This window comes from Grus americana, chromosome 6, assembly GCF_028858705.1.
Source record: "Grus americana isolate bGruAme1 chromosome 6, bGruAme1.mat, whole genome shotgun sequence".
Lineage (NCBI taxonomy): Eukaryota > Metazoa > Chordata > Aves > Gruiformes > Gruidae > Grus > Grus americana.
The window spans coordinates 36542314-36830671 of record NC_072857.1 but is presented as its reverse complement, the minus strand read 5'-3'; the positions used below and the strand labels follow the sequence as shown (position 1 = coordinate 36830671).

The 288358-nt window shown below is 39.3% G+C and overlaps 1 protein-coding gene across 7 annotated transcripts; it reads left to right on the top strand.

Annotated features, from left to right (window-relative positions):
• Positions 1-56705: 56705 nt before the first annotated feature.
• Positions 56706-274254, top strand: ZNF804A (zinc finger protein 804A). 7 transcript variants are annotated; one of them, XM_054830880.1, is made up of 8 exons: positions 56706-56750; positions 58033-58118; positions 61166-61278; positions 61621-61690; positions 120357-120454; positions 235821-235964; positions 265913-266043; positions 268350-271867. In XM_054830880.1, the coding sequence occupies exon 8, from the start codon at positions 268369-268371 to the stop codon at positions 271627-271629; it is 3261 nt and encodes a 1086-aa protein (XP_054686855.1). In that variant the 5' UTR covers positions 56706-56750; positions 58033-58118; positions 61166-61278; positions 61621-61690; positions 120357-120454; positions 235821-235964; positions 265913-266043; positions 268350-268368; the 3' UTR covers positions 271630-271867. The 7 variants fall into 7 exon arrangements, 6 of the variants coding, with proteins under 6 accessions (XP_054686855.1, XP_054686852.1, XP_054686851.1 ...); XM_054830877.1 differs by lacking the exon at positions 120357-120454; XM_054830876.1 differs by lacking the exon at positions 120357-120454 and having other exon boundaries at positions 61166-61285.
• Positions 274255-288358: the final 14104 nt, after the last annotated feature.

Here is a 288358-nt window from a genome sequence, read left to right as displayed (position 1 = left end):
TTCAAGTTTATGAGAGAGTTTGAAATCAATAAAATATTCTTATTTCAGTGGAATGGAGCTATATGTCTGCTAGCACAGAATCCTGTAAGTTATAGAGGAATAGAAGTAAAAGTAATAGGTGCTTTCCATCTCCTTTGGGATTGTTCTCTGCCGGATGGTATGTTTACTATCAGGATTGTTTTTTCCTCAATCTAATTTAAATATCCCAGGAGATGGACCTTGTAATGTACCTATTACTCTTCATATGCAATTTTAAAAAGCTTCTCTCTTTGGTGGAATCGTTTAGCATTACAAGTGTGATTTGCAACACGCCGTAGCATCTGAGATGCAAAGCGGCGAAACGCCTCTTAGTACTGAGACTTGTGGACAGCCCAGCACCTCTGGCCAAAGGTCAATAATTAAGGGAGCTTAACAGCAGAGTCGAGGAAAAAAGAACAGAAAGATTTCTCGGTGCTCTGAGAGAACCTGCTCGGAAAGAAAAGTGAAAGAGAAATAGAAAATATAATCCTTTCTTTTTATATATTTTTGTTACCATAGTAATTCTTGTCGTACATTTTATATAAATGTCACCTGCCAGAAATATAGAAACTTCTACTTTGAAGAGAAAAATACTTTCAGCTGTATAATTTTGTCAACGGTAATGTTAGCATTTATCATGACCAAATCTTTACAAATGATAAATATTGTTCTGTTTCTAGTTTTTCATTTCCCCCCACTGACATTTTTTAACCAATATCCTGTAAATGTCAGTATTGTTAATTTTACATCTTGGAAAGGTGAAAGGTTAGAGTTATATTTTGGGATGTAGAAACATAATAGAAATAAATTGAAGTTTAATAAGACTGAGTAGAATGTTAAGACTACTTTTTTTAGGTGCGGGTTATGTGTACGTTCTTTATCGCGCTGCAACGCTTACGCCCGCAAACCCCTTCCTGTTGCATAATATCCTGGTTTTGATTATTTTAATAAGGAAATAAGTCTGTAAACCCATGAAAACTGGCAATCAATTGAAACAGCATTTTAAAATTATGTTTAAAGCTGATGGAAAAATCATAAATAAGAAGTAAACTCATTTGAAAATGACTCTGGGGATACACAACTCATTATGGTGTGGTAGCAGGTAAGCACTGAGAAAAATCATAGTTTTATTATACCTACTAGAAAAGTAGTCTGAAGGGGGGAAAAAAGTTTACAGAGAAAGAATTTTTGGCTGATTTGAGGGAAAGGTATTGATGAATAGAATTGATTATATTTGCATATCAGTCACATGCAGTGACACACACCTCGAGGTGAAACACAAGTTTTCTTTTCTTGGTTAAGACTAAAACTTCTTCCCACATCTCTAATGCTTTCTTTCTTCCTTTCCTCTAGCATGGCGCAACCTTACCTGTGGATTAAGGCTTCAGGTGAAAGCTGCAGGGAGGTTGAATGTGAAAGCTTCTTGAAGGTGAAGTAGAAAAACACCCTTAGTAAAAACCTGCCAAATCACAATTTGTAATGTCATTGTCATTTTGGAAATGTAGTTGTGATGGGGGAAAAAAAAAAATTCTACTTTTGCTTCCTGGAGAAGCTCTTAACTTTCATTAGAATAATTTCTGTTGGTTTTTGATGCTAAAAATACGGCAAAGATCAATTGATTATCACAGCATAAAAACATGAACTACCAAAGATTTGAAGATTTAATGCAGCATAAAATTAGCAATTTGAAGAATTTTTTAAAATACTTTGCCCTAAATAGAATCCTGTGGAGGGATTTAAGCTTTCAGGTCCTCTACTAGATGTTAGCAATACTGAAGGGCAAGGATGACTAATGAACAAAAAGAATTAACAATGGCGAATTAACACGATTGCTGGTTGGGTATGAGTATGACAGAATTTACAGAGCCCACGCAGGAGAAAGGTTGATTAAAACTTGTGTTGCTGCATCTGAATAGAAAACCAAAGAAAGTTGGTGTCAGTACCTAGATCAGAGAGCTGCTTCGATAAACGTACAAAGAATGAAGGTTTAGCCAGATGTTTAAACCTCTGTGAAACGTGCGACACCTGAAATAGACGTCTGCTACTGGTTTGCTCCATATTTTGAAATTTGTCCCAAGAAGTGTTGCTCAAAGTATATTGTGCGTTTTATTCAATATCTGCTAAAACAAAACACGAGACTCTGCAAAATGTTGTGTTTCTCTTTGTAACACTGCGTGCCTTTTTTTACTCATTAAGTTTTTCCCTGCTTTATTTTATGATTATGAATTGGGGTTTTTTTTTAGGATATACTGCTGTGATGCTTTCACAGATGTAAAACTTTTCGACCAACTTTGCTTTCAGTGCTAGCGCCATAACTGAGGTTTAGGATGAAACCCCGTAGTTTGGGGAAGTGGGGGGGTGGAGAATTGTTAACCTGCATGATGTTGGTGGTGTACTTTGTCACAGCCATACGGCATGTTGAGAAGGGAGTGCACCAGTGAAGAAAGAAGAAATGGCTGGATGCCGTGCAGGCGTTCTGCTCTTGGGCTCTGAGGTTACACACCTACCTGTCTTCTAGTCTCATGTTTTAGCCCTCCAGATCACATAGGTACTTCGCTGGGAGCTCACTACTCCTTCTTGAAAAAGCAGGGTCTGACCTTCCCGATACTCCTGCCCTTGGAAAAATCCCTTCAGCCAAACTGCCTTCTGAAATGCTCCTGTACCCTTTCAGCCCCGTGTTAGTTATGTCCTTAACATAATGCTGCTGCTCCCTCAGCACCAGCTGATGGGCATTTCCAGACACCTGCCCCTCCCTTGCTTCTCCTGGCTAAGGAGCCCAAGGCAGAGAAACCCGGCACAGCTAAACTCTGATGCTTCCCATCAGCTTGCCCAGTCTGCTCCCTGATTAATAGTTACGAACAGTAGGTGACTGCAGCTATTTTCCCTGGGCTTTTGAATTTATAAATTAATAGGAATACAAATGCTTTACAGTATTACTCTAGGGCTACAGGCTGCAGTGATCCTACCGAGAATAATGTATAAAATGAAGTAATTTGGAATCGGAATTCTTCTGTTAAAATTTTCTAAGGATCCCATGCCTCTCCTCCTATTGAGGAATCAGTTTTCACATGGGAGAATAATACTCATTTCATATCTAAAATGATCAAAACATTTTCTTCCTTCTTTTGTCTTCTGAACTCATGTATCAGAAACATGGAAGAAAAATTGATTCGTTTTAGTACTGCAAAAATGCTAGTCTCATTTCTTCTTCCTGTCCCTGATTTGGATTTAGTTCTTGCATTAGAAAAGTTACTGACAAAGGATGAAGAAATGTACCCAACTAACGTAACTGTGTATGATGAGAATATTTCAAACACCACAGTGATCTGCATCCTGTGGGAAATAATCTCTCTCTCTCTCTCATGTGATTTGATGAAAAAAAGAGCTTGGGAAAAAGTTTTATTGCTGACTGAATGTTGGACACTCATCTGACCTTTTTGCTTAAAATGTTATTTCAAATCTTATCTACTGAAGAGCTATACTGTAGGCTATCCGTGTTTAAGAAATGCTAGAGTATGCACTTGGTATCTTCACACACGTCTCTCAGCTTATCTTTATTCTGTGTCTTCAAACCATCTGCTCCTTTCCTATGGTCATTGTTTTCCATATTAATTAGCGCAGAGTGTCTGCTGCCTAAATAAGGATTTAAAGACTTAATTCCTATGTGCCTAACTGTTTAGGGGGGGAAAAAAGAAAATGGAAAAAATATAGCAATGCTGTTTGGAATTTGCAATCATTAGTATAAAGCTGTGAGTGCACTTCTGGGCATTTAGGCAGCTTGAATAATTTAGAGCCTTTATATATAGCTGACTTGTCTCATTTGATTTATCATCTTCACATGGGATTTTGTACTATTTCTGGGTACTTTATTATCACTATTGTGTCTCACATTCATAATACAGAGGGAAGCACAGAGCATGAGCAAAGTTTTGAGGGAGAGGGTAGCATCTGCTTACCATCAATTGGGTTAGCAGTAAGTGGTGTGTAAGCACATTTAGCCTTTCCCATCAAATATGAAAATCAAGCTCTATGAGACACCGGGACCTTACTTTCTCCTTTCACACTTCAGCCTGCTATTTTTCCAAGCTCTTCCACTGTTTCCAAATCAACAGCGTTGATGATCACTAAACGTGTATAGCTCTATTTTAATATAAATCCTTCTGTTGGTTCTTTTGATCGTTTTTCTCGAAGATATTTTGTTCCTCACGGCGTAAATCCTGTGTGAAAATGAAAGGCAGTGTTTGGATTGTGCGAAAACTTTTCACCTCCTCTGTCATGTGAAAATTATTAGCCACTTCTCTGCAGAAACCTCTCTTATTTGGAGAGAAGCTGCTATTTGGAGAGAAGCTAACAACAGCTAGCATGTACCAATAGGCCATGTTGCCCTTGAAGGTGCTGGTGCAGAAGGATCGCGCTCTTGAAATACATACTGAAGGACATAGACCTGATGTAGTAGGGCTGAGAGCGCTGGCCCAGATTCAGACAAATTTGATGGTTTCTAGTTTTCATGGGTTTAGTCTATTGCGTTCTTTCACGATTCCAATAAAACTTGCAGCACGTGCATGCTTTCCTTGCACGCTTCGGCACTGTCAAAGATGCAGCGTTAGAAAGCTGGTGGCGGTTCCCCAGGACACAGAATACCTCCCTGCAGCTCTGTTGCAGAGTCGTGATTCTTTTGTCCTCTGTATTGGCTGAGATTTCCCTAAAACGTGCGAGATGGTCATTAGGACAGGAGGTGCTCTGGGGAACCATTTGCACTTTGTCCTTCAGATGCCTACAAAATATCCAAGATGGTTCTTGCTCTCTGTTTCTTTGTAACTCTCATAACTGCATTTATCACTTGTCGAGGTATTTGTGTGAAAGAAATGCTCTCAATGGTGGCAGGCAGGAGTTTGATGCTGCTGTCCTTTGCCCGATGGAGCCTGTCGCAGGGGTGAGTAGTTTGACTGTAGAATGGTGCGTACCGAGAGCATGCAACACTGAAAGCTGGGCCATGCAAACCTGGAAAACCCAGTCTGTCTTTTGCACGGCTGTGTACGTACCCAGTAAACCCCCAAGTTTTACAGTCTAGTCTGGAGGCTACACTACATTTAATTTCGTGAGGATGCACAAGTCAGTTTTAGCACTTGCATCTACTCGATCATTCTATCCTACGCTTTTGTAGACGATATTTTGTTCTATGCACTATTATGTTGTATCCAAAATGCAATTTGAGGGCGTATATAGTTAACTACTGAAAGAAAGTTTCAGCCTACTTCTGTCGATACCTAATAGGTGTTGCAAATACCTTGCGTATCAATATAAAAGCACATACTTGGTACCCGCAAGCACTCTTCCAATCTTGAAAAAGCCTGTATTTGAAATATTATAATTAAAAAATGTGCTTTGATTTCAATAGCACGTGGTTGCTAAACATTCCTCTTTAAAACCCAAGTTCTTCCATTCACTTACAACTGCTAGTTTTTGGTGACAAAGCGATCATCGTGATTGTAATTAAATATTTATCACACAGTTCTCTTTTGTCATTTGGATGTTACAAGGCAGGCAAAGATATACTTTAAAGGCTGAGTAGTAAGCTATATTATGATAGTATATCAGGCAAATGAGTGTTTGATGGGCTGTGTTAATGTGAGCTAAAAATAAAATCCCATCTGTTCACCTTTCAAACTGCATCAAGACACTGCATATGGGTTGCGGAATAATTTAATGAAACGCAAATGAAAATATGTTTATTTCCATCTTGCTGAAACAAGTGAAACGGGCAACTTGTTCGTAAAGATGTTTTAACAAGCAAGGAATTGTGTGCTTATGGCTTTTCTGGAATACAGTATCACTGCGTTCATTTAAGAGCATAAATGAGTAGATACAGAAACAGAGATACTCACTGAAGGTGCTGTCTCTAATAATCATATAAAGCTCAAAATCTTGATTACTGGTGCCAAGAGCTTGAATTATTGGAACAATTAAGGATGTGCTCCATTAGCATCAGTCCTGCAGAACACGTTGCATATCATGATCTTCAGAAATACTATCTTTCAATGCTCATTTTTCTTATAATTTAATGAGTTCTTTTAATTTATTGGTGAACTATAGAGAAACTTTAGAGCTGCATGCCGATTTACCCCAGCTAATGATCTTTTCCGTAAAAACAAGCTCTTCCAAGGTATGATGTACGCTCTGTGTCGTGGCTAGGTGCTGTACAACGAGGAGGAGATGAAGGGAAGCACCACTGTCTCCGAGCTGCTGTCGATGGTGGTGTCAATTGAAGCCACTGGAGCGACAATAATTCTTGTGTGCTCAGGATTTTTCAGTGCACCGGCTCTTATTTTAATACTCTTGGTGGAATGATTTTTTTTTTGCTTGCTTTTTCAGGTAATTGTATCTTTGTCGTTGACGTAGCTGCATTCATCTCGCTGCTCTGTTGTGCAACAATCACGCGAAAGGTTTTGTCTATTGCTTTTACCAAGTATTTCCTATTGGTTTTTCTATACCTTCGGCCAAAGCTCAGCCATTTCTAGTGAGTTCAAACCACAAATCTCCTCCTTTTACTGGTTTTCTAAAAGAGAATTAAGATACTCTGTAATCTGTTAACTGCCGTTGAAGGGTACAAGATGATTTGGTTTATTTTTTAAATATCTGTATGACCTAAACCTGATAAAGCAGTTAACTTGCTGTTAATATTTTTGAAAAAAAAAAGGTATACTGAACACACAAGTTGGGGGCAGAGGGTGTGTGCATGTGTGTGTATATATATAAAAATCATAGCGTTTGCTTTAGTTAAACAGATTGGATTCCCAAATAGCTGAGATGTGTTACAACAGCTCTGAAAATGAAAGCCACTCGCAAGAGCCCTTATGTTGGAGGGGAAAAAACTGACTTATCATCTTTTCCAGGTCCCAAAACCCTCTGAAGCTGGTTGATAGGAAATGTTGAGCAATTGCTTTCTGTCATCTTCACTGTAAAGATTTTTTCTTTTTTCTTTTTTTTTAAAAAAAAAAGACTTATCCAGGCATTATTTTTAGATGTGTGGAGGTATATGAAACTATGATGGAAAGTACCTAGTTTTTTCATCCCCCAAAAAAGGATCTTATTTAAAAGACATTTTTCAAAATCAAAATATTTTCTTGGAAATTTTTGAAGAAAAGGAAAACTTTGAATTTATGTGGAAAATAGTAATGCTTTCTTCTCTGACTTCTGTCCAACTTTTGTTTTATGAAAACTTGGTGATAAAGATCTCTGAAAAAATAATTAATTTATTTTTCAACCAAGTCCTGTTAAATCATAGTCCATTTTGCTGTGTACTTGACATGCCTAGAGACAGATACCATGTGCATAGGTAGGTTGAGTAATTTAAATACATTACTGATTTCTGTCTTCTGCTCTTGAAAAGGTTATAAAAACATCAGTTAGCTAAAATCCTAAATTTGTAACATGAGTAGATAGAAATTAAGAGCACTTATTTAGACAAATGTGTGCACAGATGTGAAATGAGAGAGCATCCTCATGTGAAATCACTGTTCGTTTTATTATTTTTAATTCAATATCGTATTTGTGCTGATAAAAAAACCCCACCATATTAATGTGGTGGGTTTCTATTATTTGTGGTTACTCAATACTTAGAGTATATTTTGTTTGCAGATTTCTTGATTGTCCTCAGATGAAAACCAAGAAGTAAGGGTCAATAAAAATATAACTAGAATTCTCCATAAAGTATGCCCACAGGAGAATTTGGGAACCATTTCTCATCATGTCTTTACTGTTATATATTTCCATGACGGAGCTTCAGGAAAACCAGCTCAAGTGTCTTGACCTGATGCAGTCATCATTAGCAATGCAAACAACTTCTGCCGAACTCCTTGCGGTTTTACAGAGAAATTTAGTCAGGCATTTGGGTCTCAAACTCTTCTTACAGACTGCTAATTGTTTGGTATTCAGCTGAGGCTTCCAGATGCCGATACAGATTGCCACCAGAAAATGCCGAGCATTTCAAGTTTTGCAAGCCAGTCTGCCAAGATTTAATTATACGTGTGAGTAAATCTACCCTTGCCTTGAAGTATTGCATTGCTGCCTAACGGGGGAAGGCGAGAACAGCCCGTGAGAGGTTCGCTTCTCGTGGTCTCTTCTGTGGGGGGGTACTGAATGTCATAGCGTTGGTATGGTTCCTTTTTAGAAACGGCTTGCTCTGCTGTGACTCAGCGCACATTTATGCCCCCCTATACAACCCACTGTGTCGCTGCTGTCATCTACTGCCTTATTTTTCTTATAGATTTAAAAGTAGGCAGGGCAAGGCAATTCAAAGATGTCGATGTGACCAAAACATATTAATGATGGTATTCTCCTGTAATGACTGATATAATGCACGTCAGCGTATGTGTGATTTATCCGTTGCATTACATACTAAGATTTAGTTCATTTTTTTCCCTAATAAACAGCCCAAGTATCCTCTTAAGTCTCCTTTCCTCTTTTCCTCCTCTTTTCCACAGCTAGCCTGTTAAGAAAACTTCATGAATGAAGTCTATTCAGCATTTGTATTCTTTTTTCCATTGTTCTGATGAGGTACAATATTAAATTGTGTGCATACTTTTCCAAGCACTTATTAGGATATTTGAGATTGGAAAGGTTTTTAGTTTTTTCACTTACCAGTTTAGGAAGGGGTGTTACCTTAAAGATTTATTTTCTTCTGAAGATACATCCAGGAAGAATCTCCTTTTTTTTTTTCTTTATGCTATTTAATTCTCCTTTTCCCTTCTCTTCACAATGTCAAGGTTAGAAAGATAATTCTCAGAATGATTTTTTTTTTTCAGATATAGGACAATTTCCTCTTCATTTTACTATTTGATATTGCTTGTTCTCGTCTGTGTTTCTTGACATCTCGGGCTGTATGCTAAGCTTTCCTTGCCAGTACTGATGCTTGTTAATGCGATGGCCCGAATGTATCAAGAATAAAATAGACGTTAATAGGTGTGTTTGATTCCCGGAGGTCTTGCTGCTGTCAGGCTGCTCCCCCTCCCTCGCGCTGAAGGCACCCTGCCTGCACCGCTATTTGTTTTCCTTCCCCCAAAACAACCAGACTGCAAAATCATGAGAAAAACACACAACTCTGCACATGTGAACATTTGTCCTTTCCTTAGCCATCATGTCCAATACTAAAATGAACCACCTGAATTTATTTTTTATTTCTTGAAAATGAACCACTTTATTTTCACATACATTAACAGTTTGTTTCCATTCAAATACCGAAGCTGGTGATAGATATTTCTCTTTGCTCAAAATTTACTGAGGGCTTCAGCCTATTAATAACAGTGAGCGTTCATTGATATCTGAGTAATGTTGGCACTTTGTTTCTTGTCCCGCCATCACTTCTCACCCCAGGAGTCAGTTTTTCAGGACATACAATGAAGCCGTCATTGCAATCAATTGCTGCACTATGATGCACTATGAAAAATTTAGCTAGAAGCTTATGGGATGTACGCACAGGTTTTTGGCTGTGCATCTTTATAGCACTAAACAATTTAGTTTAAAGGTAGCTCGGTTGTTTGGGTTTTTTTAGGGTGAAACCTTCAACAGAAGAATCTGCAATCTGTACACTAAAGAACTGGATTAAGGCAATCAGTTGCTATTGAAGAAAATGCCAAAAACACTTTCAAAATTGCCAGCAGAGCTTGGTGCTGTGTTGTATCGGTAATTAGCAAATATAAGCTCTAGAGCAGATTAATTCAGGACTAGTCAGTAATGACAAGAGATGTGAAAATAAAATGTCTCTAGGAATCTCCCAAGGCAAAAATGAAGAAAGTAATTTTATTCACACTTGTCACCAGCCAGTAGTTTGTATCCATTCATAAATGCAGGCGGATCTTGGGATGCTCGGTCCTGGGAACAAGGATTGATACAAAGCTGTGCCGAGTCTCAGGTGAGTGTCGTGACTGCAAGACCAGCTGATGCTCTTTTTCGGACTTTAAGATTTCTAAACGCAGCCTTGGTAGGTGCGTGAACAGTGTTCCGCTTGCATTGACAATAAAAGTGTAAAAAGTGAAATATTAGGTTAATTAGTTGTCCCTGTATGGCTTGGCAAATCCTCTGCTTGGTTTGATACCGAGGTAGTGCAGGTGCACGTCCTGCGTGAATTTACATCCAGGCAGATTTTGTTCCTTGAATGTAAGCATGATGACTAAGCACTGTGATGCTTAATAATGTATTTTGGTTTTCTCATGATATCTGCCTTAGGAAGTGTACAGTTTGGAGTATGCATCCTAATTCAAACACTTACAAAACCTTGTTATTCTATGAATGGATCCTTTCCTAATTTATTACACATCATCTAGCCAGTAAGGTAGAGGCTTTATAAAATGTGTGCATTAACTTACTGAAAAAATGCGCATGCAACTGTTACTCCCATTTGTCTTCTAGAAGGCAATTAATGTCTCTTTTCCTCTGGTACCAGGTAGCCTATTGGGACTTAAAAATAAATAATACCTTGGAAGCATTCTCGTGGAATCTCATGTTTATTTTACTTAAGGTAAAGCGTTTCTACTACAGGTCAAAAAAATCAGGCTAAGTTTTGTGTTCCCTGGAGATAATTCAGGTCCTTTAACAGAATCTGTTTGCATTTCTCCCTGAGGATAGATTGGTACCGCTGCCGTGTGCAGTGACAGGGATTTTAAACAACAATATCAATATGTCACAATTCATGACATTAGGGCGGGTTCCCACATTTCCTTCTCAATTCCTTTCAATGTTTCTTGGACAGCGCGCTCTCAAGAGTTAGGCTTCTCCAAGTGCTGAAGCTATGCACTAGAGAATCCTATTAAGTAACCTTACTCTTCATATTGTTGTACTCAAAAAGAGGAGGTTTGTTCCATTTTTAAGGCACAATAACCAGAATATAGTCTAGGTAACCATATTCCAACCCGTATGTTTTTCTGGTTGCACTTAACGATTTGCACCAGTCTGCTACTACCATTTGTGATTCAGTTCGAAAATATTGTACTGGGGGGGAAAAAAAAGTGTTATGTACCCTAGTTGTGTGGTATGGAGGGAAAAGTGAGTAAACTCTCCTGGTTTGCCTGCATAAAAAAGGGATTAAGATCTTTACTGACAAACTAGAAATGTATAAATTCTGCCTGGGAATAAAAGTATTAATGTGCATCTATATCTGACAGGTCACTTTGAGCGCTCTCTCATTGGACGTACCTTATGAGTACACCACAATTTCTGGTGCAGGAGGGCGGGTGTGCATTGCGGCTGGAAACACATAACTACTCGGCTGCTACGTCCTTGCCCCACTGAGCAAACACTCTGCCTGCAGTAAGGCACGAGCAGCGTGCCCCAGGCAACGTACAGTCAGCTGTTGGATTTCACTGTAGCTTAAAGTTGTCTAAACACAATCCATACTTCTCTTTTAAATGAGAGGAATAATAAGGGAATTATTTGGGGCACTTTAAGCCCAGTTGTAAAACTGCCAAATTAATTTTATATCTGACATATTACTTGTTAAGTATCCGGTCTATTCTGTCAACAGACTAAATTCTATTCTAATGCAAATGAAAACCAAATTAAGTTAGCCAAACACCGGAATCCTTTTGTGTCTCTTTTTCCTTCTGACTCTCTCATAGCACGTTCTAGGGATGACTTTTGCAGGCTTAACACAGGATTTGGTTTTGGGGAATGTTACTGTTGTAAAATAAAAACCTTTATTCATCCACAGCTTGAAAACATCTCACAGTCATTAGCAGAGATAAATCCAAATCACCCCTGAGTACGTGAGGTGTTCCTGGTGATGTGCAGTCCTTCCCTGCAACCCCTTTTATGACCTTCATCCTAAACAATTGGATCCAAAAAGCGAAGGAGGAAGGGAGAAATGTCTCCCACAGAGACATCTGCTAACGTGGTGCTGCAGTTGCCCAAATGAGCTCATACCAATGCCTGAGAGCATCTCTGGCGTGAAAGAGCTCTCGGGGCCGTGTGTGGTTACCAGAGTTTGGTACGCTCTGGCTGGGGCAGGCTGGCTTAGCGCACGCACTGATGCTCTTCCTCCGGTTCTCTTTCAGAAAGCCCTCAAGGCTCCTTGTCACTCTTTCTCCAGACACTCTTTACTTGCTGGGAATATTTCTACTTATTCCCTCTCTCAGATACTCTGGAAGATTCTTTGTTCTAGCGGGATCTCTTCTGCATCCCCTCTCGGATGTTTGTTCGTATGTAGACATGCATAATCTATAGGTACTGTGTGCTCTCCTATGAACTTTCACCAGAAATAGGTGGTGTGAATCCTACTATCATCTAAATGCGGTTACAGTATAAAGTTTAATTGCTCAAAAGGTTTATGTATGAAGAGTAGATTTTAGTGTGTAAAATTACTTGCAGTACCATGGAACTCAGAATTTATAGAAAACACGTGCTTGGCAAGCAGCTCTGAAGGAATTAGTCCATTAATGACAAACAGAAGTATTGAAACCAATAGTCCTTGTACAGGTTGAACAAAGATGCTTACTATTTTGCACATGAACTCTTGGCTAAAAAAATTCCAATTCTTACTTTAAGCGTAGTTTTTAAGACTACTGAGATATCGAGGCCAGCAGATAAAACAATACAACCTGTTCTGAAGGAGGCATCCTCCCTCCCAGGGGTGTCCCAGAGCCCTTGTCTTCAGCTGTCCTCACCTGGGGTCTGCAGCCCAGGTGCTGGGGTCCCTTTCTGTGGAAATGGGGGGGCCTGGGGAGAGGAAAAGGGAGAGGGGAAGAAAACGTGTGCCTAGTTCTCGTTTGAACCTAAGTCAGGGTGTAGTACCTTGGAAGTGCTTTTGGTTTCCACATCCTTCATATATTAGACATAGCTTCAAACCAGCAAAGATAGGCAATTATAGTTTTCCTGGTACTATTTTTTACCTAAATGTAATATTCCTATTTACAGGGGAAAACAGACTCAGTCATACCAAGAAATGAGATCCCCAAATGGCTTTTCAAGTTGTTATATTTAAATAGATGACCTTAATTTGAGGACTCGGTGTGCTTTCCTTTGTCCTGTTAGGGGTGGAGGAAAATGGATAATTTTTTTCTAATCAGATGAAAATTACAGATGACACAAAAATACTGGTTGCATCTTTTGTCAGGTGTCTGACCCAAGTCCCTTTACATATTTACTCCCCCAAAATTATCTTTGCCTATCCTGCATTAAAACAAGCATTTCAAAATATCTGCTATAGCACTTTATTTCACCAAAAAAAGGGCTTGATATTTCTAGTGATATGCAGTTCTTCCTATGTGTTTTCTTAGTGGTTCAAGTGAAATATAAGCATTCCCAATATATGGCAATTCAATGGATTCTCAGAACTGCAGAGTGGGGAAAAAAAAAGTAAGAATATAGGAACAAATGGTGGGAAAAAAAGTAGAGGAATATTTAGGAGGAACATGCGAACTATTTAGAAAAAGAATACAGGTAATGACTTGTGAAGTCACGAGCGTGTTCATATCCTCTTGTTTCAACCATATAAACCTCTGGCAGAAACAGTGCCCAGTGTCAAAGTTATCCTGAGCTCCAAGGCCTCAACACAGCAAAAATTAAGACCAGAATTATGAATGTTTTTCCCTGAATCCACAGTGATGTCAGACACCGGTTTTATGTCTAAAAAATATTCCGCAGCAGAACAAAATACTTTACCGTTTGGACTCCCAGAAAAAATTGTCTTAAGGGTCCTGCAGAAAATCCATGAAATCCAGTATTAGTATATATGTAAGAAGAAGTTATTGGTGATGCCCATTCTGAGCGATGCTAATTATAGCTATAAAAATACTTGTAGCATGGTCTGTAAATGCCCTTGAAAGCTGGACATGTGGAATTGTGTGTGAAACTATGCTTGCAAATGTACAACTCTCAGTGCCAAAGAAAAACCTGAAAATGTATCTTACACATGTAAATCTAGTCCGAAGGCTGTAATGTGTGAGCTGCCAAACGGTGTAAAGAATTGTCTGCTGTACATGCTGGAAACAAAGCCCAACGGGTGTGCTGAAGTCGTAAGAACAGCAATAGCCGTCAGGGCAGAACGCGGGAAGTACGTAGGGTGGATTTCTCCTGAAATACCTGATTTCTGCTGAGAACGAGCTCACCTCAGAATGCACGGTGGTATCCTGAAACAGATTTTGTTTTCTATTGTTTTTAAGTGATCCCTCCTGGTTTTCTATGACCGAATTAAGTGCACTGTGTATTGGAAGTACTTTGAATACATTTAGACTGAAGAAAATTTAGGACAAATTACTGTTGATTTTCTTCCTTTGACAAATGTGTGATGTCTTAAGAGCTTGTAATGAACGTATAAAGAAACAAGAGCCAATCTAGATTGAAAGATAAACACCTAAAAAGCCTAAGATGTGAAAGAGGAAACACAAACAACATGATCGCATGGTGATTTAGCTATTCTCCTAAGCTATTTAATTTTGGGCCCTTAAGGAGTTTGTAAGAATGGCTTTGGAAGCTCTAGAGAAAAAAGTGCTTGTTCCTGCCTTAATGCCCATATAAAATATAGTCAGATGTAGAAATCAGATTTAAGCTTGAACAAAACCAGAGGTCTAAATGGTATATATATTCAGGATGTGCTAAGTTTTCAGTGGTGGATCTGGCTGAAAGGGCAACGTTGTGCACGTTCAGCAGAAGAATTGGAGAGATTCGTCTGGAGTGAGGAACAGGAGGGGAGGGGCTGGGTTCAGTCTTCTGACCCATGTTATAACTGGTTACCGATCGTCGTGTTCACAATGCTTTGTCAGGTTTCTAACTGGCAAAGGCTCTTATTTTTTGGGACTGTTAGCAATTTGGCGCTAGCGTGAACAGAACACCCCAGTCTGTACCTGCTGTGAACTTCTCTCTTAATTCCATGTCTGTGTCTCTGAGCTGATGGGGACACAGGATTTTCTGGAGATGCTGAACCACGGCAGGCTGGACACAGCTGTTGTATACTTCTCCCACAGTGATGCTGACCTGTTTTAATTGCTTGCTTTTCAGAGTATGACTTTGAAATCCACCATAATCAAACCGAATTTGTAAGACCTGCTGTAAGATTTCACAGCTGGAGTCCTTTGCAAGAAATGCTTTCTCTGAATTATACTCAGGGAATGGATTTTCAGGTAGCTTTTTTTTTTTGATAGTATGTCTGCTCAAAAATTCATCTTCACATATTCATATATAGATGGATCTGGGGCAATTGCAACAGAACAGAGATGGATAGATGTACACCAAGAAAATCCATAACTGAAAGAATCAAAGTACTCATACTTTTTCTTATACAGTTGTTCCTGTAAACTTCAACTCAACTTTATTCTGAAGGTGAAAAGAGCTGTGGAAAACAAAAGGTCAGAAGATATTTTGTGAAAGAGACAAATGAATCTTGCTGCCTTCACCCTTCTTGCAGTTGTCCGTATTTCCTGTTCCCAAAATCACCGGTCCTGTACGGGACAACAGGAGCTCATCCAGTCAAGCTGCCAAAACAATTCCACGTTACTCCCATGATCAGTCACGTACTCAAATTGCTGAGTACTTAACTCCCAGGTGAAGTAACTTAATTAAAGAAAAATGTTTGGGTTAACCTAGATATTCACATTACATTTTAGAGCAGTTACAAATAGATCGGTTGAACATAAGATGAAAGCAATTTTGAATTATTTGCCTAGCTTTGCATGTCAAAGAATGAGGGCTGAGATGCACATTGTTTAAATGCTTATTGCCAAGTCCTGATCAAAACTCTCCTGCAAAAATAAAGATTTTATTTATTGGACAGAAAAAGACCAGTTTGCTCTAAATGTGATATATAACCCCCTCAAACTACTAACAGTCTCTAAAGTGATATGGAGGCTATTACTTACGGGTTCTGTAAACTTGAGGGGGGGGGGGGGGGCAGGAAGAAAAAAGTGAGGGAAAAAACCCCCCAAAACACCAGACCAACCCTCTGTCTCCTTCTGGAATTACCTTCTCATCTGAGATCCAAAGTCTCTCTTGAACCACTGAAAGCTCTTAAGAGTAGCTGAAGCAGTTGGCAGACGAGTGAGAGTAGCTACACTGTCATCCCTTTCTAACTACATATTTAATTTGGTAAATATATAAGCTGTGAGAACGTCCACATACTGATTACAATCTGTGGGAACTGGCTGTGTGCTTTAGATGGAATGAGGTCCTTCGATATGCACCCCTGTCCAGCGCTGGAGAGCGTTAGCCTGTGATATCTGACCTTCGTACCCAGCTTAGTGACATATTTCCCTCCAGAAGAATTCTCTTATACGTTAATTTAAGCATCCAAATACAGAAATTGGAATTAATGAAAATCAACCTCCACGTTTTGAAAACTTAATTTTTTTTGCAAAAATAAAATTTGCAAAACTGTGAATTAAGAGTAATTTGCAATTATTTAATTATGGTCTATAAAATATGCAAAACAACCTGATTCTTGAGCAAAGATTTTTTTTTTTTTCCAAAAAAATAAAAGTTTTGTAGCAGTAGGTGCTTCAAATTGTTCAGGCTTTGATTTTTCTGTCGGGACAATTACCCTTTAAAAATTTTTTTCTACTCGTTCATAAATAAGCCAGAGCTTAAACTTCAATTTCCAGAAGAATAGCTTATATTAACTAAGAGATGGGATAATAAATTTTCACTTCCTGGGGAAAGAAACAGATTGTGTCTCTTAATGACTTTGCATTTGTTCAAGTAATTTTGTAGTCAGTTCAGAATGGAACTTAATTGTATCAACATTTGTTATTATTATTACTATCTGGACTATAATAATCAAAAGAGAAGTATAAAAATGCTCATGAACAGTTGATACTGGGGGGGAGGGAGTATGTGCGTACACCCCCTCCAAAAATAATTAGAACGTACCTAAACGTTCTGGCTAAAATAAGCTGGATTCTCCTTAATTTCCTGTTGTTGTTCTCTTCTAGACAAACCAAGCTGGAGAGAGACACTGATTTAATTTGGTAAGGAATACGTTGTCTGTCTGATGCCTTGTTTTCTGCTTGCTCGTGTCTTGCCAACAATTATCTTGTCGAAAGGTAATGTAGGCAACAGAGAAGCAGTTAGAAAACTTCTGATAGAGGCAAACTTTTTTTACTGCAGTAAAACTTGATCTAAAACCAATCAAATATTATTTAAAGAACGTATCTGCTTGTTTTCCTGTAAGACAAATACCGCCTTTACAATTGACATTTTCTGGACCTGAATCCCTGCACGTTAATGCGCATTATGGCACAAAACAGGTTTAGACCTGAAATTAAGATTAATTACAGAAATATAGTATAGAGCTGGGTCCGTGCAGTTTTCCAGTGCCGTTTGTTGAAAAGGATGAAGCTGGAACACTGCTGCCCTCCAAGTGTCCTCGTGGGACCTGGGACACGGGGATTTTGTAGCTGGGAGCAACCTGGGACATTACACACCGCTGGCTTCCGTGCCAAGGCGGCAATATCTGTAGGAAGGAGCAATCTCTTTTTAGACTGCTATTGATTAGTATAATCAACTTTAAACTCTGAGCAATTGTTCTCAAACTGTTTTAGCTTTAAAGGTTTCTGTTTCTTGCCCAGATCAAAGAACGCTCTAGTGTCCAACAGATGATCTGTTTCTTTCCAAAAACAGCAGCTGAAAATATTACCTCTCTCCCTCCAATCCTTGACTGGTATCCTTAAATCATCTTGGGTAAAACGCTGCTGGTACTTTTGGTGTGTATGTGGCTATTCACAAACTCTCCCAGGGAGAAACTGGGCGGGTTTTTTACAGTCTGTGCTATGCGTGTATGTATATATACACACACACGTGTGTCACGTATGGAGCCTGTAAATATGTATCTGGATTAACATGAAGCCTAAAAACCCATTTAGACATTGGATTTTTTGATGCAGGGACATATCCGACTTGGCATTTCTTCTACCTGTTGGACAAGCTTAGGGGAGAAAAGGGATCCTCGTGTTATAGATGTGGCTTAAAATGTTACAGAAGCATGAAATTGGGAGTGAGGGAGGACGGGCAGCCTGTGGTGGGGTGGAAAATTTGGTCTTCTGTTGGCTTTAGTGCGGCAGAATAGCTTTTGATGGCAGCTCATGGCAAGCTTTATAAAAAGATGTACATCAGCTCTCGGGCAATGTGCTGCCTTGTTTGGGATAGAGTTTTGGTGTGAAGATGTCTTCTGTGCCTGGATGCAGTAAATATAAGGATTCAGGCTAAAAAGCAGAATGAGATTGAAATTACTGCTCGGATTTTTTCTTTTAGGAAGACTTGGAAACTGATTATGCTTTTAATAATGCAGAAGCACATGATGGCTGAAATACAATTTTCTTTCTTTACTTTTGTAGTTCTTTTGTAAAGGTTACAATATCATCTTTTGGGGCGAGTTCAGACGCTTCGTGATTTTTACGTTTAACAGCAAATATTGAAAGTATGGTAATGTTATTTGCCTTAAATTTGGCACGGGGGGAGGCAGAACCCTGGAGTTTAGTAACAGAAGGAAGAACTTTTTATTAGAAGATTTGTATCTGTTAATACTTGTAATGTGTACAAATTAAAAAATTCTTACACCTTTTAAAGGAGACGTTAAGAGGGTCATAATGAAAGTACTTTCCTCCTTTACAAAGCTCTGATTTTGCTGAGTTATCATGGCATTATAACTCATTTGCTATCATGTGATCTAGTTGTGAGAATGTTAAAATGTTTTTTAACTATGCTTATATACCTATTGTATATTTGGTAGTAATTTTGGAAAAGTATTTTCCCTTTTGCTGAATGGGAGTTTTAGACTAAAATGACAGAATAGTTAGACCAGGTCTGCACAGTAAATATGTCCCCGGTTCTTCGGGGGGGAACTGCACTGTGTCCTCCGGTTCCAATTACACTAAATCGCTTTTGAATGTGCGATGTCCTCCAATAACGCTTTGGATGAATAACTTGTGATACTTGCCAATTTACCGGGGCCGCGACCATCTTTCTCTTCTATATTTTTTCAGTATCTAGTGCAATGTGACCTTGTCCCACAACTCTGAACTCCACATTGTGGCTGTAATTAAAGTGCATTAATAATATTATCAACTATTTGTTAAAATTATTCTGAAAATAATTGTGACTAATGAACGACTGTAAGAAAATCACGATGGTGTTCAAAACAGCTCGTGAGTTGAAAAAGAAGCAAAATATTGTTACAGAAGTATTATGTTTTGAACTTTTCTGCCTATGCTTAAATATTCACGAAAGTTTGGAAACGGTTTCTGGCACCTCATTGCCATGGTGATCAACTCTGTGCATGATATAACAGCGTGAGTCAGTGCGCGACAGAGACCCAACCATACTTCCAGCCGCTCTATTTATTTACATTCATAGGCGCGGTGAAGAAAATGTTTTGCTTTCTCTATTAGCCGTGAATAATGTGTAGCAGCAGAAGCGGCAGGAAGATGTAAGGGGGGTAGACAAACACTGGAGGAAGAAAATGTTGAGGTAAATATAATCTTTGGTTGTTAATCCACGTTATGGAAACGCAGGGTGCAGCAAGGATTCTGCTGCCAGAACAAAGATGCTGAAGCCTTTATGTTGGCTGGTATAGAAGTCTTTCTGCAGCACTAGTGCCAAGGATGTTATTGCGTTGTGTCAACGAATCATGAGGCTCTGAACTGAAGGATCAAAAATTCAAGATAAGGTTTTTATGCCATACCTTTATTTTTAATTTTCATGAGTCTCTCTCCGTCTAAAATTTAGCTTCTGCTTGAATTTTTATCTTTTTTTTCCCTGTTTGATTCATAATTTTTAAAAAAATTGCATGAAAAGACTTTGAAATGCATAATAGAGGCTATGGTATTTATAGCGAAGCAGGGAAAGGTTAGTTTAACCGGGCAATGTTCCTATCTAGTCTGGGTCTGTCTGTCTTTTCAGCTTCCCACGTTTCTGAGACGTCAGGTTGTAAAATAAGGATCGTGTTCTCCAGATGGATTAATTTTAATTTTTTTTTTTTTTAATTTCCCTCACTCTTCATGAAGTATTGCAGAGAGTGGGAACTGGTTGAATCAAATGAAGGGGCAATGGAAAAACGGAGTTATGTGGTTTAGTTGCCTGTAAAACCTGAAGCCCAAGGGGAAGCTTGGCTGCAAGGCCCCGGGTAAAGCCACCTCAGATACAACCTGGAGTGCCCGCTGACCTTCAGTCAGCTGTGGCACTGTGCTGTGTCACATAATTTTCCTTCTTTCGTAAATATTCGAACTTTTTATCTTGCAAACAACCTTTCTGAGTCTGTTTTGTTGCATAGCCCCTGTTTTATTGTGGTGAAACTACTGATATTTTCACGTGTCTCATTCATTCAGGTGAAGCCTCGGTATTAACATTTGCATAAACCAAAATCTTCGCTACTTAAATCATCCTTATATTGAAGGGAAATCTTTGAGGCTGGGATATTTAGCTGGATGAATATGAGCTTGCTCTGTTTATGGCAGGGTAGGGGGGAGCAGGGGTGTGCTTGCAGCTTCCCTTGGGAGTTTGGCTTTCTCTGTGCAAAGGAACAAAATAGAAAAAGGTCTCAGATCCCTCTTTGCGGGATGCGAGGAGGGAAGGGCAGAGAAGCGTTGTGGTCTTGTCCCATTTCCCTCCGTCCACCACTCGCTCATAAAAATAGATTTTTGCTGTGTCAACCTGTGTCCCCTTCAAATGTGAAATTCTAACTCTACGTACACCTCCCAGTAGATGATTTCGGTGTGTAAAAACTCCCTCATCTTCTGCTGGGACTTGAAGGCTTTATACCCCTCGTTAAACAGATGCACCCTTCTGAGCTCCGCGTTTGAGCAATGAGACGGCCGGATTGCTGGCGGCCTGTGACAGTAATACCTGTTTATTTTGGAACAGCACCGTAAGTACAATCCAAGGCAGTGGGCTGACAGAAGGTTGGGTTGTCCGCTGTCAGATCGCTGCCACCTCCCCTTCACACCAGCTACTTGCCACAAGCTCCTACAGTTCTATCTCCTGTTTTTTTTTCTGTCTTTTTCTGCACCTTTGAAAGTATTAAATCAGCTGAATTGCACTAAATTTATTTAAGCTTTTAAACTTTTTTTTTTGAGCACTTTTTGTAATGTGGAGCTTCATAAAAGGTATGCTGGTTAGCATCAGATGAGAAAATTTTGAGAATGGAATCCCAGTAATATGTCCAAACTTTTGCCTATCGGATTAGAGGTGTTTGGACAAGTGGCAGCTGTGGCTATAGTCTTCCCCTAGCTCCTTTTTGCATTTGTGAAAGCGCGGGCTGCTTCAGGAGCTTACTTTACAGCTTCTTTTGGAGGGGCCTCCCACTCTGTTTCTAGACGGCAGCTCCCAGGACATTTGGACATTGGCACTTTTAGATGTTTATTTGGGTTCTTTCTTTCTGGATTTCCCCATTGGCGAATGTATAGTGTTGTGTAAAGCTGATGGCAATGCCGAAAATATAACGCAAAGAAGAAAAGAAAAAGCTACGAAACTAATGTGAGCTGATGTAAGCTGCCAAGGAAACGACAAAGGGGTAAAAATTGGAATAACTTTTTCTGACGAAAAATAAAAGACAAAGAAAAGGTTGAGGACTGTGCAAGAACTCTGCGCTCTCTCCTGGATCTGCTTTGTCCTTATGCTTGTGGTGAGAGCTCCCCTGGCAGCGCTTGTGAGGGATATTTTTTGTGAAAAGCCAGTTTAAGAAATGAAGCAGTGGGGAAGGTGGAATTACCATCAATTATTTCTCTCTCTTGCCCTGATCTGATTCCGTTTCTCTCTCTGGCAATCCTGCCAGCTGCAGAGCAAGGCAGGCAATTCCCATTTGAACACATTGATTTTTATTTTTTTTCCTATTGAGATTTTTGTGGAACGTAATGGTTTAGAGGGCTCCAGTCAGGGACTTTTACAGACAGTACCACAGTAGCCATGTGCCATTGCCAGCCACCTCCAATTCCGCCTTATCCTGTAAAACTCATTAGCGGCAGCCTGTTTTGCAACATGCAGGGAACGGCACAGGTACAGTGACAATTTATGAGGAGAAAAAAAAAAAAAAAATCTTGCTAGTCTTTAATTATCTATCCTGAGATATTACTTGCGTGCTTTTACCTGCTCCCACCTTTACTCCTTTGTAACAAAGAGCTTTTGCTGGATAATGAAACCATAGCGAGATAGGAAAGCCGATGTTTCTGTGGGTAGATGTCATGGCACTATTTAAAAATTAAGGCTAGAAGTTAAATAATTAGAAATATTTGAAGCAGATTGAGCTCATGAACTTTAGTGGAACCTACTATTTTCTGACTATTTATAAAGCGAGAGTAAGCGTCACGGGAGATGGTTTCCTGTCTGTAAAGTGGGCTCCTTGATTCTCCTGGTTAGGTTCAGCACTGCAGGACTGATCCTGCCCGCGTTGGATTGTTCTGACCCTACTGACATCCCCACCCAGCTTCCACGTCTGATCCAAAGCTAAGGCACTTTGCAGCCTCCAGCAGTCTAATCTGATTTAAGCTTCCATTAGAGCTCAAACATTTGGCAATTTTGGCTGTTCATGATTTTTAAAATGCAGTAAAGTTTGTTGGTGTGGGGGTGTTTTCTTTATTTTTTTCCCCTTCTCAAATTTCACCTGTTTTGTGGCTTTCATTGCTTTCCAAAAAAGTTCAGTTGCCAGCTCTGGATTTTCCTTTCTGCTACCAAATACTTAACAGGATACCTTAAACTTTCTTCACGTGTCACTTCTGAACCGCTTCAGAGCAACACCAGCACTGGCAACGATCCGAAACCAGCATGAGCGCGCAGCACTGGCACCAATCTATTTGCGAAGCCCTCGGAGAAGCAGGATGCACACCTGCACAGGTGTAGCCGTATGGCTGTTTTAACCAGGTACTGGGTGCTTTCGCAGCGTGTAGCGTGGCAGGCGCCCCTGGACGTGTCATAAGCTGTTTGAAGCGATCCTTCCCTAACCCCGTGTGCTGTGTTTGTAATTTTTGCTATGAAATCGTACTGTAGGTAAATCATGCGCACTGTGTGATTGCGATTTGACTGATGATAATTATTCGGGTAGTTATTGACCATCACTGGAGTATTGATTGCTCTCCTAATAGAGCTATCGCGATTCCCTGCCAGGTCTTTGGCTCTCTGCCACAAATTATTTTGGTCCATAGATCCTTTCAAGAAGTCAGACATAAGAAGCTGAAAGCAGAAATACTATTCGTATTTATATGCAGAGTGATCCATCGCTGACAGTCATTGTAATACAGTTCAGGAAACCAGTCTCTTGCAGGGCTGGAGGGTAATCGCCTGGAAAGTTGGATTTGAACGTCTTGTATGGAGGAGTGCTGAGGTTTCAGCGTGACAGCTCAGGGGTGCAATGGAGAAACGCACAATACAATAAAGGAAGAAATAATTAAGATGATGCAAAATGGAAAAGAAGGAGCCAGGAAGAAGCGATAAGAGATGGCAGGAACCAGAACGCTCTGTTGCATTTATGGTAGGAATAAATTTAAGAGCGACCTGGAGACTATGCAGCTTAATTAAGCCTAATAGTGTTAAGAGAGCTGTAGCTGGACAGATGGCTGCCTGCTGGTGGAAGAAGTCAGGACCCCCAAAAACTTCAGGAAAATCAACAGAAACTACTTCATGTTACTGAAGAACTGAGGCAAAAATGCCAACTGGTTGAAATTCCAAGTAAAGAGCAAATGAACTCTTTGCTCTCTCTTTTTTTTTTTTTTTATTTTTTTCTGTAGGTTCTGAATTGGAGCCACTCTTCCTCCAGTTTTTCCATCACTTATTTGAACTGAAATGATTTCTATGTCCGAGGCAGTACTAATTCTCCACATATGTTGGATAGAAAATTGGAAATACATAACAGGTGAACCAGAAAATGCCACATTTTTTTCAGCCTATTTAATTTCTTTTCAACATTTCAGCGATGTGAAATCCTTTGGAAAATTCGATCTAAAAGTGTTACTATGCTTTTTTTTTTGGGGGGGGGGGGGAAGTGACTGAATTTATTAAAGCTATTTAAAGTATGGGAATAATTCACAAATCCTCATTTCCGATGACTTAAGGTCATTTTTCAGTAGGGGTTTCTATCTCTCTTATGTATTATAAGTATGTTATGTAGCTGTATCAGAACCTAAAACCATAGACATTTAAATGGTGTAAAGAGAAAAACATCTTCAGAAGTAAGCTGCTTAATAATAAGACGACTCTGGTAAAAATGAATCAGTCTAGTCTAGGGAGCTTAAATTTGCCACTTATTATTTAGACGTGTACAATGCAGTGGTGTTGTGTAGGAAGTGAAACGGAGGAGCTGTGGAGTAGTCCAGCATGTTCTAATGGCATTTAATTCCTATATATTTCAGCATATGGAAAGCAAAACCCTCCTGGAAGATTGTGGCCTCTGATTGCACGCAGATGATGTGCTGTAGGAGAGTATCGTTACTATCGATGAGATCTCTGCAGACCACGTGTAGACGGTGTTTGGCAGAACTGCGATTACCGCAGAAAACAGTAAACAATTGTCTCTTCCCGGTCTTGCTTTAGATTAATGCAGTGAAAGGGTGAAGGGGTTTGTGCAAACACCGAATCAAAACTCAGCGCTAAGTTTTCATCCCTGAGGAAAAGTAGCTTTTCTAAGGAGACTTCTGTAGCTATGGGGTTTTAACCCCTCTTTGGAACGGTCTGTCCTCTATCCTGACAGATACTCTGCAGATCTCTAAATAGGAAATGTCCCAGATTCTTCTGGGAGAAATCACTGCTCTGCATTTTCTTCCCCAAGGCAGTCCTGTCAGAATTCAGATGCGTCAGCAGTTTGAAAATAGTTCATCCCCGCTCTATTACGATTGCTGCGATGGTATTTGTTGTAGGATAAGATGATAATCTTCCTATCTCTACATCATTGGTACAGAGAAGACCCAGAACGCTTTTCTGTTAACAGGTCCATGTAGACATTTAGTTCCTGTTAATGAAAATGATGGGGCCTGAAGTGTGTAAAATCCCCTGAATGTCTGTTTTGAGCTTAAGCTTGTGAAAATGCAGCTAGAATAATGCCGGAGAGTAAACAACATGCAAGCTGTACATAACAATTTTTGATTTATATGCTGCACTGAGCCAAAACAAAGGCATTCAGAAAGTTTTCACCCACGGTTACTCCTACAATAATAAGTGCAGGCTGACATCCCCAAAGCCAATAATGAAGAGCTACTTTTTGTTGGTTTTGTTGCTGCTTTAAACGAATGAGATGAGGGGGAAAAGGGAGAAAGTACGAACAAACTGGTGTAATTAGAAGGCTAAGTTCAACTCCAAGTTTATATTGGTGTAAATGCACGCCGGACTCATTTTGCTGCTGGGGATGGGTGTGGAGTTGCGGTGGTGTAAGTGCTGACTTGCATGTGTGCTGTATTAAACATGTTCCCGCATAAAGTACAAACTGAAATGCCTTACAGTGTCCATGAAAATTAGCATCCTTAGGGAACTTCTTCCCTGTTCTCATCATTTCACTGCCTCATTTATTCACTAAGTGACTCTTTTGCCATACAGCTGGGATAGATACTTGAGGGGCAGCAGATCTGTATGCATCGCTGTTCTCCATGCAGCTGGGCCATCTGCTCCACCCACCCCCTCCATCCTATACCAGTAACTCTTCCAGCAACGGTAGCCAGGAGTCACAAGCTTTAAAAAAAAACCCAAACCATCAAAACTTCAAGTTTTATGGTGGTGGTTTTTTGTTTTTTTTTTTAAAATCTGGGCTTTTAATTCCACATCTGTTAGGTATTGCTAAAATCCATTATAATATAATGATATCTAAGGTAAAACAGAAAAAGAAAGGAACAGTAGGATTTCTTTTAAAGGATGCTTTTAATACGGCTTTTACTGTAGAGGCTTTCTGTCTCACAGCTAGGTGCAAACAAAGTGACTATTCTGATGAGATTTGTATAAAGGTAGTAACTTTTGTGATGAGGGCAGAGATTTTAGAGAAATGCATGGCTTTGTTAGAAATTCCCAATTTTTTTTTTAACTATTTTAAACATAAATGCCTTTTATACAGTCTTTATATGGATTGTATCGTAATTGGAAATAAAACTCTTTCCATAATAGAAATGAATGTTAAGAAAAAAAAAATCATCTAGACAAGTACGTAAGGTAATGCTGGTAGGTTCAAATGTGTCTGGCCATGAACTACTAGCAAAGTGAGAAAGAAATGGCTTTTATGTCATCCAGAGTAGGTCCTGGCAATTTGCCTCTGGGCAGTTAACGTAAACCCCAAGGCTCTGAAAGTTTTGCATGTTCCATCTTGCTTCGTTTAGTTCTCAGGGCTCCAGCCGAAGCAGTCACCAAGCGCTTCCTTTGGAAGATTGATTCACCGACTGCAAAATTTCACTGTCAAGAATAATTCTTGCTGTTTAGCCTGCATTTTTGCTGTCAGGAACGTTTCTCGACGTTGAGTCTATATTTGACTGTTCTTAAGTTCCTTATATATTTTTGAAGAACTTCTCATAAATAGGCTTATATTAAATCCTACTCCTTGGTGGTTTTTCTGTGGCTCTTACTTTCACCATTGGTAGGTCCTGTTTCTAGTTAGCCAGCATAACTTTTATTTTAATCCCTTAGAGAATTATTTGTTCTTGGAGGGAGACTGTATAAAACACGTGGGGCATAAATGTAATTGGTTTATACGTATATATATTTTAAGTGAAAACTCGAGTATATATGTTTTAAGTTAATCAGTGAGCCCATGGTAGAAGGTTTTTTGGGATGAGATTCTTCCAGGGTCAATCTCAACATAGCAAGTGTATTAAAGTTTTGACTAATCTGTATGTCCTAGAACATTATTTTTTTTTTTTTCCCCAGCAATAACTATGCAGTCTTGGTTCCTGGGTACTCCACAAGATCAGGAGGTAAGTTTTGGTGCGATAACTCTTAGAAAGTAAGGACCTATCCTCATGACCAGTTTCAGCAGAAAATGTTACTAGGTACTGTTTTTTTAAATGCTTCCTATCTGGACAAATAATGGCTTAAAATTGATTGATAAATGTGTCAGTTAATAACTAATTATGTTTCTTTCCTCTGCAATATTCCCTGCAAATGGCTCAGTCCAATTACAGTACTTGGCTTTATTGATCTACGTCCTATTCTTTCTCCTTCATCTTGCTCCAAGTCCTTCCTTTCATCGTTCTCTTACTACTGGGATTCATCAGTTTTAGTTTACATCTAGAGTTGTGGGTGACTCTGAAATACAAGCTCCTGCTTGAAAGTTGTAAAGTTTCCACAGAACTTGGACTTGAAGGATGCTAAGGTTTCTGTCTCCCTTCCTGCAACATGAGTGCTCACGTAATTAATTAAAACGGCCTAGCATGTTTCCATAAGGCACTACTCTGGCACTGTGGAAGGACCTAAATGTAGCGAAGCTTTTTATTTTTTATTGTTGTGGGGGGTTTTTTATTAAGAGAAGTGACCTTCTGGTGTCTTTGTGATTAAAACCGTTGCAAAGACTATGCAGCATTAGGGTGAGACGATCTGCCCTATGGTCTACTTAAATTTGAGTGCCGCTTTTTGGCCTATTTTTTTCACCGGTAGAAAAATACAGCTACACAGCAGCAACAATCACACTTTGTAAAAGTGGAAACTTAAACAGATAAGAGACAAGCTACAAGTTAACATGCGTGGAAATATTAGGAAGGTGCCTACAGCGCGTCTGGGATGTTCAGCGCTTCTATCTGTACGTGAGCAAGCGATTGTTGCTCTGGCTGTTTGTATTTGCCTAACCTTCCATTATCAAATAAAGTCCAGAACAAAATACAATTTCTGTCTGAGATAAATATGACTAGAATCCCCAGAAAGACTCTAAAGGTCAGATCACCTGTTTTGAAATATTGCTCCTCAGTATCTACAAAGTCTTAGTGACATTAAACAGTACAACGTGTAGTTTGCTAGAAGGTACCCCAGTGTTATATACTTAAAGCACAAGCTGTAACCTAGAAATAAATACATAAATAATATTCTGTGGTGAAAGGCTTCCAACTCTGACCAGTATTTGTGTAATAAGAATATTGTGGAAACCATTATTAATTTGGCAGCAGGTGAACTCCAAGTCTCTGATGCTCCTGGCACTTGGTCTGCCGGTCCGGTCAGAGAGTGGCTCTCATCCTGTCCAGGGCCTACTGCTAAAACTGACTTCCACGCCGATTTCTTTTGAGAAGAAAAATGGTGATTGCTTTACACATAAATGGACAAATATTTGCATTTTATAATTGTTTGCACAGAGATTAGGAAAACTGAATCCTAACAAGGCGCTTTTCTTCCTTTGAAATGGGGTAGAATTTTAATTAGTCTTATTTAAGAAATATAGCACTATAGGAGGCTTGCTGTTATATTTTTTTTTCTTTTACAGTGAGTTTTACTAGGACCCTTCCTAACTAATCTTGAAATAATTTCATGGGCGTCTACTTAGCTTGACTTAGGAGGTAATTTAATCCCCAAAAGTAGAGGAAAAGGCGTCTGTCTAAAAACATTAATTGGAAAACATCTTTTATTAGGGATTTGGATATGGGGCAGAGAAAGATAGTGATTTGCATGTTTACCAAATTCTCAAAACTAACTGCATGCACACAGTTGTAATGCATCTGTCTACTAAAAAAACACACGTAAAGATTGTACAGTGACACCCGTGATTACTAGAACTGCGAAAACATAGAGCTTCAGCAAAAACCATTGGTGGTGATGGGCAAAGGTTTTTTCCAAATGTGCAATTGTTAACTAGTTAATTTCTGGGCAGGGGAAGATAGTTCTGGAAATCGGTGGAAATTGGGCGTGTAATCTCCAGGGATGCCTCCTTGCTAGAGTTAATCAGTAAATGGGAAAACATACGTGAGAGATGGGGTGAATATGTGTATGTAAGTAACTACAGCCACATACAGATACAACTCTGATATTCCGGTCAGCGAGAACGACAGAAACAGTGGAAGAGCAATTCCAGATAGCTAGCAGAGTTTTGTGCAAAAAAAAAAAAGAAAACTCTGAGGGGAATTAAGGCTGAAATGAGAGATGTTTCTGTAAGTGACTGCTTCCATATTACCACAATAAGATTATGTTTAGTTTCTCAGGAGATACTTTCTATGATTAAATTTCACTCCTGAACTACCCTGTGTTCAGCACATGATTGAGTCACCTTGAATCCAATGATCATTTAAATGAGAAAAATCATATTCAACATTAAAATAATCACTTTTACTCCATGTAACTCATTTATAACATGCCTCTCTGTTAACACACTGCTACCAGAAACCATTTCAAACTGTTGGAAAAAAAATATATAGGAGTTTAAGTGTAAATGAGATTTTACTACTTTTACTTAACAATGCAGAAAGCTGAGTACTTCTATTCTAAGCGTATTTGTTTAGGAGGCTTTCCGTAATGCAGAGCAAATCTGAGAGACAAAATGTTAATGTCAATATACTGTGTGAAAGGAAGCATTTAGTTGCCTCTATTGGTAACACCTATATTGCTTTTTAGCAGCTTAATCATTCAATAATGCACAATTGTGCATAGTTCTGAGTGGTTTAGTATAGCTTGGCAAAAAAAAAAAAAAAGCCACATCCATCTATTTACAGGATTTCTTATAGGTAGAGAATATCAAACAATCTCCTGTCAGGCACTGAAGATCGCCAAGGTACAGAATCAGCTCTGCTGAGGTCAGATCCTGGCCCCTCTAAGGAAACTCTGGCTTAAACCGAAAAACTGCCGTTAAATTAAACTGGCAAAGCGGAACAGCCTCCTGCCGTTGAGCTCGTACGTGCAGAATGACGCATTGGGTTGTCACTGTCGCAGAGTTAGGATCACGCTTCATAAGATTAAATTCCTGGTTTTTATTTTCTTGTTCGTATATATCTCTCAGCCTAATTGAGTTATGATCTAAGCTTAGGCCTCTAGTTTAGCCATAACAAAAAAAATCCAACAAGCCTTGGAAATCTTTAGTCTTATCAAATTTTTATCACTGGCATGAGCAGCTTGAAACGCAATTAACCTGCTACCGATACCAGGTTTTATTTATCCTTGAGCTCAAACCATTGATGTTATTGATCTGCTTTAGGGCTAATCGCTCCACTGTGCAATCTGGGAAGTTTTACGTTACTTCTTTCCGTGGCACCGATGTGTTTCAAGCTGTAGGTTAGGACCAGTATAGTGCAAACACTAGTAATTCCCTGGTGGGATTGTATACTAGGGAGATGATAAGGGGGTTTCATTGCTGAATGTGAAGTAACCTCTCACTGTGACCGTTTTCTGCTTCTTTCTGGCCATATAGGAAATAATAATAGGAAGAAACCTCTTAATTTTAAAAAGGGAGGTTAGAAAGGTTGTCCTAATGATATTTTAAAATCACTAATTATTTTACTTTACAGCTGTGAGGTTAAGCAGAAGTGACACGTGGAGCTTTGAGCCCTTCATCCTTTGCAAGACTAGAGGAAAGGTGTTTAATTGTTCTTCCAGCCAAAGTCGAATGTCCTATGGCATCTTTTGACACGTTGTCTTTGAGCCTTCGGTAGGCAAAACACCTGCTGAAGTGCTTCTGGATCTGGAAATCAGTAGATCTGTGTTGAATACTGCTGGATGAAAACCAGATCCCTGCAAAAGAAAACCTGAGAGCGTGCTATTTGTGCAGGGTGGTTCCTGAAAACATACTGTATGTTTTTCCGCTGTGAAAATTAAGAGTTCATTTTGTGTTGAAGATTGACTGTTTATAATCACACATTTTTTTTACCCAATGCTGATAATCTGATACTCTATCTTCCATCCCCCATTTAAAAGGTACATCTAGGGCCATAGATACGGGATAACATGGTCATAAATACAAACTAACAGTGCTAAGGGAAGTAAACTTAAGTATATAACTTGAAATACTCACTACAGTCATATGTGCTAAAAAAAACCAAAGTAGATTACTGAGTGCTCAGGGAGGAGCTGTGAGTGGAAGGGGGTGGTATCACCTGAAACGGAGTCCTAGCACAGTCTGAGATTTTGGTACTTTTATATAAATACACGTTTAGAGAGCCAGGTCTGCTTCTGAGAGTGATGACGGTAATGGCATGGATCTGTCTTAGGCACTATAAAAGAGATGCATGATGATTATCAGGAGGCAATAGCTGGTATCCAACAAAGATTTTCAGCAGTTGACACTCCATTATTTTAAGAGATGGAAAAGTAGCCACTACGATGTATTCCTGCCTAATCAACAACAACATTCGTTTTCATGCACAAGGTGATTCAGTGGCCAAATTAAAAAAAAAAAAGCTTCTATTTTTTTGCCTGCAGTTTTATTCATTGCTGTTGGTAAAACTGCAGTCTCACCGCAAAAAACTTCTAGTGTTTTAATTCTTGACAAAATCTTTTATGCCAAATATCTCCTTAACTCATGTTAATGACCCTAGGCTTGCTGATGTTAATTGAGACACGCTGGGCATAAATACAGACTTAACGTGATGGTGTGCTTCGGTCTTTTCCATATAGGTCTGTACCGTGGAAAAACTCGTAGGATTCTTATCTTACTGGCTCTACTTGGTGTTGTTCAGTTGAATGGAGGCAAAGGTTTCCACGTTCTACTGAATGCCGCCGCAATTTGTTGTAAAGTGGTTATCTTTGAACCTGAACGGTTAGCAGAAGATTCCATTGCGCTGTGGAATAGAAACTCTGTGGATGTGGAAATGCGTGGCTGTTCGATTTAAGGAAGGATTTGATTTAAATTACTGTTGAACTAGCGCAAAATGACTTCATAAGAAAGGCGAGCGAACAGCATAAGATACAGAATATTAAGTGCCTATTCTGTTTCAGTTTTCCCCTAAAAGGTTAGTTGTTTTTAATACAATTGTTAAAACACAACAGAGGACAGGAACAGAATAAAGAACAGGTCAAAGAACTCTTACTGCTTTCAGCGAAGCTAGATCTGATGAATCTTACTCTAGGGCATTTCAGAACTAACTAAAGCAATGTCTGTGCTTAAAATTGGGTAAAATCCCGGAGAACTAGAGAAGGCCCAAAATAAGCGTTATTTCCAGACAGATGGAATACACAGAGTTTCAGGAAATATTAAGTAGGCAGCCTAATTACGAAATGCAAAGAAGAAGCTGTAAAATTAAATGATCCATATGTATATATGTTGAAACTGAGAATAAGCTGCAGATAGAGTGGACTGCCAAGAACAAATCACACCTCTTCTTTGACTGCTCACTCTGCTTAAATGAAAAGGATGTGAGGTGAGGGTAAAGTAGCCGATGTAGTAATTTCGGTAGTGATTTGTACGCAGCCCTCTATAGTATTTGCAAAAGCAACCAGTAAGCACGTGGTATTAGTAAAAGTGTTGTAAAATGTGCTCACTTTATGCAAGAGGCAGGCACCCTTCCCCCCCCCCCCCCCCCCCCCAAAAAAAAAAATAGATATCAGTATTTTCCTGTGATGTTGGAAGGATTTTTTCCCTTTGCGTTAGTTACTGGATGTAATTCTGTATCCTATAGAGTACTGAATTTTGTAGTCAGGGAGTCTGACAATACTTCTATTCCCCTTTAAGGTTTTATAGCATAGCATACCTGGTACCTCATTGATTACAAGTAACTAAATTTGCATGTTAAACTGCATATGGTAGGACATCCGCAGAACCAAAAGCTGGTATGTCCTGTAGTAGTAGAAATGTTCTACCTTAAAACTTTTTACTCACTTTGCTTTTATTGTGTGAAGATTCTTCAAAACAAATTAGGATAGGCAAATTAATGACAAAAGTGGCATAATACACAACCCTTCAGTGGTGGGGTTTGTTTTTTTTTTTTTGAGAAGCTTCCACACTCCCGGGGTTTAGCAACATTGTCATTTGCAATCTGTAATTTTCCTGGTTTCTGTAATGATAGAGGATTAAAGACCAATTAGGCTTCAATCTGAGCACTAATCCGAGCTTTGGACAGCTTTCCTTTTTTCAGATTTATATTTGAATGTAGGAACAGTTCATTGTTCCAGCAAACTTTACATTTAATGGTTGGGGTTTTTTTTTATGGTGTCCCCACACAACAGCCAAGAAGATTGCCATACTTCTCATTTTTAAAATAAATGTTAAATAGCTTTTTATGACACATGGACCCAGACCTACAACATCGTCTCAAGCTGAGCCTTTAGAATTGAAGGACTCTTTGTAAGGGATTTACGAGTAGCAAAGAAAATTCCTAAAAGCTGATTTTCAGCATGTTGGATTCATACTGGTTTTCTGAAGACTGGGTTCTCATTGTAGTATAACATATAATTGCATCACTTTCTGACATTATATTATATAACCTTATTTTGGAGAAAAATGGTGATGAGTAAGACAAGATGCCACTTATTTTTAATTGCTTTAAATCAAAACTTGTAGGCTGCTGTGGAGTGGGTGGGGAGGTGTGTGCTGCATTTCTCAAGCAGGGAACGCTGTTTGAAGCAATTACCTAAACTGCTTAGAGACATTCAAAGAAATCTTTCATATTTAAAGCATTTTCTGTTAGACACGAGACATGAATATCTTTATATGGACAGGAGATAAGCTGCTTTAAAATGGTTTTCAAGCATGTTTGGAAAAAACCATGAGACCCCTGGAGTACATATCTTGAATTCCTACTTGGATGCAGTGTTTGCAAAGGCCCTTTGCAGCAGCAGTGGTGAATTTCAGCAGGAATATGGCTGTTGTTTATTGTTCTGAATTCTTTTTTTCCTCCTTATTGCCTAGGGTTTTCATGATGTTTCTACTTTAATATAGTTATGGGTTTTTTCTTTTTTTTTTCCTTGTTTTCCTCAAGAGCTCAGTGACGTTTTTGACCTGCAAGTATATCCCCAGGCTAGAGACCTCAAGAAAACCTATGGGAATGCTGGTTCTGATGGTAGAGTCCTTTGAGAGTTACCTTTCTAATTTGGGATAATGTTTATTATTATAACACCCTGTAATTTTACTGATTGAATTCCACTGTGCCTTGGAGTGTTAGACCTTTGGGAAGGAGGCAAATTTAGGAACTGGGACTAAAGCTCATTACTTAAATAATTTTCTGCTTGCAGGAAGGAGCAGTTTGCCAGGGACAGCTTGTTGTCTCGTAAGTCATAGTCTGACTCAGGAATTTTAACATCCAGCTGCTGTGGTACCAGGGAGAAAATTCCCTCACCTGTCTCCTGGGCAGTCAGTTGAACGCATCTCCCATATAGGTGGAAAGTATCTCTGAACACAATCCTGGCAGCAGGAGTACCTCAATCTTCTCAAATTGGCCTGTAGGATTGGTCTATGAGGGTAAGTTTCCTTCCCATGAGGTTACGATTACAACAGGGACACCACATCATATCTGCGCAACTGGAAGCTCAGGTTAGAGGCAACCGTGCCACTCAACTAAACCCACCAGATGCATTATTTTTTAGACTAACCTTTTCACCATGGTGGTTTGTTGGGGTTTTTTTCTCCCTTAAAAAAAGGGGAGCTTTATGTTCTTAAGAAGAACAAATTTCTGTAAATACAAAATAGCTTAATAAAGTTCCAGTATATAATAATAATATAATTTTTAAAAGCTATACCTGACCCCACAAAGTCTCCTAGCTGTTTATCTCTTCTAGTCTTAAGGGATTTAGGACTCAACGTGAGATAAAAATGTTTATTTTTGAACATTTCTGTGCTGTTCATTAATAAAATTAAGTTTCGGTAATTAGACTATGATGGCAGAAACTAGATATGCATCAAGAAATCCCATTAATCTCTAAAAATGTAAATTATCTTTTTAGTACTGCTTTCATTCAGTAATACTAATATCAATTTAATAATATCACATAGTAATTGCCAAGGTTCTTCTCTCCTGTGTAAGGAAAGTAGAAAATGGTACGATTATAATTATTATGCCATTTTACAGAAGAGAAAGCTGAAACACAAAGAAAAAACTAAATTCCCTGAACTTGCATGATACAGTGGGCTCCAAGAAGCATTAAAATCAATAGCCATTGCCCCTGTAATCAGCCCATCACAGCATATCCAGTGCACAACTCAAACTGGTATTTGCATGGATTTGCATATGAATAAAGTAAAATTTATATTTTTTACTGGCAATATTACCAAATCTTGGGCTTAAGATGTCTGACAATAGTAGAACTTCAGAAGACCGAGAAAACTCCAAGAGGAATTGCATCTTTCAGTGACATTCACATAGTTTTGTAAAATTGTACTAGATAATATTGAAATTAAAGGCATGGTTTCCAAAGATGTTTTGGAACATAGCTTCCATCATGCGTTCCTTTAGAGGTGGAGGTGGGAGAGGTTATTCTCAGCAGCTAACTTTGAGAAAACTGGATTTTCTTGCTCATGGAATTAGAAGAGGGTAGCTAAAATTAGGACCCATCAGAGTAACTTCAGATAAAACCTGGCTCTGAACCCTTTCCTAGAGGAACTCTTTTCTTTCTGTTGTCTTGAGAGGGAATGCAGACTGGGAGAGCTAAGCTGAAGTTCATGTTTCTGAATACTTTTTTTATGTGCAGAAGTTTATTTGATGTCATAAAGTATCCACATTACAGCAAATTTAATACAACCTTCTAAATTCCTGCTGTCACACAGCCACGGAAGGCCTGAATTTCTGATTTTCTGTGACCTCTTTATGCTGTTGGAGCAGCATAAAGTGACTCTCTAGCGGGCAAAACTGCTGACTGGGGAATCTTGCTCTTGGCATAAAGCTGGCAAAACATCTTTATGTTTAGCTATGGCAGCCCGCATTATTCTGTCATTTTAGGAATAGAAAAGAAGAATCAGCCATTAGGATGGAGAAGCCGGGAAGGAGAATTGGAGCAGATGTTGTCAGAGGTGAGGAGGAGATGGCAGATGTGAGACCTAAATTTGTATTGGTGGGAAGCCAGGGCACAACACGCTCCATCTGCTCCTGACTGCATGTGACCCAAGCAGCAGTGAACTCTGTATTATTATCCACTTAAGAGTAGAATTTACCCTCTAGGGCAGGAAATCCCCCTCTCGGTAGAGGAGAACAGTTAAAGGGACAAGACTGGGGGGGGGGGGGGGGGGGAATAATGTTACGATTAAAGCAAGAATTGTCAGAGGTGGTTGATGAATCACTGACAGAACATTGATAATGAAATAAATGTAATTATTATAGTTTTTTAAGCAAAGATGTATGTCTTTGTACCCATTCCCTGGATGAGGAATGAAACGCACTGAAGGGATGTGAGGGTTACGCTTGGGGTGTGCAATGAAAGCTCAGGTTAGGATTCCTCACAACAGTAGCAGCATGCAATAGCTGAAAGCAATGGCGATCGTGCTTGTAAGAGATGACCTTTCCTAGACAGAAATGGGGTTCTCAACAGTTTGTCGAAACCTGTCAGCTGTATACATATCTCTGTAGGAAGGTCTGCTGCAGGGGGATGGTTCTGGTTTCTGTCTCCTTCCAGCAAGGGCTTCCTTCTCTTCTGTGTTTGGCAAAAATTTCTAAAAGTAGACTGTCTCCTTGAGCGCTGTTCAGCTTGCTTCCTTCCAGACTGCTTTCAATAGAACTAAAATAAGTTACATTAAAAACCTCTCCAGATTGCGTTTTTCTTGTTTTTCCTGGAAGCCCAGACACCTACTGTCCATTGGTAGAGAGCGAGCCGAATTAAAGTCAGTTTATGAGAAACAGAAATGTATGCCATATTTTACAAAATGTTGTGAATGTCCTAATATTTTGCACTGTAGGAGGTTGGCTGGCTGGCTGTAATACCTCACAGAAATGTGCATTTCCTCTCCTTGAAAAACTGCCTGCCTCGTGAGAAGAAAAGGGAGGTTTATGAGGAGAACATAAAATGCTTCTGTTTATCCTAATATTTAGCTCAGTAAAGACACAAAGAGCAGTGGAAGAAACCCAACAATAAAAATCTTGCCATCCCTTTTAGCTGCAGAAAAATGTCAAGACTATCAGTTTCAAGATTGTGTGATGCCACATAATTGACTTGGACAACTATGCACTGGGGGAGGATGTCAATAGATGATCTTTAGATGTATGTAATCAATAGTTGCTTTAAATAAGAAGAGATAGGTCTCGAGAACGGCTTTATGCTGCTCAGAGAAAGACTGGAAATGGAATATTCTTTATTGCTGGAGTATTAAAGAGTTTATAGGAGTACAGAGAAAAAATAGTAAGAGCAAATAAGAAATATTCATCTGTTGATAAAATTGAAGTGTCTGTAAAAACACTGCAGCTAGGTGATTGAAGACAGAGGTAAAAGACAAAAGTATTACTGTTTCAGAAAGAGGCCTTGAAGATTGAGGTAATTTAATTTCTGGTTATTGCCATGGACACAGCTCCTGACTAAACCGGCAAGTTTCACCTCTGCCCTGTGATAAATGCAATGAATTCCTCTGAGTTACGCTGAATGATAAAGCTTCTGGATGGTAATTAGCAGTAAGTCCTGAAATAAATTCTAATCTAACATGTTGCCATTGTTCACTGTAATTGATTACGTTATTGATAAACATAATTTCCTCTGCTTTATCACCGGAAACTTAATCATTGGAAAAATAGTCCAGTAGAACTGGCATGCTATGCCCTTCACTTCATAGCTGTGAGCGTGGTGGTGGTGGTCCAGTTGTATCTCAGCAATAATGTAAATGCTTTCGTGATTGTACTTTCCTTTCAGCTTCAATTCTGTGGTCTTTTTGCTCCTCCCATTCCTTTCTACAGCAGTGTGGCAACTCCTTGGAAAATTCTTGATTAAGGTGGAAAAGGGACATAAGATTCAGAAAACTTTTTTCCTTTTTAGTAAGTATGTCTTTGATCTGTTTCAGGTTTTCCTCTCGTTTGCAGCATCGTTCCTGAGAGAACAGTTGTCTTTGCCTGTGTCCAACAGGAAACCTTGATGTCCAGAAGGAGACTGGGTAGGATGTAACCATGTTAGTCAGAAGAATTTTATTTCATAGCAAAGGAAAGCTTTGGTTTGTTACAGTTCTCATTGTATAGGTGCTTTACTATTTCACTGTAATACAGGGATCTGGAGTTGCTCCTTCCTGTATCTTCACATTGTCTCCCAAAGCCAGGTGGAATCTGGAAATGTAGACGACCCTTGAGGAAAGAGCTCAATTCAGTCAGTAATCCCTGTGTGAGGGATCTCCATCTCATTGAGTTGTAGGTATTTCATAGTGGCCGCGTGCTTTTGGCGTGGGGCACCTGACTTCTCCTATTTCGATTCTGAGAATTACAACCTGCACCTCCCAAGAGATTTCCTGAACATCCAGGACCTAAGTTACTTTGTGATGCAAGTATTTTTCTTCCTTCCTGTTGAAACTTTTTTGAATGTTGTTTCTAAAATTGGGCTTTCACTGGGTCACTGCCATTTTGCAGTTGTTCTAGACTTAGAGATTAGCTAGTAATTGAAGCTGGAGAAGCATAACCAGAGGGTAGACTCATCAGCCCTGTGCACATATATCTTATTCAATACAGTAATTGATACACGTTTATCAGATTAGCCCAGCAGCTGGGGTGGGGGGGGAGGAAGTGGAACTTTTGACATTCCTTTTTACTTTTATATACGCTAATTTCATACTTGTTGTTTTAATTTAAAAAGAACCTTGAGCATGTGCTTTTACTTTAGTTTATATGCTGAGATTCTGTAAACCCAGATATAAAAATTTGATTAAAACAAGCATAAGCATGACTGAATAATAGGTTATTAAATTTTCAGGAAGACAATAGGTATTTAAATTAAGGAGACATCAAAAATCTGCATATAAAAATCTTTAGCGTAAAGACTACAACACCTAACAAGATGAGACAAGCAAGAACTCATCAACAGAGGGTAGCTCTAATTGGAGTGGCACAGTAAGGAAGACAAAGAAAACTGACTTTTCAACCTCAGTTGTGTGGTGTGGGTTTTTTTGGGGAATGAAATTTGTCAAGAAACCTAGGAGAAATCTCATTCCACTGTTTACTGCTGTATCATCAAGGTAACAGAACAAAACATGTTAAAAGAGAAAGGCATCAAAGAAATTCTGTAAAAAGAAATAGCAGCCTGGGATAGATAGAAATGCTCCCTCTGAGTCAAATCAACCCTTAGAGCAGAATAATACTCTCGTACATGTTATCTTCATTAGCGACTATTCTGTATCCTATTTAACAAGTATTTCTGAGTGGCAGAACGCATGATGCTTGATTTTTCTGCAGTGCCATCTGTCGCATGGAATCTCTAATAATGGCTGAATCTGCTCTGTAAACACTTCTTCAGTGGGAGTATTAATCTGTCTCCCAGGTCGTTTCATGCCACCTCTTCTGACAAACCTGGGACCTTAACATCTTTGGTGCTTCTACCCCAGTGGCAAATAGGGTTGACCTTGACCACTCAGCGTGGATGAGAAGGTTGTTGGGTTTTGGAGAGTTACAGAGCGGAGAATGATGGATAACGGGAACGTGTAAATTCTGTTTCCTTAGGAAGGAGGGAATCCTGAGCTGGGCTTAGAAAAGGAAACCTACTTCTCTAATAGGTTCACGCTGTTTTCTAGGATTGTCGTTATTTGTGAACAATCAATGAGCAATGCTAAATGACTAAGCTACATTCAGGATGCCCAGTTTGATCCTAACTAGCTGACCACATCTCTGTGCGCGCATTACAACGCTCAGTCTGCCATTAGTAACAAGCGCTTAGGCTCACACAAAATGTTATGTTAGGCATCTGTACGTCGTCTTTCACAGGCTGACTTTCAGCCTTTACCCAGAACGTGTCCCTGCTGAGCGCCCGATTTGGTTGTCACATGTAGCAATGTAATTCCATTAACTCAGCCGCGATGGCGTTAATCCTCATTTACATGAGCATCGTGGACAGGAGAAGGCGGCCCTCTGTACCTCATCTGCACAATGTAATTACTTAGTGCGTACAGAGATTGATCAGATCCTCCTGGAGTGGAGGAAAAGCCTCTCTGCTTTCGGTAGTTTTTGGGCCCTTATTAGAGACTTCTATTTCATTTTGAAGTACAAATAAATAGCCTTAACAGAGGCAATCAAGCAATGCTGGTCCCGTTTAGAAGACAAATTAGTTGGTGAGGAGAAATGAAAGCTTATATGAGAGGTACTGCAATCTGAAGGATAAACCATTGTTTTCTTAACAGCAGTAGTTATTTCACTAGACTGCACTTTTATCACCAAATAACAAACCCTATTTAAATCCCTGCTTGGAGCTGGCTGTCACTAAAATACTGGTAATGCTTTGAGCAGGTAGAAAAACATTGTTGTTAAGGTCAAGGATCGGAGCCTTCTCTTTGGTGGGGAAATCTCCATCATATGAATATGTCTCCATTATGATAAAATAAGGAAGTAAACTACAAGGAGGTCATTGACTGTAAGAAGCAATTTTCCAGCTCTTATTGCTTCTGATACTCTACAGTGTAATTCACAAACAAAAGCATAAATCAACAGCAACCTTTTCCAGCAGGTTACCGAGAATGGGGAGAGATGAAGCCACATAACACAGGATATTAAATTGCCATGACCAATTTCCTGTAATCATTCTTAAAAGAAAGCAGAACATTTCTTCCTTATAATTACAAAGATATTTTGTAAAATCCTGCATATTTTAGAACTGTTTCAGAGCATCCAATATAATGTCTTTCTGCTGTAAAAACCACGAACAAGCAAACAAACAAATGCAAGCATTCATATATATTCCCCTGCCACGCCAGTGAATTTTCCTATCACATGCATGACTGCTCCTCATTCTGGCACTTACTTTATCACAACGTTTACAAAGGCTTCTAGGCCACGAACAAGTAGTTTCAAGCAAAGTATGTGGAGGCTGCCATGTCTCATAAATACAATCCATTTTCTTTCGTTTCTTGATACTATATGCTCAGCTATAACAATTCTGCAGACTCAGCTATTGGGAGCATTTATAAATCATATGGGTTTACGTTTCCCAACATCTCTCAGAATAAACGTAATTTCAATATTTCGATGCTTCCTCAGTGAGCCGTGCTGCTTACGATCCTCGCAGGCATGTATTGTTTACAATTAGGCTGAATTTGATAGTAGAATTGTGACCCTCTGAATTTACATTTTAACTTTGAAAAATTGTTGGCTTAATTTCAGGGTTTTTTTGTTTAACGTGTCGGGACTATACCAGGATGTCGGTGGTCCGAGCTGTGTGCACAGGTACCTTCCCTACTGCTAACCCCTTCCCAAATGTCACCGTTTGGGATCGTGCATGCTTTTGTAACGATACCTTCAGTGACTGATGTACTGAAATTTAGAACGAGGGCAAACACGGTGAGGGCTAAAGGTTTTGAATAGTTAATAAAAGAGGAAAAAAATTATGGCTAGGACATGTGCCTCAGATCAGGATTCCCAGTTGCAGCTCGATGCTGCTGTTGACTGAAAGCACTGAACTGCTTTGGGTTTTGTTACTCGGTTAACGATTCTGGTAAGGTTACGCTTTCATCGTAAGCTGGAGGTGTGCAGGATTGTGCGACCGTAGCAATTTGGTGGCTAAAGTTGGAAATTCTAAACTTGATGTTTTGCGGATTTATGTTTTTAATAATTCCTTCTGCCTGTGATTCCCATCCGTGCCTAACTGTTGTAGAAACAGTCTGGTATCCCCTCCTATGTACAACTCTCTTAGAAAAGGTAGATATTTTCAGAGAAGTCCAGATTTCCAAATGGTCTTGCCGTTTCCTTTTTCAATTGTACGGTATCTTCAGTTTTTTATGTTTAGAAAATGGGTCATACCTACAAACTTGTTCTATAGTTTGCTGGGTTTAAGTAATGCTGAGGAGTTGAACCAAGGCTTTTCTCTGATATCTCCTTAAAATACCTACTATATTTTTATATTGCTCAAAGTCTGTCAGTTGGCAACGCGTTGCTGCTAATGTGAATGATGAGATTTGTTCTTTCTTTTAATGGAGCTTCCCAGATGATTAAAGCATGGGTTTTTTTTAGGGCAGGATGTGTGTATACATACATGTACCTTTATAATTAGTAAATAAACTTTGCCACAAAAATGTCAGAAATATAAATTTTCATTTTAGAAGATACCAGTGAAGGAGAAAATAAAATGGAAAATAGAGTATAGAATTTAAGTATGTTCTACAGCAGAATCCTAGAAAAAAATCTGCTCCCATATTTTGAAATTAAACTGTACATTCTTGTTCAATTAAATTTTAAAACTTACACTGTGAGCAGGAACACTCATAATGAATTTTACCCTTCAGCTGGTACAATGAGTTATTTGTAACTGAATATATAATTCTGTTAATTTGTTCAATGCCAGCATTGGAGATAGCCATTTCTAACAGGCAGGCAACTTGTTAATGTGAAGAGTCAAAGTTTACAGAGAAAACAACTGGTATTAAGTCAGTGTTTCCGCATGGTGCTCGTAAAGAAACATCAGCCTTAGGGCGTGGGGTTGGTGCCCTGCAGCACTGGGGCTTCGCTGGCAGCCCAAAGGATGTGGCAGGGTGAAACATCTCTGTGAGGTTAACAGTACATCCAAGGAAGGTATGTTGATGTTACGCTCCTTGTTAACGAAGAATATTTAGTATTCTAGAGAGAAAGCAACAAAATAATCTGGAACAACTTGTGTATGCCAGTTAACGAGTGCCAACTACGGTTCAGTCCTACTGCGTTCCTTTTGACACGGGAAAAGGATGAGGGCAGGGGAGCTGTGTTCTTCCCTTCTGTGCCAGTGCTGCTCTCCTTCTACACGGTCTCTGAGCGTTTTGCTCATCCCACGTAGCGCACACATTTTCTCCATCTGCTTAAATCGTCATTCAAATTTCAATTAAATTCAAAATTAAGTATCGTGCACCCAAAGTGAAGTAGCTAAGCAGGAGCAGCTTTGCCGTACTGTGTCCTCACAGCACTTAGAATTATAAATAGTTGTACTCGTGTAAGCTAAAAAGAAATAAATGTTTCTTTCACATTCCATAATTTTACTTTCTCCCAAGACTAAGATTTTCTCTCTTTGCTGGGTAAAACTTTGAGAAGGACTTTCTTCGTTCCCTGTAAGAGACTGAGTTGGGTGTATTTATAAAAGATCGCTTCTTTGAGCCGTCATTTCTCTTTCAGAACCATTTCAAAAAGGAGGAGATTTTATTTTCTTTTTTGGTATAGCTGTACTGGGAAAACAGTTCAGAATATTTCACCTGTGAAATTAAAGTGCAGGAAATAACTAATATCAGCAAAATACTGTGAGCAATTTTGTTGTTTGACTAGGATAGGAAAATTGCAACAAAATCTCACATAAACTCATTTCTTTGATATTTGTGATGTATTCTTGTAAGATAGAGCTTGTAAACCAGAAACTTTTGGAGAATGTACAATATTTTTCTTTTTATCTAAAGGAAACTTAAACTCAGTCATCTGTGTAATCACTGGAAAAAACCCTTTCTAAATAATAGGTGATGAAACACAAAACCAGTAAACATTAACAGGCGGACAAAACCCCTATAAATGGAGATGGTGACTAACAGCTTTTTTTCTTGTAAATATGTTGATTTTAAATGTAATTATGGAAATAGTCTTTATTTTAGATATGCTTTATCTTATGTCTTATCTCAGTGCATTTTAAAGGTGTTTTGTTATGATATTCACACCTTCTTAAAAGTGCCTTTTACATCTGGCTTCATGCTACTTCCGCCACTTTATCAAGCGGTGAAAGAACTGTGTGCTGGGATTAAAATGCCCCTGGTTGTCTGCCAAAGCTCCACGCCTAATCAGCGCTTTTGTACGTGGGTCAGTGTGAGGTGCACTTTCCTGATTTAAAAGTGGTATTTCTTAAATAGTTTTGAAATTGTATTTCTTTGTGTATAAACAGAAGGACGTTGCCAGCAAGACCCTTGTTTTCAGATGAGAATCCCTCCTTATAAATTATCCCAAGTCTGCATAATAATGAGGCCATTTATATGGAAATAGATGCACTACTATTCTTTTGCTGGCTCTCCAGCAATTCATGAACTGCGTTTCCCATTATGAGAAGTGCTTCATGAATCAGATGAAAAGCAAAATTGAGACACTGGTAATTTCCAGCTTCCTTTGATAAATACTACTCCAGACATGAAGGTGGTGAAGGAGCCAAGAGGTGTAAGACAGAGGCGGCGCAAGTGATGATAATGTCAGGGGAATCGAATGCTGTTGCAGATAATGGTCTCCTCTTCCTCAGGTGCTAAATACCGAAGGACAGCAGAGACATTTATCGAAAGATAAACAATGAGCTCAAAGAAAGGTCTTTATTTTCATAGAGGGAGATGCCTTTTACTATTGGATGATGATGTAGTAGTGAGTCTTATCGATTAAATCAATATTGTCTCTAGTACATTAGTAGAGCAGGTACTTACCCAACTAAGAAGGCTACTTGTTCTAATTTCTTTAGACAATGAAGATTTCTGAGAGATAGGCAACGTGCTGATTCATAAAAGTACAGTTGACTTAGATTTTCTTTTGAAGCAACTCCTAGCACCTTTCTAAGCAAATGCAAGTTCAGGCAAAGGTGGCGACTATCAGGCGTGTTATCTCCTGTGAACAGCAATAATCGCAACAAAGCCATAGTAGAATTTTAGCCTGCATTGATTCATTGTGAGCTTCACCAGGTAGTGAGTGAAGAATAGAATTTGGGTAAGGATGCCCTAGAGTGATAAATCTGTAAATTGGTAATTTGAAACTAGCTTTTATTAAAGGAGCTACTAAACTCCTAGGAATTTGTGACACTGTACTCTCACCAACCAGTTATTGAATATCATAACTGGTTTCCGTAACTTTTTCCATCACAAACTGAAACTTATTACTTATGTGTAACATTTCATATAGCACAAGAACACTCACATGTACACACACGCCCCTTTCTGCGTGTAAGTGACAGCTTTTGTCGTTTTATTTTGAATTTCACAATATTGCTTTTGGTTCTTAAAACCACTCTTCTTTGAGTCTAGTAAATTATTAAAAATTTCCTCATGATTTGAAGGAACACATTTGGAAAGCAAATCTGTGAGAATAAAAAGAAAGAAATATAAAGAGCACATTTCAAGTCTCAACATTGTAAGAGAGAAGGGATTGGTTTGTTTTTCTGGGGACTGAAGTACAGCACATTATAACTCAGGTTGGTATTGTAAGATCTTCCAGACGTTTTCTTATTTTTAGGTGAGTGAGGATTGGGTGAGGGGAAAATGCTAAAATTAAAAATAAGGGTGCATGAATATTTCTTGATTTTTTTTTTTCTTAGTGTTATTACTAATTTGTCTTAGCCAATCCAAAGGGTTTTTTTACTACCTTAGCTGACTATGGTTGAACAAAAATTTACCATAACCTGGAAACTTTCAGTTCTGCTATCCTTTGTAATTAAGGGCACTTAAGGATTCAGGGCCATGCTGTTTCTTGGGTAGGAGCTTAGGTTTTGGGATCACTGGTGGGTGGGTTTTTTCCTCCTTTTCCATAAATGAAGAACACTGTTTAGGATATTATATATTTTCCTTGGCCAATGACGGAGCTGCTTGAACTCTCACACCAAACATTCTAGGAAAACAAAGTGAATTGCAGATTGGAGGGGCTCGGGAGAGGGGAGAAAAGAAGAGGGAAAGGTATTCCTGTTCTTCACCAGGAAAGTTAACGCTGCATTTCTCCCATGGAGTTTCCTAGCTCCAGGGAGGAGAAGGCGTGCTACTTGTTTCTTTGTGCTACTTGTTTGTATACAGATCTCTGTGAAAGGTATTCATCTTGAACTTTGTCCACCTGGTTATTATTGCATCAGGATGAAATATGGGACAATGGTTTTCTTTCTTAAAAAAAAAAAAAAGGAAAAGGAAAAAGCAAAGGCAAAGGCAAGAAAAGAAATGGAATAAAAGTGGAGATTTTTCTTACTGCATCAACTCTGTCTTTTCTTGATGTCGCCCATTTCTCCCCCCAGAAGATGCAATTTGGAATGGAGTATATAAAAAAGATGCTTTAAAGATCCTTCACAAATTGGCAGTGCATTTATTTATACACATTTCACCCTGACTCATTATATATCATCATGAGGCTCCCCAGGCTACGCATAAAAAGAAGAGCAGGCATAAATCAAACTAGATGCAACTCTCCCCTTTCTTCACTGATTTCAGATTTTTTTTTTCTCCCCCAGTAACAGACACAGAGAATTTTTTTTCCTTATTACTCACAGAGGGAATACTATTCTCATATTATCATCACTCTCTTCATCCAATAATAATGGTAATAATGACAATCCTCATTGCATATGTATTTTAAAGCAGGATGTAATTCTCTGGAGATGCAAGCACATTATTTTTGCCATTGTTCATCTAATCTCTTGAGAATTTTTCTTTCCAGTGAGTAGTTCATATTAAACTTTTCTGTCAACTTCTAAGATGAAAAGTTTTTCTACTAAACAATTCTTATTTAAATGTTTTATCCATCTGATTTTCCCTTTATATATGGAAAAAAACCCAACCTAGTCTTTAAAGTGTGTGACCTAAATGTATCTTTTTTTGCCTTTTCTATGGGGACAGTAAGTCCAAAATAAATTCATTTTGAATATTCTATTGAAATCAGAATTGAATTCAAAGTTTTCTGGGCTTTTTTTTTTTTTTTTTTGCAACTGTATCTTTAGTAATTTTTACAAATTCCCTGTGGGCGGTATTCTTTCTGCCTCATTTTAGGCTAGTCTCCTGAAACAACCTGTCTAGACTTTTTATGCTCAATGAAGTGAGACAGGTTTCTCTGGAGGATGACGCATAGTACCTAAGTGAAGGTTCTGCTCTGAATTTCTCTTCAGAGAAACAGGACTATATCCCTTGTCAATACAAGAAGATGTCTCAGTTCCCTGTAGGAAATAGATGACTGTTTTTTGTTTTTTCTTCCCCCCCCCAGTAGAGATGCTGATCTGCTGGTTATGTTGTTATATGTATTGCAGAAGGGCTCCACCAGTGCAAGCCAAGAAGTTAGGAACTCCCTCAAGCTCTGTATCGTGCACTATCTCTCTGACAGTATATTATCAAAAGGCTAAAAAAGCAAGGGTAGGGTGTGCATGGGCAAAATTTGAGAAACAAAGCAGTTTGTGGAAAGTGATAAAGTAAATAGTGGGACTATGAGAGAGAAATTTCTACCAAGGGCACAAAAGGAACTCTAACTCAGGGCTTGATAGAGCAGCAAGCAAGCTGCTGCTTCTGGGCTTTGTCCAAGGCATATTGAAGTTAATTTTCTTTTTTTTTTTTTTCCTTCCCCCAGCCCAGTGTTGATCAGTCTCAGCGTAGAAGAAAGTAAAGATTTAGTGCCATGGGAAAATGACAGGCAGGGCTGAGGGAGAGGGAAGGTCCTCCCTCAAATCTGCTAACTTATGAGTTGAGCACGTGGGTTAAGATTGAGGTTTATCATTCAAAAAGAATTACGTGAGAAGAGAGGAGGAGGCAGCAATGATAAGAAACACCCTTCCCCCAAACTCATTGTAGTTGTCATTTGATAAAAGAGAGATGATACTTTCCTGAATAGATGTGTGTCAGGACTTTTCTTCGGGCATGTTTGTTCAACAGCTTAAAGATTATGCCAGAATGTTGCCAGCATAAACTTCAGATGCCAGTGGAGGTGAGAATTGAATCTCACCCTTGTTCAGGTTGGTAAAGATAATCCAAATTTGTAAATACTAATTAATGTTGTTCATCACCCAATGGATCCTCAGCCTGTATAAGTTAGGGGAATTTTTTTCTTGTTTCCAAAGAATATTACAAGAAGAGTTCTTTTTGAGTTCTTTTTTTGCACTGTTTTGTGGTGGTACTTAGAGATTTTTTTTTTTTTTTAATTCTAAACAGTCAATGCTGTTCTTAATACTAAATGTCTTACGTTTTTTCCAGCTTTTTTTTCAAGGTAAAAATAACTAAGCATTTCTTTCAAAATGGATTGAGGCATTTATTTAAACTCTTTGGGTCAAAAATTATTATTATTATTCTTTTTATATCTATATAAAACTGTGTACATTACTACATCTATCACTTTTGAGTAAAGTCAGGATGTATAAATTACAACTCTAGCAATTTAAAATCTTACAATAGAATATAAAATACTAGCAGATGATCAAAACCTATAATTGTTAGGATTTTCATCTTCCAACTAGTAAAAATCACCTGCTTAAGTAATGATAAAACCCGAAGACAAAAATCTCTTTTTATGCAATACATTTTTTTTTTCCCATTTTTTCCTCTCCCGATAGCATGATTTTAAAAAAGCCGTATTTTGTAAATGAAGTTCAAGTAATGGATAACATCACCTATTTTGGTTGTCCTGCACTGTTAAGAAACCAAAACAATTCTGGAGGAGGGTTCAAAAATCAGACTTTTGCTTTTGATCACAACTTTCCTAGCTATTAAGACAGATTGCTTCTTTTTGTAGCTTTATATTATACTGGCTGTCTTTTTGGTGTCTTCCTTGAAAGAATAAATGCACTCCAAAAGGAATTACTGCTGGGAGGGAGAGTGCTTCTCTCAACAGCTTCTTATGCAGTCAGCTGGAGGAAAGATGCTGATCCTGATGCTAATTGAGCTCGCAGAGGTTCAGTGAGCTACGACTGAGTTTCAAGGCCTGTGTGAATTTTCAGAGAATAAAGGCCAAAGGAATAGATTTCTGCACCTAAACTTAGCGAGTTGAAGATTGGATCAATGTATCCATCTAGGATACGCTATATCCTTTATGTTTGGTTAAAAACAAAGCACAACTCCCCACCCCAATACTTTGAAGTAAGTTTAATGTTTTCCAGAATAATTTAACATACTTGTGTGTGATAAAAATCATAGAACTAATTTCATCATAAAAATGCTGTTTCTGGAGATAAGCATTCATTTGAAGAATAATTAGATTATTTTTAAATGAAATCAGATCCCATTAATCTATTGATCTTACATTTAAACAAACTTTCAGCTACAAAGTGTGGGTGAACTTATGCTACTTGTGTTGAAGCTGTAAACAAGATAATTATATTGCAATTATTAGACAGAAATTATTTGCATTATATATATTCTCTACTAAATGTCTAGCACAAAGCTGTTGTCATGATTCTACCTTTTTTTCTAAGTAATGCCAAATGCTCATAACTTCAGGAGATCAAATACTTAATTTCAGCAATTCAAGCTGAACAATATTTAAATCCTCACCTTTATCTGTAATTCGCTTTCTGCTAGACACTGGACAAAGTTTTAACCTTCCAGTGCTCTAAATTTTCTTTGAAAACCTGTTGCCCAGTCATGTAAACAAGTTATTCAGCTGACATGAAATATACTTTTTTTACTTTTTTCAAAATTGGGTACTAATTTTTTTCTGTTATCCTGACAATGTCTTTGAAGGAAACCACTCCCTACAGATGCTTATGTGTCATCTTCCCATAAATACTGGTATTAACAAGGTCATGTAAGACTATTACTTTCTACTCTTTAAAAGCCCACAAGGTAGTGTGTTTCCTCACCATGTGTGATCTGCTGTGGCACAATGCAGAAGAAATGCGTGACACTTCACTAATTTTGCAATGCTAAACTGTGATCTGTATTGATTAGTATCCACTGTAGCTGTCAGCCCAAAGGTGAAGTTATTTCTTGATTTTTATACCAGTACAAGGAAGGGGAGAATCCTCCAAATATTTTATGACTCTCTAGGCCCATTTGTCATCAGTGACAATGAGCGTTGGCCACCAAATGTGAAACAAAGTGCCGCAGCAAGCAATGCTGATCCTTTAGAATGTTAAGAGGTGGTAGATTTGGCAAGACTTTGTAAAGACAAGCATGAAGTGCGTTACGTGACCGATTGGCATCAGGAAAAGCTTACCCTTGTTCTTATTTAGTCCCCAGTCTACTTTGTGCAAATAAGTCTTCACTCAGCAACATGGAGACCTGATTTTATGCCATGATGTGAGTGCTCGCAAGAGACTGTACTTGTTGCCCAGTGCAGGAGTGTAGAACATCCTATGTGTTCTAATCAAATGCCACGGCAAGAAAAGAGAGTGGCTTAGGCTTTCCATTTATTGATGTATTTATTTTCCTTTTCAGTTCTTTTCTATTTTTGAGTAAGATGTGTTTACTCTAAATCTGGGAAATTGGCACCAAATTTAGTTTGCTAACGTTACAGGTGGAGGGGAGAATTGTGCTTGAATGTGTGAAGAAAATGGAGGTTTAATTACACTTGCTTTTATAGCTATTGTAGTTTAACTTTTAGAAACAGCCTATCGTTGCTCCAAGTAATAATGCCTGGAAGTGATTTACTGTTTTCTTTCCATCAGTAACTGCTGCACAGCTGACTAGAAGTGAAAAATTGAGGTTTTATTGATGTGTGTTCGAATTCCAAAGACCAGTATTGTAAGCATATCCATCTTTTCCTTCATTAAAAAAAAAAAAAGCTCTTTAAAAATGTCATTGGGAATGGTATCCATGGATGGAAATTATATGCTTACAGACAAAGTATTATGTCTGAGTTGCATCACGCAGATCTCTAATTTTCTCAAAATTTGTTCTTCAGAGAATTTCTGAGTGTGAATCATATGGGTTGGAGAGATCTCTTGATCCAACATCTCTTGATGTTGGACTAGATGATTCTGGTCCAACAGAATTCTTCAGGTGGATTTGGTCGCAAAAGCATGTAATTAAAATTAACTATGCTTTACCTTTGTCTTCTAAAAGCTTCTTATTCAGTCAAATAACTGAAACAGCATTATATGAATAAAACCATTGTCAAAAAATGATGGACAAATAAGTGAATGCTTTAAATTACATGAAGGTTGAAAAATAGGACTAATTCCAGTTATTAGTCAATAACAAAAAATAGCAAACGTCAGTATAATCAAATTATCAGCTAAAATCTTACTTTGGTTATCCATAGCTATAAAAAAGAAGTGGATAAGAAATAACAAATAAAAAAGCCCAGACATGCATCTAGGGAAACTAGAGATACATGTTCCAGAAGCTTTTACGAGGACGGACCTCCACTGCAACAAGATGTTTTTTTTCTTTAATTGAATTCCTCTTCCAATCTGGTTGGTGTTTTGAACTGCTATTTAAGAGACTCATCTCCAGGGAAACAAGATCTATGTGGGACTGAGAGACTCTGACTGACAAATTAAAGTGTGGTTGTAGTCAGAAAAAATGACTCTGGGAAAAATGACATTGTGGGCTTCCATATTTTTCTTTCTCTGGGACTTCCAGTTCAAATTGGCTCAGCTGACAAGTCAATCAATGATTTTTCTAACTGCCAGCATTTCGGCTCAGTGTGGGAACTGAAAAATCAAGCTGCAGTATTTCTTCCTCTTACTGCATTGCTAGCAATGCTGCTCATCAAACCTGAGATGGTGTTATTACTTATCATGTGCAAGGTAAAATCCATCGCTGTTTCCCTACTTTTTAAACAGGGAAATGATACTTGTTTGTGGGCTCTTATATAGTTTACGCCATTCTTCATCTACCTTCCCTAACTTATACTGATCCTTGATTAGAATAGTGCGCTGTTTTCATCTTCTGAGACTATAACTTTATGAAAGGTTCAAACTTAGAACAGGTCAAGCACGTAACGTCTTTCTTGACAGATAGTTTAGCTACTTTCAAATAGGTTTTTTTTACCATTTACTGCTTTTTCACCCCTTTTTCCAACTTTTCTGTTATAAAGGCGGAGGGTGACTAGAAATGAAGCAGACAATAAGGTGTGGAGAGCAGGAATCTGCTGAGAAACCTGTGCAGGTTGTTGACTAGAAGATACAGAAATGTCACCTGAGAATAAGCAGTGTCAAGGAGCTGGTTTAGTAAGCCGGAAGGAAAACTTGCTTAGAATGGGTTTGGGCATGAAATGTGTTAGAAATCCAGAGGAGAGCCTTCTTACCAGTTAGCAGGGTGGCTTGTGACTTAAGGTCAAAGACTGAAGGAGAATTAATGTATTAGGATATAGGCTTCTCCTCATAACGCCTAATGGTGTTATTGCTGCAATATCTGACTGCTTTCCAGAATGGCATTAAAGCCTCCTGGTCCAGGTGGCTGGATCTGCCCATGGGGTGCTTCCCTCCAGCCTGAAACCCCACTCTGGGAGCAGATAAGGGATGTAACTATCTAGGCAGTGCTTGTGGTTGGGAAGGACTTCTGCAGCAAAGTGCTTGGAATGGAGCTTATTGGAAGAAATGGATGGTGTTAGAGGGATGTTTCTGCTATGTATGTCCACGTGTTTAGGAGCTCACATATGAGACTCACTTATTTTTCAGGGAGAACTGTTGGCAGCGTTTCAAAATCAGAGAAACTTCAGGAGTGGGACCATAAGCAATGGTACCAAACTCTGGTTGGTTTGTTCATGTTCGCTCTCACAATTTTCCCTCTGGGAGAGCTGCAGGACAGCTATTTATTTTGATAGCTTTTATTTTGTTTGTATTTCAAATTATCTTACCATTTTTATACAAAAAGAAAGGTTTAGGCTACATACCTTACATTTGGGCTGGCGTGGCATGAGATTAGTGAAGGTCAAGTGGGAGCTTGTTGCTCCGTCTTGGATCAGTTGAAAGTTTATTGAAAACGCACTGTGCCCTGGACAGGTGAACTTCACCTCTATGGTTAAAGAGTGGGCAGAGTTGTTTCTGCGTGACCTTTGCTGTAGAGCTCAACTGGATATGTTATCCATACTGACCTCAGCTCAAGTGTGCTCGACCAGAGGATCAAGATATTGAATTGGTATTAAACTAGTCTTGATTTTCTACAAAAACAAATGAAAGATGTGCTTGGGAGGCTTACCCTCTGTATTGCGAGCAGATGAAAGATAGCTTTATGCGCTAGCCGAGTTGTGCCCCTTCTCGTGCCTGGTGGGAATGGTTACTCTTCAGCGAATGCCAATGCGGTGACAGTTGTCTTCTGGAAAATAAAAGTTTAACACGAGCACTCTTTTTCATGCTTGAGTTGGAAGAAACTTAATTGTACTTAACCATTTCAAGCCAGAAAGCATATTTTTTAAATCAAATTTAATAGGTTTTCTTTGTTCCATTGAAACCAGTAGTGTCATGCAAATGATAGTAATCTTGTTTCTTTTTTTACTTGTTTTGCAATCTATTAAAATAAAACTACTTTTGGTACTATTTTTCAATTAACCATTGTTGCACACTTTATATTTTAAATTTCTTTACGTGAGTATATCATTATTCCAAAATAATCCTTTCTGCAGATGAGTGTTGCACTAAAATTTCCTCTAATTATTACTTTTGACATCAGTACTTTATTGAATTAGCTGTTTCCAATTTAATTATACTTGCTTCATTGTCTAGGTCACCTTTTAAACAAATTCATATCAGTATGAAATTGCTGGTATTACTGAATTGTATTGTGATGGTTCTATTCTCATGAAGATAATTTCTCTTTTTTTGCTCATGTTTGAGAAAGCTGAGTTAACTTTATTGAAAGTATTTAGAAATCTGTTATTTGTTTAGAAATTTGTTATTACTGGTAGTAAAATTGATATAAATAGTGTTTGCTTGTTTAGTATTCAAAACCATATAGGGTACAGTATTCTAATTAAGTAATTCTTAGTTTAATTACTGTTCATTCCAGAAAGTGAAAAGATGGTCATATTTTTTATTACTTTATTTCTGAGAGAAATGCAATATATGTGAGGGCAAAACAAGTGAAAACGTTGGTCTTTACTCTGAGGAGTATAAGGAATTGAGCACCTATCCCGTATGTGTTTAAGCCCCCAAGCAATCCTACTGCATTTGGATGAAAATTATTACAGTCACAGTTGTTTCAGGATTAGGTTTTAAACTCAAATTTGGCACAACAAATCGTGGCCATAAATAGATGAACCCGAATGTAGAAGGACAGGTTCAATAATAGAACAGATATAACTGTAATGACAAAATAAATTATAACTGTAATAAGACCATGTTAGTACTTCAGACTCCTTTATAAACATTTTTACAGTCCCATTATGCTTTCCAGTTGACACTTCTTTTTAATAGGATTGCATGGAGGATATTAACAACTGTTGTATTAAAAAAACCAATGCTAAGCTGTTCACTTACTATTACTACCACTAGTTCTTCTACTAAATGTTTCTTTTTTTTCATTGTAGATACCATATCGGCAGGGCTTTCGTGCAAATGAAATATAGGTTTGTATTAATGTTAGTTTATCTTATGTGAGTTTGTGTGAGCACCATTATTTATATCTGACTGTTTTTCTTTCAACAATTTTCATTGTAATATCCTTATGGTTTGTGTTAAAATTTTAAAGGTTTGTGGGTTTTTAATGGCATAAACATATATGAATGTGCTTATATGTATACATATTTATAGAATCATAGGATGGTTTAGATCAGAGGGGATCTTTAAAGCCCATCTAGTTCCAACCCCCCTGTCACGGGCAGGGACACCCTCCACTAGCCCAGGTTGCCCAAAGCCCCATCCAACCTGGCCTTGAACACTTCCAGGGAGGGGGCATCCACAACTTCTCTGGGCAACCTGTGCCAGGGCCTCACCACCCTCACAGTAAAGAATTTCTTCCTAACATCTAATCTAAATCTCCCCTCCTTCAGCTTAAGGCCATTCCCCCTTGTCCTGTCACCACAGTCCCTGACACACAGTCCCTCACCAGCTTTCCTGCAGGCCCCTCCAGGTACTGGCAGGCCGCAATTAGGCCGCAATTCGGCCTTCTCTTCCCCGGGCTGAATAACCCCAACTCTCTCAGCCTGTCCTCACAGCAGAGGTGCTCCAGCCCTCCGATCAGCTTCGTGGCCTCCTCTGGGCTCGCTCCAACAGCTCCATGTCTCTCCTGTACTGGGGCCCCCAGAGCTGGATGCAGTACTCCAGGTGGGGTCTCACAAGAGCGGAGTAGAGGGGCAGGATCCCCTCCCTCAACCTGATGGTCGCGCCTCTTTTGATGCAGCTCAGGACAGGGTTGGCTTTCTGGGCTGCCAGTGCACATTGCTGGCTCGTGTTGAGTTTCTTGTCCTCCAACACCCCCAAGTCCTCCTCCTCAGGGCTGCTCTCAATCCATGCTCTGCCCAGCCTGTAGTTGTGCTTGGGATTGCCCCGACCCATGTGCAGGACCTTCCCCTTGGCCTTGTTGAACTTCATGCGGTTTGCATGGACCCCCCCCTCTCCAGCCTGTCAGGGTCCCTCTGGACGCCATCTCTTCCCTCCAGCATGTCGACTGCACCGCACAGCTTGGTGTCATCATTATGTGGTGATGTATATGTAATAGCAGTTTTCATAGTACAGAAGTTAAGAAAGCACTGACTTTCAGCCTAGCCACCTAATTTATCAGCCAGAAAGAAAAAGTTGAAAACAATTTTTATGTAAGGCCAAGCCATGAAAGATGGCTAAGCCAGTGAGGAACAGATGTCACATTAGTGTGTTTCTACTGCATGTTTTTGTCTAACTCAGGAGGTTTCTTTAAACACTGTTTTTGTATATTTATGTGGTATAAAATCTCCTCTATCGCGTGCAATGTCCCTTAGCTCTGTGCAGGTGCATGTTCAATACATCTGCAAAGCAATGGCCTGTTAATAACCAAAATGAATGAGAGAGTCTGACTGTCCTCCTCTGTGGCTGAACTTCAGAGTTTTGAGTCCCCGTCCTGTAAGCTTTCTTCCACTGCTTGTTGCATTAATTTATCTACCAGGAGAGCGTGAGCAAGGCCTGACTCTGCTTTAAGAGACTCGCTCAAATCAATATCATAACACCTGGAGCATTCGCTCCTGTACCGGTGTTCCCACGGATGAGTGCTTTTGTGAAAGCAAACATAACGCTTGTTCTAGGTCACTGGACATGTAGCAAACAAATCTGATCCAGGCTGGGTTTTCTGGACATGTTGTTCATTCCCGGGAGAGATACGGAATAATCCGGTTGCATTATACTGACCTTCAGTCAAAGGGGATAAGTGCTTGCTCTCATTTATCTCAAGTTATACTTAGCCTGGCAGAATTTTCATATGTACCAATGTTTAATTGCCAACGTTATTAAAAAACTACCTTGGGACTGATGGGCACTTTACTGTCCCACTTGATCTCTGTTTTTTCCTGTATATCCAGTGAGCTAGAAAAACACTTGTTTCTTATGGATCCTTTCTCCATGCTGTCAGAGAGATGAATCTGAGATGATAGAATTAGCTCAGCAATATTTCTTGTGCTTGGCTTGGAAAAAAAGAGATGTTGGGGAAAATCTCAATGTGTTTCACAGGAAACTTTGACGTTTCCTAAACAATAACAACTGTGTCTTTGAAAAATGTCTCTTCTGAATTCACTGGAAAGTTTGAAGAGGGGTGGAAATTTCTTCTAAGGGGAAAAAATAAAAATGTAAAAGCAGCATTTAATTTACATTGACACAATTCATTCGACAATTCAACCATAATAATAGTCTACAGTATGCTGTTAGGTTATGTTATGCCAAATCATATTTTAAGAAATAAAGCCTTTTAAGTAAACACAGTTTTATTATCTCAATCTCTTTGTTATGCTTGTTTCTCTGTAGGTGAAGGTTATACTCAAACTAACTATAAAGTATTTTTGTTTCAGTCAGCAGCTGCTGAGGTTCCAGGGAACGTGAATTTTTCGGAAACTGTGTGTTAACGTGTTTCCAAAAGGAACATTGTACAGATTGTCTGTTTTGTGGGACATCTAAAAATATTGTATGTTATGAATTAAGAGAACCAAATTTCAAAATGTCAAAATCTTCTGTAGACCAAAAATTCTCCGTGTCAATCAGCTCTATTCAGTACGTGTCTTCTGACTTTTTTGCAGTGAAAGAGCCTTTATCGCAATCCCAAATCCTCATGCAAAGAGGCCACTGGTCATCAGCAGCAGGCAGGAGCTGATGAGGTAAGGCACAGGAGTGATCATGCACTTAAAAACCACAATAGTGACATCTGCAGACACTTGTGAATGTAAAAATCCTGTGCTGGGGATTAAGAAGTGTAAACTTCACATTTTGTGTAAATAGAGAACTTCCAGTTGATGTAGTTTCTGCTTGATATACCGTCTCTGTTCTTCATGATAACAAAGAGACTGGTCTGCCCGGAAAGACAGAAAATGCACCCGAAACAGCATCCGACCTCACAAGCTGAGGAAATGTCTTTGGTCATCAGCAGAGCCTGGAGCAAACTGGATATCCCCTGCCAGAGAGTGGGATACTTCCCTTTGGGAGAGTTTATTTTCTTCCCCATCTTTACTCTGAGCGTGCCAAAGTGCTTTATCAAAAGGTAGAAAATAAAAGTAGTAACACACAACAGATAACTTACCAGAAAGCATGGTAAAATAATGGCTATTGAAAATGAAAATAATATAATAAGGTGCTTTGGACAATCACAGGAGGTCAGCACTACTGACCCCACTTAAAATGATCACCAATAAATGAGCTGGTTTATATCAGATTCCCTTATGTTTGTTTGGACAAGTGCTCTAATTTCACTGATGAAAATATTTAATAAAAACACAACCTTGACTGGATGCCTAATGTTTCCAATCTTATGGAGAGATTTAATAAATGAGGCCCTGCAACTTTTATTCAGTATCTTCAGGTGGTAAATTAACTACAAGAGGGCTTCCCTATTGTTCCCTGAAAGCAGTAAAAGCAGAGGGAGAATTAAAAGCAAAGCACTAATTTAAATCTGAGTAAGGGCTACGGAGTGCAAAGGGAGCCTATCCTTGATACACAATAATATTCATACAAAAGCAAAACTTCATAGAAAGTAAATTTAAATATAGAGTATATATTTGAATATATGAACAAACTCCTTTATAAATTATAGTTAAGTGTAGTGCTCTTTGAATGATGGAAATGAATCTAGTGATTTTCTGATAGAAACTATTTGTTATGCAGCTAAAACTTTCATTGCTTTACTTTTAAAACATTCTTTGCAACAGAAACTAAGAATAAAGTTGGGTATTTTTGTGGCCATAGGTCTGACTACCAGATCATCAATTGATGCAAAGAGGTACCTGCCCACTGAAGTCAGTGCTGGCTGGCAGTTAAAGCAATGGACTAATAGTTTTATGTGATTTGGGGTTTTTTTGTGATACATGCTGGATGAAAGCAAAGAGAAAGAAATTCCCTTTGCTTTGCCTCATGTTCATTTCTTCCCCTGCCTCTTGTTCTCGACAGATGTGTGAGAAGGAGCTTGCAGGAGAGCATCACCAGCTACACGGGAGATGAGATCTAACCAGGCAGGGTGACAGACAGCTAAACACGTAAGGATCACCAACAATGCACAGCGGGGAAAACGTGGAGGGTAAAACCTGTGTAAAAACATTTTCAAAGTGTGGGGGAGATGATCACAAGGTCTGCTGAGGCCTCATCGCAGTAGCGACAGCACGTGCGCTCCTTTAGGGGTATTTCCATGCACCTCCAGTGCTGTGAGCAGCCCTGGGTCTGCACAGCCCCCTCCTGGGGGAGCTCACAGGGGAGCTTAGCACAGAAGCAGTCACGGGGCATCTCTGCTCTAAGACGTATTGTCACAGAATTCACAGGAGTCCTGTCTCTCCGTCAAATACGCCTGCATTGTCCTTTGTGTTCAGTTCACTGTAAGGAACACGACAACATAAGCATGTTTTCCTGGGGAAGCTGAACTAAAAAAATGTGACAGACAAAGAGACAGAGGAAGAGGGTGCAGATGGGGTTGAAGGGGTGGGGGAAGACAAAAATACCAAAGATCTAGAAAGACACAATGCCAAGGCCTGGGAGAGTTGGACCATCTGGTTCTGTTGCAGCATCTCTACACGATCGTCTCCTCTCTTTGTTTCTCTTTGTCAGCAAGAGGAGATACACTATGTGAGGTGCGACATGAAGGCTTTAGTGTAAAACAGATGATGAAGTAGCCTGCATTGAGAAAAGCTTATTTTAATCACTATGATTTGCAAAAGATCTCTCGGCAGAGCAGGCTGTGACAGCAATTTGCTGTATGCAGATTTTTCACCGCAGCAATAGCTGTTTGCAAGCCCTTCTGTGTGTTCATAAAGGCAGAAGGGGTTTACCTCGTGGAGAAACCGTGAATCCCTTGAGCAACGCAGTGCCTGCTAAATGCTTTACACATCTGAAGCCTAGTTAAAGTGAACTGGTGTTACAATAAATGACCCAGCTGACCACTTCTCACAAGCTCTGTGATTCAGGAAAGCTGAGCCAAAGGTTGCTCCCAGGGACCAGGGTGGTTCAGAGAGTTCGTAACAGAATACAAAGCCTTTCACTCCTGGGTTGCCTGTCTTGGTCCAAAATGACACAGAGAGTTATGTTTGTATGGCCTGTGTGCTAAAACCGTGTTGTTTTACTCCAGTCTGCGGTACAGCTGACACATCGTAGCCGTAGCTGCAGGAAGACTAATGATCCCATGTTCATGCCACATAAACCACCCTTAGTGACTTCTTTAGTTTCCACCAGGTCATGATGGACGTGGTTTGGCACCTGTAGGTAGGAGTTTGCAATGTCGTTACCTTTTCTGGAGCTTCTGGGGAATAAAGAGCGATTGTAGGTGTTGGTCAATCTGACACCTTTAATGGGCACTAAATCATCTTAGAAGGGTTGGTGTGAGAAACATTTGGGAAGCATATCATAGACCCAAAATGATCTTCATGCCCTGGAACTGGAGTTTCAGCATTTACAACAAAACGAACATTTTACATGAATACGAATTTCAAGCGAAACAACCGTGGGGAGAATTTTGCATTCAGCAAGCTGCTGTCAGGCTGATAGGAGAGGGGAGTGCATACACAGAGCTGGGTGCAAGTTTTACATACAATTGAATGGGAAGCCTGCATGAAGGTTATGCGATCTCTGTACGGAGCCCTGCATTTTTTAGCATTTGACATGCAGCATTATAAGTCGGAGAATGGTTAAATGACAGCCACAATAACATGTTATATTGTTCATAGCAGTCAGGTGTCAGCAAAATGGATTGATTTCTATTAGGGAGCACTAAAAGAGTATTGGATTCAATTGAATGAAGTAAATGTGCTGTAATATGTCTCTGAAGTTTCTTGCATTTTCCTGTAGTGGTACCTGAGAGAAGTAAAAATGTATGTATAAATATAGATATTAAAGAATTAGCAGAGTACAGATACTGAAAAATTCCTGTCTAGAAAGCCCTATGGGAAGCATATTCTTGTTTACTCTCTCCAACCCTTCCAGACAGGATGCAAATTTCTAAATCTACGATTAAAATAGTATTTTCAAAAGCGCTCAAGGAAAGATGCAGCTGCCACAGAGAATGCAATTCTTTTAGACTGACTTTAACCATGTCAAGGCATTAGAAACAAAGTGAATTTCTTTAGCCTGTCAGCAAGGTTAACGTAAATGTAATGTATTTTTTAGTGCTACTAATGTGATTTTGCTTTAATAGAATAGGAAAAAATATCTTGGTCCTCGTATCCAAGACTTCTAAAATAACAAGGCCTATGTTATCTTGAGGATGAGAGCTCTGTGGAGAACAGGAAGAGAATTCCTTCTGCCATAAGAATAGTTTGCTGCTATCATCAAATTCTGCTGCTGACACAGACCCAGATGAGCTCTTCTTGCTTTGGTATTTGGTTCATACATGTTTAAAAATCCTGCCAAACTGGTGGTGAAGGTTTCTGTTCAGTGTGTGATACTGATTTGGTGCCCTCTTAGTTTAAATGTAAGCAGTCATCTAAACAAACCTCTTCCCAGTCATGTAGGCAGCCTGTTTTGTATGCAAAAGTTAGTTAAGCGATATCAGGAGTTTTAAGGTCTTTTTTAAACACGTGCACTCAGTCCTCAAACTTGCATGTCTTACAGGCAAGATAACAAAATCTCCAGTAGGCACTGTGGCACTCCAGGAACCTGATTTGGCTTATTGTGGGGCAGCTTGCTCTTATCAAAAGTTCTTTGTATAGACAATGTTGGCATTTGTATAGTTTCCTTTGGGTTGAGTTTTTTCTGTGCCATATCTGTCATTATACTGAGGTTATTAAGCATTAAAACAATTGTCCTACAGCTGCTTTCAGTTACGAGCTGTTAGTGGTATTCGCATTAGTAGAATGTACACAAAAGGTTTTACTTGAATGCAAAGTTGAAATTATCCAAATTCAATGACTTGATGGAAACACACCTCAAAGAATTTTGTGATCAATGGTGATAGTGAGCAAGATCTGAATTTCACCTGCAATAGGTTTGCTCTTGAAATGAATAGTGGAGAACTTTCCATCCTTGTAGGAATCCATTGGTGGACACAAAGGATCAGAAAAATAAATTATTACCTCGTATATTCTCCCTGTTTATTTTATAGGAGCAAGGGACTGCAGAATACTATAACCTTTGCCACAGCAGCACAAAAAGCGGACCTAGAACCCTGCGGAGAAGTACAAATAATGAAAACGATTGGTTTTTGCATCTCTTAGGGTGAGTGGTAAGTTTGCTTTCTCTGATACATATTTGAGATAATTACAGAACAAAATAACAGCAGTGAGATATGACAAAAGTTGAAAATCAGTGCCTGCTGTGGGAACTATTGGGTGTACTCTGACCCTCTTGCAGACACGCACACCTTCAAAGTTGGGATGGATACCCGCAGCGTGTTCAATTTTACCTACTGGACACAGCTACTTACCTTGAGTACTTGTACTGGAGTGGTTTTCAGTCCATTTCTTATTGGGAAGCAAAGCATTGATTTCTATTGATAGTCTGGGCCTTGCTGAGTAAACAAGTCCTTTTTATTTGTGCCCTTTTCCTGCTCCTGTTCAGATGTATGACAGCTGAGAGATTTTTATTGCTGGTTCCTCTTCCTAAATACTGCTGGTGTGGAAGATCAAAGGTAAGCTGTCTCTTGATTTTCCCTCTCTTACCGGTTTCAAGCGTTTGAATATGCTGCTATTGGCCAAATTACCAATATTTGTTATACAGTGTTATCTGTGATCTTACCTGTTTCCCAAACAGAAGATACAGATATTTGAGGTGGTTATTGTATTTTGTGATTCTTATCGTGCTTTTATGGAAGGCTAACTCACTTGACTTTGAGATGTTTCCGATTTACACCATGGAAAAAGGAGAGATTGAGAGAGAAAGAGAAAATAAGCAGGCCATGATGTTTTAAGGATGATATCTGTGTCAGATGATAGTGGTCCACAAAGCAAACTGGATAGATACAAGAAATTAAATCAGAGGAACCAATATCTCAGTTTTATTTCTTTTGAACTTTGAAGCTTTCTGTTGTCACAGTTATGAGGAAGAAATACTGTATGCTCATGGAAACAGAGGAAGGAAACAGAATTGTCTGTATATCATGAACACAAATGTGGTTTGAGATTTTTATTTTTTTCCTCAAAATGACAGTGAGAGGTCTTATGGATGCATCTTTAAAAGCTCAGAAGTTGAATTATATGCATCCTAAATAACAGAAAATTAAAGAAACAGTAGTGTTATGATTTCATGGCCTTTTCCTGAATCAGCTCCAAACTGAAACTGCAGATGCCAGAAGAGAACGATTAGTATGAATATCAACACAGTAACTGAGATACTCAAAATAAGTAACTAAGAAATTGTCAGAGAAAGAGCTGAACAAAATAATGGCAAGATTAAAACAGTCATTAATACTGAAAAGCTAAAGTGGGACAAAAGGGGCCATGAGCATTACGATGCAGCTACCCATGCAGCCTACAACAGTTCAGTAATTAAGAAGCCATTAGCGGTGTAAATGCTGGGTAGTGTTATTCTAACTCCCACATTGTGTCAGTTAAAACACCGTTAATATGTTTTATGCATTATGAGGTAAATCAGAGATAAACTGCTCAGGTCTAAGATGATAAATTTATCTTGTATGCTTTTATAGAATTTCTAGTGTGTGGGGGGAGATTTTCACTACCCGTGCTCCATGGGAACGCTATGTACTTGCCTGGCTTTCCAGCTCACAGAAGTTTGGACTGAAACTTGGGAGAAAAGGATAGGGTTCTGGGTTCTGCCATAAGCCTTCTGACTGAGCTTGTCAGTCTTTTTTTTTTTTTTTTTTCCTCCCCTCCAATAAGTTTAAGTTCTTTATGTGTGGGAAAAGGAAAAAAAAAAGCGATTACTATATAAAGTAGTCAGAGTATTAGAGGTTAAAAATGTTGTTATTCAGCTAGATCTATATATACATATACAAACGCACACACATATGTTGTCACCAAAATCATTGAGCTTCACACTTTGACAAAGTGTCCATCTGTTTCCTACTTCTTTCAACAAGATACTCTCATTTATTAACATAAGAGGAAATGGAAGGAATTGCAGTGCTACTTCTGGCTTAAAAAGTTAAACTGATTTCAAGCGTTCTATAGAATGCTATTGGTCAAAATCTTGAAGAAGTTTAAAATATGTATATACCCACTGGATATCCACTGTGATTAGATATCGCAGAAGAGTTGGAACAAACATAAAAAGAAATTAAACACAGATCTAGAGATCTGCAAGTGCCAAAGGTACAGATCAATCAAATTAATAAAATTAGTTCAAAACCACGCACAAGAATAGTTCTCAAAATTGGCTAATATACCAAAATGATCTTAAAGGGCAAACCAAGTGTTTCAAGTAGAAAGCAAGAGAAAAATGGGACTCGGATTTCGACAACTGTATTTTGTTATGTACTGCATGCATCTTAGTAAAATAAATGAAACCATTGTTTAATATGGTATAACAGAAAATGGATGAAATGGTACACGTTTCACAGATGTAAAAGGCTTTCAAAACGCAGCAATACTTCTCAAGCGTAAGCCTTTCTAGTGGCTTTGGATGGGAAAGGATGACAACATTTGCACGGTGGAGCTTGAGATTTATTTCTGCATTTAACTTCTCTGTTAATTAGTTCATTTTACTAACTAGCCATTTATGTGACGGATGATTCCTTAAGTAAATGCAACAACAGTCATACAAGCTGGGAAATACTTTTTAAGGAGGTCTGCCAATATTGCAGTTAGGGGCTTCAGGGATTAGTGATTAGCTGATTAATATGTACATTTATGTTCAGAATGATAACAGCCTGTGGCGTTGGGATGTCTGGAGTTTGCTCTGTTAACACTTGGTCTTTTGAGCTGGAGAATTGCCTAAAAGGTACAAAACTTAGCACACTGTCAATATGGAGGTATGAGATTTTATATATTACTTGAAATAATACATCTATCACATAATAGTCAATAGTTAAGGGAAGTAGAAGAGACTATAATTGATTCTAAAAAAAAAAATATAACTGTGCCCAGTATTACTGTAAAAGAAAAGCCGAATATATGAAGCTATTATTGCTTTTCTCTGTATGCCAAAAATAGTGTTACAAAACCCCTGTCGCTTCAGGGAGTGAAAACCCGGATCCATTGAAGACAATGGGATTATTGTTGTTAAATTCACCACGACCAGGATTTCACCTCTGGTTTAGGCAACAGGAGTTTAGCATGCAGCGGGGAATGAAGGCATTTTGCTTTTGATTTATAAAATACATCTTGCTGTGTCAGATTACTGGATTGTTGCTGGTTTATGTTGATAAAAGATGGGGTCAGATCTTTCTGCTGAAAACCCTCTGATTGCTGCCATTTGATCCAAACCAAATCTCTATCCATTATTAGCAACATGGGATTTATGGAAAGGATCCGAGCAGTCGTTAGGATTCCACATGAAGAGCATCGATACGAGAACAGATATTACATTGCAGCACTGATAAAGTTTAAGTCTGTAACTGCTGATACCCAGAAAAAAAGTGAGACCATTAAGGAGGAATGGCAATTTTGTCCTTTTTTCTCTTGTACTCTTTTTCTCAGTATCCGCTGGCCACTGTTGGAGATACAGAAGCAGCCTAAGCGAGCATGTTTGGGCACAGTGTGGCGGTTCTCATCACTATAAGCTTCTGGAACAATGTTCCCCCTTCTTTCTCTTTTGGTTAAAAATATGGAGCAAAAGAGCAAATGCATAAGTCACAAACAACTCTGTCTTCCTGAACAATGGGGATAGCCCTGTTTTCATACACGTGATATGGGCAAGCTGTAGAAGTTTACATGCTGGCAACATAACGATGTGGCTAAAATACTCCAGATAAGATCAAGGCAAGCTGGAGAAAGTCATGGTAATTGATCACTTATTTCTAATAGTCTTTCTTGGAATAAATCTCTGAAACACAGACCTGTGTCAGCCAAGTGAGGGTCGGTGCTCTTCTAGCACTTGCATATATACATGCACATTTGACGTGATGCAATTTGAGGCTCATCCTGTATCAGCGATCCTTAGGATCTATTATATTAAAACCATTTGACTCCCAAACCTGTGTCCCTGCTTTTCTGACCCATTACTTAAAAATCTACACTTCCTCTCCAAATTCAGTGGCAAGAGCAGCTAAATGCGAGCAAGTCTGGGCTTGCTCTGGATGCCTCCTGCCCAAGGCTGCGGTGGTTTTTGTAGCTTTTTGGTATCAGCATGGGCTGCTGCTCTGGTATTTTCCAGTATTGCCTTATCTTTAATGTCAGGAGCATTTAACCTGCCAGTACAAGGTGTTTGCTCTAGCCTTCAGACAAAATGGAAAGATAGAAGGAAAGTGGCAAAGGGCTGCGTTATGAGTGCTGGGTAGAGCTTTCAAGGTGAAAGAGGTCTGCGTGTCCTCTTGGTCTGCCGTCTTTCTGGTGAGCATTAGCTACCATTAGACAAACTGGCAGTTTCTGTTCATCTGGGAATATCTTTGATTTAATTTCATGTAAGTCTACAAAATACACAAATAAAGGGGTATGAACTATATCAATATAATTTAATGCTTTGAGTGAAGTGTCCCACAAATAACAAAACAACAAGGGAAAAAATAGACTGCTTCAGTTAAGGAATGAGAGATTTATTATTAGGTAATAGAAAATAACAATGCAAATGGGATTATCTCCATTGTCAGAGTTCATCAGGGTAAACATGAAACCCGAGTGAATTTGATGCACGGAAAGGGAGTGCAGGTATGCAGAATAGTTATGGTGAGTTCAGCCCCTGCTTTACAGTGTGCCCGAAGGCTACTCTCCATCCTTGCAAAGACAGCATTGGATATGGGAGGGGCGAAAGAAAAGGAAAAAGAGGAAGACTCTCTCTGTGTTTGTAATGGGGAAAAACAGAATCTGGGGTAAGCCCAATGCAATTTGTCAATTTGCAATTCTGTCTTGCATTATAAACTCTAAATTTAGTTTAGCTTAAATTGTAGAAATGCCATGACAGAAGAAATACCTTTTTTTCTTGACCTTTCAGTAGAATTATTGAGATTTCCTTTTAAGAGTCTACAGACAGAAAGGCTATAAATATGGAAATATTGTTATGAACTAAACATAAGTTGTTGCATCTAAAATAAATTAAAAAATTCTTTAAGCTCCTTGCTGCTTCTGTTGGAAGTATCAGGTTATTTTGGTCCTGACAAAAATTTAACTTAAGAAATTAAATTAAGTCAAGATCTCTAAAGTGCCAGGTGTCTTATTCCTATATTTTCTTTCAGATAGGCATTGGAATTGCAAATGGATCAAAAGACAGTTATAGTAAATTCTGACTCAATAAACAGATGCTGAAAGGTTTAAATAAATGGTGGAGATTTTCCCCTTTATGGAGCAAAATTGAAATGATGAAAATGCACAGTGGTCTTGGACATTTGTACATGCGGCAGTGTTTCTGATTATTTTCAAAATAATAAATGACAATGAAGATCTTTTCTAATGGGAAAGGAAAGTCATGAATTGCAGACAATACTAAAAAGATCTTTGTATATTAATACTGGATTACTAGTATGTTGTTTATGGCAATCAAGATTTTTCTTAGATTCTTATGAGATTTACTGCTCCGCAATTTTTTATCAAGGTGTTTTTAGTTTGCTTATACAAAAAGGAATACAGATTCCTCAAGTTTGAAAGGTGGGGTTTTTTTTCTTCTTTCTACAGATAGTATTATCTACTATCTCCTATCATCAGAAATACTGTCTAGGAGAAGTCTTGTGTTATTGTATTATAGACATAAAACATGGGATAGGAAATAAAGATATGAAACAAAAATTTTAAAACCAATGTGTAAAATTTGCCTCAAAGGATTTGTAAACAATTCTACACAGCATTTGCCCAGAACTATTTGTCCTGGGCTGTTTCCTCATTTTACCAAGTCTTATCAGAGTCAGTATTGATGTAACTTCCTGGAACAGTTCCTTACTGTATAAATTTACAGAATATTTAATCCTCAGTGTCAATCTCAGCATGATGGACTGTGTTTTGCATAGTAATGGTTTTCTAAATGTAAAAAAGAGCTGGTTAATTTATATGTGAGAGCCACTCTGCTTGATGTATGAATTCACGTCTACTCAACAGGCTCAGTCTGAAGCTGGTATCTTGAGAAATTAACAGAGATAAAATCTATAATCCCACTGGTTTTGCACATATTAAAGGCCTATATGTTGTAGATGATGCATCTGTACCTAGAAATCTGTAATATGAGGGATATCCCAGATTTGTTGAAAGAGATTCTGAAAGTACCTGAGAGGAAGGCTGTCCTCCCAGTTGCAAAGTTGCTCCAGCCTCCTAGCAATACTGGTTAAAAAAAGAATAATGAAATAGAGTACTAATGGAAAACCATGAAGTTTGGAAGGCGCACAAGATGACGCATGCACAAACTTGCAAACCTATGGAGTTCTTGATCTCTAGTTATTAATATGGTGCTATGGAAGTCCATTTACTCTCTTGGTGGTATTTTTGTGGGTCCCCCCCTTCTGTCATTGCTCTCATTTTGATGGTCTTAACAGTGTTGACAAATCCTTTTCATTTAAGAGTTAAAAGAGAAAGACTGTTCAACTCCATGAAAATCACTGCAGATTGTTTTCCTAGGCCTAAGTCCCAAGAAAGTCTTTTGGCTTTTTAGTAACCTCAAAACTGGACCCACCTACCTTAGTTAATTGGATAAAAACCACGTTACCTGGCCTGTTTTGGGACATGGTTCCTTAATTTCGTTTTGTTGTGATGCGTTGAGAAATGTTTGCTGTCAAAATGATTGACAGAAACTCATCATAAAAGAAAAAGGCTTTATCCACTGTAGTGAAATCCCATGCAAGATGAGTCTCGCATCTACCTTGCAGCAAGTACTGATCAGTGTTGTAGTAGATATATAAACTCAGGACAACTGATCTAATAGTGGAAGAGAATTAAATAGCTGTAACAACACAGACAAGGAGTCCCTAGCTGTGTGAAAAGAATTTCAAAGCAGATTGTCCTTGATCACTTGGTTGTGCCATACTTAAAGGAGGATCGCCCCATAATACCAATGTTCCTATAAATCCTATTTAAAATACAGGGAGGGGAAAAAAACCCCCAACAAAACAAAACCCCAAACCCCACATAATTTAAAAAACAGCCACAAAATGACTTGGTAATGTAAACAAAATTGCAGCTGGTAAGAGGAGCTAATTAAATGGAGTATGTTTAAAGATTTTTACTATTAAAAAAGTGGTAGTATGGGAAAAATAATCTTCTCTCATTTTTACCCCTGAGCTTCCAAAATAGGTGTCTTACTGTGGGACATGTTACAGGCAGATTTTGCTGTGTCACCTTGCTAATGGGAACCGACATAATATGCATCAAAACAGGTAAAATCAGAACAAAAGGTTTTTCTTTGACAGTTCAGGTCCCAAAACAACATGGGTTTTACTCCAATAAAAGGATATATGGTTGTCCCTTTTTAAGGTAAAGTTACCTTTCATTTAACTATTTTGCGTAGATAAATGGAATAGGGACAGATTTTATCCATGAAAGCGGTAGAATGAAAATTCAAGACACTTGCAAAAGTACTATAAGGAGGTGGGACACTAAGAGCAAAGTCTTTTTTTCCCTGTCTTAGAAAAAATTAAGATAAACAGAAACTGTTTATTCTCTTTGTTTGCATTTTTCCCTCATTCTTAGTAAAGGTAATAAAATCATAAAAGCTTAAAAATGGAGGGCAACTTGTTATATTTATCCTTCTCTAGTGGCTCGTTACTTCTAATTTCCATGTTCTGAACTCGTGTAATTAAATCCTGCGAAGGTTATATCATTACACATAGCCATCAAAGATTGTTAGCTAAATGATACTGTAATTTATATATCCTAGGCAGTTTAGGGACATGTATGGGAAATTAGAACAAAATATGACTACACAGCTTTTATTTGTATGCAAATTTATGCTAATCTGCATGTATATACTAGAATATCTAACCAGACCAATAATAAAAGAATTAAAGTAATTAATGTCAAAAAGTTGTTGAAAGGAACAAGAGGTGATCTTGCCTTTATGGAGTTCTGTGAAGAAGTTGATAGACTGTGGTCTTTTATAAATCACTACTTTTGCAACTAAGTAAACATCTTTTACCATGTTTATGCACACACGTATATATGAATGTATTTTTTAAATTGGGTGCTCTTATTCCCCCAATACACATAAAAATCAGAGACCTTTTTTGCCATTCTTTCAACATTCTTTTTTACATGCAAGTTTTCCTAGACTGAACCAAATTAAAAATCCATGTTAAATTGTGAATTTAGTATAAATTATGAATTCTGCACACAGGTTTTCCATTCCAATACCATCCCAGATAATACATCTTTGTACTTGTTAAAGAAAAGTTATAGTTTGAGACCTAAATAGCCTCAAAAAGCCATACATGTCCTTTTAGAAGTCCAAAGAGCCTTCAAGATGTTCTTTAGAACTCCAAATTAAAACCTGAACTTCTGTGCACTACTCTATGAACTGTTCCTTGCAGTTCTGAACAGAAATATTTAGTGCATATCACAGAAATATCTAAAACTGAGATATCGAGCACATTTTAAAACAGTTTGTAACAATTCCAAAAAAGCTGTTGCAGCCGAGTAGAAGTATGGAGCATTAGATAAATATGGATAGGGAAATTAAAGCTATGAGTTAATGTGTATTTCTGAGTATTAAGAACTTGGCTACCTTAGTATATAAAAAAAGATGCATTAGATAAGCTTGAAAAAAGTCTTTAAAAATTCCTGTTTTAACATAGGAGTTTAAATGAATCTAACTGTAAACATCTTTCTCTTTATTGATATGGCTTTAAAAAAATAGAGCAGAGTGGTTTTGATTTCCTAATGTCAGACAAGTTAAAAATGCTGCTTCTTCCAAAATCTTTGTTACACAAATACAGTCAAGAGCTCTTAGGAGGTTATGCCTTTTAATGCAGGGGATCTTAGATGGGTTGGTAGCATTAGCTATGTTGTAGGGATATAAAAAGATGTCTGTAAAACAATTTGTAATCCTGCTTGGAGATAGGGTTTAGGTGGAAAAAAATGAGAGTCATTTGGGCTTGGATTGTAGCCACAGGAACTTTCTATATTCTCTTCAGAAAGCTCAGGCAAGCCTTGTGTTGCGTGGGCTCAGGGCGTGTGAACCGCTGAACTAAAAGGACGGGAATTTTTTTCAAGCAGTATGGTGGTTGTGGTCCTGGAAACATCAGTACAAGAAGTTAGCACCGACTAGATATTATTAGTCTCCTTAAAGAATTACATACGTGTGTTGTGTTTGAGTTCCCCTGAAAAGTGGATGTTTGAAACAGCGTGCATGATGTTTACTGAATTGCCTAATAAGAAATTTAAATTTCCTAGGTAGGAAGCATAAGTTTGCTAAAACAATGTATGTCTTCATCCTGCCACCAATTCAAACTGGATTATAGATTCATATATATATATATATGTGGCATACGTTAGTGGAAGTGTTTTAGCTTTTGGTTTCGGAGAGATTTTTTACTAGCCATGGAAACTGTCCTCTTACTCCTTTTTCCCCATCAAGTTGAGGAAGACTATTAATTTGTTACTATAATTTCCAGATCTATCTTTCTGTCTTAATAGTCACTCAAATCCAGGGCAAAAAATGGTCATTTTTATGCCACCATGTTAATTACATGCCACATAAAGTGCTGCATAAGTAGAAAAGGGATATCAGAATGGGGTCTGTAGTAAAATGCCAGCAGAGATATTACTTTAATCATGCAGGGGTTTGGTGAGTCATTTGGGTGCACAAAGCTATCTGTACATATAAAATTTATTTCCTTCGTAAATCTATAGGACATATAAACTATATGAAGATCCCTAAATTTAGTGTAAGAAAATACAACAGGTAGTTCTTTTGCTATGTAGGTATGAAAATCTTCACAGTCGTAACATATATGGATTTTTTTTATTTGTCTTTGAATATCTGAGAGTCTTATTTTAAGCCTTCATCTACTTTTTTCACATCAAACTGAAATACAGATTAAATGGCAGTATCTAATTGCTGCCTTAGTTATTTGTAAACTCCTTTTTGAATAGATTAATTAAAATAATATAACTTAAAAGATGCTCTAGAAGTTGATTTAATTATAAAATTCCATGTCCCTTTTAAAACCAAGCAGTATATGATTTAATGCAATTATCATATCTATTTGCCTGTAAGCATTTCATTCCAAATTAATCTTTAAACCTGACGGTTATTATTTCCCCTGTTGCTTCAGAAAGCCAGAAAAATACGTAGTAGTCTATTTTATTGACTTTTTTGTTATCCCATATGGCTTTCAAGCTCCCTGAAGTACTAATAAAGGTCAAGGGGTATTAGAGTGAAATGCAATCCCTTCACCTGGACTACAATACCTGCTAGTACAATAATAACAGAAAATAACAGTTTCTTTCTAGTGAATATTAGATTGCTTCATAACGGAAGATGAGAGCAAGGATGCTGAAAAACAGAAATGCCTCTTTGAGAGGATTCTGGTACTTGAGATTCTAATGGCTGGTACCTGATGGCTAAACCTTATCGTTATTTCACTCATTAGAAACCCAATGGTCAGAGCAATAGTTAAATGTTGACAGTAAGAGTAAAAATAGTTTAACATCTTTCTGATGTGGTCCAGCTCCAGCACAAGGAGCTTAAAACTACCTCTGGTATAATAAAACCCAGATACAACATAAACGAAGGATGAGTATTGATGCACACCCTAACATTAAGCTTGTATAATAAGCATTCAGTGAGATTGCCTAAGCGTCTGAAGATAGGAATAGGTTTCCGTTAATGACTTGCTGGATCAAAGCAACATGACCATCTCTTAAATGGTTCGTTCTCACAGTTCTTCCCAGCACGTCAGTGGTTGCACAGTGCAGAATGCTATTAGTTCTCCAGTTCCCTGCAATGAAGAAAGCAGATTTCTGTAGAATACTTCTACTCAGTTGTCTCTCAAATTTATAGAAATGAAAATTATTTTGATTTCTGTTTAAAGAAAAACTTGCAGGCATAGATAAGTTCTTTAAAGCAGATTTTTTTACTTATTTCTTTTATATTTTCATTGGATTGTGCTGGTCATGAAGACACTCTAAAATTTAGAATGTTACTACACGAGGGTTCATATTTTTCCTGTGGATTCAGTCACTGCTTCCCCTGGCTGCAGTTGATTCACAGCTCAATAATGTTTTCCCCTCAGGGGGAGAACATATGTATAAGTAAAGGGGGAATAAAAGAAAAATACATTTTGGTCAAAAGATAATTATTTAGGGGAAAAAGAATGAAGTGCAAGAAGTCTCAGAGGTTTACCTCCTGTTAGAACTCAGATTCTGTCATGGCTGGAGAATGTATCTTTAATACTTATCCACGCTGGTGTGTGGTCCCTGAGCTGTGCTCGTCGCCATTGGCCTTACCTACACTTTATAATTCTGATGTTCCTTTTAGGTATGAAATGATACTTCCACCAGAGGGATGGGGAATGCCTTGCCCTCGCTCCGGAATGATCATTTCTAATAGTAAAGAGAAAGAGCTGATAAACTTTGAGTGAAATAAATGTCTGAGGCCTTGCCTCCCGTGGTGCCATGCAGAAGGGTAAGCGTGCTTTGCTTACTGGCTACAAGCTCGTATCTCCGTGCTGAGCAAAACCTTAGTCAGATCTTTTGAAGTTGTACAATAGACAATGCTGTTACGTTACTTCAGGAGGAAATTTTCAGTCTTTATACTAAAGGCTAATACTGTAGGTTCCCTAAATTGCACAGAACTACTCAACAATTCTCCTAAGTGTGTTTATATTACGTTGAGCTACTATTCTATCACGTTCACCTGTAAGAAGAAAAATCTAGAAAACAGGAGATGGGATTTTTTTAATGTTACTCTGTTCTTCTGAATTTTTTGTACGCTTTCTCTTTGTGGCATTTACTATGTACATACTAGAAGCATGAGACAAGTTGTATCACATCAGACCAAACATCCATTTAGCTCCATGTCCTGTTTCTAGCCCTCTCCGGTAATGGATGCTAGAAGAAAGAAATAAGCTTGAGCCAAGCAGCACTACTCTGTCAGAGATACCGCTGTACTCCAGCCTACAGCAAATCACGGCTCAAGGATTTCCTGCACTAATGGGGGTCTCTTTAAAATTTAATAGGAAGTATATGCCTATTTTGTGTCTCCTGGTGCTCACTGTGTTTACAACAAGCAGCTTCCCAATAGTACAAGCTCTTGTATGACTGTATACAGTAGAAATTGAGATGTAGATTGACCTCGCTTCGCTGGGGTTTAACTCAGGTCTTTCAGAGGATGAAAAGTAAATTGTACCATGCTGCTAAGTGACAGCAAGTGGAATTTGCATCATTTGCTGCCTTTTGTTGTTTTTCAGCATCTTGCAATGTTCTGTCCCCGCCCCAGCCTGATTTACTTCCTTTGCTTTCCTATTATCCTGTCTGTTTTTTGAAATCAGTGCAGTGTTTTAGGAAGTGTCCACATCTTTGGATGTTTATCTTTGGTTCTTTTTACTTTAAGTCAGGAAATTATTCCCTGGCACCTTATCTTGACGGTATCTGTTCTCCGAGGGAAGAGGGCCAGGGGGAAGGCTGTGAAAAATGAAGCCCTTCTATCAACACTGCATTCTTCTAAAGCTAGTGGATAGGATCTTAGTAGCTTTTTAAATACTGACCATGTTGTATCCAGCCTTTGCTTTTACCTTCAGAACTGGAGAACTGCTGGCAAGAAATATATTTGTGATTTACTATATTTAATAGAGAAAAAGTGATGAAAAAGTTTTCAGAGGGTAAAGCAGTTCCAAAAAAGCTACTGCTTCAGAGGTGCGGGTGCTTATCTATACTAATTTGATACAGAAATAGAGGTGTAAATCTGAAGAGATCAGGATTTGTTCCAGCACTGTATTGCCCATTTCCATCCAACCCAGAAATTTCACTTATACGTTTTCCTCAGGCAAATGTCCTATCCTAAGCACGTTCATATTATATAGTCAACTATATTCTAGATAAACTTCCATGATACTTCTAATGACATGTAATTATAATGTCTTGTGTGAAATTAAATGTCACCTTTGTTTTATAAATGACTACATCTGTATGTGTGTGCCTATATCCTCAAAACTAAAAATGTAGGGGAAAAAATTTAACAAAGATCTTTTTCACACACATGCTAGTAAAAATCTAAAACTAGCTAGCATCACACTTATCTGAATAGAAACTTTGAGCTTTTAGTCAGATCAAACATTTATATTTTAACTCCTGAAGAAATTTAAATTTGGATTACTGTGGCCATTCTTGCAGAAATATAATATTGAGTTTCCATTACTTTATTGCCTGTGTTTTTCCTCACACAAACACTACAGTTCTTAATGTTTCCATGGAATTGCATGAAACGTGCAAGTCTTCCATACACGGTAGGTAAAGACAATGCCAGGCTCATCATTGAGCTTAGTGAAAGAATTATTTCACTCAGTATGTCCTTCCATCCTGGTCTTCACAGTTTTCAGGAAAACGTAGTTTCATTTTTTTTTTTTTTTTTGCTGCTCTTAATGATGTTTCAGTAGCGATGGTGTAATTTCAGTATTCTGAAATGTTAGGATTTATTTTTCAAGTGAGCTGAAACTTGCAGCTCTGGTTAGACACCAGGATGGCGTTCCCATGCTGGAACACCTCCGTTTGGGGCGGGGGAGCAGGGGAGGAGGCGGACCAGAATTCTCTGTGGAGAGGAAAAAGCTTTTCAAAAAGTTTGGTCAAGAAACCCAAGTGACTAGTTAGATATATTTATATTGACCTGTTTGGGGAATTGATAAATAAATCTACTCAACTCCATTTTGGCTGACGAGATGAATATCCTGCTGTCCTCCCTCGGCACGCTGCACTAGGGCTGAGTGTCTGATTTACCTGGCTTAGGTGAGCAGAGCTTGCCTACTGCAGAAGCGGCGTTATAAATCTTGAGGCTCTGTAAATGCCAATAAAAAGGTAAACCACAGTTTCACCACAGAGAAGTTTGATCTGTTTTGTCTCAATTGGGGATTGTTTGTTTGTTTTTAAGGAAAACGTTTATGGTTAAGTAGAACCAAAATACCAGTAAGTTGTGATTTGTTAATTTTTTTCCCCAATATCATTTTCCCAAAGCAAGATTTAAATGCCAGGTGCTGCTTGCTCCTTTAAGCATGTCTTCTAGAGTAGAAATGCATGCTATGAAGGAATTTTAGCTTTTCAGAAGCTGTTGGAATTGTCCCTGTAGTTGCCCAAATAATATCCATCCACATTCCTTTTCCCCAGAAGATGACAACTGTATTTGACTGTTTGCATTACTGGGTAACAACATAGGAAAGTTGTACATCTTAGAGACAGACAGAAAACCTGTGAAGAATAACATTTTAAAAAATCCCCTCCCTGAATTTTACAATATTTCTCGAGTATCTCCACGCAAGCTGATCTCTAAAATAAAGAATGAGAATAGGGAGTGCGTAATGTTTCCAGAGAGCAGCTTTGGTGTGCTGATGTTACCGTGCCTTTGGCTGTAGTCTCACTGAACGTGGCCATTCAGTCTGTCATCAGCCCTAAAGCAAAGGGCAGTGCTGAAGCGGGTGGGAGGAGAGTCACAGGAGTGTGATACTGGCACGGAATCAGCTGCCCCTGCTAAAATCCAGGAGATCTGTGTATTGCTCACCAGGTTGAAAATACTATCTTTTTTTTAGAGTTAAAATTCTTACTGTGAGTACAATGCAGGTATATCTAAATTTATGCCGGATAAAGAAAATTCTTAAATAGTATTCTAACCAACACACAGGATTGTACAAAACATCTTAATCCTAATAATAGCTTTAAAATGCCTCCATTAATCTCATAATTACAGATAGCTTCAATGTGATCTTATCATAAAGCCATCCAAAAAGCCAGCGAGACAGCCAAGCAGAGATGCTTTAAAGTCTCGAAACCTCCATGTGACGAGAAGCTTCTAGAAGCAGCTTTGTGTGGCTGCTCACACCCTTACCCACATAAACAATGTTCTCGTCTGCTGATTGAAAAACTAATAAAAATACCTGAATAAAACCTGCATCCACTCAGCATTCAGAATCTCTCTGCCTAGTAATGGAGGTTAACAGCTACCTCTTGTACCCGGGCCTGATGCTGGAGTACTTGTGCAAAACGGTGCTTGCTTGGACGCTGGTTTCTTGGTAGCCTGAGTGTGTCTGACTCTACAGCTATTCCTTCTGGCCTTCTGGTGACATTTCTTTGGCCAGCAGACTGTAGAGCAGCACCTGATGGAAGTGTCCTCCATCCTTCTTGCTGAATGCATGTACTGTCAGGAATGCAAGGTCTGTGGGGCTAAAGAAAGAACAAGCAAGAAGGTATCTATTTTGTGGCGCAGCTGATAGAAAATACTCCTCAAAGAGAGGTGGAAGTTTGGGGGGATTTCTCTTGTTAATACGGTTTTATTCCCCTGGGTGGAATGGTTTTGAGGACATCAGGTTACGCGTGTTTAGGCTTATTGAGATATTTTTTTTTCCTCAAAGAAAATGGAAATATTGAACTTGTGTATCATTATGATCTTCAGCCTCGGGATGTCTCCCGAAATATTGCTCAAGGTGTGATTTCCAATGGTAGTTTTGGATTTATCTGGACATATGCCATATTCAGCACTGTAGCTACTACTAGAGCACAGGTTTAACCGAGTAGTAGGTACTTCTCAGGTGAGATACCTGTGATGATGTGAATAGCTCTGTGGGATATGGCAGTAAATGCTTCCTATGTAAATGCATCTCGGGCAATATGGTGTAAGCTTTAACCTCTTCTGCTTCGGTGTACCAGCAGGAAAATAGTAACAGCAGCTTTTAATGTTTCAGTAGTTTTCCAGGGGATAAACAAAATGCTTAATTTCTGTGGTTAAATTAGGACAGAGTAAGAGAAACAGGCAGAATTTCTTAATTCCTTCATTATCTTTATATGTTTGATATTAAAGCATTTTGTTTGGAAAAAAAAAATCTATTTTTATTAATGCATAGATTCAAACAGCTTAGAAACTGAAGTATTATTCTTCCTCTGAGAATATTATTCTCACTGTCATTATTCTCATGTTACAAGAATAGGAGATATTTTTAGTAAAAGCAGAAAAAATGCACATTTACATTTCAGAAAGCACTTTGAAAAAGACTGCTGTCTTTTCAGATCTAACTATTCAATATTATTGTCATGATCTCAACTCTGTACCTTGAGTTTATCCATTTCTACCTCATCCCAGAGGACTTTGTTTCATTCGGTGAACAGGACAAATGTTTCTGAGGTTGGCATATTTTTGTTATTCTCAATAACTTTAGGTTGTATATGTCATCTAACTTCTCCAATTACGTATGGAAAGTAGAGTTTAATATTAAAAAGTTTTAATATACAACTGTCAACATCACTACTTCAGAAAAATTTAGGAAATAATGAATAAAGTACTAGCTGTAGCAGAACCTCCAAAAAGGCTAGAGGTGCAAACATTAACCTCCCAGGGTGACTCAAATTCTTCCCTGCAGTTGTGCCAAGGTACCTTGTGCAGAGGTATTAGAAGTAGCGAGATCAAGTCCTCTGATATGGAATCAGGTAACGCAATTAAATGTTCTCCCCAGATTGCTCCACTGACCCAAAGGGACTGTGACTGCGCCTCGCAGACTCGTTATGCTAATGGGGGCTCCTAGGGCTGGAAATCCTGTTCTGACTTGTCACAAGGATAATGAAGAGGACAGGGTAGATTTGGGGCTGCTTTTAAGAATACTGGATCATTTCAATAGAAATAAGTAAACCAAAATCTCTCTTCATCATATTTATAACAAGATGTTGGATACTACTGTGATGGTGTAGAACGGCAGCTTCTTTTTATTACCTGCTAGGAACGAAGTAGCCTGTTGCAGTCGTTGCTTGCGCACGTTAGGTAACTACAGAGCCACGTTCGCTGCGGTACTGCTCTTCGTTTGAGCGGTCGCGTTGTGCTGAAATTTAGAAAAGCGTTTAAATGAAGCATCTGCTTCCAAATACTCCTACTACTGATTACACCTTCTTCCAAATAGGGCCGAGGTGTAATCTGCAATGTAAAATTGTGTCTAAGCCTGTAGTGAACCAGAATAAATTCCCATAAAACATGGGAATTGAGCTAGGTGTGTTAGCATCCTCAGTCTTCTCTTATGGTAGAGTCTTACCTCACAACAAATTGCTTTAAAATTTTGATAATTCATGTTGATTTATACCTGAGAGGACAGGGCAATTCTTTGCTTAAGACATGCTAATTTTCTAAAAGCCTCCGAGTATAAATTTTTGAATAATAAAGTATTTCTTATCATAGAGAAAAGGTGATTAATGAATATTTTCCCCATTTTGGCTGCTTGGCTAACCCCCCTTGCATTTCCTTGTAGTGATGCTCATTAGCTTTCTGGCCATATGGTAGCAGTATATAGATTTCGGGTTTATTGCATCTATTTTATATTTTTTTTTCTGCAGAGACACTCAGGAAGTAGATGCTGATAGCGATGGGCTGAGCCTGGGTGTTCGCAGGCTGCTGTCGTTATATTTGCAGTTAGACCCCTGGCACGGGGGAGCGATGGGGGAATGAGCCGCTACCTGGGGCATGTTCTCTGCAGGTGGGTTTTACGGCTGGCTTAAGCATTTTGGCAAGAGAGTCCCTGAAAAGAATAAGTAAGGAACAACCAGTAATTGCAGCAGTAAATTTTCACGTGGGGTGGCTTAGTAGATCTGTCTTGAGTCAAGGCAGTGCAGCGGTGTTGCCAGCTGAGGGCTGGCTTTGGAGGACCTGTGTGGTCCGAACAGAAATAAAACTCTGAAACCTGGATCTAATGAGTGCAGTGGAACCGGGAAGCAGTGGTTTAAGTAGGGGACACGCGCACATCCCTGTTTGAACACCAAAGAGAAGAGCAAAGCCGAAGCTGCTGGGGACAATTAGGTGGAAAAAGCCCAGGAGACAGGTAAGTGCAATGTAGTGACGCAAGGGATGTTTGACCTATTTCAGGGTAAAGATGGAATTATCTGGCAATAAGACAGAAGGGAAGTTGTGGTGTATTCCCTCCGTTTGGAAGTCTGTGCAGGTAGCAAGGACAGCCCAGTGACACTGCTGATCAGAGGTGACAGAGGAGCAAATTCAGGGCCAGAGCAAACGGTGAGAATAAGAGGTGGTGTGGTCACGCCTCTGCGTTGTTCGAGCTGACTTTGGGAGAAGCAGGACATCTGGCAGAGCAGGAAGGTCACGGAAAACAGGGTAGATTTTGTTGGTGTGGTTTTTTTTGTTCTGTATTTCCTTGCAATGAATTTGTGAACTGCTTTGAAGGATTTGATCCAGTAAGGCATTGCACCGGTAACAAAATTTGTGCTGATGAATTGGATATGGTTTAGATCTGGCAGAAACACTCCGATCCTTTGCGGCTTTTGCTGTCGAGCATCATTAAGACACCCTTGACAAAGTACCAAAACACCCTTAAGATACGTAGATATGTGTCACCTGTTTTGGAAGAAGCCAAGACTGTGGCAAAACTTTTGAAGTACTTGACAATCTTAAGTCTCCAAAGTTTTATAAGAAATTTTACAGGGATGGGACTTCCAGTGAGCCCCTCGATATCTTCTACTTCAGGTTATGCCCTAAATGCCTCAAGCTGTCCTCCTTGGGAATATTTTGCCTCCCATAGCTCTAGTCCCTATCAGAGCTGAAATACAGAAGCACTTGTATGTGTGTTAATGCTTAAAAATTCAATGTACACATTCAACAAACAGCACAACCTTTTTAAAACTGTCTTTCAAATTAAAGATTATAAAATCGATTTTAGAAATTAAAAATTCTGTGTTATTTTCTTTTTTCACAGCTGAACTTATAGTACAAAACTATTTTTTAATGAGCTAGAACCTGACAAGTTTACTCAGTTATCTAAATGAATTCAAATATTTGCCTTTTTAAAGGTGTATGGCTTTTGTCCTTTAAAACATAACTTCTATTCATAATTAATATAATGTAATTAATATTTATAACTTTTTTTAAAGAAAACTAAATGCAGAATTACTTCTGGACTGCATTTCTTACATTGAAGAATGTAAAATTATTTCTAATTTTACACTTGAAAATTTGGTAATACTTTACATATTTTTGATCCAGTTATTTATTGATAATGTATATTGCATAAAAATATTATAAGCAAAAATGGTAAAGGAAAATGTTATTGGGACAGAATGCAAGATGGTGGCTGATATAAAAATTAAATAATTGGAGGTTATCAGGTTCTATTTTTAATTTAAAAAGCGACTTTATTTTGTCATTTCTGGAAGGTTAAATGATTCAATAATCTTTCTACTTTTAATGCAGAAGCTCATGGTTGTATTATGGAGTATAGCAAGGTTTTACAGAGGTCAGCTGATAAGAATAAAAGCAGCACATTAATTTGCTTAGCAAAATTTATTATTCATTTCAGTAAAGTGACTTTTTTCCTCCTCAATTTTTTTGAACCACAATACCCATGGTTTAGGATGTAAAGCCAAATTTTGGAGGTTTTTTTAGACAGGTATAAATTGAAATTAATTTTGTTATAGGGTATTGCATTTTATTGTGGTATATTTTTATCAGATAACTCCTTAAAAGCCTGACTAGAATATTTATAGTCCTGCCTTTTGCAAGCTAACAGGTATTTTAAAATGTTTCATATACTATTATTTCCTGCAAAGCCAAATGTAAGTCTGATAATCCTCACTTATCTGCACTGGAGTGGTTTGCACAAGAACCCCAGTTGATCCTTTATCTCCTCATTTTCTCATAGGAACTTAAAAAGGAAGTCAATGCAAATATGACAGCAACATTAAAATGCTGTAGAAATCTCTTGTGCTTCCTCAGTGAGATCTGAAGATTTAATATATCTAGGTATATCGTTTTTTCTCCCTTGTTGAGATAACACAACATAAGCTGGCACAGAGTTTGATTTTGTGTATTTTTGTATATACCTATTGCTTGTGGTGGTGTGTTTTAGTTTGGGTTTGTTTGGGGTTTTTTTGTGGTATTGCTGTAGTTAAAAATTGAAAGGAAATTGAATTATCAATAATGAATATTAGATTATCCTTTTTCTTGGCAAAAGGATCCCATCCGGTTTATTCAAATTATCGCTTCCACCATGAAGAGCAATTTAATTTTGTTTTCTTTTGGCAAACATCTAAGACTGTATTTGAGTTTGCATTTGTTAACAATGCTATGTGTACATAATTTCAGTAAGAAATATTCTATTACAGAAATATTTCTATTTCTTTAGTTATATGAGCCATACCTCTTTTTAAGGAAGCTTCCGTTTTGAGCCAAATTCCCCATTAACCAGATGGGGAATATTCCCTCTCTCAGGTGTTCATCTTCCACTGGCACGTCTGAAAGCCTCCAAGAAATGCCGTAAACAATGTGGCTAACCTGCTTGGTCTCATTCCTTCTCCTTTCCTACTGATGGGACTTGCTCCCGTCATTGGAGTGACGTCCAGAGCACGCGTGCAGTTTGAAAGGGGCTCTAGGGGATTTAGCCCCATGCAGGGATTTGGCAATCTCTGGTTCTGGTGGTCAAGTTCTCTGCTGCTATCTCCTTTCCCTGAAGCAGGTCCCATGCTCTAGATACAACTGCTGTTAGGGCATTGTCCTTGCTTCCATGGCACTTACCGTATTAGTTGCAATGTTTTACTAGACCACAGCTGCCTTTAGAAACCAGAGTTGCGCAAAAAGAAATCAACTATTTGGCACGTAGAAGCCATCCTCTAGTGAATACTGAACAGTAGATCAAACCTTGGCTTGCACAGACACATGGGCTGCTGAGTTACCTGTGAAACTTTCTTGGGTGTGTGACCTTATTCCTAGAGGTGAGGAAGTATGGCAGCAACAATTACTGCCGGACCAAGGGCGGTGGGCTGCTTAGAGGAGGTCAGTGTCCGAAAGACTGCACGCTTTTATGCATAAGCATAAAATGAACAGTGAATGGGAGGAAAATCAATAAAGTGAGTGATTTATCAGCCTGAGGAGAGGCGCCCTTGAAAATACTAGAGTTGATACATTCCTTGAAGTCTTTGTGTCTTCTAACTAAGCCTGCTTTTCTTGACTTTTCCTTGAGTTTAGCCAGCTGTTTTTCTTTTTGGCACTAATTTTGGCTGGATGTTCAGCTGCCTAGTAACTTTGCCATTTCAAATACTCGTCCATGTACCACTTATGTTTCATCTCATGCTGTGAAAAAAGCTTTCAGGATGGCTTCCTACAGGTGTTGAATAATTTAGATGAAAAATGAAACTTGCTGAATGCCACAATCAGTTTTAAGTATATAGAAGAGTTGCTGATAAGAATGACCTTTTCACAGAAGGACTTTTCAGGGAGTTTCTCTTCATCCGTGCAGCTTGTTAGAGACTTCAATATCCCTTTAAAATTAATAATAAAGATTAAGAATATCTTATTGATGCAGTAATAATAAGCCTTGATAAAGATTGATAATGTTATTAACAACAAGGTTAGTAAAAATGATGAGCACTTGATCATCAAAATAAATCTTTAAAAATAGTTTGGACACCAATACAACTAAGTTTCTTAAGTTGTTCTGAAGTCCATCTTCTTGGGATTTGGCAACAATAAAACTGTATTAGATGCTGTAGGAGACACTCTAATGTTGATGTCAGCATTTCTCCTTAGACTGTATGTTTCAGGAGGTTTGTGACACTCAAAGGCAAAAATTTCTGTGTGAGCTAAAGGCATGCTTTCTCCATTCCGGTTATTAAAACATGGCTTTCAAGGGGGATAAATGGTCTTTTTAAAACACAGTTTATAAAGTGTGATATCTCCATTTTATTATTATGTTTTAAAATGTTTAACTGAATATGATTTGAGCCTTTATTAAAAAAATACTCAAGAGCATGAATAGAAGTCCAAAACCTGATGTAATTGCCTCTGTTGGTTTGGAAAGGAGGGCTGTCACTCATCTGACTAAGTACATATAGTACTTATCCTTCGTAAATGTTCCTGATTCATCACAGTTGTTTGGTTTTGGGGTTGTTTTTTTTTTAAATTCCACTTCTCCATATTTAGAAAGTAGACTTACAATTGCTTCAGAGCTGTGCAAGACAACAATCCTCATTTTAAAAGCATCTACTTTTAACTCACTTTTGTATAAAGCTTGCTGCTGTGTGCTCCGCTCTAGAGAATAAAACAGAAATTAATCTGAAGGAGAAGCTATTCATCGTGAACATGTCAGCTTCCATAGTATCTTAAGGATTTTAAAGAGGTATTTTGAACTACATTATAAAACAAATAATACCCTTCTTCTGAAAGAGAGCAAAGAAAAAAATGTTCTTTAAATAGTGCTGTGTTGTCACGAAATATGTGCTTACTCTCAGACAAATCCACTTACTTTTAATAACACCCATGCTTTTATAATATGCTGCCTTGATGAAATTCCTCTGCAGTCGATGAAGCTCCAGTGAGGTGAAGAGGTCCGTGCTGATGGATGGGGCTGTGAGGCCAGAACCACTTTTACCAAATTTATCTGCCAGATCCCCACTGAACCCGTACAGTGCAATGAAAGCGGCACCTGGGAAATCATCCGCTCCTTTTCTTCTCTGTTGAAATGTGGGTAGATCATCCATCTTACGGAGATCTGAGCCGTGTTTCCAGCTCGGCCTTTAAACTGTTGAATGGGTCACTTTCCTGCCTGGGTGACAGCTTTTTCACGTGGATAGAGTAGGGAAAATGCAAGTGGTGATGGCCCTTGTAGGTGCTTTGAGGTCTGGGGATGAAAATCAGGACTGGAAGGGATAGGTGTTGAGACATCCTTCTGTATGGACAGATACTGTAACAACATCCCGCATGGGGAAACACAGATTTCGGCGTTTGCCTGCATGCGTGTGGAACATGAATACCCTTAACCAGAAAGCTGAACATATTTTTTTTAACCTATGTGAAGACAGAGGCCGCAGGGAGCGTTTACACTACCGCAGCCGTATGGTGGCTTTAGGGAACGAACAGCTTTCCCTGTCCCAAAGCTGAAATGCAGCCAGATGATTGTGTAGTGAAAGCACGTAGTATCACTGAGGGGAAATGAGCTTGCTTTTAAAGGCATGTTAAATTAAAGGTGTTGTGAAATCAGTAAACTGACCCTTGAGTCAGGGAAAGGGAAAAGGAAAGCAGAAGTGTTTGTTGCCTTGGTATCAGGAAGGAAGTTACTGTGACTATAGGTGTAATTCTGAGTGTTTAAAGTTTTTCTTTCTGGTTTTTTTTTTTGAAGGTTTTATTTTTATGCCTTTTAAATTAAGGCTAAATATGAGCAAAATGTAACACCTGGAGTCAAGCACTTTTGGTGGAAGTCAGATCTGAAGGACAGGTAGGAGCGGCCTCGGCTGAGGACACTATCGAAGCAGCTGCCTGTGTGTTAAATATGTGTTAGGCCATTTAAATAACACCTTATCTTCGTCTGTCAATATAAGGGATGTCTAAATGCCCTCTCTGGCTTCATTCTCCTGGGTCACCTTATTTTATAGATGATTTGTGACAAACGGTTAAGACGTGGGTAGAGATGTCTTTCTCGTGGCCATGCTCTTGTCCTCGCAGATGCTCCAGAGCATTCAGGGGTAGAAGCACCGGCAATGCTGGGAGGGGTTCTTCACTTACGCACCACAACGCATGCACAAATCTCATTTGCCAGAGTCGTTCTGGGTTATTAATTGGACAATTAATCTGTATTTTTCCCTCTCATTTGCAAACAGAGCTTTTTTACAATGAAGGATTGTGGTGTTATCCCGTGGCTCAGGCCTGAGCAGACTGTTTGTTACCGCTGAAGTAGATCAGTACCTGCAGCCAAAACAAAACCTAAATCTTCTCCCTGCTGAAGCTACACGTGGTAGTAATACTTCTGTGTGCAATGTGGGAGTTACACTGTAGACATCTGTAGGTGGTTAAGGCCAGGGAGAAAGATGAGTTGTTGAAAAGTGAGAAGAATGTAGTATTTCTTATAATTTAAAAAAAAATTCAGTGTCTTTACTATTGGTAACTGTGTGATTAACGCAGATGAAGTCCTACAATTCATTTGCAAACTATTGTGGTAACGTTGGCCAGTGATAATTTGTACAGTGTGGTTTAATCTGCTCTGAAGATCGATGAGATTCTTTGAGGGGGACAAACACCCACCCACACCCTGTGCCTACCAGGGACACAGACACTGCTCCTTTTGAACATTTTCTTCTGAGTTTTGGGCAACAAATCTTCTCCTGCAGGGACTGCTCTTGCTCAACATCGTAGGAGCTGGGTGGAAGCATTAATGGGGCTGTGGTGTGTTTGTGCTTCTGCTGGTGTCCACCTGGCTCACGGGGGAGAGCTGCCAAGTGCCAGTACAAGTCTGGGGCTTGGGTGGCACTGAGACTGGGAAGAACAGCTGGCAAATCTGGGAAAAGTCCTTGGTGCTCCCAGCTCAGGGAGTACATCTTTTTTTCCCTTTGCAGTGTAGCATGTGGATATCAGTGTATTGCTTGTGGGTGCTAGGCGTGGCGTTGGCCAGCAGTGTTTGCTTCCGTCTGAATCTGGCTGGAAGGACACACTCTCCTCCTTCTGGTGTGGAGGCTGTCCTAATTACTGGGTGCTTGTGTTGGCGTTAAACCCTGCTGTTGTGAAATGGGACGTGGGTCAGAGGCTTTGTGTGGAAGGCACATGGCTTGGGAATTAATCCCAACGCTGCTGGATCCCTTTCTTGAAATGCAGATTTGTCTATAAGATTCAAAGTCTTGGATGGTGGCTGGCTGCCCTGTGCCAGCACTTGAGAAGTAAAAGGATTCTTGGTGTCTCCTTTTGCAGAAACTTACCCTCCAGCAGTTTCTCTCCTTTCACCACTTGCTCACTGTGCTAAAGCCCAGCCCTGCTCTGTTCCACCCTGAACCTTCCTGCTGAGCCTGGAGCTCTGGCTCTGGAGCCCCCCGTGTGGCTGCACGGTGGGAAGTTCTTTTTCTCTCTTATCTTAAATGATCATAAGGCCAAACTCAATCTGGTATTAAAGAGGTGATGTCAAATTCAGACAAATATTGAAAGACAGTGGGTTTATCCACGTCTGCTATTTTTATTGCTTCCTTTACTATAACAGATGAAGCAAGCAACTAAAGAATCTCCATTTGTGTTTTAGCCTTAAGACTTCAGCTGTAAAAGATCTGATAGAAATGTTACAATGCAATTGAAAAAAGATTCAGTTCCCTTAAAATTCTTATTAGAGACAGCTGCATCTCTAATGTGTCTGTCTTTTAACTGCTGCTTAATATCATATAAATCAAGTAGCATTATGACAGTGACAGTAATATCATGGGAGGGACTTTGGGCCCAAGTTGTTAGCATACAGTATTAGAAATAGACTAATCTGATTAAATTTTAATATAAAATAAATTGCATTTGCAATTTATTAAGATTCTGTTCCTGGGCTGATACTGTTCATCTGTAGCATCCTTCATAACTGATCTTTATGTACAGCTTTATTTAATCAACAGCGGGGCCAACTGGAATAAAAGAAGCATTAATGGGAAAAGCATCTGTGATTGTAACTGTATATCTCTGAATATTATTTTCATAGATTTATTTACTTATTTTTTTTCTGCTTAGATCTCATGCCCTTGACCTCATGAATACACAGTTTTCACAATATATCTGATCTTTGAGTCATCAACACCAGTAACAAAGCATCACCTTGAGGTAGGAAAATGCAAATCCAGTAGAAAAGCATCAGCTGGTCCTGATCTGTCCATGCTGCAGTATACATCGTCTCACATAAAGGGTTTTATAGAGATGAGGCTTTTTAGAAACAGCTTTTCCACCACAATCACCAAAACTCCAGAAGTGTGGCAATAATAATCTCACTAAAAAGAACTTCCCAAGCGATTCTCATCTTAGGACTCTTAACCTGGAAATCGCAGTGAGTTATTTCTAGCCTGTGAACTGAGATTCCTGCCATCTACATATATTCTAAGCTTAACAGAAGCTTCGTGAAATACAAGTTTTAAGATAGGCAAAAGCTAGAAATTGTCAACACAGTGCGCGGGTAAAGCCCGAACGCAGCCGATGTGCCGGCGTTGATATCCTGCTGCATGCATTGACAAGTGCAGGTTCCTTCATAATTTGTATGGCCATGTAACTGGATTCTTTGGCAATTCCCTTGCCTACGCTAATCGATGCAATTGGAAATTTTTACTATGTCAGCAAAGTTGACGTAACTCTTGAAAATGAACGAAGTACCACTTCTTTTGGGAGGAAGCAGAGTCAAGACCTTATCTCTTATGGAAATTTCCAAGCAATTCTGACTATTTGAATAATGTACTTTTGACTTTTAGCTATATACTGTACAGAGGAAACATTGGTAAGAATGGCTGGATTCAAAGAGTACCAGTCATAGCTAAATCTAATTACAAATATTGAAACTCAGTTTCAGTACCAGTAAATTAGTTTAGCCAGTAAAACTAAAATCTATCAATACTTTTTTTTTGAAAAATACAGTCTTTTCAAAGGTTTGTATTGGATAATATCCTTTTTTATCATGATCTTAGTGGTTTTTCCAGATGCCCATTTTGTCAGCTGCCTCACACTCTGTTTATTTTGACTTATCATATCTCAGGTTAAATTTACCACATCAGCTGCAGCGATCAAAAAAACATGGTGCCTGAAGCCAGTTATGAAAGCCACTGTAGCAAAACTGTCACCACTGCTTATTCAGGCTGGGGGGAGGAAAGCTGACTTGAGATGTGCAGCCCAGACAGTCTAATTTGTTATTTTGGTTAAGTCAGGGTAAGTTTTTTCTTAGCTTTAAACTATTTAATTTTTCATAATAAAAACATACAGTAGGCAGCATCTCACATTTGAGTAGAAAAACCACATGAGTGTATGTATTTTCATTCCACTAAAAAAAAAAAAAATCTATGGAGTACGGCAGTTGAATATCAATGTGCAGATCTGTCACATTTTTCATGAACTTTAGGTGACAACTTATGTCCAAGACAAAACAAAAGCCCGTAGCTACTTTTGTTATCCATCTACATTGAAATTTCAAATCTACAGTATTCTTCAAATCTTTTACAGAGCTTATATAAAATACTTAATGCTAAATGTATAATAGCTACTAAAAGTACCTTCTTGATGTGACTGGAGAAATCACTGTTTATTTTATCTACCACTGGCTCATCCATATCTGAGACAAAAATAGCTTATACTTGTAAAGTTTCATGTGAATAAACTTTCCTTCTGTTATTTACGTGCATTTCATTTGGGCTGGTGGAGGGCAGCAGCACTGCGAGTGCCAGCAACCACATCTGTTTTACTTTGCTCAAACTGGAAAATAAGAAAAGAAAGCTCTGAGAAACTGAACAATTTGGAGAAACCTCAATATTGCCTTCAAATACCATTTTGGTTGATGACATCGTACCTTCCTGTTTTTCTTCTGCTTTTTTGTGATAGACATGACCTTCTAGAATGCAAGTTGACTGGCATAAAAATGTGCCCTGCTTTAATACCTGATACACCTGGTTTTGCCTGGTGCTTAACGCCTTATTTAAAAAAAAAAAAAAAAAATCCCCAAACAACAACAAAGAAATGATTATACCCCAGGTTTACTTGCAGTTTACAGAACAGCCTGACTTGATAACTTGATATCTGACTTTCTTCCTAAAACCAGTGATTAATATTTTGATTACAGCTATAAATGCTTGCCAGTGCAGCACTTCTAACACACCAATATCTACTTTTGCCAGTTTACCTTTCATGTTTCAGTTTAATTGGCTTATGCAAGATGAAATCTAAACTGACAATGTAAAATTATTTTGTGATATTAGCGCCCAGTGACAGTCGTAATCTAAACACACAGTACTTGGTGCAGCGTTTGTCAGAGTTAAGTTCTGCTTGATAGGATGGAAACCTACATCCTTTTCTTTGAGACATGCGAAGCTGTTCTGACATACTAAAGCAATCAGCTGAACAGCCGTATATAAATGGTCCAGATCACTCTCCTATCCCTCTTCCTACCTAAATATAAGTGCTTATATTGTTAGTCTCTACACATGAAACTATCCATGATTTTGATCATTTGTTAAAAAACCCCTCGCTACTAGATCTGAAACTTTATGCCTAGAATCTTGGATTTATCATGCTCTGCATTTTTTTCATCCTTCAGTTGTAAAAATATCCTTTTCTATTTGTCCTGTATTTCCATTATTTCACCTGCTTTTTTTCATGAGATCATCATCTTGATCCTATTGAAATGTGAAACAAATTACTTGTTTTATTTTCATGACATGATTTATCCTATGCCTAATAGGCAGGAAAAGTTTCTTCTTTCTTTGATGTCTGTCTTAGAAATATTCAGCCGAAGAGCCTTTTTTCCCCTCCTTTTTTTTAAGTCTTTACACCATCCAGCTCAGTGTGACTCTGTGCATTTGTCTGTTATCCCTGCAAGGCATGACTGATGTGACTTGCATTTCAGTTCTGGTGACTAATGTTTTCTATTACTAGCTGTTTCTTATTTATCCCTTACTTCTTTCTTGACATAGTTATTCATTCACTTCTGTCTGAAACATTTTCCCATACTATAAACTAAGCTATTTTCAGAAGCTGAGGGGTGGGAACTCCAGATAGGACCTTCACATTTACCTCTTCCACAATTTGAATTCCCGAGTCTGGTTGCCTTTGTAAACTAAGATAACGAGTTAATAAACTACTTTCCTTTTAATATAACATCCCAAGCCTTAGTTTATATATCAACTGTGCACAGTATGACTGCCCTTTGCTATGTCCCTTTGCGTTGATGGAGGATGCTGCCTCCTTCCCCGCTTCTCCTCCAACTCTGTCCTCTGCCAGCTCAAGTCTGGAAGCTGTGCGTGTCTGGTTCCAGTTGCAACGTGCCAAATTGAATCAGTTGGAGTAGATCTAATTAGTTTACATGAGATACTGCATGATGTGGATATATTTTTTCTGGTCCCAGACTGATAAGACTGCATGTGGATTTTATTGGCTTGGAGTTCTGGGCACTGTCTGCACCACTTCTTAATAAACAGAAATATTTAAAGATAAAGTGCAGCTATTTAGATTTCTGTCAGTATTTCATTTTTATTGTATGTCTGTCTAACAAAGACATGCATTACTTCTGCTAGTGGAAACAAGCTGTGAATTTATCTGAGGGATCAGTGCAGACCCATCCAGTGCAGCCTGTAACTGTAGCAGAAAACCAGCACAGCAATGAGATGTGAATGCTTGAATAAGAATAGGTGGTCTGTGGGGAAGGATCAGTAAAATATTGATTTTAATTAGTCCTACTAATTTCTTAAACAAGCACACAAACTTTTTAATGAAAAAGTGCATAGCTTTTCAGACTCCTCTTGATATAATCTGGATAAAACCAGGCTGCTCTGATGATTCCAAGTCTGTAAGAAGTCCGTACTTTACCTGCAGGACATGTGAACTAATGGTTTTAAAGCAAACAAGGTGTTGAGTACTGCAGAAGAAAAGTCTGAAGATAAGCTTTGCAAACCAAAAAAAACCTAAAGAATTTTTCCAGAGTCAATTAATTATAATTTATGAAGTGTGATTTCAAGAAATGCTGTTGGTGTCTGTGGTGATGCTGTGGTTATTGAAAGCTGTAGTTATGAAATTCGGTAGCCAGTGATGCACTGAAAGCAAACAAGCAAGCTAGGCCATATTAAAAACCAGAATAAGCAGCCCCCATATTTTTTAAATATGGTGTATTCAAAAGGCTTTTCCCTGTGGATGATGATAAACAGATGTGGGTCATTACTGGAGAGCGGAAGAAATAATGGTCCAGCTTTAAATTAACAGTTCAGCTCAGCTCTTATAGAGAAACCTGTAACAATTCTTAGCCCCTGCTGAAGCCAAAAGCGTAACATGAAGTCCTGATAGGGATAAAAGTAGGAATGTATTGAAGGTCGTCGGTGGGTTTAGCTTCGTCCTGCCCTAGATGCACAGGTTTGGTGGTTTAGATTGTTCACATAGTATTGCTAAACATAATATTTTAATTTCATCAGCCTTCTTGCATTCAAAATTAATATATGCGTTTTGAGGGTTGATTATAATGTGACCCCCAAAAAATTAATGTGGAAAGTAAATATGGCTCAGGAGAAATTTATTTTTAAGCTTGAATAAGTATGCTCCTCCCTTTCCTTCCTCTCCCCTTTTAAATTATTTTGGTCAATTCCTCAGCTATATTCATGCATTAATCAGAATATCTAAAGAATTCATTATTGTACAAGACTACGCAGACTGTGTGAAAAATATAACACTACATCAATTTTGCTGTTATATTACACAGATGTACCCCAGCTACTGTAAGATTTTTTTTTTTTGCTAGTGTTCTGGATTTCCTAAGGTCTCTAAGTCATTTTGTGAATAGGAAAAGGGATATTGTCATCTGAAAAATTCCACTCATTATATTCATTTACAGTCCACCACATTATACAAAATGCTTTCCATCTAAAAATGACCCAAGATAATTATGAACGAGAAAGCTTTATTCTTTCCAGGAAATAAAAGTTCGGCATTTTTTAGTATTACGTCTCAAAAACAATCTGTTCTGTCTGCATACCCGTATTCTTCTATTTTAGGTACAATTTATGTGTCGTCGTTTATTTTTCAAAGTTTGCAAATATCAAACAGTCTCCTGGAAGTATTTGGCTTCTTTTCTGACTTAGTGGAGATAAGAGATATTTATTGCCTGCCATGACACATTAAAAAAAACTTGGAATTATATTGACTGAAGTTGCTTTGCAAAATAGCTTGATAGCTCTTCCTTTGAAAGCAGAGGAAAAAGTAGATATTATCAAGTTGTTCAGTGGAATAACTCATTAATAAAATATGTTTAAAATGGAATGAGCCTTTAGGTGCCTTCATAAAAGAGGAACCATAACTCTTTGGGGAAAGGTATGTGACAATATTATTGTTGCTTGTAAGGTACGGAAAGACTGAAACTATTGTTTCTGTTGAACCTTATTTCTGCCAGGATGTTGATAATTCTAATTTATTTCTGTACTCTGGAGCGTATTCCTGTAGCCCCCAAGAGAGGCAGGTGAAGCTCTGTTTCCTGCAGGATGAACTATTGCTTAAAACCATTTTGATTCTTTGTCATTTGTCACCCATATATTGCATTCTGCAGATGTGCATGAACAAACTAGGGAAGAATTAGGCAATCTTTCATCATTTACAAGCAACGCGTCGCTACTCTTTGCTGTGAGTAAATGCTGACAGAGAACCGACAGCTTTGAATTTGGAGTACTACCTGGGGAGATCCCACGCGCTCCTCACGGTGTTAAAACAAGGATGTCATGTGCAATACTCAAATTCCTGACCTCGAGGCGTTTGGGGATGCTGGGCTTAGACCACCAGCGATGGGGCAGTAGCTGGTGATCTTCCAGGCCGCTGCAGAAGTGATGTTACAGAGGCACGGTGCTTGGGACCGTCCTAATGCATAGACCAGAGCAAGTGGACACAGCCTGAATATTTTACGCATTCACCAGTATCGACGAGTATCGCTTGTCTTGGAGTGCAGAGTCAGCATTTCTACAAGGAAAACTTGTAAGTAGGCGTTGTCCTTGACTGAGCCATTTAGAAGTGACTGTTGCTTAGTGGGAGGGCAGTCTTTTTCCTTTTTTCCCATTTTCCTTTTCTATGACTTGTTTTTCTTAATCTTCTTAGCCCAAAGGGAAGTTGGGACATAAAGGCGGCTCTTATTTATCGAGGAGGGGCTTTTCTATTCACCATTACCATAATTTCCTTCTGTTGAAGCCAACAGAAAGTCCCTGGAGTTATTCCCATGCTGAGCACCTTTCACGTGTGCCCTAGTGCCACCTATATCTTCTCAGAAAAAAAGAAAACAATCTATGTTTCTCCTCAGAATGTTTTACTGCCCATTTTCATTCTGGTTTATTTCTTTTAATGTTCCTACTTTAAAGCTTTATTGGCTGAGCTGTATGACCTTAGTTTTTCAGTGAATTTAAACGACATGATCCCATTAGATTTTGTGACAGTAATTTGAATTTTTATTTTACACTGTAGATAATCTAAATGTTAAAGGTGGGGGGTTTTTTAAGTAGGAATGTAGAAGAAGTCAAACTGAAGCTTTCTCCTTAATAAGAAGGTCTGCCTAAGTGCAAAAACAGATAAATATATAAATGCAAGAAGTCTGAAGTCTAATATAGAGGATGTCAAAGTGATTAAAGTAATCTTGGAAGTTATTAGCAAAATCATCATTACAAATAAGATATTTTAATAGTAATTTGACCTACTTAAGTCTGGCATTAAAAAAAAACCACTATACAATGCAAAAATAGGCAAGATATTTCTGCCTATATGGTGTGCTTATTACCTTCCGCTCTTAAACTTTTCTTTTTCACTAAAACTATATCATAAAGAAATAAGGCAATCCACATGATCACTCATTGTTTTGCTGACTTCCGCGAAGCACAGAGGATAGACACCCTCTTCTGTTGGTATCAGAAACTGTTGGGTGTATTTGGTGCAGCAAAGCAAGCATTTAAACTGTAGTAGAACTCTGAAAAACGTTACAAATTCTGTCCTTATGGGTAATGTGAAAACTGCTGTCACTCTGTTAGCTTCATCTGGTCCATAACATTGGAATTGTTGCTTCCAAGAGGATTTTTCCCTGTTTCTGCTGACATTTTCCTTTTAAATTCCTGATTATGAAAGGCCCTGGAGACATACATAGACATACAAAGTATATCACGTTACATAAATGTCTCAAAACCATGGGAAACAAAGAAGCAAAGCATTGACCAAAAAACCAGTGAGTGATTTTTACATGGATGTGTAGGAAAAACGTGGGCATGTGACTATGGGGGGAAAAAAGTACGTTTTATTGCTGTAACCCTTCACCCTACTTGGTAGCAGAGACAGAAGTTCTATAGAATACCCTCCCTGATATACTGCCCAAAACCCAGTTGCTTCCCCCAGTGGGATTATAATACCAGGTGATGTGCACCATGCTTCACCTTGCCAATAGCTACAGAAACAGCTGGAGAAGTCGCAAAGTGGGCAGAGCTGGCTTTTCAGTAAGGAAAAGAGAGGAGTCATCTAGGGAGCGTGAAGGAGTGTTATCATCAACTTTGGGAGGAGCTGGATCGTAAAGCATCATGTTTTTAAAATACAGAATACTTAGATTCTCAATGGAGTGCCATATTATATATAAATGTGAAACTTTTCCTGGCATAAATTTTAATTTCATAAGGTGCCTGGGATACTACAAACTAGGGCTTTCACATATGGAATTGCAATGACGTTTAACTCTGCAGGGGGCAGGAGAGGTGAACAAATAAAGGGCACTTAATATTTTGGGGAATGGGGAATAAATGCCTTTGTAAATGGGTAGTAACTATTTTGGATATTTTTAGTATAAAACTAATTTGGCTAGATTTTCATTGAGAGTGTGAAATTTCACAAAGTTATTGAATGGAATATTTCACAATAAGGAATTACTTCCTTTCTTGACTATGCAGTGTGCTCTGACCAGTGCATTAATAGAAAACCATCACAGGTAAGCTGCACACTGTTGGAGCTACTCCCGTTATCACCATAACAATGGTGCATAATGATACTCTCCCTTTATATCAGGATTCAAAACACTGAATGAGCTACGAGGAAAGAATTCAAATACAATTTTTTTTCTGTACAGGAGAAAAGGAGAAGGTTACCCAGAAAATATTCACAGGGAAAGTGAGAAGGATGATAGCTATTATTACAAGTGCAATTGAATTTGCATCGGTATAGGTTGATGCTGGATTTTTTTATTCCCCTGTATCCAACAGAGGAAGAAACTGGGAAGTGCCAAGTACTGTACCAAGGATGCTTGGCAAATCAACAACAGCTAGCAGTCTTACTGGTTATAAAACTGCTCTAGCCACAGTAGATTTAACTCTTAGTAGTCTATCCTGAATATTCAATCTACTTTCTGAAGCGGAAGATAGGGAAATACTTCGGCAAAATTGCCGTGTTGTCAGTACCACTGCTACAGATTCAGAGGAACTCAAGCCTTTTGGAAAAAAAATCCCGGTTCCCCTCAGAAGGGACAGATGCTGAAAAAGGTGCTCTAGTCTCCAGGCTGCTTCTCTTGAGCAGCGATGAGGCTCAGATTTGGCTAAATTTTCAGATCTCTGCATGTGAGGATGTGTTGTGCTGGGGGTCTTTTGTGTCTGTGGTCTTTGTCCTTCACTCGATTTTTATGATGATAATAATGAGCAAACTGCAGTGCCTCTCCTCTGCTTCAGCTGCCGCTTGGAGAACTCACTCAAAATTGCTTGGAAATGGGTATCATGGTGCCACAGCAAGTAGGAATGCAAAGAGAGAGTTCTGCTCAGCACAAGATGTGGAGGATGTTCAGGGCAGTGTGGGAAGAGGGGTACCCCTGCCTGAGGGTCTTCTGGGTCCTGTCTGTCTGTGCCATCATCTGAAGGTCAAGTAATGACCCAGAAGTGTACTATGGAATAATCTTTTATTTCTGTGTTGCCTCCTAGAACCAAAGGTATTAATAGTGGGGGGAAAAAATCTAAATATTATCATAAAACTCTTATTTAAGTTATTGGGGAACAAAGCCCCATAGCGTGACATTTAGCTGCAGGTAAAGGTCAGAAGAAAACCATTCTCTGAATCTTTTTTCCTTTGTGCCTGTAATTCTACCTACCTTACCTCTAAAGGAGTACATCAAGCGTAGTGGCATTAAAGTGTTACATGAAAGAGCAAAGATTATTGGAAAGGCTCACTTTAGACTAAAGGAAGAACCACCTTCCAATTCCTTTTTCTTCCCTTTCTCTCCAGAGCCAGCCAAAAAAAATGTGTGTAATAGCCTATGTATATGTATTATGTATACATATATGTATTCATATATGCACATTAAACATTCCAAAATGTATAAAGGTAAGGTATATTTTGGTCTAAAATGGTCTTTGTGCTTTTATTAACACTTATGTACAAATTTCATCGCTACTATGTGTTGGGGTTTTTTTTTCAGAGTAAACAAATTGTAAGTGAAGAGTAAGGCCGCTAAGAGTAATATTGATGTTGTCTTCTGGTAGCTGGTGATGTAAACCTCGGTGCTGACTCTCAAGAGCATACCAGGGATGGCCAAAACCTTGAAAGTCTTCGCCTACCCTGGTTAATGCTCCAGGCTGCAGGCAGGGTTGAGTGCGTGCCACTCGCTTGCAGGATAGCTTTGCAGATGGCAAGGAGTGCCACCTCCCGAGTCACTAAGCCTTTGAACCGTGCCCTGTGTGGGCATCCCTGGTGGGATACTGAAAACCCAATGCTGTGTTAGCAGCATACAGAGCTGCTGAGTCTGTTTGGGCAGGAAGGCCAGGATGCTCTTGAAGCAGTCCCTCACCATGACTGAAACCACCTAGATCTTTGTAGTGACTTGCTGAAAAACAGCACCCAGCAATGAAATGACCCAAATATACCAGGAGTTGGAAGCTGTTGAAAATAGCTTTGATTTTTAGCCCTGCAGATCTTGACTAGTATCCTCAAATCTGGCAACTGAGGCTGAGAATTAAGTACTTGGCTCTTCTTAATTAGTTTGTGATTGTAAGGATATTCAAAGCCAGGTTGAATGTGTCCTTATGAAGCGGTTCATAAGATGATGTGGAAATCTCAGGGGGAGAAGTTCCTTGACCTTGTTTTAACTCGTATGAAAAGATAATGACAGATGCCTGGTGGTGCCAGAAGTTGGTGGAGCTCTGTTGATGGCAAATTTGTAGGGATAGGAAGCAGCTGAAATGTCATTTAATTTCTGTGGTATCAGCATGGGAACCTTGGGTATCTATGTTGACTGGAGTTCCTCACCACACAGAACCATATCAAATGGAAATTTTCTTCATTCATTTCTCCACTTTCCCTCTACTCAAGGAGAAAATGGTCATCATCTGGGTACAGTTCATGCTGTATGGTTTCTACCACTTTTTTCTGCATCACGTGTGGGTTTGTCTCTTTAGCCAGGATGTGTGGGAGGCTGTTCCCACACAATATGTAAATAATTCCAAAATTTCAGAGACAATTCTTGTTTTCCACCAAGTTTGTTCAAGGGCTTAGCCTAATTTAATCTACTATTGGCTTGTTATCATTCTTTAATAATAAAAATAAAAAACCTGCTTTCACTGAACCAAAAAATTACCTATTGTATGTAGAGACATAAGCAGATACCTAAAGAAAGGGAGTAAATGCTGCAATTTTTGTGATCTTTCCTACATATACATTTGCTAAAGTACTAACATTTTGGAAGTAGATACGTGCATCTATCCCCAGACAATGAATTGACTTAACGATTTTGTTACTGAAATGTCTCGAGTTTACAGCATGAGGTAATTATGTTTGAGTCTCTAGGGAAATGGATTTATAGTAATGTGGGAAAGAGAAAGTTAATTTGATTATCGGGTAGAAGATCAAAAGACTTTTACTAACACAGAAGCAAGCCGCTGGCTGCTTGGCAATGTCTTAGAGTAGAAAACTGGGAGAAACAGAAATCTTAGACCAAAAGACAAATTCTGAAAATGCCTATTAATAATATAATTTTAATTATTATTTTCTAAAATTTCCTAAGAAGTTCTTGCAAGTTTTATAGATCCTAATATATACACGTGAAGAAGGTTGAGTAATGCACTGACTTACTTGTTATTTTATTTTTCCATTTTTAAACTCTATAGGTACAGGCAGAGCTCTGTCAGTGGGAATAACAAGAGGGCAAGAGGTCCAAGTAATTTAGGATCCTAAAATTGGAGGAGATGCATTGTCTAGCCCATACGCTAGTGTCATGTGAGATTACCCTATTCCTAGACAATTCCAGATAGATGGCTATCTTCTCAAATTTAGAAATCTAATAGAAGTGATTATTCCATAGCCTCCGAGTAACCTTTTCTAGGCTATGTCTACTCTAACGGATACAAAGGGATTCCTGTTATACAGCATGCATTTTCTTCGCTGTAGGCGTGCAGCTGTTATTTTCTGGTATTCTGCAAATTAAAGAAAAAAGTGAACACTTAGTCTTTCTCACTCATATCCTGTACACTTGATGTATGCCATTGTCTCATATTCATTGTTGGCGGTAGCAAAGTTGCCATGGGAATATTGATTTGAAAAATTTAGCACTTTGATGATAGAAATATCTGGATGTTGACATTTCTGTTCTTACACTATGAAACTTAAATGTCTACACTATTTAATGCAATTTATTAGTTCAAAAATGTGATAGTTGTTATTACAGCTCAGCAGTGCTTTTCTCTGGCTAGGAAATGTTTCAAAGAAGTTGATTGATTAAATATTTTAGTCTGATCACTTAACCATTGGTTAAATATGGCATCAATCGAGAAAATTTTGGGATGTGCATCTTTTGAGGAAAACATGAAGGATTTTCTCCACATCACCTTAAGTCTAACTAGTTTTAATGTAGTTTGAGACTTTACATTTACAGCAGCCTTCTTTGATTTTAAATTGCTTTGTCCAAAATATTTCATGTCTCTCCATCTTTCACATTGTACCAGTCCTTGTTTTTCTTCCTGCATTTAATGACAAGGCTCATTTGTAGGAGATATTAATAAAATGGCAGCATCTGTCTTCTCCCAGACTTGTGGAGCATTTGTGCTGGCAGTGTTCGAGTTGTCTTAGAGCAGTCACTTGTTTAGGCTGCTGAAAGCTGCCCAGACCAGCATTGCAATCTGCACTCTTCTTTTTCAGTGCCAGAGTAGTTAAAGATCTTTCAAATAGGTAATATAAAAAGAGAAGTTAATCACTCTGAGGGAACAAAAAATCTTGGACCAGAAAAGAGAACAATGATAAACTGTGACCTTGTGTGTTACATGGAGAACTCTTCAGAACAGGGAGAAAAAAAGGGGAATATTTAATTCTTGAGCCTGTTTGAAAACACTATCCCTTTTGAGGAACAGGTGAAATCCAGGGAAGGATTCAGGGAACAGAGACATTTCGTTCCCTTGTACTATTTCTTAAACCTGTGTTGGCATCTGTGTTAGAGAACTATTTTGTTTTCTGATCCCCAAACCTCACTTAAATTATTATTTTTTTAAAACAAGCTGTGTATGATACAAAAAAAAAAGTGTGGAGCACTTTGCTGAGGGCTAAAGAAATCTTTCAGGAACCTTTGGCAAGTCATACTTTAACAAGCTCTCTAGTGTCATCTGATAAAAAGGAGAAGAGGCCCCTCAGCTGCGGGGAAAATTGGGCAGGACAGAGAGAAGGGACGTGGACAGCCAAGGGTCCGACGCTGCTGCTTGAAAGCAAACCTGCCAATGCTGTTATCTTCCACAGGCCAGCCCCAAAAACTGGCTCTGCTTGTTAATGTTCTCCAGCTTTTGCTATAATCTGGAGCAAGGTGGCATGCGCAAACCTTTGGGAGTACTTTCCCACTTCAATCTGCAAATACAATTTCTTTCCGCTTACATGACTTTTCTGAAGGCTTGAGCTACAGGATCTCAAGCGTAAAACCTCAGTGGTGTGGGCTATCATTTGGCTGTGACCAGTAGTGAGGCTAAATTGCTTTAATTAAAGGCTACTCCAGAGTAAGCTGCCAGTAATATTCATTACTGCAAGATTAAAGTTCGTTTATTAGGTTGTTATTGATGGAATGAAGCCGACTGATCGGGAGCAATTCAGAACTGAAATAACTGTGTCATACAAAGAATGAAACCATGTCCTGGTAATATCAAAAACCATATGGATTGAAATAATAAGATAATGCCAATTTAACTAAAAGGGGACAGCAAAGATCTATTGCAAAGCTGAAAGTTTTGATCTGATGTGGTCTAACAGCCCAGTGGATGGACAGTTGTTATATCTAAGGTCAGCTGTGGCCACAGAAAACTCTAATATCTTACCAGCTCTACTAGTGCATTGGAGATTCACACGTTTTTGAAGCCATCTGGCTTTGTTGTGGGGACGGGGGAAGGTGGGACTGGGGCGGGGGGACGAGGGGACGTGTTGCGTGAAGGGCTGTTTTCTCACCGAGCCTAAGTCAGGATATTTGTTACCTCCACTGATGCAGGGATGCTCTGTGCTTGCAAAGATTTCAGAAAAGCCTTTGCTTGTTCTGACTGAATCCCACCGACTTTGGTTAGCAGGCCTTCTGATATGCTTTAGAAAGATAAAATGAGGGGGAAAAAAAACCCACCCCAAGAAGTATATTTTCTTTTTACCGTTCATGGTGATTAATGTGAGTGGCTTTTCACAATCCGCTTCCAATTAATTTTAGCAAAGGGAGTTCTGCTGGCCCTGTATATGAACTAAACTTAATATTAAAAGATTATTTAGGGGATTGCAGGCTAAGGATTGAACACAGAGCTTAAGCTCCAAACTAGCCATCATGTGAGTCACCAGAAACCACAGTTCTTCCTCAGTGTGAGTCACCCTAATGATAGACCTGGCGCCAGTGGAGCTTAGTGCCTGATCCCGCCCCGCCACCACCCCTGCTTCTCCTCACTAAGCCTCCTTAAGGTCTACCTGGCCGCTGGTTGCTCTGAGGGTTGCCAACAGCCTCAGCCATGCCTGGAAGAAGACAAGGGGACGTCACAGTGTGTAATGCGTTTCCAGCTCCCAAGAGACGTAGCTGGAGGGGAAATAAAAGGGGATTTTAGTGCTTTCCATTTCAGAATTGGGACTGGGTAGGCAGCAGTCATGCTGCAACCCATACCGATCCCCTAAAATCAGATAGATGTTTTCTCTTTTAAAGAGAGGGAGAAGAAATATTTTGCTGCCCCTTTCTTCAAGCTCCTTTGAATACCTATGGTACAACTTTATATCATCCTTAGTAAGGAAAATAAAACTGTCATTGCTTATGAGAATGCTGTTGTTTGAATGTTGTCCTTGCTGTCAGAGATCTATTATTATTTTTCCCTCTTTCCTGAGCTATAATGTCCTCTATAAATACAGTTGATGTTGAAGAGCAAGAAAACTCTTTTTTTTAATTGCATTTTGATAATTAGATCATAGGAAACTCCATGTATGCTGGGATTTAAATGAATGGGAGTTAACAGTCAAACCTTTAGAAGCTTAACTGAGAAGCAGAAAAAGGAGGAACGCGTTAATCAGCGCTATCTCCTGTAGATTTGTTCTGCTAATGGCCAAGATGTACTATAACTCCAAAGCAGCTGATTCATTCTTCCACTGTTATTCTCGGGATGTGGTAACAGCTGCGGAATGCGATGCCAAGCGCTGGCTGCTGCCTGTCCTGGATTCAGACCGGCTGCGGGGAGCTGTTAGGATGGTGCTGACTTTAATCCAGTAAGCAGCAGCAGAAAGGGAAGAGCAGAAAATTTTGGCTTCTGAGGGTGTGCGTGGGTATACGTGGCAGACAAAACCCTTGGGATGGAGGGAATTTGGTCTGAGAAGGGATTTCAGGTGGTTGATTTTTTTTTTCCTTTAACCTAAGTGTAGCTTGATTTGTGATGCTTTCAGTCAGCCTCTTCTCCTTAGCTCCTTACCGCTGGTGATTGATACTTCTTCCCTCCTACATTATCCATATTACATTTGGGATTCTTTTATGCTGAGAGATGACAATAGAATAAAAAGAAGTAAGAAAACATTATTAGTGGTGTACAAGTTATATTTGTCTGAGGAAAAATGAGTGCTGTTATTTGTTCTGAAGCAGCCGATACCGCTTTATTTTCAGGATTTGTGAGAGACAGGAGAAGAACAGGTTGTACTTTCATGGCATGCAGATACAGCTCAATCGGAGAGAAAGCACACTTACATCTGCTGGCTGTAAAGGTTTACAGCTGGTTTGTTATGATCCATTCACTGAGCAGAAGGAAAAACTGTTACATTCAACATGAAATATAGTATATGTGCTTTTGATGCAAATAAAAAGAAAAAGCTATTGATCATTACTGGAAAAACTCATATTTTCCATTTGAGTTGAATCTTGAAGTGCTTTGCAGAGGAGCAGCACTCCCAGATGATGTCAGAGCACTGCGTAAATGTGAAATTCGGGTATTGTAGATGCACGCGGTATCTGCTGTTACTGCAAGTCTGCTCTGGACAAGCAGAGTGAAAAAATAAAGGGATGCCTCCTGTATAACGTAGGGTATCTGTGATAGCAAGAGAAATCATATCTTGCAGAGGTTGGGCAATAGCAAGTCTCGGATGGTGGAGCAGCTGCCAGCAAGAAAGAAACTTTCTCTGGAGAACTTCTCTCTCTTCCCAGATAATCCTGCGGGATAATCTCTCTTTGTAAAAGATGCAAATTTGGACTTCTATAGTGAGAAGCAAGGGAATGGGAAGAGGAAATTGTTATAACTTCTGATGTTAGAGATTGCACAGTCGAAGCGATTGCTTTATAAAGCTCGGCTTTGTACGTTATTACTGAATATTATGCTGTTGAAAGTCAACGAGAGGATGCCTGTTTTAGCAAAGACAGACCTGATCAGATGGAGGAAATAAAGATACAGACAAAGGGCAACTATACCGAAATACATAATCCCTCAAGGAGAAAAGCGGTTTCACACAAATCACCTGTCCATCAGTCAGCTAATAGCTTAGCTGCTTTGTGGGCCAGCGGCACTAGGAGTGGACAAGTTTAGGCTCAGCCCGTCAATCCTGACTCTATCTTGTTAGGAGAGGTAAAGGATGCACGTGCTGGTCCGCATTCAGCGATCGATCCTGAGAGCTGTACAACAGGGCTTCCTGCGTATGGAGCTGCGCGGCAGCTTTCTGCGCGCCAGACCTCTCACACGGCATTTCAGGGTCGTTCAGATTTCCCTGCTCGAGAGAAGGGCTGGAAATCTGCCAGTAAAAGACCTCCATGTTTTCACTAGTTTCTTTTACGTTGAAAGGAGGAGAAAGATTTGAGTTGCAGGTTTCCAAGTCAGAAATTGGAGACTTGATTGCTTGGAATGCTTCTGCGGCTCCTTGATGTGGCACTAATTCTTGCAAAAAAAAAAAAAAAAGTGTCAGGTCTGACTCCATACCCTATTTGTAACTTTTGATTTTTCATTCTGGACGCACATGAATTTTTCTGTCAAATTACTGGGAAAGAATGAAGGCAGATTTGAGAACGAATTGCCTGGAAAAATTGTATGTATGGGTTTGGCTTTTACAGCTGCCTTTTTTTAAAGTGTTCCTCTGGATATGCAACAAACAGAACCCATTTAATCCCCCGGCTTGTTTCTCATATTTTTCATCAGATAGCATTTTCTAGCAGTGTTTCTACTCGGTAGTAATTCCATTCAGTGTAGGAAATTGGGGCAAATGCTGCACATCTGCCCCTTCAGCTCTCTCCATTCTCCCCCTAAATACCTCTTGCATATAAGCATCAGGATGCAAACACAGCGCACACAAGTTCTTCTCTCTTTTGCAACTTGTGGGCCAACAAGGGATGAAATACAGATGCTGTGTGATTGGGAAATAGGTTTGTTTGTCAGAAGGAACAGAGAAAGGAATTTCATTAACAGGACATAATGGAAAAAGAGGGGGAAAAGTTGTATGTCTTTCTGCATTAGCATTGTATGACTACTTAGGTAGGCAAGGTTGGTTTTAAATTTTAGCTTTTTTTATATATGTTGTATATGTTATATTACCGGAATAGCACCGTTTATGGTAAATGGGACCTCTTGGATCACGTTTGCTTGTAAATCCATTTATAGCCCTATAATTGCAATGACAATTATTGCAGTAACACTGAGAACTGGGAATGAAGTGTGATGGTTAGATGTCCACTGGGATATTGTTCCTCCGTTCTCCATTAAGACTATTTCCTCTTAGCAAACTTCCTGTACTTAAACATCAGGAGATGATCTTGGAGGGGTTTTGCTTGTTTATAAGTACCCTGCGGGAGAGCAAAGCAAGCTATCACTGTTTAGTAAAGAGCGGACCGCAGAAGAAGTCAGAACAATACCTTGCTCTTCTCACATGGAGTTCTTCTGCTACTTCTAAGTATTGACTAGCCAGCCAGTTTACTTTCTATGGAAAATAGCCTTGTGATAACTAATAAGGTTTTGCATTAAAATGTCTCAACAAAGAGGAGCGAAATGGTAGCTAGAAATGGCTTATTCAGAGGGTGGGAAAGCCCAAGGCCATTTACGGTAGGCAAAAGGTAGTCCTGAGCAAAATGTGAACAACGAACTAGCAAGAAGTGGTGACAGGAAAAGGAATAGTGAATTTCACCCATTAAATTTCCTTTTCCGATGTGTTTGTAACCTATTTGCCTTTCCTTTTCCTTTCTCCTTTCGTTTGATTTCTATAGCATATAAAGAAGATTCCTCTGTCACCCAGAGCTATTGTTGCAGAACCTCGTGGGGTTTAAGTTGGTATGATATTAGCTTATGTCGCTGGGGCTGTACCAGCTCTCACAAGCTGGCACTATTTGCCTTTAAAAACACATTTTGCCAACAGTAACTGCTTTTCTTTGAGTGTGGTTCCCGAGTAGATTCTGCTGCTCTTTGGGAAAGCAACCTAAGCTGTATCGTGGTCCTGATGATACTCCTGTTGGAATCATTTCGTCAATTGAATTCAAAGACTTATTTTTTAGGCAGCGTCACAGCTTGCATGACTCTGTTTTACTCCTACTTGTGAAAATTAACCATGGGGAACAGGGCAGGGGAAATTACCAGCGTGAGCAGGGAGCTCCTTGAGCAGCAGCTTATCCCTGTGCCAATCAAAAGTGCTTTGCTCTTTCCCTGCCTATGTATGTCAGGGGTCCACGTATTATTTTGGATCTGTTGCGTGGTATAAAATGAGAGCGCTTTCATAAGAGTGACTGGCTATGCTTTTTATATGCCTCAGATTGTCTTGTCTATAACTTTTTAGTATGATAATCATAATATGATACTTCATTAAATTATACATTACAATCCAATGATACCTTATAAAAGTATTAATATTGTATGCATTTCCTGGGGGTGAAAGTTCTGCAATAGGTATCTATATACATATATCATACGTATGTATAATATATACATATATTTATCTCAGCTGAATAATGGAGGCTCCCTTCTTGTAGATACATATGCTGTAGTCCTGACTAACTCCAGGAGCAGGAGGATGCAACCAGTGTGTGGCAGTGTGCTTGAGCAAGAGGCTTTTTATGGACTTGTAGGATCCTAGTGCAGACGATAAGAAATAACGTGTCGTTGTCTGTGGCCTACAAGATTATCTTGAACTGGAAGGAGATTGAATAGCAGTGGTGGTGCTTTCAAGCATTGCAGGTGCTTGAATGGAGCTTTTCACATCTAAACTCTCTTGTTAGAGAGAAGCGAGGATGCTGGACGCCCTGTCACAGAGCCACAAACCAATCCTTTGTCATAAGGTCAGCGCTTAGCAAGGCTTGTGTCTAGCTCTCCATGCTAAGGAGGAGGAATATCGTAGTAATTAAGCTAAACTCTTTAGCAAAGCTTGAAACTACTGTGATATTGTTGCAGATAGCTCATTTCTGAAAATACAGTGGACATATTTGGTTTTGTTGTTGTGGGCAGCAGGCACGGCAGAATCCCTAAATAACTGATGCCAGTGCTTAGATGTCTTCCCACTGCAGTATGTTTCCTACTCTGTGCTGGGTCGTTTTTCTCGCACAACAGTGACACTGCTCGCTTTCTATTTTAATGCCGTTACTGGCCAATGGCTGGTACTGACTGCAGTTTAAACAAGAATAAACTCTCATTGCTTTGTGATGTACCATACTCGGTCAATGAAGCAGATATCCCTTGTTCTTTGACAACCTCTGATTTAATCTTGATTTTAAAGCAGTTGGCAAAGCCATTCAGCTCTTCAGTTTCTGATTCTGTTTATTACTAATAGGTTTGTGTTTATGAATCTCAGTTTTAGCAAACTCCTTTCTGAGGTTTTAAGACTGATTTATCTCAATTGGTGTAGATTGGTGGTCTTGTTGACTTCATTAGGGCCACTTGGTGGTGTACATTTAAGGGTGTGAAAGCCCTTTCCAGAAGTATGGCCTTAACATCTTTATGGACAATTAAATTGCGATGTGGCGAAGGCAAAACCAGCAACAGCAAAACTATTCCTAGTGTAATACCCAAAATGTTGTAGAGCTTTAAGAGAAATGTGAAAAAATTGATTCCTATTAGACCTTATAGGATTAAAAAAAACCCCAGACAACAAAACCACCCATATCTGGGAACTACATCAAAATTATGATGAAATGAAATTGATAAAGAGAAGGTCAAGGCTCTAGCCAAAGCACTGTATGTTTACCCAGTTCCAATGGAAAGATCTTTTCTGTTGCTGAGTGGTACCTTTATGCTTTGTGTCGTAATATAGCGTATAGATGGATATCGATAAATGCTGTATATGGCTTATTTTAGTTTATTAATTATCTATTATTTAAAGAACTTCAGAGAATACATGGCTATTAAATGGAAGATGATTGTTCCATGATAGGATTTGAAAATGGATTTAAAATCCATAACAAAAATAAACATATATGCTCTATATACTTTGTTTTCTATGCTGGTTGTGAGGACATGTTTCTGCCAAGCTCTGTAAGGACCTTACTATATATATTAGGGGTTAAATACCTTTTTTATTATTTTTAATTTAGCTTCCATTTGAACTTAAGCACTTTCACCTACCCACTTCTAGGGGGGGATGAAATATATTTACCATAATTCAACTGTAGCTTAATTTCCTTAGGTACCCAGTAAGCCAATGATCTCTGGAGAATGTCCTTCTGTTGTAAGAGGCTTATGAACAGAGGAAAGCATTAAATAATTACACCACTTCCAGATATTTATGACTGCAGTGAGATCACCTGACATTTGGGACTTTTTTTTAATCTGAAATTGAATTAATCTAGGGTCTTTGGTAGTTCTTAATGTTTAATGTATTCCATGCTTTTTAAAAATATCTATTATCTCTTCTCACCTTGTAGCAAAAAGACTCATATAGAGTTCTACCAAATAAAAGCTGTTAGTAAAGTACCCTACATAACATTGATCATGCAATGATTATGCTTTTAATAAGGTGTAAGTTGAGGTATGAATTTGCTTTGTTAATATTGTACTATCTTACAGCTAGACTGAACAACTGCTGTCTCGGGCTCCTTTCAAGGTGTGAGATTCAGTGTTGTAAAATTAACATGATATCATAGAAATGTAAAGGCAGGGAAAACAAAACTGTGCCGCTGGTCAAGAGCCTGTGCTAGAACTGATTTGAATTCAGAGACATTTTTGATTATTAAAACAGCCCCTCGCTCTCACCTTTTTTTAGCTCACAGGGCTCTTATAAATCATTAGATCCGAGTTGCTGGGGGCTCAGGCCAAGCCGCGTTTCCCAATTGCGTCCACGCTCGGTCCCCTGTAGCATGCGTTGACTGTAACTGCACGCTGGACGCGTTATCACATCTGATCTGCTGTACGCACGCACCAGTACCCGCTCCTATATGTTCTCCGTATGGAGCCCCAGCCACCTCGGTTCTTTGTCCTGCACTGACTGTGCTTTCAGTCGCCACAGACTGCAGCTGCATAGCTCCCTTCATCAGCAGAATGGCATCAGCACAGTACGCCCATACCCCGTGGAGAGAGGATAAATCAGCAAAAATAATCAGAGGAAGGGATAACAGGATCCTCGTTGGATCCCTGCCCTGTTTCCCACGGCAGCAGAAAGCAGAACTGCAGATCATGGCCGCTGCTTCACCCTGTGAAGCACCACAGCTGTGTGATGGACCCTCTGCTGACACCATGTACGTGCTTTTCTAGACCTGGTAGGATTTCAGCTAGTAAAGGGTTTTACATAAGATATACCAGCATGTTTTGGTTTTTTTAATTGTACCTACATCAGCATAAATTACTCTACATATAAATCTATATCTGCCTCTCCTTGATGTTGTCACTGATGTTCCTGATGCTCACTGTTTTGAACATATTTATAAGTAAGAACGCAGCTGAGGAGCTTGGCTGAGAAGTCGTGTGCCTGCGGTCGGGCTGTGCAGTCACAGGAGAACCAGTCGGGACCTGAGAGCACCCCAGGCATCCATGAAGGTGTTTTTCAGCTGGACCTTGGGGAGCAGGATCACCCTCGCAGTGGCACGATGGAGATGCTTGCGCTGCTTCGGGCCGTGCTGCTCGCTGGCTGGAGCCCGCAGCGCCGTCCCAGCATGACTCTTCCCAGGGACGTCTCCTCTCCCACCACCCGGCATGGTCTCCTGCTGCCTTCATTTGCCTGATCTCCAGCAACCCTTCATCTGTGAAAGGGGGGAAAAGTAGTCATATACGTATTGCATATGTAATAATCTGCCTTGTCATGACGTTGCACGTTGGTGCGATGCCGTAAAGGACCTACATACTTGCCCCATTGGAGCATCCTTATGAGCTCGCAGTTTGGCAGAGGCTTTATCGCTGCGTTGCAGCTGAGCGTACAGAGAGGTGCGGGCATTGAGGATACTGGAATACCTGGAGTGGAGGGTTTTTGTGCTCAGCCAGCCGTGTTTGTGAAGCGGAGTTTTTCCAGCCTTCTGCTTTGTGACGTGAAGGTGATGGGAGTCGCATCGTCCTACTGAAGGTCTGTGCAGAACACGTTTGCTCGGGATACTGCCAGAGGGATTGCAAAAAAACATGGTTGCCACCTTGTATGTATCAACGCGCCCTTCAGAGACATGCAGGGTCAGGACAGCGCCGTCCTGTTCGACAATCCAGAATTTCCTGCTGCGCAGGGCTGTGCTCCAGGGACCTCTTCTCGCCGCATCAGATGCGGGGGCATGTCATGTAAGCGGGACCCAGACAGCAAAAACCGAGCTTGCTGCTCATTAAGCATCTTTATTACCGCATGTCTGAATAGTGATAAAATCCAAATGCTCTACACTGGCCTATATGTCAAAATAAGGACTATATGAAGAAATAAAACATACAGGATGTTTTTTAATTCCAGTCATCTTAAAAGCCAAATAATTCAGGCGATGACGAAGATTGCTTTTACCGTCCTCTCACGGAAAAAGGAAAGAGAAGGAAATTTAACATATATAATATGCCAAAAAAAGGAAAAACTAGGCATAAGGTTGTTTAGGAATAATTTTCACAAAACCTTTCCTGTCAGCTTACAGCCTTCCTTGTTATCCATCAGGAAAAAACGAATCCCAGCTATATTTACATAGCCTGGATTTTATTTAGTTCCCCTCTTTGCTAACATGACCTTAGTTCTGGCTGCTCTTAGGAGAGTTGGGAAGTGACTTAGCTACAATATTAACGTAGCGAGTTACATTTGCAAAGGCAATCAAGAGCTTTACACGGTGTTCTGAAATACCGGAATTCAATTCACAGGCTTTGCCAAAGCTCTATTTTTATTTTGCCTTCATCTGATGTTATCAAGGTTGTTGATGTTCCAAAAATGGATGAGTTTTAGCAGTAGTTAGCAGTTGGTAATAGGAGTCAAGAAGACCGAGGCTTTTAACACATTCAGAATGTTTAATTTCCCCTCCATCTGATGATGATAATTTAACATGTAAAAAAAACCAAACCAACCAACCCCACAGAATTATGTGGATTTAAAAAAGCCTCCCACGCACCTTATGGAATTAAAATACTGTGTGGGCCTGGAACCACGAGTATGTTCACAAAGTATGATCTCCAGAAGCATGTTACATTTGAGAAAAAAAATTAAATGAAAAATTAATCGTAGCTGTTTTATCCAAACACTCCACTTTTCCAACATTTTGCTTATGCCCATTAGGTAATCATGCCATTTATGTTTGACTAAAAATTTTCCTTAGGGTGATATCTGTTAAATTTAAATATTTGCTTATTCATTTCATTTTGGGAATTCTTATTATTGGAACAAAACGTTACGGTAAGCCTTGAAGTATGTCCAAGGGGAGGTCAGGTTTTGCTGAAGCTTTTTCACACCAAAATGTATTTAACAGTGTAGTCTGCTGTGTATTTTCAAGAGGTCGGATGGGTTTGGTTGTGGCATAAAGAGCTGGTTGAAAGTCTGGCTTCCCAGGCAGACTTGGCACACAACCAAGATATATACTATGCTTTGCAGAGTCACATAACAGGCTGACGCAGAACACATACTGGAGATAAATGTGGGAAATCCTATCTGCTTCATCATCCAATAGATGTGGAGTGGGGAAAAAAAAATGTAATGAATATATACTGTAAATGCTTTTTGTGACATTTTATTTTTGGAAGCGTGCGTGGCAGGTGGGACTCAGAAATTGTTAAAACAAGACAGGATAGGCACAGCCTTAGTGGGTTCAGGAATGCATATGTTGCTGTGTTTTATTAATAATTAGCCTTTTTTAATTTACCTAACATAAATATAAGATGACCATAGAAAACTGTGCCTTTTAATGGTACTAGCAGTGCTGTAAAATGAGCAGCATGCATTACAGTATGGTATAGTTACAGTAGTAAATAATCCCATTCTGACTGTTATAATTATTTTAGATCTTAATCTCAGGATTAGATTAGATTAGACACCCCAGGAGGTGAAAGTGCCGAATTGGCAGAGCAGAGAGGAAGGTGAAGCTGTGAGAGGGAGCCCTTGTTTCCTACAGCCACCCATCGTAGCGCGCTGCTCGTTACACAGCGGAGGAAGTTCTCGCAAATTCAGAACGCTGCTTGTTTCCACTATTCCATACATGGATGCTAAACGTGCCTGCATCGTTTCTAAATGCTTTTTTTTTTACCCTGCAGTAAATATATCACAGTATGAAAAGTGTAAAAATTTGTGGGAAAATGTACTCATTTTCTTGATTAAAAGGACAACGTTGCTCACAGTGAACCCTTTCAAAATCTGAGTTGATCTGGAAATAACTACCTCGTAGTTGGTAGAGCTTAGAAATGTAATAAAATGTGGGGGTTTTTTTTTTAATATAATTTAGAATACAAGAGTCAGATACAGAATGACATGGAAAAGATCCATGTAAAAATACAAATACATACAAACCAGAGATACTTCATATTGTGATGGTGGCTTGTAGTATAGACCCCTTCAGGTACAGTCAGACTACATTTAAGAATTAAATTACAAAGAAATTTATCAATGATGGTTTTGTACTACGTGTACTTTGACAGGTTTCATTCATAAATCTCTTATACTAAGAGCGTTTTACGAGGTATCATTACAGAAGCACTAAAAAATACAGTAACTGTGAGCAGATTTTGCCAAAAAACATTTCCTGAAGACGACAGTCATGCACAGCAAACCAGAAATACACTATTTTTAAATGGATTTGTATATAGAAAGCATCTTCAGGAAGAAGAGATGGAATTTTATCTTCTTTAGGTATACGCCTGTCGTTAAGATATTTTTATCGTGTACTGCAATCTAATGTTAGATCACGTAAGTGGGGGTTTGCACATTCCTTTCTCATTTCTGCTAGGAAATTAAATCCTGATAAGGTTCTATATGATGTCTCTTATCACTCTGTAGAGTAGCGATTTAAAGAACAGAAACACATATGGTTTTTCATCTTTATGATCCAATTTTGACCACTGGAGTTGGTTTCCTGCTGCTGTTTTCATGAGGTCAGAAAATGCTTTGTCCCAGAATCCACTTACTTCACTGCTAGCCTTCAGTTTGAGGAACGTTCTGTTAAATCCAAAATACACAGTTGCAATACTGAGCAAAAATTGGCTTCCTGCTAATAAATTAATACAAATAGTATTTGGTTTTCTCTCAGCTTTCTCATTAGTTCCTCATATGAAGGGTGAGTAAATTGCAGATGAGAAATGATAAGAAAACATAGTTTGCAAAATGAGGCATCAGTTACAGTCAAAGAATTGACTGTACTGAAAATGAAGCAATGAGAAAAATAAATTGTGGCCGCGAGGAGGCTGTGATGCTGATAGGAAAGGCAGGACGGGCTTGCCAGCCCTGAAGGGAGAGCACGAGGGCAGGCTGGAGTATCAATGTCAGGCTTACCAGAGAACCTCCGCAAGTCTACAGCAAGAACGATGGCGGAGACTACCAAGGAGCAGCAACGTAGAGATAGACACTCATTTTGCAGTGGCATTCCCTGAATGTTAAATTTATTCTCAAAGTCTCTCAATGAGACAATTTTGTTACAGCTCCTGCTTTTTCAACCTTTATGGTGTTGTTACAAAACTAATCCATGTTTTGCTTTCTGAAAATAGCGTGGTGGACATAACGGAGATGAATATTCAGCCAAAGAACTTCAATTGCTGTCTTTAAGAGATCATCTTTAAATATAATCTGCCTGCAAGTAGATTACACTTTTGGTCATTTGGATATAAATATACTTCTATAAGAGAATTTTCTGCTCTGGAAAGTGAGCGGGGGGAATTTAGAGAAGATGTACAAAAATGACTAGGAAGCTCAAGGAATCAATTTATGTTCGAGAATTAAAGTAATGACAATAAAGCTTTACCAGCAGAAGCTACAGGGATGCAGGGACTTCAGTGTCTTGCAGTAATGCCTGAGTATTTGTGAAGAGGAAAAGGTTGAAGATTATTTGATTTCAGTGTTAGGTCACATAATTGATGGGGATTTTGAGCTGACAAAAGTGTGGCAGTGAAGACATTTAAAAGTGCCAAGTTTAGACAGCGTAAGGGGGTGAGGGACCGTCCTGGCAGTGGCTGAGTCCTACCAGGCTCAGTCTTAATAAATGCAAGGTACAAATCTCAAGATCTGCTTCAAAGGAAGTAGGGTTGGGGTTTCTTTGTTGGCTTTTTTTTGTTGTGGGGTGGTTGTTTTCTTGTTTTCAAACTAACTCCAGATCAGCAGGTTTAAACGTATCTAATTTCTTCTAGAGTTGTGAGAATTTGAGTGCAGATGTTTTTGGTTTGTTTTGTTTTCTTCTGCATGTTTTGTTTTATTGTAAATGCATTTTCCTGTAAAAAAAAATATATATATAGCACGCTGGTTCCCAGGGAGTAGTCGAGTTTTATTTTTGTTTTGACTTTTAAAACATTTTCTGTTTCTTTTCCTCTTACTACTTGCATTTCAAATGCATTAGGGTCATTGGTTCTAATGGGAATGCCAATGGTAAGGTTAGTTCAAGGGTAATTGAATATATTTAGGACGTGTCAGCGTTGAAATTCTTTAAAGGCAAATATGCATTCTTTGGCGTGTTTGTAGATATAGGTAATGGATATCCTGTATTAAATTCAAGTTTGTGTGGAGAAACTGTAATATACAGTTATGGAAGTACGTCAAGTGACATTGGAGTGTACATAGCAATAGTGAAAGAGGAAAACCAAGCTCCTAACTCTATATATGCATACGCTGTCTCACAATTATGCAAAGAAGGAAGCAGAAGATAGTCTTTTCAGCTGAAGAAGGTTTATTTTTGGTGGCCCTATCCATGTACTTACCACCAGGAACTGTTGGTCTAAAGGGCCATGAGAACGTAGCTGTAGAGCAGAAAAATCTTGAAACTACCTAAACCTTTTTCCACTCATATAATAAATAAATGAGCTCAGAATGCTTATTGCTTTAATTAAATTAACGTGTGGTCATTAAAAGTAACAATACTTCATCCTCCCATCTTGGAGACGAGGCGGACTGTTAATTCAGGGTTCAGCAATACAAGAGCAAAATAACTCCAAGGCAACTCAAAAACTGGATGAGAAAACAACTGCTTGCGTTGCTGCTTGGGCACGGATTTTCAGCTTACCCATGGCAGTTGTCTTGATATTGCTATTTATAGCGTTCTGCCTTGTCTTCTGATTACACAGGTTGTACAGATACCCAAGAAAATGTACATTTCGATAAAACATAGCATGATTTATATAGCTTGAGCTAATGAGTAAGTTTTTACTTAATTAAATGAATTATGTAGACATTTTTTAATTGTCAAAATGCCAAAACCGATATGCTGGGCTTTGGAAATCCTCTCTATTTTTAGAACATTAGTGACTTTGTTTCTCATAATGAAATTTTTTCAGGCTAGTAATCTATAATATGCTCAAGGCTATTTTGATATGGCTATCTTTAATTAAGCACATAAGTTATTAATATTTTGAAAGTTGGATTAAATTCTTTTGATAGTATTTTTAACATGCCTGTTTGTAATTATATTCTTTCGCTACAGCAGACAGATTGGTAAGTCATTCGTTATCAAGGAAAAAAAAAAATTGTTCTAATGAGTAAACAGGGCCTTTCACACAGTAAGTTGATAGTGTTAAGCACTACTCAGGAGGACCGTAATGAGTGCTTCAAGACTGTTAACGTACTGCATGTATCTACCTGTATTTAAATCATAAGTCATAAAAATTGTGGGGTTTTAAAATTATTATTATGATGTATCATGCAGCTCATCCATATTCCTGCGAGGAGTTCTACAGCCATTTTAAGCTGTGTAGTAAAAAAGGTAAATTAACCATAAAAGTCTATTCAGATAAAATCGGGAGATGAAACTTTGGTGCAGAAGAGTAAAGCAACGTAGACATAAGGCTCTGACAGCCTCTGCGTCTTGCCTGGTTTTCCCAAGCAAGCCTTGCAATGCTATGGACAACGCCCAGGATCCACGAGGTAAAGCTGGGACTGCCTTAATTATCATCACCAATCTCACTGCTGCTGAAGGGTTAAAACACGCGTGGATTATGTACGTATGTGAGTACTGCATGCTCCTTATATAAGCCGTGGTGTCAAGCGGTACGATCCGAATTGTACGTGGCAATATGCCATACTATGCAACATTAGAAATACCCTTCCCTGGCGCGTAACTTAATATTCTGCTGCGTTTTGGTATTGTTAGAACAAGCGCCCTGTGAAAGTGAACCAATTAATGCCTGATGTGATTTACGGTGTCTTAAACTGGGAGGTTGTAACTATAAATATTGTAAAGGGAGTTGATTTTCAGATGATGCCAAACATTCCCATTCTAAAAATTGGATCTCACTGAAATGTGTAGTACTCTGAAAGTAAACACATCATTTTTAATTTCATTTCCATTCTTTTCTGTGACTATTACAGATCACATGAAAAAGGAAGCCATAATAGTGTGTCATATATTGAACTCAATAAAATGTATTAAAATATTAATCACTGGAGGTTTTCTCCCCAGTGTGTGTCTAATTTATATGGGCTCATTGAGGAATAATATAGTGCTACTTTCCGACCTGTCATCAGTGTCACCCCGGCTCTCTTCAGCTTTTACGTTGAGAAAATTATGTTGTTGAACTGAATGCTAAAGAAGCAAACAGTGTTTAAGATGAATTTTAGAGTTAGTATGCTAGCTCTTAGAAAAATGTTTTTAAATTGTTCTTTCGTCCTTTGAAAAAGCTTGGAAACTATTTTATTCATTCTTTCATTACTGTGGCACAAAGACTAATGCTTATATACACTTCCAGCGTTGCATATGTACACATAGGTAGGTATACATGTTCACACACAAAAAACCATGTACGTATACATAGACGCAGAATGAATGAATGAATACTGGTTGTGTTCTGAGTTCTTCCGTTACCAGTTCACCTGAACTTCTTGATCTCATTACCACCACCCAGTGGAACAGCTTGGAGCTAATGCCAAGTCCTGAGGTGACTTCAGGACTTCTTCCTATGGAAATACCTGCTACTCCAGTAAATGCGCCCAAGCTCACGGAAGGTGAAGTTTCCTCTTGACCGCAGAAGACTTTTGATCAATTATTTAGACTCCAGCTCTTGTAACTGGAAAAAGTTATGTGGACGTTGGGAAGGAAAGTAATCGGCTTCTGATAAATGACCACAACCCGTCTGCTATCCTAGATCCCAAAATGTACCATTTTCCCATTTATTCACTAATTTGCTTTTGTTTACCAGGTTTTCTCTTGATGCCTTGTGTATTTTGGTTAAAAACCTTTCATTTCTTAAGTATCTTTGAAGTGTTGTATTCTTTAACAGAGCAAGCTTTAACAGGTTAAAATTAAGTGAAAAATTTTAATTGGTAAAAATTAAAACTTGGTGCTCGTTATGTAGTCAACTCCCTTGCCAGGAAAGTACAAGACACTGAAGGGCTTCTTGAAACCTCTTTGGGTATTGCTAATGGAGTTAATGTCTCGTGGCTTTAACATTGTGTTAGCTATGTTACCTGTCTGATGGACTTTAGGGAGTTGTGGCTGGTGACCCTGCAGCAGTGCACCTGTTCTGTGGTCTTACTGCATTCGCTTTTTGATTTTTATGGAGAAGTATAATTTTTTTACTGAGTTTTTCCATGCTGTCCCTGGAAGGCTGTTCCTTGCACTGTTGTGCTAGATTGTTATAGACGTGAAGCTGAAGAGGATTTTATATTGCAGTCAGTTGTGAAAAATGTAGGTATTGCCTTTGGTGAGATCATATGACTCAATTTTTGTCATATGATTTTTCATAATTTGATTTCATTTGTTCTGTTTGGTTTTGACTTGGATGCTTGGGTTGAGTGGGTGTTGGGAAACTCTAATTCCATGACAGATTGTTCTCAGGATCCGTTTACCAGTTGCTGGCTCCGTTTGTTTTTCACGTAGAGCCGCTCTTCAAGTGTGTGTGATGGAGGATTTGCTTATAAGATGTTTTTTAACATAGCAGAGTGAATTGCATTTTCAGTGTTTGAAACAGTTGCTTTTGCAGAGGGTTTTTTTACCTTGGCTGGACCATCAGGTGTTTTCTGGCCCTTGTAAAAGTTTCCTGCTATTTAATTCTTTTGTGGTACATTAATTACTTGTTGATGTGCCCTCACACTCAGTGTCGCTTCCAATATTTTTTTTTTTTTTTTGGTTATGGAAGGATTAGTGAAGAAAAAAAACAAAGGAGCATGCATAAGCTGTTGGAGAAATTCTGCAGCATAAACGTTAAGAAGGGAAGTGTATTTGATTCAATAACAACAGAAAGGGTTTTTTTCCCAATAGTATCCTAAAGCAGACAGTGGTAGTATCGGTAATTTGGAAGAGAATGGGCAGAAAAGCGTTTGCATCTCTTACCCACGTGAATTTGTTCGGGGCTAGATATAGATGCTATGGATATGTGAAAAGCGGGAGGGGGTAATCCTTGCCAGACAGCTGCTTCCTAGAGCTGTTCTGCAAGAGCTGCGGTATAAAATTATATGCTTTGGAGGGCTGAAGGAGCAAAGAAAAGAATACAGTGTGTTTTAATAAATCTTTGTTGCTACTTTTGGGATCAAGCAGAAATATTGGTTAAGCCTTCGCAGTTCTCTCCCTGTGACTTTGGAGGGCTGCGGGGTACAGCCCACGATTTAACTGCGTGCTACTGTACTTGAAGTCACTATTGCCTTGCCTTAGCTTTTGTGATACCAGCGCTCCTCTTAGCTCAGGCGTTGAAATAGGGAACCCACTCTGATACTCTTCACATACAGTGAGGGATGTGCTGAGGAACTAGGCTACCAGAGTGTCCCAGTTTCCTTTTTTCTAGCTTTGCCACCCCCATAGCTGATGAATGAATGCGTTTCTAATGTAGTGTATAATGTGTATTACACCATAATGGCCTTTAAAAGGTACACAGGATACTGCTAGTTTTCCTTCCGCTTAATGCAAGGATGGCAGACATCTGAAACGGGGGAAAAAAATCCAAGGCAGAGTGAAAAGAATAGGGAAGGGGGAGGTGGGGGGGAAGGCAATAAAAGGAGACTGAAACTGCAGGAGATGGTAAAAAGGGTAAAAAGGTGTGTGTCAGACAGCAGATTACTTACAGGGAGATATTCTTAGGATAAACTGAATTTTATTGAATTCAATAAGAATTGCTGTGGGAGCTGAATTGAGTTTCTTGTGACGTACAGCACAGATATTTCTTTCTATCCTTGATGAATATGTTTCAGCAGTGAGTGAATGATCTCTCAGGATATGTTCACTGGGTAACACATACTCTGTGCCATGCTTTGAAGGCTGTTAAACAAAAGGGAACTGTTTACACTGTTGAATATTTTTTCTGGATTATGCCAGGATTATTTCTTGAATGATGAATATTATTAAATATTAAAACACAGAATACTGCGTACTGTGACGGGCAGGAAACCAGTACAACGTATGTGAATTAGTGCAATTTGTTCACTGCCTTCTAGTTCACAAGTTTTCCAGAAAGTCTCTCAACCCCATAGCCTGTTTCTGGAGTCGATATTTGCAGGTTTTTACAGGAGCAACTCCTTGAAGATTTTTCCAAATAGGAAGAATCAGGGAGAATAAGAGAAGTAGTAAATCAGCAGCACTGCTTATTATTATATGGCAGAGATTTGAATAAATAGCAGTATACACAGCTCAAAACCCAGATACTTCCCCAGGGGAACAGGACAGAGACAGAAATAGGTAAGACTTGATGGTATGTAGGAGCCATGGGGCTAGAGACCGATGAAATTAGCAATTTATTAAGATTTAAAAAAAGATTTGGGAAGGAAGAAGCATCTTGAGCATGCGTAATCACAATAGAGAAACAGAATGAGGCAGGAAAAGTGCAGTGAAGGATTAAAGGAAGACACAGAAGATACTGGAGATAGCAAAGTATTAGAGAAGCAGCCAAAGCCAAAAGAAAAAAAAAACCCACAAAAACCAAAAAAGAAACAAAAACCCAAACCACCACCACCACCAAAAAAACCCCCAAAACAGAAAAAGTAGGAGCAGAAAGTGTACATTTTGCTTATTAGGTGCTATTTAGTACAATCAGTCGTTTCTTTATAGAGTGCTTTGGAGGAATCAAGTGGTCTTTAGTTGTGTCGGTTTTGTTTTGTGGGTTTTTTTTCTTCTTTAATAGAGGAGCACAACAGTCTTCATTAGCAGAAGCTATAGCAGCTTTTAAAGTTGTTTCGGGCACTCTCATTTGCAACAAAGCACTTTAATCCTTTGAAACTGGAGTCCGTTATTTCTCTGTTGCTCCAAGAAGAGGTTTCCCGTGTCCTGGTACTCTGCGGAGAGCGTGCAAGCAGTGCCTGCACGCCTGTGAAAGGCCAGAGAGCAGCTGTACAACCCTGAAAGTGCCCGTGTGTCATTGTAGTAGGTGTAACTAAATGGGTCGGCGATGTGGAGTGAAAGGGTCAGTGGAAATATTTCGGAGAAAAAAAATGTTTTAGTCCTTTGAAATGGTGGATGCGTGGAGTAGGCTGGCTGTGAGGAGTTGCGCTCCCAGGCAGAAGGGTCCTGACATTTACAAGGTGGAAAAAGTTGTTGTTCTAGTCCAAGTTGTAATGTATTTATTCCCAGAAGGGAATTGCATAATGCTATTTCCTTTTTTTTTTTTTCTGTATTTTTGTTATTCTTTCTCTATCTTTTCATGACTCTATCCTACCTAATCTTAGGACATTTTTGAAAGAGAATTGCACCCATGATCCTGTCTGAAACTGGAACTGGGCCTTAGATGTGCTGTGTTGTTAAATCTATCAACTATTTATGATATCGACTTCACTTTTACACAGTAACAAACTTGCTGGTTATTTCTGGATGTACACGTACATGCTTGTAAGCAGAAAAATAATGTTATTATGTGCATGTACATTTTCACCCTCTTTTTTGGCTGTAATAAGCAGCAGCAAGTTTTGATCTCTCACCTGTGTCTCAGCTGTCAAAACTTTCCACTTTTGCCATTTCCATGATTCCTTCCTAAGTACTGAAAATGCTGACGGATGAGTGACAGCTGTCAAAATTTACTGTTCACTGTGTATGAAGGGAAGTAACTATAGAAAATTCGTATTGGATGACAGCACCTCATAAATTGGGGCTTCCTTCATCAAGGATACAAACCACAAAGACAGGAATTTCTGCCAGGAAAGTGTTTGCCCTCCCTTCAAAAATAAAAAAAATTCCTGGAAGCGATTCCTTTATTTTGGAGGACAATATGATAGGATGGTGGTTGCCAGCAGTAAATGCTGACTAAGAGACATTTTCAAATGCTACATCATGGTTCTGGGCTAAGATTTTCTAAGGTGTTCCCTCTTTTGGCACTGGAATTTTATCCCATAAATCTTGATTTTTCCAATTTAGAATAAAGGTAAAGCAGGCTGGAAGATGAGCCAGCTAAGAGTGTTTTAAGTCTTAGCGATAAAGCTGCAAATCCTAGGATGTCTGGGGGGGGGGGGGGGAAGGACTTGAGCATCTTTATTAAAGGAATGTCTTAAATTCTGGTTTTGGCAGTGAGTTCCGATTTGTGTGCTACGAAAAGAAAAACACTTGTGATGGTGAAGGAGCATGGTGTATGGTACAGTTACCTCACGCCGATGTACCTAATGGTTTTTAATCCATAGTTTGCTAGGGGCTTTATAAAACGGAGCGAGTAGTGCGCTATAGGTACGTTAAGGCTGAGGCTGAGGCTCGCAGAGGCAGCGCCAGAGCCTGCATCACACCATGGTTATTCTCCTTTTCCCTGCAGCCGCCGAGGCCCTGCCAGGCAGGGCGGGCAGAGCCGCCTCCGCAGCCTCCCCCGGATCGGATCGGGCCGGGCCGGGCAGCAGCCGCGCCGGGAGAGCCGTGAGTACCCGCGGGAGGGTCGGTAAGCGGCGGCGGGCAGCCCGGGAGGGATGCGGCCGTAGCCTTTCCCCGCCGCTCCTCCCCTCCTTCACCGAAAACACGCCGTGACCCAGAAGTTTTGGGAGCACGCTCCTGATTTTCAACATTGCCGGGCGGGATGCCGCGGGGATGGGCTGCGGCGGGATGCGGGGCTGCTGCACCGGCTGCAGCCCGGCGAAGGGCGGGATGGAGCCTGCCCTAGGCGGGGATGAGGAATGACCCATTTCACCCAGTTCCGCCGTCACGGGCCAGAAGAGCCGAAAGCGGCGGGCGGGGGCGGCTAACGAGGGGCCCCGGGGGTGCTCCGTCCTGGGAAGGTTAAGGTGCCTGCTGAGTTAGGCGTTAGAAATACCTATCTGTAATAAAAAAGAAAAGGGTGCGGCGGCGGGCGCGGAGCCTGCTCGGAGGAGGGGTAGGATTTGGGCTGGGGGCGGCGCCCCCCGGGCATCTCTCCCTGCGCCCCCAAATCCCGGAGGAACCACAGTCGTACGCCCGCGGTTAGTGCCCCCCAAACAGAAAAGGGGAGCCCCTCCGGGGGGGGGGGGCACACCCCACATGCGGGGCTCCGGCGCTCGCTGCGGTTGGGGGGACAGGTCTGCCCCCCCCTCCCCCGCCCCTTCCCCCTTTACCTGCCGCCGCCCCTCCCGTCCCGTCCCCGCCCCGGCGGGGGGTGTCGGCCCGTCCGCGGCGGGGGCAGCGGGGCGTGGGGGCTGTGGGTGGCGGTGAAGGCGGCGTGTGACAGATGTCCTCCTCTGACAGCTCTCGGTATCAGCCCAGTGGCTCCCTGCCATTGGCTCAGTGCAGCCGACCGGCAAGGCTGCTCGCTATAATAACACTATGCCTGCCAGAGGCGGCAGCTCAGACGGCTCCGCCGCGGCCGTGCCGCCGCTCCTCCCCCGGCAGCCAGCGCCGCGCCGAGCCTGAGGGGCTGCGGCCCCCCCCGCCCGCCCCCCCGCCCGCCCCTCAGCCGGCCGGCGGCGCCGCACATGCCGCGGGGCCCCGCCGGCCCCGGCCCTCCCCGCCGAGCCGAGGCCGGCCTGAGAGCCCCGCCGGTGGCGGGGAGGCGGCCCCGGCCCCATCCCCGGCCCCATGGAGTGCTACTACATTGTCATCAGCTCCGCGCACCTCAGCAACGGGCACTTTCGCAACATCAAGGGAGTTTTCCGAGGCCCCCTCAGCAAGAACGGGAACAAAACTCTGGTAATGGCTTCTTCTCTTGCCTCCCCCCTTCCCCTCCTTCCCTCCTCTTCACAGCAGCGTCTCCGGCTAACTGGGAACCGCTGCGTGAGCGCTGCCAGCGATGCGGACGGCCGGGATGCTGGCCGGCTTTTTGCGCGGTCGGTGGTGCCTCACCGGCGCGGGGATGCGGTGCCCTCAGCTCCCGCCCACCGGGCTCTCCCCTCCTTGCCGGGGGGCTATCCCTGGCTCCCCGTACCCCCCTGAGGCGGCCTGGGCAGCGGTAGGCTAGGGGCTTGCGTGTCCTTTCTGTGCCGCTGATGAGGAGGCTGGCTGTGGAGAGGCTGAGGATGGAAAGCCCGGAGACCCTTCTCGGCGGGAAGCTGCAGGGCTGGGGCTCCACCGCCCTCAGCCCGGGGTGAGGTGGGGGAGAGGCGGCAGCTGCTCTGCTGGGGCGGCCGGCGGGCATCCCTCGCCCGGGAGGGCTCCGCCTGGGGCCCCAGGTGACTCCCCAAACCCCCGGTAGCCGGGGGCAGCTAGGGGTTCTGCTCGATAAAGTGAAGAAAGGAGCCGAAACTTATTTACTTGAGGTCTGAGCTGTTCGCGTAGGGAGATTCGTTCGTTTGAGAATAGCTTCCGAAACGATATACATCTTTGTTTGTTGGTTGCCAAGTTTTTTGAAAGAAAAACTCTGGGTTTGAAAGGAAATGATGGGTTTAGGTAATTTGGCTAGATACTCCGGAAAGTCTGCATAGGCTATTAAAACTGTTTCTGTATGCCATCTATGTCATATGCCACGCTTTGCTATCTTTACATCTATTGGGTTTCCTATGGTTTTTGCTGACTCGTTTGGACTCGCTTCGCTACTATTACAGAACTTTAATGGAAGAGTTATGACGCGGTAGTATTGGCAATACATGTGCTCTCCCGCCTGCTCAGATAAAAGGGATGTAGGATGTCAGCAGGCTGGGCGAGCTGCATCATGTAGCATCTCAATCGCAGCACAACAAAGTGCGGACAGATGTCTGGGAGAGTAGGATGGAGCTGAAAGAGGGGCTTAGCCACGTTGTTTATCCTTCTCTCCCATCACCGTCTTGTTCCAAAATCTCCTTTGGAGGAGATGGAGCAGAACTTACTCACCCTGTTCTTGTTCCCTCGAATGCACGACCTATATTGATGGGGAATTTACTAAAGTACTTAACATTTGCTAGAGTTGGCAAGCTTGCAATTTCTCCCTAAATAAAGAGATTAAAGCAAGTCTGAGCCAAGTCATAAAAATAGTAACTACTACGAGAGAATCTGAGGCAGATTCTTGGACTGTTTCAAATGTAAAGTTCCTGCTTTCACGTTGTAAATCTCACCACAATTTTACTTGCTGTGGATTCTGCATATTTTTCTGTTAGGGATTACGTTCTTGGAATTTTAAACAAGTATTTGTAGTATCCATGAGATGGCAATATGCGTGTAATATTTCACTGTTACAGTTGCAAAACCAAGACCTACTGTAGAAATATTTGGTACACTTTAAATAATTGCACGATGCATCACCTTCTTTCTACTGTACAGTTTCAGTAAAGATGCATTTGGCAGGACTGAGAATACTCTGATGTAACTTTTGGACTGTGTATTATCTTGTGATTCATAATTGATTCCACTTCAATAGTATTTTATTCTTGCCTTCCCCCCCCCGCCTTGGCAAAAAAGCAGCTCTGTATTCTCAATGTTCCTGGTTGATTTATTTACTGGTAAAAACATTAGTGACCAAAATATGTTTGGGAAGACTGGTGTTAACTTAAAATTCAAATAAACATATTGCGTAGGCTTTGAAACACTCTTAGTCTGGAAAGGCATTTAACTCAGCCCTGCTTTTCAGTGAGATAGAATAGATGCGAGGGGAGAAAAGATAGTATCTGTCGTGGATTTGCCATGAGAAACCTTACCTTTAACAGCTTTGTGGTGGACAGGTGAGCAGTGTCAAAGTTTTTACTGGGTCAGAAAGGGAAAGTTCTTGATGTTGGCTTTGTGGACAGCAAAATGAAGTCCTTTGCTATGGAAGCAATGGTATATATGCAGACATCAAATCTTGTATTTATGTTTGAGTGATTTTTAATTTAAAGGAGGTAAAGGTACCGTTGGGTTGTGACGTAGGGTGATTGGGTAGTTCAGACTGGTAGTTCTGAGGTGCTGAAGTAGCTTTCAGCCAGCTTCTGTGGGAAAATCAAATGTTACATCATTTCAGAGAATCGGTCCCTTTCGCTGTAAATAGGCTTTCAAACTTAAAAAGATTAAAATCTTTATTAATACAAAATAGAATATGTCTTTAGGAGTTCTGATAAGAATGCAGCCTTTCAATACGTTCTTGGTGTCTTCCATCCTAGAATAAGACTAGGAGAAACAGCAATTTTTAAATCTAAAAACCAGAAGTATTTCGAGTTAATCTGACTCAGATGTATCTTCCTATTTTGCAATAAAGCATGCAGTCTGTCTTTGAGCTCCAAGCTTTCTAAAACCACCGCTTCCTCGTAAACTGAGGAGAACCTGAAAACAGCCTCTGCTTGCACAGCGTAGAATTGCTTCTGCACAAAACTTCAGGTATTTGAGCTTTGCTTCTTTTAGAGTTCTGCCACTGCACCCTATCTAGAAAGAAAGATGACTACACGTGCTACGGTAGAATTTCACAGCAAGTAGGAAAGTGCTGGTCCTAGTTAAATGAAGAAGTTGTGGTTTCAGGATGTTTTCATGTAGCGTATCTTCAAACCTGGAGCTGGTTGGGTTTCAGGGGAGGAAGGTCCTTAGAGCTTTTGGCTGTTGTCTCACTCCAGAGTGACCTGGTATTCACCTGCAACTCATCTTTTTTTTGCCCTACTCTCCAAGAGAGGTCACTGAGAACCACTTTTTCCTGACTGTTTGTCCCTGCAGGTGATCCTCACACATTCATCCTCTAACTGCGTCCTGTTTCACACAGAATTAAAGTCATTTAAAGCTTTAAAAAGTTTTGGTTCAAAGCTCCCAGAATGTAACAGAAAGAAAAAGCTACAAACCCCTGCTCACCTGGTAGGGAACTTGAAGCACAAAGCCTCATCCTTCCCACTTTGGTTCTTTAAAAAAGAAGTCTTTCTGGGTGGAGAGGATCAGAGAATTACTGTCTGGTAAAAAAGTGGAGTAACTGTTTCCATCGCATAGTTCCCAGGCATGGCCTTTCCCTGAGTCCTATCTGCCTGTAATGCCTACTGAGCGCAGGGCCATGAGATGGGGTTATGCGGGAGGTGGGCGAGGGATGAAGTTACGGAGTGGGAAAAGGAAGGGAAGGCCACGGTTTTGTTCTTCTAGGGAAGACAGAGAGGGAAAATCTGAGCTTGGAGAGATGTGAAAGGCACAAGAGTGAACAAAGCAAAGGGTGGATTTAGGCAAACTGAGAAAGGACGCTACGGTAGAAAACCTTGGCGACTTGGTGACTTTGAAGTTTTTCCCAAGGCTGCTCTTTTTAGGGGTAGCAGTTTATAGAAATTTGTTTGCTACAAACTCTTTCTTTTGTCCATGGATCTCCTGAAGTTTTCCTGCACTTACTGTGTTCTTTTTTTTTTTATGCCTTATGTTATTGATGTCAAATTACGCTAGTCTGTCTTTGTAATTCATCTTCCTTGCTGTGGCTGCTGTCTTGCAGTTTATAATCTCAAAAAGTATTGAAACTTGTACGAAAAAATAGCTCTCTGGAGGGAGAAATCAGTTGTTTGGAGTCACAACCACAGGTGATTTGCTAAATCCTTAAAATGTCTTTCAGAATATAAACTGGACCATTCTGAAGTTGTTATCCTCGTTATGTGCATGATTTCTGGTTGGTCAGCAAGAGAACTGACTCTTTGCTTGGTCTTCTGAGCAGCTGGAACATCGGTAGTGACTGGAATATCTGCTATTTCACCCGTAGATATTGCACTCATGTAAATGGTTCTGTATCTGTTTCCTCAAGACTTACAGTGATGGAGAACTGGCCACGGAGGGATCGTTCTCTTCTTTTAATTGGACAAACCTATTTTCTCTGTTGGTGATCAGAACGAGGAAGGTCCTATTACTTGCCCAAGGAGGTCAGTGAAAAGTTTAGACCTTTATATGGTATAAATTGCTACTGTAATTCTAATTTTAGGTGTCTTGTTGATACTTATAGAAAGTAGGTAAGAACAAAAGTTTCCTGGTAGTAAGCAGTTGGTTAAAGGATTGAGTTTTCAAATGTACTAAACACAGAAATATTATTATGTACAACAATAACCTCTCTCTCTGTGTGTGCATATATAGGTTTATACTTTGGTTATAAATAAGTACGCAGGGGACGTTAGGGGTAGGATTGAAATAGCCAACCAACTCCAAGGGAGGCAGGCACAAATGATGTCAAACTGGAATCAAACTCTGAACTCAATGTGGTAACCATCTTTTATTAATCCAATTGTTTGTACCATCAGCTATCTTGCCTCTTAGGTTTATTGAACAAAACTGCTTTGAATTTTTATTTATATACCTCTGTGTGTGTATGTGTATATATATAAATAAATACTTGTAACTTCTTTTAAGAGTTCTAGGGCTTTTATAGTTCTGCTTTTGTCAAAACCTCCATGAAGTTCAGATACTGATACACTAGTGTCTTCTGAAAATGCCATCTGTTGTTCAGGCTGGCTGTTGTCTTTAGTTCTTTTACATTTTGTAGAATATTTTTGTATTTCCAGATCAACTAAAGTAAATATGTTGTGGTGGACATAAAAATCTATTTTATGAGAATTTCTATTACAAATGTCCATACCCTACTACAGTAAGAAAACAATAAACTGCCTGTAAAACAGCTTTCCTGATGAATAATAGTGAAGCTGTTGTACTTCTGCATGATCAGGTGGAAATGCCTGCTGATTTCAAGCTAATGCATATGTGAAATAAACAATACTTGCCACAGGTGCATTTTAAATACTGGTAAAAACAGGTCCTGTAATTCTGTTTGCTGTACTGTGTATTGACAGTAGCTGAGGGTAATTTTTAAATTATATCTTATAAATGCAGAATTTAATAAAACTATTTCAGTGTATTGTTTTTCATCTCTAGTGCTGTGGAGTTTGTAGGGTAGAGTTGTTAGGCTAGAGTTATATTGGTTAAGGAAGAAAAATCACATGTTGCTTTCATCAGTGGTTTGTCCCCCGTAGATCTGCTAATGTCTTTGGTGTTTCAGCATCATCGTCACCCAAGTTTAGAACGTGAAAATGTTCACGTTTTCTATGAGAGAAGCTGAACAGCCCTAACTCATTAAACAACAAAAGAAATTCTACCTAATTTAATTTGAGTAGTTAACCAGTGTCACTTAAATAATGATCGAAACCCAACCACTCAGAAGACAACAAAATAATTTGGTAGAACAGAAGTAACAATAAAACCGTACCTGTATTCGACACCTAGAATTCATTTGTATGAACACAAGCAGTGACTCTTGTTCTGTGAGGCTGTTGGTACTAGTGCTGGTTCAGAGCATCACCAACAGAGTCGTTTCGGTAAGTTGGGTGAAGAGGAGGCTTTCCTAACTGAAGTGCCTTTCCAAAGCAACTCAGAGGTCACAAGTCTCGTGCAGTGAGACTTGGCACTCACATGTCCATCAGACTCCGTAGGAGCGCATCGTCTGGTCCAAAAATAGTAGGAGCTGGAGTCCAACGTGCAGCGGACTTAAACTGGGACAGCTTCTGATTCAAAGCTACTACTGAGGTAGGCTTTTGTACTGTAAAAGCTTATTAAATGCATGGTAAACTTCAAACACATCGGTATTCTGTTGAATGTAATTAGACTATTACCATGGTTAAATTAGTACACTTGTTTAGCTTTTTCAGATCAAGGCCTTAAAGAGTAAGTCTGAGGAGAGCCTTTGCCTTGAATATTTTCTGATGCAAATATCTGTCACAATCTCTTAGCTCAGAGATACAGAACGTTAATTTTAACACGTTGCTCAAATATGCTAACTGGAAAACAGCAAGCTGGCTTCTGTATATTCAAAAACCACTCGTGGTTTTGGATTCATTAGTCTTATTGAACTTTGTCGAGATGCAGGTTGCAATTCTGAAAGTCTCACCTTTCCTGTAGGCTGTGGGAACATTCGGGTTTTCTGACCTTCCTATCAGCAGGGATGCACCGTTGAACAGACTAGTTAACTGTGAGGAGCACGTCTAGAGGACACTGAGGAGCAGCCTTTTAGTTTAGCACTGGGGGTTTCTGAGTAGGACTCGACTAAGTAACCGCAAGATCTTGGATGCCCCTAACTGGCGACAGTTAAAATATTTCCTTTTTTGAAAGGCACTTAGGCATGCCAACAGGAACAATTAATCTCCGCAAAAATCAAAGCTGCTGAATTAGATGCATCTTGGGATGTAGGGATGGTCTAAGATAATCCCGCAAAATCAATCCAAAGCATTTTCTGTTATTTAATATATTATATTATTATTACATATATTTAATATACAGTTAATAATAACGGTGGCCTTATTTATAGGATAGACTCTTTAATGCTGCCTGGTGGTGGTGGAAAGAGAGTTGATTTTTTTGTTTGCTCGCTTGTGATTCAAATGTAAAAACAGGAGAGGGAACGAGCCTTCCTAATTTAGCTGTATTTGGCCAATCCCTTATAAACAAATACTAGTCAGACCCTTTTATTTTTCCCTGCATTTTAAGAGTGAGAACCAATGCTTTTCCTCCAGCGTTCTTGAGAGACTGTTATATGATGAGCTGTGACTTAATGTTGTTTAAAAAACCCCAGAGTAAACAAAACAACATTTACTCACAAGGAGGCACAATATTTGTCATGTTTAACCTTGTTTTTTCAATAGAGATAAGAAACTGCCTGAAGGCATCCGGAAACTGGAATTTTAAACTCAGTGTAATGAATTAATTTTGTTTAAATATGTTTACCATTCCCTTTGTCTGAGGACTTGCTATGGCAGGGGCACAGATTGGGCAGAAGTGTTTGGTTTTCCCTTGCCAGAGGATATTTGTTCGGACCATCTGAGTTGTGTGAGAATGTGAATTTCTGTTGAACCTTATTTTTTTTAATTAGTTCAGATTGTAAGTTTCCAAATATTGTAAACTACTGGTGGTAGTTATACAGATAGTCGTCTAAGAAAGGAAATGCAATTTCTTCCCCCACTACTCTAAGAGCAAATCCTCAAATAAGGCCTGGAGAGTAATGTCCAGATCTCCTGTCTGGCATTGCTCTCCTCAGGGTTTCGACTTAAATTTCTTGAAATGTCTTGGAAAATGTTTAGATTTGGTTTGAGGAACTGAGAGATTTTTTTATTTTAGTATCTCATCCATATTCTTCGTTTGTACAAATGATTTAGGACTCGTCAGGCTTTTTGCCTGACCATGCTGATTTACGTTTCTTTAAAATGAATTCTTTTGGTGAGAATGATATTTTTAGAGAGAACCCTTTCCCCAAATAGCAAGTGATCAGGCTACTTCCTCTGGGACCCAGCTCAACTTGAATATTCAAGTTGCTAGATTTCTCACAGCTAGCGTATAACTGTCTTTCTTACATTGGCCAAGTTTTGGTCAGGTTGTTTTCTTTAAAGCTTTGTAGTGCAAAATGTCTGGTAGAATTTGCCTCTTTACCTTCTAAAAATAAGTTTCTGGACTAGGAAAGCTGCTTCCTTTCCAGCTTACTGATAACATACTTTCACAGCAAATACAAATCAAAGTGTCTTTTCTGTGTGTAGGTGTCCATAAAATTTGTGGGGTTTGGGGTTTTTTCCCATAAATACACTTACAACTTGATTTATGTGGCAGAATGTAATTGTTCTTTTAGGATATGTGTTTAAATAGCTGCAGTTTCCGAGTATTTAATTTCTGCTGAAGGTGTTTTCAACAGGAGACCACAATACCCATTAGAGAATAGCATATCAGCTACTACTTCATCAAATGGATTTTGATAAAATACGCGGAGTTAAAACTTGGGGACACCCTTGAGTCTATATAGGGTTATGATGTACGCAGGATCTGGCCGAGCAGTCCGTGACACAACCTGAGCCTAAACCTGTAAAGGGTAGTGCGCAACATTGGGTTTGATTGCAGTTTGGCCTATTATTAATGAACCACTGATACTGGGGAGCCGGGCGTAAGGGCGGCAGACGCGGAGGCTTGGGTGAGATCAGCAAAGCACAACCCGATGGCAGCATGCCTCTGCATCTGGGCTACAATCTGCCCAAACTAGCTCTCGTTGGAGAAGGGAGAAAGGTAGGTCAGGCTTTGCTAGGGTTCCCGCAAGACTGCTGCAGAGCGACTCTCCTGCCACTGACAGCAATTTGGCAGGTCACGTAAACAGAAGAGATATGTATATGTGTAAAATTTAATTATTTTTTTAAACTATTCGTTATTGAAACATATAATTATTTAGGGAAGTTTGCTTAAAGATGTTTAATTGTATAAGAAGTTTGGTCTTGCTCCGTTGGAAACAGTTGGCTTTATCACGAGAGAGAATAGCAAGGACAAAGCCGTTTGCCGAAAGCCTTGCGGGTCTCTCCTCCTGCCTGTCCCAGGCCTGACGCTGAGGTCTTAGGCTGCTCCCAGTTTGCAGGTTTGCTTTCCGCCCCTTTCAGCAATGCCGCTTCTCTGCGGTAGGCTGTGTCACAGCCTTTGGAAAAGACCGGGGGCTGTTAAGGTCTATTTGTGGCAATGGTAATAAGCTTCTCTGGACCAACAGACGCGAATGAATCAGCGAAGGTAACTTTTACGTTGAGGCTTTTATTTATTTATGGTGTGTTAGTATGTTTCACAGGTGTTTGGATAACTTGGGTTTATCCTCCAAAATATTGTTACTGAGGAAAACAAAGACGCCCGTAGAAGACACCGAGAATGACTGACTTGTTCCATTAATGCAAAACCTCTTCCTCATTTTTAATGGCACAGGAAGATGTTTAGCTAGATGTTAAGCACCCATCTGGTTTGGTTTCTGAGTTAAAAAAAAAAAAGAAAAAGTAAATAAGTGATATAAATAACATATCAGAGATGTTGGGCTTCTTATGTACTTGCAGCGCAGCACAGTGGACTATAGTCTCCAGTAGGTGATTTTTGTATTGTATTTTTACAAAATATTCTTTATTGCCAAAAAAAGTGATACAAAGTTTAGGTTTGCTTAAAAGTGAGACTCTGGAAACTTACTGTAATTACATAAAGAACATTATGCTCTTTTACCTGAGCAGTAAACAACTGTTTATACAAATGAAACAGGGTTTTTCACAGACTTTTTTTAAAGCAAAATACATTTTATGCTGCTTATTTGTGATACACTGTTCTTAAAATATAGTTAGTGGAGACTTTAGAATACTCTCAGGTTGGCACTGGAATATACTGCTGAATAATTTGGATTTTGCTGGTTCTTTGCATTGATTTTTTTTTTAATAGTAATGCTGATTTTTCTGATACTTTTGAGGAAAATGTTCTCTCACGAGGAGAAAAATCAAGAGAGTACTTGCCTGTCCTTCTGCTGCGCAAATGAGCCACTAAATCCATCTGACACCTGTTTGTTTGGCAAATAAGTGAATGTGCGTGAACTAGCAGGTGGAATTAAGGATTTAGAAAGAGATTAAAACAGTTTTAAAGGACCACTTCCAAAGCTTTATGGAGTTGTAATACTAACGGCCTGTTGAGCCGAGAGAAGAGCTTGCTAGTAACAGGATGTCAAAACTACCTGAGAGTTTCTTTATGAAACACCTTTGAATGCTTGTGGGCATGGGAGGTCCAACGCTGGTATTTGAGGGGAAACCGCAACTAGGTATGCGAAGGAAGGAAAAATACACGAGCTATTTCACAGAGAGGAAAGGAAGAGTTACCAAATGATAGCAAACAGTTACGGTGATTGATGAATGATAAGATGGAATTGGAGGAAGACCATGACAAAGGTTTTCCTGTCACTACCAGCATAATCGTGGTGGCAGGACTTGCCTGCTTCGTTCAGGTTCTTGCCTGTAGAAACTGGACAGACTTGGTGAATTTTTGGTGAGCCAGACTCCTCTCCGAGGTGTCCAGTGGGAGGCAACAATCTCAAGCTGGGACATTGGAAATTCTGGTCAGGTACAAGGGAAAATGAAAATTTTGAGGGTGGTCAAACACTGGGAGAGACTGTGGGATCTCTGTCCTTGGAGATGCTCAAAACTTGACTGAGCAGCCTTTATCCACTTGGCTGTGCTTTAAGCGAGGCGTAGGATTAAATGTCCCTTCCAACCTCAGTCAACGTTATGATTTCGTGTTTGATCTGCAGGAGAGGGGCTTTTAATTTAATCTTCTGTAATGAGGTTCCTCGGGGAGCGAGGTACATCACTGCTGTGTCCTGCTCATGGCCTTTTGGGACCACTGGATGCTTGTGGCTCCCCTCGTCCCAGGTGATGGCTGGCTGGCAGGAGTGGTGTCTCCACTGACTTTCTCCGGGGATCTCCTACTCTGCCAGAGGACTGAAACACAGTGCTTGCTTCAGCACTGAGTAACAAATAAATCAAATGCTAGTGTTGAATCTACTTACGATTTCTTTTTAGGGATTCCCGAGCTGAGTCATGCAATTCATAGTCAGTGACCCAAACTTGTAATTAAGAAAGATGATGGACTCGGAACTTGTCCAGAAGTAATTAATATTTAGCTCTCGCTCCCCACAAATCATATGCGTTATCAGCAGTATTTTATTGATTACACTTTTTCATATTAAAAATTGCTGGAGTATATAATCTTAATTTTAGAAAGACTTTTAAAAGGTACTCAGGAGCACTATTGATAGAGGAATTGATTTGTTGTCATTAGAACAGCATTATGCAGAGGCACGAAAAACTCAAGCTGAGCATTTTCCAAAGGCATTGTATGCTGCACTCCTGCGTTACTGGAGATGCAGATTGTTGCAAAGAGGGAAAAATAAGGAACGAGCCATAAAGCTTCTCCTCTTCAGCCCACAGAGCTCGCGTGCTGCGGGGCAGACAGTGTATACTGCCATGGTTTGAGTATTTCCAGGAAATCGGTCAGGTATTTTGCATCTTTTCGCACAGTGGGTATGGTGTGCTTATGGGTTGATTTTGTTGGGCTTTATATATTTATATACTTAGTCTATATTACGTATTTTGTATATTATATTTTATATAATATATATTTAGGATATATTCTGTATCTTCAGACCTATTGTTTAACACAGCAGTGTGGCATCATATTAATTTCTATAGTTCATGATTTACGTAGAGCAAATATGATTCTGAGGGAAGGCAGTGCCAAAGCTATTTGAGTGACTGAATCTCTCCTTTCTGTAAGAGCGGGCTATTTGCTACAAACAGTTTCCGATTAATTGAATGGGACTGAGCAGAAGAACAACCTTAGAGGAGTCCCCATCGAGCAAATCTGTGCGCATCCACAAAGACTGTGCGTGTTCTCCCCCATCCCAGCTGAAATTTTGAGCTTGCTTTGAAGTGCTCTGGGCACTGCAGGCCAGGTGGTGGCTGACGCCGGCCATGTCGTAGTCAAGAGATGAATGCTGGATTTATTTTCAAATCGGTTAGTAGAATAACTGGAGCCATCTATAATCACCTTCTAAAAAAAAAAATCTGTCAGAAGTTTGATGCATAGTAAATGTGAAAGCTACAATGTGGAATAAATTATCGAATGGCTCGCATTCAGTGTCTCTTTGAAGACTACGGGGGAGGGGGGGGGAGAGGAAATTACACTTGTATTTTACACCTGCCAAATTGAATTACAGCAACAAATCTGTATAATTACAATTCAGAGACCATGATTTATTCTCGGAGTTAGGTAATTAGAAGCAGGACTACACTTGAAGGTTCAAATTGGATTCTTAGAAAGAGTCCCTTGCATGAATATGACCCGTACAGAAATCAGTGTTTTCATCTCTTCTATTTTAAGAATTTTGAATCATAATGTAAAGTGACTCATCCATTATTTCCTCATCTCTTCATCAGCGAGACGCACAAGAAATTGTTCCTTTGATTGTTTCCCTGCAAATGTGAAATCTTTACAGTTTCTTCTTTTCAACAGACATTCATAAATCCAATTAACATTAATGAGTCTCACATGTGTGCATCGAGAGAGGAAAAAAATGGACCTTTTGTCTCTTAAAGTATGTGTTTAACTGCAGAAAAAAATGAAGAAAAAGCTCTTGGTGAATTACAGGTTACAGAGTCGGTAGCTTCTATCTCATTTTCGCAGTAGCTAGCACATTCCCCTGGTTCTCTCTCCCCTGTCAAGGGTCCTTGTGTGAGCTATAAATGCAGGGTGAGCAGTGCTATCAGCAAAGTGGAGAGCACTGTATTGCCTCCAGTTCTAAGATTAATTACTAATATGCCACATTTTCAACCCAATGGCAGGATTACAGTAGGGTTAATGTGACTGTACTTCTGCTGTCTCATGACATAACTCGATGGGAACAGAGAGAAAAGCAGCAAAGAATATTAATATCTCAGTGACCTATAAAGAAGAAATACTTAGTGCTCCTCTTCTTCAGAGGTTCTCCTGTTGTCCCCGTAAAGAATAGGACCGATGCTGCAAAAAGTCAGTGACTTTGTGTATTATTCGTTAATATTTGGTAATATTTTATGTTTACTTGCGTGGGGCTCTGAGAGCAGCTATGACTTTCCCGATGACACGGGAGAAGTCTTGATCGAGTTCAAAGCTGTTAGAAAGTGAATGGGATTTAAGTAAATTAAATACCGACCTCAAGAACAGCATCTGCTCCTGTTGCTGGCAAAACAGTCTCAACATGGGGAGTATTGCTTAATTTAATTCATTGCCCATTAACACCAACTTTTGATTACTGATTTGTGTATTGGGGCTGGGAAAGAAGACTTAAATGGAGGAAACGCTTCCTTAAATTGGCAGTGGTGAAGTTTGAGTGGGGGCAGGCGGCTCACAGCACTGTTGGGACCGACCACGATGGGCACAGGGTCCGCCACCCCCAAGTCCCCCCTGCAACCCCCAGCACCCAGCCCTGCCATGTGGCCCCAGTACTCCTCCTCAGTCATAGCTGACGTACGAAAAGGCTCCAAGGAGCTCGTTGCAGTATAAATACCCTGAAACCATATGGTCTATTGGAATCATAATATCGCTTCAGAGGTTTAGAAATAGCATGTTTATTAGCTGTAATCACTCCATAATTTTCATTTAAATGAATAGCCATAAGTACTCAATGTAGTTATGTTTCCATACAAAGCTGTTGTGCAGTTTGGTTCAGAAAAGGCAGCATCAGCACTCACGTGAAAAAAAGAACGGTGGAAGGCTCTTTGGTTGATGCTCACGCTAGCAGCCGTCTAGTGGGATCATGGCGAGGCTCTCACGGAGGTATAGATTACGACTGCACTCCGTGTAAGATGATCTAATGTGCACATCTATATAGGATGCTCTATGCTTTAAAATAACCATTGTTGCACTTTTCTGTCATGAAGCATTTCCTGATACTATTATTATTTTGCAACTGTGTTTCCTCTGCGTTATTTGAAGTTAAGCCCATTTTGTCCTCACTAATTACTGTCCCTCCTCAATGGTTACATCCTTCAGATTATTTGTAAGCTGTAAGAATCCTCATTACTTGCATCTTTTCCAAGCTTGGCACGCTTAGCGATTTTCCTCGTTCTTCATACATCAATTCCTCTAGTCTTGGTTATGCTGTGACTTTTTTTTCAACTTGCTCCAGCTTTTCAATATGAATCTATCAAAATGGTTGCCAGTAGTCCGTATAAAAGGTGAGATTAGAAGAATTCCATGGATGTTGGTAGAGATTCCTTGATGTTACAGATATTTGGGGGTGGATCGTGCATTCTGTATTTATAGTGACATGTGCTTATTCTATACATAGCCTCATCATTGGGACCGCTCACTTCATCCTGTTCTTATCACTTCCCCAGTTCCCTCCTCCACTCCTCAAATTCCTTGCCACAACTGCAGCGCTTGACTATGGGTAGAGTTTTTCGTTTTCTGGAGTCTGTGGTTGTGCTATGACTTCTCCCTTGCCTTCGATGTATCAGATATAATTTTCAGCTTCTCGGGAAGGTGCTGAGATAAATCCCCCATTAGAACACTTGTAAGATAGACTTGATTGTGTTTTGTAAGAATAATGTGATCCCTGGCAGGAGCTGACAGATTTATTTCCTTCTGTGCTATTAATTGCTCAAACTTGTGTATATGTGTGTGTGTATATATACTTTCTCTTGTGAAAGAACAGAAATAAGTGTGAAGTATTTCTACACAGTTAGAAACCTAAGTTTTATTTCTGACCTCTTTATCTTTTAATCTTTGCCTTATTCTGCCCTCTGCCATGTAGTTTGTTGGGGGGTTGTGGGGGTTTTTTCTTTATCTGTGGAAAATCCACCTAGCTTGGTTAGCATTTTGCTGTTGTCCTGCTCTGTGCAATCCACATCCATTTTCTGTCGTGGCTCTTTGACCTCCCAGCCCACTTGAGCTGACTCTCCTTATGTGCTTTTTCTGGTTAGTGGGACGATCTGAATCCACTGAGGATTTCTTTTGAAAACAATGTCAAATTTGCTCCTTTCACTGCAAATATTTGGAAATAGTTGTGTTGTGCTGAACTTAGATGTCGCTCTCGATTCTTACACAGTTGTACAATTTAATTTTTTCAATTTTACCCTCCTGACTAGATTGACATTCTCATCACTTACCATCTACCATGACTTCAGGTTCTTCCATTATTTCTTCAGACACTGAATTTTTAAAATGACAGACATAAATTGAATGAAGTTGAGCTTCACAGCAGTCAAATGCTAGTCACCACTACCCCTAGGTTAATTTTTACTTGTAATGAAGCATGAGAGCCATCAAGATGTGTGTTTGTTTAATCTGAAGAAGCATACTGCTTTTGCAACACCCATTTCCCAGTGATGCTGCAGACTGCCAGGCTGCAGAAATACCCGTTATTGTCAACTTTTCCATAGCAGGATTAGCTCTTACATCTATCTGTTCTCTTTCACCCTTCATTGCTGCAGAGCACAGGATGTAACTTGCTGAGATTTCCCGTTATTTTGCTGTTTTCTTCTGACCCCTTCACCCCCGTGCCGGGGAGTGGGGCGCCCGTAGGACGGCGCTAACCTGCCAGCTGGGGTGGCACGGCCACCTTGCCTTCGCTGCGGTTAGAGTACTGAGCTTGGCAATGCAAGGAAGGAAAGAAAACGTCATAAAACTTTCAAATACAATGCTGACAAGTTAATACGCATGCTTGAACACTTAAAAAAAAAAAAAAAAAAGAATAAAATCTTGGGATGCCAGGATTGTCTCGTGAGCAATCATTTTCATGACAGAGCTCTGGATTTGAGAAACATTTGAAGAAAATAAACAGATTTACTGAATACTTTCCGTGACGTCATCCAACATGTTATTTTTTTAAAGCATACAGTAAACTGTAGTATTTTATGTTTCTTGCTGCCTTGCTGGTCTATTTCTTTTATATCCTTCATTTGGTAGGTGTTGCCTACGACTACATTACTTGTAATTGAAAAGATGATTTGCTAAATGTAATTCTGTGTTATAGTCTCTGTCCTTTTTAGCGTCTGTCTGTTCTGTGCTCCTGCTTTTCTTTTTCTTTTGCACTTGCTCTTTTTTTTTTTGCATATTTTTCCTTTCTGCCTATACCTCCCTAGTACTGCTTGCTTTTTTGTATTTTTTGAGCTTTGTTCCATTTCATATCCCAGATCTCTGCAAGTTATCTCTCAAAACCAGATGCCATTTTAGAACTAGATTAACTGCTTTTGGTCAATCAGAAAATGAGAATTCAAGCTCTGAGTTTTTGTTTTGACATTGTTATTTTTTTGTTAGAAGTAAAAAAGCATTTTTGATTATGTAGTACGAATAAGGTCTCTAATACAGTCTTAATTGCATTGCTCGTTAATTTGTTAGATCTGGTACAGATTTAATGATATCATTGCAGCTGGCATTTAGCTGATTGGAAAAACACGACAATTTTTGTATTTAGATACTGCAAATGAGAGAATGGTAAAACTGGCTTATGCTACCCTATTTCGCTGCTTGTAATATGCCACATTTGTTCTTGTGAGCAGTTACAAGTGAGAAAAACCCTCATACAGCCTGACTAGACAGAACTCAGAATATTTCTAAATGAGCGCATGGTTATTACTATTATTTCTTTTGCTAAAAACCACATGGGGCACCAGGATGAGTGTGCGTGTGCTCACACGTAAGTATACATATATATATATATATAAAAAAAATGTATTTTGAGGGTCACCATTCCTTTCATAATATGAACAGCATGGTGACGGCTGTATTTGCTTGAGTAAGCAGGGTGTGATCACAGGACAATGAAGAGATCTCTTGTAAAATTTTCTTTCAATGATGGTTTTTGATTTTTCTTAGACAAGGAGACAATGGCAAAACTGGCATCTGTTGTTTCAAACTGTCCTTCATCATGATGGTAAACACTTAATGTGATGTGAATTCACCTTCAGGTCTGTAAGATTAAAGACCTGAGTGGTTTTTCATGATGAAAAGATGTAAACAAGTAACAAAAAAGTGATTTTGAAGAAATGGGAGGTGGGTGAGGAAGCAGAGGAGGATTTGGCTTGTAACAAAGCGTATGGATTGCTTCAACAGCGTTGCTAGAAACGTTGGGGTGGGTTCAACTGCTGGTAGCTGGAAAAGGGCAGTGTTCATACTGGCAGAAAGATGGACTTTCCAGAGAAGTCTGTGACTCTGGTCATTTCTTGAGCAGATCTCAAGAACCTGTGGCAGCATGGTAGCTTTGGTCGGGTATGCAATGAGCTACGTTGGGAATTCCTCCTTCTGTGGTATTTGTGAGAGACATAAAGTCAAAAGTCGAGAAGGTATTAAAAAAGCGTATACTGAAAAATTAATATTGCTTAAACTTTGTTTTCTAAAGGCATAGAGGAATGTTTAAAACAAGACTATGAAACTCTTGACTCCTCCTAACTGTCAAACCTCATTGAAGCTTGCTTCAACAGTTTCCCTTTTCTTTAGCTCGTCTCCCAAAAAAACAGTCTTTCCAGATGACCATAATAATCAAATACCCTAATAAACATATGCATGGTAATTAAGTGCTACCTGTGCATACGCATGCATTTGCTCAGTGGTCTGTAGGTACGTATGGAAGAAGGTCAGCTGTAAGGAGTCGGGCACCTTGTATGCGCCGTTCATCAAGCTGATGTTCGGAGTGTGTAGAAAAGCTAAATGGCTGGAAAGCAGCTATCTTGTTCAAAAAGAGCCACTTAAGAAGACATTCAGTGAGGAGGTAACATCTTTAAAAATATTTAGTGCCGCTCGAAGCCTGAAAAAGCAACTTTCTGAAATATTTAAAGACCAGCGTCTTTCAGGGGAAAGCTGAGCTGTTCTTCTGCAGTGAAGTTACTATCTTTTAATGTTACAATCGCTCAACTGATAGGAAAAACGTCTCTTGGTTATTTTATACTTAGATCCACTTCCTGCCTGGAAATACAGTCTGTACTGAAATATGTTAATTGTTTAAAGGTGTCAGATATGAGAAGAGAACTAGCTTCATTACACCATATTAAGCATGTTACAATTATATTCAAATATGTTCAAATTGCTAGGCAGGCAGAGATCAGGAGCCTTTCTAGCACTTTAACGTAGTATGCCTGACTCTCTTCATGTGAATAAAAAGGATTATTTTTTTTTTAAAGATTCCTGCTTACGTAGTGTATGTTTTGCTTGCTTAAACCCTTTTTTAAATGTTAGTTTTCATTTTTATATTTAATTTTCTAATGTATGCTGTAGATTTTCTGTTTCCTCTAACGTTGCCTGCATTTCAGAGGTAAGTGAAATTAATCCCACAGTAAATTCATACACATGCTCACTCCTCTAACTGTCAAACTTCTGGTTTTAGTCTCTGAAACATTTGTTTATCATCAGACTTGCTTAGTCTTATGTGTTGAGACCAGGACGTGTACCACTGGTTGCCATCTCATTCTTCCTGAGGGAAAGCGTCCATCTCACTCATTTTCAGAGTTCCTAACGACATATTACACATTGACGGTAAGTGACAGCTTTTAAAATAGGGTCATGTCTTGCAGTTCCACTAATGTAAATGAGATATCTTGTATGTTCTGCTTTTACTGGGTGGTGGTGACCGAATCACATATTTATTCTGGTGTTAGTGTTTTGTATATACGTGCCTTTGGATACTTTCTGTATCTGACCCATTGAACAGCCTGCATACAGCTGAAATTTCTGCCTGTCTCCGCATGGCTTTCCCTGGTCCATGCTGATGAGTCGGAATCGAGAGAGAGCTATTTATGCCTCCTATAGCAATAATTGGAGAAAGTTTAAGTCAATCATGGGGATGTAGGAATGATCGCATTACCTTGGCTTAGAAGTGTTACCCTGTCTTATCTGAGCAGGCTTTTAGCCTGAGAAAACGACGAGTAAATCGATTCAGCTTAGCTTTCTTTTCTCTTAGGCTAAGCTAATTTGAACCACCGTACATTGCTTACGGTTAAGGGCGCAGGAATGAGGACAGCTGACATATAGAACCTTGTGAGAAGTTGGGGTTGTCCGTTTGAGCCGTAGGACTTGCGTTCAGGTAGCTCACGTCCTGTCAAATTATTTTTGTCTGTGCTTGCATTACAATTCATTTCAGAGAGATACTGTAGTTTGGAGGTGAATCGCCTTTCCCCCTTTCTCCTGCATGACAGTGCGGGGACAGGGGAACTAGATTGCTTGTGGAGAAAATGAAACTCCCCTCCTTGAGTCTACCAAAATATATGTTAAGCCCAAGGCGGGGACATAAGGGTCCAGATTGGTGACTGGCCTTCGGATGGCTTTGAAACACGTGCGTTGGGTCTAGGGAATTGGAATAAATCTAGTTTGAAGTAAGTCTCTGACCTGCTTGTGGTGCACTTTTATTTACACTAACTGCATCAATCTAGAGACCCATCCTGTTGTGCAATTTCTTTGTAATGTAAAAATGGTCATAAGTGTCTTCAGGCCTGAGAAACTGAGCTATTTCCAGAATCAGCATTTTAGCCTATAATATGGAAGTGCGTATTAGATATTATGCTTGTAATAATTATAGTTAAACTACAGAGAGTTTCCTTTGCAGTGTATGAGGTGATAAGCAAGACAAAAATAAAATATTGCAATTTTTTCTACTATGTGCTTGCGTGCAAACATTCAGTCTTGCACAGATACACACAAAATTTCTTCCCCATGCGGCTGACAATACCTGCTTTACCGAGTCAGGAGGCACAAGGGAAGCAGGTCTGTAGAACGAGAGCATCAAAACCCCCGTGTGTGCAATGGATGGACTTGAGGGCTTTTCCTTCCTGCGAGCTCTGATCCGCTCCAGTGGACCGGGAGGCCATTAGCAGGTGGAGTGCGTTAGGCGAGTCCTGGAGTACCTCTTCCAGTTTTACTTGTGTGCTCCAGGACTTCTCCACAGTGTGCATCCAAACACCGTGAATGAGAGCGGTTGGGATGTCCGGAGGCGCACGCTTTGGGAACTAAAGTACTCATGCAGACACATCTGCTCATGTGGATGTACTTCTGCCAAACAGCATTTGCTAGAAGCAGGTTTGTTTTTTCAGGTGAGAGATGAAAGTATGCGAGAGGTTGATGCTATGTTTGTGAAAGCCCATAATGTTTTTATGACGTTAATTCATATTTGCTGTTGGCTTTTCTTTTTCTCTAGCAGAATATTCAAGTGTCCTTTGAAATTAATTGGTCTGTTCATCATAAAAATTAGTGGAGCTATCATTTAAGTAAACACTCAAGAACTAACCTTGCAAGAAAAGTTCAGTTGAGGGCAGAATCGCTGCCATGTCTATCCATCCAAGCTCCCCATAGATTGTGTCTTTCTGACTTCATTAGGACTAGTAGGATCAGAGAGAGGAACTATACCTTCGCCATCTCCCCCCACGTTCTCCAGTTTTTCTCTCAATAATTGTGTCTTTAAGTAGTTTATCCTTTCTATTTCACTTTACTGAGCTAAGTTCACAAAACAAAACTTGTGATTCTCACACTGCATAACTTTAATTCCCAATCTCTTTTAATTTAGGATTATATGAACCGGGCCAGAAAAACAAGACACGATATTTGGAAAAGTTATTTAAAGATGATTTAGCTGAAAGATTTAAAAAAAAATAAAAAATGGAGATAGTTCTGCCCTGTCTGTCTGCAACAGGGACTCTGGTGGGCAGCTCAGGGTGACTGCAAGGTTCGTTTGCTCTTGCTCTGTCTTGTGCTGGTTATATGGCATTCCTCTGCAGTGGGATGTGGCCACGACTTCTCTTGTCTGCGGAGCTCCTGACGTGGCCAAAGGAGTGAGCGTTGCCTCTCTGACGTAAACTTTTGTTTCCGAGAGTCTCCTCCTTGCTTTGGTAACCCGAACAGCAAAGGTTTCTCATCAAAGTTGGCGGCAAAATGAATGTTTAGTGTTGGAGCTCCTTTCTCATAGCTTTCTCATAGTGTTGACTGTATGAGATTTTTTTTTTCCCCTGATTATGTAAAATATGTGCAAATGTTTGCAGTAGATGATTAAACATGCACTACGTGAACTTTTGGGACATTATGGCTTGCTATTGCTGCAGCAAAATGCTGGGATATGTGTAAAAGGCTACAGTAACTGTTAGAATATTTGTGTTTTCATGCATTATATTATATAGATTTATATTTGTAAAGTTAAGGAAGACTAGTATCTCTGTAGACTCCTGATGTTTTCAGAGAAAAACAGTAAGTGGCCAAGCATTTTTTGGGTATAGAAGTATTTTGTACAGAGTTTAAATTATACCATTTTCCTATGGAATGAGATACAGGCAGGTCACTAGTATTTTCACCTGTATGTACTTTAAATTACAAGGTAGCTAGGTTGGTAGTGATGCATTTTGTGTTTGTTACTGATGTATAACCTGAGCCGGCAGCTCCCCTTAAACAACTGGACGTAATAGCCCTAAATGGGGTGACTGCTACCTGCCTGCGCTGGGTCCTTCTGTTCGCCTGGCGTTTTGCCCGCCTAGAAATTGCTCAATAGAATTTGAGTAAAAGATATGGGCATGTACTGATCTTTTTTCAAATCTCTACCAGCTACCTTCCTTATTTTACCTCCAACATTTTCTGTTGTTCGTTTGCTCAATAATATTATCTGTATAGTTAGGGAAAAAGAATTAATGGACTTTTCTCAGTTGTAAAGAAGTGTGATCAAGCTAATTTCCAAATAGATGTGTAGGGTAAAAGAATAATAGGCAAATTTTGATCTGAACTTGAAGATTAATAGTGATGTAGCTAGCAACAGTCATTTCCAAACAAATAACGTAAATAAAGGGAAAGGGGGGGGAATGCTGAGTTTTGAGATTGATACTTGAGCTGCAATTGCAGGTCTTGATCATTCTTTAAAAAATAAACAAAACCCAAACAATTCTTAATTCCTTTTGGCTTCATTAAATACCATGTGGGGTATAAATGTGTATTTCCAGTGCAAAGCCATGGGTAATGCTGTGTATTTCAAAACATTTTGGTGGAACTGTGACCACTCATCCCATTTTCTTCCACTTGGTATAGGTGTTCTGAAAACCCGAATATTTTCTTTTTTCCCCCTTTTCTGCTTCTGGTTCTAGATTTTGAAAGAAAAAGACTCGTGACTGGACACGCTTTTGCCAGGTAACTCTGAGCAACATTAGTTGGCTCTTACTCAAAGAGAGCATAAGGACGAGAGCGGTTCAGCACAGCTGGGTGCGGGAGCGGGAAGCCAAAGCCTGGAAATAGCCATTAGCCGTGTCCTGGCAGGCGCGAGCGTGAATCAGATGACTCCCAGGCAGGACAGGAGGGTGCTGCAGCATCTTGGCTGTGTGACATTGGAGAAACCTTGAGCTGATCTAATTTTCTTTGCCAAAAAGTGGTTTATTAAAAGTCGGGTATTTTTTTTTTGTACTTTTGTATTGCAGTTTCTTGAGATTCAGCTAGAAAAGTGCTGTAATTGAAATGAAGTAACTTTAGTGTGTATCCGGAATACATCTGCTTGATAGTCAGTTTGAAAAAAAGGGAGGGGGCGAGGAGTGGTGGAGAAGATAATTAGAAGAAAACTAATTAAGTTTGTTGCTTTGTATTTTTTTGATGCTCTTACTTTGGAAAAAAATATATAATAAATACTCTTCCCTGCTGCCTCCTCCTCTCCTGCTCTCCTCTATTTCATTTCAAACATGCAAGTATTTTATGAGAGGAGAATAGGGCATACAGATATACATAAGGCACAGGATATATTTAAGAAACAGACTCCAACTTAATCTTCGTTGCATCTCCCCCTATTAGAAATTTCCCATATCTTTTAAAATACCAGGAATTTATTTGAGAGAATGGGAATTCCCATTTGTCCGATCGCAGCTCTGGGTATGTACTGGGCGGCATGGTGCCTGGGGTTTGGGCAGCAAGTGCGCGGCAAAGGAGACAGAGATTCTCCTGCCCTTTGAGGTGCTGCTAAATGCTGGTGTCTTTTTGACCTCATGGAAGAGGAGTAGAGTACACAAGCAGAGAGTTAAGTATGAACACCAAATGCAAAGGGGAAATTTGCCATTTTCCGTGATGACTTAAAAGCTGTGATAAAATCATTATTACTGCACCTTGCATCTGTGGTTTCACTCTTTGTTAGAGCTGAAAGGGAAAACGTTCTTGTTTCCTATCAATTTGTTCCCAAACTCTTGACACATCTCCAGCCCAGGTGCTCACATCTGTACTCTCTGCGTTTTTTAGGGGTAGGAGAATAAAATAGTGGAATAAAAAATAATTTTAAAAAACCCTACAACCCCCCCAAACAACCAAAACCCACCAAAACCAAAGAGGGTGGTCCATTACATGGTATGAGATGTTTACATAGGAATGTAGTGAGAAGCATGAGAGCTCATCAGTTCTGCTGCTCGCAGTCGCTCCCATCGCCTAGTTTGGTTTGTTGGTTTTGGTTTTCCTGCTGCTTTAATTGGCGTATACTTTTAATTCGAAATCTACTTGTGGAGTTTAGGGCGTGTACCATTTACATAACTTAGTTTAAAATTACAGCACTTTCTTTTTTTCCTCTCCCCCCCCAGATCTGTCAGTAATTTTAAGAAGGATATAGATTATTTTATCTAGAGCTTTTCCAGTCAAGAAATTTAGTCAAGAAGGTCATCAATGATCCTATTCAAAAATACTGTTTTGCAACTTGTAACATCATGTATTCCCTTGGGAATTAGCCTCATAAGAGAAATAAGGATAGAATCACAGTGATTTTGTGGAGGTCTACTAAGGATGGAAGAGTTTAATCATTAATTATTGTTAAGATAATAGTGAATATTTTGCATTTACAATACTTTATTGACAATTTACAAATAAATCAACCTAGAAGTAAGGTAATCTTAGAAGTCTACTTAGGAAGTTTAAAGTAAGTATTCCAGGAAACCTGCTATGTGATCATAGTTTCACTGACCTGTGACACAGCTTTAAAAGAGATGCTTGTGGCTTACATTCCTGGCTTTTATTACTAAATAATTAATGCGTAGACATGCTGCACCTCATATGAAGATTTTTGTAGGCTGTAGAGAATCCCTCACTATTTTGGTTGGACTACATATGTAGACTTTTTATTTGAGTGTTGATGTGTTGATTCAAATGCAATTTCTTTGGAGCACAGTGGGGATGAATACTGGACTGGATGATAGACATTTGCAGTCCAGGAGAAAATAGGTATTAGTCAACTTTGGGCGAATAAAGAGAAAACAGAATTTCACTGTTGGGTGTAATATGGCAGAGCTCACTGTTTCTAGGTCATGTACCCTTCCTTTGAGTTCACTGCCAAACTTGGAAAAATTTTTGTATGTAGCACAGATCTCGCTCTTTGAACGTGAAAGAGTAGCTTTGGCCAGTAGACTTTACACCAGATCACACATCGCCTGTCTGTGTTAACGTTAAACTAGAGCTGCCGTTGTCTGTCCTGCCGACAGCACGAATCCAGCATAAAATTGATTTCATGTATGTCTTTGTATTTAACCTAACCCAGGCTGGAGCTCCACCAGCGATCTGGTAGCATGCAGGTTCAGCATCCATAAACACATGCGAACGTAACGTTGGGTGTACGCTTTGGATGGGATCTGCCATCTTGGTATACAAAGTATGCAAGGGAATAAAGGAGAGGGTTGATGTCTGAGAAGACGAGGAAGGTTGGAAATATGACCGTTGTCCTTGAGGGTTCTTGTCCTCTTCATCTGCACTATGGCCAACTATCCAATGTGATGAAATCCTGAGGTGTGGGTTTTTCTGGGAGGTGAGAGATTTTTGTGTTAGAGATCCATAATTACTCTGATTTTATGTCCGTATCTTAGGTGCTTTCCATTTTAATATTTTTGCAGGCTTTATAAACGAGTTCTTAAAAAGGCTTTGAGTACTGTGAAACCGTTGGATTAGAGACAAGCGTAATGGAAAACAATCACAGTATTAGGTAGTGAGATGAGACAGGGTAGGTGAAAATAGATGGGAGGAGTTGACTGTGTAACTGTCATCAGGAAGTCAGGGATCTAAAAGAAAAGCTACATCCATTTGTACTTTTTTGGGGGTCGTTCTTACTGTCCGTTTGGAATAGGAAAGGCACACCATATTCTTTTTGGGCTGCTGAAAAGTGGAATTGACCTGGCTGAGAGTCTGCCACAGCAGTTATTTTTACAGAGAAGAGTCTGGAGATGCCAGCAAAGAGCTGGCCATGACTTGCTGAGGATTAACTATAGTTACAGCACCTTAGGGGAGAAGGGAGGTGAAGGTCTGCTCATAGGTTTAGCCAGAGCGGTGCTTTCCCAGGAGAGGGAACCACACGTGGGAACAGCCCCGACAGCTTCGTTAGCTGATATTAATGCAACGACGGGCTCACGCTTTAATTCCCGAGGAACTTAAATTCCACTGTACTTAATTTTTCATTGTTATTAACAGTCTAATTTGGAGCAGCATAGACTGATTATTTTATAGTATAGTTTAGTAAATTTGATTTAGTTTATTATTTAAAGCTTAGTGTATTTGATTTAGTCTATTACTTAAAGTAGAAACCAACATGTAAAATAGGATGCAGTTCAACGGGAGGCTCTTCGTTCCTAGTTCATCACTGGCTCAGCTGTCTGTTCTTACAGGTGTTAGATATTGCTTCATCTCTCTGACTGATAAAGGCGTTTGGGACTTTGCCTTAGACCCATGTTCTCTTTTTCTCTCCAGTGTTTATTTGTGCCCCTGAACTTTCTACTTTTAACCTTTTTTTTTTTTTTTTTCCTGTTGTATAAGTCAGCTTTTCCCAAACCCTTGATTTGGGGAGGGGATGTAAGGCTGGCTGTGTATCCGGCTTCACAAACCTAAGGTAAAATTAACAAACAGTTGAATTGGGAAATAAAAAACGTCTGTTCAGGTGGTTCTTTTTCTTTCCCAGTACAGAAGAAATCTGACGTGTAGCAATTTTCAGTAAGCACAGTATTCCCTATTATGTAGAGATTTAAAGGAAAACCCAAAAGAATGAAGGAAGGCGAGAAAACTATGAAGCGGGATCATTTTCCTTTGTAATCCAGATACTTAACGTCTGTTAAAACATACACCACACCGGGGCAGCAGTTAGCAAGCGTAGGTTGTCTGAGCTCCAGTCTCGTGTCACGGGTGTGACGGGTTTGGCATTCTCGAGGAGATCAGCAATTGATTTTGACTGCTTTTGTGGTTACTTTCGAGACAAACTCTGTTGCATGCACCTTCTGATTTGGATTAAGTAGCAGTTGCTGACTGCTTGGGTTGGTGTGTACGAAGAGGAGAAAAGGTTAAAGGAGAAACGTGTTACCGACTGATGCTCCCGTCAGCATCTCTGTCTCTAGTGTTCTCATACGCGTTTGGAAAAGCATTTCGTGACTATGCACGTAGTAAATTAGCCGTGTCTGCTTATCTACCGATGATGCTCCTATGTTTTAGGTATCCTTTCCCCCCGCTCCCTGGATTTCTGACGTACAAAAGGTAATTTTGTCACTGTAACCTGTGGTTACAAGGGGGCTACCGTCATTACAGGTTACATTTATTTTGATCCCCCCAAGTTTCATATTGCTTTCGTGAATGCTGAATCTTTCTGTTGGTGACAGTGTGGGCTTCTGTGCCATTGAATGTTTAGAGCAAATGTGGGAGGAACGTGGTAGATGCACTGCAGACGCCGGAGGCTCCTTCCGTTCCTCTTGCTCTTCGTCAAGTCCCAAACCTCACTGAGAAAGGGCTAGGGTATTAGCAAGAGTGTTGTGTACATTATTTGTTATTATTTTTAAACAGTGTCAACATTCTGCTAACCTAACTGATAAAGTGTTTGTTTGTTTGAGATTAATCGATTAGTTGATCGTTTTAGAACTGCTTTTAATGGAGTAAAGGAGATGATGTTTCCCAAAAAAGAACCAATAGCAGATTACAATTCTTCACGGTGTAGCAGATGCCTTAAAACAAGAAAGACTTCTATAATATTATTTAAGTTACTTAAATAGTTGCATGAGAAAAGTAAAAGGCGTAGGTGAAGTATTTTGCAACGTGTGCTTTCTGGCTTAAATGTGCAAACCCAGGCTCTTGAGCGTGCTGCCTGGGATTTACATGTGAGTTGATAGAGTTCATTATGTTACCTAAGGACTGATTCAGGTTTGGGTCCTTTTATTTCAAAGTAATTGTTATCCTGTGCAGATCCAACGAGTTAATTTAAAATTCTGTGTGACAAATCCCATTAAGGTGACGATATTGTTACAATCTGTGATAACTCCTTTCAGAAACTTTATGATTATCCCTGATGTTTTCTCAGCCAATAGATTCGGTCATGCAGTGGAAGTAAATAAGTCTGATAAAGGAGTGAAAATGAGTAAGAATGTGAAAATTCACGTGTAAGGTTAAGTATGCTTAGAGTGGCTGAAGAAGGAATACCAGTGTCTTTTGAGTGATAAAACTCTGTTAGGCCTGCTGTTAACCAGAGGGAAAGTAACTTACTCCTCTTTTTCCTGTTTTGGAAAGGCAGCGCTGCACTTGCTGTCGGTGGCCCTGGTTTTGGTACCCGTGCACGTTGTTCTGATGTGCATGGCGGTGTACATCACTGACCTGAAAGGGTGACTTCTGGTCCAGGCCCGTCATGTTGAGAAGACAAACAACTTCGTATTTCCATATATAAAGTTCTGATTTTTGTACATGCGCGTTGTGTACACGGCAAGGAGCCAGTAAAAAGTCTAACCTTGTAGAACTGAAGCATCTGGCTATAATGTTATTCAGAAAAATGTAGTGTAAACACGGGAAAAAATGCAGTAATATAGATAAACTAATTCATCTCTGCATGTCTTGGTAAGAGGCCCAACTTATTTGTAATAAATCTTGGGGTTTTTTTCAAGATGGAAGTGCTTTTGAACTGTCGGCTTGTATGTATGTCTCACAAAACCTATATACTAGATTGGCACATTGAATGGGTTTTGGCCTCAAAATATTGAGAACGCATAGTGGTTTTACCAGACTTAGTGCTGAAGATGGAATAATGGTTATATTGAAGTCAATAACAATATAGATACGCACGTTAGTAGGGTTAGTATTTTATCTAAAAGTACGTAACATAATTGGCTACTAGTAGGTGATGCAGCTAATTCCATTAAAAATGTTGAAATATTCTATTATCCTTTAAGTGACTGATGAAAATCTTGTAATAAATATGGATGAGTTATCCATTCCTGATATGTTTTTTCTTCCTGAAGTAATTAACGGAGAGAATTTAAGCCTGTTTTTTCAGTCCAGTGGCTACCTACATTGGCCATTGGTTGTCATTCATCTATATGTATTCTGTCTGTGTGTGCTTGTGTGTACATAAAATGTATGTAGGTGCATATGTACGTGTACGGTTTGTAAATACGTACAGGTTTCCTGCTCAGCTTTTAACATTCAGTTCCGTAGTTTAAGTACATGTACCTAAACTATTTGCACAAATATATCTATTTTTATAGACCTACTTACATATCAACTGGCTTTATTTTGTACGTGTCAAGCCCTTAAAAAAATAAGGTGCAGTCATGCTGAGAGGAAATCTTTCTCACTGCTGTAAAACCAGGACTGTCAGGGAACTGCAGTTACATTCAGATGGCCAAGATATTTGTTCTTCCTGCTAAATGAGAAGAAATCAGACAGAAAGATGTCTCTGCCAATACAAAGTTTATACAACATTTTAATCTTTAACTTTCTCCTGCCTTAAGTCTTGAGCGCTGACCTACAGACTGTGTGATGAACTATGAACAGGGCATAGAAATAGTATGTGTGCTGCATAGATTTTATTTTTTTTCCCCCGTTGAGTTTTATATATTGGAAGTGGGGTTGTGTGCGAAGGGCCTGGGGTTAATGTGTATTTTCAGGATGCGGCGGTTTGAAGGAGGGGAGTGGTACGGATTAGTGAGGAAAGGATGAAGAGGTGCACAGATGGTTTAATGTTATTTTTAAAACTACTGACTCATGAAGGGCAAGCCTTTTGTTTCCCTAATCTGCCAATTAATTGTTTTCATTGTTTGTGTGGAGGTTTACCAGCAGTAGGTGGGAAGTGCCAAAGAATGGACACGTGGTCGCTGGAGTGAGTTGACAGACAGTTATTGCTGAGCACGGCTCCGGCTGGAGCCTTCTACCCTGCTCCCCACGCACACCCTCACCCCGCGCTCCGGCACTGGAGGATCCTGCACAAACTTAAGAGGGACAGAGAGATATTTCAAAGTCCAGCTGTTTCTAAGACGAAAGCAAAGTCTACTGTTTAAATCAGTAAAAGAATAGGCTTCATACTTGTCCTTCTGTTCGTTGCGTTAGTCTTGAGTCTCTTAGAAATAAATCAAAAGCTTCAGCAAGTTCCTCTGTCAAGTTCCTTTATTCTTTTGAGGGTTTTGTCAGTGGATCTTCACTGTCTATTTTTGAAATGCGATGGCTATTCTCACTGAAATTTTTACTTTATTTTTTCCTTTTAACAAGGCTAGCAGTTCCGTGTCTGGGGATCTCCAGGTGTTTTCATAGCTCGCTTCCTGCAGCGCAGCTCAGCAGATACTAACAACTTTTGATACAGTCAGTCTTTTTTTCCCCCTCTCCACTAGATTATTAGGTTTGTGTGTGTTAGGTTGAACTATTTTGCCAAACAAACCTTGCAGGATTCTGTGCATAGTGAAGCACTACTAAATATTGCTCATTTTGGAAAAGATGTCAGTCTGCTCTATTTTTATACAAAGCTTCTTAAGAAAACAAGATAATCTCGTAACCGTGTTCACAATATTTATCCCAGCATTTGTTCCTCCTAATTTTAGGAGACAATATCTTTCATACGCTTTTCCTCTTTCTCATGCTCTCGCGTTCCTTCTCACAAACCGTTTAACTTCTGTGGCCTTCCTGATGTTAACATATGGTGCTCCAGGTCTCTCTAGGTGGTAGAAGTTCAACAGAAAATTTTGTGGTAGATTTGTTTGTATTTGGGAAATGTTGGCTGATTAGACCTGGATTTGAGTCCTTTACCTGCGTGAACTAATATTTTACTCTGAGTACTTCTTTTGCAATTAGTGGGTCATCATCTAGAAAAAGAAATGGCCAAGGTTCCCAGAATAGTAGGTAGCATCTTCCCAAGATTTTTAATTATTTTTTCCCCTATTTGCTCTATTGGAGCACTTTCTTTTCTGACCAAAATTGCCTTTCTTTGAGAGAGGGAGGCAAAGTATTAAGAGAAAAACTGATCTGCTCTTGAAGGATGCATATTTGCGCAGGGAAAAGTCTTTAAAACATGCAGCTTCGCTGTTGCTCCTCAGTTCTGCTGCATGGGTTTAGGACTGTTGTTGCTAATAAAAAGGAGAAGAAAAATTTCTTTTTCTTTTTTTTCTGAAAACAAATTTGAGAATTTTTTATTTTCTGAAATTTCCTGTATGCCACTGACAATACACAGTCAAAAGTGTGTTTGTGTTACACTGTTTATAATGGATATTTAAAATAAAGATTGGAGCTTTCGGCTCTGGAATTTTATAGCTGGTGTTTGGAAGTATGAAATGACTGTGGGTCTGCGTGATTACCTTTAAGATTTTTTTTTTTTTTTTCAGAGGGAACAGTAAATGTTACCCTTGGAGGGAATTAAGCAGGCCTTCAAGGACTGATCCTGTCACACTGCCCATGTTTTAATGTCTGATGGGTATCCAGGGTGCTTTGTGTGCATGGAGGAGGCTGATGAAACAGAATGCTGTGTTCCCATTTCTGTTTCAGTTCTGCTTTTTTCCTTCATGCTAGTTTTTCCTATTCAGCTAGCAGTGAAATGGAAAGTGTAGCTACTGTACCCGTGCCAGAGGTAGGATTTCAAATTATCAATTGAAAACTCGTAGATTGACCTCTGAGCAAATCAAATCCAATCTCAAAACACGTATCCTCCCTTTCCAATCCCATTCCAGTCTGTCCCATGGAAAAGCAGGTGGTTCAACATCATTGCTGTCCAGGAAAAGATTTCTGCCCACTCAGTCCTGGTCTGGGTCTCTGCTAATTAACGCCAGCCCTCGCACCCTATCGAAGCTGATGGGTGCGTTTAGAAGGTTGAGGATGCTGCTTACAGCAGTGAGTTGATGTAAGTACATCTTTACCAGGGAGGTTATCTTATTTAATGCCATTATGTTTCATTAAAAGACTTTGGATAATCTCAAATGCAGAAATATGCTCCATTAGGTAAATGGTGAGCTTGTGACCTTCATGTCGCTTGGTTCTGTAGTCTTATTTATTCCAGCTGCATTAACAGGCTTTCAGGGCTGTACGCCTCTGAATTTGAACTGCATTCGAAAATTTTCATGTTAATAAATTGGACTCGTGAATAAGTGAGGACAAATTTTAGGACTGGGGATTTGGGAACTGTATATTTATTTCCAAGTTAGATTTAATAGTGTTATTACTATGACTTTTGCTCAGGTCAAAATTATTACTCTTCTATACAACTTCCAAAATGTTGGGGTTTGCAAATGTAAGTATACTATATGGGTGGTCCCTTGTTCATTTTTATTTGTTTATTTTTAAGAAAGCGTTTCCTGGACATTGCTATTTTACCGACCGTCTTCAAAACACATTGCATAACGCAGACTTCAGGGAGTTTGAATATGTACCTAGTTTTAAGTCAAATAATAAGTGTTATGGTATATTTACTTGTGTAAATACCTATCTGGTAACTGAACAGACATCAGCAGAAATAACAGCGGTAGACGGCACTCCAGAGATGTCTCGTGTCGTGCGTGGTTCTCGAGCTCACGTTATAGAGACGCCTCCTTGGTCTGCTGCTGCTGAAGAAGCTGCCTTGTTCTGGTCTCCTGCGAGTCTACAAACGGGTGTGCTGTGCATGGATCCGATTCTGCTGTGCGGAAACCCGCGGAGAATAAATATTGCTTCCGAGAGCAGGGAGTTTTCTAAGGCCTATGAGATGTGACAGTATTCTGCTTAGCTGATAAATTGCAGTGTAGCAGGAAGGATGCTACAATGAGTATTGATTTCTTTTGTGCATAGAACTCATTTTGCTACAGCTTGTGAATTGCCTTCATGAGCTGACAATCCATTAAGGATCACTTTGTGTGTCTCTTCCTTCATTATTGCTTCTTTTACTGCTTTCTGCTTTACTGCCTTTAAAATACATTGTCAAGGCCAAAATAAAATAGGTAAAGGAGAAACTCTAATAGGAGCAAAGCAATTTGGCTCTTGGTAAATTACTTTATTCCAAAAAATATTTTACTAGGAGACTATCTACAAAGACAATTTCAAGGACCTAAACATATTATATTAAAATTATTTTATAGTAGGGTAACTCATCTAATGATTGTAATTTTGTCACAAAATACACCTTTTATAATAAGATTTTTATTTTTTTTTCAAGTCTGAAGACCTAAAATGCCAGTTTTATGTGGACATAATTTAGTCTTGTCAATTCTGCATGACCAGTCAGTGCCTCATATTCTGAATATATGCCAACAATACCTTCACAGATGCAATGCCTGCTTTTGTTCGTGTCTAGGAAGGTTGTTTTTTCTTATTCTGAGCAAGCACGGAAACACCACATGTCTCTATATCAATTTGTTTACTTTTTCAAGGAGGCAGACAAGGTCTGTGACACAAGTGCATTAGTAATTAAAATGTAGTGTTTTGCAAGAAAACTTGATGTTTTCCTTAATTACATCATGGCATTGATTAGGTTTGGACACTTCCATTATAGGAAGGGTTAGAATTAAAATTTTTTAGATAAGGGTTTCAATTATAATACTACCAAATTAAGAGGACCACTGTGCTCCATTATGGGAAAAAGGGTAGTATTATTATTATTATCACCAAGAAGAATTGTTAACTTCCCACGTGTCTCTGTTTTGTATCCTTTTCATGTCATTTTGTTTGGTATTAGGCAAGTCTTATCTTCCCACAAGTCTCCTTCTACTACCAATCTCTTAATCTCGGGGACAGATAATGACTGTCTGCACGGTGTTTTGTGATCTGGTGGTGAGGAGTTCTACTGAAGAGCTGGACTGCGTTTTTAGGAAATAGGTGTTGCTCTTCAAAGCTGCTTTAAAAAATACAATTTAAATGTCCTGTGGCACTGGCTTTTAAAATTTATTTTAATGTAGTTAGTCATACAAACAGGGTGCCTTTCAAATTGCGGGTTTTCTCTTTTTTTTTTTTTCTTCCCCACCCCTCCCTTGGACATTTGTGTGAGGATCTGATTCATCCAACTTCTGCAGCTTCTGGCAGGTCCTGAGTTCTTCTGCCAGGAACCTCAGCCTTGGTTCCTGCCAGGACTTCTCTGGTAGACAATGACCTCATTAATCGGATCTCCTGGCTCTCAGTACAGCGCCACTTAGCTATTTCTACCCAAAAGTGACTCTAAATACATTAAACAAAGTTGTTTCGTCCAAGTGGTTGGCCAGACTCTTGATACTTGCTTTCCCCGCTGTCCAATCTCTTCTTCCTTACACTTATGATTTTAGCATAAATGCTAAACCATTATCTTCCCATGCTTGTTTTCCATTGCCCGTGATCAGTGACCTGAGGAGTGGTGTTCTTGTCGCTATTTATTTAAAAAAAAATAATAATAATCGAGGTCATTAAACACCTTTTGGAAACTTGACTGTTTCTTGGTTTCTTTGGAAGACCACGGCAAGAGTACAGAAGTAAAATGAATGCCTTTTTCCTTTAAAACACGTGGTGCCATCTGGCGCACTACACGCCTTCAGCCCCATCTCGAGAGTGGAGAAAGGATGAATCGGATAAGGCTGATCAGTTCCAAGGTGAGATTTCTCTGGAACACGCTTAATTCTGTCTTTCCAGAATGTCATACAGATGAATTTAGGATAACTAGTAGACATAGAAGTGAATAAAATTGGTAAGCCCTCCCCAAACCATACATCGCAACTCAGGAAATTTTTAGTTTGGTGAATTAGTTTTATTGCAATTGATTTCCCAACTTCTTTACTAAGCTATTTTTTGTTGTAAACCATGCTGCCCTCCTGATGGGATTAAATATTGTGACTACTGGACTATGGAAGTGGCTATAACTATATTCATGTGGATCCTTTGAAAATATAATACTTTTTTTTAAAAAATACATAGAAGACAATTTCACAGCTTGGATACTCTGTATAAACTCAGGCAGCATATTTTTTCCATATTTACATTGACCTGAACTTCATTGTCTGGATTTTAGGGTTTTTTCCCTTAAAAACACTTTTTCGGGGAGGGCTTTTTATTTGTTTGGGGATTTTTTTTATTTTTTTTTTTTCAGGGGGTTTGGCTTTTGTTGGCGTGTACTACAGCATTCACTTTTTTTTATTTGTTTAGGGTCAAATCCTTGGCCATGTCCATGGAGCATCAAGAGACACAGAAATAAGAGGTTTGTGCCATTTCTGCATACCGTTGAGTGTCAGGGGGGCTGGAGGCACCTGCTCCACGCTCAGGTCCTGTGGCAGCACGCACCTTATAAATTTATTCTTATCCTTCATGGTGGTTACTCAAGCAGTCAGGCGGGGAGTTGGGATTAACGTGGTCTGTAATTCGCTTGAAATCCTCTCGCGACTTGGCTGAAGGATGGTCGTGACGCAGCCGCTCGTTCTCTCTCTTCCCCTGCTTTCATCCTCCCTCAGCCCTAAACCCTCTGGTGTTTTACCCTGATGTGTCGGATGGCGGGCACCAAACCGTGGTCAGTTTTGTAGCCTTGTCGTTATGAGCACAGAGCTCTTGAAGTCGGTTTTCACCTTTTGTTTTTCCGCTGGTGTGTGTTAAGTCTACTAGTTTGTACTCTGTAAGTATACGTATATCTTTTGCAACACCTCAGCGATGAATCATTTGGTGTGGCTTTGGGGAACTGGATAATCTCAGTAGTCATACTGGAGGTTTTACGCTGTGAGCCAAATGAAGTGTTAAATCCCAGCTTTCCTGCTAAAGGCATTAATCTGCCATGGGGAGATCGAAAGACTGGGTTTCAGTTTAAAATATGGGATGAGATACTTTGAATTTTATGCACATAGTACACAACTGTTTTAAATAATAATAGGGGAAAAAAAAGATAAGAACTGTAAGCTCAACATATGAGTACAAAAACGCTGCGGTAAGCATAACAGACACAAAAATAACCTGTGGAGGAACGTACTTTGCAGAATGCTCAGGAAAACTTAGTCCAGCTTATTTCTACCAGGATACTCAGTAATAAGAAAAGCAGTAGTTTTGTATTTCTTCACAATGAATAACAGCTTTCTCAATAAAAAGGCAAGCTGAGTCTTGTGAGGCTTTTCTATGGGCTCTTACAAGCCGTACCCAAAAGCTGGTGGAGCAGTGGTGGAAGGAATGGGAAAAATGTCTTTTATTTTAAATGAAAAATGATTATATCTTTTGTATGTGTGTCTTTTCATAGTATATCATTTATCACGCGCAAAAAATCTTACCACCCGTTTTCCGTTTGTATTTGCGTGCTGGGTACTGATGTTTCTTTCTCTGCTTATAGCAGAAATAGTTTTAGTATTCAAAACATTAGTATACTGTTAATTTAGTTCAACTTAGTACTTTTGGGTTTCTCCTAATGTCAACATTGTTGATTTTTAGACCAGTGCCTCAGTAAATATTGCCTTATTTTCACAAATTCTGTGACGGTTTATGATTTAGATGATTCAAGCTGGTAACTCCTGGAACTCTTATGTCAGTTCTTATGCATCCAAAATATTTAATAGTTTCTGTTTAAGGTAATTTTTAAAAATTTATCTTCAGAAGTGTTTTTCCCACAAAGTGCTTCATATCCCAATTTCTACTGTTGCCAGCTGTAAGTTTTCAAGGATTATGCAAAGAGAACACATTAATAATGAAGTATCTGGTGATATTTTTTTTTTTTTTCTCCTTAAAGACATTAAAAGTCCTGTAAGTTTTGGAATGACTGCTTTTGGTTTTTAATATTCCTTTGGCTAAAGCCTTTCTGCTGAAAGATGAAAGAAAAATATTTTTGGTACCACGCTTGGATGAAGTAGGTCTGCTTTTTCTTCATATTTATTGGAAATCTTTCTGAATGTTAGCTAGCCCTTACAGTTCCTAACAGACTCTTTTTAAGTTGGGAATGACTTTGGTGGCTGAGCGTGCCAATGAGCTGAACGTGCGAAACTACTGTGTGTGGTATTTTGTGGCGACTGCGAGAAGGGTTAGGAGAGAGATCTCCACATCGCAGTTTGTTCTGTGCAAGGCTAAACCCAGCACCAAGCAGCGACTTTCCCCAGGCTGAGCTTTCTGTGCAAAGCAGATGAGAAGCAACGTGGGCTCGAAGCCCACAGCATTCCCATCGCAAAACAAAAAAGGGAGGTATCTTACAAGGAAGAGAAAAGGAGGAACAGTGCATAGAAAGGAAGCAGGGAAATCATACAAAATAAACTTTGCAGGAGGAAAAGTATTCATCTCCTTTAATTTTAATGAAAAGAATGCGACAGTAAGCTGTTTGCAAGGTGAGCCAGTTAACGCGTGTCATTGTGTGAGCTTGGTCGTTGGCCAAGACAGAAGGATGCCCAGGGTGAGGGCAAGCAGGCAAACTCCTGAAGGCTGTGCGCGGTGGGTCGAGCCAGGACAATCGCCTCGGTCTGGGCGCTCAGAGCGCACCGTGCGATGCGGTTTGCCGGCGGATGGTTGAGACAGGATGCTCTCTGGTGCAACACAGCTGACTGGTTTGGGGTATATTGACACGTTTCAGCAAAAATTCTTTAAATCTCACTTGTGAAATTTTGATAAATTTATTTTTGTGAGGTACGGTGTTAACAACTTGTGTGGTGTTTGAGATATATTTAGCCAGTATGAATAAATAAAATCATTAATATGAAATACACCTTTTTAAAACCCATTAGTTTGATCTGAATTTAATTTAATTTAGTTCAGTTTGCCTTGAATTCAGGTTTCCTTTTATAGTAATAAGCTGATTGCCTTAATTCATTTTTATACGTGAGTAATTTAAAATACTTTAATATTTAAGTCGTTGCTTTAGTGTCACAATACTAAAAAAAGAATGTGAAACATGCATGACTAAGAAAAACTTGAAATAATGAGAAGGCCAGAGGGATTTACTTAAGTAACTTCCAGCAACAACATACTTGAAATAGTTAACACTTCTAACCACAGTAGTTTGGACCAATTTAACCGCAGACACATTAATTGAAGTTAATCTTGCATTTTTACAGTAAAGTATTTATAGTGAAATACTTTTCTTTCATTCTGAAGATCTTTTGAGTGTTTTAGGGCTACATAGATAATTAAATCCCTTTTATCCATATGTCCGCTTAGTCTCTAAAGTGATGGTTGAAAGTTGGGGGTTAAAAAGAAAAATCTTTTTTCGATGTTACTTGTTCACAAGTTACGATAGCCTTATCAACGTGAAAAGCACCTATAATAGTTATAATGCTGATTTCATGATAAGATGCTACTGAACTTCTTATCAGGTCTTTTGTGCTTAATTATTCTGTCTTTAAACTAAAATGCTGTACTTGGCCATTAATGCACACGGCCAAGTTTTATTCTGATATCATTCTTCTGATATGGGACAGATACGTGTGGGGACTGCGTTGCAGTAGCCCAGAATGAACGAACATGCTGATATTTTAGCAGCCCCCTAGGGCTTTTGGCCAGGTAAGGCTACTTTGTGCTTCGCTGAGGATTTTGTCTTTGATTTCTGTGCCTTAGTGACTTAACCTGGATGCAGGAGATCTGGATGCAGCTCATGAATTTGTCCTCGACCCTGAGCAGGGAAGTTAAAAAAAAAAAAAAAAAAAAAAATTTAGATGTGAACACAATTAATGGCTATCAAAAAATCCTGGACTGTGCCTGGCGTCAGTTATCTGTGGAAAAAAGATGGAGAAACTTTTTTTTTTTATTATTTTACATATTTTTGTTTTACCTTCCATGTTTGGCAAAGTAAACTGTTTTGTGGCACATTGATGTAAAGATCAGAGTAAGAGGGCCACAGTTTTTGTCTATCGACTTAAGGAGCTAGTCCAATAAATGCTATCGGCAATGTATATACCAAACATCATACTGCAGTGATAATATTTTCACAGTTAAGTTATGCATCTTTTAAAAATATTAAGTATATTGTAGAATAATTGAAGAAGAAATGAGAAAGTTCTATAGCTATTTTCGGTCAACCAGGAGACCTAGCTGTAATCTGAAGGATGACTTCTGTTAGTTTTTCACATTTTGAGCATCTGTCACAAAAAAAAAAAAAAAAGTGTGATTGCACATAAGTATATACTGATAAACATGAAGCATTTTTTTCCCTCTAAGCATTTTCATTTCGAAGCTTTAAAAAAAAATTTACAAAGTAAAAATAAATGTGCTAAATTTATCTTAAAAAAACAAGTCTTAAATTGTAAGCATCTAAAACAGATGGGGGTTTTGAGTGTAAATGAGCTGAGATATAGAGAGCTGTCACTGGTTTTGCTTTAAATTTATTGTGCCCATCGCCCACTCTTCTGTGGCAGGGCGTCCCTCACTGCAGAGCTGCTGGGCAGCAGGGCTTTCCTTGCCCGTCCTGGTGTTTGGAGACGTCCCCTCATCTTCTCGCGGAGGTGGGACCCAGGGGTGGGTTGGCGCTGGCTGTCCAGGTAGCCATCGTGAAAACAGCCACCGCTCCTGGGGATAAGGTTCACAAGTTGTGGCAAATCTTTTGGATTTGTGTGAAGTTGTAGAGCTGAGGAGAATTTATAAATTAGGTTGGACAAATGTATGTGTAGCAGCATTACTTTCTTTTTTTCTCCCAGATACCGGGAGTTTGAAATGTCACTTTTTTCCCTTACTCTGAATGATGTTTTTTAAAACGTTCATGAGCCTGTTTGGGGTGGGGCTTATGTATTTTGATGTTTTCAAAATATAAATGTTTTACTTGGAGTTGCAAAACGACTGTTAAAATCCATCTGGGTATACTAGTTTTACAGTAATGTATCCAGACGTGCAGCTCCTCCGCAAGTAATCCATCTGATGCCCGGTACAGCAAAGGGAGACGCGGGACGCGTCTGACAGCAGCGCCATTTCTCCAGAGAGACGCACCCACAGAAGACGAGAGGGCTGGAAGGCGTTGGGAGACAGGAACGCGCTCTTCCGTGTTTTGCGAAATGATTTAAAAATCAAACGCTTTCGTTCTTTTTGTAGGCACTCCAGATCAGTACGAAGGAGATAAAATATTCTGGTTTGGATTATCTGGTATATATGACAAAGAGTTCACTTTCTGGCAGAAGGCTCGATCTGATGGAGAAGTCACTAATAGTTCTGCTCTTTCTCGTAAGGGACAACCTGGATTTGATGCAACTATCCCATAGGTACTGTGCCTAGAGAGCTTTAGTTTGTATTTTGCCAAATATTCCAACCTTTCTTCGTATGCTGTGGCATTTTTTAATGATTCTTTCAATAAAAGAATACAAAATTTACTTACATATGTCATATAAAAATACTGTATAATAGCAAAGACGAAGCAACAGATTGTTGTAGACCCTTGTTCAAGCAGCCCAGATAATTTAACGAAGAACAAAATCCTTGATTTTACAGGGATTACAGCATCCTACCAATAGTCAACAGCCTCCCCAATATGTATTTAAGTTCTAATGAAACAAACTAAAAAGTATTAATTACTAAATTATAAAGCTGTGTTTTCACAGTTTTAATCTGTGTGATTTTGTCTTTAGATGAAGACTGCCTGCTAGTTTGGGGTTGTTCTGTTCTGCTTCAGATAATCATCGAATAGTAGCTAATTCAATAGAATGATCAATTCAGTTGCGGATTAGCGTAGCATTCAGCAGTAACAATAAATATCCCCCAAAGTGTACGTACCCAAAGCAGTGTTTAATTCTAATACAAATTATGCTGAATGTCTTACAAATTTGCATGACTTGTTTGCAGTCTCGTGGTCAAACCAAGATAATGAGATCTAAACAGCAAGATTTAAGCTTAGGCACAAATAATGTCTCTAAATGCTTTAGACTGCCATATTTTAACATATGCAGCTCTCTTAAATTTTGCAACTTCAATCCCTGATAAATGGGATTTCTAAAGTATGAAAAGAGCTTATCATAAAAGGAAGAACACTTAGTTTATTGCACTGGGTAAAGTCTTTTGGAGGTGATTACTCTCTTGATAAAACACTGTGTTCAGCATTCTTGTGGCACAGGCATCTGTCGGTCAAACAGATGTCACTCCATAAACCCGAAAATATAATTTTTTTTCCATTCTGTGTGGATAAGTGAAGTCTTCAGGTTGATACGCTCAGTGACATTTGTTTAAGTGACAGATGTTCACGCCTAGTAGCCCTCAATGGGGAGGTGACCTTGTTGTCTTAGTGGGAGTTCGGTGTTGAGTGCTGTAATTATATGTATTGCAGAGAATATATGCCTTTATGAAGGATTAAATTCATAAGGATGCTTTTATGCTTCAGATTGTTATTGTGTAATGGAAAGGCTTGGAAAAAGATAGCAAGGTTTCAGGGTTTGATTCTAACTTGCCTTAAATAGAACAAGACTAACTCAATGTGCTCTGTAGATGTGAAAAAACCCAAAACTGGGGAGGATTAATGGTATAACAGGCCCAAGGATCAAACTTTTGAGCTTGTTCCTTTCTCCTGGATGGTCTAGATGTTGTAATCGGTCCAGGCTGGAGGATTCATTTGCTGAGGAACATCAATAGCTGCATGTACGGAAAGTGCAGAGAAAAGGCTTTTGGTCTGAAGAACTGAAATCTCCAAACGTTGCTGTTTGGGTCGGTCTAACGCGCAGTGTACACACAGGAAAGATGATGGAAGTTTTTCCAGTGCTCCGATTCTGCCTGGATTAGCGTTAGGATGAGTACATTGACTTGGGGAAAAATGATGGTTCGGATGGATCCGTCTTCACTACTGTTGTCTTTGGTAGCCGCGCTGGTTTCTATGCATACGTGCTGAATTTGGTATTTGGTATTTGTCCTGAAGATATTCCAAGTCCCCCAAATGTTCTGTTTGGGTAGGTAATCTCTACCAAACTCTTTCTTTCGGAGCATGACTGCTCTTCGTTGAATAGCCCCGGCTGATTTATTTTCTGCCCTCCGAGCCCTTTTATTTTCTAGCCGTTTTTAAACCTATGTCACTTGGAGTACCCAAAAAGTTTGGTGACAAACAGCGCTGCAAGGTACTTGCATGTGGTTTCAAAACAGCCGCCTCAGGCTTCTGATTTTATTACATGCTTACTAATTTTTCATATTGGAAAAAACTGAACAGCAGTTTCCTTTTCACCTTCTCTATGTCATTTCATAATATGCAAAATCATAAAGAAAATCCCTGCAGATACTTAGGATTACCGAGTTTGATATTTAATTAAAATTTCAGAGACAGTGTCTTGAACGTCTCCATCTTTATATGCGACCTTCTTGCAGATGTTGTTCCTAAGTCTTTCTAAACTAGTACAAAAGACCAAACCTTTTGTTGTAAATTATATTTGGCAGTGACTTTTTTGTTTGGGTTTTGGGGTTGGTTTTTTGGTTGTGGGGTTTTTTTGTTTTGTTTTTGGGGTTTTTTTAATGGTTTCGGTAAGGAGTTTTGTAAATGAACTGGAAGTGTAGCACAGGGGACCGTATTCATACAGCGTGCTCCTCGCGTGCAGGGTGGATCTTTGGCTCTTTGTTTCAGTAATTGCATCGTGTTAGAGAGAATCCTGGGTTTGGTGACGTGGTGCGTGAACGACTGCAGCATGAATTCGATGACTGCAGCGATGGTGCCTCTGCATAAAAGCAAACAGAATTTTTAATTTAAAAAGAAGGGCAACAAAACTTCTGTAGGAATAAGCTTGTATTTACTGCGTAAATACATACAAAATGCAGTAGTCGTGACTGCCATAAGAAGATTACGCTTCCAAGGGGTAAAAAATGAAAATCAATGTTTAAGCATCTGTGTTTGGGTCCTCAAATAACCAGTGGCCTTTTTTTGTGTTTGTTTATTTGTGGGGTTTTGTCTGCAGTTTTTGTTTTGATTTTACACCGTTGGTCTTAATCTTTCTGTACTTTAATTTCTTGTCAGCAAAACGGGATTAACAGAACGCTTCTGAGGAATGACGTGAGGGCTAATGCCTTAGCATTAAGCACTGTAGAAAAGCCATTGAGAAAAGTCATAACACTCTGCTAAATTCTCAATTTACATTGGGTGCAATTGCAATTTTCTTTGACTTCCTTTTTTGCCACAGCTCGCTTAAAGTCTGGGTTACAAGTCTCAGTCCGTTTGCACATGAAGATTTTGCCTGCACGTGTAGTTTTGTCAACTTAAAGTCAGTTTTCATAAGTAAAATTTCATCCATTTTTTAAAAAAAAACATTTTAGAGGCCCCAGCATAGTTTGTGGTGTGGTGTTAATCACGTGCAAGTTGACTACAGGCTCCAGCTGAGCTCTTGTCTATGTTCATCACACTGATTCTCCTACTATTTCGCTTAAAAAAAAATTAATCTGGTATATGAAGTTCTCATATTTTTTTTATTTCAGTACATGCTTGTTTGTAGATTATATTAAGGAGCTTCCTAAACAGAGAAGCAAAAAACCCCAAATCCTTTTTTTGGTAACAAGACTGTGTCTCAGAATTGTTCATTTGCTTGAGGATGCAAAGGGGTTTTTTTGGTAGTCTTAAGGATTTTGCCCTATTCCGCAAGATGAACAGTGAAGAACAATTACACAAAAAAGCAATAAAGCCAAATGTTTGAATGCTTATTAAGAATGCTTATGAAATTTTGCCATGTAGGATTCCTTACAGTTTTCTAAAATTTAATTTTAAATGAGTGAATTTATTAAAACTAGTCTGAAAATAAGCTGCTGACACAGCAGGTTTTGAAGATGCAGATTTTTAATTGCTCCAAGTTTTTCTCAAGGTACATTTTCAGTGCAATGAAAACCTGTCAAAACCGAAGCATCTTGTATAAAATACACTCAACGCTATTTTTACAGACTTTTTAGTCCAAACTTATTTTGATGGATGCTCATCCTTTTACTTAGGAGTCTGCATTTGGCAAGCACAATATCTTAGTGAGTTTTAATTCATTACAGGCAAATTACTCAAGTTAATGATATGCAAGGTTTTGGGGGTTTTTTTTACTAGCTGGGACTGTGGCAAACTCTGCACATTCTCACGTGTTTTAACTTCTTGCAGGGACCTAATCTATGGGAGGGTCTGTGTATGAGTTTCAACCCAAACTATTTTCACGGTGGAGGGTTTTTTTTATCTTTCAACCTGGGATATTCACGTTGCACGAGTCATCGGCCAGGCGCTAGTTTTCTGACTATTGTAAATGTACCCTGTTCTTTCCTGTAAGCATAGTAACTATCGTGACGCTCAAGACTTTGATTTTTAGTGAGCGGGAGAAAGCCAGTCCCTGGCCTTCTGCGCAGCTTCACAGGAAAAATCCCAAACTAATTGAGGAGTCCTTATCACTGGAAAATCTCTGGCATAATTTTGCTACTCGTGTTTCTCTGCTTTTTCAAATAGAGTGACCTTCTTATTTTCTGTTTATTGCTGCTTTTCCTTTTTATGATAGAGGTACAATATCTGCATTTCCAGACCATTTTTAACCCTAATTTCCTATCTACGCATTCACTATTCCCTGTTTTATTATGATAGTGCTACCTCTCACATCCCCTGTTAGGTTAAAAACCTCTCTTTAGCACCTAAGGGGAGACCAGCGTTACGAAGCATCAGAAAGCCTCCGTATACATAGCATGTTTTGACTTGACCCTGTTGTGTATTTGGTTATCCTTGTTGTGTTTCTGTATATCTTCTGGATTTCACATATTTAAGTATGGAGGTCCTTCTAGATAATAGTTATGTCAGGTATTCGCAAGCTGGTTTTTGTGGCAGGTGACTCTGCAGAGGCCAAAGAATTTGCAAAGCTCGTCAACTTCTGTAAATGTTAAATACCGAGACACAAATGCTGATAGGAATGATAGTAAGACAGCTCACAGAAAGAAAATATGCATACAGCGTATCTTTAAGAGGTTTGATTCTGGTGGGGTTTTTTAACGACGTATAGGCTTGGGATATTTGGATAGTTTAGTTTCTTGTACTTTGCATGTGGAATTCTAGTTTAGCGATGGGCTTTTTTATATGTAGGTGTAAAAGTAGAAAGTACAGCGTAGAGAATCCATCAGGAGGTCTTGTCTAAGTTTTTCCTGAGTGGTTTTCGTCTATCCAAGGACATAAAAATATGAAAATGAAGCTTTTGTTGCTGTAATCAAAGTCGTTTGCTGAGCTCCCTCGTTGCTGCTTCACTGAGGTGTGTGGATCTGGCTTGCACTGCAGCTGCAAAAGCGAAGCCCCTGGGTTGTGTGCCAACCCCTGCTCAGAGCTATGGCGTGGGGAAGGGCTTTATTGCTGGCATTTAAGTACCAAACCTTCAAAATAATTGTCCTCGTGGATTTATTTTCTGAAAATGGATCTCTTTTCTATCAAATATTTGTATTTGGATAACTTTCAAATGTTAGTTAAAATCTTTTGGGAAGATGCCATTTGTTCACTCTTGTCATTTTTCATTTCTTCCCGTTTTTTCTTAACATGGTGTGACTTTTCTAATTTGACTCCCCTCTCCCAGCTGTGAAAAATTATTTTTCAGCAGCCCTGCGTGGCTTTTGGCAGACCTTTTCTACAGTCAGTGTGCACGGGTTCCTGAGGGGATTGCTGCTACATCTGTCCTGGGATTGCGCTGCTCGTGGCATACACGACTGCTTATCTCTCAGGGCATTTTATTTTTTCCTTTTGAATACCAATACTGGTCTTTGTTACAACTTTCTGAAGATGTGTTTGGGTCTTTAACGTCACCATAAGCTACGCCAGGGTTACTGTTTCACCACTCAACCTGACAAAACAGACTGCAAGCTCTTCCCAAGTTACTGGTTCAAGCTGCTGCCATACGATGGCTCTGGTGGTTCCTGTGCTGCAGCAATGCTGCTTCTGTTGAATAATTACAAATATGTTAATCTAATAGAATATAGACATTCAGACTACAAACGGCATACCCCTAATCCCACTCCATAGGGTGCTGCCTTCAGGACGGAGAACGATGCCGAATCCCAAAAGGGGATATACCCTATACATCCGCTTTCAGTACACGCGTCCTGTCCTTCTGCTCACTGTATTCATTAGTCGGGGGGGAGCTCCCCAAGCTTGTCCCGAAAATAGTTCTTGCCTTTTTTGCTGTGAGTCTCATCCCTTTTTCTGAGATGCTTTTGAAACAGTTCAAGCTTTACAGCCTTTTCAAGGTAACCTACTAGCGTCTAGCTAGCTCTGGATATCGTGGATTAGACGTAACATTTAAACCCCATCCTCTAGTGCTTTGCCAAATGGCCTCGGAGCCCAGCGCGTCTGTGCCGTGCGGATGGGCGCCAGCGAATCTCTTAATGGGGCGATGAAGCCTGCATATGGAGAGGGACTCGGGGCTTTAACGAGACAGCCCTGACCGAGCGCGCGTAGCAAAATCCTCTTCACCGGCATCCCCTGCACGCAGGCTGAAATTATCCTGCTCTGCTGCTAAATCCCATTCGGTTAAAAACCTCAGTGCAGGAATAGCGGGAGTAGATTAGGATAATTATTAATCAGGAGTCCTCTGTCCACCTGACTTCCTCATCTGGATGGAAGAAATTATCCCCTGCTTAAGTTCAAGTGTGTTAACTGCTCTGCGACATAACAAGCCCTTAATCTTCAGGCTTCTGAAACTGTCCTCTCGTGCCTTCACGTTTTCATCATCTTTAGGCTGCTTTGCCTGCTTGCATTGCTTTAAAAAAATAATTTAAATACTTGCCAATCTTTCCTGTTAAAGCTGCAGAAAGAGATCATTATAGGCCTTTTGTAGGTGACTCGTGAAATAAATATTTACTGAGGGTTGATCTGGTTTAACATACTGCGAGCGCTACTCTGAAATTTACTGTTTGGGTATGAAGAACAATACCGTTCTTTCCACAGATAATTTTACTAATATACCAACATTTCCTCTAAAATATTTTTTCTGAGCTGTCCAACTCTTGTTTGTTTTGCATATCTTGTTTGTTTTGTGTATTTGGACAAAAACATAGATTTCTGTATTATTTAATATTTACATAGGTAGTCTTCTAAAAGTCAAGTTACCTACTGCAGGCTATTCTGTCAGATAGCATTTAGTGTATTAGAAAAAAATATTATTATGCTCCCTTAATCATTGGGATGCGATTTTAATCTGCTAGATTAGGAGAACAGATTGTGACCGCAGACTCCATCTCATGCAGCCAGAACGCACAGAGGATGGGTGTGGTGTAAAACGCTGTAGCAGAAAATCGTATTTTACTAGTGTGTTCTTCCGAGCGCTGCACTGTGCGTTGCCGGTATGGCTTCTTGGGACACGATCAGAAATTCAGCTTGTTCATTTTGTTAATTTGCCATTTGGTGCTGAAGCTGGAATTTAATACCAATTTACTTTAGTGATGTGGTACAAAATTATCTCAGTGTACTTGCTACTTGTTTTGTCCAATGAGTTAATGCTCTTACAATTCAAAAATAAACGCATTATATTGTAACACGCCTTTTTTCAGCAGTAAGTACGTAAGTGATATTTAAAGTTTATATTTCTGTAAACTGACGTAATTCAGGAAACTCATGGTCAATTTAATTTTTTCAAGCCTACTGTTTTTTACTAGATTGTACCAAATTTCACTTGGTGCCCTGATTTCATAGAATCACAGAATGGTTTGGGTTGGAAGGGACCTCAAAGCCCACCTAGCTCCAACCCCCGTGCTGCGGGCAGGGACACCCTCCACTAGACCAGGTTGCCCAAAGCCCCATCCAACCTGGTCTGAAACACTTCCAGGGATGGGGCATCCACAGCTTCTCTGGGCAACCTGTGCCAGGGCCTCACCGCCCTCACAGTGAAGAATTTCTTTCTAACATCTAATTAAATCTCCCCTCCTTCAGCTTAAAACCTAGAGATTTAAAGATCTTTAGTAACGTGTACGCCAGGGAAGAGTTGCGTCCGTTGGGACAGCACGCAGTCCGGCCGCAGAAGAGTTTCCAGGCGGGGTGGTAAACGTTGCAGCATCCTTTGCCCCTGCCTGCCAGGGTGCGCGGGGCACGTTAGGGCACGGCAGGCTCTTAGCCTGCATCTCTCGCGTCCGCGGCTCTGAGTGTATTGGAACCTTTCTTACTCGACGTTTTAACAATTCAGTAGTTAAATAACAAAATAGATCATTTGCAATGGGGAGGGATTAAAGGAGTTAATGGCTATATTTGCTTTCAGAGGCGTGTGTGCCTTCCATCGAAATAAATTAGTCTCTCAGGCTTCTGAGAAGAGCATTAGGCCTAACGTCGTCTTAATATATTCCAAAGCTGTGTGTCTGAGCGAAGTGAATTAAAGGATTTTAAATTTCTAATTACTTCAGATGTAATTAATTTCCTCCTTTTTTTAAATAAAGTTGGATGGGAAAATGTGGCTTAAAAAGGCAGAGAGAATGTGAAGAGGAATAACTGTTATCCTGCAAGAACTGCTGCAAAGCACCGAATTAACGATTTTATTTTGTGCGTGGCGATTAGTCAGAGCAGGACTTTACAGATACCAAGTCAACGCTTCATTTTTTGTTTTAGAAACATCTTGCCTTTTCCTGTGGTGAGGCTCGTAGCATCCCTAGGTCTAGCACCCTGCGTTCGCGTGCACTGCAGCCTTGCAGCGGATACCCGGAGAGCTTCGGCCCAGGTGTGAGCCGACGGCTGCCTGCGCACAGGATCCGCTCAGCCCCGCTGTGTCTGCAGGGAGGTGAAACCCCACAGCAGAAATAACTCGTGGCAGTACAACTAACCCCAGAAAGAATTCTGAGTCACCCTCTCTGTAAGTTTATAGCTTGTGACATCTGAGTGGGGGGTCTGTGGCAGCCCTCGAGATTTATCAGCGCTACCTGATCTCCCCTTTATGTCTGCAGTAAATTTAGAGAATTCACAGCTTCTGACTTCTGTCCGCACTGCTGGCACCAAACGTCAGTTTTGCTGAATTTCCCAGAGATGTGTGTAACTACTCGCAGATCGGTAATGAATTCACCCAACAATCACCTCTGCTTTGACGAATTAAGAGCATGCTAAAAGTAATGAATATAAATTTGGTAAGAAGAGATGCTGTGTTGCCTTTAGATATTCCCAAAGCGCTGTCAATATTACCTCTGGATTGCACAGCGGCTCAGTGCTGAGTAAAGGCTAGAAACTGTTAGATGCTGCACTCTGCTGCCACAGCAGTAATTGAAGATCTGTCTGCTAGGATGTCTTCCACATCTCAGTGCTTTGTTTTCAGGAAAAGGAAGGTGAAAGAAACTTGGTTATGGGGACCAGGCACTTCACTGACAAATTTTACAGCAATAACTTGACAAAAACAAAGTCTACTTATGAAGCTTTTAACCTTGGTACATTAAAAGAACGCGCTCAAATTAAGCCATGGGCTGTAAACGCTAATTTCTTACTCTCCCATTTTTGTGCCAAGAGAATTAACTGTACTCAATTAGCCCAAAAGTGGAGGTTAGCAGAATCAGATTTGCAGCACAGCCTTTGCTATCATCCAGAAGTACAAAAGACTCATTCTTCCCACGGCTCTGGGTGGGCAGGAAAATCCACGCTGCCTTGCCTGATCACAGAAGAGATTCTCTTGCAAAGCCAGGTCCTTTTCATCAGCATCCTCATACACGGTTAGCCCCCTCTGTTGGGTGAGATCATGGCTTTCACGTCTAAGACAAATAAACCTGAAGTACTGACAGTACCTTCCAGGCTAGATGTACCTGAGGTAACCTCAGGCCTCTCTGCACGTCGGGCTCGGATGTCTTGCTTAAGCCTGGGAGCCTTCTGCTGAAGGATGCTCGTGCGGAAACGCTTCTTCCCACCCCCCGCTCAGACACAGCAGTGGGGCAGGATTGCAATCAGTCATTCTTCAATAAGTTCTTTAGCAGTACGTTGCTTTGTTGTGGGAATTAAGAGCTAAGATGTTAATTGAATTCTTCCTCGCCATTTTCGTTTTCTCTTTGGTGTTCTTTTTCAAATGAAAATCTTTTCCCTTGATCTTACCATGTGTGCACTGTAAAAGGCATCGTCAGAGAATTAGCTGCTGATACCAATGGGAATGTAAGAAACGTACATGAAATGGGGGGGGGGTGTGTGGCATGTTTTGGTTTGGGTTTTTTACTGTGGCTGCCAATTTCTTTAAATTTCACGGGATGGCAAAAGGTGGATCCTAACGCCAGGGTAAATTCCTTGTAAAGTTTCGGTTGCAGTCCTAAAGTGTAAAGTGACTAGAGTTTCCCAGGGAAAGAAATCTAATCATTATTTTGATATGGACTAAATAACTTCTTTCCCCTTAGCTTTGTTGGCAAAATTGTTCTACGCAGCTCTCAAAACCATTTCTGCTGTGGCTTTCTGTAAGACTTCCTCTGTCCTAAGCATTAGCAGGAAAAAGTGTGTGGGAGGGGGGAAAATAATGGAAAGCGCTGGGGAAAGTAAACAATAGTTTGCCACCAGCTTTTTTCCCATTAGCTGTTTTGCTGGTTCTCAGTTGGCTAACCGGTGGGCTTACCTGGTGTTCAGCTGGATTCACATATACAGAGCCTAAATATCAGGAGCGACAGGATACTTCTTGCTCAAGACTCATTCTCTGGGAAACAATTTGTCCAAAATGGAAAAAATATGGAGATTTCTAACTGGAGTTCTGTACTATGGTGGTCTTTTTTCCTCCCCAGTCCATTCAGCTCTCATTTCTTGCTAAAGACTTTTCTCCTTTCAAATTACCTTGTTCTTATTCGTGTTTATGCTGCTGGTCACGGCTACTGGAAACAAGTTATTTGGAAACTACAAGTCACTGGAATAAAGCGAGGTTAATCTCCAGTGTTTTTCTATAGCTCAGTGTAAGCGACAGTGTTTATAACCTGCTTCCAGAAAGATAGAGATAAAGCTTTAAAGGAGTGAGGGTGAAAGTATAAAATACAAAACTAATAAATGTTGTATAAGGTGGTGCTGGGTTTTTTTTCTCTTTGCAATGCTACATCTGCAGTCTCAGCTCACTACAGCAAAATGGCAAAAGGGAAAATGTCTGTTTAACAACCTTCCTGCCACCACAAATCTGTATTTGAAAGCATTTCCTTATGCGGTATGAAGTGGTAAAATAATTGTCAGAGCTGTTTAAGTCAATATGTCCTCAGCTGGGATGAATAATGATTCCTCCTGAGAGGAACTGGGCTGGCGGGCTGCAAACCTGGCCAGGAGATCCCGGTACTTCTGCTCATGTAAAGTAGTAACTTTATTTTGGGGTAAGGAATCGCTTTGTGTAAAGGAACTGAGATTTGGTATGTTCTTACGTAGCCTGGCGCTGCAGTGCTGTGCTCTGCAAAGCATCGATTTTACAGTGTGGGCGGGAGGTGCAGGAGTAATTCGCCTCTTACAGAGGGGAATGGAGGCACGAAGATTAAATCCCAGGGAAAAGGTGGTCAGCATCACAAACAGCATTGCAGACACAAATTTTCTGGAGCTTTCTCGTCTGTTTGCCTGTCACCCCAGGCGGTCCTGGAGCCTCCAGTTCCATAAACAGGCAGAGCAAGGTTCCTCAGAGCAGGATCCCGACGAGGCAGAGGAGTGCCCGAGCGATTCCTTACGAAGCACTGAGACCGGGGGGGTTGGGTTCAGGTCCCCTCCAGGAGGAAGAGCGAAGATGATCCAAAGACTCTCACATCCTGGTGCATCACGTGAGCAGAGACAGCAGCAGTTTGCGACACCTTGGATGTGACGGAGTACCAAAGTACCTGCCAGCGTCGGTCTTGGAGATGAGATGGACAGAGGCGTGTGGAGCTTGGTAGTTCCTCAGTAGTGTAGGCATAACAGAGGAAAGAAGTTGTGCAGAGCTATCGGGACCTAATAATGATTGAATAATCGTGCCCAGAGACCGAACCCAAGGCGCGTGGGAAGCATTACTGATGGAAGCTGGGAAGTGGTCTTCAGAGCTTGCTGGTGGTCATTTACGTTCCCCGTTCGATCTGGCTGTTTGTGCAGAGTCAGCATTCCTTTCCAGAACAGCGGTATAAACTAAAGCTAAGTGGCGCATCTTAGAACAAACCCTAATTATTGCCAAAGCAGTCCTTGTGAGCCAAATAACATATTTTTAACCTGGGCCCCAGTAAAAGCCCAAATGTAACCATTGGTCACTGTGTCCCACTGTGACGTAGAGGTCAGTTGGCCTTCCTTGTATAGGAAGATACGTACGAAGATATATGTACGAAACATCTCACAACCTGTGTGTGGTTTTTGGCAGCTAGCAATAGCTTAAGTTTAATGAAAAAACCCCACTAAATAGTTATTTTCTGAAATACTTGGTGTATGATGGACTAGTTAAGATGACATAGAAGAATTAGGAATGTCACTTGTGTAAAAGAAAGTAAAATCACTCTGTCCTTTGTGATTCAGAAATAGACACGAAATGAAATAACGTTGCTGCCACCCCAGATAAGGGCTGTAATGGGATTTTCCATGGTATTTGCCTGGTTTGGAGGGTCAGGCATTATGGTCACGTAAGTGAAATTAAGGTGAATTGTGTAACGTGGCTGAAAAGGGGAGGCTGCACCAAGACTGGAGAGACTACCGCGGCAGGGTGGGTCTGTGAAGCTAGGAAGCAGATGAATTCTGTACGGGACTCGAGAAATGTAAGAAAAACTCCGGGGCAATGCAGAAAAGCTTTAAGCACTCGAGTCTGTTATTTCTCAGGGAACTATTCCAAGTGCTCTGCTGCAGCCAAAGAGAACCTGCTAACCGTGCACTTTACCTGGAAGCAAACCCGAAAGCGAGCCAATTGCTAAGTGCCTGAAATAACCAGAAGGAAAAGAGACTCGATGGAGGGTAGCTCCTTCAAGAGTCACCATACGTCCGTCACATCCTGAAATGAAGATGTCGATGTTTCACGCTGATGCCAAATTTTCAGGTAACTTCATCGCACTCAACGATGAGCCTGCGTGACTGAGGTGTAATGGGGAATATTGTTGAAATATGGGGAGCCAGAGGAGGGTCATTTTTATTTTTTTAAAATCTGGGCGAATCCTGGATTCTGGTACGCTTCAAGTAAAGCCTCAGATGTCAGAATCTGCCCATCAGGGGATTTTGCGTAGTTAGCCGCTCTTTAAATTCACTTTCTGAACAGTACGAAGTTCATATTACATTGCAGAAGGAGTTAGAGTGCTGCTAATACCCACTGCAAAAAAATAGTTCTGCATTCTGAATATTTTTGGTAGTTTTAGTTTATTTTGGAAAGACACTGGCTATGGCTGAATATGAGACTACTTCATTGCACTGGCAGTCTTCTGGTTAATTATTAGCGTGAACTGGAAAGTTTACCATTTGTATCATTTTGCGTGATATCGTATTATATTGGTAACGTTATTAACATTCTGAGAATTGCTCAAAGACCTATATGCAAAGTTTTTACCCTCTTTAGAAAAAGGGCAATTAATTTCTTTGTGCTCAATGAAGTAAGGACATCTGCAAATTATAGTTCTGGCATCTAATTACATGTTTTGAGTAGCACACTGAATGCTAGTAGAAATGTAAACTATGTGTAGTGATAAATATATCATCCAAGTCCTGCAAAATAAGCGGACTTTTTAAAATTTCTATTTTAATTGCATGTGATTGAACTGTTTCTTCTGTTTAAGTTTTTCAGATCTCCTTATAGCTTGAAATGAAATTTGGAGGCAGAAAAAAACCCCAGCATCGGGGTGATTCAGGAGAGGATTCAGACTTTACTTATCTTTTTTTTTTTTTTTATCTGGTTCACTCAAGTGCAACAAAGATTATCAGATTTATTGATAATACTTTAAAATTAAGGCTTACCCAAATTCTGCGCACTAAGTATTTACCTCCATTCTCATTTAAAGGCTAAATGCTTCTTGATGCGATAGGCAACTTCCACTAATAAGGCTAGAGTAAGTCTTTCCTCATCCTACAAGGCTGAGTTGATCCAGACAGGACTTCTTTGGGACGGAGGTGTCTACGGCTATGCTTTGGGACTGCGTCCCATGGACCCAATCTCTCTGTCGCTGGTGAGGTCAGTTGCCCCAAACAGCAAAACTGACAGTGAAACAGGATGTGCGGCTTGTTCTTGGGTGTCGTGCAAAGATTAAAAAAAATAGTAATTTTTTTATATATTAAAAGATATATCTAGTGGTTAATAATTAAAATATTGTGTGAAATCTGCAAAGAAAGCATTAGTTAAGAGATAAAATTTTTATGTGTTTTGTTTATTGTTATTCAGTAAGATGTACTACAGGGGTCTATGGGAATAAAGAAGTATTTTTGTCTTTTCCATGTTAAGTTCTCATACAACAGCATTCAGCATTAGTCTTGCTGCATGAAAATGCCAGACATGATTTTTAGTTTGGATGACTGGTCTCCTATTGCCCAGAAACAATTCTTACCACAACGTTTCTTGCTCATCTATGTCCTTCGAAAACAAAATTACAAGTATTACCGTAACACCGGTGGTAGTTTTCAGGGGCTATAGTGTTTTGTAAGCTTGGGTGCTTTCTATTGCAGTTTCTATTGTGGAACAGATTTCAACAGAACTTTAACATAGATTATGATATCGATAGATTTATATCAATCCATAACACTAAAATACCTGTGGAAAATTTTTAAGGGGAAATATAATTAATTGTAAAATAGCTCAAAGCTGAAAGTACAGTTAAAACTCTTTGGATTTTATTGAATTGGACACATTCCAAAGTCCTGTAATATTGTCTGCGTACACACAGCACACCTAGGGATGCTGCATGTTGGGTTTTGCCAGCAGAACTGTGAAAATAAGGGGGGGGGGGGGGTGGTGTGCGCGCACATTTGTGCGTAAGGACCTGGCAGTGTTAAAAAGCAAGCCTGTGTTTGAAATCAGCTGTTTTGAACTCAAAATACAAAGGGTTTGAAACTTGGCTTCCCTTGACTTATTTATAATATGGAACTGCTATCAGCGTGAGCCAAATCCAAGGATTGTGATTTAGTAAGCCATTATTTCCCCAAGACCATCTTCTCCTAAAAAGCGATTTATTTGTCTTTTGCTTGGAAGTTTTACGAGCTTCTGTGCCATTCTGGTGCATTTCTGAGACTGTCCTTTAGCCCAGCTCAACAGTATTTTGGTTTGATCAATAGGTCTGTGTTGCTGTGAAGTTACATTTATTCTCTATTTGAGTTTTCAGTAGGTACAGGAAATATAAGTTGTTTCTCTCTTTCCATTATTATTCTCTCAGCCATGGGTTTGTTCCTTCATCTCACCTTTCTTCAATTCCAAGCTCCCTGAGGAGCTCGTCTTAAGATTTAGCAGCCTGAGGGAAATTAAATAAATAAATGACTTGGCTGAGCTTGTTAACTTTGTTACTTGATATAAAATCTACTTTAAAGAAAATTTGTGATTTTTTTACTTTGACTATTACATCTGGTACTTTTAACATACATTAAATATTTTAAAACTAGAGTTATTTTAAGCTTTTGGCAGAGTCATATTACGGTCTAAACTTGATCAACAAACTTAATACTGAAATTCTTAGACGCAACAGAAAGAAGAGTATGTCAAGAATGGAGTAGGTCATAGTACTTTGGCTTTTGTAATCCTTTGAAATTGTTTCAGTGCACTTGGAATTTGCTCCAGGTGTGTTGTATACCTTGGGGTATTTTTATATATTGTGAAATAAATTTTCTTGAGGAACTTACAGTTGCAAACCCAATAACCTCTTTCAGTTTTAATCCTTCCATCAAATCTAGGAAGAGAAGGTTTCGTCTTCTAACCGAAGAATTCAATACTCTGATCATTTTTTTTTCCTCTCACCTTTTCTGTATAAATATTTTTTGTGTTCTCTGTTTTCATAATCTGCCACTGATGTACTGACTTAACACCCACACATCGTGGACTGTAAATCAGAACTGAATTTTCTCCTAACAGAAGCTGATGGACTAGATTTTGATTTCAGTTAGTTACCCGTTAGTTAAAAATAGATTGATTCAGTTTGGGCTTTAGAGCTATGGCGCTGAGTTTAAAAATATGGTTCTTTTGGAAGCCCATCAGTCCTGGAAGCGAACGACAGGATGGTTGAGGTTGGCACGGACCTTGCGCGATGCTCCCCTCGACCTGCTGGCAACGCTCTGCCGAATGCGGCCCGGGGTGCCGCTGCCGCCTTTGCCGTGAGGGCGTGCGGCTGGCTGCCGGGCAGCTCGGCCACCACCGGGATCCCGAGGTCTTCCCTCCTGGCGAGTCGTAAGGATTTTCCCCCTGACTTTATTAAGACCGTGTGTTAGAGCATACCCAACGCTCTGTTCACTGGAGCCCACAGAAAGCGAGAACAGCCCCATACACTGGAACACTGGAGAGTAAAGGGAGAGTCAAGTTTTAGGAAATAACAGTGCGTTTATCAAAGCGTGTCGTACTGGGGAGGAACATAACTCACAGAGATCTTGGTGTTCTCCTTTGGAGCCGGCTGACGTAAATAGATGAGGATTGCTTGAGCAGCTCGTATGCAAAAATGCCTTAGGAACTGCGTGATTTGATGAAGCTGAGAGAACAAAGAAAGTCGCAAAGAGGATTTGGCTTTGTGGAGATGATTCTTGTTGCGGTTAGAAGACGTGATGAGCTAGTAAGTAAACGCGCACTGTATGATACCTAGTATGGCTTGATAACATTTCCTTTTGTCATTAAATTATTCAAATGGCATTGCTTGTACAGGTTAGCAAATGCCATAAAGCTGCCCAGTTGTTGAAAAGAAGTTGGGTTTTGTTAAAGTTGATTTACTGGACTGTAAAATATTGTATAGATGCAATTGATTAAAGATTTAGTTTGCTGTATTTTGGTGTGTGTTTTGTTAGTTAAGCTTCAAATTTATTTTTTAAGTATTGTGCTTAAAAGAAATCTCACTTTAGTGAATAAATACTTCATTGATTTCAGAGTCATGCACGTTTTCTTGGCTTCTGAAAACAAAGCGGTTTTCTTTATTGGATTTTCATTGATTCTTTTAATTTTTTATGGTTATTTATTTTTTAGAATACATCGCACTGTACAAAGCACTTGTGACTTTAAAAGTAACCTTGTCGTTCCTGGAAGTGCTTCTTTATATAAATCCAAACTAAATTTTTAGTCATAAAAAGAATTTGACCAGCACCCTGCCTGAAAAATAATGAAAACTTTATGAAAAGCTACAAGGAAAAAGTCAAAATGCTTTTCCTGACTGTTTCAAAAATCATTTTGATATGCTGTTGTGTTTCAAGAGCACCCGTGTCAGCTGCAGCATCTCCAGTTGCTTTCAGGAAAGGCTTTTGACCCAGGTTTGCTGCATTTCTGTGCCAGTAAGTCTGCACGAGGGCTCCTGGGTGGCGTGGCCAAGACCCTTTGCTTTCGGAGCGTGATGAGGCCACGCGGAGCTCCCCAAGAACCTTTCTTTTCCAAGTCCTGAGCAATGGTTCAATTGGTTCCACAGTACCCCTGAATATCACCGTAGCTTTACGCTGCAGGCACTTGCTGCCCCGGCAGCAATAAAATCCTCTGTTTATCCGAGAGCCTCTCCTCCTTAGGTCTTGGTGTCTTACTAGTAGGACTCTTGGAGAGGCATCCTGGAGCACGTGGGACTCCCGAGCTTACCTGGTGCCACAGGGCTATGACTTCATGGATTCTTAAATCAGGAAAAGTCTGAGTACAAAGTTTAGGAAACTTTCTTTGCTGTAGCACAAATTCTCCTTATTCACTACTAGCTAGGGATTGCGCGTCTCTGTGCGTTCACTTTAGCTCTGAGTTCAGGTGCATGCTTTATTCCTATTAACCTGTAATTTGTCTAAAATAATTCCTAATGCTCTACAAATGTGCAATTTTATTTAGGACTAATTAAAACACTAATTGAAAGCTGATAGCTGTGCTGAGAAAACGTGTGTTTGTCACTTGCAGACTCAACAGAATCATAAGTCCCCGGTTTTACCACTTAGTATTAATATTACTCTACTGACAATTTAGACACCTGTGCATTGTGAAGCCATTCAAAACTACTCTACTAGACTGACATATTAAAAACTTGTTATCTAACTCAACAGCTCATCGCTCTAAGCACAGAGCTAAAAAAAAGCCCAATGAAAGGTGAATTTAGAGGGCAGAGTCAGTTGTTTTATTACAAGAGAACTTTGGCAGGAGTTTTTTGTTATTTTCTGTTAATTAGAATATTCATAACTTTGTTGCAATTGCTTACATCCTGCTTTGGTGAGTAGATGTGGAAAATCTCTTGACTCTGCAAGAATTGGAAAGCTTACAAGGGTCTTGGAAAACCGGTGTTGATTTGGGCTTTCATAAGCTCAGTCCGTGCCTTCCCCAGCTGTTGCAGCCGTGTTGGAAGATGCAGAATGACCACGGCCCCGTTCTTAGGAACTCTTACGGCTGTGCTGGAATTTCCCAACCTGCTGTTAACGCGATAACCGGGGATCTGCCTGTGACCGGAGCTGCACGTAGTCAGTACGTAGGCATAGAAGGCGTGATCCTTGCAGACTTAGTCGGAGCTTAACAGGAATGTGCCCACTAAACAAGGAGATTGTGCAGGCGCCGAAGACTGTAAAGCAGCGACTAAATAATGGAAAAGGTGGAATAGTGATCTGGATTATGTTGGCTGCTCTGAGGTTATTGGGGTCTGCACCAAGAATGAATTTGTGGGCATCTCCACACCATATAACCAACGTGAATCACTTTGACATTTAAAGATCATAGTGCTTTAATCTATTGGAGGTTATGCAGGTTCGGTTAATGCACAGATTCGGACACTGAAGCTACAGTATTTTCTGGAAGTACTTCCCCTGACCTAAGTAAAAATCTCTGTGGACTAACAGACTGTGAAAAAGTAGAATGAATCTTCTCTATGGAAAATATTGGTGGCTGCACTATAATTGACAAATTTGATCTTAACTTTGTTTTCTAAATTGATGCACATACTTGTGAACAATTCGGAGATTTTAAGAGAAATCCATCCACATACCTCACGGAGACCTATGTCTGATGCCGGCATAATAGCAGTAGGTTGTTAATTCTGAGCAATGACAGCATCATGTGTGCATTCACAATGGATGTTTTTAGTCACCTAACTCCGTTTATCCGCTGAGCCTTCCAGGAAGCGCATCTGTGACCTGAGGACTGTGCTCTGTATGAGCTTCATGTTCACGGTGGGTTGGGTTTTTTTCCCCAGAAATAACTAGTTTGTCCTACTTCTGCCATATTTGGAAATATTTCTTTTGAATCTTTTGGTACTCTTAGTAATACGTTTCTGGTTTCTTTTTCCCTAAATTTATTGTCTTAGCTGGCAAATCTTTATTAAAGCTAATAATTGTCTGAATGGACCTCTAAAAAGGAAAGCATTGCTCTTGGCAGCGCATGTTTCCATCTGAACGTGTGTACAGTATCTCTGATTAGTAAGACAATTTTGGAGTAGGTTTGCATTACATTCTTTGCAGAAAGGCGGCCGTGTACGCACGGTGGGAACCTCGTGGCTTCACATTATGGGAAGGGACTAGGCCAGCAGTACTGCATGGCTGCCAGTCTTATTTTGTAATCCTTTACAATTTGCTCATGGGATATGAGAGTTGAACGTAACTTGGAATTTGGTTTTACAGGAAGAAAAAACCCTTGTCGTGAAAAATCTAAGTTAAAAACGTTAACTAGATGTGAATGTTGTCCGTGGAAATAACAATTAGCCTGGTATCCTGCCAGCATCTCTCTCCTGGGGTCTGACCCATCCAGTATCGATGGAAGAAACACACAGAAGCAAAAGATGACTTTCATTTCTATTTTTTTTAAAGTCTATCGGTGCTGTAGCGGGCCATCTTATAGTGTCTTTCTGGAAGGACAAAGAAAAATGTTACTCTCTGGAGCTGTTCAGCGTTGTGGCTGTTGATAGAAATAGGGGAGATTAAAATACCCTTCCTACGCTGGAACCTGCACAGACATCTGTGTTTGTACACATCCGTATCCCTTCAAATTGATTCTGTCTGTCTCTAAAAATACTATCACGTACCATATTTGTCTTGCAGAAATGAAATTTTCCCTAATGTACAATGTAATGAAAAATCGGATTAAATCTCTTAGGATGGATTTGTCTTTCAAATGTTTTGCCATCAGTTTCCACTATAATGACCAGTAATATCAGGCAGAGACATTACCTTCATCATTTGTCTCTCTTTTTCCCCGCCTTTCTGCCTCCGTTTCTGTCACAGTATGATAAACATAACCGTGCTCGTTATCGGAGCTTTGAAATGAGCGAGTACAAATTTCAAGTTGAGCTCTTCCAGAGAGAGGTAGATGAGCTTTATTCACTGGGCTGTTCCCTTTGCTGAGATTTTGTTTTGATTAACTTAAAGTCCTAAAGGAAGAGGGCCAAATTGGCTTCCACATTTCCTGGACGTCTGTTAGGAATATAGTCATTATAGCATCATAATTATAGTGCAAAGGAACATATTTTGTACTTACTATAAGAACTGCATTGAAAGAATCAGACTGTACTTGTCCTGTTTATGCCCGTGTTTCACTCATACTTTCTCAAAAAAAAAAAAAATCACAAAGCTGGCTTGGTAAGTGCCGCTGACCACCTTAGATGCATCCAGTTTGAAGAAAAATCTGTATTATGAATAAAATTACCTGGAGTATATCTTTTCTCGGGCAAGTGTGATTCAAAGTTGGCACCAGAAAGTGGCCCAGGGCTTCAAGACCCTGCAGTGTTAAAATTCCCTTTGTAAATCCCGTCTGCAGGTTACTGCCCGCCTGCCTCTCGGGTACCGATGCTGAGCTCTGCTCCCGACGTTTTCCCAGGGCTAGTTTGGCAACTTAAAGATGCGGTGCTGAGTCAACAATAAAGCTATACTACAGCTTTCACTGAAAGCTCATTACTGGGCTTCTGCTCCCAGTGGGGTTTTGTCTGAATATTTGGGAATCTAAGCTGCCGTTTTACATTTCCTCGCAGTCCTAGACTTTGGGCGATGCTGCTGTCTACAGACGTTAGCCTTTGGACATGTTAGTTTAAAAGCATCAAGTGAAAAACCTGAGGGGCTCAAGATTGGATGCTGGTAAGTCCGAAATCAGTAGGGCGGTAAGGATAACGGTGTCATTGCCGCTGATACAGCGGAGGCACTGACTTTCCCTTGCGGCCTCCTGGCTTTGTAAAACCTCCCTAACGGACTAGATGTGCAGTCTGGACTAGGGGAATCCAGGATGTTAACGAATCTCATTTTATCATTAGCCAATACTTTTGCTTGGGCTAATTAGAGTTGCCCATTTGTTTCAAGTGGCTACTTTAAACAGATATTTTTTCATTTCTGCATCCTAGTACCTAAGGGAGACTGTAACTCCCTCCTCCCTTTCCACCCCCAAGAATAACCCTGGCCACCTCCTGAAGCTTTGAGGACTGCATCAGGCAGCCTTAATGGCTGTCACTTGTTTTCAATATCTGGTGGCACGTATTTGCAAACCTGGCTGTGTACGGATGTATACTCACACGCGGCTACGTCGATGTATAGTCTCTATAAATATGTATGTGTTTATACCCAGCGCGACACGGTGTGGACGTGAATGTGTGTGTGTCTGCATATATACGCCCATGCATCCCTATTTAGGAAATTAAATATAAAGTCATGATTCAGTTTAGAAAATGTTCTTCCAAAAAATGGAGTTGTGTTGAGTGATTTATAATTTGCCAAAAGATATAGAAGCTCAGATACTAATCGCTACAAAAAGTTAATGAGTGATTAATGATAGATGTTTGCGGACCCCTCTATTTTTGGACCCTTCGGAATTATTGCAGTAGAAAGGAAATGAACGGTATTTCTAGAAGTTTATGTGTGTAAAAAGCATTCTATAAAGTTTCATTAAGTAGATTATTATGCTTTTAAAATATGATTTGTGCCTTTTTTTATTTCATCCCTTAACTTCAAGAAGCCTTTCTTCAGACTCAGCAGTTGGTAACATTTAATTTTGTGTCATTTTATGTCTTTAGAGATGTGTTGACATTTCTGCTTTTCAGAATAGCATTTTTACTTTCTGTCATCAGCCTGTGTGTTATAAAATGCCATGTTAACCTTTCTAACACATTTAGGTGTTACACAGAAGATACTTTTTATGGAATAATATGCTATTCATGAAATAAGTAGTATATATTGTATGAAAAAATTGTCTGAACACCAAAACTCAATCAAGAGAGTCATGGGTGTATGTATTAATAGTTACAGGGTACAGCAGGTAATTATTTAAATAAACTTGGGATTTCCTTCAGGAAAAAACCAGTCACGTCCCTAAACGTTGAACAGGCAGTGTCTGCTGCTCTGGTTTTCTCACAGTTTTGTAAAAGTCTTGGTGTTGCGTTGAAAGAGCCAACAAACACCTAAAGGACACTGGTGGGAAGAGAAGAAAAACGTTCACGTGCAAGAATTCTCACCAAGCCCTTAATAGTGACAGATGGTTGTGATGTTTGAGTGGAGGATGTTCTGCTTCTGCATCAGCAAGGTAATAGATTTAATTGAGGGTAAAATTTGTCCTAAAACGTCAGTAGTCGCGTGTTGAATCTGGTAACCACAGAATATTCATTTGTTGTATTATGTCATGTACTTTTATAGCTATTTAAAAGTTGGACCAGAAATTGTCAAAGTATATTCAATCTTTGCACAATCCAAACTTATTACGTGGTCTAAGTACAGATTTTAATGTGAGGAATAGCTCCAACTTTACGGGAGCATGTGCCGAAGCCATGAAAGCTATCTGGAGTTGGCGCAGACACAGAGTTTTTAACATTGAAGTGCTTAAATGTTGAAATTCTGGGTCAGGTCCCAAAAGCAGTACTTTTGCATCAGTATGGTGCTGCCTTTCAGCCGCAAATCCTCGAAGCAGAGGCTTTGAGTCCAGGCACTGAGTCACTTGGAGCAGGCGCCGCTGCTCTGGGTTTCAGAGCACACTTGGGTGGCTACGGGTCAGATGGAAATTGCTGATGGAAATTCAGAGGAGGCTTACCCTGTTGTTGTCTTTCACTCTTTATGTGAGGGTTTTTAAAGTTTCTGCATTTTTTAATTTGTCGCAGCCGGTTTAGAATGCTAATGACACTATCTGACGGTGATCAGTGACTTTTTCACGTGTGCTTCTAATCCGAACTGTACAGCGATTCTTAAAATCCAACCACTGCACGGGCATTTAGTTCTTCAGGCAGCTAATGTTCTAATACGTCTGGAGAATAAAAATCCAGCAATCAACCTTTATTCCTATAATTGCATGACAAAAATAAACTTAGAGACAAGGGGGGAAAGAGAGCAGTAGAGACACAGTGTTTGTTATGCTAAAAAAAAAAAAGTAAGTAAACCAGCAGGATTTAGTCTAAACTGAATGCATAGCTAAAAAACATGTGGGAAAAAATATGTAAAGTAGATAAAATAAGGGATAAACGTATTTTTTTTAAATGGATCTTCACAAATTTTGCCAAGTTCATGTTTTTGAACCCCATGGTTCTTTTTTCATGCCATATTAAGATAAGATGAATGTATGATCTAATTCTTACATTGAAACAACTAGTCTACGTTTTTGTTTCTGCTGAAGTAAGCAGAACTATAACTTTCTGTCCCAGTTCCAGTGGTTACGGTCAGAAAGAAGCCTGGCAAAAAGTCCCAAATTGACATTTATTGCAATTAAGTTCTATTCTTTGTCACCTTGGGGTCAAAAGGATCCTATTAAACAAGTTGCTTTCAGTCCCAGAAAGTAACTTAATCCAAGTCATTGCATTCTAACAATTTCTGTTTCTAACCGGTGGAAGTAGCGGATCCCCTCCCCACCTCCGTCCTGTTTCTTGATACTGTTAGGTAGCTCCGAGGCATCTGCCTGCTCCTGTTTTCTGTGGGATATAATTGTATCTTATCTGAAGACATATCTACAATGATCTACTGTGGTTTAGAAAAGATTTTGCCAGGATGTCACGTATGTTGAACAGCACGCCAGAGAAAACAGATTACTGAGAGACTCTGAATATAAACACTCTGCTATGACATATAGAAATGGGCTCTGGATTTTGTAATAATAGGTCTGCCTGCAGACCAGATACTAACCTTTATGTCCAGGTCCCAGGTGGTTCTGAAAGCAAATGTCAGAGCCTTATTAAATGAGTTAACATTATTGTTAGTCAGGAAAAGTCAAGTGGGGTTTTTTTGTTTGTTATGGGTTTTTTTTTTTTTTAAGATTCTTTTTTTTCCCCCCATGTCATTTTGCTTCCCGGTCTGAATGGGTTGGCTTCCTGGTGGAAATTTTGCCCTCATTCAGTCTTAGTCTTCATCCTGGTTATGAGGGGGAGATGCAGCAATAGGTGTCATGGATTTGGTGTAATGCAGTTTAAGAGAACCTGGCTTGGAGATTGCTCCACAGCGTCCATTAAATAATCCGACTAATTTCTGCACATACTTCATGATACTATGTGTGAATCAAAACTTTAAATTTGGGGAGCATCCATTTTCTTCTGAGATTAGTTTATATTTAGAAAATAAATGGATAAAGTATTGCAACCTTCCATTTAGAGTGGAAAAAAATCAAATTTTGTAGATGGTTCTCAACCACAGATAGTAACTATTTCTTATGTTTGTTGTCACAGTTTTCCTTTTATCATGACATAGGGCAATGAAATTTAATCCCAACCGAGGGATGTTAATGGTGTCAGAGGACAGCAAGGGTGAACAAGAGGGGTGTCAATTTAGAGCAAATGCTTCTGCTCAAGAAGGATAAGCAGCAGCAGATGGAGGGAATTCCTTGGACGCTAAAATATGCTCAGAGCCATTGCAAGATAATTATAAATGCTCTCTGAATGTTGGCGACTTTGGGGCAGTTCACATTTACTATGGTAAGCGCTTCCCTACGTGGCATCTTGGCTAGCTTGTGGAGGAGGCTTTGCTTCGCTGGATGCAAACCCCTGAACTGTGTGCGTCCTTTCTGCTGATGGGCACGATGCATGGGGCAGCAGGAAAATAGAAGAGTTTTTTTGTTTGATTTTTAAGAAATGAGGAATGAGAATGAGCCACCTTCATGATTTTGTTAAACCCCCCCCCCATATTTCAAGGAAAATACGAGTATTAGTGACTGTGGCTAGCAATACTGGTTGAGAATAGCAAGCATGTGAAGGTATCGTAATAGGAAATACAGTCTGGAAAAAGTAATTTCTTAATAAAATACTATTGTTTCTTCTATATATGCACGCACTCACTGTATTAGGGAATTGTTACCCTCTCGGAGTTCCTGACTGAGACTGAATCGGCGTAGGACATGGGACACTTGTAATCGGAGAGAAAGGATGGGATATATTAATTCATATTTATAGGCATGAATAGTCGTAGCATTGAACTTTGTAAATCAGTAAGATGGAAGTGTCCAGCTGAGGAAGTAGACTTACCAAAATGTAACCGTGGAGTAGCTTTAATCGCCAAATGATGGTTTTGTATAAGTTCCACTGTAAACACGTTGGGTTGGGTGGTTTTTTGATTCATCAGTAAATATTGAGACAGTAGAAATATACGATTTTGTTCCTAGAACATCAGGTCATGTTGAGGTTTCAGATACTAATTAAAGCAACTTGAAAACAGCGAATCAGCAGTCAGATTACCACTCTTAAACGTCCGGAATACCTAGTGCTCTGTGTTGTTGCAAATCCCTGATTTTTAGCTGAAAAAGATTTCCATTGCTATTTTCCATCTACCTTTCTATTAATAAAAACTTGAATTTCTTAATTTGTAGAGATAAATACATAGCATTTAACAATAATGAAATCCTTTTGCCAGTAGTGGAGGATAAAGATACAGCGAAAACTGGAAAATGCGAGCACATTTCAAAACACTAAAAGTAAGGAAGATGGAAATAATCATATTCATTCAGTCTGAAGTCATTACAAACTATTCAAATCATGCTGATTCAAGCATCGCTGTTATTTAACTTGAATTATAAGTAAACCCATTTATTCTTATTGAAAGAAGGAAAAAAAGGGTTTTACTGAAGAATTATAATAAACATTGTTTTCAGTTTATCCTGTAGTTGCTTAAAAGGATTGTGGAGAAGCTTCTCTTCTTTATTTTTCTGTCTCTATTTTAGAGGGGTGGCTTCCCGCCCCCCTGGCTCTCTTAACAGCTCTGCATTTTCTTGCTTGCTTTTGAGTGTAGGAGACGAACTGAAATCCAACATATTGGAAGGCAAACCCAAGGTTCCCAATTGTCAAATTGCTTCCGTTCAGATTCTGATGCAAATTTGACCCAACATACTGTAAAAACTTTGAGTCTCATGAAGTTCTTTTGAGGAACACTTCATGTTTTCAGTTTATGACTGCTGGAAACCAGAAGGAAGCAAATTTTGTAAAAGAAGATGCGAGTATGTTGCCAATATTTTCCTGTGTGATTTTTAGCTCATGACATAGAGGAGCTTAATATGTTTCTAGGGTCACCTGTCTCCTGGCAGAGGTGTTGGTGGATAACGGGATGCTCTAAGCAGGGACCGTAGCAGCTGAGCAGGGATTAGAAAAGTGTCCAGAGCTTAAACCTGAGGAAGGATGGAATATGTCTGTCAGAAAGTTAAACTTATTTTGCATTTGTCTTTGGCAAACACTGCTTCTTCATGTTTAATTAGGTAAGTTAATGACTTAGACCTCCTGGTACTTACAGTATAGAGATAATAGTTTATAATAATTCATTTCTTAACCCCTCCCTAGTGTCAAACAATCTTCAAAGGCAGCATGTTTACCAAATTTGGTGACAGAAAATTGGAATATAAACCCTAAAATCTGACCTCTGTAATTTTATTTTTATTTTTTTTAATATGGGAAGAATTTTTTTCCTGGGGAAAAAAATCAAGAACGCCCTGTCATTGGGAAGAGGGAATCTAGGTAAGTGGCCAAAGAGGACCATAAGCCCTGGAGACGTAAGGACAAACATTAAAACACTGCTTGAGGTCCCAGGGGAGGGCAAGCTGCCTTCCCTTCCTTCCAGGCCTGGCAGGGCTGTCTTGCAGCAGGCTGTATCTGAGGGAAATCATTAGGCAGCCCCTTTAAGTTTCTTATCTGAACGGTGAGTAGCAAGCGCAGGAAAATAAATCCTCTGCTGTACACATAGGTTGAGTAACAGGTTGTGTTGTATAATGCGCCACGCGGGCTTAAATAGATAGCGAACGAGACTGAGTCGATGGGCAAAGGTGGTCTCTGGCGTCCAGGTAAATCCACAACTTCGGCTTCAGCATCTTCCAGAGGAGCTGGTAACCATTTCGGAATAGGAAGGAGCCCATGTAAATGATAGCCATGGGCATATCAACAACTACACGGGCTGTTTACCCTGTAAAACTCCTAGTATTCTAATCTTTGCTTTAATGTGAACATCGCTTCATACTTGCACTGATCCTTGCAGTGAGTGTCTGTCAGGGGAGAGGTGTCTTCTGGAGACAACTGCCTTCCTGACAGCCCACGTATGGCAAACTTCATAGTTGGTTTGTGTTGGTGTTTTTCACTGAACTGCCGGGTCAAGCAGCTACATCTACAGAATGCTTTTACCTGGTCTGAGCATCCTCTGTATCAAGTGGGAATCAGAGGAGAAATTTGTAATTTTTTTTTAAATTTTCAGGTCACTAAGAAAATCTGTAAAACCCCTAAATTCTCTGTTCAGGATCAGTTAAATAAAATGATGCTAAGATATGTCCCTGTCACTTTTCATGTTCAGAACAGAATTATCTGCTTGAGTATTTTGATGTAAGATATATAAGATAGTCATGAAAATATGTTGAAAGACTGAAAAGTGTATTTCAATCAAAGACTATGAAATTTTTATTTATGTGTTTTGCCAGGAAGAGAAACCTTTGGTAATAGTGCCGGTTTGATACTTCCCTGGCATTTCTCAGCATCAGGCTAGAAATTGGTGTTGCGTCCTGTTTTCTCTTCAAGTAGCTTAGTATTGCATAATAAATGTTATTTTGCAGCTCACGTGCGTATGGATGAAGTTCAGCGTGTGGATGCTGTCATTTTGCTCTGCAAGGTCTGGCACTGCCATTCTCAGAGACTGCACTGCAGAGAGTATCCCTGTCCTTCCACTGCGCCATTTTGTCTACTTGTTCTGGATGGTTTATTTCTTTTTTAAATTGCTTCTTGATCCCTTGCCCTAAACATAATCTACTTCCCCCTGAAATAACTTGGAATCTTACATCTTATTTTGTTTGGAGTTGAAATGGACTTATTTTTTTTTAAGTAACATATTTGACCTGAAAAGCCTGGCTTTGGTCTTTGGAAAAATGTTGGGAAATATGCTTCGTTCCCAAAGGTGCTGGGAAATATGTTTTTTCTTTGTATTAAACTGGATGGAACTTCAGGATGATCTTATGTTGCTCACCTCACAGCAAAACCAGCAACAACAAAATGTATCCTCAACGTTTCCTGGTCCCTCGAGGTACCTACTCATACCCTCCCTGCAGCACCGAAGTGGAAGGTCTGCAGTTCTCCTCTGAGCTCGGCTGTCGAGTCATACATCTTAAACTACAAAAATTGAAGTTGAAATAAAGAATTAGATTGTCTCGGGCAAGGGCATAATCAGTGGTGAGAAACTGGGACTGTAACTTTCTTAACGTAGCTGTAGCGATTTATCTTGGAAGGGAGCGAGGTCTCAGCGAACATGCTGAAATGCAGTATTGCTGTTCCAGCAGCAGCCCTGGCCTGATCCTCACCTTTCTGTTCCCAGCTTCTCTGCCAGGTGGTGTATCCCATCTCCCTCCCAAGCATTGCCGTTAACCCTTTGGTGACCATCTCTTGTGAGAATGCCAAAGATGTACTAGAAGTATTACAATAAGTTTAATGATGCTTTAAAAGGATTTTTTTCAGACCATATATTAATCCTTTATTGACGATTCCTGCAATTTAATATGTGTCATGTAGAATCTTGTTCTTAACCTGCTCAGATTGTCCAATGTCAAAAATAGATTTAAGTGAATATGGCATTCAGGGAGATAGGGCAACCCGTCAGCAGCCTCTGGCTTAATATATCTGGTGGGAAATTCTAATTTACTAGCAAAGTGGCAGCAACTCACTTGGTATGAAGTGCCAAGGAGACAGATGGCAATGTTGAAATATTCTCTGTTGTGCCTACCATCAGGTCTAGTGAAAGGAGAACTCAGGAGCAACAACATGTTGTAGTAGAGTAAATAATACTTGCTACCACTTTTTACAGGGAGTGAGTTTGTTTGTTTGAAGCTGCTGATGTAAAGCTGAGCTGGATTCTTTAGTGTGAATGGAATAGAAAAGACAGTTAGAAAGACAGGTTTATATTAAAGTCTTACTACCTAGGAGCAGATAAATTAAAATTTCATTCCAGTAGAAAAATATGAATGTCAATGTTCAAGTTCAGTGAAAGCAAGGAGGGAAGCATGCAAGCCCCAGACTGCCGGTGGGGATGACTCTGCTTTGGGGTTGAGTGCCTGCCTCTCTGTCTTTTGCTTCTTGCCCCAGATTGACATCGCCTTGATATTGCTGCTGCTGCTGCTTGTGCCAGATTGATACTGCTTTGAGGCAGTTCCTCGTGGTGAGTTGTAGCATATGGGGTTCTCTGTTGTAATTTATACATGAGCAAATTAAGTTCTGTTTGTTTGTTAGATTGGACTTTGGAGGCAGCACGCCATGGTTTGTCATAAGAGGCTCTATAAAAGTCATACGGACACATCTGTGAAGTGTTAATAGCTATGCTACCTTCATCTCGGTGGGAAGAGGAGGTATTGCAAGGAAATAATTGCTGAAGTTGTTCCTTTGGAACAAGGATGTGAGAAGTGGCACTTGAGTGCTGTGCTGTCCCTGCTGGCTTGGTCGACAAGTCCGGGCACGTCTCTTGGAACATCTCTTTCCTAGTACGTTGAAAAGTGATGCAATGATACCAGGAATAACAGTATCAACTGTAATAAATTTTTTGTCTTCTCAAATATACTTGAGTATTTGTAGGTGGCATCAAGTTCCTAAAAGCTGCTAGGTATTTGGAGAACATGGACACCCTTCTACTTACTCTACGTGTGTTACACGCATTCCAATGAAAACTTAATCTTGTATTATATTTGGTTTTGCAAGGGAACAGAAAACAGTCAGTGAATGTATGTTTGACCCTTAGGAGGGATCTTTCTGGCTCATTCGCTTTGGTTACATTACCATCTTCAGCACACATTAGGGGTTTTATATATAAGGACTGTAGGGAATCTGACCTGTAACATACCGTGCAAATGAATTATAATTATTTTGTTATGGCTTCTTTTAGAGCTACTTAAGATCCATAGGTTGCCTTGTAGGTAATCATAGGTGAACAGCTCACCTTGTTTGTTAATGCGTTCACTGAAAATGAAATCGTTCATGCTCTTCCAGCCAAAACACATGCGCTCTCTGAACCTTTCTGTATTATATCACATCCCAAATACAAAGAAATGCACCGGAAAGGTAAAAATTGAAGATGGTTTAGGTTGCATGAAATTCGAGATTGGGAGCAAAAAAAAAAAAGTAAATAAGAGCAACTGACAAACTTAAGTGTTGCTTAAATAGCAAAGGTTTATGGTTCTTTTTCCTTTAAATAAAAAATAGAGTAGATATATTAGTAATTCATATTCCAAGGACATATATTATTTGTTAACGATACAAGGTAGCAATAGTGCAGCTAAATGAGTTCCCAATTTAGTTTAGTATGTTTTCTACAACCAGGCAAGTAAGACAGAGATGTTCTGCATTATAACAAGCACATCATTAAAATGGCAGATGACCATAAAATTAAATCTTGCTGTCCCATGGGATCTTTCTGAATGTTAAGTGAAAGCATCTGCAACTGATTATTTTGTCCTTATTAAGCTCAAACAGTCCAGAACCTTGAGTTTTTAAATGCAGGTTCATCTCTTATGTCGTGTATTTGTGATGAAGTAATTGAATAAAAAGATGCAATAGATTTTTAATAACATAGACTTATCTCTCTGATTGATTGTGATTACAGACTGGGTTGAGATCTTCCTATGCATGTATTGTTTTGATCTGGAAGTCTGGCTGGCAGTCTCGTCTCAGGAGTAACTGCTAGAGCAACTTTAAGCCTTCTGGAGTTCAGTTCATGTGGAAGTATGGTATCTCCTACTTTTTTTAGTTATAAGCCTGGCTAAGAGCAGCAGGTATAGAGATAAGTGAGAATGTATTTGGTTGTTCTGTTGTGATAGAAACAAATATTGGGAAGTAAAGAGGAAGAGACTGTTCTGACATGAAGCCCTTATGAATCTTCCTATAAAGTTGCAAATCTCAAGTTTGCAATGTGCTTCTAAATTGTGTGACCTTAGCCACTCCCAAGACCGTGTATTGCCTATATTGCATTAGCCACCGTCTGCGTGAATAGAAATTCAAAATTAAGTCTTTCTGTCAGGTTAATATGCTTTGCAATAACTAGTTTACAAACATGAATTTGTCTCGAAAGCCACTTTTCATGCATAAGAGTAGCTGTATTTCTGCGGCATCATCTCTCACAGAATCTGTGGCAATACGGCAGGTACTCATGTCGCCCTATTTTTCTGATGCAAGACACAGGGGCAGGCTTCATTTTAGATCCATCACTGGTGACTTCCATGGTTCTGTGTCCCTTTGTTTTGACTACTGCTGACTGATTCTAAGTTGATCCTAGAAGTGCCTGAAAAACAGTGCTAAAGCCAAAGTTTATGTAAAAGTCATGGGGATTTTCTGACTTGCATCATCATATGGAAACCTGAGTTTTCAGCAATGCTAGAACTTGTGACTTACACACTTGCATTTAAAAAAACAGCTTTTTTTTTCTAATGGTCAGTTTTCGTACGTTATATATAACAAAATATTTTTAACACTACATGGTAACATAAGTTAATAGTAGTGTCTTTGACCATTTCATTTCTCTTTACTACTCTAAACGATATCCATTTAATGTAAAAACAAACCAGAAGATGGGTTTCAGGAAACCCTTTTCCACCTGAGAGGCTGTATTTTATACAAAAAATGTGATACAGGTTTTTATCATACAATGCTATTAAATTTTAATAATATCTTGTCCTCCGTGTACTACTCTGTGTGTATAACAAAATATACGCGCTTAGGAAAAAGAAGACAAAAGTGAGGGACTTGACTTAATGAAACCTTGAAAAAGTGTTGATGCAGGGATGTGTTCGCTGCTGTAGTATGAATAGGATATTAAACTATTGCAGCTGACTGGGTGCAGCTATATAGTTAAAATAGTATAGGTTAATCTTACTTTTTGCCCTGAGTTAAATTACAAACAAGTTTTCTTAGAAATGGCTAGAGAGACAAAACAACCAAACCATGAAAACCCCACCACAAAACCCACAGAAGGACAGTATAAAATTAGTGATGCATTCTGACCTGCTGCCCATTTGCTGCTTTATTTACTGTGACATATTTATTACGAAAGAAAAAAAAAATCTTAAACATACCAGCAAATAGTCCTGACATTAGTGTTTTCTTGCAAAATCAGATAATCTGTACATCCGAAGGCTACGATTTTCCTATTTTACAGCCTCCTTAAAGAGATTGTACCTGCAAAACCAGCAGCTATATGCAATCAATTGATTGCTAAAAGTTATTATCCCCCTAGGATGCTTTCCTTTTTATATGTGCTAGAACATTAAATTTAAAAATTAGGCCTGCTGTGAAACTAACAACAGTCTTCAACTGAAAAATGTCAATCCACTTCAAACAATTTCAAGAAGGTGCCTTATTTTGCCCTTCACTTGAAAAAAAAAAAAAAAAAAGAGAAGTCTGAAGGGACTGCCAGCACATCCTCACCGGAAGCCAAATCCTGCCTTAAGGTGGATAATGAAGACCTTGAGCGTGGCCTTGTCCCTGTGCTATCTTGCCGCTGTGTCTGAGGAAAGGTTGGAAGGTGGTGGTTGGATGTTCACCAGCTCCTCTTGGGAAGATGATAGGAACTGAAGGACTTCGTGAAGAGCACTCCCCGCTGAGCGTCTTCCTTTCTTCACCCTGATTGACAATTTTCATCCCAGACTTTGGCAAGACTGAGCTGTTGGGTTTTTTCAGACCTTCTGCCAGCCAGCACAGGAACAAAAAGCGTATACTGTGAGAAACGGGTCAGTAACTCTTTAGGGTTAGGGAATGTAAGGAAATGGTAGCACCTGTGAGGCCAGTGCTTTGAAAACTCAGTTTCTCAAAGCAGCTGGAGTCATTCAGGCTACCTTAAAGGGTATCGCTGCCAAGGAGGATGAAAAACAGCAGACAGAAAACCTGGCCAGGAGTGTCACGGAGCTGAAAGATTTGTACTGGAGAGTTATAAAGGAAAAAGTTCCACTATAGGGAATTCAGTTAACGATGGATGTCTGTATGAGTCAATGGAAAATCAAAAGATGTTGGGTCAAATTTTGCTTTACCTTCTCCAGAGTTGGCAGAGGTGCAATGGATGATCATAGAAAGCTAATGCTAAAAGCTTTTACACTTCAGATTTTACAAAATCTAAGTTTAGATAGTATTTTCTTCTCCTTGCAATGTTAAGCCAATTCTTGTTTTATCCCCTTTTGAATTTTGCTTCGTTTCAGTTGGAGTTGCCATTTTGGTGTCTAGCTAAGAGTTTCCAAGTTGCTGGGATTGGCTATCGAAGTATGGGACTATCACTAAGTCTGACTGAAAAGGAAATTGGAGCACTGGTCACCACATTACTTAGGAAAAGAGGAGAAACACAGCACGTGTTGACTCAAATTCAACTCTCTCTCCTGCAGAAGCCATGGAGCTGCATTTTGTAAGACCGTAGTAGGTTGCTTATGCTTATTAACTTGGGTATTTTGTGCCATTCTGAATAAATCCAAAATAATTTGAGTTCAGAAGTGGAGCTGAGAAGATTATTATTATCTATAAATCTTTAAATTAGATTTTTCTTTACATTTAGAAGCGTAGCTCGGTTCTGTTTGCTTCTCGGTAATAAATAAAATTAACCAAAACTAACTCTCAAACACATCTGAAAGAAAAAGTGTTACGAATGCACGGCTGTGCGGACAGTGGGTTAGGTTCATCTCAATTAACTTCAGCCACCTACAAACCGAAGATGGTTTGAGCTCCATTTCATGTGCTTTCAGTGGACCCTGCAGCCCTCTCGTTTTAGCCATCTGCATTAAAAAGGGATAAATCCAGGACGCTGCCCTGTCTGATTTTTTCATTAACTGCAGAGGAAGGCTCAGAAATGGGAAGGGTAAGAAACTTGTCTGGCTTTGGATGGAAAACTGTCGTGTAGAAACTTTATTTCTAATCAGACAGCATGAGCTTGGAGAGATGGGAAAGTTTTCAGTGACTGTGAAAGTCAGGTGTGATCGCGATAGAAACTTTGCCAGATCTAAAAATGGCGTAAAAAGTAACACGCGTGATGCGAGGAAACAACTCAATATTTGCAGGCTGTCAAGCTTGTAACAGTAAGGGGCAAGGTAGATTTATTGGAAATGGGTTTCTTATGAGGTTTGTCATCTTCCCTGGTGACTGTCAGTCTTCATTTCCGCACTGAACTGTATTCAATCAGACGGTGCAGCAAGAACGTGGAAGCGTAGTAACTAAATCCCGTTAGAGCTTTTGCATGGGAGCGGTGAGGGGGGAGAGGTTTAAACAGCGGCACTCTGGAGAGGCGATGTGTGAGCTGAAGTTCACTACTGATGTGCAAGAAACAGCGTGATTAAAAATCATTTGGTAAAATAAATCATTAGAAGAATGAAGTATACTTAAAAGTCAAAAGAATAGTTTTGTAGCGTGAGCAAGTAAAATTTTACCTACTGTTTGTATTTAGAAGTGAGTTATTTGTTTGGCTTTGGCTTTTTTTTTTTTTTTTTAAAAATCATCCTGGTTTCTGGCTTTGAACAATCACTCTCAGCTCGGCATTAAGATGAAATTCAGATTTATTTGATTTATTAATAATAATAGTTTGTTCCAAAAGTCCAAATACATGAGAAACTGTTGGGGTTTTCTGACCAGTGATGCAATTTGTCAGCTATGTTTGTGGAAGTTTATGAAGGCTCGTGTCCATCTGGACTTCAGCGAGAAGAATTTTGTGTGCCTTAGGAGGCCAGTTACTGTCATAGATTTCTTTCTAAGTCCCAGGTGATGCGTGCTGTACCGGTATCAGAAAAGAGGGAGAGCTCTTCGGGTTTGTTACAGCTCATCTTTTTGAGCGAGAGAGTTTTTTCTGATGATGCATCAAAGACCTTTGTGATTTGCTGTTATTCGCTGCCTATGGGCAATAATGGCACTTTCTAGGTGCGTAACCGTTGTGATTTATACTTTCTCAAGTGCTTTACAAAATGGATAAACACCAAACAACCTGGCAGAGTGCTCTGGGTCATGCCACAGCATGATATTCAGTCGCTAGCAGTCACCAAGGACAATTTCTGAAGTTTAACTTCTTATCCTTTGCAACTGCCTTGCTTCCCAGCGCCAGGCACAGTTCATACCCGTTTTTAAACCTTAGCAGATTTCCCTTATATTAAGTTTTCTGCTCTGTCCTCCATAATGTTTAGCATCCACAGCATCCTGTGGTGGGAGGTTTGTGGTTAAACGACACCTCGTGTGGTGAACTACCTCCCTTTTTTCAGTCTTTAACTGGTCTAATGCTAATGTTATTAACTGCTGACGGGCTCCCGTGTTAGAATAAAGAGCAACTGCTCCCCGTTCATCCTCTCCACATCATCCGTGCTTTTAAAACAATTACTCCCTATTATAGGTGGACTGACTACAGCACAGATACACAGTATTAATGTATCTGAAGGCTTTGTTCCGTATTCTGTAATATACGTGGCCATATACAGTTTTATCCAGGCAAATTTAAGTTTGAATTTTCTTTATTTCCACTCAGTAGCTCTGATTCTGCCTCTGCTGAATGAGGTACTGTTTATGGGGGCAAAAGTGGAAGGGGACAAGGCATGCACGTGACATGTTTGTACAGACCTTATAAACAGCGGGAAATAAAGACCTATAAATATTTTACGGTTGAAAAGGCAAAAATAAGAACATTCACAATAAATAATAATTGTTAGGTAGCATAGCTTTTATGTCAAAATAGGAGAATTTAAGGTATGTACAAAATTTATTGTGTCCAGAACAGAAAGAAACATTTGAAATACATCTGTACAGCCTGGAGGCCAAATAGACCCTTTCTGCAGTTAAAAAATGATTGGATTTCATAGCCTGTTTATTTACAGGGGGAAACAAGTGCATTTATGCAATGTCTGTAATGAAAATCTCGCCTGTATATAAATTAGTGGGTTTTTTCCTCTTGGTGTATGTAGGATCTACTATCCAGAATTAAAGATGAATTTTTTTGTTGTTTTAAAGATCAGTTTCTCAAATAAACTGTAAAGCAAACCTAGTATTTTGCAAAGAAAATGACTATTGAAAAGCAAAACGCACCCTTAGCTAGCATCCAACAAAGCAATATAAGAAGAAAAAGAATTTTTGCAGCACCTCGAATGCTAACTCTCTCTCTATGTTAATAATAAACTCCCCCATTTCCCAGGAGTACTATTTTTATAATACACTTTTCCTGCCTTAGGTTTTATCGAAATAAATTATGCTGGCTATATTCTAAATTTAAAATTGTTTGGTAACATCATGATTGGGTATGCAATAATTTACGGTGTGTCACAGCTTTTCTCTGAAGCATGCAAATTGGTTTATCTGTGGTCTAACGAGATAGCATTGTTTTTTTCCAAGCATGTGCCCCCTGTTATCTTCATGCAACATGGACTTTTGTGGTATCAAAACGTTTACCCAGGACTTTTGAATACCTGGAGAGAGCTTGAAGTGGCTACGCTGATAACAAGAGAGAAGAGTAGTGCCCTTATGCTAATGTCCAAATCTTTTTTTTTTTCCTACCAGAAATCAGAATTCATTTCTTAATATCAAAATAGAATAATTCACGTGTAGGCATGATGCTTTTTCTTTCCAGGAAAATGGAAAGCTCATGGCATAAAGCCGCCTGGGACACTGTAGCGCACAGACTTTCTCAAGTCACCCAGAGTATTTTTAGATTCACTTGATGCAGGCTGCGTTTGGGGCTGGTTTTGCAATCTTCCTCCTGGTTTGGTTATCAATGGGATTGGTCCTTTAATTCGGTTGTGCCTCTGGCTGAAGTTTCCCGCACTGCCTGAACGTACGGTGTGCGTTAGCTGTTTCCTACAGCTCTCCAAAGTGTTTTGCATGAAAAAGCAAGAATGGTAGTTGCTGCTTTCATAGTATTTTGATAACTTCTTCTACAGTACCGTGATTTAGCATGATTGAAGAAATACTAAAAGGCTGCGTGGCTCTATCACAGTTCTTGAGGGAGCTGTAGAAAATCGTGAAAAAGATGGAAGTAGATCTTGTAACAAGGAAAACAAGTAAAGAAAGGCGTAAAGGGCGTTCACGTTTTTTTAAAATGTCATGAGATGGAATCTATCTGGCAATATCAGAAATAATAAAGGTGTAATGTTCCATGAAAAGATGCAGTGTTTCAGTTGATGGAATTGGTGAGAAGTACAAAATCTGAGCAGGAATTGCAAACGTAATAAACTATTCAGTCGTGCTTCTTAATAAGCAATGATTTTGCTTAACAGAAAAGCACGTAATGGCATCTGAAATTTGTGGAGAATCTGTCTACATGCGTTGATCTCTGCATACATCACAAACTTTATTTTGTAAAGCTATTAACAATCAAGCTATTTCTTTTCCAATCAATATGTATTTTTCTCGTCTTAAAGAAGCAGTCTTTGAAATAGATGGGATGGATACCCTTAAGGTATTTCTCTTGCTGGGGAAGGTAACATGGGGAAGCATTTAAGGTATTCATTAGGAGCACTACGTAGCAGGAGCTGTTGTGGATTTATCCATCTTAATTTGTGTTGTACAACTGATGCATTTGCTGGCACCATGACTTTTTTGTGGCGTTTGTGTCCTGCTTACAAATACCAATCATTCACTTGACTGCACTGTCAAAACAGAAGACTTAGGAGTGGACTGGAAATGTCAGCATCCCTTTGAATGCAAATTATTATTTTCAAAGGCTTCATACACTTAAAATCTATGAAGTACAAATTGATTTAAGCTAACGTTGTCGTGACGTTAAACACATCTGACCACAACAGGTTCGAAATATTTTGGCAACGTGCTGCAGGGCGTATCAAGCTTTTAGCTTGGTCAGCATGATCAAGCGTTTTAGCGTGGATCAGGGGTGCAGTTTTGAAGTCAGTCTCTAGGTCATCTCCGCTTGCCGTGTGTTCGTTCATGTTACAGAGCAGTTTTCAAGTGGCCTCCCTTTGAGTGCATCCTCGTCTGCTCCAACGGACCACGCGGCCTTTAGTGGTGGGAGAAGACTTATGTTTAACCCAAAGGAAGGTCTCCTGAAATCCGCTCCTGTGGCACCAGGAGCAGGCACAGATAAAGTTTAATTAATGTTTTTTTCTGAATGTATTTAATCTTTTCACTTGCCCACACTGTTACCTTGTGGCCCTTCACCACCTTCCCCTCTCACTCAGGCACTTAGCCATTCACTAGCTTTTCACTTTTTTCATAAAAGAAATTACAGTCAATTATCCCATTGTCTTCAAAAAAATTAAAAAAGGATTCAAAAAAATGTGTTCTTGCACCTCTTACAAGACATCAGCAGGTCCTTCTCTATACTGTGTAAATGAAATTTTTAATGATCTGCTTTTAGTGACCTCTTCATCTGGTTTGTCCTCATCTATCTGGCTTGGTTAGTCACATTCAAAACCTTTAACTGATCCTTTCCTAAACTTCCATGTTCCCTGGGTTTTTGGGAGACCAAGATTGTTCTCTCTTTATCCTACTGTGTTGGTGCATTATCCACTTAAGCAAATCCACAATAGAACTGGAAAAAAGGGGCAAATGAAAGGAGCTCCCAACTGGCCTTTTCTCTTAGGGGTAAAGAGAGGTTCCTGACATGAACTGTAATCCGGGACAATATTTTAAGGTATGAGATTTGAGGTGTGTTGTAGAGCTGGTCCCTGGTGGAAGGAGGTTTACTGCATGTTGGTTATCAGCGGAGCTGGTCTTTTAGAAGGGAGAACATGGCCAAGGACGCAGCGAAAAGAGTGGACGCAAAGGGAGAAAGATCATTAATGTAGCACAAAATCAAGATACCAGAAAACAACATTAATTGATACGTCAGAGATGAAAAGAAGGAATGCTTTGCCTTTGTGCAAATGTTAAGAGCCTGCAATAAATAAAAAGTAATGAAATCCCTCGTTTATAATAAATTTGAACAGGTTGCTAATAATGTAGCCTAATGGGAAAATTCAAATGATTGAAAGGCTGAAAACATATTTAAATAGCACTGAGAGGGAAGAAGAGGAGAAGTGGTGGTTCAAGTATGTGGATTTTTTTCTGTGTTCATAATAATTTATGAAGTAATTCTCTTGAATATCTCACAGCTCCACTTTCTGGTATATAATTTGCAAACCGGGGATCTAATTCACTGTGTGCAGTTGGCCACCGGCAGAGCGCAACGTGGCCAAGCTCCTTAGAAGCCTCCTGTAATGTGTAGGAAGAAAAATCACTATTGTGGGAGGCTTCAGTTTGTGAGATGTTACTGGAGTCACGCTGCCTTCCAAAGTACTGTTTGAATGTCTTTTGAAAAATATATATCTAATGTACATAAATGTAGATGATTAATGTCCTTCTACAAACCCTGATTTTGAGAGAATTCTATATTAGGCCGCATTTTCACAGATGAAGACAAAATTAGTGATGGCTTAAGTACCAAAGGGAGTAATTAGCCAAAGTACAAACGAACGTGAGTTAGCTAAATTCTGAGCTGCAAGAATGACTTTAGAAAATTGGGGGGGAGGGGGGTTGGGGTTGGTGTATGCACATATATATGTATGTGTGCTCGGTGCCCTGAGGAGGCCAGCTTTTGAGAATTCTGACACTTGTGATTAAAAAGAGAACTCACCGAGGGCAAGGGAGAGTGGCTAAAATAAAGGAACCAAAAAAGCAAAGGGGAAGTCGATGTTAATGGTTATGAATTGGAATCTGGAAATTGTAGAAAGCTACTGAGAAGTATATACACACACACACATATATATATGTATCTATAATACACATGTATGTATTATATATCACACATATTGTATACATATGTAAATATACCCCAAAATGAATAAATGGTGAGGTAGAATCAACATTGCAAAATATTCTTTTTTCAGTTGTACTAGAATATTTTCTAGAAAAATAATATCTATAAATAAGTAAACATAACTTTAAAGTACGATTACTTCCTTAGTAATGGAAACGGAAAGGTTTTAAATAACGCCATAGAAATGAAAAATAGAAGAGTTTGAAATGACAATGCAGAAATGTCAGAAATTCTGGGCAAGAATTAATGTTCAGTATTGGGAAAAGAAAGTTAGCAGAAGAGCATGACAAACTTTCATTACAACAGTAACTAAGGATGCTTAATAATCGATAGTAATGCTGGGCATGTTGCAATCAACAGATTTGAATTACAAGTCTCTGAGAGTTTAAAAAAAAAATCTGCTTGAGTCATTCTCTGAGTCATTGCAGTTGGTTTTTAGTAAGTCATAGAATATTGGGGAAGTTCCAGACAACGGGAAGAAATCTAATGTTGTGCCAATAAAAGGCTAAATGGGACGACCCAGATAATTATAAGTCTGTCAGCCTGACATTGATCTCAGGCAAAATAATGGAATGGTTTCTAAAGGACTCAATTAATAAAGAATTAAACAAGAGTAATATAATTATTGCTAATCAGCATGGGTTTATGGAAAACAGACCTTGTCAAATTAGCTTGGTATCATTTTTATGATATTACAAATTTGGCTGATGTAATGAAGTTCTGTAGGGCACCGACTTGGTACAAAGTACTGATGAAAATCTGGAAAAACCTATTTTGCAGTGTAGAAGGAAAATGAGTAAGTTCAGAGCTTTATGGTTAACAGCATAACAATTTTTTTTTACTGCTTACAATGGAGAACAATGTAACTTGAAAACAAATACTGGTTTATTTCTTACTGAGCCAGCGACCGTATTTACTACACAGTGCTGTCTCCCTAGACCATGATGTATCCCAGTATTCTTCCAAAAATAATGAAGACGATCAAATACTTGGTAAAACCCATTCTGGTTCAGATGGTGAACCATGAGCAATGCGTTTGAATGCCATCTGAGCTTACAGGTAGGAAGAAGGCTGCAGATAGCTAAGGCTGAGAAGTGTGATGGGTGCAGATTGAAGGGGTGTAAGGGGGGTAGGTGACAATAACATAATCTTTTTATTCTTTCCTCATCCTGTGTTTCTCGTAGCTTTATTGACCAGCTGTGTCCTTTTGTTGATTTCTTTGGCTATGCCAGCTAATGTACACGTACAGGACCTAGCACAGTCAAGTGCTACATCATATTTCCCAGAAATGGAAACTTCATAATTTTTATTTTTTTTTTAACAGCTTGATGAAGTAATTTTCTTCTTGCAGCTTCTGTTAACAGAAAAAAATTGTACAGAGGCTAAAAGATAACAACTTGTAGTTAACAGATATGGGGATAAAATTTAACAACCCTTTATACTGAGTTCTACTAGAATTTTCTCAATCTCTTCCTCTTACGTAAATTGTTGGGTTTGCTTCCTAAGGATTGATTAATAAAAAGTAAATCAGTTTTTTCTTTTATGCTGGTTGGTTGTTAGAGCTTCCTGGAAGCATTAATTTCTCTTCTTATGAGAATTCAGATCTTGAGAGCAGAGCAGAGAATATAAGCAAAACTTCCAAATTTCCATCAGCTGTGGTTGATGAAGAGCTTGCTGAGCAATGTTGCAAGAGATTTTCATACATTTGTCTTGCCCACAAGTTGGTCTGGGAAATCCAACTGCATTCTACTGGAGAACTTTTGTATGAGTGAGGTGATGTTCTCCATTAGAAAAATCACCTAAACTCCGCTTTGGACAGCTCATTTCTCATTGGGATCTCGATGAGGTTTTATTAATGCTTTATGCAAAAATGGAAAACGCAAGAAGAATTTCTGAAGTTGGTTCAGGTCTTAATGAGCTGTAAATAGGGCTTATCTAAAAATACTGTAGTTGCTGGAATAATTAATTTTTCATAATTGATTTTGCTTCATGTGTCTCTTAGTTTGCCTTTTTTTTTTTTTCCCCTCTTTTAATTGATACTTATCTATTGACATGCAGATTTTTAGGTCTAAGTAAATAAAAATTACATGGTAAAATCCATCCATTTGGGCAAATTGCAAATCGGTTATCCTGAAGTCACTGTCTTCATGGGTGGAAAAGATCTAGATATCCTTGTGGAGGTTCATGACATTGAAAACATTTTTATAACTTCATTAATTTCTTTCTGAGAAGAAATAAGCAAAGGAAAGGCAAAAAGGTTTCACTTTTACTGAAGACATGATAAATCTCTGGTTAAGATGAACAGAAATACACTAGATTTTAAAATTCTGCAAATTCTAAAATTTACAGTACAGCAGAAACTTCTGTAAAAACTCCAGTACCAACATTAAGACTGTTCTCTTTGATACCATTACTCATTTATGTAGCCATATTAATTATATTTTTACTCCTGTTTTCTCTAAAAGGCTTTCACTAACAGTTTTTGAGTCCATAAAAATGTGTGCAAAGTGAGAGAAGTCTGAAAGTAATTTTAGATGGGAAGATGTGAAAAGGCTTTTGTGTGGTTTTTATTAAAGGTAGAAGGGATAAAAGAGACTGTTCTCTTCTGAATAAATAATGAGGGCTCCCTCCCCCCCGCCCCTTGCAATTTACAGTAGTTAGGGCTGTTTTAAAATTGTTCAGACCCAGCAATGAACTAACAGTCATTGAAACTGAAGGACGGGACATCTAAAACCGAGAGAAGGCACTTGAAGTCATGGATAATTCAGTATGACAGAATACCACTGAGGCCAAGAGCATGATTAAAGAAAAATCAGAGCATCTCTTTCTTTAGATCTGCAATTACAGGAGATGAAATGTAAAAACGGAAGGGAGTAACAATCCCTCATTCTTTAAATAAATTTACAACAAAAAAAAGGAGAGAGGAGGAGAAAGAAATTTTGTTAGGAAATGGTTATGTTTCCAGCATCTTTCATGACATGCTTTTAATGACCTTGAAAAGATCCATTAGGATTGGTGACAAGATATTAAATTAGAGATATCTTTGGTCCCTCTTGATGCGGTGGTTATTCTTTCCTTTAATTAATTTATTTGGGAGATAAGTAGAGGATTTTCAGAAAGTGTATAAAACTCTGTGCTGGTTTTAGCTGGGATGGAGTTAATTTTCTTCACAGCAGCTGTTTGGGATTTGTGCTGAAAACAGCGTTGATAACACAGGGAAGTTTTTGTTATTGCTGAGCAGCGCTTGCACAGAGCCAAGGGCTTTTCTGCTCCTCACCCCACCAGTGAGTGGGCTGGGGGTGCACAAGGAGCTGGAAGGGGACACAGCCGGGACCCCAGCTGACCAAAGGGATATCCCATACCATGTCGTGCTCCGCATATACGGAAGGGGAGGGACATTTGGAGTGATGGCGTTTGCCTTCCCAAGTCACCGCTACGTGTGATGGAGCCCTGCTTTCCTGGGGGTGGCTGAACACCTGCCTGCCCATGGGAAGTGGGGAATCAATTCCTTGGTTTGCTTTGCTTGCGTGCACGGCTGTTGCTTTACCCATTAAACAGTCTTTATCTCAACCCACGAGTTTTCTCACTTTTACTCTTCCGCTTCTCTCCCCCATTCCACCGGTGGGGGAGAGCGAACGAGCAGCTGCGTGGGGCTTGGTCACTGGCTGGGGTTATACCATGACAAACCCACAGAATTTGCAATTATAGCCAAGAAAAATCAGATACTTGCATTTAACTTTGCAGTTTGCGGTAAGTATTTTTCAGTGCCAATATAAATTATTGACGTATAAACGAGATGTAACACGTGCAGCTTTTAGAGTGCCTGCGAAAACCTTGGTCATGAAACTGAACCTGGAAATGCATCTCCAAATAAATAGAAAGACAATTTAAAAATTCCAAGTTTTATATAATCGTAGTACCACATTAATCTGATCAAACTCAAATATTTCTAAGGTGCAAGCCTAAATGTAATCCAGTGATATTTTTCTGGGTTTCACTTACAGAAAATTTGTCAGGGAGATATTCTAAAAGATGGTATGGATTAAAATAGTCTGCAGTTTTCCCGAAAAGTGTTTTCATACGATTTCAAAAATAAATACATCCAAAGTTTCGGGATGTTCATGCAAAGAAAGGCATCTGCTTTTATCAAAACAATATAATGTTCTAAGTCGATTTAGCAATCAATAATAATCATGCGAAACGATGAGGTTTAGTATGTGCAAGTGGAACATACAACAAAGGGTATTGCAGGCGTTTGGAAAGTGAATAAAGTACTCTGATTTAATAAAAATGCAGTTCTCAAAGTTTGGAGATGTAGCCTTTTTTGTCTCCCCATTTTGTTTTGATATATTTTTAATAGCTGACTAGATTTTTTTTAAAAAGACAAACCCGGCATTATAATTTGGGGATCTGTTTCAGTAGAATATAGTGATTGTGTATGTGTGTCTGGAAACTGTGGGAATAAAGGAACATACTGTTTCAGAAATCAAAATACAGAATTATATTCTTAATGTTAGAGGCTTGGGAGAGAAGAGTTAGAAGCGTTGCTGAAGGCAATTATCTAGAGACTTGCTAAACTCACTGAACTGTTCATATTAAATATACTCATTCCCCAGGCATTAACTCAGCTCGGGAAAGTTTCCTAAGTTTCTCTATACTACTGCTGTTAGGAAGAAGAGCAGGGAAGCCAGGTCAATCTGTGAGACTAATTGAAATAGAATGAAGTTAACAGAAAAGATGCCTTCATTTTCTATTTGGAGAGGACTGAATACCTTTGTTCTTTCAACTTTAATATCAGAGAAGAAGGAAGAAAGCTTTCAAAAATACAATTTAGGAACCCCAGCGCAGACTATGGGATGTCGGACTGTGGGGACTGCTGGCATACTCTGAATGGGCAGTGGTCCTTGTGCTGAGGATCCCCTTGCTGTTTCGATGCTGAGCAGAAAGATTGCCATCCCGCCTCCTCTTCCTTTTGGGCAACGGCATCCTCCGTTTTGCCGTGCTCCTGCTGTTATTCATTCCGCCTCTTCTCTTTTTCCGTAATTCCTTTCTGTCTGCCTATTCCTATTTGCCTCTTCTATCTTTTTTTTTTTCATTGTCTCTAAGAATTCGAGACCAAACTGGTATTTGCCATCTTAGTAACTCTCATTTTATTGCTATATGGATTACTTTGGTTTTCACATAGCACAGGACTGAATTCTCTGTCCCGTCCAGCCTGGTTTTCCACTCCACTCTGGCACAGCTGGAGGAAAGAAGGGGCTTCCCAGGGAGTTTCTGGGGGTGTTGCTACGACTTTCTTACTCTATAAAGGAAAGAATTAGGGTCAAACTGAGTGGTGGTGTTTTGGGGTTTTTTTTCTGTTCCCCAACTATTGTCTGTAGCGCATCTCCGGTCCCTAACCCAAATTCATACACGTTGAGTGAAACCACCACTGTAGTGTTGTTTTACTGAAGAAGCTTTTGTCTTGGGAGATGGCTGCAGTTTCAAAGATGTTATGAAATGTGAGGCTGTATTTGTTCTGTGAATAGTCTTTTCCTCCTACAGAGTGCCTAAACATTTAAAGCATAGCTGTCGGCTTAGGTTAATCTCTTCTGCAAATGCTTCATGTCAAATAGTTTAAATATGACTGTATATAAATACCTACTTTATATATGAGCCTATTAAAAACTTCTAAGGCAAGTGACATATGACAAATGATGTATTTTCTCTCTACCATTTCCTGCCATTTAGATTTTATTTGGCTGACGCTGCGCTTACCGTTTTATATATATATGTGTGTGTGTGTTATCCTAGTGCCTAGGAGCTGAACAGGTTTGACGTGTGCCTGCACGCCCAGTGTATGAAGCGCAGGTGAGGTGGTCCGTTGTAGCCAGTGGGAGGAAGGAACGCCATCTTTAGCTCCCCATCCGTGGAAGAAATGTCTTCTGCTTTCCTTCCTAAAATAGCATCTACTTGTGCTACCTCACAGAAAGTTTTTCCGAAGATAGGAAATTTCATTGTCAAAATACCTTTAGAACTTAAATCAATTTTTTAATGTCTATCCTGAATCATATTCTGGTTCTATTTGTTTCAATTTGCATGCTTTTTGTGTCTATAAGTAACACTAGGATCCAGCAATAAATGTGGGTATGATTCAGTGAAATATAATGTTGGACAACAGTTGGACATTAAACAACTCCTTCATGTTCGTTACGGGGATATTGATGTTTTGTTAGAAGAAATCATCTAATGAAAGTGTGTTACAAGCTAGGAGGCAGAAGTTGTTGTAACAACGACGACAAAGTTATTTCTACAACGCTTACACACAGTGTTATCTAAGGTAAATAAAACCCTTGGAATTTTCCTTCAAAGTTTAGTTAAGCCCTTCATGTAACTCTCACCTTAGAACACTCCGAATTTGAAACTGTCATCTAGATAGGGTATTTTTATTTTAAAATGCCTAATATGATTAGTTGCTTGGCATAGCATTATAATTAAAGTATTTAATAAACTGTGGAAGTACTCTTCTTTTTATCCATACAGTTTCTTTGTGAGGTTGAGTTTTAAGGCCTGAATTCGTAATGAATTAATCAGCTTTCCACAGCAAAGCAAACACAATTTCCTCCCTTGCATAATTTAAGTAATCCAGGCTTGGGGGAAAGGCCCAGTCTTTGGTGATGTTGGCTTTGTTTAATTCCGGCATAATTCTAAGTCCTTGAAATTAAAGATGTAACAGCAGAACAAATGCTGCAACGCGCAGTGTTTTCCTACCTCCTTACTAGTCTGCGCTAAGGTAGCGCAAACAAAAGGCTTTCCGTCATGCTGTTCTGGAGTTGAACGTTGTGGTGTAGTTTGGAGGCTTATCAACACACAGGTGAAAATAAACGCACGTGAAAAGTGTGCAACCTTTGCTTCTCCTTGATTATTTTTTTTCTATATATAATTTTTCAGCTCTGTAGTCTCCAAGCAGCTGAAGCTCAAGCTTCCGTGACTCTCAGCCGTTTGCCTGTGCTGCGCTCAGATAAGCAAGGTTTTATTGATGGAAGCAAATTAATTGGTGGACCTTTTACTTGTAATGATTTCTGTCCTCTGTATGGTATTTTCTTTTGCTTACACAGAGAGGTTATTTCTGCTGATGTGATAGACAGTGGCAACCAGATATGCTGAAGGTGTTAGTCTATAGCTGTGAGAAGATGAACTGCACACTACCTCCTATGCAATGCAGAATATATTTCTTTTTGTAACCTTTTGAGATAATAATTACACCTGCAGTCTAGTGTGTTTTAAATTGTGGTGTTATGTTTCTTTTTAATTAGACGCGGACTATTCTTACAGCCTCTATGGATCCGATCTTGCAAACAGGGTTACCCCCGTGAATAATCTCACTCAGACTGGTGCCCAGCAGTTCGCAGGAACCAGTCCCGGGGATCTTGCAGTCGTTAGCGGTCTGATGCTGATCTATGCCTCTGCCATAGCCATAGCCTCTTGCTATTAAACGGAAAGATGTGAGTCTGAATAGGTTGCAATTAATTTCGAGTGCTGCAGCTAGATCACCTAGATGAAATTCAGCCCTCGTATCATTTCCGAGCTCTAATTTACACTCTGGATGCCTGTAACATTTCACATCGATTGCAAGGCTTTGCATCTTCTTTGCGCTGCCAAATATTGCTTTTAACCGTGTGTTTTGAGTGGTCCACTATATATCTCTTCTGCCTTTATTCCATCTTAATGTTTTTTGAGCATTAGAGGAGTGAATGGCTCCTTCATCCTTCGCCTATAGCAGACTTACGATTAGGCTGTAACGCACTTGTAGATGTTGTTCGAACATCAGTAGATACACACGCGTGCCTGCTGGTTGAGGACAGAAATAAAGGTTCTTGGTTTTCAGGCTGGAAAAACATACCTTTAAATACCTTTACATCCACTTTTCGTATGTTGCAAATAGAAAAGTTTTATATATTGTACTTTTTTTTCAAGACAAACCGTACAATTTCTTAGATTACCAGACATCCATATTATGTATCCGAGATACGTAATTGTTTCCTATTTAGTCTGCACTGCTTAACGAAGTGCAGAAATGCTACTCTCTTGATTGAACTACCATTCACACTTGCCCTCCACGTTCCAGTTCTTTCTGCTACAAGCAGGCTTTTTTATATAAACCTATACTTTTATAGCAGACCTGCAGTATTCAGCTGGGGAGGCGGGGACGCAGCGCTTTAAAGAGTAGGGAGATTAGTCAGATTTTACTAAATGCATTGATAATAGAGTGGTTATCACTGAAGGGCATGGATATAGATTGTTAACTTAGTGTTTAACTGCACTGCAGTTCTTCTCTATGGCCCTTCTACAGTAGGTGAGAAATCAATGTGAAGTGTTTAGCTGAATTATTTATGCTAACAGACAATTTTATTTGATCTGATAATTTTAGCCTGGAACTGGCCGAATAGAAAGTAGTTGAAAATTGCCATTGAGACAAAGTAGGGATTTGAAATGAGGGTGTTACCTGACCCTCGTGTTCTGGAGTGCAGAAGGATAGGTGGAGAGGGTATTGTTCCGTGCTATTGCGATGAGCACCTGCCCTCCACCTGAGGAGCGAGGCACTGGTGTGAGAGGGAAGTTTGCGTCAGTCAGTCAAGTCTCTGCAGAGCGAAATCATTGAGCAATCTAAGTGCTGCATAATTCTTGTTTTAAACCCAAAGTAGTATGGATTTTTAAGCAAGCATTACTGCAAAGACTCTCAAGTCATCCGACTGCTGAGATTTGCAGTTCTGAGATAAAAATGGGGGGGTGAGTTTATACTTTAGACTTCACCTGTTAAGATATGTTATTAGAGGTGATTATTATTGCCTTTATAAGCTAAGATAAATATTATACAAAATAAAAGAAAATTTCTGGAAGGTTCACCTGCAAATATTTGCTGTATATGGGAATTAATATTAATGCAAAAGGTAAGTGGATAGCACGTTCAAGCAAACATTTAAAATTAGGTATCGCGCCTTTTCCTCTGGCAAGGCCTGGCATTTTCTAGTCAGAGGACTTACTACAGTCTCAGAAAAAAATAATCTAGGCTCAGCAGGCTATTAAAAGAGAATAACCCTAGTTGCAAGGGTTTTCAGGACGTTGTGCTACAATTGGGTTTTTTCAGACAAATGTTGTCTTCTGAATTTTTTTTAGTTTTAGTAGGTCAAGAGCTTTGTGTGTTGCCAGACATATTTTTAACTGACTTCCAAAGTGGAAGTTAAAAATGCAGGTGGATTTAGCTGTCTATAAATAGAAAATCTAATGTGTTCAGTGCTCTGAAGTAGTTTGTCTGGCCAGCAGCTACTGCTCCAGAAAAGTGCAGGTGTATTGTAGGTCCTGTCATGTCATAGACACCATAGAGAATTAAAATACCAACTCATCTCTAGGCTTAGGCAACTGAATCCCACCACTTGTTAAAACATAATAGGTTTTTTCTCAAAGCAGAGAGCCATTTAAGTATTTTCCATAGCTGGTAATCACAACACAGTGTAAAAGCAATAATTAATGCCTGCCTGATTATTTTCAATACAGCAATGAAATACCATTTAAAATATTTGAAAATGTAAAAAATATATGAGAAAGCAGATAATTTGAACTGGAGGGCTGTTTCATCATATGCAACTAGCAAATGGTACTTTTTGGAGACTGCGCTTTGCCCAATGCAATTGGAATAAATATGGGGTTTACTGATTTCTCAGATTACATACTGCATGTAAAAGAGCCCTGGTTAATCATCATTAGAACATGAAAATGGCATAAAAGTACTCTCTAAGTACTTTTTATCACTTTTCTGTAACTTCCAGAAAACTTCTGGCATTACCAGAGACGTGATTTTTTTTCAAAGTTGGGTACAGAAAAACACTGATACATATTCTGTAGTTAAAGATCTTAAAATGTTTTCTGTAAGCTGCTACTTATACATCACCAAAGATTGCTCAGCTACATTTTAAAGTTCATTAAGGATGATGAAAATCAGGGTGATGGAAAGATGCCTTCAATGAGTATCATTTGTATTCCTTCAAGAATTTGCCACATTTTTTATGATACAATCTTGAAATTATACTGATCTTTTATATGAGGAAGTTTGACATTGTAAATTCAATGAAGATTTATCTATCTTGAATGAACAGATGAATTGATGAGTATTCTTCGTCATTAATGTATTATATAAAATCATAGCAAGCTAGACGTTTCATTAAATGGTGCTCAGTGACTCCAAAGTACTCAACTTCCTTTGACTTGAGCAAAGTTATATATGTGTCTGACTTAGCCAGTGTAGAGAGTGTGCGCTTTCAGAACTTTTTAAATACTATTCAGAGGCAGGAGCACGTCAAAGATGGATACGTAAAGTTTGTGCTGCGAATATTGTTTAGTGATTCCCTGTTTTTTACATGCACTCTTAAAATATGGAATTTATTATGTCCATTCTCACCTAAAACGCAGCAGAGAGACACACTTTGTCTGTAAATTTCTCTGCAGATTACAGAAACGCGTTAAATACCAATTCTCTGAAGACTGCACTTCCAATGAAAATTATTTTCAGTGCACGTACAGAATTTTGAGAGCTGGCTTCAAAAGACAAGGCTGTATCAGAATGCACAAAAACTGGAAAAAGTACTATATAAAATATCAAAATGAAAAATAATATACGAAATACATCTTTGAGGGCTGTAGCAATACACAGCATCTGACATGAGACTGGTATTTCTCTGAAGTATTCCTTCCAGAAAACTAAGGACCATTTCACACCTTTCCTGTTCTGTTACCTTTTTTCTGACCAAGAAATGAGGCCACTTCACATGCGAGTCAGCATCCAGTTTCTATATATGGATCTACTGAACACTTCACGTTGGCTAAAGCACCCAAGAATATTTGGCTTCAAGTTCTCCTGAGGGCAAAGGGACATGGTAATTCCTTTCCTTCCAATGTCCAGGTCTTGGCTGTTGTGAACGGAGACAGACTCTGATGCTCGTGATTCTGCAAGTGCTTTTTGAGATCCCTGTGGATATTACAGCACTGAAATATTGTAATACCGTTATTCTGAACCTGTATTACCAGTCATATTTTCACAGAGGGTATGACTACCTGGTGATTTGTATGCCTCTACTAACATTAGTTCATTCCTTTTGATAAAGCAAGTACCAAAAGTCTTTGTAGAAGAGTCAGCTTTTGAGACCTACCAGAGAGCCTGTACTTAGCAGATTTGCAATGTTTATAATGGGAAGAAAAGAAGGGGGGAAAAGTTAAAAGTAAGAAGCACTATCAAGAAATTATTCCTAATCATATTACTATTCCTGAGGCATAACAAAAGAATTCTGGAAAAATAAAATTGCAGGATGCAAACCTCGGGTGTCAACTTGTCACTATGTTACATTTAAAGTAGTTATTAAAATCATTATGCTATCAACTTGTGAAGTCTAGATACACCAAATATAGCAACCTGCTTAATTGCTCACTATTTTACAGTGAGTGAAAGAAAGGCAGAAGGGGAGGTGGGAGTGGAGAGAACGGTATGTTTTCAAGGTACCTGTAAAGGCCTCTTCTCCTGTGGAGCAAATGAAGCATATGTTGTTCAATAAGACCTTAGTCTTTGAATATAGAATGTGTTATTAGAAATGCAGCTGCCTACTGGTGTACGTAGTTTAGAAATGATTTTATTGAGATCTTCCAATAATGCAGCACAATTCATATTGACATGACTTTGTAGCTCTAATCATGTTATTGACACTGCTTTTCTCTTGGGGAATCAGATTAAAATGAACTGGTGTAACCAAAACCAGTGTTTAAAATACTTCAGGTCAGGTGTCAAAATGTAATTTCCCATTGGAGTAAAGCTGGAGAAACTCAGCTGAAGTTACTCTAGGTTTGTATTTGTAGATGGAACAACGTGACTCTTGATTACTAAAGACACTTGTCAGTGAAAAGGCTGAAATGTGATTCTAGGTTAAAACAGTAACTTACAGCATTACTACAGTAACTACATAATGTTGCCAGTGAAAGGACAATTTCCAAAATATAAATTCTTGAAAAAAAAACCCCAAACCCAAACCCTCAGCTGTTTAGGTTTCAAGGGTAAATTTACCCCAAATTATATGTGTTGTCCCCATAAAAAAGTGAAGAATGAGGAAAAAAAGTAATTTCTCCCAATACCAAAGCTATAATTATGTTATATCTTTGCATTGTGTTTCTCTTTCTTCAAAACTGGGATATTTTTCTTTCGTCCTGCACAGGGAGTAAAATAAGGCTATTGATGTAGTACCTACCAATGGCACCCTTCTTTATTTGGGACATAGTCATTTCACCAAATAGTAACCAATGACAATGCATTTGTATTTCTCCACAGCGTTGAAGGCTGTTAAATGAACTCCCAGAATCACTAATTTTCAAGGTAGTTACCTTATAAAGCAAATGACTTCAAGTAATCTCAAATTTTTTCGTTGTCCTTAGTCATATCATTACTCAAAACTAGAATTAAAAAAAAATAAGGGGTTTCACAGTTATTAAAGCCTATATATCACAAGATGATCTCTTTCTAGTAGGACAGCAGTGGCAAATTTGTGCACAGGATGGTTAGGAATTTGTTTAACCCCCTCCAGTGTGCAGGCACCTGGTGGCTCCGTGAAAGACAGGAGCAACGCATGTTCTCGTGGCCTAGGAACCAGATTAGGCTAAAGTTAAGAGATGCCGTATTCACATACACGGGCACCACGGTACGTGGTTGTGGCAGCGTTATGGTGGTGAAATGTGTGAACAAACAATAAGAACACGTTCGTGGTCCCTCTGGCAGACTGGAGGGTAGAAAGCCCAGGAATGGGCGTATGTTTCAGGTCTGTGGGATGCCTTAATGGATCAACTTAGTCGAAAATACTTGGTCAACTGAAAATATTTGGGCTCAGAAATCAAAGTCCATCAAGATTTTTGAAGACATCTTTGAAAATGCTGTGTACCAGCTTTCATTATACTCATTCTTACTGCGGGTAAATCGCACTGAGCAGAATATATGGAGACCCAATTTCTCAGAAAGAAGGAAGAAAAAGAAGAAAAAAAAAAAAAAGGCAAGTCATCTGTCTTCTGGTAACCAAGCTGGTTTGGTTTTTGAGGCGTACTATACAAAATAACCTGGTTTCTGTTACTGTTAAATACTTCAGTTTTGGCTAAGAATGGCAGGGCAGGCAATCTTTCCTGCTTACTTGTTATAGGTCCCAATAAGAAAAATGCAGGAAAAAATAATCTGTAAATACAGAAATTATTTGTTGAGTGTATTTCTGCAGTCTGTAGAGGCCATTGAAAATACTGCTATGTATGTAGAATTTGAAAATATATAAACTTGATTTCTTTCTTATCATATCTAACGTTATGGAGATTAGATCACCAGAGAAATGTGCCTGGAGGCTAGGATTCACTATTTTTTTTTTCCTTCTGACTGGCAGTTCTTGCTATATCACAATATGATTCAACGAAATACATGTATATTCTTTGGTAAAAGGTCAGAGTCAAAGAATAAGCACATTGTATCCTCTTCTGATGATAATTTATTGAAGAGAAAGTAGTTGTCATCTGTTAGAAGTATCTGTGTAGTAGGTATCCCTTCCTTCCACCTGGTGCTGCATGCTGCAGATATATCCATAGATTTGTTAAGTGTTTCTTTGGAAGAAAGGAAGCTGATTCTGTGTTCATTAACGCTGCTACACTGGGATGTTATTAGAGTTACAAGAGCACTGGAAAATTCACGTAGATGGTTCTGTCCAGCAGGGAAGTGTTTAGCTACTGTAGCATCCCAGTTATTTATTTCATGTCTCCTCATTTGCCAGGTAGTAGGTTGGTCTGGGATGAGATTAGAAATTAAGGATCCTATAGAGTAAGAAATATCTACTTCCTTCTCTCTGCACCTCATGTCTTTTTTTTTTTTTTTGTATTGAGCTATTATTCTTTTGACCAAAAGAATATATTTTTCACTTAAGCCTTTATAGTAGAGCTGTTGTAATTATTAATTGTGCTTCTCCCACAAGGAAATTTGTTGTACCAACACTCATCCCTTCTTGCATAGAAGAAACTCCACTTTCTATGATTTTATGATTTAATTTTGGGTATCTCTATTTAAAACCAGTTAACACATATGGATGGAAATTATTAATATACCCACTCGTCCAAATTATTCTGGATACTCTCCCTACTGTGATATGCTATCATAATTAATTCAAGCAAATGTTTATATTCAGAAAAATCATGTTCTTATTCAAAGTGCATAAGAAATTTTGGGAGGAGGCGGCAGCCCCACCCCCACCCCACCCCCCCCAACACCAGGCTGATACATTTTCTCACTAAATTAAATTGCTTTTTATTCTTCCCTAATTCTTCTTAACAAAGCCACAACATCCAAGCCTTAAGTTTATAGTTGGTTCAGTGACAGGTGTGTCCTCGTCCAGTCATACATAAATATTTTATGTTTTTATTTTTTCACATATCCTGTGTTCTGGGGCTACCATTGTCCCCTTTTACTCTCATTGTACATCAGAGACTACGATGTTGTACAAGAGCTGTACGACGTTCTGAGCAATGATGTAAGAATAGCTGTAACAATCCCTTAGTTGGGGGCCAGCTCCAGATGCTTCTGAAGTTTTCTGATCTCTTGAAAAAAAGAGAGATGTCACTGAAAAAACACTAATAATATTGCAGAGTAGACCTCTCCTAGTGTTAGGTCTTCATCTAGATTTTTTTTTTTTAAAATGTGATTAGAAATTGCATAATACTTGATGAATCTTATTTCTTCGGAAACAATTCTGATTGGTTACTTCACTGTTACATCACCATGTACCAGAAGATTCATGTCATTTTTTCACTGGAAATTCCGTGGTTTGTTTAATCTCTCTCTCCAAGGCAAACTGTCCTTTTCTGTGTATTTGTACAGTCCTGATATCAGTGGATGGACTTTACTGGCCTTGCGTTGTTGCATCAATATAGATGTAAATTATTGCCATTATTGATGTGACCAACCTAGCAGTCTTTTCTTATAAAATTGCAGACTTAGTCAGCCCACAATGAATTTTAACGTTTGCCGTATGACATCCACTTAAGAAAGCTGATTTGCAGCTTCTGAGAATAGCTGTCAGAGATAAAATTTTTCCTTTATCTCTCAGCTGATATGAAACTCCATTCTAACACAAAAATCATGTGAAGATTGTAATTATACAGAAGCAAATAACTGAAAAATTTTGCCCATCCTCTTTCTCTGGAAGTAAAGAGAAATTCAGGGGTTTGAAGATATGCTATGTTTTTTTCATTAGATTCAAACTACCTTTATATTAGTTGTTCAGAAATGACATGAAAATGTGCTGATTGACTGATGTTTATGGGGAATAAATTAAATATATTTTAATATTATAACTAGGAGCATAATGTTGATTCATGATCACAGTGCAGATTCCGCCCTTGTCCTATAAGTCATACATTCAGTATGCAATTTCTGATGTTAAATTCCTGTCAACAGATAAATTCAGTAGACATTTATGAGCTGGTGCCTAAGAAACTGCATAAACTGCTAAAGCCAACAGTCTTACCCTTTTGTTTCTGTGAAATAAAGGCAGATCAGAAGGGCATGGCTAAATCTGGGGGTTGGAAGTTGTTCGGGAAACAATAGACAGTGCAACGGTGCCAATGACAGATGTAGCTTGGTTAGTATGGCATGTTTGGTTATATGAATTTAGAGATTATCAAGAAAAAGTTCAAATTCACGTTCTAGTCGATAGTTCAGAAAAGAATGAGAGAGGTGTGTTGGCGAGTGAGCGCATGAAGGATAGCTGTCTCTGGGTTCCTCAGTGCCCTTCTAAGTCTCGTTTGTAGGAACCTAATTACATTTTGAAAGGCCTGTTGACTTTGAGTGTCGTTCTGAGTGTCAGCAAGGACAATGTGTTTGGGATCTCTTGCACTTCTCTTTACCTTTACTCTTTATGATAGTGCTTCTTAGAAATGTTGGGGAAGGGAGAAAAAAAAGGGATAACAAATTTTCTATTTCCTTTTGCCAGTTAGTTTTCCATTCTGAAGTTTGACTGTATATTAGCTGTAATGTGATAGTCATGAAGCATCTCAAAACATGCTTGCTTTGGAGCAAAACCTGTTACTTTTTAGAAAAAGTAAAGTATTCGTTTAGATTTAGCTTTCAAGATGCTTGCTCGGTCTCGCTTAAGCTTTGGTTAGAAATATGAATATTGAATAACAGACCAGAGGTGAGCAGTAGTTTCTGAAGCATATGTGTAGCTGTCTGAGGCAAATAGTCCCAAGATGATTATGTGTATCAGCCTCCTCCACACCACTTGACCTCAACACATTTCAGAGCAGGCAGGTCCTCCTAATTTCATCATTGCCATTGTTAACGACAGTGGCCTGTTGGCTTGTTTCTCACCAAGGTCAAACACATCAAATGGAGTGGGACATCAGCATGATCAGATCTAAATTGCTTGCTGCACCAATTTCTAGCTGTATTGTGGTCTAATATCAAATCTCCTGGTTTCCTTGCAGCTAAGGCATTAAAGACACACATGGTGTAGGGGAAAAAGAGGAAAAAGAAATGGAGAAGAGTTAAGTTTTCAGCCAGATGATTATTAATCTGAACTTCCAGACCAGGGAGAGATGTGGAGGCATGGATTGCAAAGCTCTGCTGTTATTGACTGGATTTACTGTTTTAGAATAGAGTTAGATTAACAAACTTTATGGCAGAAATATCGGTGACGTAGTAATACAAGCATTCAGTACTTTTATGGAAACACAAAATGACCTTTCCGAAATATTTCAGAAAAATACTGGCATTTCAACACAATCACATCTTTTAAAATAGACTACTGGGAGGGTTCCACAAACCTGCAGGAGCTTATACAGAAATCTGCTGAAACAAAATCAGTTCATGGTTTTGACTGAGTATAGCCTGATTCTATATAAGTAATCTCAAAGCTCCCCAAGCTGCAGCCATTTTCCCAAATAGGTAATATCGCACCTTAAGCAACAAAAGGGGCTGTGTATTGGGTCATAAGGTTGCCTTCAGAAAGCTAAATTCACATAAGAGTCTTAACTTGCTTGCTGGTTTTATGAGCATCGTGTTGCAGTGGAGTGTTATTGTCCAAAATGCTGTTTATATGTTAGGGCTGGATAGTCTTTTAGAAATTGAATGTTTTGCTCCAGATATTTCCTTCGTATATAGACTAAGAAATGGGCCACAAATTGTACTTGAAAAATGGGCATAATACTTGAAAATGGGAATAATGTCTGTATTCAAAGAACAAACTTTACCCAAGAGATCTCATTCTTTAGGTTAAACAATGCCATTTAGAAAGAATTTCCTTCCCAACATAAATGTTATATAAACTCCTAAATAGAATTTGATACATATGGAGCTGAGAAGAAAATGGGAACATTATGAAAGTTTGGTAATCCAACAAATATATAAATGCTAGAGAGTGTTTTGGGTTATGTTTAGGGGTTTTTTCAAGTATTAAGGGTTTTATCAATATTGAGCAAATCTGTTACAATATGCTAAAGAATGTGTTCATAGTATCTGTAGTTCATCACCACTTTCCTGGTCATGGAATGGTTTGGGTTGGAAGGGACCTCAAAGCCCATCTAGTTCCACCCCCCTGCCACGGGCAGGGACACCCTCCACTAGCCCAGGTTGCCCAAAGCCTCATCCAACCTGGTCTGAAACACTTCCAGGGAGGGGGCATCCACAGCTTCTCTGGGCAACCTGTGCCAGGGCCTCACCGCCCTCACAGTAAAGAATTTCTTTCTAACATCTAATCTAATCTAAATCTCCCCTCCTTCAGCTTAAGGCCATTCCCCCTTGTCCTGTCACTACACTCCCTGACACACAGTCCCTCACCAGCTTTCCTGCAGGCCCCTCCAGGTACTGGCAGGCCGCAATTGGGCCGCAATTCGGCCTTCTCTTCCCCGGGCTGAATAACCCCAGCTCCCTCAGCCTGTCCTCACAGCAGAGGTGCTCCAGCCCTCCGATCAGCTTCGTGGCCTCCTCTGGGCTCGCTCCAGCTCCCCCAACTCAGTCTGTTCTCTTCTCTTGAGGAGTTTTTCTTTGATATATAAAATGGACAATAAACAGTGCTCCACCAAACGACTGAAACAGGTAGCGGCTGAGAGAATCGCCCTTTGTTCCCCTCTATTACCTGGATATAAATGGCAAGGAAGAAGCAGCTTCAGCAGGCTTTAGAAACGTGTGTGAAATGAGGGGAGAAAGATTGTCAGGGGACCTCCTTCATTCAGTTGGTTTGCATAGCAAAAAAGCTACCTCAGAGCCCAGGGACGTACAAGCCCTAGGAAGACAGCTCGTTTTTTGTGCTTTAATTAGTTGGAAGGTAACTGCTGTTTTGCAGGTGGGTTTCGGCAGCTAATCAGCCTTTCATTCATATGTTGTTTTCTCTTGTCGTTAAAAGAGCTGCAGCATGCTTGAAGCTCTTTTAAAACCTTGACAGTAAAAGTGACAGATGTCTCCAACATGACAATCCTCAGACTCTCCTCCCCGTTTTTGGAAAAGGCTTTTTGCAGCCTGTAACGTAAATAGCTAAATCAGATGAAAAAGATCTGTTGAGAACCATTGCTTCAGCATGAATAGAGGAGGCTTGGTAAATGTTATTGTAAATTCCCTTACGTACGCTCAGGTTCACACCATTTTTCTAGGTGTTATTAGAGATTATGTGTTGGTATTTATAAATTAAATAAAGAAATCTTCTCATCCCAAAGATATCACTTATAATCAACGTTATTAATATATTTAATTCAGTATTATAAACCTGGAGTAAGCCCCATCTGAAACTAAGTCTTTAAAATGATGCTAAGCTACATCAGTTGACATGAAATCTATAAAACTGCTTTTCCATGATGAATGCAAACACGGCTGATTTCTTTTTTAAATAAGGATAAAATCAAAGATGTTGTTTGTATGCACTCTGGTGTTTTTGTACTAAAACCCATAAAAAGGCCCCACAGTAATCAATTGCTGGTGTTGGCTATTGTGTAAGTGTGGCTTTTGCAGTACATCATTAGTTTGATTCGTGTCAGGTTGGCTGAAATAAAACCATCTGAAGCAAGTCTCATTTTGTATGGCATTTAACAAGTGCAAAATGATAATTGCTGTCACTGAAGCATGACTGCTTTTGTAACGAATACTTTCCGCTTATGTTCTGAGTATGTAGCTCTGTGTGTGTAATACAGCATGCTTTAATCTTAAAATAATAAGCAAATTTGAAATATAATTTATTGTTCGATAAATTTGTATTTGACAGAGGTTCTAGCTTCAACAGTCAAGTGATCAATGTTTGCTTTTAATTACGCAGCGCTGGAGAGATCCTGTACACCTCTTTTTGTGGTGGCATGTGTTTCCAAACAGTTATGTTGATAATCAAATCTGAAAAGCACGGTTTAAAATTGGTTAATGAAATTAAGTGTTAGCCCAACACATCGTGTTTTCTCCCCGTGCTGTTCAATCAAATCAGCATTATCTGATTTTACAGTAGCTTTAATGTGGTCCTCTTGTATTTAGGTGGGTTTGTTTGACTTCTCTCTGTTGATCTTGCCCGCTGATGATACTGATGTCACCTTTCTGTTCACGTAAAGTCAATACATTCAGCAGTAGATTAAGAGCTACTCCTTTCTTGCTGGAAAAAACCCAAGTACAATAGTATGGCTTTGCCTTCTGATCCTCCTGTGCAATGGTAGAGCTAGTGTGCTATACATTAATACATGCCAGGGCTGCAGGAGAGTTGTAAGGTCTCTTCTGGCATTAAGAAATGCCACATATATGCTGTGATCCTCTGTTCAAAAATTCTTCACTAAAACTCAACCTGTTTGAGTGTGGGAAAACTGAGAACCACTGAAATGAAAAACCAGAGGTACAAACATATAGAAATATATATACACGCGCATACATACATAAAATCATGTCTATAAGTGTCACATCTGGAGAAGAAACAAGAATTGAAAGACTCAGATTTCATCGTTGTAACCATATTGGGTTATATAATCAGAGATTTTTCGAAACATTATTTTAATGTTCCAGAGATTAAAATAAAACAAAAAAACCCATAAAAAACCCAGAACATAAACTTTTCAATTTAAGAAAGTTTTTGAACTGAGGAAGGAAATGCCGTGTTTTGTTGGATAGCAAATGTTAGATAAGTTTTTCTTCAAGACCATTACTATGTGGGTCCTGCTGCCTAAAATTGGAGAACATGTTGGGGGTGTATGTTTGAACTTGTGTTTCATGATTTCAGGAGATATGGAGAAAAAAAGAGGACAGAAAAAAATTATTTTATTAATGTCAATATTTGCTTGCCATAGGCACCAGCTGTGGACCTGTGGGAATGAGCCAGCTCCTGTCTTTCTGCTGGGAACTTCTCCCAGTATAGTTTATTTGGCTCCCTGCCACAGATTAATTTCTGTTAATCCCATTAAGGTAACTAGGTACGATGTCTTCTCATAAGTGGTGACCTCATTGTTTGCAAGTGATTAGGTATTACTTCGTTAATGGTTAGGCCTTCAAGTATAGCGGGTGGGCTGTCTGGGGTTGGTTACTTGGGTGTGGGATGGCATCTGTTGGGAGTCAGCTCTTCTCTGCCTGTCCTGAAGTGCTCGGTTGCCCAGAATAGACTGAAGCAAGCAATACCAGAGCCAGGGAGCTCTGAGCCTGTGCAAACAGCCATTTAAATATACATGAAAAGAATTTGCATTTTCACTGACATACGGTTGAACTATTTTGCCTGCTACTTCTCTTTGTGACTCTATTACTTTTAAATGCAATTTAAAAATACTTTATTTTAGAATTATTTGTGTGGCGTATAGTTACATCATAAAGAATATTATGACTAGAATCAAGTAGGCAGGGGAAAAAAGTATTTGTTAATGGAAAAAGTAAAAGCTTCATGCTAGTAAATATTTTACCAATTTATGAGAGAAAATGGTGTAGGAAAGCTTTTTAAAAGGTCAATGAATTTCTATTAAATTGTTCTATTCTCATTGCCTTTAAAATTAAGCATGCAAGGTTAACATTAAAAACTCTATGTTCAGCAGCTGAATTTCCATTTAAAGCAGAAGTTGAACACTTGGTCTCAAGAAAGGCAGAGGAGTGAAAACTTTTACTTCTTCCTACCAATTTTCCAGGAGCTGTTATTCACAGCAATAATTTTAGATCTGCCTCCTTTGCTAATATATTTCCAAAATGGAAATAGTCTATACGTAGAGAGTATATGTGTGTATATACCATCCACACTAACTGCTTAAAATGTCAGGTTTGGTCAGTCTCGTATAGGTTATTCTCCTAATGAGTCTTGTGATGGTTTTGAATACTTGGTAACTCCTAAAGGAAGTCAGCCAGGGAAAATACTAACTTACCCATGTCATGCTGTGTTACAGGGCTTTGTGTGCTTTATATCAGTTAGGCATCTCACCTTCCATTCCTGTTGGAAAGGTGTTTGGTCAACAGGTGGTTTGGGGGTGACCTGGAGGCCAGGAGCTGTAGGTGGTTGGTTGGCTTGAGCTAGTATTGGGGAGCATCATTGGTCCTGGGCATTGGGGGTCTTTTATATGTAGTGGAATGTTGGTATCACGGGCTTGATCTTCATTTCTGCTGATTGCGGTTGCTGAATGCTTGTATTTCCATGCAGATAGATGCTGTATTGAGCTGGCCAAAGAAAGGTTTTCTTTTAATAGAGACGAAAATCAATACTTCAGTAGCTCGCTTGAAAACATTTAACAGAATTATTTTAAAAGTCCAAAGTGATGGCTACCATCACAACTTTTCTACTTTCATTACTCGGTCACTTGTGATTACTGAGCTATAAAACCCAATTTTAATGTGACAGGAGCACAACCCTCAAATAATGTTTGAAAAATCTTCACAGATTCAGGATGCAGAAAAAATAATATAATCAACAGACATGTCTTGCATTCTCAAGGAAAGATTCCAAATAAAACCAGCATACTGCTGAGCCTTGATTTTTCCTATGTATTTTCAACTTTCTTTTCAAGGACACAAATTGTCATTCCCTGTCTGCTAAAATTTGTATTTTTCTCCTGTTATTGTTGTTAAGACTTTTTTTTTTTTTAAATAAGAGAAGATTGCTAACAGCTGCAGCAGCCGTTAAATTCTCATATCAAAGTTAAAGGGATGTTTAATTTATTTTACTTTTAATCTGGTTTAGATTAGAATGACCTTTTCCTTGCTTCATATTAAAATCCCTTTCTTGAAAAATTAATGTTTTCCTTCATGTTGCATGTATTGATTATTAGTGCTGGTATTTATTCATAATTAAAAATACAGTAGGCAAGAAAACTATTTTTAAAGCTTGATCTAAAGCCCCCTGGCATTTTTATTTCACTGCATTTTGATATTAACCCTTATAAGCACATAAACACAGGAACTGTACTTTTTAAAGAGTTATAAGAAAATAAAATCTGTCCAACTGGTATTAATCTGTCTTTCAAATTTTGGGCTAACCCACCTCAAAAGCGTTCTAGCTGATGCAGAAGTGCAGTCGGTCGCTTTGTCGTGGCTTTGAACAGTCTCTATATGAAAATGCAGCTTTGATCACAACAGTGTCTGCACAAACCCCAACCAAGAACCAGCTCTGTTCTGATTTTTAGTGCCAAAAGTAACAACTTTTTCTTTAGAAAAGTAATTCTTTCTTTTTTTTTTTTTTTAAGTTACATAAGCAAGACTCGAGCAGCCAAATATTAGAAAGATTAGAAAGAAGCAATTTAGCTTAGAAAGAGCTATATAGATTGTGGAGAGTGGCAGAAGCTGTCGGTATTGATTTTCTGCCACTTTCCTGTCTGACCTTTTGGATTCCAGCGGGCACTCTTAAGAGGATTTAGCTTGTAACAAATTAAAGATATCAAAGAACAATTGCTGACTCATATTATGAGAGCTGACTGAGCTCCTTTGTTATCAGCGCAGACTTATTGTATGCAGGGACATCGTCATTGCTTGATTTAATGTGCTCCTGTAGATAAAACTGATTGAAAACGTATTTATAAAAGCAAGTTAATTATGCTAAATGAAGTTACCATCTACTTTATTTTTATACACATATATGTGTACATGTTTCTGTATATTCAAACATAAAATTTTAAACTTTGGCTTCTGAAATTTCTGACATGCAAAGGGATCAAATTATACACCAAGAACTTTGATAAAACGATGCTTAAAATGAAGCCAGTAAAATATGCATATATAAAAAAGTTTTGTCTGCATTGTTGTGGATGAAATTGGAAGAAAATACTTAAGTGCTTTGTCTTCATTTAACACATCCTGGCAGCATCTTGACACAAAACTTCAACATGAGCATCCTCTGCTGAGTACCCTTCCACCCTGTTTGTAAGAAATAAATTGCTTGTCTGAAGTGGTTATAAGACTTTAATCTAACTTAATCATCTTAAACTATTTTACCTTATGATGGAATTCAGGTTGGAGAAATGTTTTGGGTTTTTTTTTTACCAGATGCCCAGAATACATCAAACAAATATGTAATAATAATAAGCAGGAAAATTCCATGTAAGCATTAGCACAATTTTAAGAAGCAAGATGTTAGTATGTCATTTTTCTGTGTGATAAACCTGTTTTATATTAACATATTTCAAAATCCGACAGGAATATTGATCCAAAAAGACCTGTCTGTGCCTTCACTGCATTGAAGGACTGAATATTGGTTGGGGGAGCAGAGCACCGGGTGTGCTGGTACCAGCATCACACCTCCAGCCCCGCATCTGGCAGAAAAGCCAAAAGCAGGAAAGACAGTCCTGACACTTCTTTCTGGTAAGGTCAGGATTAAAGCTGCCTCGAGTTTAGACTTCAGCCTGAGGCTCTCCACTGCGGTGACATTTTTTTCTAACACTGGTTTTACCTAATTTCACTGGGGTTTTATGGGTCATATCCCTTGGGGATTTTTCTTTGTAAAATCAAACCTGGCCTGATAGTTTCTTAAATCCATTTTGGTTACTACAGGAAAATCAGCAAGATTGCTGCAGTTGCTGGCTGAGCTCTGTTTTGTTGAAGAGCAAAGTCTGAGATTCAAAGACATTGCTAAGCTCTGTATCCAGAATGTCAGTTTGTTTCTTTTATGAGTAGTTATATTACTGCTATATTAAGTTTTGTTGGTTTACTATTAACTGTAGCTAAGCTAGAATCCTGTTCATCTGACTCCTATGTCAGCAATATTGCAGATATTGTTGCTTTTCAACAAAAATGATTAGCGAGTTCAGAAATGCTAATTTTGTATACGTTCCACTGATGATTCCTGCTGGAAAAACCCGTTGTGCATCCAGCAGTTTCTGTGGTGCGGGGCATTTGTCTGCTGCTTGTTTCTTCAAGGCAGCTGGAGTTCCTTTCAGCTGAAAAGGGAAAGCTTTTGGCTGGGCAGGGATGGCTTAAGGCTAAGAGAGAATTGAATAATCCAAGAAAATTAAGCCTTTGAAAAAAAAAAAATCAGCACTTGTATGCAAGAAGTCTATTTCTTTTACCATATGCCTCAAGCTCACCACTAATGCTGGCATCTCCTCAGTATACGTTTCTATCTAGCATGCTATGCTGTTATTTCTCTCTCCCTTATAGTCTTTTTTTTCTAGTTGCATTGGAGGGTCCTTGAGCCTCAAGGTCAAGCTGCTTCTGTAACTGGTAGGTGGTTCACAACCCTAGCAACTTCTTCCTTTGTGAAGACTAGAAGATCTTTGGATCTATATTTTTATGGAAACTTAAATGCACATTTGTCAGACAGAGCACACAACATTAGGAGGCTTCATTTTTAGCATCTGTTCTCACACCAATTTCTTTTGAACTTTAAGCTTTTGCTGTTAGCTTTGGTTCCCTCTGTAATAGAGTTGGTCAGTCTTGGCTGGCTGTCTCACTTGTTGCGCATCTCATGCAACCACCTTGTTATTTGTGGTGGCGTTGCAGTGATGGAGCTGAACGCTACTTAACCCGATATGTGAACTGATTCAGGTTTTAATTAAACTTTTTTTTTTTTTCCCCCTGCAGAACTATTTTTAACTTAGATCAGCTTGGTGGTCTAAATAAATGCATGCTCCTGCAAACAAGTGTGCTGGTACCAAGGAGGAGTAACTGGGAATAGAGGAGAAGCCTTGCTGTCGAGAAGGAGGAGGTACCTATAAGGTACCACTTCAACTTCTGTGAACCCTAAAACAGTCTTTTATATTCTGTTCAGAGTTCCTAAAGCAATGGGAACCGATATGAACTGCTCAAATAGAACTGGTCAGCTAGATACATGGAATACTTTTAGTTGCCAGAGTTTTGAACTGGACCTGATGGTTTTTGCAATGTCCCTGTTATTGGGAAAAAGTCGAGACAAATGTATTAGCGCTGCTCACATAGGGTTTGTGGCCTAGCATCTCCCTCTCTGATAGCTGATTTGAGCACTGCAGTGTGTGACAGATTGGCAGAAATAGTTCTTTGAACCTCAGTCAGATCTCAGTCTCTAGTCTGGTCCTGAGCTTTTGTGAGTGTACATTGAAAATGTATTTAAAAACCCATTTCTTTACCTGACAGCATGACAACATGTCATTCTCTGCATTTTTGTTCAACTTCAGGGATTTTTGACAATTTGCTATGCAGAAAAGAGGACAGAAAATGGAGAAAAATGGAATAGTGTGACTGAAGATCAGTCTAAATGTATCGTTTATGCAAATGTGTGGGTTTCAGTATGATATTTTTGAGGAAGCTTTGACTATTTTGTGGACGTGGCTCATTTTCTCTGCATCTCTTTAAACGCAGTTAATGATTATGGGCAATGACGGGTAAATGCTTCATCTTTGTGCGTTCATCTCACAGCAAAAGGTGCCACTCATATGGCGCTGCTGGCAGCAAAGATGTACAGAGCATGACTGCAGTCCTGATGCTGTTTTAAGAGTCTCCTTGGAAATGTCATTGGTGGTGATGGCCAGTCATCTTTAGGTATTTTCCATCAGCTCACGTGCAGATACTGGACGTAAGATGTTTGCGTTTGGCTCTCCTTGTTGCAGGGCTGGCTGTTATTGAACGCTTGCCTGGGTAGGTAGACGGCAAAGAGATTAATAAAAATGCTTTCTCATGCCTTTTCTGTATCTGACATTTTCAACTTCAGAAGCGTTTGCCCAACGGTACGTCTTGACACATGACTCTACTATAGTCCTTTGTTTTCTCCCCATTTTCTACAAGAGTGAAAAGTATCAAATCAACCGAAATCCTTCCTTCTCCCCTTTGGCCAGGAGGTGGAGTTAAAAATCAGTGTTTTATGCACTCATGAGCCTTAAGGGGTATTTTTATAACGCTTCCGCTGCATTTCCCTTTTATTGAAATTATTGACTGTCAACTATCCAGCTTTCTGGCCTGAAGTCTTCAAAATGTAAGTATTATCATTCACATAAAGTAGCTATTCTCATGAGTTGCATCTATGCAAATAACTTTTTCTATGTTTGAGGGTCATAGCAATGATAAGTGCTCCATCTGCCATTTGTTTCTTGCACAAATAAAAAAAGTAAGAAAAACTCTTTAAAAGTCATTGGAAAAAAAGATATTTGCCATGGGTCTTTACTATATTTAGTATATAGACTGCTGCTTCAGCGGTGGCTACATTTACTCCAATCTCCTTTTGTTATTTTCTTGGTTTTTTTCCTTATGTCCCTGGGGTTTTTTTCTTTTTTTAACCTAGGGTCATTCAGAAGTTTGCAACGTTTTTTTATTATCTTTTCAGAGAGAAGAAAGACCAGGCCCATCTCATCTCAAAGATGCTATATCTGGGTTTAAGACTGCAATAAGGTCACTCGTAATTTAGCTAGTGTAGATCTGCCAAGGTAAATCAGGGCTCTTGCAGGGATCTTTTCGTACTTTGGCAGCTTACAAAACAATCTCAGAAATGAAAGCACAGGATCTTCAGCACTAGTTTGTGCGTTTGCAAAGCACTGTGCTTACAGCCTCGTTTCTCTTTGTCTAGGCAGTGTTACTGTCTTTTCACTTAGACTGAGCAACTTCATCACGCTCGATTACTGCTTGTGAAGAATATTTTGGATCAACCCAAAATTAGAAGGAATTTTTAGAAGGATTTTTTCAAGGAGTTTTCTCTATGGAAAATTTAAACTTAATTCCATTTCCCATTAGGACAAACTCTCTCTGTGGGCTTGTGAGTAGAAAGATTTATTTGCATTATTTAAAGATGCCAAAAGAAATGATGCATTCTTTTCCCATTTTTTTGTGTTCAGATGAAGTTTTTTTCTGACTGTGGCAACACTGAGGATTAATTTTAGGAAAATAAATATTTACTGTGTCCTATTGCATCATAATGCAAATCTAAAGCTTGTACATATTCATAACTGGACAACTGAAGGAGGTCAGGAGGGTAATTCCTAGTGGGTTTGGGGGTTTGTTGTGGGTGGTGGTGGTGGTGTTTTTAACTAAAATTAAAAGTACATTGGTCCAGCTCTACAGGATGTATTCAATTTAATAGCCAGATGTCTGCACAGGAGATACTTCTTTCCAGTGGGACAAGGTGGTACAGACCATCAGCTATATATCAGAATAGACTGACTCTGGTTTGCAGCTGGAACTGATTCCTGTCTGCATCCCGGACTTGTTGGGCAGGCACACAGACCTGCCCGGGAGCGTTTCAGACCTGGCTCAGTCCCAAGGTATCTTTTTCAATCGCTGGGTATTTAAGTGCTCGTGGCACATAACTTCAAAGCATATAATGTAAGGCTGGTCATGATGGGTCCCTGAAGCTATAAAAAGATAGTAAATTTGCATGAAAAGGTTTAATGGTCTGGAAAGCCAAAGTAAAATGGAATCAATAAAAGGGTCTGTAAAGAAAAATCGTGGAGCTTGCTGGGGGAATTTCCAGGAGCACTTACTCACCATACGCAGTTCAGCAGCGCTCTGCTCCTAACAAACACGTTGGCTGTGAAAATGCAGTGGACCTATTGCATTTAAAATACGGTTTGAAACTTCCTCAGTAGGGCAAATATAACGTGCACATTTTTGAGACAGTGATTTATATTTAGATAACAAAGTTTCAGTTTTGTTTGAAAGTAGAACAGGTTGCAATTTTAACCAGTCATGGAGAAGTCGTATTCTTGAGAGGAACAAAATGGGACAGAAATACTTTTATTTGAATTCAAAGATTATTATATTCCCTTTTGCTTTCTTTAAGAAAAAAATCTTTTAAAAATATAAGCAGAAGCAGAAAAGAGAAAATACAGGAAAAAGAGTGTTTTGAAAACTTAGCCCCCCAAAAAATCTCTGTAGAGGATCACGATAAAAATCTTGCAGAAAAATATTTACTAAAGCACAGCAGCCAAAGCTAGGGAAAATAAACTTGGTAATCACCAAGAACTCTCATCCTGAAAATACAGGTATGCAGATTTTCATGTGTAAGTTGTCCCATAAATCAATCGCATGCTCAAAGTTAAATACATTTGATAAGATGGGGGTCCAATTTTCTGTTTCCCTGATGCCTCGGCCAACTTTACTAGCAATTTTTACTAGACCAAAAACTAACCTCAAATTAAAGCTTGAAGAGCTCTAGAGCAACTTTAATACAAATTAACAGCAGCAGATCAACTGACAGTCAGTTAACCTGAGGGGAAATAAATAAATAACTTGCCCTCGCCCTTTCCTTTGGCCCTTCTCAGGTCCTGAAACACCTTACGCAAGACGTCATTGTACCCTTGGATTGAGGGCTGTGGGGCATGAACGCTGACATTTATTCTGGTGCTCAGTTTTCCTGCTCAAAAGGGTTTTTTCAGTCCATCCCCAGGGCTGCAAGTTCTGCAGGGTTAAAAGGCCCTTCATTTAGTTTAGTGTGTTGCTGGAAGGATCAAATAGAAAAACTTGATTTTCCTGAAGAGTTTCATTACATTAGACACTTACCTGTCAATGAAATTACATTAAGTAGCTATGAAAATCTTTAGATGTCTACATGCCTGCTATAAGTAAATTAAACACCAAAAATCAACCCAGGATGTTTTTAAATCAAAACTCTGCTCTAATTAAAGTGTGTGACTGGGAGTAGAGGAGTAAAGGAGATTAATACCAGGCTCCACCTTCCCTTGCTTATCATTAAACAGTGATGAACATTCAGTGAAGAAGATATTATCTAGAGTTAAACCTTCTTTCTTTTCTACAGCAAAACCTTCACTTCCACCTTGTATAGATGTCAAAAGATTAGTGGTAGAGATGGCATAGATAAAACTTTCTCCATTATAACTAGACCCGTGCTTTCTCATAAGCTCTGATGAAAAGCTCTGTCTCAATACTAGTATCCAAGCAAAAATCTGTGGCCAGCACTCGCACCTTGTAAGTGCATGCTCTGCCTGGAAGTAGGTTTTAAAGCACTAGAATAAATAAATAATTCTACAGATCTATGCACAACAGTTAGTTTTAATGGCAAAAAAACCCAATCAAGTGATTTTATGAGTCCCAGTTAAAAGTAATTATACAGTATAAGTGCTTTAAGTAAGTTAATGAGACAGACAAATCTGATAACGAATTGCTGTCTCATCATAAACTTCCTTTCAAGTTAATTCAATCTTAACATTGCAGAACACTGTTCTGCATTGCTTTGCTCTCCACTGAGTCCGGCTCTGTTCCTGTTCACATCCGTCTCACTCCATTTAGTGCAGGGGGTGCGGAATTCAGCCACTTGCGTTAGTAGCAGTATGGTTAACAAATTTGGTGTTTCAGAGAATGAGGATGGCATTAGGAAGCAAACAGCACTAATTAGAATAAATTTTCCTATTTCCTTCTAATTTCACTGTGTTATTTGTCCTAATGCTAGGGTGTTTATCTAAACGTGAAATACTGTCTGTGTGTTTATTAGGAAGCTGAGAAAACAGTTTTATAATTATTTGCATGTCTTCAATAGCATTTTCAAGTACACAGTTAGCAGAATACTGATCAGCTCTCTGATATGTCATAAGTATTTTGGTTGGAGTTGGTTGTCTGCAGGTAATCTTGAAGGGAAAATAAAGGTAGGGTGGGTTTTTTTCAGCCTCTGATGTTCAAATAATGTAGGGGTCTTGAGGGAACTACTTATTCCTTGGGCCCATCCTCATCCAGTGCAGTGAAACGGTGGGGTCATTGCTGGTGGAATCTTCTTTACCTGAAAGCGGAATGTCAGAAGGGAGCAAGAAATCAAGAAAATAGCACTTGATGTTCATGGCCTTGTGAGTTTTAGGTTGCTATCACATCTCACGCTAATGGGAAAGGTTCAGGTAGGGTAATTAAAAATCTGACAATAATCTCGGTCTTTATTTTCCCAACCAGTCTCCTTTTAAACTTGGTATGAAACCAAAACTTGCTCTACACTGCTTGGAAATGAATTTATTAAGATCAATGAGTAATTTGATCAATGTATCTAATTGTCTTTTGCTTTGGTCTTACCGCCTTGATAAGGACAAGAACTTTATAAATAATTAGATTTGGTACTAGACTGCATTAATATTATTAATGTATTCCATTTTTTATTTATTCCTTCAAGTGCATCAGTGGGTAATGTATAGCCTGCTTACATGAGAAAAAGTGATATGTGAAGATACTAAAAAAATTATGTGTACCAAGTAATACCAAGATTGATAGCAGAGATGTTAGTAAATTGTACGTTTTATTCAGTGAAATCTGCTTCTTCATACTGTCTTTATAATACCTAGTGAATATACCAGAAATGAAGGAATCGTCGTTAATTGTGTCCATTGGTATGGCAGTTAATTGGCTATAGAGAAGTGTGCTTTTAAGCTATGGCTGGTTTTTCCCTTGATTTATTGTCTTCTCTCTCTCTCTTTTTTTTTTTTTTTTTTTTGCTAACAGCATTTTTAGGCAGATTTTTTTCATATAAATCAGCTACTATATAGAGTAGTTTTGCCAAGTCAAGAGAATTAGCTGGAGTTATTTGACAATGTTCAAAATACAATTTTGCCACTCTTTTTTTTTTTTTTTTAGTTACTGGGACAGAAGAAAATGCTTTAAATATTTTTTGTGAAACAAGGTTACACAGGAACATCTGTGGTCTAATCCAGAGGATCAGACCAGAGCAGTGTAATCCTCTCTGGGATGACTATACCAGTAAATTATCCTGAAGAAGGGGTTTATTTCTGTAATACATTTTACTTTGCAGTGACTGCATGCCTGACCCTTTTAAGTCTACAGTAAATGCAGAATAGCTTACTGCGATAAAAGGAGCTCACATTTATTGCAAAGTAAGAATATTCACACTGGCAATCACCATGGAGTAGATGAAGTATTTTAATTTCACGTGCTTTTTTTTTTCTAGCTGACCTTTCTGCAGACAGTAGAAGTATGAGCCTGAAGTGCACTCCATAAAATTATCCACTAGACTGAGGCATCCAGTCAACTCTCCAAAGTTGTCTGTGTAAAGTGTTTAGTGTTTCTGTAGCTTTCCTCCTTTTTCTCTCATATAATGGGAGCAGAAAGTCCAGTCTAGGAAGTTACCGGTAGCCCTTCTGTGGATGAAGCCTGCTCTTAATCCACTTTATCAGACATTTGCATTTGCCCAGGCTTAAGGCTTTGGAGGATGGAGAAGATAGATTTAGAGAAATAAAGCTAGTGGATAGATGTGATCACTTATTAGATCTTTCACATAAATTATGAAAAACAGCTACAGTGAATTATAGCTGTAGGCTTTCAGATAATAAGCCTTTCAGGAAAAAAAAATGAAATTAAGTGACACTCAGTTCTGAGTTTCATTACCAAGCTGAATCATAATTCAAAGTTCTTTTAAAACTTCCAGGATGGTTTGCAAATCTTGATGAAATTGAGACTAAGCTTGATCATATTCAACCAATTTGGTTTTTTGGCTGCTACTTTACATCAGGAATATTCCTCTCCAATAAGTTTCCAGATAATTTCTGTCTGCAATCTATCGCCTGGTACTATCAAAATCCAGGGACTGTAATTTTTTACTGTCAGTTTTTGGGCAGTTATCCCTCATCAAAATTGATAGAGCTAGCAAAAGCCTCCTCTTCCAAGGTAATACTCCTTTCCAAATCAATAGAAATAGCCTAGCAGGCAGAGAACCAGCAGCCTGCGTTCTCCTGCTTCCATTCCTCATTCATCCTTGAAATCAGACTTTCCTCATCTCCCAGTGCCAACGAGCAATGACAACTTATCCTCAATCCTGACACAGCCCATGGCTGTGGGGAATCTCCCGAACACCCTTCGTTAAGGGTTTTATTAAGGGGGGGGGGGTGTGTGTGTGCATATGTGTGCAATTCAATAAGCTGAAGTCTTGGAAAGGACTAACAAAGAAAGATGTTCAGAGAGATGATTCAATGTATTTTCCCACCAGTTTAAAATAAAATTGATAAGTCTCATCTGGTAGTCTTAGGAGCTAACATGAAGAAATTTGTGTTTCATGATTGTTTGAAGTGCAACACAATGCAAAATTTTGTAAAAATAAACACTTCTACGATTTTTTTTTTTGGAAATTTTTGCTGTGAATTTATTCCTGTCGGAGATTGATACTTCACTGCTCACAATTAATAGTAAATACTATTGCCCATGCTTAGATCCCAAAGCCAGTATCTCAACCGTGAGGTTTGTTAATGGCCATTGCTGCCACTGAAGAAATGTGACGTTTAGTAGTTGGATACTAAACATCTCTTGCCAGCAAAATATTATACAGCAGCAAAGGATGTAGGTGATGAGAGTTCTATAAAAATGTTGGCTTAGTGCTCAAAGTGGTGATTTTAAAAAATTCCTGCGCTAAGACTTACTAGAAAAAGGAATAGGGAAGAAAAAAACAAACGTTAATATAAGTACTGTGTGGCACCATGGTACATTGTGGTATCATGTCTTCTTTTGGAGGCTGAAAAGAACAAGCAAAGGTGACCTCGATATAAGGAGTGCCCAAATAAACTAGAACTATATTGTTCAGAGATACACATACCGGAGAGACAGTGTGGTAGGGGGTGCATATAATTATGAATGGCCTGACAAAGGGAAGAAAAAATGGAAGATTATGACCTCTTCCAAATATGAGAACAAATAAAAGTAGCAGAATGCAGCTTTAAAGCAAAGGGAAGGCTCCTTAGTTAAGAGTCAGTTTCCTTAGTTGTACGAATAAAGTCTTACAGAGGTTCAGAAAATTGACCTTATCCAATACAATCATTCATATGTTCCTAAGGTCAAATACTTCTAGTTTTTAAAGATCTCAGTCTTGTCATTTAAAAGTCCTGTTTTTTCCTCTCCCCTGTGCATGATCGAACTCCATTATTATATTCCATCTACTTTTTTGCATCTAATTGAGATGATGTGATGATATTCTTTACTTGCCTCTGAAACTGTGATGTAATATTGTAATGTAAAATTAACCCTACACCCTAAAGAACCCTAGGTGAAGGAATTTAGTAGTAGAAACCCCAAGATCATTATAAGATTTTATTACTTTGCAGTAAAGTTGTTCATGCGGGTTCCAGTGTCTCCGCTCCATTAGGATGCATTGGGATGTCAAATGTGATTGTATTCAGGTTAGGTTCTGCGTTATAATACGTATATTGTTTAAAAAATGGTGCTTGATGCCAAGAGGAACACAAATGAAGTTACATAACTTTATTCAAGGTATTATGCTACGTTAGTTAGTCTTGCAAAATTTTGCTTGAGGGTTAATCAACAACATGTTGTGAGATCTTTTATATGAAGAAAAATTATTATTCACTTCACTGATTTGTCTTAGAATCCATCACATTTGCTCTCATTCTTCACAGATGTCATATCTAAAATTTCAGAGTTCTGATAATTGCCCCGAAATCCAGAATTTTCTTTCTCGTGTTTTAAGAAAGCAAAATCAGGTGGCATCTTTTTGTAGACTATGAGAATTACTTTTAAAGTGTTTCAAGGGAGTATATCTCCTTAGGGTCTCAACATACTGTCTCCACTGCTTTCCTGAACATAGGCATCTTGGTAGTTATTGAAGTGGTTCGAAACCTATAGTTTCTTCCTAGTTGATACCAAGAACTAAGTGCAGAGTTTCCAGGACAGGTTTCCGTACAGCATAAATGTATTTCAAAGTGTAAAATACTGCTGTTTCTTGAAATAAAATGCTAACTCACTTTGGTTTTAAACAAAACAGATTTTATGAAGCATCATTTTAGAAATGCATTAGAAATCTGTGAATTCCTCACGTGTCAGCCAGCATTCAATGCACCATTCTAAAGTGACTTTTGCTGTTCTTTTAATGGACGGAATTTTGATGAGGGAGTACCTCAGTTTGGGCATGAATCAAGGGTGTTTGCTAGCAGTCCAGTCACACTGAATTATATTTAAAGTACTAATTAAAATAAGTACTTTATGGATATAATTCTAATTGTATAACTATTGTTTCTCTTTTTTAAATAAACATAATTGTCATGAAAATATTATAATGTGGTAAAAATAAATTTTTGTATTTTAAACTCCCAAAATGTATTGGAGGTATAGGAGTCCTAAGCTGTGAAAACTGCTAGCAAATAGGGATTTTTTTTTTTTTTTCCCCAGAATTAACTCAGTTTTGGCTGTTCTGAGATCATATTTTATTTTAATCTAACCAAACAGGGAAGAAGATGGAAACAAGGGGAATTTAGGGTCAGTTCCAAAGAGCTCACAGTGATGAAATTTTGTGAAACAAATCAAAGGGGTGTATTTTCTTAATATTTGCCACGTTTGGGATTTCAGAGTGTGATTCTATCCCAGACAGACTCGCCAAAAGCAGAAGTCATTGCACTGAAGTTCTACATGTGCAGTGTTTAACTGATATTAAACTAATTTGAGATGACAGACCATTTCCATGCTCTTTCAGAACAGCCCATGTTATCATCAATGTATTTAGGAAATTAATAAATATTACTTGTATGTAATTTGCTCATAAATGATAAGCAAGGTTGGTTGTAATGCTTTTGCTAATGTATGGTAAACAAGACATGTGTCTGTCCTCCTAATAATGTCTGATAAATAACAAAGTTATGGAAGATACTCATTACATCTCAACCATGAAAGTGTTCCTCATGTTTTCGTGTGTACACGTGTTCAAGAAGGGCCCAGTAGGATTTCTTTAAGTTTGTTTTCTTTTTAATAAGCGTACTTTGTTGTAAAAGCCTGATAACTAAATTACTGGAGGTTTTTTTGTATCTTTGTGCTTATTCTGCTTGGGTATGTTACCTAGCAGATCTTTGGAGCAGCGAGTCTTGGATTGAAATTCACTCAGAAATAGCCTTCAGCATGATAAATATTTGTATTTAGACAGAACCTGGGGAAATCCTTCTAGTCTCTGATAGGGCCCCTAAGGGGAGCTGGCAACTGTAGAGCAAATTGAAGTGTGCAAATCTTCGGCCTCGCAGCAGAAACAGTAAATATGTGCAGTGTAACACGGCAAATATGTGAAGGCTTTTAGTTACGGAGGTGTGTAAATGTTTACAAATATGATTAACTGCAGAGCACAAAATCCATTTGTAGCATCAAAGGCAAAACTAAAATTACTTTTTCCCGCCCCCCTCCAGGATTATGCTGAAAAGAAAAACACGATAGCAAAAGCTCTGGAAGATCTTAAAGCCAACTTCTACTGTGAACTCTGCGACAAGCAGTACTATAAACACCAGGAGTTTGACAATCACATTAACTCTTATGATCATGCTCACAAACAGGTAAGAGGAATCTGCTCACTACTTCAACTTAGTTTCAGGTAGAATAATGAAATAAGATGTCCTTCATGTAAGCTTGCAAATCACACATTTGAGTTATGCCTGAATTTCAGGTTCTGGGAAGCAAAATACACAGTTTTCTTAGAAACGGATCTTAACGTGAAGATTTTACAGTCAAAAATTCTGAGATGGAGAGAAAGTGAAATGTGAACAGTTAAATTGTGGAGAGAGACAGGGAATGATGGCAAATATGATTAAAAGTGTAAATGTACAGTTTCCTTGTTATCAATTGAATTTTGCATATATACAAATACTGTGATCTGCCTAAGAGATGACTGGGAAGCATATGTTGCAAGAGATGTATGAAACTTGACACACTCTTTGGTAAATTCTGAAATGGGCTATGGTTTTACTGAAATGCAATGAAGATAAAAAAAAACCCTGTGGTGATGAAAAGTTTCTGGCTCAGCTCATAATAAGATATGTGTTAGCTTTAAAAACTGGTATTTACATTTTTACCACCACATTTTATCACTGCATCTCCAAGTTGTTGTCCTGCTTTGGTAATATAAAAGCAGTGCTTCCACATCACAAGTGAGGTAATACATCCCAGTGCAACATCCTGGTCTCCAGAGGGGTCAGGACTATGTAATTCAGAGGAAAATACAATGCATCTTGACTCCACTGAAGAGATATGTAATGATAATATAAAGATATGTAATAACCGTACAGGAAATTTCTACTTAGTCAATTTAGCTGGTAATTATTCTGTATCTTTTTATTTTTTTAATCTGGTGAAATCATATGGTTGTAAATTTGGATGGATTGCTTTTCGTTCTAATTGAATCTCCCTTTGTCCTGTAATTCTGCTCAGGGTGAACGCAGACGAGTTGCTTTTCTTTCCTTCAGCACTTCTCCCTGAAACACGTTCCTCTCTCTCTCATTGGTATTTTTATTTAGCCCATAATTTACACTGTCAGTGTGAGCATTAGATTTGGTTTTGAGAACTATGGAGATGTGGACCTCAGCAGCAATAGCAATCTGTGAGAAACTGGAGGGAAAGATATTAGATAAGAAATTAGCAGGTAGCTTCATTGCATCCTATAGATATTTATTAGGAGTTGCTAATGTTTTTAGTTAAAATACAGGTGGAATTGATTCTTCAGGCGTCATGTTCACTCGGCAGCACCTCATTGATGGAAGGCAGGAAAAAAGAAGTGATGGGCAGAGTCTTTCCCACTTGAACTCTCTTAGGATTTTTATTTATTATTTTTTAAGTGCTCTGAAGCACTTTGAAATAATGAGAACCTGAAGGTTGCAGTATTCGTTCCTCTATTCACTGTTGATGAAAAATTGATTCTGAAACTGAGGTCTGGCGTGAGACTGAACAGGGCCTTGTTTCCAGTGGTTCACATAGTTACTCTTGTGTTCTGACGGCTTTAGACAAGAGATGCTGGGCACTGCACCAGCATCTGACGGAGCACGGCAGATCCTACCTCGCCATTTTTTGTGTAGGGATGCTGTGTGTCGGTGTTTGCATGTGGCTTCATGGATGTGTTTGGTGAAACACAGGAAGCCATCCGCTGCCTCTGTAAGACGTCCACAACTCTAATCTCCCTGGTAGGAAATCAATCAAAAGGTTCTAGTTTTCCAGTAGAAAAAATGGTAAGGATGCTTGTTTGGGTGAAGTGATAATTTTCTGTAATATTACTGCCAAATAAAACTATTGATTCCTGAGATTAAAACATTAAGTCAAGTTTAACTCTTCTGGAGTGTTTTTTGTGGTGGTTTCTACTGGTGTTATAAAAAGAAACCATTCCTCTTCCTGTATTTCAGGTGAAAAAGGGGGCAGGAAGCATATGCTGCACTGCAGGCTCACTCAGATTTACTCAGTTTTCAAGGAACTTCATACCACATGCTTTTTTTTCAGTAACCTCATTTTACTAAGTGTGCTAGAGCCATTAGCAGGTGCTACTGTTGAACACTCTGATTTTGTCTTGAAACTTCCTACCTCAGTGGCAGAAGTTTCCAGCAGTTCAGTAGAGGTGAGAGGAACATATAATCTGTCTTTGGATTTTGCTCACTATTTTTCTCTTCTCCCTTCAATCACACCTTTCTGCTAATAATGGATAGGTAAGGGGAAGCACTTACTAGAAAAAGTTTCCCATGATCCAAGAACAGTTGTAAGCATATGCAGCCAGTTCGGTTTCTGTAATCCCAGCACCTGACACTGGTTTCTATGTGATCAAATGGATGAAACCTCTGCCTAAACCCGAGTTCATCCCAGCATTCTGAAAAGCCATATTTAATCCTAATTGAGCTCTCTGTTATCATACCATCTCAGCCATGGCTGGTTTATCGGAAAAAATATTCGTAACAGCTTCTGTACCTCAGTTTCATTGTAGAAGATTTTATTTTTTACTTTCCATTGATTCAGAAGTTGCTAGCACAGAAAATTTACAGGATTAAAATATGAGATTTTATGTGAGTTTTATCCTTCATTGGATGGGGAGCCCTGTACTGTTGGGGATTGGTTGTGTTTTGATTTATTGCATCTTATAGCTTCTGAATATCCGCTCTGAGATAGTATGAGGTCCTTCTGACTGATCCAGAAAGAAAGGATAGGGATAAGGCAGAACTAATTTTATTTCCTAGGACCTGAAGGAGTTCAGACCGGTGCCTCAGGATCTCCACTAGCCTCTGTTAGTGTTTTCTTGTTCTTACCTTTGGCAATATGGTTTGAAGAGCAATATCTGTAGCCTTTATGAAATACTCCTGGAAAAAGTAACTTGCAAGCAGTCAGTGGTAATGGAGAAAAAATGAACTCTTTTGTCTGCTTTGAAAGCCTAGACCAAAAAAAAAAAAAAAAAAGAAAAGAAAAGAAAAAACAAAAACATAATGCAGGTGTCTCTAAAAACAAAACTCTTCTGGGCTCAATACAGAGAGAAATGTAACTAAGGCAGAATTTAATATAGTAATGAGAGAATTGCTATTTGATGATGATGGTCTAAAATCACAGAATGGAGCTTTTGAGACCCACGCCAGGACTTTAAAAACATCTGTATGATTTTATGCAGCATTTCTTCAGTATTGGGAAGCACATGACGAGCTCTCTGAAGTGCTGTATTCATGCAGGGTGAAAAAAATCCTGCCTGTGTTCCTCACAATGCTGCAGTTTTGATAAATGCAGCTGAGCATTAAGTCTAAGGCTCTGAATGACCCTCATCTCATAGCCGTTCAGAGTCCGTGAGTTGTGTTGTCTTGTCAATGAAGAAGGCTGGATCACACAGCTAGGTTCCCTACATCAGTCATTCCTCAAGGGACTTTAGTTGCTACAAGAACAAAGAGGTTTTATTCCTGTATTTGAAAGTCTTCGTCTCCATCTCAGAACTTCTGATTAATTGCCTAATATCACGGCAGCACACCCGAGCCTGGTGCCGTTTCCTCTCCCAGGAGAGCTCTTCCAAATATCAAACAACAACAACAACAAAAAAAGCTGTGATGAAAAATAAAATTAATAGCCTTAATGTATTTGCATCTAGATATGCAAATACAATCAATTAAATAAATTATAAGTAGGAATTTTTCCCCGCAGAATCAGAGGTCATTTTTCAAACCGTGTCTCCCTGGATGAAAATGATCTCCCTGCTCTAAAAATGTATTGAAAATTGTATGGAGGTAATAACACACAAATTATGCAGGAAGGCTAATTTAGTAGTTGTTTCCTTTCCCTATTCCAGACACAGATTTCTCCTGTCTACATTTTTCTCCTCTCCTTACATGTTTTTCTTCTTTGCATGTTTTTAGAGATCAATGCCAAATAAGCTAGAGAATATCAATCTGTGGCTAATCAGAAGTCCAAACTTTGGTCATCATTATGTGTTTGAATAAATATTTCATGGAATATGTGTGAAGAAAAAGAAATTCGGAAGTGGAAGGGTGTGATTAGGCATAACAACAGTAAAACCCCCGTAATTTTACTAACGCTATACCTCCTATGAAGTATGAAGCGTATAAGGTATAAAGTAAGAGCAGTATAGCACATTTGAGGATGCCAGCATTCTTGGCAACAATAATTGGATGTTATCAGTTGTTTGACTCTGCAATTTAAAAACAAAGCAGTGAATTCTTGTAGTCATTGTCATGGCTTTTTTTAAAAAAAATCTCATTGTAGAGTTATTCCCTCTGAAAAAGACAAGATCCCATCTCTTCCACTTGGTTGGTGCCTGCAGAGGGTGCACTGCAGTGGGTCATAGTTTTGAGGATGTTCACCAGTAAGGGATTTCATGAAATAAGAATATTAAAACTTCTGTTTCCCAGATTTTAACTGTAGCCCTTCCTGTGGATAGGCTGGAATTGGTTACTTGACAGAGTAACAGTGAAGGGGATCACAAGGAGCGATGCAGAACAAGACAGCGCTCGTTTTGTGACATGTGCCAGGCTCTGCTTGATGAGACGTGGAGGCAGAGCCCAAGGCAGGCTGCTCTCAGCTGCCATTCGGCAGCCCTGCTACAGCTCATAGAATGGTTTGGGTTGGAAGGGACCTTTAAAGGTCACCTAGTCCAGTGCCCCCTGCAATGACCAGGGACACCTTCAACATGATTGGGTTGCTCAGAGCCCTGTCCAGCCTGATCTCGAATGTTTCCAGGCATGGAGCATCTACCACCTCTCTGGGCAACCTGTGCCAGTGTTTCACTACCCTCATCACAAAAAATTTCTTCCTTATATCTAGTCTGAATCTACCCTCTTTTAGTTTAAAACCATTACCCCTTGTCCTGTTGCACCAGGCCCTACTAAACAGTCCCTCTCCAGCTTTCCTACAAGCCCCCTTTTTAAGCTCCATGCTGCCTGAAATGGCATTGCATTTTGCTGGACCTTGCTGCGCACTGAGCCCAGCCAAGAGGGATGTTTAAGATGAAAAAAATTGACAAGAAGGCCACGGTGAGAGTTTATGGCTGTGAAAATCTCTGAGAGCAATAAAATAAATCGCTTCTTCAAGCCATCACCTAGGCTGGTCTTGGATCAGAAAAACGCCCACATGGATGTGTCGGTGCCAAACCCACGGCGTCTTTTGTGCTGAATTTCTGCAGGGGGAGGCAGCAGGAAGGCAGTTGCGATGCTTCATACCCTGGTGAGGAAAATGTGAGCCCGGAGCGTGCCGTTGGGGAGAGCTTATGGGAAACCGCCATGGGAAGCACTTGCACCATCATTTTTTTCCATTCCTTGCAAGTGAAAATAATTCTTTGCAATACATTTCAGTATTTCTTTTTCTTGTTTCTCTCTTCTTTGTAGCCTAGTGACATATCACTTTTAATATCAGATAAGATTCTTGCAGCTGAACTTTCTGGAATGTAGAACTTTTATATTCCTTCCTTTACTCCAGCTTGTTTCTCACATTAGAATAGAGCAGCATCTCGGTGTATTCTTATGGGCAGGCAGTCTTAACTTTCCTGAATGTTAAGCAAGCATAGCTGAGGATTTAAACATTTTTGTTTGAATCAATCTTGTGTAGCCCTGTTTTACTGTCATTATTGCTTTCACAGAATGTAACTTTGCATCTCTTCCTATATTTCTTTTTTTCCTCGGGAAAAGATAATCATCTTTGTAGCCTTTTTAAATATTAAGGAAACACCAACCAAATATTCAGATGCATGTGTTGATATACATATGTAAATTTGTAATGCACGTATATTTGAAATTACCCCCTTCTCTTCCAGACACATACAGGTCTATCACTGTATTTCAATTTCTTTTCCATGAATATTGCATTATTTAATAGTCTTTTGTGGTTGAACTGGGGTTTGTTTGTTTGGTTTTTAGTAAAAAGCTTCCTTTGAAGCTTGAAGCACTTATACTGACAGTAATGCTAATAAGCCTCATCACCAGGCCTATTAATTACAGCTCAGCACTGCTGGTAGCAGTGGAGCAGAGTATTGCAATAGATATGGTCCTTCCTTTCTCAACTCCTTTACAAAACAACAACAAAGCTGCTGCTGTTGCTCTGAAGAGAAAGGCAGAGCCGCCAACATGACAGCACCACACTGGGCCGCGGAGGAGGGGGGAAACAGAATGAGGATCTCTGCTCCCCTGCACGCTAAGGATGTTTGGGGTGGGTTTTGGTGTAGACAGTGTGAAGCGCGGGGAGATACTTAGCGGGAACTGGAAGGCTTCAGGAAAAGGGGAAATGTAGTCCTGTTGCATTAGGGCACAGAGCCGCTTGGAAAGCGTGTTGCTGGTCTGTTAGCAACGCGTCTGCAAATGGTAGTCTTTGTTCTGCTTTACAGAATGTATTTTAAAATTAAATAGTTCTGTTCTTTATGAGTATTTCAGTATATTTAGGGAGAAAATGCACACACAGTTTCCTGGATGAAAGAAAAAAATATCTATTTTCCTTCCCATTTTTTATTTTACCTATAAAATTTAATCCTAGAAATTGGCTTCTTGATTGGTATCAGTGTAACAGAGTATTTAGTCACTCTTTAGCTCAAAACTTGTACTGATGGGTTAGATGAGGATATTCTTGGGTAAAATATTAATACTGCAAAATCCGATTTTCTTGCCAACTAACATTCTGTTTCCTCATTACCAAAAAAGACATATCACTACATTCCTGCCTTAGTAATTATAACAGAAAGGATACTGCATAACACTTTCTGGTTTTCATGTTTGGGAAATTCTGTTCTGTAATAATTAACTGACTTATTTTTTTCTGAAAAAGTGTTTTTAGAACAAACATAATTACAGTAAAGAAGTATATACCCTATCTGTCCCACTAATAGCCTGCAAACAGAATATTAACCCCATGCACTGATGCTTCTGATTCCATGAGGAGCCCGTTCTTTAACACAGAAGTAGCCTTACCCAGCTGCAAGCCTTCCTCAGTTTAGAAACTTGGTATTTATCCTCAGTTCTTTAATTTTTTTTCTGCTTTGAATTATTGCAGCCTTCTCCTTTCTGTCCTTTGCAATATCCAGATCAGTCTGATAACCTGATAAATCACTAATGTTGTATTTCCATGCAAAACCATTACAAGTTTAATTCAACCACCCATTGCTCATTTAGTATTATTTTCCAAATCTAGATTGATTGAGTTACTTCACGGGGGCGGGGAGAATACAATGCCAACGCAAAGAGGGATGGAGGAATAAGGGATGAGAGGAAACATGGTTTACTCCATATGTCCTGCATGTTTTTCTCCCTGGCATGCATTTCTACTCTTGTGGTTCGTTCTTTTATTTAAAACCATACTCACACCATACTTACAAATTTCAGTCCAGCTTTGTCTTTTTAAATCGGTTTGTGAAACTTTCTACGTGTAACTTAGCTGAACTAAGGCTAATTTTAAACTTTGCTTTACCGTATCAGCATTTATCAGGTTTCTGCTGTTTGGCCAACACTGTTGCAAAAGAAAATACTTTATTCCATTCAGCACTAAGATAAGAATGGACACAATAAGCAGGATTTGAAGATGGGAAATAATATAGTGTTCTAGTACATGAGTCCTGAGACATGATGCATCTTTTGGCATACAGTGTTTTGATGGGGAGAAATGATTAAAAACTTGTGTTATAGAAACTTGGAGATCAGATGACAGTTTACCTATCACTTGCTTTGTTGCATTAGTGTATAGATCAGCTAAGCAATTATCTGGAAGAAAAAATAGTATTTTTTATTTTTATTCATTCTTTAAGAGAATAAATCTCCCAAAGTTAATTTAAGCATTATTATGGCTGCAAAGTTCAAACCAGTCAACAGAATACCTTTTCTGTAATTTGCAGAAATTCCCAATGCATTCCCATTGCTGTCCTGAAAGTAATCAAGTAGAATATAGGTTAAGTTTAAGCTGTCAGTGATCATAGAGAAAAACGGTATTTACAGTGAAGTTTTAAATTTTCTTAAGTGAAGGAGAAACTACTATGTTGCTACTAATATATTAAATTCTGACCTCTCAAGGTGAATCATTTTTTATGACATTAACATGATTTAATTTGCTAAAACAATGAAGTGGTGCATGTGAATCGTTAGTACTCCATGCCTAATGCCGCAAAAACCACCTTATAGTTTCCTATTTGCTACCAAAAAAAAGTTTCAGGATTTTTTTTTTCCCTTAGGAGCTTTGCTAGAATTATATTTTATGCCCTACAGTTTGTGCGTGCTGGTTTACATGTGAGAGTTCATTCTTTATCGGAAAGAACTGCGCAACCTTTTCAGTACAAGCCACAGTAAATCTTAGGGTAATTATCGCAGCCTTTGCTGATCCATGCAAAATCAATCCTTCATTCATTTCAGAAAAAGCTTGTTCCTTTTTCAGTGGTAGTTCTGACCGGTTGACGATACATAGCATTGCAATCAGCGTTGGCTTTTGTGAAGAGATGTGACGAGACAAACTGTATGGAAGTGATAGCAGGTTTCCTTCAAGTGATGGCTCCTGCTCAGTCTGCACGCTGCGTGCAGGAGGGTGTTGGGACCTCTACAGAGCCAGGGCTTAACCCACCGTACATCTAAGGAAAGGTTGTATGCCTTGAGCAGATGACCAGCACTGTGGTTTCTTCAGGCAGACTAATGCTGCTCTAGAAATAATAGTTACTGTTGTTCTGCATATTTTAATTGCAGCTCAGTAGCAGTGTCACCGTAATTCGGGAATAAAAGAAAAGCCCTTAACAGCAATTTAGCATTAAGAAGCAGGCATTTCCTTTTATTGCAGTGCTGGATGTCAGGAGGATAGTTCCTCTAATCAGGCACACCTAACGCTGGTTCTCTTGTCATATTTATACACAAATGTTACAAAGATTACAAAGTGGTGCACTCCCCGTTACAATAATTGGTTCATCTTTCTTTGCCTAGCATGCAAACTAGAACGCATGCTCAGTTCCTTTCTCCGCCTCTATCTTTTGAGTAGGTGGTATAATTTGGATAGGGGGCTTATGGGTCGGTGGTCGTGGGGACCCTGGCCCAAATTACCTTTCCCCTAGTTTCTCAATACTTTGGTGTTGGTAATTGTTTGCTATATGCCTCAGGAAGATAAGGATGCTGCTGGAGGCAATTAGTGTCCTCCCTTTCTGAAAAGTACGTACATAAGGACCTTGAAGTATCTTGCAGCTCCTCCTTTTTATCATGATGTGTACCGTGTGCTCATACTAAGAATTGTTAGCCTTCTACCTAAAGTAACAATGAATAGTTTCTTATCACAGGTAATACAAGTAGGCCTTTGTTACAGACCTATCTTTTTGGCTACAGCAGCTTATACGGAAATGTCTTCAAGTTCCTGAACCACTCAAGGAGGGTTCAGCAAAGTCTAAAATATGAACTTGGGTTTTTCTTCTTTTTTCCACGTGCAGTTGATGCAGTCATGGAACAATTTAGCTGTAGAGCCTCTTCTGTGTTTGTGGTTGGTTTTTGTGTTTGAGCAGCTGTGGTTAGCTGGTTGGCTTTTGTTTCGGTTTGTTTTTAAATTAGTGCTACATCTACAGCTGTCCAGCAAAAGTCTGAGTGACTCCCTAATTTAAACTTTCCCCACCCTCACACTGCAAATGAATAAAATAAGAAAGACTTCAGTAAGGGCTCTGTGAACATTTGAAAGGACAGATTAAGTGAGCATGAATGCGGTCTGTTTTGACCTCTGTTAGCAGACAGACAGTAGCCCTCGTTTAAGAAGATTTCAAGAGTCAGTGGGGAGGAAAGCTAGAAGTGAGCCCTTGCCTTCAGTCCTGTTTGTATTTTGGATTCAGCAGAGCCTTTTCCTTCATCTCAAGGATACCATACACAGTAGTTCCAGTAATACCTCCTAGTTTCTCACTGTGCTTTCACCTGTGTGTGTTGATGACAAACATCCTTGTGACAAATCTGAATTATTTTGTAAAGAACCTTTCAATTTCTTCCAAAGTCTCCACGTGTGGCAGATGAGTAGTGGTTCAACATCAAACGATTGAAAGTGTTGATGTCTTTTGGTTGAATGATTTATTTATTTTTTTTAAGACATTTGGTCTGCAGAAGACAATATTAATACAAGCAGTCTATGTGACCGTGCCTCCCTTTTGCAGGCATCCTTCTCTTTCCTTGAATTATCCGTTGCATGTTTCATCTTTTCCTAAAGTAGAACCAACAAGAGACCCATGGTATACTGTAATATAAAGAATATTACTTCAAGTTCATTCATGAGTAATGCTACTACTTTTAAATGTCTGGCTTCTGTGATATGACTTACTGCTGCTGTCTTGATATGCAGTCTTGATATACCTAATGATACCAAGAGGGAACACAAAGAGTTAGCTCTGCACCTGTAACCCACCTTCCCTTTTCTAGCACTGAAATTCAAGAAAAGTAGAGAGATCTATTAAATGAAAACCTCCACCTTCTTTAATGCTGGTGTTTATTTATTTATTTTTAACCACCTTTTTTGTGTATTTTTGTACAGCTATTAAGTGCTTGCTTGCACTGGTATCTGTATGTTCACATCTGGTACAGCATCTCATTGTGTTACACGATTTATAACGACAGAGAGGTATATCTGCCTACAAATTGCTTGTAATGAGAGCTAGAAACAAAGCCTCACAGCGATAACATGGAAGAGAAGGGTGAGGGCAGAGATTAGCAATCATTATCACAGACACTCTTAAGGATCAGGTTTTCTCCTCCTCACCTCTGTGCATCTTCCTCCCTTACTATTATTTTTGTCCCGCTCCTGGCCGCAAGAAAAACAACTTGTCCCCCTGGCCAAAGGGGGCTTTTGTGGAGGCACAGTGGTTACAGTGAGCATTGCAAGAGCAGGGCACTTGTTTAAGGATCCTTAAGGTTATCAATAGTCTTTGTCTCATGCACAAAAGGCATGGTATGAGACATTGCTGTCACTAGGTTTGATAAAAAATGGAAGGCAATGTTGATTTGAAAATGAACGTGTAAGTGGCACAAATTAGAAAAAAGTAAAATAAGTGAATGAAGCATTAAAATTATGCTTATAAAACTCATCCTTAGTTGTTTTCTCTCTCTCTTGCTAAGCAAGCATTAAGCTAACATGAATGGTTCTCTTTTTCTTCTGTTTTGTGAGACAGAGGCTGCTGCCACCTCTCCTTCTGTCTCGTCCCTCTTTGCAATCCCACTTCTCTGCCCCAGCAGGAGACTTTTCTTCTATGCCATCTCGAGACTCATTTCTCGCTTAATGAATCTTTCTTTTTTCCTTTGTTTGGATATGAGTACGACACATGCTGTCGATGTGGATTGCTTCATTTTCTTCCCTCATTTCTGCCCATAGTTACTTGATTTGCATTTCTAAGGAATACCCCAATTAGTATATTTTCCTGGCATCAGCCTACTATATAAGGTTGGTTAAAAGTTATGTATTGTATAATGAGAAATATATTAAAAATACCATCTAAGGTAAATTATAGTCTACCCATGAGCGTTATATGCTCACTGAATAAGAACATGTTTGACTCCTAAGCTGTCTCACAACTGCTTTGCCTGCAAAGACTGTAACCTCTTCATTGAGCACTTGGTGTTTGCTTTGCAGAGTGGAAGCTCTAGTCTGAGTTACTCCTTAGTGACCAACACTGCCAACACCTTCAAATGGCCAGACCCAATATAACTGACTTCCACTCGGATCTCAAAGAGCAAAGAAGGTTTCTGAGGGGCAGGTGAAAAATCACTGGGGGATTAACAGCTAAAAAAAATACAGGGAATGTTTGCAAGGAGATTTTTGTATTCAGATGCTTAGAAGTAGGTCAGGCCTGAAGCAGATGTCCATCCACCCCATGCCAAAATTCCTGCAAGGCATATGCTATACTCAAGCCTATTTTAGGATCCTTTTTCATTTTTTTCTTGACTCAAAAAAAATCAGAGTGAGGAGGCGGGGCTGTCCAAGCAAAGCTGTCATAACAGCTGAACAATAGGATTTGCAATGGTGAGAGCTGGGCAGCCTTAAAATGGTAGGTTTTGAATAACCTCACTTATGATGATGAGGTGGGGGGGTTACTTGACTTACATAACAGTAGATAATGTCTTAAATGATAGCTAGTCTTTTCCAAATGACTCTGCGGGTAGCGGATTTTCTTTTCAAGCATGTTCGGGTATCTTGCTTTGGCTCTGCACACCTGCCTGGCTATGAACAAAGGGAAGCTAGAATAGCTAATGACTCATCTCTCTGCCTTGATTAACAGGAAGATCAACAAGGCAAAAATAATGTCATATCATTTTCCTTAAGCAATAGTGAGGAGAAAATATTGTGTATTTAAAAGTGCTGGGTTTGAAAGCTTTTTATTCCCTCGGTGTAAGAAAAGTGTAAAATTCCAGGTTTATGTCCCCATTTGAGTACAGCTTCACTAGCTGTTCCTCGTACGATGGAGATTCACCGCTACCAAGGGGCTTCTGTGCCTTCCTATATGGGTATGCATGGAGAGGATGGACTCTTTTGCAAATCCCTCAAGTTGCCATCTGAATTGGAGATATTTCAGCTGTAATTTCTTGTAGGCAGGCAACTGAGAATAACAGGTTCAAGTAGTGAACATATCTTTTCTTGGTCCACTGCAGAGGGCAAGCGATTCTGCAGGTGAAGCAAACCGAGTTTTTCTTGTTTCGATTTTTTTTTTCTTTTTTAAGCGGAAAGAAAGAAAAGCAGAAGCAGGTTTCTGATCTCGGTTAACTCTTGGGATGAGCCTCACACAAGCAAGTTCACAGCTCTGCGCGCTGTGCACAGTCTGAGTTTAATGGGGAACTGGAGCGAGGGAAACGAGGGCGGCCGGTGAGGTCGGGGAGGGAGCGATGCCCTGCCTGCCCTTGCACCTATTGAGGGGAGAGCTCATCTTCCCACAGGAAGCGGCCACAGGCATGCAGGAGGCTGCTCTGCTCTCTGCAGTGACAAGTGCCCTAGATAGGTGCCTGTCACCCCCCGGGCAGGGATTGTGCGTAGCTGGAGAACGTAAAGAAGTGGTATGGCTCACCCTCCTGAGCACTTCACTTCAAGCACTTGTTCTTCCATGCGCACTTTCGAAAATTTAAAAAAAAAATTAAAAAATACACAGTGCTCATAATAAAAATCTAAAATACTAGTCACTTCTGGGAGCACAGATGATTTCTGCAAAGTAAACTGCCTGGTATGCTGCTAAGGAAAATATTTTCTTGTACATTTGTAACTGTTGTCATTGACAATAAAATTGCTTGAAGTATAAAATAATGGTAGTGTGTTGCCTACCATGACAGAAACTGTAAGAGGGTTTTGGCCTTTAGTACGCTTTAATGGGTGCTCTACAGAGGAACTGACACTTCCATTTATTAACTTGTAATTGTCCAAAATAAATCCTGCTTTTTTCCCTCCCAGTAGATTGAAGCCTAGTATATGTTAATTGTGCTGGCTCTTCTCCTGGCCTGACACCTTGACAGCTCTTGTCAGCATTTAAAAGTTATTCCCTTATGAAAACTATACATCTACTGGTTATTCTCCCATAATGGCCTTGCCACTCATCTCTTCTGTGTTTTTTAATTCTGACATCAAAGTTTACGCTTAGCATTGCCCCCTGACAGGACAGCGTTCTCTAATGACTACGGTAGGTCAGTGCTCCCTGTTTCGGAGAGAACGCAAAAAAAATTAAATCCAGCATTTCATTTTGCAAGTGTACGCCTGGGGCTCTTGCTTTACTAAGGCTCAGGTATTTGCTCTTCATTAAAGAAATGAGGTTGTACAGTAAACTGATTTATTAGGTATACCACCCAGCGCTCTCATCTCATCAAATCTCACACTGTGCAGGACTAGAGCATCTCATAATTTCTAAAAAAAGACCGCTAATTAACATTTATGTGCTACAGGACATGATGGTACTTCAACGGGTGGCACTTTTTCCTTTGAGTCTGTATTGGAGCAATATAATTGTGTTGCAAGAGTTGCTGCCTTCAAGATATAAAACCGAGACCTTGACCACCATGATAATTAAAGTTCCCAGGCTGCCTTCTTAGGAGCAAGGGTGGTAACTCAGTCGTGCACTGGCCAAAATCCAGGCAGGTAATTAGATTCTGTTACATTAATCCCCCCTGCAGCTTCAGCTGATGATAGTGGCTTCTTCTCTTCCCATCCTCACCGTTCGGTGTAATTGGTGTGCGCCATCAGACAGCTGCCACCGTCCAAGTCAAGGGCAGTTGTGTTTCATTGATGAACGACGTGGTTCGGGTGTGCTCCTCAACCCCAGCACCTGGAAAAGGATAAAAAGCAATTGTTACAGTGCAGAATTCATTGCTATCGGAAAAATAGGGTTTGAGTAAGGAAAAATACTACTATTTAAGTACTTCAGTCACCAGAAATCATTGGTTTCTATATTTGGGTTACATGGCAGCAGCTGAATGGTGCGATTACCCTGGTGCTAATCAGATCACATTGAAGAGAACGCCAGTTAAAGGCAATGCTTTTGCTTCCACTTGCTGAAAGTGCAATAGCACAATATTATTTGGGAGAGTTTGATGAGTTTTGGTATGGTGGGTTTTTTCTGACGACTACTCTGACATGCTCTAGAATCTAAATTTTAAAAGTATTTCTCCCTCTGACCTGGAAGATGGTGACATTGCAATAATATGGGGAACACACCGCAACTGGGAGAGGCAACTAAAGGGTTCCTCTTCAAGTTGTTGACTCTGAAGTATAATCATCTCTGTTAAGATGATGTAATTAACAGTTTCACTATGTCCAGAATCTTTAAGAGTGAAAGGTAAAACTATCAAAATCAGAAGTAATTACAGTTTAATTTTCATGTTCCAGTGGGACCGAGCCCGGAAAACCAAGTTGCCAACCCTGTCTCCCCAAAGAGCAGGGACTAGAAAGACCAGTTCTTAGAAAAATACGATTGTCGCCCCAGGTTCTCCCATTACCTTCAGGATTAAGAATGAGAAAATGGAAGACATTTCCACTGTAAATTCCATTCAGACAGCCATTACAAAAGACCAGTAATAGCTGAGGAGCTGTACAAGAGAAAGGATCAACTAATTTAAATGTGAATGGCCATTAAAAGTAACATGACTTAGTCTTTCCTAAATTTTACATCCCATTGGCTATTTATTTGCTAGTGGTGGATAGAGTTAAGCTCTTCCATAACACATCAACGGCTGGAGAATGCCTCCAGAGTGGAAGTGGTGGGAGAGGCAATGCTTTCTTTGGCACTAAGCAGAAATCTGGATGCAGATTGCAGATGTGCTGCGTACAGGACGCCAGCTGGTGTCTTGAGGGGCAGTAGAAATTTCAAACAGAATGATTTATTGTTAGTGATACTGCCCCAGGCAGAAGTGAGAGTTTGCAGCACCAGAGTGGCGTGTACTCTTTGTAGGCACCTGAGATTTGTTCCACAACATCTGCTAAAGAAAGAACGCGAGTCTAAGCTGTGCTAATGCATCTGCTTTTAAGGGTGTGAGACTGCTATGTATACGCGTATCAGAACCCTTCATCACCTTTTGGAAAACACTAGATCTGGTTTCAGTCGTGAGAAGGCTTTCATTGCTTATACATGGATGCATTTGATGAGTAGACCCACCTTGTGCTTGCCTTAGGTGCAGCTGTGTGTACGCAGTGTCTCAGGGAAGGCTCTGGATTTCTGGCACGATGCCAAGCATCCAAATGTGGGTATTCAGTGATTTTCTTCCAAAACTTCAATGACTTTTACCCGTTGAACAAAAGTGTGTCAGAGCTTGAAGTTTTACCACTGCAAAATACTGATATTTTAATGCAACAACAGGTACTAAAATGATGTAAAATTACTTAAGCATTCCTTACATTTTGTATTTAGTGCTCTTTTTTCAATGCAATCATCAGTATACATTTTGGAAAGCTGTCAGTATAAAAGCTGGTTTTCTTCTGCAAAGACAGTCATACAGAATTTTTCACACAGGATCTGATTACCCTTCTTAATTTTTAGAGAAAAAAAAGTGTTGAAGCGCCAGCATAAGATGTTAGTTCAAGGCATCCAATTCAACTTATCCCTGTGCTGTAAGGTGCTATATGTTAGTAACATTTCGTGAGAATAGAAAACAGTATATAACTGTTACAACCAATTTTTTAAAACTGAGTAGCTATTACTTTAGTTCCATCATCAGTGATCTTTTAGCAAATTATTTCTGTTAATACAAATTGTTCTAATTTGGGCAGTGTGATCAAGAAAGAGCTTTAGTCTTAAGCTAGCAGCTTACCCAGGGATCCGATTCCTCAAAATTCGGGAAGGTCCTACTGAGTCTGGGTGCGGGTTTTGGTGCACAAACTGAGCCCTGGTGCTGCCTTTGCAGAACGGTGAAAAGGCAAATGGTCCTGAAAGAAGTCCCATCTTTGCTGCTCCATCTGAAGAAATGTTTTGAATGACGAAACTGTGAACCATTCTCCTGCCTCACGTTAGCAATGATCTCTGATTTTGCTAATCTCTGTGCTTCTGTAATAAGACAAAACAACATGAAATAGGTCATGCGGATTGCAGCCCCTTCTAAATATTCTCAGATCAGAAATCAGATCAAGTATTGGTACCATGCAATGTTTTTCACGGCAGCTGCTTCGCACTAACTCGATGTTACAGGCAGAGTTTGAAGGACGGGCTATTTTGTTTTGCAACTGGAGCCGTACAATGAATCTGAGTTCAGAGCCAGAAATGGTGTATGGGTCTCCTGATTGTCTTTGTTTGAAGCCTATTTGGCCATGCTTTCTTCTGATTGCAAATGTGCTCGCCACCCGGTGTACCATGCATTCATTTGCTGATGTAGCCTACTTTTGCAGCACACTGGTAAGGACAGTAGGTCTTTCGGCTTATGTACTGCATAATAGAAATAATGCTCTTCTCTGCTGAATTGCACTTTTTACTGTAACTAGAAGACATTTCAATGTGCGTATATTTGTGTAAGAGGTATGAGTTTTGTTCAGAAACTTTCTAAGCTCTGGAACTTTAGAAATTTTGTAAGCCTTTCTGAGTCTTTCTGTGACTATGTAGTTGCATCGTACACAAGCAGGCAAGAAACAGGTTTTGGAGTTGACAATTTGATGAACGGATTCAAGACTTTCATAAAGAATGAGTCACTTGGATGCCATTAAGAGAGAGAATTCCAAGAATATATCCATGATGTGCAGAGGGAAAAAACGTGGTGCTTGTGTAAAGTTGTAAAGCGTGTTCTTCTAACCTTTCCTAAGCATCATCTGTGGCAATTTTAGGGAAAAAAGAAAAAAAAAAAAAAAAGAAGACCAAAAAAAGAAAGAAAAAGAAAAGAGGATGTGGCAGTGAAAAACAAGTGTCTTGGAGATTAATTTTTTTTCCTATCCCAGCCCAGAGGGCACTATAGCATACTGCTAAGAAATCTTGGAGCAGTACTATGGGAACCTTGAGGCAGAAGTAACATTGTAAGACCAGCCTACTTTAAGGGATGTTGTGAAGACTGAGAGCAAGTATCTGAAATATCTAGGTTTCCATGGGAGGTAACTTGTGGAGAAAACAGCCAAATTTTTGGTAAGATAGAAGGAAATGTCATGATTTGCTTCTGTGATTTTTTTATAGCTATTAGTAGGAAAAGTATATAAAGAAGTTTGAACCCAAATTTGTGGAAAGGTTTTCCTCTGTTCTTCATTAAAAATGCCCATAAGATTTTCTACAGAGATGGAGATTTGTGTAGTTGACAAAATTAAAAGTAAAATAAAATAAAATTGGTGAATCGGAACCAGAAAAATATAGTAATCACCCAGAGAGTTCTCCTGCCAAATTAAAGACCAACAAAGATACCTGTTTCAACTGAATAGTGTAAATCTTGTGCAAAAGTAGAGAATCTGGTTTGTAAATACTTACTAATTATGAAGTGCTGTAGCAATGCTTGTGTAGTGCTTGAGGATGGTAAGAGGTTTGTTTGAAGAGCTGGGAGTTCTCAGAATAAGGTTATTTTTTCTGGTCTTTATGAGAAGAGCGGGCAAGAGTTTCACAGCTCTCACCAGTAGTTCCTAGTCACGGAGTACTTCTGTTTGTGTCTTTGTGTTTGCTGTAGGAAAAGAGAGTAAAGCACTTTTTTTTTTTTAACTTCCCTAAACATACAGTTACATTGACCTTGAGATGATAAAGCTTCTGCTCTTATTTTCCATTTTCTGTGGCAATGTTTTATCCAGAAATACCTTCACGTGGAGTATAGATATTTTAAATCTATCTTCTGCTGAGATATACAGAAGGTCCACCTAGTTAATTGCCCCTGTTATTTATGTGTCAGAGAGAGAGCTTTTTATGGGCTGCTTTGTCGTCTTTTCATCAAAGCTTGAGCATATAGCAGTTCAGATTTGAGAGTACAGTGCTGTAGGTCGTGCTCTGTGCTGTCTTCCTCGTGCGATACTCACCTGTTTATCAGAACCTGTATTGTGAGAGTGGATGTATTTCTTTCTTGGCGGCTGTTATCAGAAAGAAAAGTTAAAAATAGATATTGCCAGTTTTCCTTAGGAACTGCTGTCTGCCTTTAAGAATGTGGACTGAGATTTGGGTACATTTCCATTCAGTAATGAGCTTTACGTTATTAGTTAATTATTGTTTTTATTAATTTCCTAGTGATTCTTAATCAAGGGCAAATTATCTCCTGAAAGGCTCGTATCTGATTGAGGCAAGGGAATGTCGCTCTGAATTGCCTCTGGGTTACATTAATGCAGAAAGCTGGACCTGCTGTACTTGCCATCATCCCTGTTGCGTGTTCAAGGCTGGGGTACCCCACCAAACACCTTTTGCAGTTACGTGGGTGAAACACACACATTTGATGTGCAAAGCCAAGAATTTGTTGTTAGTTTAGCTAAAGTCCTAACAGCCTCCTGAAAGAATTATTATTAGGCCAATTACAATAATACTGGCACCTATAGTCCAAATTGTCCAATTATAAGAGCTCATTCCTGATAACGATACAGATATATGTAAGCTTTCTAGTGTCTGATCCTTTTTTGGTGTTACGATCCTCCCAAGAAGAAAAGGGAGATGTCATTCCAAGTTGTCAGCATGAGGAGTTTTTCACATGGGGGAGTGTGATGTTGATATTGGTGGTTTCTTCCTCCTTTTTGCCAGGAAGAGGGTGAAGTTTGATGGTTTCTTTCTCCTCGCTTTGAAGTCTGTTTGGGGTCATTGTAATGTATTTACTAACACAAATATGTGCTCCAGTGGTTCCCAATTGCATATTGTAGTGAAATTTGCTATATATAGTGTATTTTACATATGTTGGATGATTCTTCATTTTCTTTTTATTCCTAAACCCAATTTTATGCATGTTTTAAAGTTACATTCCTTTAGCAAGCAGTAATTGAACAGTAGTGAGTTGTTTATAGCCCTGGGGCTCTGGTGTCATCCTGTTCCTTCCACTTCCAAGGCCTCTGCTATGACCTTGTGCTCGTCGTTTTGGGGGTCTGTATTACAGTCCTGGTTTCCCTCAGCAGCCTCCCAGCTCTGGTTTACTGATAACTCAATACTTTATTACGCAGTGTGGTGACACATCCAGCCCTCCTCTACAGTTACCGATATTTCAGTCTGCAAAAGCAGCAATGCAGTAGAAGACATGCATAAATAGAGACATGTCCTCTCACAGCTGCTTGCTACTAACATCTACTCACGGTAATGTCAGTGGTATGCTATCAAAGTTACTTTACAACACACTTCATTTGCATAGTTGAAAATGAAAGCCTCAGTCAAATTACAGTATTAATTCATTTTGCTTTGCAAGATGCAGTCTTCAGATTTAATAATTTTCTCTTTAATCTTCTGTTTTTCTCAGAGGAGTCCGTATGAATAGTATTAAAGGTTGGCTTAAGGATAACAGATTTTGTCTGTGCCAGTTAGCTGTGGCTGTGAGATGCGTGCCAAAATTTGCAAAGGCCCGTTCTTGTCTCAGTTTTCATTGGTCAAATTTTATATATTCTTTCAAGAAGCTTGTCATGGTCCTGGGATAATCTCTGACAAGGACCAGATCCTGCTCATGAGAAGCAATTTGTGAACGGAGGCTTTGAACAGCTCAGTGATCCACTATAAAACCGATACAAGAAAGTGATTGTGATTTAGATCTGACATAAAGAATTAAAATAAAGAGTTCACTTTGAGGGTATTCATGGATCTCCTCCAGCCCATCTGAGTTATTAGAGTCTCCTTCAAGGATTATGGAAAGTATCCTTTAGAGAACCTGACTGTAAATATTAATGCCTCCTTTTCAGTCGTTGTGCACATTGTAGAGACTGGAAAGAGTTAAGATTTGGTAGGTTCGCTTCAGTCTCCATGATAGCCTTTCCTAAAATGTCAGTAACCAAAGAGGCTGAAAACACAGGCTAAAAAATTCTGCTTGCAATTTTTAATGTGCTTGTAGAAAGGGTATTGTGTATTGTAAGAAGGAGGAATAATCAGAACAGCAGCATGATCCTACAGAGAACTTCAGTGCTGGAGACCCAGTGAACCATTTTGACCAAGGTGAAAAGCTGGTGGGTCACAATAGACACCAGTAGGTGCTGGAGGGCACTGGAGTGAGGAGTTGTTAGATGAAGTCTCAAAGATCTCAGAGCTGCTAAGTATGTTACTTGTGCAGAAAACAGCAAAACAGTCTCCAAAATGAGCAAAAGACAGCTATAACAACTGAGCCATCCAACACTTGTGTGTTGATGGAGCTATCCATTTTGTGGTCTTATCACCTCCTACTAGAAAGTCATTCTAAAGGGAAATTCAATATTCCCTCTCCAAAGAGGTGTAGAGGTGATCTTTCTCTGAAAGGAGTTCTCAGTGAGGAAGTCATTGCTCCTGTGAAATGATTTATGGAAGATGAATACTGCTCAAATGGGGATTTTTCCAGTAGCTTAAAGCTTTCCGGATAGAGTTTAGATAGGATGTTTTGGAGCTCTCATTATTTATGCGTGGGAAATTGTAACTGGCCAGAGAATAAAGCAGTCATCAACATTTAGCACTCAGTGACTGAAAATATCAGGAGGCAGTGCCTCACTGGATCAATATTTTGGTTGCAGAACTGTCAAACTTGAAAGCGTTGTACATGCTATGCTCAGGAGGAGTATTCTGGATGCTAAAACTTCAGCGCTGTAGTGAGAGGAAGGTGGTGGATAATGCTGCAGGACCAGGGAATGGCACGTGATGTCTGAAATGATCCATGCTGGGTTGTCCCTCTGGAGCAGCAGAGAGGAGCTGTGGCCTCTGAGGGCAGCCCCACGCTTATGGCCACCTGTATCTTCCCAGAAGTTTGGCATCCAGCCCCTTTCTCTACAGCATTGCCCTTTTCTCTAACAGCGCTAGGAATAACCATTTCTTGACAGGATTTTAAATGTTGCGTATATTTTTTTGAATTAGAATCCGAAATGGTGGAGGAGTGGGTGTAAAGGTAAAGTGATCCTTACAGAAGTGACGTGTACCGATCTTGTCTTTAATCTTTGTGACTGAAGAAGCTTCCTTAAGTGTTGCTGAAAATTTCCATGGTGAATTTAAAACCTCTGCTCTCCCTGAGCTCAGCAGGAGTTTCTCCACTGACTTCAAGAGAAGTAGAATTAGGCCTAGAGTCATTAAAATAAATACCTTTAAATTACAGACTAGCATATGTAACCACTTTCCAGATGTACAAGTGTGTGTCAGCTTTATGTTCTTTTCATTATCTGGTAAAATTAATTTGATAGGCGAGATCCTAATTCTGTATTTCTATGCTGTTTTCTTTAGTCTTGGCCTTAATATTTATGGAGTATTCAGTTGATTTTTGCTGAAGCTAACAAAAAATATCCTACAGCTTGCAATAAGATCAGGCCGTTGTTATACATGTGGTTAGTAGCTATTGCAGTGAAATATTCAGTATGCAAGGCTCAGCAATTCTGCAGGCTTAAAACAATGTTTTTGCACAGTGGCAATGCTATGGCCATTTAGTCAACTTTTGAAAACATAGTTATCTTAAAACAAAAGCAACAAAAGTCTTAATTTATGCTCCATAACCTGTTATTTGTCAAAGTCCTGAAGCTTTGTTCAACTGTAAGCCACAATACTATCTGAGTCCTGCAGCAGCATACACTGGAAAGGAGCAGATGATGTGCAGGCACCAGAATGATGTCAAATGAAACATGAGGCTTACTGTGCTGGAAAGGGCATTAATCATCACATAATGAAGTGTGTGTTTGTTTCTGGCAGATAATTTCTGTAGGAAGAGTGTTAAACAGAACAGAAAGCAACGAAAGATTTATTTTTCCTTCTATTACTCCAGTGTATATCTCTTGCAGTCACCTAATCAAGAGTAATTAGTAAGATCTTCATCAAAGGTAACTAGCTTTCATGTACCTTACAGGTGCAAGTGTGCAAAATATTTAATGTTCTGATTTTCCTCATGATTTTGAAAAGACCTAGGTTTTCATTTGGTTTTGGTTTTAATTTTAAGCTCAAGTTTCATTTATTTTTCCCTGTGAACTTTCATAGGAAAATCTAACTGAACTGGAGACACTTTAACAAGAAAGATGCTTCATATATGAGTATGAAGTAGTCTGAAACCCTAATTATATTCCATGATAAAATAATGTCAGTTTTTATATTAAAAAAGTAGAAGAGACCAATGCGAATTTTCAGTTGTATAACATAATACATATATTTAATATATATTTGTAGGATCTGAATGTAAAAGCTGGTTCAACAGTTCTTTTTGCACTCTACACAGCAAACTGAACTACTGCGTATTGCTCGAGTATGCTCCTGAGCAAGTTATAGTTGTTTGCAAACATTTGCGTTACATCAGTTCATTTAAAGTTAATAAAAATCCCCCGAATCACAAAGAATCCTATCTTCTCATCACACGTCTCCCTTCAGGCCCGTGACAGGCAGATAAAACAATCCCAACCTTCCCTTCCTCTTAATTAATCCCCACTTTCTCCCCAGTCTGGGATGATGCTCGTGACAGTGCTGGAAAAAGAGCACAGTTTCACTCCAACTGAATCTACCTATTCAGCAATATTGTGGACCCCAAGGACCTGCTATTTTAAACTCCTGCATATATCTATATCTGTGTGGTTTAGATTTCTTCTAATATAAAAAGACCATCAGGCGGGTATGGCTGCAATTTGTGGTAGAAATAGAAGAGGAAAAGAATTATTCACGACCTGAATGTTCCTTGTCATCTGGAGGGCTTAATATCTGATCATATAAAATGTAGTTCTGTTGCAAATTTGTGGAGCTCTCAGTTTTTAAGAAAGGGTTTAGATTTTGCAGCTTAAAGTAAGATGAATACAGCTGTAGGCAGAAGCAGTTAGGAGCAGCTTATAACTTGTAACAACCTGGAAGTTATCCATAAGCCAGCAATAGATCAATGTTATTTATTAAAGGCCTCTTAAAAACAAACTGAGTGGCCAATGTACGCTGATAAAGTGAGGAGATGGGATAACTCACTGCATAAGACAGAAATTGTAAAAACGGTGGTTGGAAGGAGTCGCTGGCTTCCTGTTCACCAACATGAGGTCAAGTAAGATGAGGGGACTTTTTTCAGCTGCGTCTTGAATTTCTGCAGGATCGGAGATGCCACAGCCCCTCTGGGTAACACGTCCCAGTGCCGCACCGCCCTGGCAGCCACTAGCAAGAAGTGACTCCATCTGCTGTGTAACTCCCCATCAAGTGGTCATAGGCTGCTGTTAAAATCCACCCCCCGTTCCTCTTGTATTGCAGGAACACGTTATAGCAATAAGTCCATACTGGCAGCATGAAGAAAAAAAAAAAAAAGATTGTCTATTAATTTCTTCCTTAACGTACTTATGTGAGTGGTTGAATTACTAATTTCATTGAGAAATCTTGAAATTTCTCCTTTCTGCAGAAATAACTCGCCTTATTTAACTTCTGCTAGAGAAGGCCTGTAGCACTAACAGGGTAAGCTCTTCTTGTATTATTTTCTTGGAGCTTTAATTTTTTCTATAATCTTTACAAAGGGAGAAAGTTTTTTTTTCCCCTAATAATATGAAAGATGGTCATGAAAAGTACATAGAATTGCAGACCAGAGTGCAAGTGAAGAGATGCTGCCCTGTCGTGCTGTGTAAAGGGGTCTCCAGTTGCAGAACAGTAAAAAAAAAAATATACCCACACAAACCACTAAAGACAGAAGGAAAATACATGTCTTTTACATCTTAGTAAGCAATGTTTTCTGCTTAAATGGCATGTTTCATTCCCATTTGAGTGTTTACAGGTGTTACAGGAGCTTTGATCTATTCAGTTATTATTTATAATTGATTAAGCTCAATCCTCTTTGCGAAAGGATACTAATCTGGTTTGGTGTGACTAGTGTTTATCTAATGAGTATATTGTTGCTCTGTCTGTCATACCGTAATACACATGAAGAGGCAATAAACCATCTCAGTTAACAGGGAGTATATGGACAGCAGTCATTAGCATTCAGAGAAAGGGGAATAGCTTCTAGAATAATCACTGGGAGCTAAGAAATGCTCATATTTAATCCCTGAATTAAGTAGTAATCAGATTTTTTAAAAAAAAAAACAAACCAAACTGATACAAGCAAAAAACCCTCCTTTATTAACAATTAAAAATATTGTTTATATAATATACAGAATTTAGAGGGAAGAAATATTTAATTTGTTTAAAATAAACCCAAATGCCACTTTTTTGCCACCTCCACAACACTACCAACCCATGTTCCCCATGTTTAGATAATTAGCAAATTTTTGATGGGCTGGAGAGAGCTGCAGTAGACTTTCAGCTCCTTTTGGGGTGAAAATGGAGTATAGTCAGGATAGGAAGCTCGTGCTGGATTTAGGACAGACACGTAGGACTGAATATCCCACGTCTTCGCGGTCGCAGCCTAATGCTGCCGTGGCTGGCTGGGAAGGTGGCGTAGGAGCAGAGGTGTGCTTTGCTCTCCCGGTCTGGCAGGTTGTTCACCAAAACCGGCACTGATGCCTGTGGCTGCAGCGTTGCAGTCTCCTCGCCCTCCCTCTTCTGACGTGGGCAATTTAGCAGTTGAACTCTCCATCAATGACTGCATTTAGCTTCGGCTCCCTTTACACTTTCAAAGTCTTTGTGCTAGTTAAGCAGCAGCCACATTTTCTATGTGTGTCCAGTATAGACATGACAGTATGTCAGTTCTCTTAATGTAATGTAAGGCTATGGGAATGAATTATGCGCTGGATTCTTTCCCTGATGACTTGTCTGCTTTCTCAAAGGTTCCCACATTAGCTGTGACCCTGCTACATCTGATCTTTCAGAAGCAACTAACTTGAAAAAGAGCTGTGACAGAAATTTCAAGGTGTAACAAACACTTGGTATTTTAGTGCTCAATATATAGAGGGCTGTAGCAACCTGCTTATGCTGTTTGGGCTGCAGCTTCAAGTATTTCATAGTTAGGGAGCAAGAAAATGAAGTTTTATTTTGATGAGTTATTTTAAAAGCTAACAATCGCATAAATTCATGATTCAGTGACTACTGGGAATACGGTCATTTTTCCTGATAAAATAAAAAGACAATAAAGCAGCAAAATTTGATGTCATGGTTGTTAAGTTCTGTAATTTTATACTTCCATTGATCAGAAAATGAATTTATGGTCTACATACTTTCAGCATCGTAAAAGTCCACATAATTTAATTGTTAATCTAAGGTCAAAAGCAAATTAGCATAATATCTGAATTGTGCTGCCCTGAAATCCCCTGGCAGGCATCTTTCTGATTTCTGCTATTATAAAAAATGATTCCCATTGGTTCTTGACCCTATTAAAGTTGTTCCTAGACTAGGGAGATAAGCTTTGCACGGGTAGTTTATGAGAGCCTCTCTGAATAAGCAGTCCTTAGACGATGCCTTCATGCTGGGGGGCGGGGGGAGCTGGTTTTTATGTGAGATATTAATGCTACAGAGAGCGCCTGTATCAATCCTGATGCTTGTTACGATTTCCTCTTTGGTTTCATAAACATCGTTAAAGGTTTCACTGCTTTTCTTTAGAGTCAGTTCTAATAACATTAAATTGTATGTTTCAAGGTATAAAGTTATTTGAGGCTGGGGGTTTGGGGTTTCCCCCCCTCATTTTATCACCTGGTATCATAGTATTCAGGTACATTGGTTTCACTATTCAGCTGTTACGTGCTTTCGCTGTTCTGGGCATATTTATTAATTAATGTCTTCTCTGTGTTTTGAAGACCTGTTAGTTTGAAGTGCTACTGTTACAAGAGCTTAAATCTTGAGTTTAAATAAAAAACCCCAACAACCACTTTGCAAGGTGACAGAAGGCTTGTAATAGTGATGTAAGAAGTGCACTTAATGCCATAATGTGTCTTTGCTTTCGAGAGGCTTTGATCCATGGAGGTCTTGAGGCACCTGGCTCCAGCAGCAGGATCGGGGCTTGTGGTTCCTGTATTATAAAAAGCAGGGGAGAATTAGGAAGCTCAGCATGAGCTTTTTGAAAAGCGGCATGCTGAAATTGTCTAATGTGGTAAACGGGGAAATGAAGACAAGGATGAAGTAACCAAAAATGGGGTCCAGTGGAAGCAGAGACACTTTTTTTTTTTTTTTTTTTTTGATGGATATCTTCCGTGGCAGGCCTGGGGACACCTGAGCTGTATGAAATGCAGCCACATCTGAGTTTGGACCACATGTGGTCTTCTCATATATAGTTCCATTCATGCATAGGAGCATAGAAGGCCAGTGAAGTCTTCCTTTTCATCTGGACTTGCATACCTCAGCTCAGCATGATGTAATGGCTGTGTAGTAAGATTCCTGGCTGAGTTCGTTAGAAATAGGTGGAATATTTCTGCTTCGAGCCCAGTGTTACAGTTAGGCTTGTTAAAATAATCCAGCTTCTGCCTGAGTGAAAGCAGTCCAGTTGCAGGATCCTGTTGCAAGGCTGGAGAATCGGGGTCAGGCTTCCCATTGCTCCGGGCTGGGGGAAGTCATTGGCAAACTGACAGTGGTCCGTGCTCTGCACGTTCAAAGTGGCAATACGGTGTTTCAGGATAACGATGAAGGTGTGTAGTTCTTGGAGAAATGGCATTTAATTATTCATTGTGAACTGTTCGTTGAACTGTGCTTGCTAGGAGTTACGCATTTTGAGCTGGTTCATAAGCAGAGCAAAATACAGGAGGGAATCATGTATAAATACTGTATGACTGCCTGCTAATTATTTGCTTACTGATCCGTGGAAACAAACAAACATAACAGACATTAAACTTACTATTGAAATTAGCATTAGTGAATAGCTCTGCCACATGGAAAAGCATAAAAACATTACGTAAAAGATGCTTTTTAGGAATAAGGCACACTTGTTTTTTTATTGCTGCTCTTTACTTTGAACACATTTTGGGGGGGGGCTCGTGATACTCAGAATGCATGGACTAATGGTATTTTATGTATAATTGGGTAATATCTCGTTTTCATTTGCATAATACAAGCAAACCCAGTAGTGCTAGCAATCACTAGCATGACAAGTACAGTAAGGGAATGCAGGTGATGATAGCTTATCAGATGGCTAAATAAAGACAAATGGAAAATAACTATAATATCAGAAAATGGGGACACACATTTTCTCACTTCGATGACCTTTTATGTATAGGAAATAGTAAATTTTGGAAACTGCCCAATCAGGCCTCAAACCAACTTGCACCAGGTGCATGTTTTATGGTTTACAGCTAAGTAAAGTTCCACTCATACATATTCATTTGCTGAATAAAGTCCTCAGGAGTTACCTAGATATAATCCTTATAGATCGTTAAAGTCCTCCATGAAAAAGACTGAGATAACAGTTGTAAGAAAAAAAAGTCCACATTGTATAACTAGTTCATATTGTGCTGAGACCGTTTTTCTGTGCCGGAAAGGGGCGGTGTGTTTGACAGGAGGTCTGACAGAAGGGTAGCTCTGGAACGAGTGGTTCTCCAGAAGAGCAGAGCAGACAGTCCGACAGGAAGGCTGTGCACAGAAAACTTCTGCCAGACTCCTCTGTCGTACACGTTGACACCTACTTGTAGCAATCAAGGGGAACAATTTAATTACTTAAAAATTGTGAACCGTTCTTCTGTACCAGTTCCGATATGTGCCAAGCAGATAATGACTGATGAGGCTGAGAGGCTCAGATGGGTAGAATGATGTTTGCTTGGCAATGATGTGCATGAAACGCCTCCAAGATCACGCAAAACTTCCTTTAACAGTGTTGTCCCTATCCACTGTGAGCGAGACCCTACTCACACCCTGAAACGTGGGGCGGTGTTAACTTTAGCGCTCCTGACAGCACGGAGTCCTGCTGACTTCCAGCAGTAAGAGAAAAGGGGTCAAAATCTGGTCAGAACCAAATCACTAATTACAATCATCCCAGTAATTACAGTAAAGTGCTGCTGCTGGAGGATGATTATGGATTTGTATACACCTCAGCTTCTTTTTAACCTTGTGAAAAAAGCACCCTTTTATCTTTCTTTTCTTCTCTTGCTTTGTCGTCACATACTTCTTTCCTTACACATTGGAGGGGAGAAAAGGGAAGAATTATTGAGCTGTACAAAATGGAATGAAATCCTGCCTTTAAATGCCAAAGGCTGGATGTGGGGAGGGGAAGGAGCAAACTTCATCTCTTCTCTTGTGTTCTGAGTACTCAGAAGTCACCTGTGAAATGAAATACTTCAGGTTTCACGAGTGACTGGTGGGAAGCAGGGTCAGTATCTACTATCTTTAGGACAACATGAATGCACGGAGTAAGAAATGTTCTACAGAGATGCTTCACATTTCAAGCCTTTTTTGGGGGGAAAAGGTTACCATATATCCAGTTTTGAGTGAATTTATAACTTTATACTGCATTAGCACAATAAAACAAATTTTGATAACTGTATCTAGAAAATATAAATGGCAGAAGTGATTACCTTTCAAATTATTTCTCTGTATCTATTAAGGTTATCTTTAAAGGAATATCCGGTTGTTTGAAAAATAATGCAAAAATTGAAAACAGAGCATAGTACTCATTTTTCGGCAAGCATTTGTTTGCTTTCTCAGCATGTTTATACGTATATGTTTCTTGGCATTAAATTGACTGCCAAGGTAGCATTAGCATCACCCAAAATGGCAAAGACAAATTCAATGCATAAATGAATGATGTTATATAAGGGATATTTTTCTGTGAATAGGAAAAAAAATCGCAAAAGGGGTGAAATAAAAAATTACGAAGCAGCAGGAGAACAGTGCTTACAGAGTTCTGCAGACTCTATTCCATGTGTATCTATTAAGTGCCACCAATGATATGAAAAGCTCTGAACACCCCTCGAACAATTTGAGTTAGTATTATTGCTTTTACAAATCCACATGACCCCTGTTCATGGCTGGCCGTTAGCCCTTGGACACTAAAACGGTGGCAAGTTACTGGGTGCTTCCCAGAATCATGAGATTACGATCTCATAAAATGATGTCATCTAGACTGTGAGCCATACCGGGGACACACCAAACCACTGAATGATACACCAATGGGGTTTGGGACCTACTGGAATACTTTTTACTGATATGAAGGATTAGGAAAGTCTCTGCATATTGTCCTTCTGTGATATAAAGAAAATGAAATCACCTTTTCGTGTGGAGAATCAGAGCTGTGCATTTTAATTTCCTCCCAAAGAGACAGGCTGGAGATGAAATCAAATGAGACACCGGATCGAACCTCAGTGTCTGTTTGCGGAAAATTACCTGGGGTGGTCCTTTTATTTGTTATTACTGTCTCAAAGAGTAATCAGGCTGCGGGGAAGGTTTTCGGGGAAAGAGTCTCGACCAAAATTCTGGATGAACGTTGTTTAGTCCTGCTGAGGCTGGTCTATATTAATCACAAAAGCTACAGTAAAATTTTCTAGGTTATCTCTAACCTAGCTAACCTGTCTCTAGCATCTCTTTGTATTTTGGTTATTCACTTGAAATGCATACATTTCTTGAATGAGTCGCTTTGCTTAGATTTGAAAATAATTCTCATCATGAGTGCTTACCAGAAAGTAATTGTCATTAGAAACGTTTATCGTTCCTGGGTTTTTTGTGTGCATATGTGACTATTTCTTGCAGAGACTGAAGGAACTGAAACAGAGGGAGTTTGCTCGAAATGTAGCATCTAAGTCACGAAAAGATGAAAGGAAGCAGGAAAAAGCCCTTCAACGTTTGCACAAGCTAGCTGAGCTAAGGAAAGAGACAACGTGGTGAGTGCATAGCTGCTGAAACATTAAAAATACTTTAAAATAATCCCTCCACTCTTAGCTGGTGCTGTGGGATGCAGGGCTGTTGGAGTCCCTCGGCTGGAGCCCCGGACACGTGTTTTATGGCATTTTTGAAGCAGTATGTGTACAGTAATTTGATTCACACTATGTGCAGAAATGAATGTTTAACGGTGCTTTTTCAGTGGAGCTAAAATGACATATATTTTTAGTTTAAAAAAAGATGTGTTTCATATATATTTCATGAAACCAGGCACATTGGTTGAAAGCTGAGTGAACTAGGTCATGCATTTGAAGGCTGACACTACTTCATTGATGAGGGGAGGAATACAGTCTGCCTTTCTAGGATGTAGCAGATCTCTGTGATTTAGTTTTCAAACTGCTTGCCTGGGAAAGCATCCAGAAATCTAGTTTTAAATTTCAATAACTGGATTTTTTTATATTAAAAGGTAAGTGCTCCTTTTCCTCAGCTCCACAGAGTGTTTACCTCTTCCTGCAAAAGTGACTCCTTGCTAGTCATACATTTCAGTACTGCATCTAGGCATACTGTTAACATTGAGCTTGCTAGTTGTGACTGTATTCTGACTTAAATATGACACTGACAAGCCACTGAAAATACATGTACCAACTTTTCACAGTGGAATCTCAGGGGGAAAAAAGCAAAAAAAGTAGATGGTCAAATGCAAATGGTTTCTTTTTATCCAGCCTTCATCTCGCCAGAGGAACTAACTGAAGTCCAACCATATGAGTTGAGCTCTTGTTCAGGAATAGTCTCTTTCTCCACAGTTTGGATGGTGGGCAGCATGCTGAAGCAGTCTCTGTAAGCAGATTGATGGGACATGAATGCTATGAGGTCTGCTTGACATGCACAACGTAACACCTAATTTTAAATTTTTTTATCCCTTTATGATAGGTCACATCTTTCTACCCCATCAGTGTTTTAACCATCCAGATCTAATACTGGAGGACTGTAATTTTTATGTTCCCAGCTTTTTCCATGTTAGCGAAGCACAGATTTTTGTGAGGTTGTGTTGTTTCCGTTTCGCTGGGGTTTTTTAAATACCCATCTTCTTGTTCCTGAAGGAGAATTTATCTCTGAGCTTTATTTCTCTATTTACTAATTGCTGTTTACTACTACTTTGCATCCTTAGAGGTGTAATACAGACAGACACACAGGATTTTTTTAACTGCTATTTTCTAGTTTGGTTTTGTAGAAGTTGTCACCATTTTACTTTGTTAGAGAAAGGATTTGTGTGTGGGTTTTTAACATATATTTTCAATTTGTGAAGAACTGGACAAGGCAGGATTCATTATGAGAAATTCCTTTCTCATAAAACCTCTAGCTTAATTTCTAGACCAAATAGATTAAATCCGTCATTCTTTATCTCAGCACTTCTTGGGGTACTAAATGATACTGGCAAGTTTTCCCAATGACCCATCATCTAGTATTGCTCTGCACTGTAACATAGAATAATTTGGTTAAAAGAAAAAAATATTGTTTTAACACAGGTCCATTACTCCTAGTGCTGAGCAGTTCCTGTGGATCCTGGAAAATTGGCAGCTTAAACAGTTTTTGCTCTTCTCTTTGCTTCCTATTAAGTCAAATAGAACAGATGGGAAGAGGACATGAAATGAAGAACAGAAGTAGACAGTGATAAATTTTTTCTCAAGAGGGATGAATCACTTACTGCATACTGTCAGCTGAAATACTTTCCCTGATATTATTTTTCCATGAAAGAAATTGCTGAGATTGCGACGGTTCGGTCTGTGAACACAAATAGGATGGGAGCTGCTGGGTGATTGCCCGTGGGCAGAGCAGCAGTCCCTAGGATGATGACTAAGAGGGAAGTGGTCTATGAGGTGCCCTCTGTTTTAATGTATTTTGTAGTACAAAGGAATGTAAAACCTCTGCTACTTGCAGTAATAGTGTTGTAACCATGACGGTCTACTGGGAGGAGAAGCAAGATTTCTAGGGAGATATATAGTCTCTTACTAGGCCGGCCAGTATGCCTAGGAAAAGTGAACTACCTTGTAAGAATATTAGCCCTTCAGCTGATAACCCCCCATGAAGGAACTGGGGACACCATTTTTACTCTTTTTTTCTTTTTTTTTTTTTTGTATACTAGTCAACTGATCTTATTATAAAATACGACCTTTTTTCATATTCTAAATCTACGTATCCATAGATGCTTCCTCTTTCCTTAAAAATGTTTTAGATACCAATGTACCACCATGTTTGTGTCTGCATTTCTCTGAAAGGTACTCACTCTGAGTTTTGTTTTCCTTCCTAGTGCTCCTGGAAGCGGCCCTATGTTCAAATCCACTACAGTGACTGTGCGAGATCACTGCAATGATATCCCACAAAGTGCTGCCATAGAATCTGCCAACAAACAGGATTTCAGCTGTACGTTAATGCACGAAGCACAGAATTGTAAAGATGTCGCTTCTGTTATTTCTTCCACTCCTGGAAATGCATGTGGTAATAAATCCGACGCTAACAAATGTGGAGATCAGGTTCAAGGAGCTCAAGGACATAGAGTTGGGTTCTCTTTTGCTTTTCCTAAGAAAGCAGCAGTCAAACTGGAGTCTTCAGCTGCTGTTTTCTATGAATATAATGACGAAACGTCTATGGAGCACGGATTTAGCAGAAGAAGTAGGTTTGTTCCAGGAGTTTGTAATCTTCAGTCTCCCTCAGCGGCAGAAATAGTCCTGTGCCCGGAGGAGAAACATAACTGTTTTCACCCACCGGTGGAAAAATGCACTGACCCGGCAGAAGCTCCTGAAGCTCAGGAGCTGGCCAGTGAAGAAAGCAGGGTGCTAGAGAGTCCCGTAATAAATCCTGCTGTGTCTCATTCAGAGCAACTGGTGTCCTCGGACATGGATGGCTACCGTATTGATGTAAGAGCAGCAGACTTACTGGACCAAACGCTGCCCACGGTTACGGACAGCGTTCAGGTCCTGCCCCTGGACCGCAGTGGTTACGAGCTGCAGGGAAACAGGGCTCTCGTGCAGGCGGTTGTGGATGATTGTTTATCTCTGCAGGACGTTGCGGAGGAAAAGGATAAAGACAGGAACAGTGACTCATCCACAACTGAAACTGAAATAAAAAAGCTGGGGGCGGATGCGTCAGTTCCATCACCTTCTGAAGAAGGTAGCAGTGGAGCCCCACAAAGCAAACCAGACACACGCAAGAGGCCTAGTGAACCATTTGTTCCTGTTCTTAGCAAATACGGATCAAATATTCTTCAGTGGCCATCTGAAATGTTAATTTATACAAGTACAGACCCATCGATTTCTTATAGCTGTAATCCTTTATATTTTGATTTCAAGTCATCGAGAACAAATGACAGCCAAGAAAAGCCCAAGCATCAGCCAAACATACCTCATTTGCACCATAAAACTGAATCCAACCATAGCTTAGTCTCGGATTTTACAAATAAACCTACTTCAGAGTGTGGGTATTATGAAACAGAAATGAATAAAAATGTGTGCAACTATACTATACCCCTTATGAGTGATGTTTCCCTCATCAGAAATTGTGACCTTGCAAAAAATCCAAATAAAGTGTCCTTGGATGAGTCATTCAGGATTAGAAAAATAGACAAGTATCACATTTCTAAAAATCACTTACGACAAAACACTGTGATAGATGAGAAATATAACAAAGTTTGGATCAAAGCAAGCCATGAAAAATGGCTTCACAAAAGTAGAAAATGGAAAAGGAGAAGAAAATTATGTCATTGTCATCATCATCACTGTGGGGGCGCAACAACGGCAGAAATGGAGATGTCCTTAGGGACTGAAAAGGAAATTAGTTACAGAGATGAAAATAAATATCAGCACCTCCAAAATAATCCAGAGAAGTGCAGACATGATGCAGGAAACATCTGGCTAGCTACAGGTGAGATACAGCAGTCACATCAAAAACTTGGCACTGAAAATGGTCATAAAAGAGTCATGTCTGTGTCAGGTCATGTACATGGGGATAGAGGCTGGTGTGATGTTTGGAGTGCAAAAAATAGCTGCCAACACTGTGGTTGTAAACGACTGCACAGAAAGAGCAAAGCAAGCTCTCGGAGACAGGCAAAGCAGCTGGCTCCGAGTTCTAGGAGGCACAGCTTAAGGTATTCTAAAACATGTTGTGGTTGGAAAGTCAGGAGGTCAAGCTGTAGCCCAGAGCATAAATGTTTAGGACACTGCAGTGAGGAGAAGAGTCCGAGTCAAAACCAGTCCATAAAGAGAGGTTACAACGTTCTGACAGAGGAACCTGAAAAATCCCACCACAAGCGTAGACAGCTTACCTGTTCCTCTTCATCAGATGAAAGCTCATACGGACAGACATCAGCAGAGGAATATCTAAGGCAAGCGCGTACTTTAGGTACACATCACAAGGCAAAAGGGAAACGCAGGAGGAGGAAAAACAGAATCCGTCACGTATTCCTTGACAAGAACATGAGAAGTGAGACCTCCAGACCTTCCAAAGAAAATTCTGCAAATTGTACATTAAATATTTTGGGGGACTTCTTGACTCAAGACAGTCTAGAGGAAACTAATGTGGATCCCACCGCTGATCATGCAAAAGATATCGATGAAACAATGCAGCTGGAGGAAAGCAAGTCATCTCTAGAAACTGATAGTTCACACATGCTGGAAAATGACAAACTGACGGCGTGCGCAGCGGTGGAGAGCACTCCGAGTACATTTTCTGACGTCGTCGCAGGTTCTGCTGCTTGTGTTCCTGAGCACAGTGCTCCAGTGGCTGCCGGCACACAGGATGTTCTGCAAGATGAAAAGAAAAAAGAAAATGTCAACCGTTGTGAAAATCAAGCTCGTTACAAAGTTCCCCTCCCCAACAGACCTTTGGAACAAGCTCCTCCTAAATCCTATCTTTGCCATTATGAATTGGCCGAGTCTCTACCGCATGAGAAAATAAATGAGGTGACCAGCGAGTGGGTACAGTGTAATCCTGGCATATTTAGCAGCCCACCACCCTTGCCATTCAAAGAAGCACATGTAAACAGTCATACCTTTTTAACTACGGAGCAGTTGATAGCCCCCTTCACCCTTCCCGATCAGACATTGATATTCCCTCCAGACAACCACGAAAAATTCAAAGATCTCCCATCCGAGGCGTATCAGCAGATCGTGCCACAAAACATGCTGGCCAACAAAGTGAAGTTCACCTTCCCTGCCCCAGCGATCCAGCCCCCAAATTCCCCACTGCAACCCTTACCCTTGCAGCCGCCGCTATGTTCTACCTCCGTTACCACCATCCACCACACCATCCTACAGCAGCACGCTGCCGCCAGTACATTGAAGGTTCTCCAGCCCCACCAGCAGTTCCTCTCGCAGGTCCCAGCTCTTTCCAGAGCGCCTTTACCTCATCTACCAGTAGGACCGAGGCTTTGCCCCGGGGGCCACGCAGCTTTCATCACCCCGCCACATTTGCCGCTGCTGCCGCCCTCCGTCCTGCACCCGACCCAGTTGGCGTTTCCCCCGCTGCCGCACACCGTCTTCCCCTCTCTGCTGTCCCCACACCCGGCTGTCATTCCCCTGCAGCCCCTCTTTTAGGACAGGTTCTCGAGGACGGGGGAAGGAGCCTTCAGCTCAATGGTCCTGCTGTTTCTACAGACCCCTCAGCTTTGCAAAACGGCTCTGTGAAATAAACTGGTTAAAATTCCTCGTTCCTTGGGAAGCATTTACTGTAAGTATAATGATGCAAACATTCATGTAAAGTTCAGGCCTATACTATAACTAAAGCACTGAGTAGTCTGATACTAATATGAACTCTCTCTATATATATATAAAAAGTGAAAATCATGTCTTAGAATATGTATAATGTATATAAAATATATTTATAGTTCTATACCTTATGTTGTAAAGTATTCACTTTTTGTTTTTTATCTTTGTGTATTTGCACCTATTTAATGTTTAGACAAAGCTAATGCACTATGTTTTGTACTATGTTCTCTGAAACTGTAAATCTAGTGACAAACTATCTCTTGCAATAAATTTTTGTTAACTACTTAAGTAAATCAAAAATCTTTCATTATAAGCCTCATGGATGTTGTTCTTCCATGTTCTTCTGCAGCTGAATAGCATCCTCTACCCTTGCTATGTTGGGATAATCAGGTTTCCTATACGTCAGTGATTTATCAGGGAGGCTGAGAGGCTAATACCTTGAGGGCAGCTGTCTTACTGAGCAAGAGAGAAAGGGTAATAGATCTGTTTGTGTTAGCGGTTTGATGTCACCGTGACAAATTTTGCCTACTTGTAGAATGTGCACAAACTGCTGACTGTTGGAGCTAATCCCTTTTATACTAAACCACAAAAAGATGATGTAACAAAAATAACATCAGTGATAGAGGGGGAGAAAAGGAAAATATCAAACTGCAGTTTGACTTCAAGGGAATATTGCTTATAGCAAAAAGGTAGAGCACAGGGAAAGTCTTGGTTCCACCAAGCACACTTTCTCTGCACGCATCCCTGGGTGGGGAGGGTGGGGGCAGATCTGTTGGAATGAAGGTCCTCGCTGCCTGTGCAATACATGAAGATAACAAGAGAACGTGAGCATGAAGGGGAGGTCAGGGACAGCTTCGCAGGGGGAACCCACCAGGGTTTGATTCAAATTCTTACCTCACTTCCCCCCCTCTTTCCCGCAGCATTTTGGTCAAGAAATAGAATAACATAGAATAGAAATTAATAATAATACTAATATACTGCCATTATTTCTAACTGTATTTCAGAGAATTCTCCCTACCTCTGCAACCTTTTTATTGCTGTCGAACCTTTAGCCCAGGAAATCTTCCCATCTGCTGTCGTATGAGATATATCAGACCCACACCTGCGATGGTCTAGAATAAAACCAGAAGTGGTTCTGAGATAGGGCCATCTCTTTGAGTTAAAATGAAGTGTTATCATGTGAGTGAAGCTAAGGATTTGCAGCATGGCCATTAGTGCTAGAAGTAGGCCCTCCATAATTAAAGGTAGGTGCTAGCTCTCCAATTAATCACTTCTTTTCACCTTTTTATATAGTATAATAAAAGTATATACAGTTGAACTGAAAGAATAGTAATTTTTGAATATTATTAACATACATTGCATATTAATAAAGACATTATCCATTTGAAAGATAACACTATATCCTAAAACATATATATCCGGGTATTATTTTCTGCATCTATAGCGTTAGAACTTACTTATACCAATATTGCAAGTTTTACTATAATATCACATTAAAACTATAACAAACAGCATTTTACCACTATGATTACAGTGTCAGGTACTCCAGGGATGTGAGTTTTTCGTGTCGTGCAGTTACAAAGGGCTAAACTACGTTAATAAGCAAAAAGTTAATAAGAAGGAGCAGGTGAGCGGTCAGGTTCTGGAGAGCGGCTGGGATCCCCTGCCTGAGGCTGTGGCATGGGGTGGGATGTTGCTGAGCATCTGTCCCTGCAATGCCATAAAGAAGGTATATTTTCTCTAAGTTCAGGTGAATGCCCATTTCTATTTATCTGGTACCTGAAAAATATAGCAAAGTGACCTTCTACTCCTCCCTTATTTCAAGAGTATGCCTACATAATCTCTATGTCTCCGCTAACTCCTGTACAATGCAGGTGCCCAGCAGGCTCTAAGCACGGGAATTTCTGTCTGAAGGTGGATGGTGCATGCTAGCTGCTTCGTCTCCCATCTTAGCTGACTTGCGTTGGCTTTTGTATTTCTGCCCTCCTCTGTGGTAGTCAACACAGATGGTCCCCTGGGTTCTGATGTCTTATCAAAGACAAAATACATCTAATTATCTAACAGTACACTTGAAAATAAGAATCTGCGCAGGACAATTATGATTGCATGGTATCATATAAATACATTTTTATCTGGCAGGAGATTAAAAATTACCAATCTCAGATTTTCAATTGCAACGTTCATTGAAAAATCCCATCTATTAACTTAGAAGGCCACATTTTTTCAACAAAATGTCCAAACAGCTTTGAACATTACTTTTTTCTTACAATTTAAATAACTTTTTTTTTACGTTTTAAGTTGTTGAACAGTTTTAAGACATTGCACAATTATTTATTATCTACTGTAATTGCTTTTCAATAGTGTATAAACTACTTACAATAAAAGACTAGTAACAATCAAATGTAAGAATTTTCTAATATGGTATTGCCTTTAGTGCTAGAACTGTTTGTATATGTGACTTCATATGTAAAAGCAAAACCAATATAAAATTAAATCACAAGTTAGTTTAAAATTGAACACGCTAAATTAAATCACCTAATAAAAGACACTTTTGAGTTTCTGTTTTATTATTAAATATATAACTTTGAGTAAGTTATATAAGGGTAGTTCTTTTTCATGTTTTGTCTGGTATTTTAGATTAAATGTGTATTTTTATTCCATAACTTGGTAGTCTAATTTATAAGTAAAAATTATTGTAAATGCTAAATAATGGAATTTTTATAATTCTAAATAAATTCCACCGAATTTTTTAAATCTGATTAAACTACTTTGGAATTTTCAAATTTACACAGATCTAGTGTGTCTATGTTCCTGGCCAGTTTGCCAGTTTTCAGACTTATTGGGCTGTCTTCCTAGTGTAAACAGTAAAAGTGGTACACCTGAATTGCAAGAATGAAACCTTCAGACCTAAACCTAACTGAGGTTATAGATTTTGTTAAGTGATTTCCCAGAACGGCTCTGCAGAGAAATGCTTGAAAAGTTAATCTCTTCCACTGAGATGAGAAGAGCATCTCTTTTTTTTGGTCCTTGGAAAGTTGCAATCTGTCCAGGCTATGACCTTCTTGGGGACGTACCATTTCTCAGGTAATGTGAGCCATAGAGTAACGGTCTAGAGGAGCTTTCGGGCGTTAAGGAACATAATCGTCTCGCGCTGTTACGGGCAGTTGGGGGTAATCGGACTCTTTTGTCTGTAAGTACACAGAATTTTTTTAATGCTAGCAATACATGCAAAGAATCACATTGTTTATTTGGTTTCCTTCACAAGCTAGAAGTTATGCAAGCTTTTATTGCTGGGGAGAAATCACCATATTTCCGATTCTACAGGAGTGAGCGATGGGTAGTCACGGACATAGAAACTGCTGATCATACACATTGGTAAAAGAAACGCTTTTACGGAGCATTATTGAGTGACAATATTTTTGTCATTTGGTGTAATCAAAGAACAATGAAATCATTATGAAGCAAAGTCTTCTTTACTTGGAATGTTAACTTTTTATTAGTAAGCTTTTATACGCTTAAGAAACTCATTTGGACATGGCATTCATGCTAAGCTTTAAAAGACCATTGGGACATCCGTTTCTCTTTACTATATTACTATACGTGATCGTATGCTTCTTATGCAATATACAACATGCCTATAATTTTTCTGTCAAGTTCATTTTCTATAATTGTGCATTTTTCTCAAAATACATGTTTTGCATTATGATAACATTTAATTGATACGCTGTGTTTACAGCTTTAAGCATATTTTGCCAGAGTTAATTGGTGTAAATCAATGTACAAGTTCTGACTTTGGTGGAATTTCATTGATTTGTACCAACCAAAAATCACTCATGTTGCAATGTTTAGGGTTTTGTTAACTTTCCCAGATTAAGGCAATACGCTATGACCATGTGAATGTATTTTGGAGACAGTTATTTGTTTTAACTAAGGTGGTAAATTTTAATCTATTAGGTATTTTACCATGGTATTTTAGATGTTCTAAACTCCATACATTCATGTTCTGATTTCCATTACTGTACATTGCCCAAAGACTTGTATATATGTAGCAGTGCACATATTTATGCAATATGTCTACCTGTTGTAAAATTTACAAAGCTGTATTAACTCCTTATTGAAAGTAAAGACATTTTTACTGTATAAAGATAATTTGATATTTTTAAATTAACGTGGTTTACTATCTAAATGTGTATGTTATTTTATAGATCACTTTAATGTTTGCAGCAGTCATGGTTTTGTATATTATTTTATGTCCTTCCTTCTCCCCTTTAGTTCAGAAACACTATAAAGTTTTCTCTTTTTCTGTTCGTGAGTAAGATTGTCAGAGTTTATTGGAATTTATATATTTATGAATATGAACCAGGCTTTTTTATTACTTCTAACTGCAAAAATTAGTGTACCGACTTTAAGAATTATAATACATTTTATTTTTATTCTGTTTTATGGAAATAACCTTTTATAAAAGGTTGGGAGAATTTCTACCCTGAGTCTGGATTTTGACCTGTTGGTGAAATTCTGAAACCAATGAAGTCTAAGGAAGCTTTGCCATTAATATTACTGAGGATTTATTTTGACCTGGGGCATTAGGGCTCTTTATTTATTAAAACTCCCTAATACCTGCTGCTTTCAGTTGAATAATAATTTCATAAGGTATGATGAGGAGCACAATCCAGAAAGAAAAATTAATCCATTTTAAATCAGTCTTTTACTTCCTTTGTTGTAAAGGTATTTGTGTAATTAATGACCATAAAGGTATATCTTTAAAATTTCTGTTCTATATCATCATGTTTTGAAATATGTACGTGCACCTTCTATTCTGATACCAAAGAAAAAACAAGTTAATGAAAATGTTGGGTTTGCTACCTGTACAGGCTCATTTAGACGTTTTAGTGAGTTGGACTACATTCATACAATATTTAGGTAAAATAATGTATCAGTAGTCTTTCTTTTTGCTGGGATCAGATCAAAATGTGCAAATCCATGTAGAAGAAAACATAATAATTAAGTAAGCTTCAAATGTGAATCCATGATGGATATAGTATTATTTATCTGAATTAAAGAAGGTTACTGTTAAATCAGCAGTGGTGTTTGTTTGCTGTGAATGAGATTTTTAAAGCGAAATTATTTTCTTTTTTTTTTTCCTCAAAAGAAGCAGCAAACAGGAAAATACTTGTGAAAATATATATTCTTAAATCAAGTGTAGGTCATACCTGTGTACCTTTCTCACGGATGAGAAACAGCAAGTAAGTATTGAGCATTCAAAATCCTACACTTTATAAAGAAATATTTTGCTTTTATAGTGCAGTCTTCTCTTGATTTAGTCCAGTGAAATCTGGAGGAAGAATTAGACTAAAACATAAGAAAGTTCTGCTTCAAAAGGTCAAGATCCTCCTTTTATATTATAAGAAACCAAACAGAGATCCCTTTAAATTAGTATATTTGCACTACTGTGAATATAGAGAAAGTGAAGCCCAGCTCAGGTCCAAATTTTTTCTTGCGATGTAACTCGGGTTTAAGAGCCTAGGTAATTTGACCCCAAACCTTCTTTCAGCTAACAGACTGTATTACGTGTGTGTACATATATGGCTTTTATGTCACTGGAGTACTGGCAAAAATGACAGTAAAATCCAATCTCTTCTCTCATGTTAATAACGCCTGTTGAAATAAAGAGGAGGCAATCACTGTAAGACATGCTGAAAGGAGGAAACCTGCCTAAATAATGCCTAAATAATACTTCTTACTTGTGGAATTGTAATTAGAAGTTTAGTTGAATTTTAGTGTTTATACACGGACAGGTGTGCACGTGTGTCTTGGCATGCACATACTAGGTTACTGGTTCAGGATTCTTTTTTTCTAGATGTAATTTTGCACCTGTAATTAAGTAGTGGTAAGAATAGCTTGTTCGAAATGTACGTAGTAGAAGAAAAGAAACCATTGAAGGGAGGAATATTGACACAGAATAAGAAGAAAAAGAAAGTGATTATTGTATAATAAACCCATCTTTTTCTCTCTAGGGTGGCGGGAAGTTGCTTCAAGTTGCTTCACCTGCTTTTTATTGCCTGGCCGTGGTTTGTATCTTTTTACCACTTAATTTAACAGTGCTGTTTTCCTCAGTATGCCTTTGGCTAGCTGGTCTGTCAATCCATCAGTGTCAAAAACAGACAGGATAGCAAGAGAAGATTTGCATACAATTTGCTCTTAATAAAGTCCCTTTTCTCTCAGGAGAAATTATTGACTAGAACGAACCTTCAGCGTGTAAAATAAGCACGTTGCGCTCTCTGCCACTGCCTGCAGCTGCACTGTGTTCTTCTCGCCTTCAGTTAACTTGTCATTCTCCAGAAGCAGAAGAAATAAAAAGAAGGTCTTTTCTTCTAGCACCACCTGTTTACCCAGAAATGGGTGCAGAGGAGGAACACGCTGGAGGATTACCGTCTTCTTCCCAGCAGACATGTTATCATAAGCGGAAGGATTGTCACAAGATCTTATCTACTTAAGAACGAATTACAGCCAGTTTAAAAGAAGTGCACAGGTAGAAACACTAAGGCAAGTGACTTTAGGGAATAAGGCATTTAAAAAAAAAGAAGTGTTTTGCTGTCTTATTAGATGCCCATCAGCACTGGACATGCTGAGTTCTCTTGGACATGCTGAGTTCTCTGCATTGCAGACTTTCGGCAGTGAGAACCCTCATGAGAAATTGGCCAATGATTGGGTGGGCAAGGAAGTGATTTGTGCTTCACTCCTAAGGAAGATTATCGTTTTATGCTCATTTGACTGGATATTTTGGTAGAACAGGGTGGAGGACCTTCCTTTTGTGCTGTTGCTGGTAGTCCAGTTTCTGCATGGGGAGGTACAAGGTTGTTGGGCCAGCAGTAGTATACGGGAGCACGTACTGCCCGTAGGGTGCAGAGGCATTGCTTCTGTGCTTGCCCACCAGCTGTCTGCCAGGTTTATGTTTAGTTAGCAGAAAGACTCAGATCTCAGACTGGGTTTCCTCGGGTCTGTTGGATGTATGCGCAGTTGTCCGCCCGTGGCAGAAGGTCGATCAGGACTCTGTTCACGTGATGAGACTAGGTCTGGCTTGGAGCCAGGGGAAGCCTAATCTAGGATGTAGGGTATTTTGTGGTTTAATTTCCACAAAATGATGTGAGCAATAAATGTGTTATTGGTTAATAAAAAAGGCAAAACACTATTCAGGTTGTAAAAAGCAGGATAAATAGAAGCTAAGTGTTGGGATGAGATAAAGAATGTCAATCACAAAGCCATCATGAGGGAGTTCTCAAAGGTAAGAAATTGATAGTGAAGCATAAGAGCAGTAATAATAATACTTTACATGCAATAGAAAAGATCCTTAGATATACAGTATCTATGTAAACCAGTCCTCTCCGTGACCAGTCCAGTACTGGGAGCGTGGCTGTATTCTGAGCAGCAGGTTATTGGGGGAGGCAGTGCTGTATGGGACACGGAGCGCTAGGCAGAGGGGTAGCACTAACTGCTACTCTGGAGAATGTCTTGAAGCACAATAGAAAGTGGTTTTAGGGTATGCATGGTACCCTAACATGCAGGTACTTCTGGAGGAAAAAAAAGGGGGGGGGGGGGGGGATTGAACCTGGCAATATGCATCGAGCTGGATGGCAACACAAAGAGATATATAAGAGAGGCCAGGTGGAAGGGGGCACTGCTGCAAGGGGTTTTAAAGAGAGGAACAGAGAGCTTTAATAAACTATCCAAGGCTGCAGAGAGTGGTGATAATTAATCTCTAGAACCCCCCTACCTCCTTTTATTCAGTTCTCCTTGGGGGTACTTTTACTTTTTAACCCCTGGATACCAAGCGATGGGATTTCCTGACGCAGCATTGTGTGGCGTTAGCATGAGCAGCAGGGGCTAGGAATCCTGCAGTAGCACAGGGACTAATTACCTGGAAAGGCTGAAGTAGCAAACACCTATTAGAGTGTTTTTCACAGAGAGCAAAGTTGTACAGAATCATCAATGGAGACCACTGCAGCTGCATGTCTCAGAGGTTTTATTTGAGATTTCAATGTTTTAGACTCTTTCTACTGCTGTGTCGCAGTGTGATGTACAGTATCAAAGCTGCTTCTTCCCATCGTTTTTCATTATCACACAGGGTTATGAAGCTTAACATAGCTGATAGATGCGATTTGACACATCACAAGCAGATGCGTCAGCAGGAACATCTAAAAATGACACAATTTTCTCAAATGCTGCAGTTACAAAAATATCCCTCTTGTAAGATATTTTTAAATAAAACTATATGCATTTTGATGACAGTGCTAAGACCCCTTTCCAGGGAGCATGGATATTTGGGGACCTATCAGCTGGCTTACAACACTGCCTTACAATGGGAAGAAGTAGCGGAGGGCTAAGCAAATATTGCCAACCACAGAATTTTTTTTCTGAAATGTTTTGTATAATTTTAGCAACAGGAAAGCAAAATCCTAGTGGTCATCAGGGATTCCTTGTCTGTGGCTGCTCAGCAGACAGCTGTATGAAATTCAGTGGCCTCGTAGATATAGAAAGCTCCATAGAATAACTGGCAAGCTTTCTTTTCATCTTTTAAATCCATAATGCATGTATATACATATTGTTAATAATTCATATTAATGGAGAGCTCTTGCCCAAGAGCACATTCCCCTATCACAGAAAATAAATTGTTTAATGATGTCTAGGATAGAAATCAGAGCCTGGCTCTAAATCCAGCTATTATAGAACAGTACTAGACATGCAGTGCACACTTCCATAAACAAATTCATTACAATTTAATAACAGTGGAAATAAAAAATGTAAGGTAATTTAAATAATGTGCAAAATAAATCATATTTTCTCCTAAAGCCATAATGCCAAGTACTCACATTATCAGGAGTTCTCGATAGCCTTCAAGGCTGGCCCTAGTGCATGTAAGTGGTAAGGTGGAACTTTAATTTTATCATCCTGGCCTAAATTTATAGGGAGGCAAAATTTATTTTTGTGGTGGTAGTTGTTTGATTCTGGATGTTAGATGGAAAAGAGTTTGTGATTGCTCAGCCAGGTGCTGGGTCACTCAGTAGGTGTAGGTGACAGGACAGGATGGGGAGTGGCTTCTGAGATTTGAGAGCAGAGGAAAGGATCCGCAGAGCATCACCACCATTGAGGGAAAACCAGGGTATGGAGATGTCAGTGGTGCGTTGCAGAAGTGGGAAAAATGGTGAGGAATGGAAAAGGGACCTTATAGACTCAACCTTCGATAGTCTTGCAGAGTAATGTTGCAAATTGTCTGTACCCTCTGAGCATTAGCTAATTTAGGTAACTAATTTTCATATGTTTTTAACTAAAATATAAGATGGAATTTATTTCCTGCTTAGAAATGGATAATAATGGAAGATTCAATAGTGACCGAAATTTTTGTTTTTCAAACGCCAGCAATTGAAATCTTCCTCACGACAGAGAGAGCTCACTCAGCTGGGTAGTGCCATGTCCTGCTGGTGTTCTCCCAGTGAGCGCTCACCCGCAGCAGATTGCTTCTGGTCATCAGAAATGAACATACCAAGGTACCAGGTGACCTGAGCTGCTCATGGTTTACATATGTTCCATTTTTTCCTATAGTTTCATATACCTACAGTACACACAGACCATTTCAGCTTAGTGTTCTGTCAGACTTAATTATTTTTCATCATATTATTTGTGTTCACTCTGTGATAATTCAGTTTCAAATAATTTTTGCCTGTTCTATTAAATGATGACTTCTTTTCCTTTCACAGAATTATCATATACATTCTATCCCTAGAACAGAATTAATGATTCCAGTAAGTGATGCGCAACTCTTTATTACGTGTAACAACTACACGATACTAGGACAGGGGCCTTTTGCTTTTCAATATTCTGTTAAAGTAGTATAAGTAGGTACTGGTTTGACATGAAATCATAAACTCACATGTGCTCACCTGCAACATATTTAACCGGTGGAGCTGCTCTGAATATGTATTTGTAGCTTGAACTAGTCTGTGTCAATGAGGTTTTGGTTCTATGAGGATTTAGCTAAGAAATCTCAAGCCAAAGTCTGGATTTTTAATTTGGGATATTTGGTCTACGTTTGACAGTTTTGTGCATCTGGTGGGAATTTCTGAAGCCATTAAATGGATCTGGGTGCTGTCTTGGAGTCTGTCTAAGAACTGCTTTGAATGTTCTCTTTCCACAAAGAGAAAATCCTACTGATCATCAGCCTCACAGACTCAGCCACTTCCTTGGAGTTTTAGCATACTAAGCATTTGTATATGCATAAATATATGTCATTTGTGTACTAATATTTGTGAACTAACAACCATAAATGGGATCTCATCCAATTATTTTCCATGGAAATCTCACTATACCAAATTTTGCTTAGAGTAACAGAATTTGTTAATTTTAAAAACGCTGGCTATATTGGTTTTATTTTAAAGTGTATGCAATAATTTGCACTTTCATTCTTCCTTTGAAAGCGGGGAAAAAATTGAGACCTGGCTTTCTCTTGCTGTTTCTCACAAGGAACTAATTTTATATTCAATAATATTTTTTTTTTCTTTCAAGTCATCCAGAAATTTTAATATGCTTGCTCTGTTATGCAATAAGAGAATGACTATTTATCCCAAGAGATATTTTTTTTTTTCCTCAGGCAAAAAAAATAGAACCTTTGCTTCCTTGAGGGTTTTAACACGGTTCTTTTTTCCTCTCAACCCTGTGTCTTGTGACGCTCCTTGTCAGATTAGTGTATTTTAAAGCTGTTGCTACCTGAGCTGTCAAAAAGGAAGATTAAAAACACACGTTTGTTTCTGGGGATCCATTTTGCATTGCAAAATGCAGAGGAAGAGAAAGAAAACCTTTCCTGCTTACTGTTGGCTTACATCTGCAGCTTGCTGTATGGGTCATTCTGGTTACATTTTGGGGTTAGGAAGGAATTTCTGTTCCTGTCAGACAGTCCTGGATATTCACACTAGAACATATGCAGGATCCTGAAATGGTTATTATATCGTGAGGAGCAGAATGTACTTGAAGATAGAAACAAAGGGTCATAGATTTGATTTTTGTTTCAGTCGCAAACATGGTGTGTGACTTAGGACAGAAATAATTTCTCTCTGCTTCCTTTAGGAGACTGGAACAATTGCAATTAGCTTCTAATATGGTGGGTACACTTATCTTCTAATATAGTTGATCAGTAGATGAAATACATTTTGTTAACTTTGAAGTTTCATGAAGTTTTCAGCTAGGAAAAGAGAAAGGTACAATATTTTTAATACTAACAAATTCACTCTGTATTTCTTTCAGAAATAATTTCAGGAAAAAAAATCAGGTAAATCTTTAGTGTGTTTTTTTACACAAATTGAAATTATTTCTGAAAGAAATACAGAGAATAACCCTTGTAATTGAAGCAAGGGGGAGGCATTCTGCAGCAGCTCCGTTTGGTCCCAGATTCTAATGAGACCATAAATGCTGGCCAAGGTCCATAACCATTGCAAAGGTTTGGAGCAACAATGTTCACCCGTGCCACTAATCCAGCTTTAACTCTGCTTTTCAGAACCTGGGTCTTAGTCTCTGCTCTGTTTGAGTAATAAAATGCACAGAAGGGAAATGATGCACGTGAGAAAGCGCTCCTCATTTCATGGGACTTGAAGAACGATCCAGGGCCATATATTTCTCTAGTGTTTCAGTGTTTAAACGATTCAGCCATCATTTTGGCTATGCACTGATTATAGAAAGTGCTTGATTTTGATCTAATATGTATTCTGAAGACATTTAAGACCATTTTTTACAGTTTTTTAAAAGTAAGAGTCTGTTCCATCCTTACTAACAATAAATAACTCTTCTCTGTATATGGATATCTAACCACGTCTTACAGTCAGCTCATTTTTTTTCTAAATGGAGCAAGAAAACCTAATGTGGGAAAACAACCTGGAAAAATAGTAAATTCAAACAACAACAGATCCCAGGAGATCCCTGTGCACATATGATAGGTATGTATATTTTAATGAGAAAATGAAAATGCAAAATCCAGTTCTTAACTTACGTCTGGGCTTGCTTAGTAGAAATTACAAAATACAATGAGTTGTCCATTCATCCCAAATTCTATTGAGCAAAACAGTAAGAAAAAACCCCAACCAAGTGAGACTGCCTTACAGTTAACAGACTGGCAGAATTCATAAGCAGAGCATTTACTTTCACTGGGATATAATAAACAGGCTAGCAAATGTTTCTGGCTGCTGAAACCAGCTGGCCCCGTGGCAAGGCTCTTGTACTGTCCTAGGAAAGGCAGGGGCGGAATGAGCAGGGAAGGAATGGTCCTCAGATTGTTCAGAATGCAAAACTGTGCCTGGTAATTGCTTGGGAAAGTGCTAATTGGTGTAAGCTGGGTCTGTGCAAGGCAGTATAGTGACACTTGTAATCAGCCACAACCCAGTGCTCCGTAACTGTCCAAGGCATGCTCACATTTATCAGTGAGATGCAGTCAAAATGCCAAAGACTCCATAATGTGCAGAAATAAATATTCAGTTATGTGATTTACTTTAAGAAAAAAAAAAAAAGACCAAAACCCTCCAAAAAAAACAAACCACAAAAAAAACCCCACACCAGAAGCAAAAACCCCACAAACAAACAAAACCAAACATCAAAAGCTGCAGTAAACCAGTATCATTATAATAAGCCTATAGTTCTAAAAACACAATCATCAGATCTATTTTTTTTTTCAAAATGAAGCTTATTTTTGGTAAGCTTATGGCCGCTTGAATCAGTAGGAGACTGAAGTCAATAACCCATAGCTCATTTTCAGTCTTTTTTTTGTAGGTGCAGTGTAGGAAAGGACAGGTTGACAGCAGATTATCAGAGATACTCTGTTGGATTTTTCAGTGGTGACAGGACAAGGGGCAACGGGCACAAACTGGAACACAGGAAGTTCCACCTGAATATGAGAAAAAAACTGCTTTACTCTGAGAGTGACAGAGCATTGACACAGGCTGCCCAGAGAGGTGGTGGAGTCTCCTCTGGAGATGTTCAAAACCCACCTGAATGTGATCCTGTGCAACCTGCTCTAGGTGATGCTGCTTTAGCAGGGGAGTTGGGCTAGATGATCTTCAGAGGCTCCTTCCAATCCCTACCATTCTGTGATTCTGTGATTTTGCTGCTGAACAGGCAATATATATATGTCATATATATATACACACATATATGATCTTATAAAAAATCAGTTACTCATTTTCATAGAATGGTTTGGGTTGGAAGGGACCTTAAAGATTATCTAGTTCCACCCCCCTGTCACGGGCAGGGACACCCTCCACTAGCGCAGGTTGCCCAAAGCCCCATCCAACCTGGCCTTGAACACTTCCAGGGATGGGGCCTCCACAGCTGCTCTGGGCAACCTGTGCCAGGGCCTCACCACCCTCACAGAAAAGAATTTCTTCCTAATATCTAATCTAAATCGACCCTCCTTCAGCTTAAAGCCATGACCCCTTGTCCAATCACTCCATGCCCTTGCAAACAGTCCTTCTCCAGCTTTCTTGTAGGCCCCTTTAGGTACTGGAAGGCTGCTGTAAGGTGTCCCCGGAGCCTTCTCTTCTCCAGGCTAAACAACCTCAACTCTCTCCTGTACTGGGGCCCCCAGAGCTGGACGCAGTACTGCAGGTGGGGTCTCACAAGAGCGGAGTAGAGGGAAAGAATCCCCTCCCTCAACCTGATGGTCACGTTTCTTTTGATTCAGCCCAGGACAGGGTTGGCTTTCTGGGCTGCCAGTGCACATTGCTGGCTCGTGTTGAGTTTCTTGTCCTCCAACACCCCCAAGTCCTCCTCCTCAGGGCTGCTCTCAATCCATGCTCTGCCCAGCCTGTAGTTGTGCTTGGGATTGCCCCGACCCATGTGCAGGACCTTCCCCTTGGGCTTGTTGAACTTCATGTGGTTCACATGGATCCCCCTCTCCAGCCTGTCAGGGTCCCTCTGGATGCCATCCCTTTCCCCCCGGCTTTTCAACCACATCACACAGCTTGGTGTCACACAGCTTGGTGTCAAACTCGCTGAGGGTGCACTTGATCCCACTGTCAATGTTGCCCACAATGTCACAACTTTTTTTTTTTTTTCCTCAAAATGTTGTTTGGTCTAGTAAAACATAAAAAAGGAATTGCACATTTTTTAAGAAATCTTTCTTTTCACAGTGAGCATGATGACCGGTGATTTTCCATATATATGCAGTAGGTCAATGCTGTGTATAAAGTTCTCTCAGATTGAAAAATGACAACCAAAACTGTAAATGCATTTGTATCAGGTCATATTGTAAGAATGCAAGAGTATGTTCAATTATGTGATACATAATTTCACTTTATCTTGCTGTCGCAGATGGGTGCTGTGTGATGGGATGGATGGAGTACACGCAGTTACCGTAGGAATGGTACATACAAGGATGCTACTAAATAGGAAGTAGTACGTTTGAGTTCAACTAAGTATCTTTTGATGTCAACGTTGAAATACTTTCACGTGCAGTATTTAAAAGGCAGCTATTTGGAAATAAACTTTATCCAGAAAAGTTATAAAACCCTTTAATATGTACCTCAAAAAAAGACAAGTACTTTCTAGCTGTGTGTAAGTGCGTAGCTCAGAGGTGGTATGCATCATTATCTTTCTGCTAGAACTTACTGCATATATACAGCTTCTTGTCAGCTTGTGCATGCTACGCAGTTGATGAGATCTGAACAGACTTTTCATGCCCATTGCCTTCTACTCTTCATCAGTTTTGCTCTGTCATGATTAATGGTTTGCCTTGCAGCAACCTTAATTGTTTTTTGAGGGTTAGAAGAGTGATCATAGTCACAGCTGTTGTGAATTTAATTCCGATCTGCAAAGAGACTACTCCATAAGCAAACATGTTCATTTTGAACACTTTAATCAATGGGTTTCAATTACAAATAGAGGACCCACTAGCTAGAAACATTCCTTTCCGGAGGGTAGATCTTACCCCTATTAGTTATCCATGTTGCCTGTTATTTAGTTGAAATTGTGAGCTCCAGAAATAAAGGATGTGGTATCTACAAAACACATTTCAAGTGCATGATCTCTAACTAATGAACGGGGACTGATAAAAAAAGCAGGGTAGGTGGCCACTTTCTCTTGAGTGCCTTGCTGTGCAATGGCATTCAATCTATGAACAGAGCGGATAGTCTCACTTCTCTCCTCCTTTCTTAGTTGCACTTTCATTCTCTAGATCCTTGCTGATGCTTGCCTGAATTTAGGTTTCACGTACTACAGAGGTTTATTTCTACAGTAACAGGCTGTTCATGTCTTGCTTGTTGTTTGAACTTTTGGAGGTTTATTTTTGTTCTTTGTCCTCCACTTACAGTAGCGTGTAATTCTTTTGTGCCGGCATCCTGGCGATGCAACGGGGAAACCACCAGGAAAGCAACAGTTGATCATGGCAGCTTATGAGGCAAAATGCCATCCCATTAAAGAATATGTAGCCAGGAGCATAATTTCACTTGAATGACTTCACTTAAATTCAGCTTCCCATTGTGAATTTCATAGTACAGAGACAATAACAGCAGCAGAATTAAGATGAAAAACTCCCAGTTGAAATAACGCCCAGAAATTGCATTCACTCGGTGCCAAGGACCTGTGCATGGCTAGAGTCTAACAAAGCTCTGTACCAAGCAAATTTAGGTGAGTACTCTTTACGTATGAGTAAAGAACATTTTGTGTAATGGTTCTTGTGCTTCCTCCTGGCTCTTTAAAGTTACATGGTAATAATTCTATTCTCTACAAGTAGCACTTTCCTTCGTAAACTGTCTCATGAACTTAACGAGGCTGTTTTGGGATTTTGGTGCCATTCACTATAAATACAAGACGTGTACTTATAGACCTTTATGACAGGGCTTCATCTACTATATGACTTCTGTGGTGATAACGGAATGCTAAATGAAATTAAGTATGTGTATAAGTTGGTATTTAGAGGCACGTTTTTACATCAATTTCAATCATAATTTAAAAAAAAAAATCAAAACTTTCAGCTAGAAGCAGTGCAACTGCCTCAAAAGAATACATATATTAAATACCTACAAAGCAAATTGCATATATATGCCTGACTTGTTTCCTAATATAATAGCATTCAATGTAGAGTAATATTTCATTTTCCAATTATGAAGAATAACAGAACTAACCAGAATGACTGATTTCATGCAGTTATGCTTATGTCCCACCTTCTTCTACATTATTTGAATGGAGTAACTTGCTATTAAGACTTTAGAGGAAAACCTTTTTGTTGGTTTAAAAGCCAGGTCATAAAATACATTATGATGTGAATTGTAATGTACTGTAGCTAATACTGGTTTAGTTTAAACTGTTTAAGTTTGTCATTCATTAAATAGTTTTAGTGGATTTTTGAATATATTAGAAACATTGGTAAATATTTCATATATATTTCTTATAATTAAATATCAGATGATGAATATCAATGAGTGGTTTTCAACACAAGCATTCTAAAACCCATGAGAAAAGCCAAACTGCCCTCATGTTGCCTTTACCTTTGGTTTGATGTGAAACCATTGCTCAATTATGTAAAGAA

Excerpts from the sequence above, each read along its gene's own strand:
- ZNF804A (XM_054830875.1), top strand. The coding sequence starts at position 121,583 with ATGGAGTGCTACTACATTGTCATCAGCTCCGCGCACCTCAGCAACGGG. Across the intron at positions 235,965-265,912 it reads ATGATCATGCTCACAAACAG|AGACTGAAGGAACTGAAACA; the intron begins GTAAGAGGAATC and ends TATTTCTTGCAG. Across the intron at positions 266,044-268,349 it reads CTAAGGAAAGAGACAACGTG|TGCTCCTGGAAGCGGCCCTA; the intron begins GTGAGTGCATAG and ends TTTCCTTCCTAG.